The 288,358-nt window shown below is 38.3% G+C and overlaps 2 protein-coding genes, 1 long non-coding RNA gene and 1 pseudogene across 14 annotated transcripts; 3 read left to right on the top strand and 1 right to left on the bottom strand.

Moving 5' to 3' along the window:
• Nucleotides 1–65,868: 65,868 nt before the first annotated feature.
• On the bottom strand, nucleotides 65,869–205,614 carry LOC108582037. Of its 8 annotated transcripts, XM_031669123.1 has the most exons (6): nucleotides 204,327–205,614; nucleotides 204,029–204,185; nucleotides 201,930–201,992; nucleotides 177,025–177,055; nucleotides 74,816–74,953; nucleotides 65,869–66,159 (listed from the first exon to the last, which is right to left on the bottom strand). In XM_031669123.1, the coding sequence occupies exon 1, from the start codon at nucleotides 205,572–205,574 to the stop codon at nucleotides 204,696–204,698; it is 879 nt and encodes a 292-aa protein (XP_031524983.1). In that variant the 5' UTR covers nucleotides 205,575–205,614; the 3' UTR covers nucleotides 65,869–66,159; nucleotides 74,816–74,953; nucleotides 177,025–177,055; nucleotides 201,930–201,992; nucleotides 204,029–204,185; nucleotides 204,327–204,695. The 8 variants fall into 8 exon arrangements, 6 of the variants coding, with proteins under 6 accessions (XP_031524983.1, XP_031524986.1, XP_031524981.1 ...); XM_031669126.1 differs by lacking the exon at nucleotides 177,025–177,055; XM_031669121.1 differs by lacking the exons at nucleotides 65,869–66,159; nucleotides 74,816–74,953 and adding an exon at nucleotides 171,499–171,894.
• Nucleotides 87,390–127,271, top strand: LOC116275937. Its single transcript, XR_004185392.1, has 3 exons — nucleotides 87,390–87,616; nucleotides 88,729–88,789; nucleotides 125,243–127,271. It is a non-coding gene; the product is annotated as an uncharacterized LOC116275937 (long non-coding RNA).
• On the top strand, nucleotides 130,840–132,615 carry LOC100999888 (annotated as a pseudogene). The gene has a single exon (XR_162526.5). The product of XR_162526.5 is annotated as a T-complex protein 1 subunit eta pseudogene (transcript).
• CCDC196 (coiled-coil domain containing 196) lies at nucleotides 182,764–195,618 on the top strand. 4 transcript variants are annotated; one of them, XR_001895131.3, is made up of 11 exons: nucleotides 182,764–182,945; nucleotides 183,048–183,200; nucleotides 184,519–184,615; nucleotides 185,377–185,427; nucleotides 187,109–187,186; nucleotides 187,388–187,471; nucleotides 187,993–188,052; nucleotides 188,419–188,560; nucleotides 193,794–193,834; nucleotides 195,084–195,142; nucleotides 195,329–195,618. XR_001895131.3 is itself a non-coding variant. In XM_009187231.4 (10 exons), exons 1-10 carry the CDS (start codon nucleotides 182,896–182,898, stop codon nucleotides 195,446–195,448), a joined length of 894 nt encoding a protein of 297 aa, XP_009185495.2. In that variant the 5' UTR covers nucleotides 182,764–182,895; the 3' UTR covers nucleotides 195,449–195,528. The 4 variants fall into 4 exon arrangements, 1 of the variants encoding a protein (XP_009185495.2); XR_001895129.3 differs by having other exon boundaries at nucleotides 193,794–193,827; nucleotides 195,084–195,139; nucleotides 195,329–195,420; XR_001895130.3 differs by having other exon boundaries at nucleotides 195,084–195,139; nucleotides 195,329–195,420.
• Nucleotides 205,615–288,358: the final 82,744 nt, after the last annotated feature.

The following is a 288,358-nucleotide window of genomic DNA, read 5'->3' as shown; positions in this document are numbered from 1 at the left end:
ACAGAGAGAGCTTGCTGCATGCTATAATTTAGCAAAGCCAGAGCAGTGAGTGGAGGAGAAGGGGCAGGAGATGGGGTGGGAGGGGTCTTCTATACAAAGAAGTTCAAGCAGGACAGTGATGTGATCTAATTTGTTTTTGAAGTAAATCTATTTAAGTAGGTGTATTAGTCTGTGAGAGCTGCCATAACAAAATAGCCATGGGGTGGCTTAAACAACAAAAATTTACTTTCTCACACTTCTGGAGGCTGGAAGTCCAAGACCAAGATGGCAGCAGGTTTGGTTTCTCCTTAGGCCCCTCTTCTTGACTTGCAGATGGCCACCTCCTCTCTGTGTCCTCATGTAGTGTTTTGTCTGTGGTATACACATCACTGGTATCTCTCTCTCTTCTTATGAGGACACGAGTCCTACCAAATTAGGGCCCCACCTTATGACTTCGTTTAACCTTAATTACCTCCTTAAAGGTCATCTCCAGATATAGTCACACTGGGGGTTAGGCTTCCACATACAATTTGGTAGGAGGGACAATTTAGTCCATAACAGTGGGCAAGTTTGGTGGCAGACAAACCAAAGAGGAGAAAGCTGCCGCAATTCACGCCAAAAATTCTGAGGCCAGTACTGATTTGGTGAGTGTAGGAATGAAGAAAAAAAGAAGTATCTGAAGGCTGGCCATGGTGACTCGCTCCTGCAAGCCCAGCACTTTGGCAGGCTGAGGTGAGCCGATTGCTTCAACCCAGGAGTTTGAGACCAACCTGAGCAACATGGCTGTATTGGTCCATTTTCACACTGCTGATAAAGACATACCCAAGACTGAGCAATTTACAAAAGAAAGAGGTTTATTGGACTTACAGTTCCTCGTGGCTGGGGAGGCCTCACAGTCATGGTGGAAGGCAAGGAAGAGCAAGTCACATCTTACATGGAGAGCAGCAGGCAAAGACAGAGACCTTGTGCAAGGAAACTCCTGATTTTAAAACCATCATATCTCATGAGAGTCATTTGCTATCACAAGAACAGCATAGGAAAGACCTGCCCCCATAATTCAATCACCTCCCACGGGGTTCCTCCCATGAGTTACACATGAGGAACACAGGGTTCCTCCCATGAGTTACAATTCAAGATGAGATTTGGGTGGGGACACAGCCAAACCATATCATTCTATCCCTGGCCCCTCCAAAATCTCATGTCCTCACATTTCAAATCCAATCAAGCCTCCCTAAAAGTCACCCAGAGCCTTAACTCATTTCAGCATTAACCCAAAAGTCCACAATCCAACATCTCATCTGAGACAAGGCAAGTCCCTTCCACCTATGAGCCTGTAAAATCAAAAGCAAGTTAGTTACTTCTTAGACACAATGGGAGTACACACATTGGGTAAATACAGCTATCCCAAATGGGAGAAATTGGCCAAAACAAAGTGGCTAAAGGCCCCATGCAAGTATGAAATCCGGCAGGGCAGTCAAATCTTAAAGCTCCAAAATGATCTCCTATGACTCCAAGTCTCACATCTGGGTCACACTGATGCAAGAGGTGGGTTCCCATGGTCTTGGGCAGCTCTGCCTCTGTGGCTCTGCAAGGTAAAGCCTCCCTCCCAGCTGCTTTCACAGGCTGGTGTTGAGTGTCTGTGTCTTTTCCAGATGCATGGTGCAAGCTGTCAGTGGATCTACCATTCTGGGGTCTGGAGGATGATGGCTCTCTTCTCACAGCTTCACTAGATGGTGCCCCAGAAGGGAATCTGTGTGGGTGCTCCAACCCCACATTTGCCTTCTGCACTGCCCTAGCAGAGGTTCTCTGTGAGCACCCCAAGCCCTAAAGCAAACTTCTGCCCAGGCATCCAGGCATTTCCATACATCTTCTGAAATCTAGGTGGAGGTTCCCAAACCCCAATTCTTGACTTATGTGCACTCAAGGGCTGAACACCATGTGGAGGCTGCCAAGGCTTGGAGCTTGCACCCTCTGAAGCCACAGCTCGAGCTCTACATTGGACCCTTTCAGCCATAGCTAGAGTGGCTGGGATGCAGTTCATCAAGTCCCCAGGCTGCGCACAGCACTGGGACTCAGCCCAGCCCACGAAACCATTTTCTCCTAAGCTTCCAGGCCTGTGATGGGAGGGGCTACTTTGAGGACCTCTGACATACCCTGGACACATGTCCCCCATTGTCTTGAGGATTAACATTCAGTTCCTTGCTACTTATGCAAATTTCTGCAACTGGCTTGAATTTATCCTTACAAAATGGGTTTTTCTTATCTATCACATTGTCAGGCTGCAAATTTTTCAAACTTTTATGCTCTGCTTCCCTTATAAAACTGAATGCCTTTAACAGCACCCAAGTCACATCTTGAATGCTTTGCTGCTTAGAAATTTATTCCACCAGATACCTTAAGTCATCTCTCTCAAGTTCAAAGTTCCACAGATCTCTGGGGCAGGGGAAAATGCTGCCAGTCTCTTTGATAAAACATAACAAGAGTCACCTTTGTTCTAGTTCTCAACAAGTTCCTTGTCTCCATCTGAGACCACCTTAGCCTGGATTTCATTGTCCATATCATTATCAGCATTTTGGTCAAAGCCATTCAACAAGTCTCTAGATCCAAACTATCCCACATTTTCCTGTCTTATTCTGAGCCCTTCAAACTGTTCCAACCTCTGTTACCGAGTTCCAAAGTTGCTTCCACATTTTCAGGTATCTTTTCAGCTGTGTCCCATTCTACTCGTACGAATTTACTGTATTAGATCATTTTCATGCTGCTGATAAAGACATACCTGAGACTAGACAATTTATGAAAGAAAGAGGTTTATTGGACTTATAGTTCCAGGTGGCTGGGGAGGCCTCACAATCATGGCAGAAGGCAAAGAGGAGCAAGTTACATCTTACATGGATGGCAGCAGGCAAACAGAGAGCTTGTGCAAGGAAACTCCCATTTTTAAAACCATCATATCTTGTGAGACTCATTCAGTATCACAAGACAGCGTAGGAAAGACCTGCCCCCATAATTCAATCACTTTCCACTGGGTTCCTCCCATGACATGTGGGAATTGTGGGAGTTACAATTCAGGATGAGATTTGGGTGGGAACACAGCCAAACCATATCAACGGCAAAACCCTGTCTCTGCTAAAAATACAAAAAATTAGCTGGGCATGGTGGTGTGTACCTGTAGTCCCAGCTACCAGGGAGGCTGAGATGGGAGGATCACCTGAGTTCAGGTGGTTAAGGATGCAGTGAACCATGACTGCATCACTGCACTACAGCCTGGGTGACACAGCAAGACCCTGTCAAAACAAACAAACAAACACAAGAAAGAGAGAGAAAGAAAAGAAAAAAGAGAAGTATCTGAAAATTTTTAAGTTGGTAGAATTGACAAGATGTGATAACTGAACAGTGGTATGACTTAGGTAACTGTGTAGAGAATAATCACACTATGCACTGAGGTGGACAGAAAGCTGTATATAGGGGAAAGACAAATAGTTCGCTATTTAACTGTTGATTTTGAGTTTCCTAGGGGACCTTCCAGCAGAGAAATTAAGCATATAGTAGGTACACGGCCTGGCTCAGGAAATAAATCTAGGCTGGAAATACAGATTGGGAATTGTCAGCATGGATAGAGGCTAGCTAAGGACGTGAAGGTAAATGAAGACACCCAAGGAAAGTAAGCAGAGTGCAAAGAAGAGGTGGCCAAAATCCAAACCCTAGAAAATGTCATTTAAAGAGTGGGTGGAATGAGCAATACTCAGAAAGGTGCTTGAGAAAAAAAATCAGGAAGGGAATTGAAAAATCAAGAGCAATTGAGGTCACTAAAGCTAGGGGAGGAGAGGATTTCAGATAAGGCTTAGTCAGCAGGGTCAAATGTCACCAAAACATTCACAATGTGGATTTAAAAATGGATTCACGTGCAGATACCATGAGTGACCTCCATCGGAACAGTTGTACCATGGGGAAGACACAGAAGCCAAACTGGCAGTATAACATGAGGAAGACAAGGCACTGAGTAAATTAACCTTTTAAATTTCTTGACTGGGCAGGAAATGACAAGGAAAGAATAGAAAACTGGAAGGAACTTATAAGCAAATCAAGGATTTGGCTTTGTTTAGGTAAAAGACTTAGGCACATTTATATGCGGAGGGGCATGTGCCAGTTAACAGGTAGGTTGAAAATATAAAGAATATAGACAACTTATCGCCTAAGGTTCCCAAGGAATCAGGGGCGTGCAATCCAGGGTCCAGGAAAAAGAAATAGCATCAGGCATAAGAATCTTCTGCATAAGCAGATTATGTCCCTGAAGTCAAACAAGAAAGTCAGAATACCTAGACTCTCCCTCCACCGTCCATACAAGCCCGAGAATAAATTTGTTACGTTATCACTTCTTCTTTACTAGGGGCTTTTGCCCTGCTCAGTTATCTCCCTCTTTTTCAGGACAAACACATTTTTCCAGGTTGGGCTATTGTTAACTACACATCTGGGACTTGGCACAACTCCTTAGCACCTAGTAGGTTCACTAAATACTGGCTGAGTAAATCAACCCAGGGGCAGAGCCTTAGCCTGTTCAGTGCGGACTTTGCACTTTCCCACTGTCACCAGAGAATGGACCACATGGGTAGTCAGGTGAAAAGAACAGGCAGACACACGTGCAGGGAAGCTCTCTAGGAAAGATTCATTATTCATTCCACAAACATTTACTGAGTGTATGGTGCTGCCTTCAACTATAGAACAGATGGCCCAAGGCAACTGATATACAAGGCCTCCTCCAAACTGGAGGATTCCCTGCTCCCCGCAAATGACAAATCAGTGGCTTCTGCACGTACCCATCTGCCGTGATCTGGAGCCCAAATATTCTCTCTGAATCCCAGGCATGGGAAAGCAGATCACTACCAATTTTTCTTTCTGTCAACAGGAGTTGAGGAATAATTATGCCCAATTGACATAAGCAGCTCCGATTGCCTTCAGAACTTGGCTTGAAGCCCAATTATATTTCTCTAGCTTGTGCCACCGTACATGAAAAGTACAATTTGTCTCATTTCCTTCTCTTACTTTTTAGAATATTCAAAAAAACTTGGCTTAGTGAAACCAACCAAGTATGTTCTTTAAGAATAATTTTGAACACAATCCATAAGCCAAGTTAATATGATATATATTCTAAGAGAAATTCATTTGAAAGAACCTAGATAATTTTTAAATTATATGCACATGCATACAAATAATTTTAAAATGCTGTTGCTAGGTTGAATATAAATCAAAGTGGTAAATATGTTCATGCATACACACACATAAAGTCCCACATTTGCCAATGTGCTCTTTTGTAAAAATTATTTTCTAAGCTGGTTATTCAAAATTTAGATTTTATGTTTCCAGAAATAATGCGTAAATGGTGGGCAGCTTCCTAGGGTCACCCTTCCAAAACCAACTTCACCTATAATTCAGATGAACTTGGTAGGACTGATTTGATTCCTAGTGGCAATGGAGTATGTATTCAGAAGGAGAGAAAAAGAGGATAAGGGAGCACAGTATTAAAAAACAAAAAACAAAACAGCTCCATGTAAAAACTGTTAGTGGGTTTGGTGGTGGTTTTTTGGTTTTTGCATCCTCCCCTTTCCAAGACCCCCATGCTGCCCTAAGTCTCATGTTCTGGAATCTTTTCCCCAACGAACACCCCCACTTGATACCAAAGGCTCCATACACCAGCTGTGCTTATTCCTTGTCCATGACTAAAATCCACATCCCCCCGCTCCATGGCACTGCCTGTGGGTTTACCCTCAGGAGAAGGTCCCAGGGTGGAACACACTGGTGAGACCCAGAACAAGGGAGAGTTTGTTTGGCTCATATAGTGTCAGCTTGCTCAGTTTTGTTTTCTTTCTTTCCCAAACTAATTTGGTTACTAACACTCTAAAAAGCAGAGTAGATATTATGAGTGCTCACCAACGTCCACCTAGCCTCTTCTGGGCACACTCAGTCCCTTAGCAGTAGGTGGAGCCACATGACCATCCTGGCAAACAGACCATGAGCAGAAATGACGTGTGTCCTTAAGGCTGAGGCAGGGAAAAGCTCCTCTGTGAGATGACCCAGTCTTTCTGTTTTTTGGTGTACTCGTTTCCTAGGGCTACTATAACAAAGTACCGTAAACTGAGCGGCTTCAACAACAGGAATTTGTTGTCTCATAGTTCTGGAGGCTAGAAGTTTGAACTCAAGGTGCTGGCAGTGTCATGTTCCCTGTGAAGGCACCAGGGAAAGATGTGTTCCAGGTCTCTATCCGAGGTCCTGGCGGTTCCTTGGCTTGTGGCAGCATCACTCCAATCTTCACATGACGTTTTCCCTGTGTACGTGTCTCTCTCTCTGTGTCCAAAATTTCCCCTTTTTGTCAGGACAGCAGTTCTATTGGGCCAGGGCCCACTTAATAATATTGTTTTAACTTGCATACCTCTGTAAAGTCCTATCACATTCTGAGGTACTGGTGGTTAAGCCTCAAATGTATCTTTTTAGGGAGGATGCAATTCAACCCATAACACCTGACCACTGGGAACATGGAGACCTGGTATTGAGATGGTGGAGCTGGCATGGCTGAGTTGATGCAGAGAGGGAAGCTGCCCTGGAGAGTTACCCAAATTGCCCGAGTACTTCAAAGAGGGATAAATAAACTTTTGTTAAGCCACTGGCATTTGGGGAGCTGTTGGTTTTCACGGCATAGCCTAGCCTAGCCACATAATGATACAGGAATATTTTATGTAAAAATCTGTATTTCTTCCTTGGATGATCTAGCTTGCTGGGCATGTGTCTCTGCGTGACAACCATCAGCAGGCAATTGAAGAGCAACAATTTCCTTAGACTGAATCAAATGCTGCTTCCAATTCCCCCATGTGCTACAATCCCTGCTACTCCCTATCATTACTCCCAACTATTTTATCAATGACTATCTTCCTTTGTGTCTCTGTTCCTCTTCTTCTTACTCTTACCTGCTTTGTTTATATTACCTGTCTGGCCTCTGTAAGCTTGTGAGACTGCCGACTGTGCTCTAAACTGGGCCTGTTATTTATAGCTGCCTCCTTATTTCCCTTTCTGAACCTTTAAATTATAACTTTTGTTTGTGCTCTCAATAGTTCCCCAGGTAGCTGCAGGTTATAATGGAGGAGTAAGTCCTTTTGAGCTTAGGGTTCATAATCACCTGTTTTTCCCGTTCACTTTAAATGTGGAGGCATAAACACATTTCAGGGGCAATTTCAAACATATGTTGAAAAGTCACCATAATATCACAAATAAACTTTATACCTATTTTCAAAGCATTTTAAACTCATAATAATTCTAATAGGTTAGTAGAAGTATTATTATCATCTCTTTATTGATGAAGAAACTAAAGAGTAAAGAAATTAGATGATACACCCTCTTCCCCAGAACTGTCAGGGTGGAGAGGGATGAAGCCTGTAGCCCTTGGGACTCCAAGGGCAATGTCCTTCTCAACCTCGAGATCTCTGTTTCCTCACAGAACAAATGAAGTTATTTAACAAGGAGTAGGCATTCTCAGACATCAGCAAGATGGCCGACTAGAAACCCTTCCATTTGCTCCCTGCCTGCCCCCAACAAAGACAGACAAAACTAAAAATAAATAGCTACATTTAAATGATAATAATTAAATACATTTAAATGAAAATAATTTAAAAAGAGCAACAGAGTACATTGAAGGAGTCACAGAAACCCTGGTGAGCACAGAAACTGAGGATAGCCACAGAAAGGAACCACTCCCTCCCCAAGCTGGGATCAGCTGGGAGTCAGGAGGAACTTCCTTCTCTGGGGATAAGGTTAGCAAGAGGATGCCAGTGCCCTTATCAACACCCTGAACACTTACATACCTCACCACTGGGGGCCCTGGCAGTCCTCACAGGCACTAAGCCCAGCTGAGGGAGCTGCCTGTGGTCCACAAAGCTGTGCTCCTCCCAGAGAAGGAGCCAACACTATACCCTGCCCCTTGAGGTCCATGCAGCTACTATGGTATGTTGTCTTGGAACTAGAACTACTGCTGGAGTCTATCTTGCTCTGGGGACAAGTGGCCATGGTACCCTTTTTTCCCTGTGGCTAAGCTGCTGTGGAACCACCCGTACCTGGTGGCCCAAACATCCCTAAGCTGAACTAGGAGCAACTGTTTCACCTTTTCCCATGGGGACAAGTAGTGGTGAAGCCACTCCACCTGGTCAAGGTGCAACCTTGACCACTCCCAGTCAAGGTTGCACCCCACCCCCACGAGCTGGAGCTGAAGTTGAGCACTCCTTCCCTGGGAAATAGCATCTTGGCAGAGCAGTTCTATCTACCACTCCCAGTGGCTGCTGTGCCCTGCCCCAGGGGCCTAAGCTGAAGCTGCACACTGTCTTTCAAGAAAACATTACCTTAACAGAGCCCCTCCATCCACTTCTCCCCATTGCTCTCAAGGCCAAGCTAAAGCTGCACACCGTCTCCAAGGAAACAGTGCTTTGGCTGAGCTGCTTTATCTACCCTTCCCAGTTGCTGCTGCACCTGTCCCAAGGGACTCTAGCTGAAGCTATGCACTACTTGCCAGGAAAATGGTGCTTTCATGGAGCTGTGCCATACACTCCTCCCAGTCAATGCTACACCCTGCCCTGTGCTTCAGGTGTGCTCAAGCAATGCCTGGCATCCTGGTAAATGAAGCCTTAGCCACCCAGAGCTGTCATGCCCCCTGCTACCCTGTGCCTGAGCTGAAGTGATACCCTGCCTCCTGGGAAAACAGAACTTTGGCTTCCCAGATAGTCCTGCCTTCCCAGTACCTAAGTTGAAGCAGCACCCTGCCTCCAAGGAACCTGTGCCTTCATCCCCCAGAGTGGTCATGCACACAAGCACTAAGTGGAAGCAACATCATGCATTTTAGGAAATGATATCTGGGCTGCCCAGAGTAGTCTGAGCTGAAACACTGCATCATCCCTGGGGAACTGGGGCCTTGGAAGAGCTGAGCAGCTGAGTATTCCAGTGCTGACCTGATATAATATCCCCTGTTCCAGGGAAACAGAGCAGTGGCTGAACTGAAACACCCTGCCCTACAGGTCAAACATCTCTAATGCCCTGCTTCCCTGGTACTAGACTAGCCTTGTAGAGACTGAGCTTCTGAGACACCCCTCTCCCTGGGTATTGGGGTCATTATTGTGCTGCTTCCCAATCCCCAGGGCCCAAATTACAGCTATACTCTGCTCATCTTGGGTCCTTTCTGCCACTGCACCTGGCCTCACAAGTGTCAATCCTCACCATCCTAAAGTCTAGAGTCTACTGCACAGGGCCTCATCCCCTGGGACCTGAGTTGCCACTGAGCCCTGTTGGCTCTGGTTTCTGAATTGCAGCCATGCACTGCTCCCTGAGCCCAAACCTCAAGAGCGCTACTTCTTTCCTGGAGCTGGGCCAAGAGCTGTGCCTTGCCCACCAGGGTCAGAATAACAGTTACCACCCAGCCCCTGGGTCAAGCTGTTAGGTAGTGTCTCAGAGTCACTCAAGCTGGCTCTGTGGGCAATGTGAATAAAACTTTGCCACAGAGAGTGAACCCATACCCCAAGACCCAGATGCCACAATAGATTTATAAGACCTGAGCTTAGAACCCTGGTTCCACAAGCCCATCAAGCATCTACACCTGGAACCCAACACAACTGAGGGTGCCTGTAGGCTATGTCAGGCCCATCATCAAGAGAGATCCTCTCAACTGGGTCTCCCCATTGTGGGGAAAATGAGAATAAGAGGACCCCAAAAGCCATTGCCACTGAGGACTTTAACAACCTACATTGCCATCTTAGCTCCCACAAACTTCTACAGCCTGAGTCACTGAGGCACCCACAGTTATTGCTGACGTTGATCACAGATGAAGAAGCAGAATGAAGATAATACCACTGCATCTACTCAGAGTCACCATACCCTTCCCAACAAGCACACTAAGATCCAACTACAGGTGAAAGTCTTTCTCTACAAAATCCACTCTAGAAAGTTCAGAAGAGGAAAATATTCCACCAGATGCACAGACATAAATGCAGGAACACAAGAAACATGAAAAATGAAGAAAATATGACACCACCAAAGGAACACACTAACTTTCTGGTAAAAGACACCAAGGAAAAAGAAATTTATGAATTGCAAGAACGGAAATTCAAAATCATGATATTAAAGAAACACAGTGAGACATAAGAAAAGACAGACAATTCAATAAAATCAGGAAAACAATTTACAATATGAATAAGAAATTTAACAGAGTTATACATATTTTTTAAAAAGCAGAAATCCTGCAGCTGAATAATGCAATGAATGAAATAAAAGGTACAGTAAAGAGCTTCAACAGCAGCCTTGATTAAGCAGAAGAAAGAATCTCTGAACTTGAGATAGGTCGTCTGAGGAAAAACAGCAGAATGAAAAAGAGTGAAGAAAGCCTATAGAACTTGAAACAGCATTAAGGAAATAAATATTTACATTGTGGAGTTCCAGAAGAAAGAAGAAAGGGGTTTTTTTGAAGAAAAAAAAAAAAAAAAAAAACCTATTTCATGGGATAATATCTGAAAACATCCCAAGTCTTGGAATAAATATAGACAACTAGATCCAGGAAGCTCAGATACCCAAATATGTTCAACTCTAAAAGGTATTCCTCAAGGCACATTATAGACAAACTGTTAAATGTCAAAGATAAAAAGAGAATTCTAAAAACAGCAAGGGAAAAGCATCAAGATACATATAAGAGAATCTCTATTAGGCTAATGGCATATTTCTCAGCAGAAACCTTATGGGCCAGGAGAGAATGAAATAACATTTTCAAAGTGATGAAAAAAAAATTGTCAGGCAAAAATACTATACCCAGCAAAGATATCCTATCTTATAGAAATGAAGAAGAAATAAAGTCTTTCTCAGGTAAGTAAAAACTGAGGAACTAGATAGGCATCACAAGAAATGCTCAAGGCAGTCCTACAACTTGAAGCAAAAGGATGATAGCCACCATTATGAAAATATGCAGAAGTATAAAACTTATTGGTAGAGAACATACACAAAAGAAAAAGAGAAAAGAATCAAACCTTATCACTACAGAAAAACCACCAAACCACAATGATAAACAATAAAAGAGGAAGAAACGAACAAAGAATATAGAAAACAACCAGAAAGCAATTAACAAAATGACAGGAGTAAGTCCCTATCTAGCAATAACAACCTTGAATTTAGACCAAAAGATACAAACTGGCTGAATGGATTAAAAAAAAAGACTCAAGTATATGCTGCCTGTAAGAAACACTTTACCTGTTAAAAACACATAAGGACTAAAATTAAAGGATTAAAAAGTATTCCATGCAAATATAGGCCAGAAGAGAGCAGTAGTGCTATACTTATATCAAATAAAACAGACTTTAAGTCAAAAATTATAAAAAGAGACAAGGAAGGTCATCAAATAATGAAAAAGGGGTAGTTCAGCATGAGGATATAACAATTGTGCATATATATGCACCCAATACCAGGACATCCACATATATAAAACAAATATTATTGTATCTAAAAGGAGAGATATACCCCAATACAATAATAGGTGTGAACTTCAACTCCCTACTCTCAGCATTAGACAGATCATCTAGACACCAAATCACAAGGAAGCATAGAATTTAAACTGCACTTTAGACCAACTGGATGTAACAGACATTTACGGAACACTTCATCCAACAGTTGCATAATAGACATTTTTCTCATCAGTACATAGAAAATTCTCCAAGATACACCATATGTTAGGCCACAAAACAAATCTCTACAAATTTTTAGAAATGGAAATTCTGTTAAGCACCTTTTCTGACCACAATGCAATAAAACTAGAAATCAGTAACAAAAGGAACTTTTGAAACTATAAATACATAGAAATTAGACAACATGCTTCACCATAATCATTAACCATCATCAAGCATGTTTATCCCAGAGATACAAGGATGGCTTAACATGCAAATCAATAAACATGATATGTCACATCAATTTAATGAAAGACAGCAACCATATAATTATATCAATAGATGCAGAAGAAGCATTTGACAAAATTCAACAGCACGTCATGATAAAAAGTCTCAAAAAATTAGGTATAAAAGAACATACCTCAACACAATAAAGGCCATATATTACAAACACACAGCTAACATCATACTGAATAGGGAAAAGCAGAAAACTTTTCCTTTAAGACCTGGGAAAGACAAGGATGCCCTCTCTTGCCACTCTTATTCATCATAATATTTGTAGTTCCAGCCACAGCAAATAGTCAAGAGAAAGAAATGAAGGGCATCCAAATTGAAGAGGGGGAAATCAAATTGTCCCTGTTTTCAAATTACATGATTTTATGTACAGAAAACCCTAATCGTCCCATCAAAAAGCTGTTAGAACTTATTAACATATTCAACAAAGTTGGAGAATACAAAACCAATATACAAAATCAATGAATTAGCTGAAAAAGAAATCAAGAAAGTAATTCCATTTACAATAGCTACCAAAATATACACCTAGGAACAAATTTAACAAAGGAAGTGACAAATCTCTACAAGGAAAACTATAAAACACTGATGAAAGAAATTGACCACACAACACACACACACACACACACACACACACACACACACACACAGATTTTTCATATTTATGGATTGGCAGAATGAATATTGCGAAAATGAACATACTACCAAAAGTGATCTATAGGTTCAATGCAATTTCTATCAAAATACCAATGACGTTCTTCACAGAAATAGAAAAAAAATACTAAAATTTATATGGAACTGCAAAAGACCCCAAATAGCCAAAGCTATTCAGAACAACAACAACAATAACAACAAAACCCAAAGCTGGAAGCATCACATTACTTGCCTTCAAAATATACTACAAAGCTTTAGTAACCAGAGCAGCGTGGTACTTGCACAAAAACAGACACATACAGCAATGGAACAGAATAAAAAACCCAAAAGTAAATCCATGTATTTAGAGCCAAGTGATTTTTGAGAAAGAACACCAAAAACACTCACTAGGGAAAGGAGTGTCTTTAATAAATGGTGCTGGGAGAACTCAATATCCATATGCAGAAGAATAAAACTAAACCCCCATCTCTCACCATATACAAAAATCAAATAAAAATTCACTTGAGACTTAAACTTAAAACCTGAACCTATGAAATTACCAGAAGAAAACATGGGGAAAACTCCAGGACCTTGGAATGGGCAAAGATTTAATGGAGAAGACCTCAAAAGCACAGGCAACAAAGCAAAAATAAACAAATGGAATTATACCAAAACAGAAAGCTTCTGCACAGTAAAAGAAACAATCAACAGAGCAAAGAGACAACCTGGAGAGTGGAAGAATATATCTGCAAATTATTCATCCAACAAGGGACTAATATCTAGACTATACAAGGAATTCAAACAACTCAACAGCAAAAAAAGAATCAGATTTTTAAATGGGCAAATGAGCTGAATAGACATCTCTCAAAAGAAGACATACAAATGGCGAATGGGTATATGAAAAAAATGCTCAACATCACTAATCATCAGGGAAATGCAAATCAAAACCACAATGAGATATCATCTCAGCCTAGCCAGAATTGTTATTATCAAAAAAGACAAAAGATAACAAATGCTGGCAAGGATGTGGAGAAAGGGGAATTCTCATACACTGTTGGTGGGAATGTAAATAATACAGCCATTATAGAAAACATCCATTACAGAAAACAGTATGGAGGCTCCTTACAAAAAGTAAATATTGAGGTACTATATGATCCAGCCATCCAACTACTGAGTATATATCCAAAGGAAAGGAAATCATTATGTTGAAACTGTATCTGTACTCTCATGTTTATTGCAGCACTATTCACAATAGCCAAGATGTGGAATCAACCTCGGTGTCCATCAACAGATGAATAGATAAAGAAAATATGGTGCATGCACACAATGGAATACTATACAGCCATAAAAATAATGAAACCCTGTCATTCACAGCAACATGGACGAGTTTGGAGGACATGTTAAATGGAATAAACTAGGCACAATAAGATAAATGTTATATGTTCTCACTCATGTGGAAGCTAAAAAAAGTTGATGTCAGAATCAGAGAGTAGAATAGTGGTTGCTGGAGGCTGGGAAGGATAAAGGGAGGTGCAGATAGTGAGAGGTTGATTAGCAGACATAAAATTACAGCTAGACAAGAGGAATAAGTTCCAGTGAATGTTTCCAGCAAAAAGAAATAATACATGTTTAAGGTGATAGATATGCTATTTATCCTGATGTGATCATTACACATTGTATACATATATCAAAATATTTCACTGTACTCCATAAATATGCACAATTATTATGTGACAACTAAAAATAATAACGCAAAAAAAGGAGTAGGAGTTTCTGAATTTACATTTAGCTGTGGAAGCCTTATACTAGCCCAAGCTCATGTGGAACAGTCAAAAGCAGGAAAGCAGCTCTGGCTGAAGTAGAGGTAGGCTCCAGAGTCAGGGAAGTGACATTTTGATACTGGCCACTGTTTTGATGAAGGAACATTTTAATTCAGGAGAAGATACAATCCATTAAACTTTTACCTTAAAATTTTACCAGTTTTCAGTCAGGTGTGAAGGCACATGCCTATAGTCCCAGTTACTTGGGAGGCTAAGGTGGGAGGATCACCTGAGCCTGGGAGACAGAGGTTGTAGTGAGCCAAGATCACACCACTGCTCTCCAACCTGGGCAACCGAGCAAGGACTTGTCTCAAAAAAAAAAAAAAAAAAAAAAAAAAAAACCAATTCTCTTTTAATTAGCAAATGTAGTAGATTGAATAACAGCCCCCCTCCCCCCCCAAAAATAAATTCACCTCCTCCTATCCCTAGAAGCTGTGAATATTACCTTAGGTGGTAAATGAGTGAATGTTACCTTATTTAGAAGACGGAAATTTGCAGATAAAATGAAGTTAAGAATTTGAAAATGAGGAGATGATCCTGAATTATCTGGGTGGGCTCTAAATCCAATGACACTGTCCTTATAGAAGACCAAAGAGGAGAAGGCACAGACACAGGTCATGTGAAAACAGAAGAGACCTTTTTTTATACAGCCACAAGCCAGGGTACACCTTGTACACCTGTTGTAAGGTAAGCCATGTACACCTGGAGCCACCAGAAGCTAAAAGAGGCAAGAAAAAAAATCCTCCCTTAGAGGCTTCTGAGGAAGTTTAGCCCTGATGACACCTTGATTTGGACTTATGGCCCCCAGAACTGTAAAAGAATAAATTTCTGTTGTTTAAGCTACCAAGTGTGTGCTTGTTATAGCAGTGACAAGAATCTCATACACCAAGTAACATGAAAATCCAATAAGCCCAACCTATACCTGAGCATTACTGCACTGCCAACACCATTTCAGGATGAAAAATTGAGGATGAGGTCAAGTTGAAGTATGCAGTAAGGGTGAGATGAGGTTCAGAGATGGAGTGAGGTCCAAAAATTTTCCAAGCCTTTACTTATGCTTTGGCATAAGTAAATTAAATTCTCTCATTCATCCATCAGAGTTAAAGCCACTATGAGTATAGATATTTAGCCTCTTGTTCTCAGCTCCCAACTGCACAGGAAATTGCCAATTACTAGCAGTTAGGAATTTCTAGCAGTTCTCTCAAAACTTTTGGTAATATACATTTTCATTTCATAATATCCTTGTGTAATGCTGGTTTGGGAAGATAAGCCTGATGCTCCTAAGACTCGATCCCAGTTTAATCAGATGTATAAGAAATATCTTTAATATTATTTCCAAGTAAAAGTAATAAATATGTATAAAAATTCAAACAATAGATAATGAAAATCACCATAACTGGGGTAGAGGCTGGAGTAGACTAAGAATTAAGTGTAACTATTGCATACATTATTGATGATAAGGACCAGTTATTTTATTATTTTATAGGATTTTTTTGTGCAGCCATGCCATGACAAAATACCTGCATTAAAATGACTAACCCAAGACGAAACTTGCATCAAGATAGCCATGTCAAAGTGCACTGCTTTTCCTGGAGAACTGTCCACTGTCCCTGACCTTACAACACCCAGGAAGTCCTTTAACAGACTCCCAGTAACTCCTAAGAAATCTTTGACCACAGTTTAAAAAATGTTGAGTGAGACGTTCTGAAAATGCCTCTCAGCTGTGACATTCAATAAATATATGTGGATATGGATGGGTTCAACAGACAGTCATAAAAAAACACAATGCAATAGAAAGCTACTGAAATGATACCCATAAACCAGTTAATGCCTGTCAGCAATCAGAAAACTAGTAGCTTCTGCCTCTATTTATACTTATGGTTGCAACTTAATGATGTTTTTACTTAACTGATGGCAGCTGTCTCCATGAAAAGCTATTAGCACATTAGGTCTTTATTGAAACTGACAAAGTAATAAATAATGTTTGTGACTTCTCTTTTATTCACAAGGTTAATTGTTGTTTAATAATATTCTTGTGATGTGTTACAAGCTCCCAAGGAATTATACATGCAAACCATTAGACCAAAAACAGAAGCCTCAACAATCCACTCATTTACAAATTGTTGATAGATCTAAAACATAAAGATAATAAAGTACCAGGTAATACGATGATTACCCAAGATTTTGCATTATTTCTAATTTTTAATTTAAATCAATAGATGCTTATTTAGCAAAATACTAAGCTAGAAACTCGGGAGGTACAAAGATTTAAAAGACACTACATCTGTTCTTAGGAAATGTCCAATGTAGTTGAGAGACTGTACACATATTAGTGAATTATTTAATAAGCTGTATTCAGAGGATACAAAGAGAAAACTACCTCTATTTGGTTGTAATATATAATCTTTTTTACATACTGCTAGATTTGGTCTGCCAAAATTTGTTTAGGATTTTTTAATGTTATTTGTTTAAGCCACTGTTTATTGGTTACTTTGCTACTTGCTGCCAAACACACCCTAAGTTACCTACCTGTGGTTGTTTAGGAGCCACTCCCTTCAAAGTGAAACAGGACCTGAGAGATCACCAATTCCAACCTCTCTGGCCTACCAGAGAGGAGGGTGAAGCCCAGAGAGATGAAGGAATTGGTCCAAACCACATGGCAGCAGCAAAGCCTGGATCAGGGCTCAGTTCCCCCAGTTGTTCATTTCTTTGAGGCCTGAGAAGTTGGTTTCAGTTGTGCCAACACTGTCTTTTATAGTTTGCCCAGTTTGCACACACTACTTAAAATCCCAACACACAAATAAGACACAAAACATAGATAGAAGGGGGAAAATGATGGTGATGATGATTGTGGTAGGAGCAATGGTGATGAAGAAGGAAGAGGAGGTGGCAAGAGGAGGAGGAGGAGGAGGAGAAGAAGGAGGCTCAAATTAGTGAGAGCTTACAATCGACCAGGCACTTTGCAAACACATCTATTGTCATCTTTGCAGAATTCCTGTGAGGCAGGTACTAAAATTATTATCACTTTACAAATGAGAAAATAGTGACATTAGTTGTGTGAGGTCACCTGGTCAGTAACTGCTAGTGTAAATGTGAATTCCAAGACTGGTCTGACTTCAGAGCCTGGATTCTAAACTGCAACACTACAAGCTATGCAGCTTCTGGTAAACCCTGCCCACCCTGCAGGTGTGAGGGAGCTGGACAGGGGCACTGAGAAGTCCTTGCTGATGGAGTCTGAGAAAGCCCAGAGAAAGACTCAGATTACTACAGCAGCCCCAAATGGCATTTTTAATGTTTTTGCTCTCTGTGGTGCATTCAGTTACCAAGACAATCATCTCAAATGAGAATTCCAGTGAAGCTCAGAGCAAATTAATTAGCTGTGCTGCAGACACATTAAAACTCTGCAAGCAGTTACTATAGTAGGTAACCTTGCATGTTTTACAAAGTGTGGCGTTTTCATTTCAGCTTATGTTGAAAAATGAATAATTTTCCCTGCCCCCTGCTAAACAGTGAATGATGAGAAGCCCTTTGGTAATTCAGTGATGTTGAATTAATCTGTTGGTAGATTATCCATATTTTCTCCAAAGTCACCATCCCCTTATCCTAGGTTTCTCCCACTTTCTGCCCCTCCTTCCCCAACAAATGCTATCACATACCTGGAAAGGAGATGGCGCTCCATTCCTGAATACAGATCCAGCATCTGACAGCAATGCCAGCAGCGGAAACTTCCAGTGTGGGAATGTAGATGGGAGTGGTGCAAGAGGCCACCTGGGCATTCCAGGCAATCCAGACACGGTGGTACTGCCTGGCAGCCTCAGCATCCACCCTGAATCCACCTGGCTGTGAGGCATCACACGGCATTGCCTCCCAAGGAAAACAATCCCAACACCCTCTGTTGCTCTCAAGCCCCATCTCCTGCTTTATTTGCTTTCAGAATATATATATATATATAAAACATTATTTAGTATTATTTCCCTCCACCACTGATGTAAATGCCATGATAGCAGATACTTTGTTTTGTGTTGTTCATGGCTATCTCTCTAGCACCTAGAACAATGCCTGGCACATAAAGGTGCAAATAATATTTGCTGAATAGATTAACTCCAAATGCATTTGCCAGTAATGTCAATGTTACTGAGGATTTCCTTGGGAGGTGGAAGACAGAAGGAAATTGTATTACGTGGCAAGATTTCACCCAGTCACCTACCACATGTCTGTTCTCTGATCTAACTCCTCTCCTTTTTCCACCCAGCCTTCACAGATGCCCTTCAATTGTTCCAACCATCCAGGAGATATATGCCCTACCACCAAAGCAAAACCCAGCATCACTGCACCTTCTCCTCACCTCCACCTTAGAAATCACCTCAGCCAAAGACAAAGCCACCCCAACATCAACAGGGAACTGACTAAATAACTTATAATGCATTCATAAAGTGACTATTATACAGTTATAACGAAGAATTAGGTTGACAATAGACAGGTGAAAACAATGACCAAGACACATTATTTAATGAAAAAAGCAAGGCATGATACCACATGTGTACTATGCTTATATATGTGTGTGTATATATATGTGTGTATGTATATATATGTATATGGGTATGTGTGTGTGTTGGGGGGGGAGAGAGAGAGAGAGAGAGAAACATATATTAATATCTGCTTAGTAGTTCTCTGAAAAGACATAAAAGAAACTGTTAACTGTGGCTGCCTTTAGGGAACAGTACCAGGAAAATGGGACAATTTTGGAAAGAGATTTACTTTTTAGGGTTTAGGTTTTTCTGGTACTGTTTGAAGTTACAGTTTTTTAGAGTTTTTAATTTGATATGTTTGTGCTTTTATTAAAAAATTAAATAAACATATTTACATACAAAAGAAAAGAAAGAGTATAGAGGAACAGGAAGTCAAAAGCCAAGAAAGCCATTGATTAATTTCAGCATGCCTCTGAAATAACTCACCCAACCAAACAGGAATTTTGTGCCCTGGAGTGTCTGCTGATAACATAAGACTTATTCTATCTTTTTTTTCATAGGAATTGAATCTCTACGCTTCCATTCTCTGCCAGAGTGAAACCTCAAAGTACATAATGGCACTCTCCGCTGGATCCCAAGGCCAAAGAAACTCAGTGAGCTGGTAATCAACTTAAAAATGCATTTGCTCCCGAGAAGCTATTTAGATGAACTTTGGAGTTGGTCTCCCTAGAATTTTTAGTTCCCCAGCCATTCTTTTCATGGAAAATAATTTTTACTCAGAATAAATTAGCCTTTGGGATAACAATACAATGTAATGAGTGTTTGTAAATATGTTACATTTACCAAGAACTCTCCAATCATGTCAATTGGTTTTCTGGAATATATTTCTCACTGAATTATTTATTATCTGCTGGTCCTGTTTCCTGTATTCACCAGTTGCTAACGTGTCCTATAAAGTTGTTAGGTCAATTGTTAGAATAAGAGAGAGAGCAAGAGCAAGTATTTTGTGTCTTTGTGTTAACTCCCAGGGAGGAATGCTACCTGTCCCTTGAAGGGTTCTCTGAACTCTCTTAAGAGGTGAGGGTGTTAGTTTTTTGCCATGAGTTACTCTGGAAGCTGACAGCCACCTTCAGTGGCTGACTGAGCCATGCTTCAGAGCCAATAAGGGACAGTAAGGAGTTAAGTCAGTATCCAAAAAATGTCCCGTCAGGGTCATCTTCATCTCCCACAGATTCTGCCAGGGCCCTCACCTACACCTGCACCAACACCTAACTTGTACCAAGATCTCTACACCCTGTCTCTTTGACTGAGTTAGTCAAACAACTGAGGGAGATTGAGCACAGACAAAAGAAAGGGAAGGCTGGTGAATTTCACATGAAAGAAGTAGGGAAGGCCAGGTGCGGTGGCTCACACCTGTAATCCCAGCACTTTGGGAGGCCAAGGTGGGCAGATCACCTGAGGTCAGGAGACCAGCCTGGCCAACATGGTGAAACCCTGTCTCTACTAAAAATACAAAAAATTAGCTGGGCATGGTGACAGGCACCTGTAATCCCAGCTACTTGGGAGGCTGAGGCAGGAGAATTGCTTGAACCGGGGAGGCAGGGGTTGCAGTGAGCCGAGATTGTGCCATTGCACTCCAGCCTGGGCAACAAGAGCGAAACTCCATCTCAAAAAAAACAAAAAACAAAAAACAAAAAACAAACAAACAAACAAAAAATGTAGGGAAAGTCCTTCTCTTAAAGTGATTCTACAATATTCGGTGCCATCAAGGAGACCATGGTGGAAAGAAGAGTGCCTTTCTTATTGCCAAGGAAAAAATAGGTTGGATTTTATGCTTTCAAGCTAGCAGAAAAGAGAAGGGGCTACAGTAAGGACTGAATAGCACATCCTGTGCTATCTGATTCTGGGTAAGTCAGATGAAAACTGCCAGCACAGATGTAGGTGAGTCAAGCACTGCAAACAAGTGTAGGCTCATATCTCCATAACTTTCTATTTTGCATCTCCCTGAAATTAAAGAAAAATTGCTAATGTAATCAGCAAATTCCTAGATCATTTACAATTACAGAGAATAAATTAATAATGTGGCATTTTAATTTAGTGTCTGATTAGCTAATAAAAGAGGTGCCATTTAGAGCTGAATGATCCCCCACTTCTAGCCTTATAACTTTGTTCCTGTAATTTAAGGCTTTGGCAGTCACTTGCAAATCATTAAAGTCGGAGCCCACTTTAAACTCTTATTAGTCATTTACACCTAAGCATGAATTAATATAAATTACATTCTACCTCCCCCCACCAAAGAATAACTTTCATGGTGAGGAAGAGGAACAGAGCATGGTCCTAAGTATTTGAGGGAGTAGGAAAAGAGGTGCCACCATAGAGTGGGGTAACTGGGAAGAAAAGAGGGGAGGCACAAAATCTGCATCAATGACAAATTTCACCATTTTTCTTGGGGAGCAGGCTTAAGGGCAGCAGAGAGTTTTGGCCACCTCGGGTGTTTCTGTGCTCTGTTTGGTGGCAGAGAGCATAGCATTTTCTGATTCACATAACCACACGATCTTTAGAGGAGACTCATTCAAGGGTATCTGCTAACTGCCCAAGCTGCGTTTGTTCTTGGCCCATTCCTCTAGCAGCAGAACAGCAGAACCTCACTCTAAAGTTTTGCAAGACTTATTCTCTGCTGCAGAGTGTTACCTCCACCTGGCCACTTTCCCTTCTCCTAACCACAGTAATATGCACCTTGAACACTATACGATAAATACAGAATTCACAATGGTTTAAAAATTCATCTGCATGACCTGTTATTGGCAACTTCTTGAAAAAACACCTCTAACGCTAAATGTGACTTCATGAAGGAAACCAATATTAGACTAAATTTCAGCTGGCTTCCACAGCCAGAGTTCTGACATTTAAGGAAACTGAACTTCACTGTTAGAGGCTAAATTGTCTCCCACCAAAATTCATATGTTGAGGTCCTAACCCCTAGTACCACAGAATATGACCTTATTTAGACATATGGTCTTTGTAAATGATCAAATTAAGATAGTACCTTTAGGGCAGACCCTAATCTAATGTAACTATGTCCTTAAAAAAGAAGGAATGTGGAGACACACACACACACAGAGAGAGAGAGAGAGAGAGAGAAAGAGAGAATGCCATATGAACATAAAAGCAGAAATTGGGGTGATGTATCTGCAAACCAAAGAATAGCAAAAATTGTCAGCAAACCATCAGAAAATGGGACAGAGGCATGGAACAGGTTATCTCTCATAGCCCTTAGAAGAAACTAAGCTTGACAACATCTCGAGCTTAAATTTCTAGTTTCTAGACTGTGGACATTACCATCAAACTGTTGTTGAAGCTTCTCAGTTCATGGTACTTTGTTACAGTAGCCCCAGGAAACTAATACACCCACCTTCAAAGCTTTGGCTCAATAGCCATTGCCTTAAACCGTAATATGCAAAAATATTCCTTTCTCTACTTTACCCACCCATTTCAGTAATCAATCTTTAGTAAAATATCTCCAAACAGCTATGAGTCTTGAGTTTCCAACTGGAGAAAGAGAAACTTGGGTTTAAGTTCTGGTTAACTAATTGTGTGAACCTGTGCAAGTGGTCTCACATTCCTATGCCACAGGTTCCTGATTATAAAATAAGGAGGCTGAATAAAATGCACCTCTTGTGCCTATTCCAACTGATTTGTAGTGGCAACCTAGAGTACTACCTTGACCATTCTAGGTGGACCGGATCCCTACATCCCACTGGCTCTCCTCACTTCATCAGATAAGAATCAGATAATTTAATGAGTAATGTTGATTCCTCTTACACACGTTTTCAATAGATGCGACTCCTCACATTCCCACAAGAGCAAGCATTCAGCTTTGGGATCACCCTTTGCACTGGCGCTCATACGTCTTGACTGAGCAGAACGATACAATGATTGATTAGCAATGTCTGCCTCTCAGACAAGAGCGAAATTGCCCCACAAGACCTGTGTATTTGCCATCCCTGGGCTGAATGATCTCTGAGCCTTTCCAAATGTAAAAACCGTACAATTTCTCCGTCCACTGATCCAGGGGTTTCTTGGTGTTGCCTTAGTTATCACTTTCAATTTTTGCTGCTTTATGCTATTCGCTCATGAACTGTCTTTCTTTGTTTCTTTTCTTTTCTTTTTTTTGGGGGGTGGGGACGGAGTCTCGCTCTGTCACCCAGGCTGGAGTGCAGTGGCGCGATCTCTGCTCACTGCAACCTCCGCCTCCCGGGTTCACCCCATTCTCCTGCCTCAGCCTCCAGAGTAGATGGGACTACCGGCGCCTGCGATCATGCCCATCTAAGTTTTTTGTATATTTAGTAGAGTCGGGGTTTCACGGTGTTAGCCAAAATGGCCTCGATCTGCTGACCTCGTGATCCAGCCGCCTCGACCTCCCAAAGTGCTGGGATTACAGGGGTGAGCCACCGCACCCGGCCGTGAACCGTCTTTCTTATTTCTCTTTCTTACCTCTTCTCCTACCTTTTGCTGCTCTCATCCTATGCTTCCTGGCTTTTCTATTACAGAATTTTCTATTACAGCTGTCACTAGCCAATGAAAATGAAATTTTCTTTCTGGGCTGGTAAAATGACTAATCATAGGGAACTGTCTATGACTTTGCACCTTAAGCCCTTGGCTGTTTTCCACAGAGCTTATACTAAAGTTTCCTAAGGGCTTGTCATAGTGCTGGGTGTCTATGAGTGCTGGATGTTGTTGTGATACCATACAGAGCCTTCCCAACACATGTTGATTGACAGGAGCTAAAGCCAGTCACAATTTCCAAAAATGAGGTGATTATATTACAGTAAACAAAGTCCTACATTTATCTAGAGCCTTCCATACATTATTATCCTGTTTGATCTTCTTAATAACCTTGTGATATACGCAGGACAAAAACTATGTTAGTCCCACCTTATATTTAAGGATCAAAATCAGAGAAACTAAGTGAGTCAACTACACAAAATTAATACATTTCAGAGTGTGTCATCCTGCCAATCATCCAACCAATTATTTAATCTCACTCATGAAGGTATTACCATGTATGAGTAGTGACTCTTTAATAACCATGAAGACCTACCAAATAAGTTGTTAGCTTGGCTGGGATTGCATTAATTAAAGACTTCATTTCATGGGGCCTTAAACTATATCCAAACAGCTTTTCTCCAAAGCATCAGAATGGTTTCTCTCTAAAGAACTGTCTTTGAGGCCAGGCACGGTGGCTTATACCTGTAATCCCAGCACTTTGGGACGCCAAGGCGGGTGGATCACTTGAGGTCAGGAGTGAGACAGTCTGGCCAACATGGTGAAACACTGTCTCAAAAATACAAAAATTAGCTGGGTGTGGTGGCACATGGTTGTAATCCCAGCTATTTGGGAGGCTGAGGCAGGAGAATCATTGAACCTGGGAGATGAAGGTTGAGCTGACGTCATGCCACTGCACTCCAGCCTGGGTGACAGAGCGAGACTCTGCCCGCCCCCCCGCTCCCCCCAAAAAAAATAACTGTCTTTGAGTGAACCAGTTTGCTCTAATTTTTCAAATAACTCACAGGCTCTGCTTGCCTCATCAGGCGTGAATCAGATAAATTTAAATAAATAAATAAATTCATTTTACACATGGTTCCAAGTCAATAGGTTTAGAGTGAAGGCCTATGTTTTACCCTACACTTATTCCATAAGGACAATGGGCTTTGGGATCACTATCTTCCTTGTTATGCAGATGCCATTTTCACTACACTTTAGATACCATCAGTGTGCCCAGTAGTCAAACTCACCATAAAAATGCAAATGCATTGCCAAGCATCTGCACAGAGAAACAACCATTCTTTAATGTTTTCTAGGAAAATAAGGAAACCATAGTAAGATATATGCTGCATATTACTGCCACTTTTTTCAATTCCCATCACTGGACTTTTCTGAAATATTGGCAAAAATAAATAATAGGTTCTTTAGTCTAAATTTTCTTCTGGACTAAAGACTTAAAAAAAGCTATATAGATAGCTAAAAATAGTAAAAGTGTGCTGTAGAGAAGTACATCTCTCTGGGATGAGAACTTAGCATTTCCTCTGCCTCATGATTCTGGTGAAGTGTCAAGTTGGAGTTCTGCAGGGGCAAGCAATGAAAGCTCACCTCAGGAGGTACAGCTGTGCTCAGGTTTATAACAGTAAAGAACTACAGGTTTTCTCCCTGAAGAGCTAGTAAGTATTAGGAAAAAGTGGGAACACCACTATCTTTCTTTGTTCATGACAGGCATTACCCAAATCATTTGCCAAAAGGACAGGGCACAGGTTTCAAATAAGTCTTTCAGGTTGAGATGGCACAGAACTCATTATCAGATTAGAGATTGAAGGCCACCAGGGTGATTGCTGCTGGGCAGACCTCCCACAGCCCTGAATCACTCTTCCTGAGGCTGTCCACCCACACTACTGCACAAGCATGGTCATCTATCAAGTGGCTATAATATGTTTGTGAGGCTCAAATACTCAGATACTTTTTAGGTCCTATTTTGTCAGAGTTTTCATGACATAAATCATATTTCATCATTCCCTACTTCTTTAAATCCTCTTTTTCATCTGCTTCTATGACACCAAACTCTCTTTCTGACAACCCTTTCTCAGTGTTTCACTGATACCTCCTCCCCTAACTAACTTCTAAAAGTTGGAGTTCCTAAAAAAGCTTTCAGTCCCTATTATTTTTCTATCTAGACTTTCTGTTTAGGTAATCTCATTCATTTTCATCATTTTGAATATTATCTATATACTATTAATACAAAAATTTTTCTCCACAGAGATCCCTCTTCCAAGTTCTAGCTTTGTTTATCCAACTACTTTCCTATTATCTTACCTTAGATGTCTCAAAAGCTATTCAACTCAACAAAAGCAAAATTGAAATCTTTATCTGATTTCTTCCATACATTTTATTCAATAAAAACAGGCTTCCACCTATCCTAGGAGAATCACTCTTGGAAATGGTAGACTAGATAAGTCAAACCAACTGTTCTGCTGAGAACAACTAGAAAAGCTAGTGGAAAAGTTCTAAATCTGTTTGAAGGCATAAGATAACTAATATAGCAGTGAACAATTATGAGACCAAGACGTAAGAAAAGAAGGAGACCTAGAGTGATGAGCCCAGCATTTAAAATCACCTTATTCTAGGGACAACTTTCAATTTATGTAGAGATGGTGGAGAGGCAGAGAAACTAAGCAAAGCTTTTAATAAACTTATAAGGCAATAGGACAAAATTAGAATTTAGGGCCTCCTAACAAAGGGAACCCTAGTAAACTACTAGGCTTTGCTTTGAAATCTTGTATTAGGGTGTATATGTGTGTGTGTGTGTAGAGAGAGAGGGAGAGAGAGAGAAATATTGAGATTTATTTTAAGGAGTTGGTTCATATGATTGCAAGGGCTGGCAAGTCTGAAATCTGTAGGACAGGTCGGCAATCTAGGGAAGAGTTGGTGTTGTAGCTCAATCCAAAGGCAGTCTGGAGACAGAATTCCTTCTTCCTCAGGGGAACCTCAGGTTTTTTTCTTAAGGCCTTCAACTGACTAGACAAGGGCCACCTACATTATGGAAGGTAATCTGCTTTACTCAAAGCCAACTCATTTAAATGTTAATTTTGTCTTCCAAAAAATACCTTGACAGCAACATCTATACCAGTGTTTGGCCAAATGTCTAGGTGCAGTGGCCTAGCCAAGTTAATGTATAAAATTAACCATCACAGACCAGAAAGGGCCACACCCCAAAAGGAAAGGTGAAGAAGAAAAAGGTAGCCCTTACTGAGTTTGAAGCCCAAATTATCCCAATCCTCAAATAGTATAAGGTAATCAAGAATTACTAGTGCCCCTAATGTCTTTTATAAGCAAACACGTCCCTTTCTCCAAAGGGAGATAATAGTATCATGGGCCTCAAATAATCTCTATAATTTTTTATATATAATGTTTGGAATACACTGAAAAATAACTAGGCATATAAATAAAGAAGACAATATGAGCACAACTAAGCAAAACAGCAAATAATAGAAACAGACACTTAAATATGTTAAATATGGGCAAGGAAATAATATGAAAAATTAAGAATTTTGGCAGAGGCTGAAAACTTAAAAACAGAAGAACCAAATCAAAATTCCAGAGCTGAAACTACAATACTGAAATTAAGAACCTAGTGAATTGGTTTTGTAGCAGATTACATATAGCAAAAAGAAAAAACAGTACATTGAATGTATTCAAACTGAAACACAGAAAACAAGTCTGTGAAAAGACCTAATGTATATGTAAATCAGAGTCCTAAAAGGAGAAAAATTAGACTAAGAGTGAGAAGCAATATTTGAAGAGATTCTGGTCAAAAATCTTAAAAACTTATAAAAGACATAAGTCCACAGATTTTAAAAGTTCTATGAATCTCCAAATGTAATAGAACAAAGAAAAACATATCATAGGTTTATCATAGTAAATGCATTGAAAAGCAAAGACCAAAGGGAAACATTAAAAGTAGCTGGGGGAAAACAGGAACCCAAAGATGGCCGAAAAGGAACAGGTCCAGTCTGCAGCTCCCAGCAAGATCGACGCAGAAGGAGAGTGATTTCTGCATTTCCAACTGAGCTCTGAAGGGAACAGTGGATCTACCAAAACAGTGTTTAAGCTCTGATAAGGGTCAGACTGCCTCCTCAAGTGGGTCCCTGACCCCGGTGCATCCTGACTAGGAGGCACCTCCCAGTAGGGGCTGACAGACACCTCATACAGGAAAGTTCTGGCTAGCATCTGGCAGGTGGCCTTCTGGGACGAAGCTTCAAGAGGAAGGAACAGCCAGCAATCTTTGCTGGTCTGAAGCCTCCGCCAGTGATAACCAGGCAAACAGGGTTTGGAGCAGGCCTCCAGCAAACTCCAGCAGACCTGCAGCAGAAAGGCCTGACTCTTAGAAGGAAAACTAACAAACAGAAAGGAATAGTATCAACATTAACAAAAAGGATGTTGACTCAGAGATCCCATCTGAAGGTCACCAACTTCAAAGACAAAAGGTAGATAAATCCACAAAGACAGGGAGAAACAGCGCAAAGAGGCTGAAAATTCCAAAAACCAGAATGCCTCTTCTTCTATGAAGGATCACAACTCCTCGCCAGCAAGGGAACAAAACTGCCCAGAGAATGAATTTGACGAATTGACAGCAGTAGGCTTCAGAAGGTGGGTAATAACAAACTCCACCGAGCTAAAGGAGCATGTTCTAACCCAATTCAAGGAAGCTAAGAACTTTGAAAAAAGGTTAGACGAATTGCTAGCTGGAATAACCAGTTTAGAGAAGAACATAAATGACCTGGTGGAGCTGAAAAACACAGCACAAGAACTTCATGAAGCATACACAAGTAACAACAGCTGAATCAATCAAGCAGAAGAAAAGATATCAGACATTGAAGATTAACTCAATGAAATAAAGCAAGAAAACAAGATTAGAGAAAAAAGACTGAAAAGAAATGAGCAAAGCTTCCAAGAAGTATGGGACTATGTGAAAAGACCAAATCTACGTTTGACTGGTGTACCTGAAAGTGACAGAGAGAATGGAAGCAAGTTGGAAAACACTCTTCAGGATATTATCCAGGAGAACTTCCCCAACCTAGCAAGGGAGGCCAACATTCAAATTCAGGAAATACATAGAACACCACAAAGACACTCCTCGAGAAGAGCAACCCAAAGACACATAATTGTCGGATTCACCAAGGTTGAAATGAAGGAAAAAATGTTAAGGGCAGCCAGAGAGAAAGGTCGGGTTACCCACAAATGGAAGCCCATCAGAATAACAGCAGATCTTTCGGCAGGAATCCTACAAGCCAGAAGAGAGTGGAGGCCAATATTTAACGTTCTTAAAGAAAAGAATTTTCAACCCAGAATTGCATATCCAGCCTAACTAAGCTTCATAAGCAAAGGAGAAATAAAATCCTTTACAGACAAGCAAATGCTGAGAGATTTTGTCACCACCAGGCCTGCCCTACAAGAGCTCCTGAAGGAAACACTAAACATGGAAAGGAACGACTGGTACCAGCCACTGCAAAAACATACCAAATTGTAAAGGCCATTAGCGCTATGAAGAAACTGCATCAACTAACGAACAAAATAACCAGCTAGCATCATAATGGCAGGATCAAATTCACATATAACAATATTAACCTTAAATGTAAATGGGCTAAATGCCCCAATTAGAAGACACAGACTGGCAAACTGGATAAAGAGTCAAGACCTATAAGTGTGCTGTATTCAGGAGACCCATCTCATGTGCAAAGACACACATAGGGCTCAAAATAAAGGAATGGAGGAATATGTACCAAGCAAATGGAAAGCAAAAAAAAAAAAAAAAGCAAGGATTGTAATCCTAATCACTGATAAAACAAACTTTAAACAAAGACCAAAAGAGACAAAGAAGGTCATTATATAATGGTAAAGGGATCGATGCAACAAGAACAATATATAAATGTATAATTATATATTTTATAATTATATATAAACATATAAGCACCCAATACAGGAGCACCCAGATTCATAAAGCAAGTTCTTAGAGACATACAAAGAGACTTAGACTTCCACACAATAATAGTGGGAGACTTTAACACACCACTGTCAGTATTAGACAGATCAACGAGACAGAATTAACAAGGATATCCAGGACTTGAACTCAGCTGTGGACCAAGGAGACCTAATAGACATCTACAGAATTCTTCACCTCAAATCAATAGAATATACATTCTTCTCAGCACCACATCACACTTATTCTAAAACTGACCACATATTTGGAAGTAAAATACTCCTCAGCAAATGCAAAAGAATGGAAATCATAACAAACAGTCTCTCAGACCACAGTGCAATCAAATTAGAACTCAGGATTAAGAAACTCACTCAAAACCACACAACTACATGGAAACTGAACAACCTGCTCCTGAATGACTACTGGGTACATAACAAAATGAAAACAGAAATAAAGATGTTCTTTGAAACCAATGAGAACAAAGACACAATGTACCAGAATCTCTGGGACACATTTAAAGCACTGTGTAGAGGGATATTTCTAGCACTAAATGTCCACAAGAGAAAGCAGGAAAGATCTAAAATCAATACCCTAACATCACAATTAAAAGAACTAGAGAAGCAAGAGCAAACAAATTTAAAAGCTAGCAGAAGACAAGAAATAACTAAGGTCAGAGCAGAACTGAAGGAGATAGAGACACAAAAAATCTTTCAAAATATCAATGAATCCAGGAGCTAGTTTTTTAAAAAGATCAACAAAATAGATAGACTACTAGCCAGACTAATAAAGAAGAAAAGAGAGAAGAATCAAATTGGATGCAATAAAAAATAATAAAGGAGATATCACCACTGATCCCACAGAAAGACAAACTACCATCAAAGAATACTATAAACACTTTTACGCAAATAAACTAAAAAATCTAGAAGAAATTGATAAATTCCTGGACACATACACCCTTGCAAGACTAAATCAGGAAGAAGTCAAATCCCTGAATAGTCCAATAACAAGTTCTGAAACTGAGATAGCAATTAATAGCCTACAAACCAAAAGAGTCCAGGACCAGATGGATTCACAGTCAGATTCTACTAGAGGTACAAAGAGAGCTGGTACCATTCCTTCTGAAACTATTCCAAACAATAGAAAAAGAGGGAATCCTCACTAACTCATTTTATGAGGCCAGCATTATCCTGATACCAAAACTTGGCAGAGACACAACTAAAAAAGAAAATTTCAGGCCAATATCCCTGATGAACATCAATACAAAAATCCTCAATAAAATACTGGCAAACTGAATCCAACAGCATATCAAAAAGCTTATCCACTATGATCAAGTCAGCTTTATCCCTTGGATGCAAGGATGGTTCAACATACACAAATCAATAAACATAATCCATCACATAAACAGAACTAATGGCAAAAACCATGTGATTATCTTAATAGATGCAATAGAAAAGGCCTTTGAAAAAATTCAACAGCCCTTCATGTTAAAAACTCTCAATAAACTAGGCATTGATGGAACATAGCTCAAAATAATAAGAGCTATTTATGACAAACCCATAGCCAATATCATACTGAATGAGCAAAAACTAGAAGCATTCCCTTTGAAAACTGGCACAAGACAAGGATGCCCTCTCTCATTACTCCTATTCAATATAGTACTGGAAGTTCTGGCTAGGGCAATCAGGCAAGAGAAAGAAATAACGGGTATTTAATTAGGAAAAAAGGAAGTCAAATAGTCTCTGGTTGCAGATAACATGATTGTGTATTTTGAAAACCCCATTGTCTCAGTCCAAAATCTCCTTAAGCTGATAAGCAACTTCAGCAAATCTCAAGATACAAAATCAGTGTGCAAAAATCACAAGCATTCTATACACCAATAATAGACAAGCAGAGAGCCAAATCCTGAGTGAACTCCCATTCACAATTGCTACAAAGAGAATAAAATACCTAGGAATACAACTTATATGGGATGTGAAGGACCTCTTCAAGCAGAAATACAAACCACTGCTCAAGGAAATAAAAGAGGACACAAAAAAATGGAAAAACATTCCATGCTCATGGATAGGAAGAATCAATATCATCAACATGGCCATATGGACCAAAGTAATTCATAGATTCAGTGCTATCCTGATCAAGCTACCATTGACTTTCTTTGCAGAATTGGGAAAAACTGCTTTAAAGTTCATATGGAACCAAAGAAGAGCCCACATTGCCAAGACAATCCTAAGCAAAAAGAACAAAGCTGGAGGCATCACATTACCTGACTTCAAACTATACTAGAAGGCTACAGTAAAAACAAAAACAAACAAACAAACAAAAACAGCATGGTACTTGTACCAAAACAGATATATAGACCAATGGAACAGAACAGAGGCCTCAGAAATAACATCTATAACTATCTGATCTTTGACAAACCCGACAAAAACAAGAAATGGGGAAAGGATGCCCTATTTAATAAATGGTGTTGTGAAAATTGGCTAGCCATATGCAGAAAACTGAAACTGGATCCCTTCCTTACACCTTATACAAAAATTAACTCAAGATGGATTAAAGACTTAAACTAAGACCTAAAACCATAAAAACCCTAAAAGAAAACCTAGGCAATACCATTCAGGACATAGGCATGGGCAAGGACTTCATAACTAAAACACCAAAAGCAATGGCAACAAAACCCAAAATAGACAAATGGGATCTCACTAACTAAAGAGCTTCTCCACAGCAAAAGAAACTATCATCAGAGTGAACAGGCAACCTACAGATTGGGAGAAGGTTTTTGCAATCTATCCATCTGACAAAGGGCTAATATCCAGAATCTACAAAGAAATTAAACAAATGTACAAGAAAAAAACAAACAACCCCATCAAAAAGCGGGCAAAGGACAGGAATGGATACTTCTCAAAAGACATTTATGCAGCCAACAAACATACAAAAAAAAGCTCATCATCACTGGTCATTAGAGAAATGCATATCAAAACCACAACGAGATACCATCTTACGCCAGTTAGAATGGCGATCATTAAAAAGTCAGGAAACTACAGATGCTGGAGAGGATGTGGAGAAATAGGAATGCTTTTACACTGTTGGTGGGAGAGTAAATTAGTTAAACCATTGTGGAAGACAGTGTGGCAATTCCTCAAAGATCTAGAACTAGAAATACCATTTGACCCAGCAATCCCATTACTGGGTATATACCCAAAGGATTATAAATCATTCTACTATAAAGACACATGCACACATATGTTTATTGCGGCACTGTTCACAACAGCAAAGTCATGGAACCAACCCAAGTGCCCATCAGTGATAGACTGGATAAAGAAAATGTGGCACATATACACCATAGAATACTATGCAGCTATAAAAAAGATGAGTTCATGTCCTTTGCAGGGACATGGGTGATGCTGGACACCATCATTCTCAGCAAACTAACAAGAACAGAAAACCAAACACCACATGTTCTCACTCATAAGGGGGAGTTGAACAATGAGAACACATGGACACAGGGAGGGGAACATCACATTCTGGGGCTTGTAGCGGGGTGGGGGACTAGGGTAGAGATAGCATTAGGAGAAATATCTCTTTTTTGTAGATGACGGGTTGATGGGTGCAGCAAACCACCATGGCATGTGTATACCTATGTAAAAAACCTGCACGTTTTGCACATGTACCCCAGAACTTAAAGTATAATAATAATTAAAAAAAGAAAACAGGAAAAAAAGTAGCTGGGTGTGGCATGCTTATTTCACAGGAGCAATTACAAGTTTGACAGTTTACAAACCATGGAAGCAAAGATACAGTGAATTGCTATCTTAAAGATACTAAATATATATGTAATTCCCTGATTAGAATATATTACTTAGGGAAGTTATCATTCAAAAACGAAGGAAAAATAGACATTTTAATGAACTTTAAAAAGACAATTTGTCACAGAAAACATACACCAAAGGAATTAACTAAAGGGTAGTCTTTGAGAAGAAAAATGGTCCCAGATGAAAGCACAGAGATGCAAAAAGGAATAGCAATGAAAATTTATATATGTGGGTGAATATAAAATTATATTGACTATATAAAGTCACAGTAATAATATCTTGTGGGAGTTAAAACATATAATGACAAAATATGACAAAAGAGCATATACATTTGGGGGTGGTAATTTAGAGTTGTAATATTCTAAGACAGTGCTACTAAAAGCACCAGTCCATAGCAAATTAAGAAACTAGCTCCAAAATATAAATTGATGCACTCCGTCTTTCATTTAGAAAATATTATTTTTTAAAAAATATGTCAGCTGAAATAAACAGTATACTTAGTGATATAGTTGATTTACATTCTGGCACCACTTTCTTAGTTCATTGAAAATTGGAAAGTTTGTGAACCAGCTGCTGATCCAAGAACCATGCTTTGCTATTCTAAGATTCTTGCATTATTTGGTATGAGGAAAAAGTACTAATATGTATTAGACTTTGGTAAGTCAAGAAGCATAATATAGTTTCTAGGATAACCAGTACAAGAATAGTAAAATAATGTTTAACTTGGGATAACAGAAAGTAATCCAAAGACAAAAGAAGGAGAAAGAAAAAAGAACATAGAATAGGTAGGGAAAATAAAAAGCAAATAGTAAGATAGTAGATTGAGGTCCAAATATATCATAATTTCCTTCAATGTAAATAAACTAAATACTTCAGTTAAAAGATAAAGGTTGACAGGCTGGATTTCAAAAGAAATATATACCCTGCTTAAAGAAACATATTTAAAGATAATACAGAAAGGTCAAGAGTAAGAGAATAGAAAAAGATATACCATGAAAACACTAACCAAAAGAAAGCTGTGATAGCTATATTGCTATCAGATAAATAAGACTTTAGAGTAAAAAAGTTATTAAAGAAGAACATTCCATAATAATAAAAAGGGCAATAAATGAGGAAAATATAACTGTTAAATTTGCTTATATTTTATAATGTAGCTACAAAACATATAAAGCAAAAAATACAGAAAGAGAATGTTCAAATTCACAATTACAAAGGAAAACACGCCTCTCTTACAGCTAGAACAAGCAGTCAAAAAAAAGAAAGGTACAGGAGCTCTAAACAATATGATTAAATTTTCCATGATTAACATATATGGAGAACACTGCACTTAATGATTGTAGAATACATTTTTTTTCAAAAACACACAAAACATTACCTAAATTGCCATATTTGGAGCCATAAACCAGTCTCAATATAGTTTTCAAAATTCAAAATTATATCAGAGTATGTTCTTTGGCTTCAGTGGAATTAAGCTGAATTACAGTCCCTATGTTTGTATATTAAGAAGTTAACCTCTAAATACTGATGGGCCAAAGAAGAAATCACAGAAGAAATTATATAACCAATATTAACCAAACAATTATATGTGTGTGTGTGTGTATGTGTATATATATATATGTGTGCATGTATATGTGTTTATATATATAAATATATATATTATATATAATATATATTTATGTATGTGTGTATATATTCTATGTCTTTATACACACACACACATATATACACACACACACACACACACACACAAAAGGGAACCATTTCTATGTTAGGAAATGGAGTACTTTCACAGAAGGTGATGATCTAATCAGAGGTAGATTCTTGCTTGGCTACCTTTGCAAGAGGGACATGCAGAATTTGGGGATGAAAGTGAGGGTGTGACTCCATGGTACCTTCTGGAAGATGGTGTTACCCAACCTGTTTTACATTACATTACAAGGAAGGCTGAAAATCAATGCACTAAATATCCACCTCAAGAAGTTAGAAAAAGAACAGAAAATTAATCCCAAAGAAATGAGAAAGAAGGAAATAAGAAAAATGTGGGCATATGTTAATGAAAAAGTAAACAGACGGAAAATAGAGGGGATCAGCAAAGAAAACAGAAGGTTTATCAAAAAGACTAATATGGTGATAAACTCCTTAAAGAGAAGACAAAAATAATCAATATCAGAAATGAAAAGGGGGGCATCACTATAGATCCTACAAACATTGAAAGGATAATGAGAAGATAATACAAAAAAACCCCTACAGGCTATAAAACATACACACAACTTAGCAAAACTAAAATAAAAGATTAATTTACTGTTTAGCACCTTCCCACAAAGAAAACTTTAAGCCCTGATGGCTTTCTTGTGAATTCTACAAAACATTTTGAGAAAAAAATACCATGACTGTTCTCTTCTCTGTTTCATCCTAGAGCCTGGTACACAGTATAGCATTAAATAAATCATCGTTGAAATAATGAGTGAATGAATAAATGAATGAGTAGGTGAATGCTTCATATATTCCAAATACACTAAAAGTATGTACAGCTTTTTAAGTAAATTCCTTCCTATGTGCATATTTTAAACAACAGGCATAAAAGAAACCAAAGGCAATATATCAAGAGTTAAAAGCTTTTATTCAGCTCCAAATACAGTTTCCTAGCTAAGTACACTTCAAAGTCAAGTTAAAAACCTCCCTTTTCGGGGGGCGGAGCAAGATGGCCGAATAGGAACAGCTCCAGTCTCCAACTCCCAGCGCCAGCGACACAGAAGACTGGTGATTTCTGCATTTTCAACTGAGGTACTGGGTTCATCTCACTGGGGAGTGCCGGACGATCGGTGCTGGTCAGCTGCTGCAGCCCGACCAGCGAGAGCTGAAGCAGGGCGAGGCATCGCCTCACCTGGGAAGCGCAAGGGGGAAGGGAATCCCTTTTCCTAGCCAGGGGAACTGAGACACACAACACCTGGAAAATCGGGTAACTCCCACCCCAATATTGCGCTTTAAGCAAACAGGCACACCAGGAGATCATATCCCACACCTGGCCGGGAGGGTCCCACGCCCACGGAGCCTCCCTCATTGCTAGCACAGCAGTCTGTGATCTACCGGCAAGGCAGCAGCGAGGCTGGGGGAGGGGCGCCCGCCATTGCTGAGGCTTAAGTAGGTAAACAAAGCTGCTGGGAAGCTCCAACTGGGTGGAGCTCACAGCAGCTCAAGGAAACCTGCCTGTCTCTGTAGACTCCACCTCTGGGGACAGGGCACAGCTACACAACAACAACAACAACAACAACAAAGCAGCAGAAAACTCTGCAGACGCAAACGACTCTGTCTGACAGCTTTGAAGAGAGCAGTGGATCTCCCAACACGGAGGCTGAGATCTGAGAACGGACAGACTGCCTGCTCAAGTGGGTCCCTGACCCCTGAGTAGCCTAACTGGGAGACATCCCCCACTAGGGGCAGTCTGACACCCCACACCTCACAGGGTGGAGTATACCCCTGAGAGGAAGCTTCCAAAGCAAGAATCAGACAGGTACACTCGCTGTTCAGAAATATTCTATCTTCTGCAGCCTCTGCTGCTGATACCCAGGCAAACAGGGTCTGGAGTGGACCTCAAGCAATCTCCAACAGACCTACAGCTGAGGGTCCTGACTGTTAGAAGGAAAACTATCAAACAGGAAGGACACCTACACCAAAACCCCATCAGGACATCACCATCATCAAAGACCAGAGGCAGATAAAACCACAAAGATGGGGAAAAAGCAGGGCAGAAAAGCTGGAAATTCAAAAAATAAGAGCACATCTCCCCCGGCAAAGGAGCGCAGCTCATCGCCAGCAACGGATCAAAGCTGGACGGAAAATGACTTTGATGAGATGAGAGAAGAAGGCTTCAGTCCATCAAATTTCTTAGAGCTAAAGGAGGAATTACGTACCCAGCGCAAAGAAACTAAAAATCTTGAAAAAAAAGTGGAAGAATTGACGGCTAGACTAATTAATGCAGAGAAGGTCATAAACGAAATGAAAGAGATGAAAACCATGACACGAGAAATACGTGACAAATGCACAAGCTTCAGTAACCGACTCAATCAACTGGAAGAAAGAGTATCAGCGATTGAGGATCAAATGAATGAAATGAAGCGAGAAGAGAAACCAAAAGAAAAAAGAAGAAAAAGAAATGAACAAAGCCTGCAAGAAGTATGGGATTATGTAAAAAGACCAAATCTACGTCTGATTGGGGTGCCTGAAAGTGAGGGGGAAAATGGAACCAAGTTGGAAAACACTCTTCAGGATATCATCCAGGAGAACTTCCCCAACCTAGTAGGGCAGGCCAACATTCAAATCCAGGAAATACAGAGAACGCCACAAAGATACTCCTCGAGAAGAGCAACTCCAAGACACATAATTGCCAGATTCACCAAAGTTGAAATGAAGGAAAAAATCTTAAGGGCAGCCAGAGAGAAAGGTCGGGTTACCCACAAAGGGAAGCCCATCAGACTCACAGCAGATCTCTCGGCAGAAACTCTCCAAGCCAGAAGAGAGTGGGGGCCAATATTCAACATTCTTAAAGAAAAGAATTTTAAACCCAGAATTTCATATCCAGCCAAACTAAGTTTCATAAGTGAAGGAGAAATAAAATCCTTTACAGATAAGCAAATGCTTAGAGATTTTGTCACCACTAGGCCTGCCTTACAAGAGACCCTGAAGGAAGCACTCAACATGGAAAGGAACAACCGGTACCAGCCATTGCAAAAACATGCCAAAATGTAAAGACCATCGAGGCTAGGAAGAAACTGCATCAACTAACGAGCAAAATAACCAGTTAATATCATAATGGCAGGATCAAGTTCACACATAACAATCTTAACCTTAAATGTAAATGGACTAAATGCTCCAATTAAAAGACACAGACTGGCAAACTGGATAAAGAGTCAAGACCCATCAGTCTGCTGTATTCAGGAGACCCATCTCACACGCAGAGACATACATAGGCTCAAAATAAAGGGATGGAGGAAGATTTACCAAGCAAATGGAGAACAAAAAAAAGCAGGGGTTGCAATCCTAGTCTCTGATAAAACAGACTTTAAACCATCAAAGATCAAAAGAGACAAAGAAGGCCATTACATAATGGTCAAGGGATCAATTCAACAGGAAGAGCTAACTATCCTAAATATATATGCACCCAATACAGGAGCACCCAGATTCATAAAGCAAGTCCTTAGAGACTTACAAAGAGACTTAGACTCCCATACAATAATAATGGGAGACTTCAACACTCCACTGTCAACATTAGACAGATCAACGAGACAGAAAGTTAACAAGGATGTCCAGGAATTGAACTCATCTCTGCAGCAAGCAGACCTAATAGACATCTATAGAACTCTCCACCCCAAATCAACAGAATATACATTCTTCTCAGCACCACATCGTACTTACTCCAAAATTGACCATATAATTGGAAGTAAAGCACTCCTCAGCAAATGTACAAGAACAGAAATTATAACAAACTGTCTCTCAGACCACAGTGCAATCAAACTAGAACTCAGGACTAAGAAACTCAATCAAAACCGCTCAACTACATGGAAACTGAACAACCTGCTCCTGAATGACTACTGGGTACATAACGAAATGAAGGCAGAAATAAAGATGTTCTTTGAAACCAATGAGAACAAAGATACAACATACCAGAATCTCTGGGACACATTTAAAGCAGTGTGCAGAGGGAAATTTATAGCACTAAATGCCCACAAGAGAAAGCAGGAAAGATCAAAAATTGACACTCTAACATCGCAATTAAAAGAACTAGAGAAGCAAGAGCAAACACATTCCAAAGCTAGCAGAAGACAAGAAATAACTAAGATCAGAGCAGAACTGAAGGAGATAGAGACACAAAAAACCCTCCAAAAAATCAATGAATCCAGGAGTTGGTTTTTTGAAAAGATCAACAAAATTGACAGACCACTAGCAAGACTAATAAAGAAGAAAAGAGAGAAGAATCAAATCGACGCAATTAAAAATGATAAAGGGGATATCACCACCGACCCCACAGAAATACAAACTACCATCAGAGAATACTATAAACACCTCTACGCAAATAAACTGGAAAGCCTAGAAGAAATGGATAATTTCCTGGACACTTACACTCTTCCAAGACTAAACCAGGAAGAAGTTGAATCCCTGAATAGACCAATAGTAGGCTCTGAAATTGAGGCAATAATTAATAGCCTACCAACCAAAAAAAAGTCCAGGACCAGATGGATTCACAGCTGAATTCTACCAGAGGTATAAGGAGGAGTTGGTACCATTCCTTCTGAAACTATTCCAATCAATAGAAAAAGAGGGAATCCTCCCTAACTCATTTTATGAGGCCAACATCATCCTGATACCAAAGCCTGGCAGAGACACAACAAAAAAAGAGAATTTTAGACCAATATCCCTGATGAACATCGATGCAAAAATCCTCAATAAAATACTGGCAAACCGGATTCAACAACACATCAAAAAGCTTATCCACCATGATCAAGTGGGCTTCATCCCTGGGATGCAAGGCTGGTTCAACATTCGCAAATCAATAAACATAATCCAGCATATAAACAGAACCAAAGACAAGAACCACATGATTATCTCAATAGATGCAGAAAAGGCTTTTGACAAAATTCAACAGCCCTTCATGCTAAAAACGCTCAATAAATTCGGTATTGATGGAACGTACCTCAAAATAATAAGAGCTATTTATGACAAACCCACAGCCAATATCATACTGAATGGGCAAAAACTGGAAAAATTCCCTTTGAAAACTGGCACAAGACAGGGATGCCCTCTCTCACCACTCCTATTCAACATAGTGTTGGAAGTTCTGGCTAGGGCAATTAGGCAAGAGAAAGAAATCAGGGGTATTCAGTTAGGAAAAGAAGAAGTCAAATTGTCCCTGTTTGCAGATGACATGATTGTATATTTAGAAAACCCCATTGTCTCAGCCCAAAATCTCCTTAAGCTGATAAGCAACTTCAGCAAAGTCTCAGGATACAAAATTAATGTGCAAAAATCACAAGCATTCTTATACACCAATAACAGACAAACACAGAGCCAAATCATGAATGAACTTCCATTCACAATTGCTTCAAAGAGAATAAAATACCTAGGAATCCAACTTACAAGGGATGTAAAGGACCTCTTCAAGGAGAACTACAAACCACTGCTCAGTGAAATAAAAGAGGACACAAACAAATGGAAGAACATACCATGCTCATGGATAGGAAGAATCAATATCGTGAAAATGGCCATACTGCCCAAGGTAATTTATAGATTCAATGCCATCCCCATCAAGCTACCAATGAGTTTCTTCACAGAATTGGAAAAAACTGCTTTAAAGTTCATATGGAACCAAAAAAGAGCCCGCATCTCCAAGACAATCCTAAGTCAAAAGAACAAAGCTGGAGGCATCACGCTACCTGACTTCAAACTATACTACAAGGCTACAGTAACCAAAACAGCATGGTACTGGTACCAAAACAGAGATATAGACCAATGGAACAGAACAGAGTCCTCAGAAATAATACCACACATCTACAGCCATCTGATCTTTGACAAACCTGAGAAAAACAAGAAATGGGGAAAGGATTCCCTATTTAATAAATGGTGCTGGGAAAATTGGCTAGCCATAAGTAGAAAGCTGAAACTGGATCCTTTCCTTACTCCTTATACGAAAATTAATTCAAGATGGATTAGAGACTTAAATGTTAGACCTAATACCATAAAAATCCTAGAGGAAAACCTAGGTAGTACCATTCAGGACATAGGCATGGGCAAAGACTTCATGTCTAAAACACCAAAAGCAACGGCAGCAAAAGCTAAAATTGACAAATGGGATCTAATTAAACTAAAGAGCTTCTGCACAGCAAAAGAAACTACCATCAGAGTGAACAGGCAACCTACAGAATGGGAGAAAATTTTTGCAATCTACTCATCTGACAAAGGGCTAATATCCAGAACCTACAAAGAACTCCAACAAATTTACAAGAAAAAAACAAACAACCCCATCAAAAAGTGGGCAAAGGATATGAACAGACATTTCTCAAAAGAGGACATTCATACAGCCAACAGACATATGAAAAAATGCTCATCATCACTGGCCATCAGAGAAATGCAAATCAAAACCACAATGAGATACCATCTCACACCAGTTAGAATGGCGATCATTAAAAAGTCAGGAAACAACAGGTGCTGGAGAGGATGTGGAGAAATAGGAACACTTTTACACTGTTGGTGGGATTGTAAACTAGTTCAACCATTATGGAAAACAGTATGGCGATTCCTCAAGGATCTAGAACTAGAGGTACCATATGACCCAGCCATCCCATTACTGGGGATATACCCAAAGGATTATAAATTATGCTGCTATAAAGACACATGCACACGTATGTTTATTGCAGCACTATTCACAATAGCAAAGACTTGGAATCAACCCAAATGTCCATCAGTGACAGATTGGATTAAGAAAATGTGGCACATATACACCATGGAATACTATGCAGCCATAAAAAAGGATAAGTTTGCGTCCTTTGTAGGGACATGGATGCAGCTGGAAACCATCATTCTTAGCAAACTATCACAAGAACAGAAAACCAAACACCGCATGTTCTCACTCATAGGTGGGAACTGAACAACGAGATCACTTGGACTCAGGAAGGGGAACATCACACACCGGGGCCTATCATGGGGAGGGGGGAGGGGGGAGGGATTGCATTGGGAGTTATACCTGATGTAAATGACGAGTTGATGGGTGCAGCAGACTAACATGGCACAAGTATACATATGTAACAAACCTGCATGTTATGCACATGTACCCTACAACTTAAAGTATAATAATAATAAATAAATAAATAAAAAAAAAAGAAAACTGTGTAATAGAAAGAAAGTTTTATCTATGTGAGACGAATAAACATATCTATCACAAAAAAAAAAAAAAAAAACCTCCCTTTTCAATGGTAAGCAAATAATGTCCCTAAAATAAAACAAAATGTGCAGCCAGTGATATTTATTTACAAATGCCCTATGACCACCTTCTAAGAAATGCTAAATGATGACAGAACTTCAGAAAGCACCAGCAGAGCCAACACAATGTTTCTGTATAAAATATTATCTTCATGTGATGACCCCAGCAAAACAATCTGTATTAGTCTTACAACTAATCTCTAACTTCAGAGTGATACAAAATTAATTTGGTTATGCCCTTGTACCTTGTGTTTTTTTTCTACCTACAAAGATATCTACTGCTATGTGAATATAGACTCTATAGAGATCCCATTTCCTTGATATAATTTATTGATGGGGTCAACACCCTCATTATCCCATAAAGAGTGGAAATAAATATTTTCTGTTTCTCAAAGTTTGAAAGACATGACCAGACTTTGTACTATGATTGGAATCAGGTCAAAGTCAATGCTCTTTCTAGGATTAACCCAAAATCAAAGTCATCAGTTGATAATCTGATACACAAAGGTAAAGTAGTCTGGTAGATAGGAGAGAAGAAGCATCCACTATCTGTGTCCTTACTCGAAGAAAACAAGAAGAGTCCAAATAAACATCAGGGCACTTAAGAGTTCTAGAAGCAATCAGAACTGGTGAGGCCAACAATGGTTTTATAATCTCATGGTATTGAGTTCAAACCCCAGCTCTGCAACATTCAAGTTGTGTGACCCTAGCAAGTCTCCAAAGCTCACTCAGCTTCAATTTCTTCAAAATTTTCCTGTGAGAAATTGCAGATTATCTATAGAAATTACCTGCTACACAGTAGGAGCTCAATAAATGTTAGTTCTTTGGCGTAATAGATATTGGTGGCCTTTCTTCTATTCCTCCTTTGTAAAAATTAATTTTAAAGTAGAGAATGGGAAGTAGCAAAGGGCATTCTTAAATACTAATGTTCCTCCTGGGCATGTTTAACATGACACCTAACCAGGACACCTAACACCCGTCAAAAAAGAAACATGAGTTAGATAGAAACATGACTTTATTATCTCACATTCCCAGATTACCATTATCTAATAAACCAAGTGATATCAGAATAATTACACAGATTCATTATTATACAGGATAATTTTTGGAACTGCGTGGGAAAGAAATAGAAAGGAGGAGAAAGGAGGAGAAGAGAAGGAAGGGGAGAGGAAGGGAAGACACAGGAAGGTAGGGAAAAACTAACCAACCGCATCTTGATTGAAATTTGCTTACAGAGAACAATATGGGACTATTTTCTCCTTTAGGCTGCATTTCTTATAAAGGCAAAGATCACATCTCCTATGCTCACTTCTGCATGCCCAGTAGCTAGTAGAGTTCACTCTGCAACCAAGAACTCAACAACACAAACGACTGATTTTATGGAATAACTCAGTACTTGAAACTGGAATTCCAGATAGGAGTGTCCCTTGGTTTGCACCTACTAGCTGTCACTTAACCATCTCTCTGGTCCCACAAGAAGAGCTTTTCAAATAAATAATTTGAGAGTCCTGAAGGATGGCCTCAATTTCAGCTCTCACTCTGCCCATGTTCTCAGTTGCCTTATAATACAATTTCTGGTACTAGATATTATAATACAAAAAATCTGTTTAGATACTCTAAGGTGTATGCAACAAAACAAAGATAGAGCTGAGCAGTTAGAAATCAGTCAATATAGTGTCTGCTCTTGGTACTGAGAAATGTCTAATCTCATTATTCAGTTTCAGTAGAGAAGGGGAGGCATGTAGTAAAATTCAGTATAGAATGTGTGTGTGTGTGTGTGTGTGTGTGTATACATATATATATAGAGAGAGAGAGAGCGCGAGAGAGAGAGAGCAATAACCCTATCTATCTGTCTATCTATCTAGGGTTAGGATAAGTTAGCAACAGATAGGGTAATGTTGCAATAAGCAATTTCAACACGTTTACCTGTCAATAACTATGACTCATCAAACATTGTAAGACTATCTATTTTTGGTATATTGATTATTAGCATTTTTAATCTATGAAAAACATGCTAAATGCCTTATTAAATATAGAAAGGCTATAGAAACTTACCCTGATTGAGTTTTGGGATGTTGATATAAACCACCAGATTTATGTTTGGGGACATTTTTCAGAATGATTTGCATAAACCCACAACATAGATCTGTAGGATTGCTACCAAAACATAGATCTGTAGGATTAAACTTAACTATATGTAAAAGGGTTTTGCAAACATTTGAGCCTATGTATAATGACATTATTTTTCCTCTCTTACCCAGTCTTTCTGTAGCATGTAACCAAATTACCTCTCTGTCCTTACCTGCCTTTCTAATAGAGGTAATATTTTTTTCTCTTTCCTTCTTAAACTAATGAGAATGTGGAAAGCAATCTCATCTCATCAGAAGCCACCATATTTCAGAAATGAAGTGATTGATGGGTGGTACTTACATTACAAAAAGTTTATACATCATTTGGGCATCATTTCAGAAAAAAAATATAGTTTGTTACTGCTGTTATTAAACCCCAAAGACCCATTGATCGAGAATATAAACATCAACCACTTGTTTTGTTAGGTAATTAACTTACTGTTCCTCATGGCTCCCTCTCAGCCTTAGAATGATCCCATTTCTCACTGGCAAAAAAAGTCCCCAACAAGATATTGAAAAAGGCTACTGAAAGGTGATGTCAATTAACTGCTAAAAGTAATTGTCATTTTGTAATCACATTAATATCCAATTTGCTGCCACTAGATTGTTAAAGTGCCAATTACACACCTCTGTTTTAATGTATTCATAAAAAAGCAATCATGCATTTATTGCCTTTATAATTCCTGAGATAATTATACAACAGGCTGAAGGTATATTTCTTCTGTGATTCAGCAGACTTAGCAACCACAGTGACAGCTCGAATGGTTAGGAAATTAACATACCAGAACTGACTCATTAGAGCTAAAACCAAATATTCTCAGATACTTTATAAAGTTCCACAGGGCCATTCCACGGAATGAAATAGTGAGAAAGTGAGAGTTTGCCTCTATAAGAAAGTTTGTTCCCTCTTTCTCCTTTCTTTTCCAGGTAGGAGTCAAATAGAAAGAAAATCTTATTCAGGAAAAAGAATATGATTTCCAGGTTGATTTATAGGTCACATGTTCTTGAGTGGGCATGTGGTCCCAGAAAGGCTGCATTTCCAGGCTACCAAAGAATCTATTCTATCTTAAATCAGTCGCATCCTGGCTTGAGGAAAGGTTGAAGAAGCATGAAGAAGGACGCTAGAAGGGCTGAAGCTGCAATCTGGACATAATGTTTTTAGGGTATAGTCTCATTGTTGTGCTTGAAACTATACCCTAAAAACATTAAGACAAGATCATAGGACTTTACTATCTACTCAACAGATAAATAGAAATGATTTAAGGAATCTCTTGGATTTTTTGTCCTCTGTACTTTATATATAAATAAATGAGTTTCAGCTTGGAGAAGTTTCCTTTCTTATCACTAAGTTACAGCACTGCATGTCTTTTTGTCCTCTCTTCTCCATGTTTGTCCCCATTAAGACTGAAGTGGTAGTGTTAAGTGATCTTTGGAACCTCACATATAGCAGGAGAAAGATACTCCAGTATATTGCAGTATTCACTCTCTTCTCTCATGTAGGATTCTGCACAAGTTGCTTCTCAGCTATCACAGTTCCATTCATATTTCTTGATTCTTCACATTGTTTTAATGTGGAGGTTGGCAAACTACAGCCCACAGGCCAATCCGACCCACCTCCCATTTTTATAAACAGTTTTATTAGAACACAGCTGTGTTAGTCTGATCTCACAATGCTATGAAGAAATACCCGAGGCTGGATAATTTATAAAGGAAAGAGGTTCCACATTGCTAGGGAAGCCTCAGGAAATTTAAAATCATAGTGAAAGGCAAAAGAGAAGCAGGCATTCTTCACAGGGCGGCAGGATGACATGAGTGCAAGCAGGGGAAATACCAGATGCTTATATAACTATCAGATTTTTCTGAGAACTCACTATCAAGAGAACAGCATGAGGGAAACTGCTCCCATGATCCAATTACCTCCACCTGGTCCCACCCTTGACATAAGGGGGTTATGGGGACTATAATTCGAGGTGAGATATGGATGGGGACACAGAGCCAAACCATACCAACAGCCATGCCGATTTGTTTGCATATTATCTATGTCTTCCTTCATCCTACAACAGCAGAGTTGAGTGAGTTGCAACAAAGACAACATGGCCTCCAAAGTCTAAAATATTTACGGTCTGGCCCCTTTCAGAAAAAGTTTGTCAATTCCTGCTCTAGTGTTGTTTTCTTCCTCTGAATTATTGCAAAGTGTTCTTCTCTACAAATAATAACCTTTATTTTTACCTTGCTTAATGTTTGCCTTTTCTTCTCTCTAGAATGTTGTTTCTAAATTATAGCCCCTTCTTTAACTTATGAAATTTAACTCACTGCAACATTTCATCCACACACTACCCTATGACTTTGAGAAAAGTCCCCCCAAGGAAAGTTTATCACAAAGCACTTGATAATATTTTCTTTTGGTCTATAGCCTGATAAGGAATCAGCCTCTGAGAGGATCTAAAAAGTTCGTTCATCCCATCATGTAATAGACATTTAATAAAGGTCCACACTATGTGTCAAGCCTATACTAGGTACTAAGATGCAGAAATTAATTTTAAAAGATGCAATCCTTCCCCACCCAAAAATTCAGTCTAGCAGGAAAGACCTCATATGCTTCAAACTATTATTATTGTTGCAATTGTTTAACAAACATTTTTATTGTTACATAACAAAAACTGTTTTAAGAGTTTCAAGTACATTAACTTATTTAATCCTCATAACAACCCTATGAGGTACATGCTCTTTTTAACCCCACCTTAGGTAAAGGAGATGAGGTGTGGATAAGGGAATATCAAAGTAAGGCAGGACTATAGCAGAGGTTTAGTAATCTGTCCAAAGTCAAACATTTATAAAGCAGCAGAGCTGGGATTTAAACCCAAGCAATCCAGCTCTGAAGTCCAAACTCTTAACGACTTTTTCAGTACTACCTTTTATTTTCATTTCCCATAACCTGAGAATAAACACAGCTTCTACATAGGTCATCCCTGAATTCCCATCACATGACATGCAGAGTATCTGAGTTATGCTGTGCAGATTCACACTCACTTCCCAACAGCAGCCTGCTTTGCTTTGCAGGAAGGAAGATAGATGGGCTCTCAGTGTAAGGTCTGGTGATCTGAGGATATTCTGATTTCCCAGATAATGACTCTTTTATCAGACTAAGAGCTCTTCAAAAAAAAAAAACAAAAACAAAAAAACAAAAAGCAGAAAACAAAAAGCCGGGCGCAGTGACTCACGCCTGTAATCCCAGCACTTTGGGAGGCTGAGGCTGGCAGATCACCTGAGGTCAGGAGTTCGAGACCAGCCTGACCAACATGGAGAAACCCCATCTCTACTAAAAATACAAAATTAGCTGGGCGTGATGGCACATGCCTGTAATCCCAGCTACTCGGGAGGCTGAGGCAGGAGAATTGCTTCAACCCCGGAGGCGGAGGTTGCAGTGAACCAAGATTACACCATTGTACTCCAGTCTGGGCAACAAGACTGAAACTCTGTCTCAAAAAGGAGAAAAAAAAAAAAAAAGATGTTTTTAACTCCCCTGTAGGGAGGGGCTGAAGAGTACTATATTTTATAAAAACTGATGGCAGTTACCTCTGACTGAAAGTGAAAGGACAGAAAGAGATATTTCATGCAACTGGTAACCAAAAGAGAGCAAGGATGGCCAGACTTATATCAGACAAAATAGACTTTAAGTTAAAGAGGCAAATGACATTATACAATGATAAAAGGGTCAATTCATCAGGAATATACAGCAATTATAATTATATATGCACCAAACGTCAGAACACCCAAATATATAAAGCAAACATTGACAAAACTGAAGGGAGAAATAAAATAGTGACAAAATAATAGTAAAGGATTCAATACTTATTCTCAAAAATGAAAAGAACATTCAGATAGAAGATTAATAAGAAAACAGAGGATTTGAATACTGGGCCAAATAGACCTAATAGATATATACAAACTCTCCACCCAATAGCAGCAGAATATACATTCTTCTCAAGCATACATGGAACACTCCCCAGGGTTCCATGTATGAAACTTATAGATCATAAGTTAGATCACAAAACAAGTCAACAAATTTAATAAGATTGAAATCATAACAAGTACATTTTCTAAACACAATGGAATGGAACTAAAATTTAATGGCTGAAGAAAATATGAAAAAATCACAAATACGTAGAAATTAAACAACATATACTTGAATAACCAATTGGTTGAAGAAGAAATCAAATGGGAAATTGGAAAATACCTTGAGGTAAGTGAAAATACAAATACAACATACAAAAATTTATGGGATGCAGCAAAAGCAGCATTAAAAGGAAATTTTATAGTTATAAACACCTACATTAGAAAAGAAAAATGATCTCAAATAATCAATCTAATTTTGCACCTCAAGTAACAAGATAAAGAAAAAACTAAGCCTAAAGGTAAGTGAAGAAAGGAAATACTAAGATTAGAGCAAAGTAAAAGCAATAGAGAATACAAAATCAGTTTTTAAAAATCTATAAAACTAAGAGTTGGCTTTTGGAAAAAACCTGCAAAACTGAAAAACCATTAACTAGATTAACTATAAAAAAAGAGAGAAGACTTAAGTAAATAAAATCAGAAAAGAAGGAAGAGACATTACAATTTATGACACAAATAAAAAAGATTATAAACTTCTATGAACAATTATATACCAACAAATGGACAACCTATAAATATTAAATAAATTCTTAGAAATATAAACCTTGCACTTCCTGACTTCAGAACATATTACAAAAGCTACAGTAATCAAAACAGTATGGTACTGGCATACAGGCAGACATTTAAACCAATGGAACAGAATAGAAAGGTCAGAAAGAAACCCACACATATACAGTCAAATGATCTTTGACGGGGTGCCAAGACTATATAATGAGGTAAAAATAGTCTCTTCAATAAATTGTGTTTGGAAAACTAAATAACTACATGCAAAATAATAAAATTTGACCCTTATCTTACACCATACACAAAAATCAACTCGAATGAAAGTCCTAAACATAAGATCTGAAACTATAAAACTTCTAGAAGAAAAGGTAGAGGGAAAAGCTCCTTAACATTGGTCTTGGCAATGATTTCTTGGATATGACATCAAAAACACAGACAACCAAAGCAAAACCAGACAAAAGGGATTATATCAAACTAAAAAGCTTTCACAATAGCAAAGGAAACAAAGGACAGAGTAAAGAGGCAATGTATGGAATGGGAAAAAAATATTTGGAAACCATATATCTGATAATGGGTTCAAATTTAAAATATAGCTAGAGGGAGAGCAAGATGGTGGAGAAGGACTCCCCAGCAAGCATTCCCTCACAGAAATATTAATCTGAACAATTATCCATACATGAAAATGTCTTCAAAAGAGCTAAGAGTAAAAGATGCACTGAAGTGGGTAAAAAGATCAGTTTTATATTACATGCATCACCCCTCCCTAACAGCACAGCATGGAAAGAATATCAACCACTTGGAGAAAAGTGAAAGAAGTCAGCATAAAACATTGCCTTGGACCTCAACACTTGGGTCAATTTCAGTAATGCTGGGCTCCACAGAGTCCTCAGCATCAGGCATCCCTCACAGGTCTCAGACTTCTGGCATGCCTCAGTGCTATGCCAGCAACACCTGCCCTGGATTTCTGGTGCACCCCAGCATCACACTTACCACAGGGAATTCCAAAACAAAGCCAGTCTCTAAAGACTGGAATAAGTACCTACTTCATCAACTACACACACATTAATGCACAACCACAATGATCAAGAACAATTAGGGAAACATGACATTACCAAAGGGACAAAATAAGGTACCAGTGAATTACCCTGAAGAAATGCAGATATGTAAACTGCCTGACAAAGAAACCAAAATAACTGTTTAAAGGAAGCTCAGGGAGCTTCAAGAATATACAGAGAAACAAATCAATGAAATGAGAAAAGTATTAAATGACCAGAAACAGAAATTTAATAGAGAGATTTAAATAACAACAAAAAAACTAACAGAAATCCTGGAGCTGAAAGAAATACAATGAACCAAATGAAAATGCAATAGAGATTATCAACAGCAAATAATCGAGCAGAAGAAAGAACCTGTGAACTTCAAAACAGGATATTTGAAAATATACAGTCAGACGAGAAAAAATAATAAAAAGAAATGAGGAAAGCTTACTAAGACTTAGGCGACAGTGTCAAAAGTCCAAATAGTCAAGTCATAGGAATTTAAAAAGTAGAAGAAAAAGAGAAGGGATAGAAAATTTATTTAAAGAAATAGTAGCAGAAAGCTTTTCAAACCTAAAGAAGTATGTAAATATCCAGGTATGCAAATATTAAAGGTTTCCATTAGATTCCATTCAAATAACCATCACAAGACATACTATAATCAAACTGCCAAAAAACAAAGACAAAGAGAGGACCCTGAAAGGAGCAAGAGAAAAGAAGCAAATAACATGTAAAGGAGTTCCAGTATAGCTAGCAGCCCACTGCTCAGCAAAAATCTTACAGGCCAGGAAAAAGTAGGACGATATATGCAAAGTGCTGAATGGGAAAATAAAAAACCCCGTAACCAAGAATACTCTACCCAGCAACTCTGCCCTTCAAAATGAAGTAGAGATAAACACTTTCCAGACAAACAGAAGCTAAAGGAGTTCATCACCACCAGATCTGTCTTACAAGAAATGCTAAAGGGAGTCTTCAAGCTAAAGAAAAGGACACAAATAAGTAACACAAAAACATATGAAAGTATAAAACTCACTGGTAAAATATGTAGTCAAATTAGGAAAAACTCATACTGTAATGGTGGTATGTAAATCATTTATATTTTTACTATGAAAGTTAAAAGACAAAACTATTAATAATAGATTCAATAATTTGTTAAGGGCTATGCAATATATAAAAAGATGTAAATTATGACACCAAAAATTCATAGGTAATGGGAGCAGTAAAGTAAAAATGTAGAGGGTTTTTTGTGTGTGTGATCAAAGTTAAATTATCATCTTAAAATAACCTGTTATAACTTTAAGGTGCTTTCTTGTAAGCCTCATGTTAAGCAAAACATATATCAGATGCACAAAAAATTAAAATCAAGGAATGAAAGCATACCACTAGAGAACATCACTTAGCCACAAAGAAAGACTGTGTGAGAAGAGGAAACAAAGGATATACAAAACAACTATAAAACAATTTAACAAAATGGTAGTATTAAGTCCTTACCTATCAATAATTACTTTGAATGTAAATGAATTAAATTATGTAATCAAAAGAAAGAGTGGTTGAATGGATAAAAATACACCTATCAATACTTACTTTGAACGTAAATACATTTAATTATCTAATCAAAAGAAAGAGTGGTTGAATGGATAAAAAAAAAAGACCCAGTTATATGCTGCCTACAAGAGATTCACTTTGCCTATAAGGACACACATACTAAAATTGAAAAGAAGGAAAAAGATATTCCATGCAAATGGAAATCAAAAGAAAGCAGAAGTAGCTATACTTAGATCAGATAAAATAGTTTTTAAATAAAAAACTGTACAAATAGACAAAGGTCATTATATAATGAAAAACTGGTTCAACAAAAGGACATAATAACTGTATGTACATGCACCCAAAATTGAATCACTTAAATATATAAAACAAATATTATTACATATGAAGGGAGAGATAGAATGCAATACAATAATAGCAGGGGACTTTCAGCAATGGACAGATCATCTAGACAGACAATCAGTAAAGGAACATTAGACTTAAACTAAATTTTAGATCAAATGGATTTATCAGACATATGCAGGACATTCCATCCAACAGCTACAGAATATACATTCTTCTTAACTTCACATGAAACATTCTCCAGGACAGATCATATGTTAGGTTGCAAAACAATTCTTAGCAAATTTAAGAAGAATGAAATTGTATCATGTATCTTTTCTGATCACAATGGTATAAAACTAGAAATCAAATAACAGGAAGAACTTTAGAAAATTCACAAATATATGGAAATTAAACAACATACTCCTGAACAGCCAATGGAGGTCAATGAAGAAATGTGAAGGGAATTAAAAATTATTGAGATAACCAAAATGGAAACAACATACCAAAACCTAAGGAAACTGCAAAAGCAATTCTAAGAAGGAAGTTTATAGCAATAAATGCCTACATCAAAAAAGAAGAAAGATCTCAAATTTAAAAATCGAATATTACACCTGAAGGAACCAGAAAAACAAGAATGAACTAAGTCCAAAGTCAGCAGAAGGGAGGAAATAATTTAGAATCAATCTAAGTGCCCATCAATGGATGAATAAATACAGTGTAGTATATATACACAATGGAAGACTATTCAGCCATAAAAAATGAAAATCCTGTCACTTATAACCACATGGATAAACCTGGAGGGCATTATGTTAAATGAAATAAGCCAGGCACAGAAAGACAAATATCGCATGATCTTGTATCATATGTGCAATCTAAAAAAGTTGATCCCACAGAAGTAGAGAATAGAATGGTGGTTACCAGGAGTTGAGGTGGTTGGGAGCAGAAGATTTGTGGAGATGTGGGTCAAAGTATACAAAATTTCAGTTAGAAAAAAGGGATAAGTTTAAAAGATCTATTGTACAATATGGTAACAATGTTAAAAAACTTTGTATTCTTGAAAAATGCTAAGAGAATGAATGTAAAGTGCTCTCACTAGAAAATGATAATTATGTGAGATAACATATATGTTAATTAGCTAGATTTTCAACATTTCACAATGTATACTTACTTCAAAACATCATGTTGTACATGGTAAATAAATATAATTTAATCTGTCAATTTCAATATATACATATACATATATGTACACACATGCACACACACACAAACATGCACAGATGGTTCCTGACTTACGATGGTTTGACTGATGATTATTTGACTTTATGATGGTGCAAAAGTTATATGCATTCAGTAGAAACTGTACTTCAAGTACCCACCCATCCATTCTTTTTTTCACTCTCCATACAATATTCAATAAATTATATGAGACATTCAACAATGAAATATTCTTCATCAATGAAAAGGAATAGCCTACTGATTGATGCTACAACAGGGTGAACCTTGAAAACAACATGCTAAGTGAAAGAAACCAGACACAAGAGGCCACATATTGTATAATTCCATTTACATAAAATGTCCAGAACAGGCAAACCTGTAGAGACAGAAAGTAGAATGGTTGTAGTAAGCGGTTGGAGGAAGAGAGGAATGAGGAGTGACCATTAATAGGTATGGAGTTTCCTTTTGTGGGGGTGATAAAAATGTTCTGGAACAAAATCATGGTGATGGTTGCACAACTGTGTGAATATAGTAGAAATCACTTAATTGTAACTTAAAAATGGAAATTTTATATGTGAACTATATCTTAATTTAAATATACACACATATATGTGTGTATGCAAACTATATACATACATAGACACACACACATATGTTGTGTGTGTGTATATATGTGTTTGTGTGTATATCGAGATGAGGCCTCACTATGTTGCCCAGGCTGGAGTACAGTGGCTATTCTCAGGCAAGATCATAGCACTCTACAGTCTCAAACTCCTGAGCTCAAGCGATCCTCCTGCCTCAGTCTTTTGCGTAGCTGAGACTACAGGTGCATGCTACCATGTCTGGCTAATAATAATATTTCTTAAAGCCCATTTTCACCCAATATAACTAGAGGAAGGTGACTCTCCCTGGAAAGGGAGTGAGACAGTTGGCAGGTATAAGTTTACCTCATTCCTAGACAGAGACCCTAAAAAAAAAGAGTATGTTTTTTTAATTCAAGAGAATTTTAGTTTCTAAGGCATTGATATCTGAAGTACTACACCAATAAGCAATGTCATACAAGCAAGAAAGTAGTTTCACACAGTTCTGATTGGAAAGAAAGGGAAAAGAATTTCCAAAAAGAATTTTTCTTTTTCTTTTTTATGTTTTCTTTTCAGAGTGGCTGGAGTTCAAGGGAGGTGTGTGTAGGATTCTCTGGCTGCAGAAGAGCCTTTAATCTCATAAGACTAGGCATGTGCTCAGAAAGAGCAGGCTGAGTGTACCTGGGAACTGAGAGCCTTCCCTGGCTAGGAGTCATCCCAGGAAAGTGGGCAGAGGGGCACAGCCCTGGACAGGTCATGAGGTCAGGGAGGAGGAACTACGTGGGCAGAAGCTGCTCCTCCTCACCAGCTCCCACTGCCTTTCAGGAGCTGACGTGAGACTTGCAGTTGATTCACGGATACTGCAGGCCAGACAATTCATGCATACTGCAGGCCACCTTGATGAGACTGTGCAGAGCCCATTTCTGTGATACAGCTGGTAACTCGAGTAAAAAGGGGTGAAATAAGTGTCCCTCCCAGTTCTATCCTGTGATCCTCCTGTTTGGTTCTCTTTGCACTAGAATTTATTATCTAAAACATTATGTTAAGACTGTTTACATGTTAGGGAATGCCGTGTTTAACAAAATGTGTTTTCTCTGGTTTCTGTGTGGACACTAATGTCAAGCAACCTGACCTCCCTTGCCCTCCCAATAAAGTTAGTAAGTCCCCACTGAGATGGTCTTTGCCAATGCAGGGATTGCACAAATGGCGGCTCCTGACAGAGAAAAGAATGAAACACCAGGCAAGAGGTTAGATTTGGTGGGCAGCGGGGTTCCCCCTGCTCTGTAATATTTCCCACACATTTTCCACCTGGCGGAAATTGACTTTTTCCAACAGCAAGTTTTTCTGTATTGAGGAAGGGCTTTAGTTATTGGCTGCCGTCACCTCTCTGACATTTGTTTTCATTTGATCACCAACTGATTAAACAGTCTCTGGGTTTAGGCCTGAGAGGCCAGAAAGAGAAGAAAAAGAGACAACAAAGGAAGAAATAAGCACCCAAACAGGTCGAAACTGCTGCTAAACTTGTGAGGCCAGTCAGGGACTGATGGGGCTTGGGATTTCATTCTTCTTAAATGTATGGACATTGAAGGAAAGACAAGTTAGGGTGACAGGATAGCAGAAACGGTGGTCAGCAGGGCAGAGGTAGAAAATATGGATAACCCTCTGGAGACCTGGGAAGCATCCCCATTGGAAAAACCCAACCCTCTACTCCACTACCACCCAGAGCACAGGCTGGAGGCTTCTCTCCTTGTATAGGAAGAAAAAAAGGAGGCAGATCAAGGGTACAACACCAGAATCCACAGTCTCTCAAACCCCAACTGTAGAAAAAGGTTATCAGCTACTCCTGCCTCATTAACAGGAAAGAGCAACTCTCCCCATGGGCAGCCAGCAGCATAGGCTCTTATCTGTAGCTCAGCTAGAAAAACAGTGAGGTTCATTCCTCACCCTCCTCCTCCCCAGATAATCACTCCTCCCACCATAAGACAGAAAAAGGAGAGATCTACCACACAGGTTCCAGCCCCCTGAGTTTGGACACCTCCAAAAACTACCTCATGTTGATGTTGCAGGCTTTTGGCTCCAGTTCTGAAATCAGATCATGCTAAGTTTAAAACTCTCCTCTTTTGCTAACATGTAAATTGCCCTGTCTCTTAGCCTCAAAAACTTCTAAGAGGAGTTGCCAGGTAAGCATACGGATGTATGGATTTGGAACTTAGAGGACTAGGCAGAAGATAAAAAGTTAAAAGTCAGCTGTTATTGGAGGTAATTGAAGCTATGGCTTAGGTAAGGTGGCCCAGAAGGAGCACAGAATGGTTGGACGCCCACGTCTGTCAGGAAAAAATGTCAAAATCTTGGAAATGAGCAAAAGAGATTACTGAGAGTTCTGGGCTCTGTCTAGCAGACCCTCTAGGAGCGATTTGATTCTTTAAAGCTGGGCACCATTGATTGTCTTCCTATTGGCTAGGCTATTTTACTACTCTCTAGGGGTAGAAGTCAATTTGTAGAAAACTAATGGAAATGCAGATGATTGTTGTCCATAGCACTGTGAATAAATTTTGTCCCCACAGAGATACAATTTATTTTTACCTTGGGGTGAAAAAGATGACCCTGACCCCAAGCATTACATTTTATTTTTCTACAAGATATTACCAATTTTGCATCTATGAGCAAATTCATTTCTGCATTCCTACGTATACTTATATGTGCCTTCAAATTTTCCTTTGACCTGATTTTAACATACTGGTTTCTTCACTAAATAATAAGTTACATAAAGCCTTTGATGTATTCCTTTTGTATTTGTGTGACAGTCTTGATTTTACCTTCTTGAAAATTACACTTTAACAGGACCAAGGCCTTGAGGATGGTCAACAGAATAATCAGAGAAGCATGACCTTGCAAAGGAGATGAGCCAAGAGCAGAAGCAGAACAAGAAGAAGGATTGTTTGGGCACAAAAGTCAAGGTAAGTCAAAGATTTTGAAAAAAGGGAGCGATCAACTAATCCCAAAAGGCATTTAATTAATTTCATCTTACTTGACCACACAACTGCAACAACAGCCCTCTGTGCTGCTCTGCACCACCAATTCCTCCCACAAGATAAGAGGCAACCTTTTCTAAACCACTCAAAGCACAGGATGTCTTATTCCACCTTTCTCCTGGGACCAGGAAGCTTACTTGTCTGACATTTACATAACGAAGGAAGCCTACTCAAGCCTTTGAAGAACAAGGAACATTTACTTCAAGGTGATTTTCTATTCTCAACCTGATTGAATCAAATGGTACTGAAAAAAAAAAAAAGAAAAGAAAAACCCCTCGAATTTAATCAAATTTAATTAAAAGTTGGTGCACCCCTTTTAATAGAGGATACATACCCTGCTACACTAACAACCTAAGAGATTGTCTCACTGCATTAACATCCATGAAGACAATTAATTGACAAATTTGATCATTCCCTTTGCTGCTTGCTCACAGATGGGAAAACTGAATTGTGCAGCTGTGTCTGAAAGTATGCTCCCTCTTGCTTTTTAAGAGAGCCTAAATCTGGATAAGCCCAACTTCCCCCTCTTTTTCCCATGTTCTGACCACCAGATAGATTGCATATATCATAGCAAACACCTTCTCCTGTCATCTTCCAACTTCAAGAACCTGTAGAAAGCAGGAGTAGAATGTGGGGAAAAATCATTAAAATCTGACAAATAGTTTTTTAAAAGCAAATTGTCCAGGTGTTCTCTAACCTTAAAATGCACAAGCCAGAGGATTATGCTTGAAGATGCTCCTTTTTTTATTCCCATTTGTCCAGGTTAAAGGAAAATTCCCCAACCACTAACAGACATCATTAGTTTTCATTTGCTGAGCACCCAATGGATGGATCAGCCTCTTGAATTGGGTGCGCTACTGCACCACCTGCTGTGATCTCTCCAGGTGTATCTGCAAATGACACTTGAGGTAACAAGCCTGAAGTTTTTCTGCTCATCAGAAGGGCACTTAAAGAAATTACCCATTTGCCTAGAACTGGAGGCAGCTGCAGTCACTGGTATCCCAGATGGTCCAATTTTTTAGCATTATAAATTCTAGAAGAACCTAACAGTACAATAGAGTTCTCACCCCAGCATCCACCTTCTCACTTGCTTCCCAAAGGCAGGATGTCAAAGATGCCCTCGTGGCCATTTTCAAGCTTTCGAGCTCTTGGTACCTATCAGAGAATGAGCGCAGCCCAAATACAGATGCCATTTGTGAGTGCATGCCAAAAATACCTTTGGTAAATTCCAACAGATGCGATTCTTAAACTTGATGAAATATTAGTGTAATTCTATGGAGTCGCCACAAGATGGCAGGCTTTAACTTCCTAAAGGCGCCCCAAAGCTTTTTTTTTTTTTTTTTTTTTAATCTTTGCTGCCTGCAGGGTTGGGGGACACAGAAATGACAAGCTGTGGGCAGAGGCATCTCCTCATTTATTAATATTACCAGGCACAGCTTGAGGAGATCTCACATCACTTTAGGGAGCTGATTTGTTTTGGCATTTGGTTGAAGAAGAATTATTTCCTAATCATTTGTCAGGTGAGATGCTTTCAAATTTTAGCTCTTGCCTTCGCAGAAAACAATGTCTGCCTGAAAGATTCACAGCAGAGGGATGTGTATATGTGCAGAATATTCACCAGCGTGTTAACAACACAGCAATGTTGTTTTCCAGGAGTTTCAGAGAATAAAGAACTAACCCAGGGACAAAATAAATGTTAATATACATAACTGAAACACACATATACAAATCAGAGGGGGAAAATCCTATTAATAATAGCTCGCAAATACTATTTCAAGTTCGAACTATGTTTATAATGTTCACCATTAATCCTGCTTTCTCTTTGTTACTTCTAATGACTCACCTACTAAAAGAGTCGAGAAAATAAAGATGCAAAAATCTGTATTTTAAGATGTCCAGCCATATCTTCAAAAAGCAGAAAACAGAAAATCTGTTGCAACTAGTTTAGAAAGAGAGAATTATGCACTCATACCCATGGGGAAATCTACCAGTTAGGGAGGGGACCAACTAAGGCTGGAAACAAATGAGGACAGGGACCCACACTGGGGGATGGTGGTTATACAAACAGAAATAATCTAGGATCTCTTGCACAAAATGAGGACGTAATTTGGTTGCATTTGGATCAAGCAGATTTCAGAGCAATAAGAATCTGGTAAGGGCAACAGAGAGAGTTTAATAGGGGGGCATTTTAGACTCACAATTAAGATATAATTTCCTCAGGGCCTTGGAAATAACAATAGCTTTCAGAGGGTCATTAGCACGCAGACTTGGAGATTACTTCAGCCCGTCATGTTCATAAAGACACACTCATGGGTCCATCCCACAAGAGCCAATAATTAGATTCTACCACTTCCTGTCCCAAGCAGTCTTGCACAGTGACCGTTAACCTCGGCCCCAGAGGTGGGAGAAGTGATCCGAGAATGCTGTCTGCACAGGTCAGGGCTCATAAAGGCAGCAGCAATTAACCTCCCTCAAAGCGTGTGTCTGCCTGGGACGGGGGGGAAGTGCGCTTGGCACATTAAAATGCATTTATAAACAGTAGGTTAGAAGAGTTCAGAGGAAGAAGAACCTTGTAATGAGTGATGGTTATTAACGACCATTATTATCCTTGTCCTGACCCAAGAACTATTTCTTAGAATGTTGACTTAGCATGCAAACTGGAGCTCAGACATGAGAGGCTCGGAAACTCTGCTGTTAATCTGTCGGTTTTACAGAGATAGGAAATAGCTCCATGAGTGAAGTTCCCTTCCTAAAAGTTAATATATATAAATGAAAATGTTAGGGCCCCCACATTCCACCAGAAGAGAAACAGATCGATTCTCTGTGTGGTGAGTCCCATAATGGAGGGCATTAGGGCAGGTTTAACATGAATAAGATATTGATTTCCCCTTGTTACTTGATTCAACTTTATTCCTTTTGGATTGCCAGAGGCCTCTGTGACAACATAGGCTGTGGTCTGGAGGGCAGTTGAGAGCTGTATTTTCTGGTCCTTTATTTATTCATTAAAGTTTTGCACTAACAGTATCTCAGTGAAAAAGAGAGAATTCAGTGAAACCCCACAAGTATGCCTGATCATTTTTAGTCTTAAGAAAGTAAACAGGTTATTTTAGAGGCATTGAGAAAGGAAAAGGCAGGCCATTCTTAGGATGGTTTATGCTATTTGTTGGGGATTGGTTTATTTTTTTTTATTTGTTAAAATTTTATCATTTATAAATATAGTCCTGAAAATATTTTATATACTACACAAAAGGATTTTTAGGGAAAAGGGAACATCTCCTCTCACATACCTTCCTCTGTCTCCTAATCCACATGTCCCCTGTTGGTAGCACTGATAACTTGGATATACGTCCAGGATTCTCTGTGCTTTTGCATCCATACACACATATAGAGTTTTTATGAAAACAGAATTATGCCATCCATGCTGTTGTAGAATTAAATAGGCCTTGGATCTTTCTACGTCAGGATAGAGAGTGTCCTCATATTTTTAACAGCTGCATAGTATTCCACAATAAAAATACTCTCTTACCTGTTTAATCATTCTCCCACTGACAGGCTTTCAGAATGTTTTCAGTTTCCAGTTGCTACAGTGATGCCTTGGGGTTCGTACATCTTGGCCTCACGGAGAGTCCCTGGACATGTGGGCAGCCAGAGGAGAGGCAAAGTGGTGGTGGAATGGGTCTGGGATGGCAAAGGTACGTCCTGGAACTACCTCCCTGCTCTGGCAGCCTGTGGCCCCAGAGACAGGCTCAGGAGAATATCTGCAAAGTTTCACCACCCCTGCCTAATCCCACCCCATCTCCACATCACTCAAGACAAGACAGGTGCAGGTGAGGCTAAGAATCAGCTGGAAGACCTGGGGAAGCCTCATATGTAAGATGAGAATGTTGAAACTGAGTACATTTGTTGGACCCAGTGACCTGAAGTCAGGAAAGCTGCAAGGAGTGGACACTTCAGCAATAGACACAGAGTGTTTAAAGCCAACACAGCAAAAAGAAACAGACACATAGCAGCAGAATCCACAGAGGAAAGACAATTCTGCCTAGGGTCACAGCCAGGAGAGTAGGACAGAAGGGGAGAGAAGAGGCAAGTCTGAATTGCCTGAGTATTTATTCTAAAGATACTGAGTTCAACAGAAGACTCTCAAATGTGCTTTGAATTGGCAAGATCAAGCTTATCACCATCAGTGAAAAAGAAGAATTGAGCATTGTATTAGCTTTCTAGGGCCGTCATTAAAAAAGGACCACAAACTGGGCAGCTCGAACAACAGAAATGTATCGTCTCAGAGTTCTGGAGACTAGAATTCGGAGATCAAGGTATCAACAGGGTTGGTTCTTCCTGAGCGCAGGGAAGGAGACACTCTTTTCTATGCCTGCCCTCTAGCTTCTGGTGGTTCAGCGGCAATCTTCGGCATTCCTTGGATTCTAGAGCATCACTTTCATCCCTGCCTTCATCTAAACATGAAGTTATCCCTGTGTGCATGTCTGTGTTCATTTCCCCTTTTTATAAGGACACCCTTCACATTGAATTAAGACCCACCGTTATGTCCTCATTTTAACTTGATTGCCTCTGTCAAGACCCTATCTCCAAATAAGGTCATATTCTGGGTACCAGAGATTAGGATTCCCATATATCTTTTTGAGGGGGACACAATTCAACCTATAACAACTGTCAAATTTGGGGGAAGAAATAAAGTTCTACTTTTGCATACCTGAATTATTTAGACTGGAATTTTTACCCCCAAAACTATTTTGCTTGCATCATAAGAAAACTAATAGAGAGCTCTGCCCTTGAAGACGCTTGAACAATAGCCTGAAAAAATGTGTTTCCACACTATATTGTCTCTAAATTTAGCAGAATTTGTAAATAATCCCTTGAATTTCACTGCCTTACCTCTGCAGAAGTGAGACCCTTGAGGCTCCAGGAAAGACTCCACTGGCCACCAAGCCCAGCAGAGAAGAGGCCCTGGGGAGGCAGCAGGATAAGTCACCATGTGGTGAATGCTGTATTGCAAAGGTATGGGAGGAGAAAAGGTATGGGAGGAGACACATAGGACCAGCCAAGGGAGCTTCTTACGGTAACTGGACAGAGCACAGATTCCTGAGAGCAGGGAGCAGGACAGGAGCCAGGAAGCTCAGATGATGAATCTTTTTGAGAGGCAGCCTTCCCAGGACCCATCACCTATTCATGATTTACTTTCTTGTTCATCCCAGGAAGAGCTAGTCAGTGGCCTCAAGGGGTGGTCTCCAGGTGCCAACCCCAAGGGTCAGTCCAGGTCTCCATGACAGCATTTTGAATGGCCAAGAAGAAAGCAGGCAAGGTTCATGCCACACTCAGAGAGAAAGAAACTTGTCAGAGCCAATTTGCTTTCAACTAGTAAATATCTGAAATGAGGTCAGCAACTCGGCAGCAGGAGGCATTTTGTGAAGCTTATGAAGGACTGCAGTACCTGCCATTCTCTCTTGATAGTTTCTATAAGACCTCACCCACTGACAGAGATGGTTATGGAGCTTTGTTCAAGGCTGTTGTTGTCTTTGTATGTGTCAGAAGCCCACAGATCCTTGGAGGGTGAGTTTCTCAGTACCACCAGTGGATGAACTGTTGGAGACTACTGCAGTACCTTTCTTTTTCTTTTTCATATGTATTTTTTTACTTTAATGTCTGGGATACATGTGCAGAACGTGCAGGTTTGTTACATAGGTATACTTGTGCCACAGTAGTTTGCTGCACCTATCAAACCGTCATCTAGGTTTTAAGCCCCGCATGCATTAGGTATTTGTCCTAATTCTCTCCCTCCCCTTGCCCACCAACCCCTGACAGGCCCCCGTGTGTGTTGTTCCCCTCCCTGTGTCCATGCCTTCTCATTGTTAAACTCCCATTTATGAGTGAGAGCATGCAGTGTTTGGTTTTCTGTTCCTGTGTTAGTTTACTGCAGTACATTTCTACCTGAGAGGAGAGCTCAGAAAACATCGTGTGTCAAAATTAACAAAAATCACAGAGACAAGCCACAGGGATCTGGTAAGTATCTCACATTTAACTGCTAGATGGAATTTTACTCCATAAAGCAAAAATTGTGTATCATGTGCACATATCTGGCAGATGCTTGACTAATAGAAGGTGGTAAATAAACACCCTGGGTCTTTCACTCTCACTAGGATGGCTTTGGGCATCTTTTTCTACACTGGCATAGAGTTCCCCACGGGCAGAAGCTCCAGTTGCCCAAGTGGTGACCTGCTTGATAACACCCTTTCCTTCCTTGTCTCAGTTCCCCCTTCTGCTACTGGTATTTCCTGGCATCACTTCCCAGATGAACTACTGGCACCCAGATCCTTGTCTCAGGGAGTAACCAACCTGGGACAACCACTTGCTCTTTCACCAAGGTGTAGACCATGTTCTGAACATGGATTTGCAAAGAAACCTACTCTGTGCTCAGCACTGTGCAGGCTGGAGGAGAACACAAAGTGAGCAGAAGACAACCTCGAGACAGGCAGTGAGTGAGGATATGTGGATGAAGGTAGGGAGATAAGTAGGTTTCACTGAAAAAGAGAGGGTGGGTGTAGAGGAGCTATTTTCTCCCCCTGTTCCTGCATCAGATCTTAAAATAAGAATGTGTGCCCTCTTGGTATACTGGGGAGAAAGTCCTCCCACTCTCCCCCCATCGTCTGCATTCCCCCCGTGTCCCATCTGCTGGTGCAGGGAAGTGTCCTGAGCATGTGGCTGGCTCTCACTGGCTCTTTTGGACACCGTCTGCCTATAACCGTCAGGTGATTTCCTTCACACTTCAGACTTTTCCACAATGTAAAAGTCTACCTTTCAGCCCTGTGGAATCTAGCTTCCCTGCCTGTGACGAGGTCATAAGTTCAATTCAGAGGGGGAGGACAATGAAGTCCATATTGCCCTGGACTCTGAGCCACATTCCCCTGGGACTGGAATAAGATCAATACACGCAGCCCTTTTGGAATCCTATGCCTAGTCCTCAACTGGTTCAGGATTCAGAGGGCAGATGGCATGATTAATCGACACTTTCAAACAACAACTGTCACCAAATACGCTACTTTCATGGTGGCGCAGTGGGAAGAGGACTCTCTCCCTTGCTTTGTTGGCAGGAGTGTTTCACAGCTTCATTTTGCGGACAAAAGGTCTCATGGTCGACCCAGAAACAAATTGCCAGCAGCAGGCAGCAGGAATCATGCTGCCCAACTCCAGGTGCAAACACCTGGCTTCTCTCTGATTCATTTAGTGAAGATTAGTTCCCCTCACATCTCCAAACTGGCTGCTCTAGAAAGCAAGCCCACCTGAGTTGTAGCATGAGAAAGGGAAGTGTTCTTAGCCAAGTCACTTCCCTTCTCAAGGCCAGAGAAAAGGCTTTCTTCTTTCCTGCCTTCTTCTTTCCCAGATTCACGTTGCTATATCCCCATGAATAAACATGTTTCTCTGTCAGGTCTTTGACTTCCAATTGACTCTGTGTTGCAGCCCGACCCCAAAGTATCTCACACCCAAACTCATCTCCATTTGCATAGATAATCCTAAGCCTCTTCCAGCTTTAGGACTCTGTGATACTGTGTGTCCAGAATTCCCTATGCATAGAACATCTTAACCCGTCAGTTTCCCCCAGCCTAAGAGTCACTGCCCCCTGCCTCCCCACCACCACCACCTGGAAGTTGCATAACCATAGATAATCCCCTGAAAATCCACTGCCCCACCTCTGCAGAGGCGAAACCATGAAGCCTCCAGGAAAGACTCCGCTGGCCACCCAGTTTATCAAAGAAGAGGTCCTGGATGGCAGCAGGGTAATTTACCCATGCGGTGGGTCGTGCACTGCAAAAGACAGACAGCAGGTGCTGCATCACTCAAAATTGGACAGACAGGCAGAGCTAGACAGACAGACCAGATCCACTGCCACCCAGGTAGACCTTATCTCCCTCTGGGCTCATGAGAAACTCATTTCTATGACAAAGATTGGTAGTGGGAGAGAGATAATGTTTGTCACAGTGAGATCATGTGAAACAACTATTTCAATGCCCCAGGCATTGGCCTACATAACTTCAGCAAGATTGATCTGGGTTAACACCAAGGGAGTTTAGACAGTGGTGGGGAGTCCACTGTAATAGGATTTCACCAGAAAGATATTTTTCCTCCTCTTGGGAACTCTTATTCTCCACAACCTGACATTCCAGGAAAGTTGCCAGGCTTCCGCTGGGGCGGAGCATGATAGAGAGGCCTCAACCCCAGTAGAAAAGTCAGAACAATGTGAGCAATTCTGAGCTAGGAGAAAGGAAACTAACCAATTTTCCATCCTCTGTGAAATGGGCACAATTCAGATTCAAAACAGATGTTTTACCTCCAAGGTAAACATCTGAAATGTCGCTTAGGATCTCCAGCCCAAATGCCCTTTGACAGTGTAGCGGAAGGTCCCTGGCCTGGGGTCTTTGCTTCAGCCACACTTACAGCCAGGTTGGACAATGAGGACTGGTACTAGTCTAAGAATACCTCAATGCAGTTACTTGTGTTTATATCTTACCTCTGTCCTAGTGGCAAGGACCCTGGATTGGGAGTTAGGAACCCTAGGTTTGGTCTTGGCTCAGCACTAAAAAGCTAGAAATGATGAGGAAATCTTTCACCTACTCTAAATCCCACTTCTTTGCTTCAGAAACTAATGGATAAACTAGGACACCTCTAAGGTTCCTTCCATCTCCTAAAAATATCTCCATTTTTATTCATTTTAAAGATATACAATGGTTTAATTGCTTGCATAGGCCATATTCAGGAAAAAGGGTAAAAAAGGCAGATAATGAAGAGTAACACCTTTTTCAAGACACTACTAAAAAATAATTTATATTTCAAGACTTCCATTCTGTTCTTCTTGGAAAGGCTGAAAGAAGTTCTTTCTTTTATCTGGTTGCCAGACAACGTTTATACTGAGGCTTTCATTTCCCTTTTCAGAAAAGAAATAAAAAAAAATCTAGCTTTGGATACCTGGTTAGAAGCAAAAGCTGACTTCAGGTGTCCCTTCAGAAGAACATGAATTACAACTTCCATCAGTAGTTTGACTGATATTGAAAGAATATAAGGAGAACATTTCAAGATGGCTGATGAAACTAAAAATGGCTAGCAGAGGCTGGAGGCTAGAAAAAGCTATCGAAATAATTGACAATTAAATTGTGCATTGTATTTAGTAATTCTCTATTTTGCAAAGATGTCTTCCCAAATAGTGTTTCATCCTCATAGCAGCTTTTTGAGGAAAAAGGAATAGATAGTCCTTTTTACCCGATGAGTGAATTACATCCAAAAGGATAAGCAATTTGCCTTCATTTTCATATCTGAATAATGACAGAATAGGTTTAAACCTCTTGTGGGGAATGAATTCAGTGACCTCTGAGGTTCTTCCAATTCAGAGATTCTCTGGAGCTTAGGTTTCCCGCCTCTCCAGCTTGGTGCTTGGCCTCTGGGTAAGCATCTAGAGAAGACAAGGTTATTTTCATCAATCAGCTTCTGCCAGATCAGCAGCCCAAGAAGGGCCAGGACAGAGAAAGATGGGCAGATACACAGGCAGATTAGGAAGTGTCACTCTAAACACAGAAATCCAGGATTACTTTTGTAGGGGGCAAGGAGAATCACATTTCCCTAGGCTCAAGCCCCTGCCCTGGGAGAATATTTTTTCCTAGGCAACCAGTGCACCTCCACTTTATTAGGGCTCAGTGCAATGTTTTAGAAAGAAACAAAAAGAAGCTCAATTGTTGGGACCCTTAAATTAGGATACAGCCAAACTCAGCAGAGAGTAAATTACTTTATTTGGGGTCCTTATCACGATCCTGCTACTTGCAGGACTAAAGACCACTTGTCGTATTGTAACTTGTTTGTTTATATGTCTATCTTCCCATTAGACTGTAAATCCACCAAGGGCAAAAACTGACAAAATATTCAGGTAGATTTAAATTAGCAGGGAGAAACTACATCCACTTAAGTTATAATCTTCCATGCCTGCTTTATTTGGCCAAGAATGCCAGAAGCAGCAGGGAAGCCACCTGGAGCTGAATCAGAGGAGCAATTCTCAGCACAGCTTTCCTTGGTGCCCAGAACACCCAGAGAAGCTGGGCATTGTTGCCCAGGCCTAATCCTTTTATACCCACACTCACATCACTATTCAAGAATATGCACATATGATCCATGCCTTTAATAGGAAACACTTCTAGCTAGCCATCATCCTTGTGGTTCTTGAGCCAAACCCAGTATGGGCAAGGCCACATTCAGAGGGAGAAGTGGGATGAGATAGAAGGGCAGAAAGTGGAATCAAGTACCCAGCTATTCCTGAACAGTACCTCTGCCTCCCTGTGCTCAGCAGGCTGAGAATTCCAATCCCCTGCCACTTCTTATCCCTGTTTTTCAAGTGTCTATACAATGTCTATTCCATGCTTTGCACATTCTATGGAATGCTGGGCCAATTGTTTGTACAGTGAGAAATGCACTTTATATGCATTTTCAAAAGGACTACTCCAGTTGACTCTTAGCTGAGTTCCCATCTCAACACAATGCAACACCTTTTTTGCTCCCTTCCACCAACCACTGTGGACTTATCAGTAAGACATTTGCATGTCAGAGGGTGGAAAATAAATCCAACTAAAATTCTCTTCTACCTCAGTGAAGTGTCTAGGGGTCCAGTGGTATTGGGCCTGCTGAGATATCCCTCCTGAGTGAACAATAACTTGTTGCATCTGGCCCCTCCTATAACCAAGAAAGAGGCACAAAGCCTACTAGGCCTATTTGGATTTTGGAAACAACACATTCCTTCTTTGAGTGTGTTACTCTATCCCATTTATGTAGTGACAAAAAAAAAAAAAAAAAAAAAAAGCTGCTAGTTTTGAGTGGAGCCCGGAACAGAAGAAGACCGCAACAGGTTCAGGTTGCTATGCAAGCTGCTCTGCCACTTCAGCCATATGACCCAGCCGATCCAATAGTGCTTGAGATGTCAGTGGCAGACAGGGATCTGTCTGGAGCCTTTAGCAGGCCCCCATGGATGAATCACAGTGGAGACCTTCAGGATTTTGGAGCAAGGCCCTGCCATCATCCACAGATAACTAGTCTCCTTTTGAGACAGCTCTTGGCCTGCTACTGGGCCTTAGTAGAAACTGAATGTTTGACTATGAGCCATCAAGTTACCATGACACCTGAGCTGCCTATCATGAACTAGGTGTTATCTGACCCGCCAAGCCATAAAGCTGTGTTTGCACAGCAGCACTCTGTTATCAAATGGAAATGGTATATATTTGATCAGGCCCAAGCAGGTCCTGAAGGAACAAGTAAGTTATATGAAGAAGTGTCTCAAATGCCCATCATTCCTACTCCTGCTTTGCTGCCTTTTCTCTCCCAGACTGCACCTAGGACCTAATGATCAGTTCACAGAAGAAGAGAGGATCAGGCCTGGTTTACAAATGGTCCTGCATGATATACAGGCATCGCCCAAAAGTGGACAGCTGCGGCACTACAGTTCCTTTCTAGGACATCCTTGAAGGATAGTGGTGAAGGGAATTCTTCCTAATGGGCAGAACTTTGGGTAGTGTGCCTGTTTCTGCACTTTGCTTGGACGAGGGGCACAGAATGGACAGACATGTGATTATATATTGATTCATTGGCTGTAGCCAATGGTTTGGCTGGATGGTCAGGGACTCGGAAGAAACATGATTGGAAAGTTGGTGGCAAAGAAATTTGGGGAAGAGGTACGTAGACAGACCTCTCAAAGTGGGCAAAAGATGTGAAGATATTTGTGTCCCATGTGAATGCTCAACAAGGGGTGACTTCAGCAGAGGAAGATATTAATAGTCAAGTAGACAGGATAACCCATTCTGTGGACACCAGTGAGCCTCTTTCCCAACCACCCCTGTCATCAGCCAATGGGCTCATGAACAAAGTGACCATGGTGGCAGGGATGGAGGCTATGCATGGGCTCAGCAACATGGACTCCCACTCACCAAGGCTGACCTTGCTACAAGCATCACTGCGTGCCTAATCTTCCAGTAGCAGAGACCAACATGGAGCCTCCAACATGACACCATTTTCCAGGATGATCAGTGAACTAGCCTGGAGGCAGGTTGATCACACTGGACTACTTCCATCATGGAAGGGGCAGCATTTTGTCTTTAGTAGAAAAAACACTTTGAATATGGATTTGCTTTCCCTGCACACAATGCTTATGCCAAAACTACAACCTGTGGACTTAAGGAATGCCGTAGCCACCATCATGGCACTACAGTATTGCTCCTGATGAAGGAACACATTTCACAGCCAGAGAAGTGTGGTGATGGATTATGCTCATGGAATTCACTGATCTTACTGTGTTCCCCATCATCCTGAAGCAGCTGGCTTGATAGAATGGTGGAATGAATGACCTTTTGAAGTTGCAGTTATAGCATCAGCTAGGTGAAAATGCTTTACAGGGCTGGAGCAAGGTTCTCCAGAAGGCTGTATATGCCCTGAATCAGCACCCAATGCATGGTACTGTTTCTCCCCTAGACAGGAATCAAGGGGTGGAAATGAGAGTTGCACCAGTTACCTTTATTACCCCTAGTAATCCACTAGCAAAATTTTGCTTTTTGTTCCTACAACTTCATGTTCTGTTAGCCTAAAGGTCTTAGTTTCAGAGAGAAAAATGCTTCTACCAGGAGATATAACAATGATTCCATTGAACTGGAAGTTAAGGCTGCTGCCCAGTAACTTTGGGTTCCTCATACCTCTGGGTCAACAAGTTAAGAAGGGAGTTATGGTGTTGATTGGGATAATTGATCTGGACTACTAAGAGGAAATTGGACTACTACTTCACAGTGGAGGTGAGGAAGAATGTATTAGTCCATTTCCACACTACTATAAAGAACTACCTGAGACTGGGTAATTTATGAATAGAGGTTTAATTGGCTGGGTGCGGTGGCTCATGCCTGTAATCCCAGCACTTTGGGAGGCTGAGGCAGGTGGATCATGAGGTCAGGAGATCGAGACCACCCTGGCTAACATGGTTACACCCCATCTGTACTAAAAAATACAAAAAATTAGCCAGGTGTGGTGGCATGCACCTGTAGTCCCAGCTACTCGAGAGGCTGAGGCAGGAGAATGGCATGAACCCAGGAGGCAGAGCTTGCAGTGAGCTGAGATCGTGCCACTGCACTCCAGCCTGGGCAACAGAGCAAGACTCCATCTCAAAAAAAAAAAAAAGAGGTTTAATTGACTCACAGTTCTGCAGGCTTCACAGGAAGCATGACTGGGAGGCCTCAGGAAACTTACAATCATGGTGGAAGGCAAAGCAGAAGCAAGCACCTTCTTCATATGGTGGCAGGAGAGAGAGAACGAGGGGGGAAGTGTCACACATTTTTAAATCATAAGATCTTCTGAGAATTCGCTTACTATCACGAGAACAGCATGTGGGAAATATGCCCCTGTGATCCAGTCACCTCCCACCAGGGGCCTCCGTCAACATTGGGAATTACAATTCAACACAAGATTTGGATGGGGATGCAGAGCCAAACCATATCAAAGAGTATGTCTGAAATAAAGGAGACCCCTTAGTATTACCATACCCTGTGATTAAGTAAATGGGAAACTCCAACAACCCAATCCAGGAAGGACTCTGAATGGCCCAGATCCTTCAGGAGTGAACATTTGGGTCACCCAACCGGGTTAAGAACCATGACTAGCTGAAGTGTTTGGTGAAAGCAAAGGGAATACAAAATGGATAGGATAAGATGGCAGTTATAAATACCAGCTATCACCAGCTGGCCAGTTACAGAAATGGGAACTGTAATTGTCATATTTCCTCCCCACTTGTTAAGAATATGTTTGTGTATATATACACATATATTAAGCAAATATCTGTTTTCTTTCCTCTCTTGTTCTTTGATTATGTAACTTCAGGCTTATCAACTTTATACCAATATTTAAGTATTGCTTATTTTTGTTTAACAAAATAATTGTGTTATTGTTCATCATGGCATCTAAGTTATAGACACCAGGAGAAGGGTAAACATCATTCAAGAACTTTACCTTCTCTTCCAGGGATGGTATTAGTGTGTTCCTCATTGTGCAAAGGATAGTCATGTCATTTTAGGTGGAATTATGACCTTATTATTGTCTTTGATTGGAAATTATAATCTAATGAGATGCATACAGATGGCAAGTTGATAAGGGGTGGACTATACTTAACCATCATTAATTTGAGATGTCAACCTGACCAGATTGAGGGATGCCTGTAGGGCTGATGAAGCATTGTTTCTAGGTGTGTCTGTGAAGGTGTTTCTAGTGGACTGAAAGAGGAAGACCTGCCCTCAATATGGGCAGGAACAACCCAATTGACTGGGGACCTAGCTGGAATAGTAAGAAAAGAATTGGCTCTCTCTACTCTTTCTCTCCCTTAAGGAGCAGGATGCTTTTTCTTTTCCGGCCTTTGGCCATCCAACTCCAGCTTCTTCAGCTTTTGGACTCTGGAACTTGAGGCAGTGGCCTCTTGGGGGCTCTCGGGCCTGACTAGGGGCTGCACTGTTGGCTTCCCTGGTTCAGGGGCTTCAGACTTGGACTGGGACTGAGACATGCTACCAGCTTCTCTAGTTCTGCAGTTTGCAGTTGGCCTATCTGCCTCTATGATTGTGTGAGCCAATTCCCCCTAATAAATCCTCTCCCATATATCCTATTGGTTCTGTCTTTCTGGAGAACCCTGACTAATATACATCTCAATACATTTTTTGTTCCTATCCAAACTACACAAATATGAACTCACAAGACATTAAGTAACTTGAATGCTGACCCAGCAAGATAATGCCATAACCTAGGTCTTCAAGCATTAATTCAATCATCTTCTCTATTGTACCACACAACCCTTCTCTTTCTAAAAATCCCACAGTGGTTCACTGTGGCTTAGCACATCAAATTTAGATGTTTCTGCTCAGTCTTTTCACCCTCCTATCTCTCCATCATTTTTAGCATTGACTAAAGGTTCTCTTTGCTCCCCAAGCTCACCTGATGGTCATCTCTTCATTCTTTCCTTTTTATGGCAAGGCATACAAATGTTCTCCTGCCTCTTTCTATGTATTCATGTCTCCTTTCTTTCCTTGGAAACTCAAGTCAGACCTCACCTTCTCCAGGAAGCGCACCCAAACCAGTACCATTTCACTCGTCCCACTCTGACCATTCCCCCACTCAGTATTTCAGCAGTGTTTGTATCCTCTTTGTGTGGTGCCAGGTTTACACTGACAGAAGCATAGTGGGCACTGAATAAAGATTTGTTGAGTGATGAATAAATGAATAAGTGGATTCTGTTCATTCAGTCTCTGAGCCTTCTCTCAAATGTGTCCTTCTTCCCTGTTCCTACTGTTATGGCCCCAGATAAGGATCTCATCATTTCTAGCATGGACCATCAAAATAGTCTCCTATGAGCCTCCTCTCCCTTCCACGGTCCCTCTATTCAGACTCCACAAGACCACCTGAGTTAACTTTCTGAAAGAAATCTGATCATGTCTTCTATTCTTCATGATTCTCCAGTGCCTTTGTGATAGTCAAAAGCTCTTACCATGACATCCAAGGCTCTTCACAATTAAGTCTCAAACATTCTCCTGTCTCCATTACTTTCCACTACTGATATATTCATGTTCGAGTTAACTTTTGAAGCACAGGGTGTTTACTTGCACTTCTGAGCCTTGTTAATGCTGCTCCTTTTGCCAGGGGCATCGTCCTGTCTTCTCTACCTGATGAACTTTTGCTTATGTTTTGGGGCCTTCCACAAATGTTACCACCACAACCTGAATGTCTACCTTGCCCAACCTCAGAGCTAGCCCTGCCCTCCCCCGGAATTGCCCTGGTTTTAGTCAGCCCACACTGAGCAGAGTGCATTGTAACTGCTAGTTGGTCAGTCTTGCTTCTTACTCTGCAAGCCTCCTGAAAGCAGGACAAAGTGTTCCTGTCTTTTACATCCACAGCCCCATTCAAGTACTTAGCTCCTAAGATGCCCTCAATGTTGCTGAATGTGTGAACAAAGCATCTTGTTCACACCATGTTAATTTATATCCACTTGGAATCATGCACTTTTAGAACAGAAAGAGATATTAGAAAATATCTTTCCTAACTCGCTCACTTTGAAAATGAAAAAGCTTTAACCCACAAGAATTTAAGTGACTTGCTCAAGGTCATAAAGAGTCAGGGAGGGGCACTGAGGCCTGGTCATCTGATTCATACCATCTTTTGCTTTATCATCCACAGAAAGTCATGATATAAAAAGATGGAGTAAGCACCTCAAGGGTTAAAAAAAAGAATATCTTCTTTCTTTCGCATTGTCCTATACTAGGGGCTAGATACCCTCATTTGAATTCAATAAGTGTGGCTGACTGAATGACATTGACAGACCTGCTGCTCTGCACTGCAGTTGTGCAGTTGCCTCTTGATATCATTTTGAAGTGCGTTGTAGTGAGCCAATTCGGTTGGCTTGAAATTTTAAAAATTCCTCAGATTCCTTGATTTTCTCAAAACTTGTCTTAGGATTGTGTACATTGAAAGAGTTCAGTTAAATAATTACAGACATTGGCTTTTAATACCCAAGATCAAATTACAAAGTTCCTAACTTATGCAGTTAACCTAGACTAGTATCAACGTCTAGCACTTCCTTTCAGACTTCTGTCTCACAATATAATGCCAAGGATAATTTGTACATCTTAGATGGGAAAAGTCAAAGAAAGATGATAATAGTGATCATCACAGTAATAGCAGACTGACAGACATGCAAAGGAACTGACACTATCAGTCAATGGGAAAATAGGGCACTCAGATTCTTCTATTTTTAAATCTTCCACAACAATCTGACACAAAAGAAAATGCTCCTTTTCAGGGAAAAAAAATGGATGAGCTCCTGCTTTACTCTTTTAGCTTTGCAAGGCGACGTGCCCTTTGAGTTCATCACTCCTTCCTGTCTGATGCCGCCATCAGCATCAGTTCACATTCTTCTACAACCGAGAGTGTGTCTGAAAAGGTTCCAGAAATTTGCTTCAAGAAAATACACAACAAAGATTTTTCAATCATTTCCCAAAGAAAGGGAAATGGCCACGTTAGAGAGATTTAGTGGCTTTTAACAGTACATTCATGCACTAATGTATGCACAGCCTATAAGCGAGGAGGTTATCTTTATGTCGCTGCTAATACACTCCATTTCCACTCCTTTGTCCTGCTTATAGTTAAAACAGGCTTCAGTAGTCACATTACTGTCATTTTGTGCTATCTGAAAGTTAAATCATAATGAGCTTTGAGATTGTTAGTTGTTTCTCTCTTGTTTCTGCAGAAACGCAGGCTTCTTTTTCATTTGGGAGAATGTGAGCCTCCAGGTTTCTATGATTGCCTCTCACGCCTTCTCTCTTCTTTTATTCTCTTCTCTTCTTTGGCTTAAAAAGCAAACTCATTACCAAACCAAATGTATAAGCCTCCCACACAGAATCTGGGGGAGAAAGACATCCCATTTAATTCAGAGGAGCCATTTCAGAGGCTAGCTGTGATCTACAACTTCGCTGGCTTGTGGGACACATCAAGTGTACCCCAACTGAATGCAAGACTGTCTCTTCAGGGACTGCTCTGTCATCTGTACAAAGTTACTGACATGGAAAAGCAGCTACTTCTAGAGAGGCCATGAAGTACCCCACTCACCGTTTATAATTTAAAAATTAAAATAAAAATACTGATAATGATAATAACACTTACATAAGCACCTAATGTGTGCCAGGCACTTGTCAAAGTACCTTACATGTATTACCTCATTTAATCCTCAAAACAACCATATGAAGTTGGTGTTATCATTATCTTTATTTTACAGATGAGGAAAGTGAGGCTCAGAAAAGTTAGTAATCTGCCCAAGACCACACAGCTAACAAGTGGCAGATGCAGACTAAATTTCAAATACTCCTGGTTCTATTTTCTGTTCTTTACTACCACTATGCTATGCTGCCTCAAATTAAAGGACAAACGTATTAATATTCTTCTTGCCAAAAGTATCATAGAATATATTTTGAAATGCAGAATCTTAAAACAGATAAAAATAATAAGAGCAAATATTTATTAAGGGCTTACTATGTGCCAAGATGCATAACTTATAGCAAACTTACAGGTGGATATTATTACTCTTCATTCTTCTGGTGAGGAAACAGGTTATGCATTGTAGCTTGCCCCAAATCACAGAGTTAGGAATTAAACTCGTACAGCCTGACTCCTAAGTCACCTTGGTATGCTTCTTCTTCATCTTCCTGCCATAAATATGAGGAAAATGAGGCACAGAGAAGCGTAACATGTTATATAATACAATAACCTGATCTAATTGTTTTCAAAGATCATTTTCTGAAAGCTCAGTCTAGGTCTACTGAATCTCAGTCATGTGCTTTTCTCACTGTAACTTCTCCACCTATGTTCTGTATAAGTGAATTTTCCCTCCCACTCCCAGCCCCCAATCATCCAGGACACCTGAAATCATTCCTGGTTCCTTTGTGCCACCCTAGAGCCAACTTTTTATTAGGTCCTATTGAGTCTACCACAAAACACTCCTGAATCTGTACCTTCTACCTATCGATAAAGTCCAAACTCCCCAACATAGCCACTGAAGGCCCTTCACAATCTTATCTCAACCTTTGCTAGTCTCTCAACACCACCACAACTGACCCATCACACATCACACATCACCCAACACACACACACACACACAATGTACATTACACTGCAGTCATGCTAAGTACATGGAGATTTTGCAAACACTGTTCTTTCTGCAGGCAATCCTCTTTTCTGAACTTTATGTTTTGTAAACACCTATACAAAGTTTGAAGTCTTCATTTGCTTACCCAGGCAGAATTATTCACTGCTTCTTAGGACTCTCATGTTACTTTATAGTGTTTATTACATTGTATTGCCATTTCTTGTCAGACTACAAATTCTGGCAAGAACTTTTTCTTAAATTTCTTTGCATTTCTATAACCTGACCCCATGCCAGCTTCATACTAAAGGTTCAACAACTAAAAGTTGAATTAAATTGAACTTCTCTCACACAACCACTGACCCTATTGATCTAGTTCTTTGCTACTCAGAGTGGGAACCAATAGTGGACTCTATGTGACTCCAATTTGGGAATTGCTTTAAATGAATCTCTGTCTGTTTAGTCATCATTTGCAATAACCTGGAACTTGTTTTTCTTTCTCACCAAACTAATACAACTGAGATGAACTCTATCTAAAGATAGAGTTAGTTATCTAAAATTTGTGAGACTTCACAGAGACACAAAATTTTGCAATCAGGTATTTCTTTAGGCTTGTCCAACATGGAGAACACTACCTTAATGTAACTTCTCTCCTCTCAGTATAAAACAAAATGTCATGGAAAACCAGAGTTAGACTGAAGAGTATAAAGCAAACACTAAAAGCTCTTTTCCAACAATTACAATAGAAATAGAAATACTGCAAGTTAAGTTTAAATTAGCCTTGGAATTCCAAGTAAATTAATATATACACAAAAAATATACAGAGCATATTTCCTTATCAGTTTCCAGACACTAAAGATGAATAGCAGAAAGAGTTGATAGTGTTTCACATTTAGAGCTGCTAAGGACCTAAAAACATTTTAAAATTAGTTTTTCTTCCCAATTCTGGGTGGCAGGACCATATGGCTACCCATTTATTTTTAAAATGAAGAGAATAAGGCACAGAGGGTTAAATGATTTGCTGAAATTACCCAAACTACCACCTTCTGGCAGTAAAAATAGTAGTAATCATTTATATAGGGCTTCCTGTGTGACAGGCAAAATGCTATCCATTTATATTAATTATCTCAGTTAGTCCACATTGGCACCATGCGGTAGATGCTATCCTATTTTCTCAATTGTAATGTGCTAATTTTTTTTTAACATTTTAACATCTCTAATATTGGTGAATATTACAATCAATGTCATGTTATAGTTTGATTGGCAGCATTTTTTTTCTTCCTTAGTTGCACATAAAATAATGGTGGCACTCCAGATTCAAGGAAATACAATATAAGCCACATTTTTGCAGATGAGGAAAGTGCAGCTTGACAAAGTAAAGTATCTGTCCAAGGTTGTACATTTGGTGAGTGTAAGAGCCCCAGGATTTGAACTCAGGTAGTTGAAGCCCATACACTTAACTATCTGCAAACCATGTTCCACAGGTATTCCCATTCACAGCATGTGAGTTGACACTGTCGTAGTCAATGGTCTATGCTGGCCCTAGAAAGCAGCAGTCTCGGCTGGGCATGGTGGCTCTTGCATGTAATCCCAGCACTTTGGGAGGCCAAGGTGGGTGGATCACCTGAGGTCAGGAGTTTAAGACCAGCCTGGCCAACATGGTGAAACCCTGTCTCTACTAAAAATACAAAAATTAGCCGGGTGTGGTGGTGGGCTCCTGTAATCCCAATTACTTGGGAGGCTGAGGCAGGAGAATTGCTTGAACCTGGGAGGCGGAAGTTGCAGTGAGCTGAGACGCCACTACACTCCAGCCTGGGCAACAGAGTGAGACTCTGTCTCCAAAAAAAAAAAAAAAAAAAAAAGAAAGCAGCAGTCTCTTTAATTGTCAGGGTCGCTGGGAAGAGTGATGAATAATGAATGAATGAAAAAAAGAGTTTCTCTTAACAGGTGGCCTTTGACATCTTTGCGTCTCTTGTAGTAATAGAAAGCATCCACAAGTAGAAGAGGCATATGGACAGTTCTTGTTCCTTAGGCTTAGGTTAGGTAACACCATCTTCCAGGAGGTACCATGGAGTCACACCCTCAGTTTCATCCCCAAATTCTGCATGTCCCTCTTGCAAAGGGAGCCAAGCAAGAATCCACCTCTGATTAGATCATCACCTTCTGTGAAAGTACTCCATTTCCTAACATAGAGCTAGACTTATCTCTAAACTGTGAAAACCCTTCTAAGACCACAAGAAAGTTTCCATTATTGGTTGTTTTAGAAAACAAACTTGTCAAGGTCTAAACATACGGCAATAACAAAATGGATATGTATTTTTTCTATTAACAAGAGTCAGAATGCAGTTGTATATAGGAATTGGAATGTGTTAGCTGCTAGGAGAGAGAAGCCGTTGTGATTCCTGCAGCCGTGTGACTAATTAGGTTTTCTTTTGTGAAGGAATTAGTTTGTATTGATTCATTTATGTCTGATGTAACTCAGCAGTTCTACCCCTGCCCGGGAAGCCTGCCCAGACTGGTAAGTGATAAGACGCTGGCAGAGCAGCTCAGCCGGCTCAGTGGGGCTATGTGAACCTCTTGGCTGAAGAAGTGTGCAGGGCCAGGATGACCATATCACCCTGGCTAGTCTCCATTCCCTGATCAAACATAGGCCAACCATATGAACTATCTCTGCTGGCTGAATACAGAAAGGGCTTCATCATCCCAGTGACCACCACCCTACCCTTGGGCAGTTATGATTTCATATAAGTAAGGATCCATATTGATTAAGATTCTTTGGTTGCAAACAATAGACTCTGACTCTAGCTAATTTGAACAATAAAAAGTACATTTTGGGAAGGACATAGGACAGTTCACAAATATTAAAGAAAAGTTGAACTTTAGACCTTCCAGCAGCCAGAAATAAGGGCAGCTTGGGCCATCTCAATAGCAGAACTACTGGATAGTCAGTTCAGGCTACTTCTCCAAACACTCTCCATCCTTGGGTCAATCAGCTTGAGATTTAAATTCCGGAAGAGAGTATCTGATTGCCCTGGGTGTGTGTGTGCATCAAGAAAGGACATAATAATTCAACAGGAAGTCTCACCAAGAGTTGCTTGCAATGTGGGAGGAGTAGTTGTTACTAGCAGGAGGGAAGGATTCAAGGCAGACAAAAACAGTAGACATTCACTATAGAGTCCCAAACCAAGAGTTCTACAACAGCAGTGGGAGGGCAGAGTGTGTGCCTTTCCAGGAGGGACACCTGGGAAGTTCCTGGGTTCTGGAGGCTATTCAACACTGGAAGAGAATCCGTGTGAGCAAGTGAGTACCCAGGAATGGGAGAGACTCAGAAATCAGACATACAGAGTAGAACTGGAAGACAAGAACACTGGACAGGGTGACAAATTTCACCTTAGCCAGAATCATCTTAAATATTTCTTGCTGTTGTGGCAGCCTATCCACAACCTGATTCAGCCAACCTTGTACCTCCAGAGAAAGAGAGAAAGTGGGATGTGAGCTGTGTGGGAGTTGGATAATGGAAAATAATAGCAAGTCTTGCCAATGACAAGAAATAGAAAGCTAAAACAACTAGCTCTGCCTCTGGAGAGCATGTGGGCTCATGGCCAAACAGGGCAGGAAGTATCCTTGGGAGCCTCTGCTTGTGCACCAGTGCATGTGCACACAGCACACACACACACACACACACACACACACACACACACGTGCCACCCTGGGGTAAAACCAGGAAATAGACGCTATTATCTTCAGTTTCTCCCTACCTCATTTCAGGGATTTAGTTTAGAGTCCTTGACTTTCAAACTCTCCTCCCCCACAATTTTTTTATACATTCACGAACTGATTCACATGTATTATTATGCCTTTGCATTTTGAGACCTATTATCTTTTGTTCCAACTGCGTAATTTTTTTTTTTTCCAAAACACAGTAAAAAGAGCATTTCATTTGGTGTCCAGAGACTTGGGTTTATCAAATCTAGGCCGGACATTCACCTCTGGACTGGTCCCCTTCTCACTATTCACTACTGCAGGGTGACATGCATGGTAAGGAGCTGATGTCCATTCATTGCTCCCTCTCCTTGGCCATTCCCCTCCCCTAGGCCCAGTACTCTTTCCAAGATGCTCTTCCTTATAGCTGAATTGTACTCATATTTCAGGTCCAGCCTAAGTGAAAGCAGTGTGGCATAGAGGAAAGTTGCCTTACTTCAAATCAAAAGGCTTGGACAAATTATTTCTCTGAGTCTCTGTTTCACTATCCATAAAATAGAGATAATCATACCTCCCTTTCAAAAAACAAATGTGAAATAGTTGATGTAGAAAGAAATGCCCACAGTAGGCACCTGATAGCTATTATCATTTATTATCCTTTCTGCAAAGCCTTCCCTGACCAACCATTTTCACAGTGATCTCTCCTTTCTCTCCATTCCCTTGGTGCAAATTCTCTGTATTATTTAAGTAGTCATCATTTGCTCTGGGCTACTAAAATGTTACCTTTCTTCTAACACCTGTATCAAAATATTTCACTAATGTATATTTTAAAAGTTTATTTGACAATGTGTGACCCAGGGTGCTCCTTTTCCAGAAAATGTCCTGCAAACTCCCTAATCATTATTAAGTTTAATTAGGGATTAAACTCCCTAATCATTATTAAGCCCTAGTAACATGAGTAAGATGTTCAAAAGGGTCATTTTGAGTAAGAGGTTTATAACTTTACCCTAAAAACTCTGAATTTTTGCTCTTTTTCCTTTTCAAGTTAGCCCACAAATATTCTTCATTCAGATTTTCTCTTCATTTATGAACCTTGGAATAAGCACTTATTTCCTTAACTGCATAGTCAGTTGCCTCTCTTTTCCTGCCTGCACCATGCACAGATTGGCAGTCCTGTGTCGTAGTTGTGCATGTCACTCTCCACGTTTCAGTTAGGGTCAGCATTGGTATTTGTTAACTGGGAAAAGCATGGAAGTGGCTGAAAATAAAAGCCCAGGTTTATAAGAAATCCTGCCCACTTTTCCCTTTTCACACCTCCCAGGGCACCATGGCCCTCTAAGGAGTTACTGAAGGAGCCATTTCATCAAAAGTCTAGCAACAGCTGCTTCATTTGAGTGAAAAAGCAGAGAGAGCGAGGACATTTAGAACCCTAACATCAATCCATCGAGTTCAAGCCAGAGACACAATCTGGCTTTCATGGAGAAGATGAAAGTATATGGTTGATGGCTTCCCTGGGTGGGGTGGAAGTGAAGCCTGAAGGCTATTTCTGCTGAGTGTGCTTATTGTCAGGTGTCTGGAAACAAATCCCCAAAAATTGAGCAAGATCAAAGGACTCATCAAAGGACCATTCATCAAAGCTGGAACTCCATGCAGTGTCTGCTAGAAATCATGTCCCCTATCCACACCCAAGAAAATCTGCACAGGTGGAGACAGATTTCACCCCTGTTTATTGGTGTAAATCAAATAATATGCAAAAGGAAGAGGGGAAAAAAAGATAAAAGTCAGAACAACCAATGTCTCCAAGAGGTTTCAGACCTTTTGAGACTCATAGGAAAAATGCTTACCTTCTTCCTTCTTTTCCTAGGAAGACTCTAGCTAGCACCAAAAATAGGCTTATGGTTCTTACTATTTATAAAAGATAGCACCTTGAATGTTAGCTATAATATTACACAATGTACAATTAGATCCAGTCTCTATCCTGTGAGCTCACATTCAGAAGCAATAAACCACTGAGATATAAATGAAAGACACAAAGGCCCTTAGGACCAAATATGTGCTAGTCATTTTACATATGTTTTCTCATCTAACATTTTCTCCTACTGGGCTGTAGAAGCGTGGTGAGCTTTGCTTCCAACAGGGTACCTTGAGTGTAATAGGTACTCTAAGAATTGGAAGAAGAGAAGTTTAACTTCAGTGAATGTCAGATGAAAACAGAGGGAGCTTGCCCTGATTACAGATGACAGGCAGATAGGCAGAAAAATACCAGAGGCTACATCTACGATGAAGTACAAAACCATGACTGGCACACAAACTTCCCACCGCATTTTCTTGAGAAGTAGAATGCATGCTATGAAGGTTCAGGTTGGCTACAGATTCACAGCTAATTTTGTATTGGAATTATCAATTCATGATCTTTCTCTATGTGGTCTCCAAGGCAAAGTGACAAGTGGAAGAGGAACAATGGATGAAATGTTTCTCTCAAGACAGAACTTGGTGAGACAAAGATGATGATTTTTATAGACTCAAGGTTATGAGTCCAGATACATTTTTCAGTAAAGACAAATTAGAAGGCAAAGTTGGACATTGCCAAACATTGTGATGCCTTTGCCAGACAAGTATTGTCTTAATTTTAAAAGCATTTGAGAAATGTGGTAAGGACATCTACAGTAGTTTCCTGGTATTTTTCCTAGAATAAAATTAAATGTTGTAGAATTTGAAAGAAACAAAAGCCATACAGCCTAATTAAGTTTTCAAGTGAGAACTGAGTTCTCTCAACTGAAATCTTTTCATTAAGAAACTGGATCCTCATTTTTCATAATTTTGGGGTCTTGGCTACAATTAGTCTTACTTTTCCTAGTTGGTTTCAGGCAGTTTTCCAGGAAGTAACACCTGAATGCAAAATTAGGATGAGATCTTGCTGGGAGGGCAGTCACACCAGGAAGACTGTACCAGGGAGTAATCCCACCAGGAAATAAATCCACATACTTCAGTGACACGATCAGAAATGTTCTCAACAGACTTGCTACACAGCCACCACCAGGGGTGGAGTGGGGGGTTGTCACTGCCTGACAGGCACAGAGCTTTTACTTTGGTTTCTTAGGAAAATAGTACATGCCCTTTCTGCTTCCTACTGAGAGTGAATTATTCTTGCCTGGGCTCAAGCAGAGAGAGGCTGACTGGGTTGGGAGCACTCAGCTACAGCCTATTAAACTGAAGTTGCCTTTAATGTTGGTTAATGACAAGGAAAACCCTGTGTTTCCATCTATCTATATAGCCAAACTCAGATACAGGAGGAAGTTTGTGCAGAAAAATGCTTTCATTTTACAAATTTCAATATTTTCCCAATTTATCATCTATAAACGCTTGAAAACATGAGATAAATGTAAAAATTTGACGTGGAAAAAATATTAAATCTGTATTCTATGCGAGTTCAAGCGTATGCACACATGTTCACATACCCACAAACAAAATAACTTTCCTGGAGGTCAAACTATGAGCAGCATTGTTAGGCAAAGGAGGCAACATACCTTTCCTCCTACTTTATATCATTATCACTGGCTTTAGCCTTTATGTAGCACGGCACTTTTGGCTGCTCTTTAGAACCATATCTGTCATCTGGCCCTCAGAAATAATTTGCTTTTGGAGGTCAAACCAGAGAATGTCAGTTTGCAAATGAGACCACAGAGAGGTTAGGTTATTTGCCCAACATCTCAAATCAAGAAACAATATATGAGTACATATCTTTTAAGCAAGAACTGAGAATAAATTATGTAACCATCATATTCCCAGCCCCAGCTGTTAACCAGCTAAGTCATATCTCCCAGAAATTTTTTCTGGCCAATTCTATAGCAATTTCATTACTCATTTTGCATCTTTTTCTTTATTCACTATTGTAATCAGCCCCAGGTGCTTCTAACATGAATTTTCTGACATGAAATAATATTGATATGAAAGACTGCATACTTGGAATTATCCCTATATTGGTCATATGAAGCCTAATTTTGTGTTTATTTGTTTTAATATTCAAAGGTCATATCCATATCTTAATTGTCCAAGTCAACTGATCTAATTATAATGTCATATTTTTAATGTTTGTTTAATTATTTTCAATAAGAATTGATCATCATGTGTATCCTTGTCACACAGTTTTGAAACAGGCAAAGGAACAATTTCAACTTCTAATAATTTAGTAGTTGGCCTTTAATGGAAAAGTACAGAAAAAGACAAGCAAACTCAACATAAGTGCCATGATTTGTCAACTGTAAAGCATCATAAAAATGTATGTTCTTGTTGATGATGAGGTAATGATAACAATGATTATGAAGAAGAAGGGAAGAAGAAACAGTTGTATCTACAGAGAAGCACCAAGCTTCACTATGGTGTTTAATTATTAACTACATAGACAATTAGTCTTGACTAATCTCAAATTGTTTTTGAAAATGTTAGGGGTATAACATGTCTGGAAGCCTGGGTTGGAAGTCTAAGCTCCTAACTGAAATAAGCTGACCACATAGCATGTACTTTTTTGCAGTGACAGGAACTCAGTCACTTACCTATTCTTTGATCCTGGAACTTACCAAATGGCAGAAAGACTCAGAGTGTCATGAAATCTAACTGGAAATAACCTGGGACTACTTGTTCTTTTTTTGCATAGGATGCAGAAAGCACCTGGTTCCTTTTCAAAATCAGAATAGCCAATAACCTACAGTGATTTAACCTGGTATAAAATGTGAGACTTTTGAACTCAGATTTAATTCATCAAAGATTTCCTATCTGGAATTCTACAGCAATCAATAAAATAAGTACTAACTTAATGTCCCTCAGGCCTAGACAATCGGGTACAAATTAAACAATAAGCTACAAATAACTAACTCTGGTTTCTTTGTGCTATTCCCATGAGTATCTGTACAGATAGCCTAAGTTGTCCCATAAGTGGCCTACGAAGAGTACTTTCACCCCATTCTGATGTCTTCCTTTCTGGTGCAACACCCATCCCACCATTGCCTTCAAGTATTTGTTTCCTTAACTCAGGCTGTAGCCTCCCACTCCATCGCCCTCCCCATCCCACCCCCACTCCCGCCCAGCATCTTTGTTACCTAACTCAAGTCAGTGACTCTAAATAACTGGCTGACTAACTGATCAACCAGCCACTCCTAGACATGAGTAAGGCTGTGCAGTGTGGTAAAAGGGCCACAGACTCTGGAGCCAGACTCTGCAGGGGTCCAAATCTCAGCTTGGCCAGTTTCCAGCTACTTGACTTCAGACAAGTTACTTAACCTCTTTTTGTCTCAGCTTCTTATTCTGTAAAACTGATATAATAAAATTGCCCTCTCATGAGACTGTTGTTAAGGACTGAATTTGTGAATATATGTAAAGTGTGTGGAGTGCAGCAGTACCTAAAATATACAGTAAGCACTGTACAAGTCGAAGATCTTTTCATTAATAAGGGCAAGGGTTGAAAAACCTTGCTGATGTCCCATTTTCTGAAAAAATTCCTGCATCCCTTTGGATAGGCAGGCAGCTCTCTAGATACCTGTGACCCCTGACAACTCTCTGGCCCTCCTTACACACAACAGATAGGACCACAGCCACCAGGCTCTCTAGTCCCTGGACTCTGTCCTTCTAGCTATCACTCACATACCTCCCAATGAATCCCTCTGGCCACCACCACTCACGAATGGCCCTAGAATAAAGATTTGAATACAATTTTATAGGGCAGTGAAGAAAGAAAGATTGCTAATATTAGTAGAGAACTAAAGCAAGTCCTCTTGTCCATCTCCTGTCTGAATGAATATTCCAGAGAATAAATATCCTAGAACTCGACTCAGTCTTTGCCCAGAAATGCTTTCCCTTCCACATCATCTGTTGTGTTATTCTGCACAGATGTTCTGCCCCTCTCCTCCTCATTGGCAGAAACACCCATCCAGCTCTTCTCTAGCCAAACTCTGTGGTTTACTTTGAGGATGGGTTCCGACTATCCCCATTAAGGCTTTTTACCTCTCTGAAAAGCCCTAAACAAGCCCACTTTCCCCCTAACATTTCCTGCAGGTAGAAATTTAAAGCCCTGTAGAATTGGGGAGCAGCAGAGGGGAGCAGCAGAGGCCAGCAGAGAAATTATCCTGGGCAAGTTGGATTCACCTTCCACCCCAAAGGCATCCCTCTCTCCTTAAATTTCTGACCAGCCTGTTTCTGAAGATGTGCCAACACATTTGTTGCTTACGCTCTTTTCGCAGAAAAAAACAGAAGGAAGATTGTGGCAGGAACAATAAACATGACAGGCCCAGTTTGAAAACTAACTTCAGGGTAACACTTTTTTAAAAAAATAGCAAAGATTGGAGAGCAGATACCAGCATGCAAAGTGTTTGTCATTTCCTATTTTTAAAAGTTAGACCCAGTGGCTGGGCCTGGTGGCTCACACCTGTAATCCCAGCATTTGGGAGGCTGATGAGGGTGGATCATGAGGTCGGGAGTTCAAGACCAGCCTGACCAACACGGTGAAACCCTGTCTCTACTAAAAATACAAAAATTAGCTGGGCATGGTGGCACGCACCTGTAATCCCAGCTACTCAGGAGGCTGAAGCAGGAGAATCGCTTGAACCCAGGAGGCAGAGATTGCAGAAAGCAGAGATTGTGCCACTGCACTCTAGCCTGGGCAATAGAGTGAGACTCTGTCTCAAACACACACACACACACACACACACGTATAATAAGGCAGGGTGCGGTGGCTCACTCCTGTAATCCCAGCACTTTGGGAGGTTGAGGCGGGCAGATCACCTGAGGTCAGGTGTTCGAGACCAGCCTGGCCAACGTGGTGAAACCCTGCCTCTACTAAAAATACAGAAATTAGCCAGGCATGGCAGCGAGCACCTGTAATCCCAGCTACTAGGGAGGTTGAGGCAGGAGAATTGCTTGAACCCAGGAGGCGGAGGTTGCAGTGAGTTGAGATCATGCCATTACACTCCAGCCTGGGTAGTAAGAATAAAACTCCGTCTCAAAAAAAAAAAAGGTTAATAACAGTTCATAAGGCCTTGTATTATACCAACTACCTATCCTAAAATACGTGTGTTCTACCATGAGGAGGAAGTAAAAAATATGTGTGTTTGAAAAGGAGCTCTTGAGACCCTTCAGGATCCTCAAAGTCTCTCATTATATATTTTTTAGTTTTGTGACTTTGTAGCAATTATAGCTTTAAAAATAATATAAACATATCTGGATCACAGTCTTCTAAAATCTTAAAATCCACTAAAGATTGCAAATTGTATAAAAACAGTTCCTTCTTTAACAAAAAGTATGGAAAAATATATAAAATAAACTCTAGGCTAACAGATGCAGATAAGCAAATGGAAGCCAAAATAGAAGTATCTTTGAATTTGTTCTCTCAAAAATTTTATGACAATTCTCCAGTTTTTTAGACAATGTAACTTTCTCAAGCCTTATTCAGAATTTTTTGGGAAAGATGCTGTCCCACTCACACCCAATTTAGGTGATTCTCATAAGAGTAGTTTCCAAGGTGCCATCTTTTCATCTCATTAGACTTAACTGAGTCTAGTAACCCAGGGTTCAACAGTAGCTCCACCTCTAATTGACCTTGTAATTTCTCTGAGATTCCATTTCCCACTTGTAAAATGGAGATGATGATTCAAAATACACCTTTCTAAACTCTAAAGTAATATTTTCTTTCTAAGACAATTTACTGTTCCCAGGGGCATGTATAGCCTGAAAAGGTTACAGGGACAAATACTCAACTAACTTTTTGTATTTACTCCTTCAAACTATTTTACTGAAAGAAGCATCCCTCTCTTCTGCTTGAGTTCTTAGAAATAATGGAAGGTTCTTACTGATTTGTGTGGGAAGGGGAACAGGTATTCCCACACACAATTTTTAGTAGGGCTAAAAAGTAGGCCAATCAAAAGAGAGACTTTTGGGTTATAAACTAAATTAAGATCCAGAACAAACAGGAAGATGATCATTTCTTTCATCACAACTTCCATCATAAACATCTTCTCCTTCATTCATGGATGGACTCTACTGTTTGTTCAATGAATATTGACAATCCCAGGCATTGTTCTTGGCCCCTGACATTCAGAAGTGACAAAATCAATGCCCTGCTCTCATGGAGCTTAAGTTCTAGTAGTGGGAGGGGGTGGGAACAGACAATAAATAAACATGTTAAGAGGTGCTAAGTCATACAAAGAAAAATAAAGCAGGCATTGGGAGTACAGCAGGATGGAGGTGGGGGAGGCTGCTATGTTAGACAGCGTGGTTGTTAGGCCTTTCTCATTAGGCAACGTTTCAGCTGAGGCTTGAACAGAGAGAGGCAGCAAGTCAGTCAGATATGTGTGGGCAGCATATCCCAAGCAGAGGGAACAGTCATGCAATCTTGGAGGCTAGAAGGTGCTTGGTATGTTCTGGAAAGAGTCAAGAGGTCAATGTGCCTGGAGCAGGGGCAGCAAATGGGACAGTGATGGCCACGAGGCCAAGGCGGTGGCAGACAGCCAGATGGCGTGGAGACTTGCAGGCCACGGTAAGAATGTGTGGGTTTTGCATTTTACTCAGAGTGAAAAGAGAAGAGATTATGGATTTTTGTGCAGAGAGGCAACATGATTTGATTTGTAATTTTTAAAAATTTATCTGTGGAGTATATATTGGGGGAGAGGAGCAAGGGTAGAAGCAGGGAGAACTATTAGGAGGCTATTATACTAGTCCAGTGAGGGACGATGATGGTTGGAATTACCATGGCAGCAGTGGAAGTGGCAGAAGTGAGAATTCTGATTATATTGTAAAGATGCTGTCTACGGGGTTTGCTAGTGGACTGGGTGTGCAGCAAGAGAGAAAAGACGGGACAACGAGAACTACATCAACTAGGAGAGTGAGAATGGTGATGTCATTCCCAAGAAGGGGAAGCCTACAAGAGGAGTTAGTTTGGCAGAAGGGAAAATAATCAAGATTTGTTTTAGACATGGTAAGTTTGAGCTGCCGGTTAGAAATCTAAGTGGAGATGTTGAGGTCATTTAATATGTAAGATTCAATTTCCCCACCTGTAAAAAGTTCAAGAGAAAGATTTGGACTGGAGATAGAAATCATTAGGGAAAAGACTGAATGTGCAAGGTTGCTGGACTTAGCAAATAAAAATATAGGACTAAAAATTTATTGGTTGTTTATCTGAAATTCAAATTAAACCGTGAATCCTGTAGTTTATCTGTCAGTCCCATGGGTGAGGCTGGCTGAGATCACATAGAAAATTAGTGTGGATAGAGGGCCCAAGAATTGAGCCCTGGGGCACTACAATGTTAAAAGATCAGAAGGAAGAGGAGGAAGTAGAAAAGGGAAATCAGAAACCACAATGTTCTAGGAACCAAGAGAAGAAATTGTTATAAGAAGGAAGGAGAGATCAGCTATGCCAGATTCAACTAACAGCATTATAGATTTGATAAAATGGGGGTGGCAAGGGAGAAGGAAAGTTTGACTGGAATGGGTTTGAGAAAAAAATGGGAAGAGAGAAACTAGCAAGAACAAGGACAGACACATTTATAGGGCAGTAGCTGCAGGGTGATTTGGGGTCAAAATAGATGAGGCTTTTTGAGATAGTGGTCAGCAGCTGGGGCAGGTGACTGAAATGGTGTCTTGTCCCCATAGTGGCCATGGACCAAGAAGTTGATACTCTCCTAATACACGAACACGGAACTTCAGCATCCAGGTAAGTGTGGAAGAGCCACACTGGGTCCCGGACCAAGAGTGTCCAAGATGTTCACAGTACATCAAGTTTGACTTTATCCCCCAGAAAGCACTACTGCCTCTGTGGTGGAAAGTGCTTCTGCATAGGTCCCTTGCCTAAAGATATTTGGTGAACCCTCTATGGCTAAGCCCAAAGGTTACTATTTCCTGTGACTCTCAAAAAATCAGAGAAGTTGGAAACAATGGTTTATTGTCTTTTTAGTAATCAGAGACCTTGTTTCTAAATACAAATAGCCATTGTGAAACTGAAATTACTTATTTCTACTGCTCAGATACTTAGGGCATCAAAGAGTCAACAACAGGTCCTAGGAATATTCTTGCAGTATTCAGTGGCATGAACAGAGGATCTGACCCAGATGAAGGGGGCAGCTGGTGGAGAATGGAGGTCCAACAAGAGGTAATCAGCAGCAGGACTGGCAACCATTTGCAGGGCAACCAGGTGCTTCCATGAATCATGGGAACAGAAACTCCAGCAGCATGGGATAAGAGGCCGCAATGAGTCTGGTAACCTGCACTGACACACTCAATTTGGCACAATGCACCTGCACCCTGTATCCTCATAGAAAATGAATCCTATCAGTGCTGAGAACACAATTCAAAATTTTGGAGAAGTAGAAGTGTCAGAGTCCTTAGGCAGTACGTATGTATTTTATTACTGGTTTAACAGCATCACTTTTAAGAATGTGTAGGTTATCTTTCTGATACTTTCTTGGGAGTGGGAAAGTCTCAGCTATACTGCTGCTGAACTAACTTTATCTGTATCAAAGTTATATAATTTCCTAAGTTTACTAGAAGATGGTGGCCCATCAATGTGCATTTTCCTAATTATTTCACAGAAACCTGATAATAGCTCCTGTTTCTGCTTCGTGTTGGAGTCTATTCAGTTTTAAATATAACGATTAACAAGGTTTGCTTTAGCTTGTTTTATAGAATGTCTGTTGACTGTGTCACTAATTTGGGTCTTTGTACAAATGTTTTATACTTCACCAAGGGAAACAATCCAACTTCATGTTTTGTACCTTTTCACATAATATTTCCCCTTATTAAAATGACTATATAAGTTTGTTTATAAAGCTTTCGACCAACACCTATATTAAAAAATTATTAAAAGATGGAATTTTGCAATATGTTTTTAGCTGGTGGTAATGATCAAGTAAGGAGAGAGGAACTGACCATGCAGGAAAGAGAATGTGAAATTGTTGAAGTGTTGTCCTTGAGTAAGTGAAGTTGGGGGATGTGCAGAATCCAGTAAACAAGTTGAAGGATTCTCCTTCTGAGGCACAGGGATAGTTCACCCACTGCAAGAACAGTAGAAGCTGGTTTGTGGATACAGACGCAGCTAGATTACGGGTTCTGGTGGTGACAGCAAGTGAAATTTCTCTTCTGATTGCTTGTAAACTCTTAGTGAAATAAGAAATTAGGTCATGAGGCAAAAGTGAAGAGTAGGGAGGGATGTTAGAGGTTGGAGGGAAGAGAAGGCAGCATGAGATGTGGTCTAGGAGGGAGGGAGGGTATGAATTGTCTAGGGAGATGCTGTAAAATTGCCTGGCTGCATGATCCACTTGAGGTTTGTGGTAATGAACTCAGAATAGGATGATAGAAATAGAAAGGAGCAAGAGAACTGAAGACGTGAGTGAAAAAATTACTCTGATAGTGGGCTATAGAATCTAAGCTTATGCTATGGTCTGAATGTCTGTGTCCCACCAGAATTTGTATGTTGATACCTAATCCCCGATGTGCTGGTGCTAAGAAGTGGGACTTTTGGAAGGGGACTAGGTCATGAGGGTGGAGCCCCTGTGATTGGGATTAATGCCCTTATGAAAGTGGTCTGAGGGAGCTGTTTGCCCCTTGTAGATGGTGCCCTCTTGCTGTGAGAATGCAGCAGAGAGCCCTCACTAGACTCTGAGTCTGCTGGTACCTCCAGCCTCCAGAACTGTGAGCAGTAAGTTTCTGTTGGCTATACATTACCCAGTCTAAGGTATTTTGTGATAGCAGCCTGAATAGAATAAGATAGCCTATTAAGGAGGGAAGTAAAGACAGGAGGGGAGGAAATGATGAGTGCAAAGGTGATAGGGACAAGGATCCAGGAGTTGTTGGAATCAGAGTACTAGAGGGAATGCGCCGGAAAAATAGGAGATGGTGGTAGAAAATCCAGATGTTTTAAATTGATATAATATGGGGGTAGGGGAGCATTTCCATAAACACTTTAATGACTTGCCATTATTTCTAAGACTGAATAAAAATCAATTGGATGTTGCCTAAGAATCCTGCACAAACGGTAATGAGCATGTTTCAAAAATCTCCCCCTCCTCCCTCCCTTCCTTTCTCTCCCCCTTTTTCTCCCCAACTCTATACAGCCCCCATTCCATTGAGCCTTTTCCTCTCTCTGTTCCTCTCTCCTTTCTCTCTTATAATTTTGAAAAGGAATATAACTGCTCAAATTTGAGTTTAACTGAAACAGACGGAAACCAATGCCTGATGAAAGAGCATCTCTCCATAGTACTGAAGATGTAGAAGAAAAAAAAAAAAAAACATAAAAAGAGCATGTTGCTGATAGAAGCTGAGCGAAAGAACACAAGAAATAGTTGTCTCTGACATTTAAGCAAGATTGATGCTAGGTATTTTTAGATTTATGTGACTGATAAATAATACAAGATTCCCTGTAGAGGACAAATCCAAGTGAAAAACAACTGACAAGAAGAGAGGTATGTGGTTAGTAATCTCAACAGGAAAGCTGAGCTATCCTGAAATTCAAGACATAAAATGTCTATTTTTTACCTAGAATATTGTACCCTTGGCAATTAAATTGTTTTCCAATTGCCTCATCTCACTTTCTCTGAAAAGCCAATAATGGATTTAAATCTCTATCCAGGTAAACTGAGGTCCTACCTATTAGGGAAGAAAACTTTAATTCACTTTTTAGAAAGGGTTAATCTTGGAATATTCCTTCATTTAGAAAATTTTTCTGCTTTTCAAAACATTTCTTTCTCATTCAAACATTTCTGCAAAATTCTTCTCCACATCTGGCATTTCCAAGCAGGGGAGTATTTCTTAGAGAAGGGTTGTAGAGATTGCTGTCCTTTTCCCCAAGAGTGAGCTGATTTCAAAAACGAAAAAAAAAAGGCATTCATTTTTTTGTTTCTTTCTTTTTTTTTTTTTTAAATGAGGGAGAACACAAAGGAAACATCAGGTGAGACAATCTGGAGACATGAAGCTGCCTGAAACATCTGGGGCACTACAAAAAGAAAAATTTCTTTCCAACTTTTAGGTTCAGAGGGTACATGTGCGGGTTTGTTACATGGGTAAATTGCATGTTGAGGGTGTCTGGTACACACATTATTTCATCGCCCAGGCAATAAGCATAGTACCCACCCCACCCTGGCCCACCAGCCCCACTACCTAGGCGCAGAGTCACATCCACTCATCCTTCCACCAACAGTCCAGGTCACACAACAGCAGTCAGTGTAACAGACTACCACATAAACACTCAGTCTTACAATCACCTGTGGGTTTTTGGTTCCATTCAACTTGGGTTTTTAACTTTACAGGGTCAGTTCTGCTTCACCCCTGCTTTTGTATGGCGTTCCATCTGGGGAGATTTCACCCCCTGTTCCAGTCCTGAGGCCTCCTAACCCTGACATTGTGATACACTCCACAGAGATCTGTTTCTTACATTATTATTATTGGAAATAATTATTGTAATATTATTATGTAATAAATTTATAAGAAAAGAAAATCCCAACAGGATTCATTTTTACACAAAAATTGAACATTTTGACATTTGCATTTAATAGAAGAAATGCAAATAGTTGTAAATGTATACAAAGATGTTCCCCATCACTAGAATGCATTCATTTAGTTCATATAGTGCTTATTATATGTCAAGCACTGTTCTAAGCACCAGGCATCTTTCTAAGTCTTTGCAAATGTTATCTCCATTAATCCCAATAATAATCCTATGTGGCAGGTGGTATTATTTTTCCCATTTTTGATGGGAAAGATGAAACTGAAGCACAGAGAAGTTATATAATTTGTGAAGACCACACAGTATGCAACTAGTACACTGCACAGCCAGGTAATTGGACTCTAGGTCCATGTTATTAGATAATATGCCATGCAGTCTTGCCAGGAAAAAGCAAATTCAAACATGATACCATTTTCTACCATCAGGTTGGCAAAAAAATTAAATATTGGTAACATCAAGTGCCAGTAAGGATGGGGGCAAATAAACACATATTCACTCATATATTGTTGTAGCATTTTTTGAAGGTAATCTTGCAGTATGCACTAAAACTTACAGTACACAAAACCCTCTGCACAACACTCCACTTTGGGTACTCTAGCCTAAAAGAATAAAAGCATCAGTAGAAAAGCCATAATGAAAATGCAGCATTGTTTGTGGTGATGACAAAACTGGAAATAAGTGTCTATCACAGGAGTTATGGTTGAATAAATTAAGTTACATTCATATTATGGAATAGTATTCAGCTGTTACATGAGTTTAATCTGCATCTCTTGATCCAGAGAAAGTTGCAGTACTGTGTACAATACAATGTCACTTCTTTTTTTGGTGAATTTTTTTAGCCTATCTGACAGTTACCTGAGGAATTAGGATAGAGCAGAGGAGAGAATTACCATCTATATATGTTTATGAATTGTTTGACTTTTTATATAAGCTCATATTGCCTTTACAATTTAAACATCTAATTAAGTTAAAAATAATTATAAATGTAAACATAATAACCAGCCTAGAAAATATGCTTTAGATCTTCAGCTTCACGTGGAAAATTATATAAACAATATAGCTTTTCAAATCAAGTGGGAAAGACTCAGATTTATATTTATAGATACCTCTTACACATAGGCATTGCAACTTACAGTTTTCAGCAATTACAGCATAAACATTAATTTTCTTTAATGGGCATTTCTGGAAACAGAAAGCAAGAAGGAATAATTTGTTCATTCTTTGTCTAATAGTGTAACTAGCCAAAGGAGAGTAATATCACTTCTAAAATCAGTGTATGCTCTACATACAGTGTATGCTCTAGACACAGTCTCTGTGTCTATTCCTTCCGTTTCACACTCAAGGATAGAGAGAAGCCATGTTTACGAAGAAAGTGGAGGGGCTGGTGATATTGAAAAGTTTAAAAAACCCCTCCTTTGATAAAAGGGGAATCAGATACACATTTCCCTGGCTTTAAGTCCCTCTTTCTATGCTCTACATTGTATGAAAAGCTCAAAGAGCTAAAGCTGAAATCTGAACTAGTGGCTGAAAATGTTGAGGAATGCAACAGGGGTGACAAACAGAAATCTGCCAGCATCATTTGATTTCCGGTTGTGTTAACCACAGGCCCTTCCTAGTCTGGTGAAATTTAAAGTGCTGCTGCCATCTTCAGGAGTTCCCTATTGTCATATTTAAGAACAGTTACAAGTAAGTTGTGTACAGCCTCAAAACCCTCTGTAGGAGTTCAGAACCTCAGCTAGAAAACAGACACTCCAAGTGACTGCTAAAATGAAGGAAGCTTAAGATTGTTACCTGTAAGGCAGCTTTTAGTGTGTGTGTTTAATGTTTTAATGTTATGAAATGGTATGTTTCTCCCTTTGAGAGGTAATATGAATTAGGAGTTAGGGTCCAAAAAAGGACATGACTAAGAAGTGAGCCAAGACTTTAAAACATGATGGGGAGGAGGGTTAATTTATAACACTATAACATTTTGGATGCACCTACTGGCTTTGAAGCCCTATTCAGTCAATCTCCCTGAGGACCACATGCTCGATTTCTACGGACAACATTAAGCTTAGAGAATATTTTGTCAAAAGGAATCTGTGAGCTTCCGTTTTTATATTATTTACTGAGTGGTTTGTTTAATTCTCAGCCTATCTTCTCAGGTTGTTTGAGTTACAGATAATTGATAGGAAAGGCCAAATTGTCCAACAGTACTCTCAGAATGAAGCTCTACTCCTTTCCCAAAAGTAATTCGACTTCATCACTTAGTGAAGAAAAATTAATGAAGTCCTAAGATGAAAACAGGGCCATCACACTATTTTTCTTCATGATGATTAGAGATGCTGATACCCACAAATGGTCGCGGAAGTCCGTGAGAATGTGTGTCTCCCTGGTGGCCCTCAGGGAGGCAGTTGTCCGATCTTCAGGCCATGATACTTCAAGGTCATCGGCAAATGCTCTTTTGAGACACTGAAGTTTTCATACAGCTCACTTCACGTTCTTTTTTATTTACTCATCATTTTAAGTAATCAAGTTCTCATAGCAAGTTGTAATGTACTTTATAGAGCCCATTTTTGCTGCTGGTTTACATTATTAAAGCAAAGAGTAAAATTCCTTTAAAGTCACCTTTAGAAAAATTTCACATCATTTTAGGAGATATCCAAGTTTCCTTTCATCACAAATGTAATCATTAAAAAGTGAATATGGAATGAGAGGATTATAATATGTATCTAGCGCCATGATAGATATATCATCAGCATGGCATTTCAGAAACTTTGCTGTATATAGAATATTGCTTGTGTCTTCTGAAATATTCCCATAGAGTTATTCATTTCTTCAACAAAGACTCTCTAAGGGCCTTTTAATATACTAGGTATTCTGCTAGGCACTTCTTATATGTTATGTCTGCATTCTTTATGATGATTCTTTAAAGATCATGATCTCTCATCTAGCAGATAAGAAAACTGAGATACAGCTAGTATAAGTGATAGGCACATGTCACATAGAATTGGAACCCAAGTGTGCCTTGCTCTTGTGCCTATACTGTCTGCACAATAGCATCACCAAAGACAATAAAGAGTTTTCTTCCTGAGCTCTTTCTTATCTACTATGATTATGAAACAGTCATTCAATGAATAGTTGACTGTTTGCTATAGTCAAGGCATTTTGAATATTATTAATATAGCACTTAGAGAGGAAAAAATAAGTCAAGCCTAAAATTAGACTCTCAAACAAGCAGTAGTTATAAAAATGGAAAGTATGACTCAAAGCATATTGAGCTATTTGTGCTCACTGCCACTGGGGGCATTGCTGACTTATAAGTGGAAGAACAGGTGAATAGATTGCACACTGAAGAAATTCCATAATGTGAGTGTAATTTTAAAGCCATCCACAACACTACATAGGAAAAAATATTAGGTAAAAACCTAAGACATACAGTAATGCATTTCGCCACAATACGGCAGGGGACAAGCTATAGATTAGGATTTTTATTTCTATATTCCTTTGTATCCCTATTACATCTGACCACTCAAACCTTGAAATGGGTAAACAAATGAACCCTTGCAAAATTTACCCCACCTTGTTTTATGTGTAATGTTATTACTATTTCTGGATTTCAGCACCTATAGCATTAATTCAATGTTAGGACAAATCTGAATCTGGCCGTGTTCAATTTCATTGCACTTGCTACTCTGTCTGTTCTTCCTACTGAGTTCTAAATGGCCCCAGACTCAGAAGCTGAACAGTGAAGCCACCATCTCAGCCCAATGCCTTCAGAAGTCTCTGGTGCCACTACACAGCTACTTACAGCTTAATGAACCACTGTTGAGTGTGCTGCTAAATAAGGTTGCAAAGAGCGAACCATTTCTAACAGCATCAGCCTTTCACTTGAGGAAAGGGGTGCTTCTCATTATTTACCAGACTTTAGCTGAAGGATAAAAACACACCAAAACTTTCACATTTGGGCAAACCAGCAACTCTTCAGGGAACAGATCTATGTCTTTGCATGCTGATCTGATTTTCTCCTCTAGTGGTCATCATTAATATTAATGCCAAATTGGAAGGTGAGACATTGGGGTCCTCAGGCAGAAAGTCAGCACAAAAGACTGAATGTGAATAAGCCAGGATGGATGGGCCAGACTTAGTACTACTAATGATAAAAAACTGTACACTGCTCAGGTGCTTTTTGAGGAGCTCAAACACTACCCAGACTCAGACTAAAAGCAGTGAAATCAGCAGTCCTATAATAACATTACGTATTATGAATGTAATGTAAAAATGAAAAGTTGGGGAAATTATTTGGATTTTTGCCAAGGGATAGATTCCATACTCAAGGGGCCCCTCTACCCTAGAACTGCTAAGGACATTTGTCTGAGACTCTTACTAGAAACTGCCCCAGACATTATAAATGTTCATTTTTTTCTATTATCTCAATATTCTATCAACATGTATAGGATAAAACATCATCTGTGGTATCCCCAGCCACATGCTCCTTAGCTCACTTGATTATATCTCAATTATTCCAGTGTCTCCAGCTTCAAACAGTAGGATCTTCCTACCCTTTCCCTTGGCCTCTACATTCAGTGTCATCAGGTCTTCCTTAGTAAGGTCCATCTCATCATCCTTCCATCTGCCTTTCCCCTTGTCCAGACTCTTACAGTTGCACTTCTGGTCCTATACTTACTTGACCCTTAACCAGTCTCCTGGCATACTTCACCTGTATAGCACAAATTAACTTTCCTAATGTGCCACACTATCCCATTCAAACCTCATCTGTGGTTCCCATGTCTTCAGAGTAAAGTTTGACTTACCCTGATATTTAAAGGCTGCCAGGATCATCCTAGTGTAGGGCCTCAACTATAATACTTTCCCGTATACTGACACTGCTTCAAGCAGAACAGCCTCTCTTCCTGTCCCTAGAATGGACTACATGCACTTCTCTCTCTGCACTATGATTCAGGCCATTCTCCCTGTCTCTTATGTGAATCCTTCTTCTTTTCAAAAATTCAGCTTACATGAATGACCACCAGTCTCCCAGTAAACCTCCCAAGTTCATCCTTCTCTGTTATTTTCTTCTAACCACTATTTATTTATTTTAGTATTTCCCAAAAGAATTTACAGCTGACTCCTGCAGAAATTGCTGAATGTGTCACTCATTTACCACTTCTCATAATAATAGTAGCTAACATCTATAGTGCTTACTATCTCTATGCTCTGTATACTACTTTCATATATTAACCTATTTAAAACTCACAGCAACCCTGTGAGGCAGATACTATTATTATCCCCCTTTTATAAATAGGGATTGAAAGTTTATGTAACTTTCCCAAGGTTACCCAGCTGGAGAACTGCAGAGCCAGGATTTTGACCCCGTCAGTCAGTTCCAGAAACTGTGTTCTTTATAGATAATCTTGTATTATTCATTAACTTTTAATGTCTACTCCCATCTTCCCAGTCAGATTCTTTAAGGTAGTTACTACATCTCCTGTCTCATTTTATACCTTCCTGTAGCCACTATAAAGTTTTGCACATGGTTAGTTGTTTACTGTTTGCTGTGCATGCCTGCCTTAAAGTTGTCTTAAATTCTTTCTGGGGAAAAAGGTGAAATATAAACAAGCAAGAAGCTATGGAGGTTTCTTGCACATCAGTCTCCCTGAAAATCTATGACCAGACCTTACAAAGACTTTTGTCATCTTCCTTGAATCAGATGGTCTGGAAAATCTAACTTTACAGAATGAATGAATTTTAGTAAGGGCTAAAAAGTGAATTCCATGCTCTCCTACCCTCTGCTTCACATACACTAAGTTTCAGCTTATTAAAAATTGTTTTCACAGGGAAAACAATTCTGAAGAAAATAATTCTCAAATACATTAAATATAAAATTACTGTTGCAGAAGGTTTGGGGAGGATAGTCAGACTTTTGAAATGCTGGTTTGCAATGTTATCCTAAAAGAACTTTTTGCAGCATTTCAATTTGTAGAATGTATCATTCTAAACGTATGATTGCCTCTGAGGTCAGGAATCTTGTCTGGTATCACATTTATATTGTTCAGAGTACCTAGCCTAGTGATAGACACATATTAGTTTTTAAAAATTTCTCTGAATTGATTTTCCCAAATTATTTTGCCATCACTGCTTTTCCCAGAATACATTAATTTCTTCCAAGCCTATGGATTCCCCTCCTCAAGGCTTCCAGCTCCTGCCAGCTTTGTTCTCTTTGTTCATCTTTTTCTGGGCCATTGCACTGTCTACTCGAGTTAGCCTGTAATATCATATTTGCCAGCAGGTGCTGCCATTTGCCACAGATTTGCCAATTTTCAAAATTCCCTAAATCTCAGACTCCAGATTGTGTAAAATAGTACAGTGCCTAATTTATCAACTTGGCAGGTTTGAAGTGCTATAAAATCAGTTACTTAAAATGAGTGATACTTGTAATGTGCTGCATAGTTTTAATGAGCAGAGCTCCACTGCTCTATTAAGACAACAGGGGACCACATTGAGAAAACAAGCCGCAAGAATGTGAGGTTAAAAGAATAGCAGGAAAACCCAGTGGAGACAACATGTTCAATAAACAACTGACTTTCTCATTGACTCATCTTAGTATCTTTCGTATCTGTCCTTCCTCTCTATTTCCACATGAAGTCGGCTCTTTATTACCTCATATGAAAATTACTCCAGTATCTGTAAGTCTTTTCTCCCTGTCCCCAGGCTCTCCCACTCCCAGCCATCCTGTGCATTGCTAGAATAATCTTCCTAGCATCACACTAAAAACCTTTAATGATGTCCAAATGCCACCATCAAGGCAGTCCTCTACAGTGTGGCACACCAGGCCCAATAATCCAGTCTCAAATTACCTGTCCAATCTTACTTTCAATTGTTCCCAGATTCTCCACTTTGACAAGGCAGAGGATTGTATTCTTCCCTGCAGATAAGCTCATTTCCATCTTAGTACCTTTGTGTCTGCTAATCTACCACCTTCTTTCTCTTAACTCCTTAGTCACTGTTATCGCTATATTAATTTCCCCGGAGTAACTAAACGCATGGAATATTGCCGGTTCATATAAGCCCTTCTCCCACTATCTCTGGGAACATCTGGAATACAGGACAAACATTCTACAAAACAATATTAATGAAATACACCACTCTATAACATTTATATAATGCATTAAATAAATAGATAACATGCAGATAATTCCTGGGAGACGTTGGTCAGCACAAACCCTTTTATGTGCCCGCAGTCATTTTTGCATTCCTAGCTGAAATGTAATTTTGAAGCAGTCTCATCTTCTTAGGACTTGTCTTGACTGCATGAGTGGAATCTCAGAGGTAGCTGGCAAATTATCTGCTCCATGTAAAACACCATCTTTCCTCTCTGCAGCCCAACCCGCAGTTTCCTAATCTCCTGCCTTCCTGAAAGTCACAGGCTACACTATGTTGTTGCCTGCCCCACTGCTCTGGACCTAAGGCATGGAAATCATAGCATCCACTGGTATCACCAGAGGGAAGGGTGCTCCCAGAATGTTCCCCTTTTCTATGTTTTCATATGCTGACCAGACTCACTTTTCAATTCCAGTTAGTCCTCTAAGGGTTTTCCTGCCCTCTCAGTCAGCCAGCCCCTCTCTGTCTCTTCTATGATACACCCAGATATCCTGTTTTGGGATGAAATATGGTCTATTTAGAATGAGAAACCAAAAGGTTTAGATTCAAATTCTAGTTCTGCTACTTCCTGGTTGATGTATTTGAATCTTTGTGTCCTCAGAGGTAAAATGGAAATGATAATTTCTACAAATTTGAGAAGTGAGCTCAAAAAGGAGTAATGCATGTGAGGTACATTGAAAACTATAAAGTGCCATATGCAAGGAAGATGACATATGTTTCTGCACTCAGTAGAAGGCACAAACATATAGCATACGTCCTGAGGCAGAGACACTATGAACAAAGCTAAAATCCTGGCAGGAAGGAAGTACTCCCTAGACCATTTTTTTTTTTAACCTCTGTAGGTTACAGAACCAAGACTTCATCCACCAGCTCTATCTGAATGCCATCTAGTGGACACAAAGTTTTTGTGAGAAGTACTGCAGATATAAGTGATGGTTCATAAGCATTAGCCTCTGTTGGTATTGCCAATACACAAGGTAAGCTTTCTTCTTAGCAGGACACCTACGAGGTTCAATATAAAGAATTCCAGGGAAGAATCACAAATTCCTGATTTGTGATCAGGGGGTTTTAACTCTTTCAATGTCTTTTTTCAAAATTAAAAGGCCCATGGGCGAACAAGCCCTTAAATATCTTTCATCTCATACCTCAGCGGAGTTTAGCTGAAAGTAAATGAAGAGAAAGATCTTACAGGAATAGAAATCAAGAAGGGCAGGGCAAAGTGAAGGACCTTGGAGAAATATGAGAGGGTCAAAGAGTCCAGGGTAACCAAAAACAAACTCCATACTCTCCCTAGTTTTGCTTTCACCAGGCCTTGTTAATCAAATGTTGTTTGGCTGACTTTAATTCTTTTTGCATCCTGCAGCTTACGATTAGCCTTGATGGCTAATGAAGCCCATATTCAAGCAGAAGTAGAAAGAAGGCATTTTTTTTTAAGTTTTAAATTTATCTCTGAAGCCATCTCAGCACATACAGGGGCTGCAGGCAGGGAGTAGTCAGTGGTGGCAGTGGGGACTGCTTTGTGGTTTGCATCCAAAGTCAACGGGGCTTCCCACTAGCAGCCCTAGCTTAGCAGCATGGCACTGGAGGCATGCCCCTTTGGAAATGTGTTGGAGCCCTGCTTAGCTGTGTTTGCTCCTCCTCAACGTGCTTCCTTTTCTATCTACAGCATTTAGAAAGATGAGAGACAACGCTGCAAAGAACACAAAGGCTTTTGCAAACTGTCTCTGGCTTCATATTCAAAGCTATTGCTATCAGGGTTGGATTTAGCAACTTGGCATTCACTTGGTAGGACCACCCCTGTTGGCAGCCATCTGGAGTCTTTTGGAGAATTTTTAAAGAGCACAGCTTGGAGAACATTTTGTAGTGGAGAAAGCATTGGTGTTCAATTCAGGAAGCCTGGGTTTGAGCCCACCACCACTAGCAAAAGTGACCTTGGGTGATCCACCGCCTCCCCTTTGAACCTCTGGTTTGTTTGTTTTTAATCAGTTAAATGATTTGTCAATTTCCTGCAAGATCCAATAGGCTAGAAGAGGTTCTCCAAGTGTGGTCACAGGACCAGCAGCATCGATATCACCTAAGAACTTAATTCGAAATGTACATTCTCAGTCCCCACTTTAGTCTCCTGAATCAGACTCTCTGGGGATAGGACCCAGCAGTTCGTGTGTAAGAAACTCTCCAGTAACTCAAATACACTTTCACTTTTGAGAACCACTGCTGTAAGGTTTTATTATTCTCCTTCTGCTATTTCTTCTTTGGGTGTTTCTTGGCAACGCTAATGTGCAATTGGTCAAAAGTGTATTGGAAGCCACGGCAGGCATTCACTTGCAAAAGTCAGCTGACCAGGTAACCAGAGAGATCCAAATCAGAGTGTGGACATGGATCCTGAGGGAGAACCCTCAATCACTTCTCTAGGCCCTTCCATGGCTAAAGTTCCAGAAAGCCCTGATTGCCCACAGTACAGATATCTTCTTGGCTGTGTTCTTGAAGCACATTTTACAATGTTAAAAGTAGAAAAAGCAAAAAGTGTTTTTTTTGTTGATGATGACAACCTCTCTCTTGACTATTTTTGTCTCTAATCCCCATAGATACTTGTCATTTAGTGCTGGGCAAGGAAAATTACTTTCTTCATGTTAGCGTTTTGTTTTCCCCTCTACCTTTTTTGACAGCTCTTCATTTCCTTTAAGTTATCAGGGACAACCTGCAAGTATGGTGCTGGGTTCCACAAGGGAAACGTGGTTTCCTAGCAACAGCCAGAGACTGCTGGGCCATTCTCTGAGTCACTAGCTCCGGGCAGCTCTTGATAAGCAGTGTTGCTTGCAGAGAAAACCTCTGTGGACCCCACATAGGAGCCTGCATGCACATGTCTCCTTTGAAGGGCTACAGGATCTATAGAGAACAGATCAGCAATAGGTTGTAAAGAATGACATAAATAGGTGCTCTTTATCCTAAGCTAAATGAATCTTGCTTCTTGGTTATTCTCTGGAGTGTTGAAGAAGGAAAAGAATAATGAAGGAAAGTAAAAGCAGAGGGAAAAAGAAAGTGAGGGAAGAAAGGAGAATTTTTTTTCAACAAACATCCCCTAAGCATCTGGTGTATCCTTTAGCTAGATTCTAGGATGAAAAATCACGTAAGACATGGTTCTTGCCCTCAGGATGCTAATAGTTTAATAGGGGAAATGGTTCAGTACATTCAATTTGCATTTCATCATGATAGATGTCGTACAGGAGAATTACTGGTACCATGACAGAGTATAACTGCAGGACGTCATGAACCATAATGAGGCCTTCTTTAATTTTTTAACTTCACTATAAAATTATCCTTTTTGTTGAGATTTTCAAGTGTACTAAGTAATACATAGTATAGCTCTAACAATATTTTTTATCTCAATATCTGTGATTATATTACCATCCTTATTCTTAATGCTGTGTATTTGGATATTTTTGTTACTTTTTTTGTAATAAGGTTTTCCAAGAGTTTGTGTCTTTATTGATCTTTTTGAAAAAGGCTGTTGGTAAATTTATCAATTCTACTATTTGTTTAAATGTATTAATTTCTGTTTTTATTTTTATTGATTTCTTTCTCTTGCTTTCCTAAAATTATATAGGCTTTTTTTATGTCCTCTTGAATTGAGGCCATAATTGAATCCATGTATTTTCATTTCTCCTGTGTATTAATAAAAGCACTTAAAGCTGTGAATATCTCTGATTTTAGGTTTGGCTGCTGCCATATGTCTTACTATGAACCATTATTGAATATTCTTATTTATTTTGTTTGCTTCTCTATCAAAGAGATTAAAGTCACCCTCTATGATTATGGTTCTTGTGAATTTCTCTTCATATTTCTAAGAGGTGTTTATATATATGATACCATACTGCTTAGCACCTAGAGTTTCAGTGATTTCTCTTTATTATGAAATATACCCGTTAGCAATAAAAAAGAAAAAGGAAAGAAGGAAGGAAGGAAGGAAGGAAGGAAGGAAGGAAGGAACCCTTTCTCATCTCATTTAATGGCCTGATCCTTTAATTCTACATCATCCTCTGATATTAATTTTGTCGCTCCTGATTTACTCTTATTGCCCATACTTCCCTTTACTTTACATAGAAGTATGTTTTGTCTTTTGACCCAAAGTGCTTAGTCGAGGACCTGTTTGCCCTCTCATTTATTTTTTGTCATTCTTGCTCAGTTCTGCATCACAGTGGGGCTCCTACAGACTGTGTTAGCTGGCTTTCAACTGGGTTTGGCCAATAGAAAAAAACAGTAAGAGAAAGGGATAAACCAGGCTCTTTCTCTTCCCCTGCCTCTCAAGTGTTGTTTCCTGCAATAGCTACAGCTTTTCTCTGGCTCCAACTCCTGATAGATGGGCCTGTTCTGCTTCCAGATTCTGCCAAGTGACCCTAGTAATTCTGCCTTCTCCCTCATCTTTCTGCAAATTGCAGGTAGTGTCTTCCTGAGGCTGTAATCCCTAGGCTACCTCATTGTCTCCTATTTAACTTCTATACTCTTCTATCTCTTATGTAGCCAATTTCCTGGATTAAATTCCCTTTGTTTTAAATACTCAGAGTAGTTTCTGTTTTCCTGAATGAACCTTGATATACCCACTCTTTTTACTTTAGTATGAAAATTTAACCTACTCACTTTTGCAGCAAATACTGTGGGTGGTTTACTTAGCACCCATTCCAAATTCTCTTTTTTTTTTTTCTTTCTTTCCTCTAGTATAAAGGCTGCAAAACCAAAAACTCTTTTGCAGCAGGCAAGGCTTTGTGGTACAATGAGACCTAAGTAGAAGTCTACTGAGGATTTCTGGAAAAGTCTTGTTTTCTAAATATAGATACTGCCCTTTCCTTCTCCAGCCCTTGTTTCTTTCTGTTTGGACACTGCACTTGATGGCTAGAGCTTCAACAGCCATTGTGAGCCTATGAGGGAAAGGAAAATAGAAACAGTGAACTGGGCCCTGACCTCCCTGAGACACTGAACCAATGCCAACAACCTCCAGACTTCCTGTTACATAAGGAAAAGAAAGGGCTTATGTGTTTAAACGACTAGTAGGATTTTCTGTTATCCTTAGCAGAATCCAATTCCTTTCTTTTTTTTGAGACAGCCTCGCTCTGTCACCCAGGCTGGAGTGCAGTGGTGTGATCCCGGCTCACTGCAACCTCCACCTCTGGGGTTCAAGCAATTCTCGTGCCTCAGCCTCCCAAGTAGCTGGGATTACAGGCATGCGTCACTGCACCCAGCTAATTTTTTTTGTATTTTTAGTAGAGATGGGGTTTCGCTATGTTGCCCAGGCTGGTCTCAAACACCTGGCCTCAAGTGATCCACCCGCTTCAGCTTCCCAAAGTGTTGGAATTACAAGTGTTAACCACCATGCCCAGCCTCAATTTCTAACTCAGTATTTTTCAAAGGGATGTAATAGGCATTTGGAACTGGTCAATTCTTTATTTTATGGGAGCACACCTGCAAATTTCAGGATATTTAGCATCTCTGGCCTCAGACGCTAAATATCAGAAACACCATTCAACCATTGTGCAAACCAAAATCAAAATCAAAATTTGTAAATAGATTTACAAATGCCTTTGAAAAGGACAGAGTATTACCCTCTCCAAAAAGCAATGCACATACACAGCACACATCAATTCTACTGTTGTTGTTATTAGTGTCATTTCAGCAGTTACATGGACTTACTGCCTCCTCTCTAGAAACCCATCAGCTAATCTTCTAAAGGAATCATTTTTATAAAGACATAGGCTTAGATATTGATTATATTTCTGGGAGAGTATGAAGGGTTCTAAAAATAAAAAAAGTACAATAATAAAACAAACACCCATGTATCTACTATTCAGAATTAATAAATACTAACATTCTCTTTGCTCAAATTTTTTTAAATAAAGAAAGTAAAACATTCTAGATAAAATTGAAGTTCTTTGTTGCAATCCACAGTCTCAAAACTCTTTGTCCTTCCTTTGTAGAGGTGATCACTACCATGAATTTGCAATATCTCCTTCTAGTTCTTGTTTCTTACTGTTATTAGCTATCTAAGCAGGCATATGCAATTCATAGTAATACATGTATAACATTGAGGGCTTGTTAACTCTTCATGAATATTAGCATGCTATACACAGCATTCTGCAATTTGCTCTTAGTAACTATACGTTTTTAATATTCAGTTGAAACACAAATGCTATTCACAAAAATTAACTGATGTGTATTATTCAATTGTATGAATTAACCACTGTTCATTTATCCCCTTTTATGAACACTTAAATTGTTTACATTTTTCACTATTATAAACAATATCCAGTGAACATCCTTGGAGGGGTTCGTGTGGGGAACATCTGTAAATTCTTTAGAGTATACTGCTGAAACATAGAGTATGCACATCTTCAACTTTGGTTGATATTGCCAAATTCTTCAAATATTCAGTACTAATTTAAAGTCTCACTAATAGTGATATGGCTTGCCTCTGTGTCCCCACCCAAATCTCATCTCAAATTGTAATCCCCATAATCCCCACATGTCAAGGGAGGGACCTAATGGAACTTGATTGGATCACAGGAGCAGTTTCCTCCATGCTGGTCTCATGAAAGTAAGTGAGTTCTCATGAGAGCTGATGATTTTATAAGGGGTTCTTCCGCCTTGAGTTTACCCTCTTGCCTGCCACCATGTAAGATGTGACTGCTTCCCCTTCTGCCATGATTGTAAGTTTTCCAGTGCCTCCCCAACCATGTAGAACTGTGAGTCAATTAAACCTCTTTTTATTTTATAAATTACCCAGTCTTGGGCATTTCTTTATAGCAGTGTGAGAACAGACTAACACAAACAGACTGAGTTTCTGTTTCCCCATATACTCACCATTTGATATTGTGAGCCATACTGATCTTTAATAATCAGATTAATAATAAGAATTAGTATATTTTTGTTATTTTAATTTGTATTTTTCTGATTACTAATTAGGTTGAGCATCTTTTCTCTTTTTCATTTTTTTAGTCATTTGGCTTTTCTTCAAATTGCCTATAAATTGTGTTTTTGTTTCATTTTTCTATTAAATTGTCTTTTTATTATTGATTCATAGGAATCTTTCATGTTGATCGATTAGAGAAATTTAGCAGACTTTTCACTCATTCATTAAGCACTTACTATGTGCCAGGCACTGTTCTAAGCCTGGGGCTAAAATAGTAAACAAATTAGACAAAATTTATGTCCTTGCAGAGCCTCTGTTCATGTCTTCCCTCTACACTCCTAAGTTTTTATCTAAATAAACTATCTTCTTAGATCCGGATTATCATTTTAACATTCTTTTGCTGAATTTTATAATGTTAACAATTATACAAGTATACATATACTACACAAAATTTGACTGCTTCATTCCTTGCATATAGTTCTGGGATGCTCTGGCTTCCTTCAATTTGAATTATTTATTTTGATTTCCTTCTTGAACTGCCATAGGACTTCTTCAAGGAATTTTTCTCAGAAAGAACACTTTATGAGGTTTTGGGTGTTTGAGAAGAGATTTTCTATTGCCCTCATGCATAAGATGAAGAAGATATTCTCGGGTAACCATCTTTTCCCTCAAAATTCTATGTATACTATTTCCTATGTTCCAGTAATTCATGTGATAAAAAAGCAGTATGCTGAAACGTCTATTTTTTTCCATTCCTAGATAATCTCTTTTGTTTGTTTTTGGTTTTGCTTGAATGCAGGAAGAAGACTGCATTAGGCTATATCTCAATGTGAGAGTCTAAATACTAAATTTTACTTGATACCTAGTAGGTAGCTGAAGACTCAAGTATCTCTTTAAGTTTAGGACCTTTTTTTCTATTTTTTGTTACCTTTTCTCTAGCTGCTCTCTCCTTTTGATATTTTTATTATACCAAGGATTTTTCCTCTGTACCTTTTCTTTACACTCATATGGTTATGCTTGCATATTTTCCTCTGTGTTCTTGGAGAATTTCTCAAACTAATCATCTAATTTACCAATTCAATTAATTGCAATATTCAATTTTCTCTCTGCTGCCTTTATTTATAAAATAAGAGTGTTGTGGTTTGGACGTGGCTCGTCCCTGCCGAAACTCATGTTAACATTTGATCCCGAATATTGTAGTGTTGGGAGGTGGGGCCTAGCGGGAAGTGGATTCCTCGTAAATAGATTAATGCCTTTCTCTTATAGATTAGGGCATATCTCTCTTTTCTTTATAATTACCCAGCCTCAGGTATTCTGTTATAGCAACACAAAACAGACTAAGACAAAGAATAGGTTGGAATGGATTAATTCCCAAATGAGCAGGCTGTTTAAAAAGCATCTGGCTTCCTCAGTTTCTTTCTCTTGCTTCCTCCCTCACCATGTGGTCCTTCTGCACATGCCCACTCCTCTTCTACTTTCCATTATGAATGGTAACAGCATAAAGCTCTCACCAGAAGTCATGCAGATGCATCCCAGCATACAGAAGTGTAAGCTAAATAAGCCTCTTTTCTTCACAAATTACCCAGCCTCAGATATTCCGTTATAGCAACACAAAACAGACTAAGACAAAGACTTTCTCTTACTATACAATAAGACCCTAAATCCAGTTTTTTGTAAACTGTATCTTATCAAAATTTCTGAAAGTTTCTGGCCTGATGATAGCATTGTTTTTTACTCTGTAGCTCTGCTGCAGATGTTATAATTTCTTTGGCAGTCTTTAATGGAATTCGGGTGGAAGGAAGGAGAGTTAAGTGTGTGCATCAAAATCACCATCTTAAAGTGAAATAATGTTACATCACAGTCTTCATTAACATTTTACTTATTGATAAATGTTAAATGGAATTGATAATGGTCACTAGAAGAGAATAATGGTGCCATGGCTGTCAGCTATTAAGGAAATACAAACAAAATGACCAGCGGTGTCAAAAATCTCTGCCTTGAGTCATCCCTGCAACAGCTCAAGGCACATTCTTTCCTTCCACTGAAGAGTAATCTTCCTCCAGAAAACTTGCCTAGGTGCCTAGCTCAGAAAATATCTAAGAGTATTTCTGAAAAATATTTAATGTCAGTAAAAATGGAAAGATAATGTGCAGTGACATTTTCTAATTCTTCTTGTTGATGGGAGAAGGGAAGTCTTGAGGCACAGGTCGAACTTAGGGAACATCATAGAGTCAGCAGCATAGAAGTGGCAGAAGGCCTGGATGTGAGGAGAGATAAGATGTATTTTCTGTGCCCACCCATGACCAGGAGCTATACCGCTCATTTATCTTCACACAAGCCCGCAAGGTCAGTGGCATTAATTCTGTTTTTACAAATAAGGAACCAGGCTCAAAAGGGTTAATTTGCACATGGTCATATAACAGGCAAGTGGCAGAAGTATGGCAGAGGAGATGGGTTGCTAATGTAGAAGTAAGTACTGGGCTGAGCAATGAGGTAAGACTCACACACCTCAGACTCAGCTTTGGAGTAAGACATACTTCTTCCAATCTTGCCTCTGCCAAGTGGAAACTGACAGAGCAATGCAACTTTGAGCAAGTCATTTATGTTCTCTGAGCCTCAGTGAACTCATCTGCAAAATGGGTATAATAATACCAACCTTAATGGGGTTAAATGAGACAAAATATGCAATGCCTGCTTTGAAGCACATTAGTTCTACCACTTTCCCCACACTAGAAGGAGAAATGCCCCTGAGGGAATTTGGGCCTGTCTAGTTTTATCTTATTGGTAATACCTTTTCTTTCTCAAGATATGTACCCATGCATCATCCTAGTCAACCCTGGTTAGGAAAATCCCAACACCCACCCAATCATTCTGGCAGGTGAAGGAATAATCTCAGGGGTGCTGAAAAATCCTTCTGAGGTCACAGGGCTCCAGTTGAAGCTGGGCTCCAGATCACCTGACTTCTGGTTACAGATGGATCTAATGGAGCAGTCCCTCAGCAACACATTTGTTGAATTACAAAGTAGTGTAGCTGTACATCAAAGCCAAAAGCTATAACAAGCTTCTGTGACAGTAATTTCAGGTTGAGTTTCTATTGACCTGTTAGTTTTCTGCTCCTGACTGAGGCATCAACTATCTCACCCTTTCTGTGTACAATGTGGAGTTTCAATAAAGAGCCAGGCAGGGACCATCCATCAGTGTCACCTGCTGTGTCTGGGGACCCTCTTGGAGAGAGGAGTAGAAGAGAAGCAACATGGCCCACAATCCATGAGCTCATATAACATTTGAATTGCCACTCCACAAAACTCAGCTATGTAACTTCCAATGATCATAAATTATTATAAATAATGTGGAATAAATCAAAATTATCAAAAATAATGTGAAAGAAATAAAATTTCTATAAGGTTTACTATCCATCATTATTTAATCTTCCATACTCAGGTCTTTATATCTATTACTTAATCAATCTCTCTTTCTTTCTCTTAGTTTCTCTGTCTCTCTGTCTCTCTCTCTGTCTCTCTCTCTCACACACACACACACACACGCACACACACACATACACACACACAGTCTATATCAGGCTCAGGTTTGCTGGTATAAATTTATCTTGACTTTCACATAAAGCAAGGCAAATGTTAAGTCCTTCTCCCCATTTGAATCCAAATCAATAATTTTCAAGAGCCTTAATACTAGGAGACAAGCTTCAGAATAATGCTCAGTTAAAAGGCTGCATAACCAGCCTCATTTCCATTGCAATATCTTAAGCTCTGGATTGTTAAACCTTCTGTAGTGGGAATCCTTTGCTTATTATTCCCCTCGTGTGCAGCCTGCATGATCAGCTTCTCAAATGTGAGCTATGCTTTATGCCAAGGTGATCTCAGGCTATTGCACACATTACGCAGATTTTGCATATAGGGGGAATAAATCTCAATGACCCTAAAATTGTTCCGTCATAATCAGTTTTCTTTCCTATAACTGTATCTCTCCGAGGACTGTCTGGGGCTTTACTACAACAAATAAGTTAATGTAGAAGAGAAAACAGATGGATTTGATTGCATTCTGGGTTTTTTATAAAGCAATTCATTTTGCAAAGTATTAAGTGAGGTTTTGTCTACAAATTCCCCAACAGAATGAATAAAGAAGGGGACTTTGGATCCCAAAATAGCATGGAAGGACAATAATTAAGTTTCCAGCCAAGTGGCCTAAGAATCTAATCAGTGGCAATAATATTCCAAATGCTATGCTAATTCTATAATGGTCACTAACTCACTTTATGATCTTGTACATTTCAGTTAACAGCTCCACATTGGGTCGGAGTTTTCATATGCCTCACAGGTTTGATGTAAGAGATATTTATTCAAAGTGAATATGTTACTTTTACTAGCCACTAAAGAGTTTTGTGCCTTGTCCTAAAGAAAAGTTCACGGCTCAGTTCAATTTAAAAATAAGAAATTGTCATCAACCGACCACTTTCATGATTCAAAACTATTTTAAATCTGAAATACTAGGGGTGAGGTTGAGTTTAGACTGGAAGGGAGAAATCCAAAATACCCAGATCCCTTCTCTGAGAACTGTTACATAATCGGCCTTTGCATACATGAGTATTTTCATAACCATTCTACTTCCATGTCCCACTGCTCACACCCATACTGAACTGTGTTGAACAGAGTACATACCTTACCCAAAGAGAACCCCAAATTGATATTGATTGAGATGGGAAAACCAGACTCTGTCTCCTAGAAATTTGAAATTAAAAATCAATGGGCTTTCATCATACATTGCTGGTGCAAATGTAAAAACGTAAAGTCACTACGAAAAACAGTATGGCAGCTCCTAAAAAAATTAAACATAGAATTACCATATGACTCACCAATTCCATTCCTAAATATAATTCCAAGCGACTTGGAAAGATATGTCCCACCAAAACTTGTAAACAGAGTTCATATCATACCCTAATACCAAAGCCCAAAAAGGATACTATAAAAAAGGAAAATTACAGGGCAATATTCCTGATGAATACAGAGGCAACAATCCTCAATGAAATACCAGCAAACCTAATTCAACAGCACATTAAAAGGATCACTCATCCCGATCAAGTGAGATTTATCCCTGAATGCAAGAATAGTTCAACACATGCAAATCAATAAATATGATACATCACATTAGCAGAATGAAGGACAAAAGCCATGTGATCATCTCAATAGATGCAGAAAAGGCATTCAACAAAATTCACATCCTTTCACGATTAAAAATTATTGACAAATGAGGTATAGAAGGAATGTGCCTCAACATAATAAAGGCCATATATCACAAACTTACAGCTAACGTCATATTGAACAATGAAAAGTTGAAAGGCCTTCCCTCTAAGATGAGGAACAAAACAAAGACATCCACTGTCATCATGTCTATTCAACATAGTACTAGATGTCCTAGCCAGAGAAATTAGGCAAGAAAAAGAAATAAAAGGCATCCAAATTGGAAAGGAAGAAGTTAAATAGTCTCTGTTTACAGACAAGATGATCTTGTATATAGAAAACCCTAAACACTTCATCAAAAAAATGTTAGAACTAATCAACAAATTCAGAAAAGTTGCAGGATACCAAATCGACATATAAAAATAAGTAGCATTTCTATACATTAACAATGAACTATCCAGAAAAGAAACCAAGAAAATAATCTCATTTACAATAGCATAGAAAAATGCTTACAAATAAGTTTAATCAAGGAAATGAAAGATGTGTATAATTATAAGTATGAAACATTGATGAAAGAAGTTTTAGGAGATACAAATAAATGGAAAGGTATCCCACGTTCATAGGCTGGAAAAATTAATATCATAAAAATGTCCATACTATCCAAATTGATCTACAGATACAATGCAATCCCTATCAAAATTTCAGTGTCATTTTTCATAGAAATAGAAAACACAGTCCTAAAATTCATATAGAAAAACAAAAGACCCTGAATTGCCAGGCAATCTTAAGCAAAAAGAACAAAGCTGGAGGCATCACACTACCTGATCCTAAAATCTACTACAAAGCTATCATAATCCAAAAAGCACGGTACTGGCACAGAAACAGACATATAGACCAATGGAATAGAATAGAGAGACCATAAATAAATACACACATTTATGGTAAACTGACCTTTGACAAAAGTGACAAAATCATACAATGGCAAAGAGACAATCTCTTCAATAAGTAGTGTTAGGAAAACTGGATATGCACAAGTAGAAAAATGAAATTGGAACCCATATCACCTCATAGGCAAAAATCTACTCAAAATAAACTAGACTTAAAGGTAAGACCTGAAACTGTAAAACTAGTAGGGGGAAAAAAAAAAACAAAAAAAACCCAGAAAGTTTCTTGATGTTGGTCTTGGCAAAGATTTATTGGATAAGACCCCAAAAGCACAGGCAACAACAGCAAAACTAGACAAATGGAACTGCATCAAACTAAAACTTTCTGCACAGCTAGGAAAACAATAAACAAAGTGAAGAGATAACCTATAGAATGGGAGAAAATATTTCCAAACCACATATCTGATAAGGAATTAATATCCAAAAATACACAAGGAACACAAACAACTCAATAGCAAGAAAAGAGATAACTTGATCAAAAAATGGACCAAGGACCTGAGTAGACATTTATCAAAAGAAGACAAAAGTGGCCAACAGGTATATAAAAAGGTGCTCAACATCACTAATCATTAGGGAAATGTAAACTAAAATCACCATGAGATATCATCTCACACCTGTTAGAATGACTATTATCAAAATATGGAAGATAATAAGTGTAAACAAGAATGTAGAGAAAAGGCAACTGTGTTATACTGTTGGTGGGAATGTAGATTGGCACAACCATTGTGTAAAACAGTATAGAGATTCCTCAAAAGATCATAAATAGATTTAGCATATGATCCAGCAATTTCACTTCTGGGCAGAAATCAAAAGAAAATGAAATCAGTATGTCAAAGAGATATCTATACTCCCATGTTCATTGCAGCATTATTCACAATAGCCAATAGATACAATCAACCTAAGTGTCCATCAACAAATTAACGAATGGATAAAGAAAAAGAAAATGTGGTGTGTGTGTATGTATAACATATTTTATATATATATATATATATATATATATATATATATATATAAATAAATAAAATGTATACACACACACAATGGAATACTATTAGGCCTCAAGAAAGAAAATCCTATCATTTGAGATAACGTGAATGAATCTGGAGGAATATTATGCTAAGTTAAATAAGAGAAATTTCCAATTTTCCAAATTCTCTCAGTACAGAAAGACCATTACTGCATGATCTTACTTATATGTAGAATCTCAAAATATCAAACTCATAGTAGCAGAGAGTAGAATGATGGTTACCAGGAGTAGGGGGAGAAGGGTGAGAAATAAGGAAATGTTGGTTAAGAAATACAAAGTTTCTTTTAGACAGGAGGTGTACATTCCTGAGATCTATTGTATAGCATAGTGACTATAACTAATAATAATGTAAATCATCATTATTGATTATTACAATATAAATTATTATTTTGTTGTTGTAATAATAAAAATTGCTAAGTCCATAGATTTTCAGTGTTTTCAACACAAAGATAAGTATGTAAGGTGATGGACATGTTAATTAGTTTGATTTAATCATGCCATAATGTATAACATATATCAAAATATATTGTACACATAAATTTGTCATTTTTTTGTTATAAATAAATGCTTATTTTTTAAAAACAATGTTCATAGCAGCATTATTGTTAAAAAACACAAAGTGGAAACAGCCCAAATGTTCATCAGTTGAATGAATACACAAAATGTAGTATATTCATAAATGGACTATTATAATATTTAGCTGTAAAAAGTAATGAAGTACTGTCATGTACTATAACACAGATGATCCTTGAAAACATTATTCTAAGTGAAATCAGTGAGACACACAAGGCCATATATTGTATTACACCATTTATATAAAATGTCCAGGGGAGACAAATTCATAGAGACAGAAATTATATTAGAGGTTGCACAGGGTATGTGGTGGGGAGGTCATTGGGACTAGCTGCTAGCATGTATGGGATTTCTTTCTGGGGTGACAGAAATATTCTGGAATTAGGTAGTGGTGATAACTGGACAACATAATGAATATGCTAAAAACAATGAAGCATACACTTTCAAATGGTGACTCTTAGGTTATATGAAGTATATTTCAATTGTTTAAAATGCTATACTTTTTAAAAAGCAAAAAGATTAAGTCAGGTAGCTATAGACTCTAGACAAGGAACATCTTATAACTTAGAGAACAAGGGTACAATTTGAGGGCATTCATCATGAGCCATATACAAGCTAAACAGAGAAAGTTTTCCTTGGAAACAGAGAAGGAGCAGATACTCAAGACAGCAGCAGAGACAAGACAACTAGTAGCCCCTAGAAACATGAAGCTCTCCAAGTCCTAGTATGGATCTTTGTGAGGTTCAGCTGAACATCCTGCCTCTGAGAACATACACCCATAGCTACTTAATAGATCCCTTATTTTTACTTAAGCTTATAAATTTCAATTTGGAAATTTCTCAGAGAACTAAAAATGGAGCTACCATTTGACCCAGCAATCCCATTACTTTTCCTTTATATATCCTAAAGGATTTATTTCCTTTATATATCCAAAGGAAAATAAATTTAATAATTCTACCAAAAGATACCTACACTCATATGTTCATTGCAGCAGTATTCATAATAGCAAAGACATGGAATCAACTTAGGTGTCCATCAACAGCAGATTGAATAAAGAAAATGTGGTATGTATACACCAAGGAATACTATGCAGTCAAAAAAATAATAAAATTGTGTCTTTTGCGGCAACATTGATGCAGCTTAGCTATTATCCTAAGCAAATTAGTGAAGAAAGAGAAAAACAAATATTACATAATAATCTCTTATAAGTGGGAGATAAACAATGGGTAAAAATGGACATAAATTTGGGAACAACAGACCCTGGGGACTCCAAAAGAAGAGAGGAAGGGAAAGTTGCAAGGACTGAAATACTTCCTGTTGGTACTATGTTCACTATATGGGTGACGAGATCAATGAAAGCCCAAACCTCAGCATCACAAAACATACCATTGTAACAGACCTGCACAAGTACCCCTGAATCTAAAATTTCTTAAAGTATAAATGAATAAAAAATACAAAAGGCAAAAGATGAGAAAACAGAGAGCTTTTCTCTCAAAGTGTAAAGTAATGTGATATATGAAAAGAGACAGGCTTGGTGAATATCCTCCCTAATAGCATCCATGAAAATTAACTTTAATTGATTTGCTATTAAGATTCTACATCCATAACTACTTTGTATAATGATTTACTCAGTAAGGCTGATTTTGCGTCATGAGCTGGCAGGTGCATAGGTACATTTATAGAAGACAGCATAATTTTTTAAAGAATGCTAGAGGATGCCTAAACTCAGCATCACTATTCACTCCTAGGTTCCTAAAGATGGTAATCTCTACATCTTCCAGAGACATGGTTTATGGAAACTAGTACTTGTAAAATCAAGATGTTGCCTGTGAGGTCATTGGACCTTGGCCTAAATCTAATTTGAATAATTACATTTCATTCCACCCTGAGTCAGTAGAGGCTCCTGATTAATAATCAGCATTTGCTACATGCCAGTGAAGTGTTTGCTGCTATAAATAGACAGAGTTAACAATCTAATTAACTATAGGAACTGGCAAGACGAACACTCAACTCAGAGAGAAAGATAGATGACAATATTTTTAAGGTCTGTGAGCACTGAGATGTCCCTGACCCTAATCCATTAGTAGTTATTGTCAAAGGTTACTCTGTTAACCCTCATTTTAAAAAATCTCCTCCAAAAGCTGCTACCGTTTCTTCCTGGGGGCAGAAAATTCAGCAATAAATATTCTGTAATGATACTACAGCACATTGAGACCCCCTAAGGATAAAACATTACTGTCACTGTCATTCTAACACTTCCACCGATTGATAGTGTACAGCCCTCAGACATGCCCATACTCTGTGACCAAGTGCGCTAACACTAGTGGCCAGGCAGGAAAAATTCTGCCATTGCCTTTTTCACAATAGTGCTTGTTTCTCATGGAATTTATTTGATGCTTTCCTCTACCCAGTTGTAAAGAAATAAAATCCAGTATAGGGCAGGCCTTTGTGGGTAGAAAGTCTGTTCTATTAAATGATTTATAATCTAAAGTTCACATCCTGATTTCAATTTGAGAGTACCTGAATTTGGTCTACTGTTGAATTGAAATAAACATTTTGACAACAATAGGATTTCCATACTTTTTTTTCTTTCATATTTCATTTGCAAAATGTGTCTCCTTCCCTTGTCTTGCTCCCCAACAGAGGATACCCAAGCCCTAGAGTACCAAACCAGCTAAGTTGTGACTTCACTGTTTAGCCAGTCTCTGGCCTTTACAGAGCATCTTAAAGGTGGGATCTTTGTTGTTCACACATTATCTAAATGCATATAGCATCCCAGTGGCTGTGAGCCCAGGTCCTGGGATTCACCTCTACATTTGGCCTTAGACTATATATTTATCCCCTTGCTTACTGCCAAGCCTTTCAACTGAGTAGTCCATATCTGTTGCTTGGGCCTCTGCCTTCAATGTCAAATGCCACCAGTGGTATTCTAATGACAAAACGTTATTTCCACGGCTTTACTGAAGTATCTGCCACCATCGAACACCTTTTGTATTCTTGAAATTCTTCCTTCTCTTGGGTCAATAACATTTTTTTGTTTCCCTTAACCTTGATTCTAGGGCTGCCAGATTTAGCAAATAAAACTGCAGGACACCCAGTTAAATTTGATTCTGTATAAATATGTATTTTATACTAAAAATTATTTGTTGTTTATCTGAAATTCAAATTTAACAGGGTGTACTGTATTTTATCTGACAACCCTACTTGGTGATGATGTATCTCTGCCTCTTTCCCTCCAGGCTTTGGTCTTTGTTCCTACGATTTACTTTATTCTCTGAATTTATCTTTTCTACCACATTCATATCACTTCTAGATCACCTCTCTTTTTCCTCTGAACTTCTTAATAAACACATTCAGCAGTTTTAATGCTTCCTTGTCACATACATTTTCTTCTATTGTCTTAAATTATTATTTGAATATTTCATGTGTTTATTAGTTATCACTGACACTTGATTTTACATTCCTGGAGGTGAGAATTCTTCTTTGTATCTCAAAGCCTATAGCATGGCTTCCATGTGTGGGCTGTCAACAAATATATGAAATTCCCATCTTTGTTCTCTAGTCATCAAAGTAATCTCTCACATGTTTATACAATGCTGCCTGGAAATCCTACTATTACATTCCCTTAGTCTATTCACTCTCCCGTTCTCCCGAATGTCACACCTCTTTCCCTCCTCACTCTTAGCTGATGACCTTGCTTCCTATACTGCTGGAAAAACTGAACCAATCAGAGAAAAATTCCATGAGCTCTCACTTGTATGACAAACAACCCACCGGTGTCTGCACCCATGTATTCTGCCTTCCTTTCTGTGACAATAGATCACAGTGGAAAAGTGTGCCTTTCTAAGGCTGACTCCTCCCTTTGTTCACTGGATGTCTTCTCCCTCACTGGCTCAAGGATATTACCACAGCAGTTCTCACTCTGTTTGCTTATGTAATCATGTTTCTTCTTTCTATAATGTAGTTACCATTAGCATGCTTTAGTATTTCCCCTTTTAATGAGCAAACAAACCAACCTTCTTCTCCCTTAACATCAAATTACCCTCCAGCTACCACACTATTTTTCTGCCCCTTTAATAACTAAACTCCTCCAAAAGGTGTGTACTTTGACTCCACTTTCTCTCTTGCTATCTTCTCTTGAACCTACTGCCATCAGGTTCTTTTCCCACCCACACCTGAACTGTTTGTGTCAAGGTTACTTATTAATTACCTCCAAATTGCCATACTAAACAGAAACAACTTAGACTTCACCTAACTCAATCAGTCAGCAGTATGTGAACTGAGAGCATTGCTTTAGCAATCATCCCTCTCTCTTCTGTGTAATAAGTTTTGAAACATTTTTGAAATGGTATCTTTCCTCAGCTTCTACATCACCATTCCCTTTTGGTTTTCCTTCTTCCTCATTAGCTGTTCCTCCTCAGTCTCTTCTGCCCATTACTTTTCATTTTCCTGATCCCCAAAAGGAGGAATGCTCCAGGGCTCAAACCCTGAACCTATTTTAAAAATCTATACTCAACCTCTGCTGATCTCATCCAATCTAATGGACTTAAATACTTTGTATATGCTAATGACTCCCAAGATTTTATCTCTATCCTGGGCCTTTTCCTTGAACTCCAGACTCATTTTTCCATTTGTTTACATAACATCTCTACTTGGAAGTCTATGATAAATCTCAAACTGAAATGTCCAAAACTAAATGGTTTCCCCACCCTTATCCCAAACCTGCTGCTCTCACCTTAATAACTCTTAAATCTGTTCTATTAATAGCTGCACATATCAAAAACCTTGGAGCCATTTTTGACACCTCATTTTCTCTCACATCCCACATCCAAATTAATCATAAAATCCTGTCAGTTCTACCCTCAAAATATGTTCAGAATCTGACCATCCTCACTAACTCCATCTCTTACGTACCTTATTATAACAACCTTTGCCAACTTTCATCCTTTTCCCTCTCCCATCTATTCTCCACACTGCAACCACAATGATCCTTTTAAAACATATCCGGTCATTCCTCTGTGCAGAACCCTCCAACGGCTTCCCATCTTGTAGTAAAACCAAAACTCCTGTTGTTGGTCTGCAAGGTCCACGTGATCGGGCCTCCTATAACTTTCTAACCACCAATCCACCCCTCTTCCACACTGGCTTCCTTCCTGTTTTCCGAAGGTCTCAAGAAAACTTTCATACTTTTTATTTGCTATTTCCTTAGCCTGAAATAATCTTTCCCTAGATACCTATCACTTCCTTCTCAGTTCTACTCAAAAGTCACCTTATCACAGAGGCCTTTCCTGACTACCCTATAACATCCTTCTATCCCCTCCTCCCACCCCATAATTACCACCCCTACTATTCTGCTGAATATTCTCCTTGGCAATTTCACGTCAAGATAGAAGTTTGTTTTCTTACTATATATTTCCCCCACTAGAATGTAAGCTATGCCTGAACAGGGATTTGGTCTGTTTTGTCACTGCTTGTAAGTCTACACTTAGACCCATGCCTAGCCCGTGGCAAGCATTCAACAAATATTTTTGTATACATAAATAATTGGAACTGTATACTGAATACATTAATCTTTCAGCTGAAGGGTTCTAAAAGATTCACATGCTTAGGTATCAGAAAACCAAGGTTCGTTTGTCCCTTTATTCATTCAACAAATACATATTGAACATTTACAATGGGCCAAGTGTTTTCCTAAGCACTATACAGTGAAGTATGTAGAGTGGGAAAGAGAGGAGTACTATCTCTAATATTTATCAGCTGTGTTATCTCTGGCAAACAAACAGCTTCTCTAAATTTTGCATTGATCAGCAACATTAGATCAAGAAAACTATCCACTTTGTGGGATTATTGAGAAGAACAAATAACATAGTGTTTTTACCTGAATGTGATTTGTAAACATTCAAGTGCTACACAAATGTAAATTATTACCGATTCTCATAACAACGTTATATGGCAAATAGGGCAGTAATTTTGCAATAGTCTCATTTTTTTCCCACCTTTATTTATTTATTTATTTATTTTTAATTATTATTATACTTTAAGTTCTAGGGTACATGTGCATAACGTGCAGGTTTGTTACATATGTTGGTGTGCTGCACCCATCAACTCTTCAGCACCCATCAACTTGTCGTTTACATCAGGTATAACTCCCAGTGCAATCCCTCCCTCCCCCCCATGATAGGCCCTGGTGTGTGATGTTCCCTTTCCCAAGTCCAGGTGATCTCATTGTTCAGTTCCCACCTATGAGTGAGAACATGCGGTGTTTGGTTTTCTGTTCTTGTGATAGTTTGCTGAGAAAGATGGTTTCCAGCTGCATCCATGTCCCTACAAAGGACACGAACTCATCCTTTTTTATGGCTGCATCGTATTCCATGGTGTATATGTGCCACATTTTCTTAATCCAGTCTGTCACTGATGGACATTTAAAAAAAAACTCAGAAAGGATGAATGATTTGTCCCCCAGTCATACAGTTAGTAAGTAGCAGAGCCAGAGCTGCATCTCAGGTCTGTGGGCCAGCATCCTAGTCCTAGTTCCATGGCACATCCTCTTTAAATAGTTCAATTTATGTTGCATGAATTAATGAAATTATGCTTATGGAGCCCATTTAACATCTTTGGCAAAAGATCCAGAGAAGCATTTGCATTTGTTTCACAGGGTTGCCATAACTAAGTACCACAAACTGGGTGGCATAAAAACAGAAATTTATTCTCTCACAGTCTGATATCAAGATATCAGCAGGACCATGCTCCCTCTGAAAGTTCTAGGGAAGAATGGTTCTTAGCTTACTTCTCGATTCTGGTGTTTGCCCACAGTCCTTGGCATTCCTTTGCTCATACATGAACTACTCTAATATCCACCTCCATGATCACATGGTATTCTCCCTGTGTCTGCGTGTTTGTGTGCAAATTACCTCTCTTTCAGGAAACCAGCTATTGTATTAGGGTCCACTCTACTCCAGTATGACCTTATCATAGCTTGATTACATCCGCAAAGACCCTATTTCTAAATTAAGGTCACTTTCACAAGTACAGGGGTCTAAGACTTAAACATCTCTTTTGGAGGGATACAATTCAACTCACAACAGTATCTCAAAGGTCTAAAATCATATCCCAAAGAACAAGCCAGAAGAAGAAGTTAACATTGTTGGAAAGTATGCACGTCCAAAGACAGTCCAGCTGTGCATGGAAGAGACACAAACCAGAGTTTCCCTTGCAACTGACAAACAAGTAAAAAGAGAATCAACCTAAAGCCATGGAATTGTCATTTTGATGAAAAAGAGTTTGGCAAAATGCCCTGATTTCCCTGAGAGGCAAATTGATTCATAAAGTAATCTACCTTAATCGGCATTATATAATCCCGCTAAAGGACGTGCAATAAAAGCAGTGATGCAAGCAGGGCAGAGCTCAGGGAGGAATCTTGCCCTACATTGTTATGCAGCACTACTGCGAAGCTGGCACACCTTTCTCCTTGCGCTGCCTCTAGCACCTCACCCAGCAACTAACCCAGTTTAGTCAGACCTTCCAACGTTAAGGGAGGTTCTATATTTAGACAATGTTCCCTGCCGAAGGATGAACTGTACTGATTCAGGGTCACACCTTAACATAGCACTGTTCCTAACCTTTGTTTATTGGGGGAAACCAGTAGCCTTCTCTGGCACATGAACTTAAGATAGTTTTAGAGGTAGACCGAAGCTCATCTAATTCAACTCCTTTTTACAGTATCCAAGTGCAGGCTTTGGAGCCACTGCCTGGGTTTGAACCATAGTCCCAAGACTTTCTAGCTCTGGGACTGTGGTTCTTACCATAGTGTGTCTGTGGACTAGTTCCTCAACCTCTCTTTGCCTCATTTTTCTCATCTCTAAAATGCAGACAATAGTAGTATTTACCTCAAAAGGCATTTGAAATGATGAGTAGGTCTATGTAAAGCACTAAAACAGTGCCTGGCACATAGTAAATTCAAAAGAAACTTTAGCTATTACTACTTTTATTGTTTCAGATGTGCACACTAAGGCTCAGAGACACGATATGAGCTGCCCAGGTTAACCAGCAATTTAGTACACACTCAGACCTGGAATTTGTCCACTGGGGCACTACCCTCTTATTTGGTCTATAGTTAGCATACTTAGAGTAGCTCCTTTGAGATGGATAAGAAAAGTAGGAGTCATGCCTCACCAGTTCTATCACTCTGGATTTAATTTGTTTCTCAGACTGTATAATTGTCACTGTGAAATTTTGGGGATGGTCCTGTGAGGATGAGATAACAACAATAACAACAAGTTGACTGGAGGGGTGTGAGATGAAAGGCAAGAAAACAACTTAGTGGCCATTACAATAGTCCAGCTGATAAATAATTAGATAAGAAGGGAAGAAAGATTGGGGAAATTAAGTTTATTTAAAAAGTCATAATAAATGAATGTGGCTTATTACTAGCAAAAAGTGCAAGGCCAGCCAAAATATAAGTGCCTTCCCTGATAAGAGCATGAAGGAGGACTATAGGCATGCATGACTGGTTTGGTAAAAGCATGTGATTACTTCAACCAGTTAGAAGTTAGGAGTAATGTAGAACTGCTGGGATACCTAAGTGGAATCATGTGAGATTTCAGCAACTATTTAAATCACATGAGGAATGCAAAGCAGGGGAGGGGGACTGTAGGAGAATTTACCCCTTCATTCTGCATCTGTGCAAGAGGGTGGTAACAACTGAGGGTTGACAAGCCCAAGAAAGCACCCTGATCTACACAGCACAGGAGAGCCTTGTGTGGCACCAAATACCAGGAATATCTTGGGGAAAGGGACAGATGAATTTTCCTTAGGAAAAGGAAGGAAACTAATATTTTAAAAATATCTCTGTGCTCCAGGCATGTCAGTTCATCTAATCAAATTCTTGGGCCCCATGCCAGATCTCAAATTACAAAGGAGTTTAAATGGGGCTGCCCCCACTTTATTTTTATTTTTATTTTTATTTTAAGAAATTAAGAGGATTTTATTTTTTTTTTATTTTTTATTTTTTTTAAATTTATTTATTATTATACTTTAAGTTGTAGGGTACATGTGCATAACGTGCAGGTTTGTTACATATGTATACTTGTGCCATGTTGGTCTGCTGCACCCATCAACTCGTCATTTACGTCAGGTATAACTCCCAATGCAATCCCTCCCCCCTCCCCCCTCCCCATGATAGGCCCCGGTGTGTGATGTTCCCCTTCCTGAGTCCAAGTGATCTCATTGTTCAGTTCAGTGGGCAAAGGATATGAACAGACATTTCTCAAAAGAAGACATTCATACAGCCAACAGACATATGAAAAAATGCTCATCATCACTGGCCATCAGAGAAATGCAAATCAAAACCACAATGAGATACCATCTCACACCAGTTAGAATGGCGATCATTAAAAAGTCAGGAAACAACAGGTGCTGGAGAGGATGTGGAGAAATAGGAACACTTTTACACTGTTGGTGGGATTGTAAACTAGTTCAACCATTATGGAAGACAGTATGGCGATTCCCCACTTTATAAAGAAGAAGAAGTATTGATAGAAACTGGTAGGTGATTGGATGTGGGGATAAAGGGAAATGAGTCCTTGAGGATGATGCCCCAACTTCTGATGAGCAGTTTGCAGGATAGAGGCATTTCCCAGCATTTGAAATTAACAAAAAGCATGTCTAAAACACCAAAAGCAACGGCAGCAAAAGCCAAAATTGACAAATGGGATCCTATTAACCAAAGAGCTTCTGTACAGCAAAGAAACTACCATCAGAGTGAACAGGCAACCTAAGAATGGGGAGAGAAATTTTGTAATCCAATTATCCGACAAAGGCTACATCCAGAACCTACAAGGTAAAAGAACCCAACACCCCTATAGAAAACAACTCACCAAAAGTGGGCAAAGGATATGGAAACAGAGATTTCTAAAGAAGACATTCATACAGCCACAGACACATGAAAAATGTCTACCATCACTGGCCACTGAGAAATGTAACCTAAAACCACAATGAGATAATTGGTCTCACACCAGTTAGAATGGCTGACCATTAAAAAAGTCAGGAAACAACAAGGCTGGAAAGGATGTGGAGAAATAGGAACGCTTTACAATTGCTGGTGGGATTGTAAACTAGTTCAACCATTATGGAAAACAGTATGGCGATTCCCTCAAGGATTCCGTGAACTAGATACCCATAAGGACCTGCTTCATCCTAAGTTACTGGGTATACTCCAAAGATTATAAATCATGCTATAAAGACACACATGCACACTATATAAGTTTATTATGCACTATTCACAATAGCAAAGATAATTTGAATCAACCCAAATGTCCATCAGTGACAGACTGGATTAAGAAAAATGTGCATATATACACCATGGAATATCATATACAGCCAAAAAGGACATTTCAGGGGTCCTTCTATAGGGACATGGATGCAGTCTGGAAACCATCATTTTAGCAACCATCACAAGAACAGAAAACCAAACACCCCATGTCTCACCTATAGGTGGGAACTGAACAACAATGAGAGAGATCACTCTGGACTCAGGAAGGAACATCACACACCACCATCATGGGAGGGGTGCTGGGGATTGCATTGCAGTACCCTTGATGTAAATGATGAGTTGATGGGCGCTGATTAAGCTGATGGCAGTACACCAACATGGCAATACACAAGTATACATATGTAATAAACTCCGTATGCTATGCATATGTAATTCTAGAACTAAAAGCAGCCATTACAAAAATAAAAATTTAAAAAAGCATTTCACATTCACTTCTGATTCTTTTAAAATTCCTAAAGAGACTAGTAATCACAATAGCAGATATTTATTGTTCATACCCACTTTCTTATTTAGTCCTGAAAACATCTCTAGTAGGTAAATTTATTCTTGTCTTTATTTTACAGATAAAAGAATCAAGATTCAGATCACAGAACTCTGGTTTCCTAACACCACATTATCAGCACTTCAAGTCTGTCAGGGTCATGGCAACAAGTTCTGAGGGGAAAGAGAACCAAATATGGCAGTAACCAAGGAAGCCACACCCAGAGGAACTTGGCTTCAAAATGCCACATCCAACTGGTAGGATAAGGAAAAAGTTCCAGCTTCACTCTGTTCATAGTTTGTCTATGTTTTGTGTCCTCAGAATGTGGGCCTTTGGCAAAATACAAAAACAAACTAATTGTCCATCAACAGATGAATAAAGAAAATGTGATACATATACACAATAGAATAGTATTCATCTTTTAAAAAAGAAGGAAATTCTGTAATTTGCCACAACATGGATGAACTTGGAGGCATTATGTTAAGCGAAATAGGCACAGAAATACTACTTGCTCTCACGTCTATGTGGAATCCCAAAAACTCAAATCCATAGAAGTAGAGAGTAGAATGGTGGTTACCAGGTGGTATGGAGTGCAGAATGGGGAGATATTGATCAAAGGGTACAAAGTTTCAGTTAGACAGTGGGGAAGGTTTTCAAAATCTATTGCTTAGCATGGTGACCATGGTTAGTAATAATAATAACATATATTTTTAAATTGCTAAAAGAGTAGATTTTAAATGTTCTCATTGCAAAAAGTGTTAAGAACGTAAGGTGATTGATATGTTCATTAGTTAGATATAATCATTCCACAATGTATACATGTATCAAAATATCACATTGTACCCCATAAATATATATGATTATTATTTGTCAATTAAAAATAAAACTTTGAAAAAAAATAATGTGGGCCTTTGGAATATCCTAAAGCAAATTCATTCATTCATTCACAAATATTTTTTAGCGCATACTACTGCCACACTGGCCCTGTTCTAAAGGCTGGGGATACAGTCTAGGACAACACAGACAAGGTCCCAATGTTTTGGCATTTACAGAAGAAAACAGATAATAAGCAAGTAAACAAAGAAGATACTTTCAGACAGTGACAACATTCTACAAAGAAAGTAAATCTGAGGCAACTGGTGCGGGGAATGTGAGAGACTATTCAGCGTCACGAGGAGGGTGGATCAGAGAATGCACTTTCATCTACATGGTTCAGGAGAGTCTTGTGTGGGAAAAGAAGTGAGTTTTGCTAAGATCTGAGCAGAGCACTTTCCAGGGAAAGAGAAGAGCAGATACAAGACCAAGTTGGAGTCTATGGAAGGACAGCAGGATATAAAGCTGGAGAGATAGACAGGGACCAGTCTATGTTGGTTTTAGCATGTTAAGAGGTTTAGACTTCATTCTAAATTCAAAGGAAAACCAGTGCAGTGGTTTAGGTGCAATAGTTATTTGATTTATGTTTTTAAAAGATTCCTGTGGCTGCCACATACAGAATGGATTGCAGGTGGCCCAAATGATAGCCAGGAGAATAGTTAGGAGACTATTCTATGGCCTAAAATGACGTATGCTAGTGGGTTGGATAAGGGTGAAAGTAGTGGAAATGAAAAGAAGTAGATGGAAGTGGATGAATACAGCATATCCCATATTTTGGGCAGAAAGCTAATGGACTAGATGTGGAGAGAAGCAGAAAAAAGGGGCTCATGAATGGAGTCATGTTGCAATATATTTGCATTAATCATCTGCTAGACCAGCACTTTCTAGAATACACATATTTTAACCATGACCTATAGTAAATAATGCATCATGACCCAGGATACAGTATGTAATAGAAACAAACCATCATGAGAGAACATTGATTTTTACCACACATGGTACACTCTGAATAGACCCGGTTCCTGGCCCCACCACTACCACTATCACTTTTTTTTCAAATTCCGATCACAACTGATTAAATTGATTTCATGACCTAACAGTGGGTCATGACTCACAGTTTGAAAATCTATGCTGGGCCAGACACAGTGCCTCTGTCTGTAATCCCACACTTTGGGAGGCTGAGGTGAGCCAATCGCTTGGGTCCAGGAGTTCGAAATCAGCCTGAGCAACATGGTGAAATCTAGTTTCCACAAAACAAAACAAAACAAAAAATCAGCCAGGTGTTGTGGCATGTGCCTGTAATCCCACTCACTCAAGAAGCTGAGGTAGGAGGATCTCTTGAGCCCAGGATGCCGAGGCTTCAGTGAGCTGAGATCACGCCACTGCACTCCAGCCTGGGTGACAGAGTTAGACCCTGTCTCAAAAAAACAGAAGAAAATCTATGCTGGAAGGTCACAGAAGATTGTTTTATAGGTCTGAGTGTACGTTTTTCCTAAACCTCCTTTCTCAGAAAGTTTATGCTTCTCTAGCCTCACTCTGTGTGGTTTGCTATGATTTGCATGCATTTGAACTCTCTACATCTGTATAAAGCATTCATTGCTTGTAGTTTCTCAAAGGATGCTTTTAACTCAAGTGTTAGTCCATCTGTTAAGACCTATTTATTGCTTTTAAAGAGAAAAAATTAAAAGCAAATTAGGAATTCTGGGCTCACACTAACCAGGATATTTTTTTCCTTTTGTAAAACCCTTCCATCTGTCTGCCCTCTTTTGGACATAACTCAAATAGGAGCACACATCTCATCAAATCAAATGTGGGTGCTGTCGAAAAGTCTGCCAAAATATCATGCCATTTGCTTTTTTAAAAAAGAAGAATTAAAATCAGATTTAACATAATGAACTGTTTGTTTTGTTGCTTTTCTTTCCATCCATTACAGAAACATAGGCTTCAATTTACTACATGTAGGTTTATACAGTGGCCTTCTGGGGTATTCCCAAAGTACCCTAAGATACACTGGATAGCACAGTTTTGCTGGGGCAAAAATTAGCAGTAGAGAAACAAACTATTGCAGGAGGACAGAGAGAACCAAGGGCTCTAGCTCTGAACCCCATAAGACAGAAACCCAGGGTGAGGGCAATTACCCCATCTGGCTTTTCTCTCTCCTGCAGAGCCTAGCCCAGAGGAGTTTGCTCAGTACCCTGGCAGGTCATTTAATCTTTGACTAGTTCTTCTTGACCTAACCTTGTGATTTAAAATAATAGCTGTCTAACTACTCTTCCAAAGATCTTCTGAGAATAATCAGGAATTAAAGAATCACATATAAGAAGATAAAGGAACCTAACAGCTACTGCCCAGTTATCAGACAAAAAGCCCTGAAGTCTCTTGGACAGCCTCTCTGGCAAAGATGGGTGATCTCATGGTCTCAGGACTATGACTCCCCCATAGCCAAGGATGCTATAGCCTTAAAAACCTGCGGTGGTGGCAGGTGCTATGCAATGGTTAAGAGCAAAGATTCTGGTCAAGTAGACCCTGGTATTAAAATTCTGGCTCTACCATTTAGCTCCATTTGACCTTGAACAAATCACATAATGTCTCTAAACCTCAGTTTTCTCATTAGGATGTTGGGAGATTAAATGAGAATAAATCACACAGAGCACTTGGCAAACCCTCTGGGAAAAATGAAACACACAAATGGCGGATGCTATTGTTATTGTTACTGCTGTTATTATTATTATGAAAGTCACTCAAGTATGTTATAGGGGTAAAGCAATAAAAATGTGAAGTCTGTAAAAAAGGAAAGAGGTGTGCTTAAGATAAATGTAATGAAAAAAGCCATATGCTTAGATTTGAAAAGCAATGACACAATACAAAATAAGGGACTGATGAAGCTGAAAATTATTTTAAATGGGGTATTTAGTAAGAACTGCTTTCCTGAATCAGCTTAATGTCTTAATGGTTGGGTCCTGGGTAATCCCACACATATCTTGTTATCTAATCATAGAGGCTTATTAAAGCAGAAGTTTATTTTTCCATTTCTATTCACATCATTTTTATCTCTTCATGTTACTTTCTCATTCTGTGGAATCCTCTTCAAGAAAACTATATTTTTGTTTACTCGAAATATGCTTGTTATGGACTCTATCACATCTTCACTAATCCCTTACTATTGTTTTATGGTGCTAAATCCTTCTATGGTTCTAATTAGTGTGCCCCTTCAGTAGTACTTGGGTATTCTATGTATAATATCTGAAACAGAAGTAATTAAAGGAGATAGGGTACAATACATCTTCAAGTGTGAAGATCCTGATAGAATAAAAATAACTGTTACCACATTTTGAGTGGGGTTTCAGCAGCATCTCTTTGTCCCCAGAATTTAGCAAAACCTATTTACCTGGTCTCCCCATTTCAAAAATAACAATCTTATCTCCAGTTTTAAGTTCAGTTCAGTGATTCTCTTAATGACATTCGACAAGGTTCTTTCTAATGCAGAACTTCTAAAATACATCTTCTAACTACCAAGGAAGAATATCTTTCCAGCCCAAATCAATCCACTTGTAGGATACATGTATTTTTATGGAAAACAAAATATACTTAGTTGCACTTTCCCAGTGATTTATTTTATTATTTGATAAATTTTTTATCCTCATTTCTGGTTGATTGGCATTTGGCAGTTATTCCCCAGACTCTCCATTGAGTGACTAATGACCAATAAACAAAACGTGCCAAGGACACTGTAATTCAAAGAAATGCTGCCAGTTAAGAAAACTTGTTTGTAAAGTAAGTATGATTTTATTTTATTTTATTTTACTTTATTTTATTTTATTTTTTATTTTTTTGAGATGGAGTCTCGCTCTGTCGCCCAGGCTAGAGTGCAGTGGCGCGATCTCGGCTCACTGCAAGCTCCGCCTCCTGGTTTCACGCCATTCTCCTGCCTCAGACTCCCGAGTAGCTGGGACTACAGGCACCTGCCACCACGCCTGGCTAATTTCTTGTATTTTTAATAGAGACGGGGTTTCACCATGTTTGCCAGGATGGTCTCGATCTCCTGACCTCGTGATCCGCCTGCCTCGGCCTCCCAAAGTGCTGGGATTACAGGTGTGAGCCATCGCGCCCGACGGAGTAGTATGATTTTATAATGTAAATAACAAGAACACTTTTCTTAAAGCATAACCTCAAGGCTGTACCATAAAGGAAAAGCAAGTCCATATTAAAGCCCTACTTTCACTACTGAATTTTATTGCACTTTATTTGTGCTTCACAGATACAGTATTTTTCACAAATTGAAAGTTTGTGGCAACCTTGTGTCAAGTAAGTTCATATTTCCAATAACACATGCTCATTTTGTGTCTCTACGTACATATTGGTAATTCTTGCAATACTTCAAACTGTGTCATTATTATTATATCTGTTATGGTGATCTGTGATCACTGATCTTTGATGTTACTATTATAACTGTTTTTGAGGCACCACAAATTGTGCCAAAATAAGATGTAAAACTTAATCAGTAAATGTTGTGTGTGTTCTGACTGCTCCACTGACTGGTCATTCCCTGGTCTCAGTCCCTTTCCTTGGGCCTCCCTATTCCCTGAGACACGACAATATTGAAATCAGGTTAATTAATAATCCTAGAGAAAGGAATAGTCACACAACTCTCACATGAAATCAAAAGCTAGAAATGATTAAGCTTTGTGAGGAAGGCATGTCAAAAGCTGACATAAGCCAAAAGCTAACCCTCCTGTGCCGAAATTAGCCAACTTGTAAATGCAGAGGAAAAGTTACTGAATAAAATTAAAAGTGCTACTCCAGTGAACACAAGAATATGAAAGTCAAACAGCCGGGTGGCCGGGTCTCGGAGAAGAGGGGAGAGTGGCGGGCTGCTGAATAAGCTTCCAAAATGATGCCCACACCAGTTATCCTATTGAAAGAGGGGACTGATAGCTTCCAAAGCATCCCCCAGCTTGTGAGTAACATCAGTGCCTGCCAGGTGATTGCTGAAGCTGTAAGAACCACCCTGGGTCCCCGTGGCATGGACAAGCTTACTGTAGATTGCAGAGGCAAAGCAACAATTTCTAATGATGGGGCCACAATTCTGAAACTTCTTGATGTTGTCCATCCTGCAGCAAAGACTTTGGTAGACATTGCCAAATCCTAATCATCATTCAAGCTTTCCGCACAGCCAGCCAGCTGGCAGTTAACAAGATCAAAGAGATTGCTGTGACCGTGAAGAAGGCAGATAAAGTGGAGCAGAGGAAGCTGCTGGAAAAGTGTGCCATGACTGCTCTGAGCTCCAAGCTGATCTCCCAGCAGAAAGCTTTCTTTGTTAAGACAGTGGTGGATGCAGTGATGATGCTCGATGATTTGCTGCAGCTTAAAATGATTGGAATCAAGAAGGTACAGGGTGGAGCCCTCGAGGATTCTCAGCTGGTAGCTGGTGTTGCATTCAAGAAGACTTTCTCTTACGCTGGGTTTGAAATGCAACCCAAAAAGTACCACAATCCCAAGATCGCCCTTTTGAATGTCGAGCTCAAGTTGAAAGCTGAGAAAGACAATGCCGAGATAAGAGTCCACACAGTTGAGGATTATCAGGCAATTGTTGATGCTGAGTGGAACATTCTCTAATGACAAGTTAGAGAAGATCCATCATTCTGGAGCCAAAGTTGTCTTGTCCAAACTCCCCACTGGGGATGTGGCCACCCAGTACTTTGCTGACAGAGACATGTTCTGTGCTGGCTGAGTACCTGAGGAGGATCTGAAGAGGACAATGATGGCCTGTGGAGGCTCAATCCAGACCAGTGTGAATACTCTGTCAGCAGATGTGCTGGGTCGATGCCAGGTGTTTGAAGAGACCCAGATTGGAGGCGAGAGGTACAATTTTTTTTACTGGCTGCCCCAAGGCCAAGACATGCACCTTCACCCTCCGTGGTGGTGCCCAGTAGTTTATGGAGGAGACAGAGGGGTCCCTGCATGATGCCATCATGATCGTCAGGAGGACTATCAAGAATGATTCAGTGGTGGCTGGTGGCGGGGCCATTGAGATGGAGCTCTCCAAGTACCTGCAGGATTATTCAAGGACTGTTCCAGGAAAACAGCAGCTGTTGATTGGGGCGTATGCCAAGGCCTTGGAGATTATCCCACACCAGCTGTGTGACAATGCTGGCTTTGATGCCACAAACATTCTCAACAAGCTGTGGGCTCGGCATGCCCAGAGGGGCACATGGTATGGGGTGGACATCAACAACGAGGACATTGCTGACAACTTTGAGGCCTTCGTGTGGGAGCCAGCTATGGTGCGGATCAATGCCCTCACAGCAGCCTCTGAGGCTGCGTGCCTGATCGTGTCTGTAGACGAAACCATCAAGAACCCCCGCTCGACTGTGGATGCTCCCCCAGCAGCAGGCTGCGGCCGTGGTCATGGCCGCCCGCACTGAAAGGCACCCCACCTATCACATGACTGGCTGACTGCTGGGTGCACCTACTCTCCTTGGGTTGGTTACTTCATTTTACAAGGAAAGGGTAGCAGTTGGCCCACTCTCTTCTCACTGGAGGCTATTTAAATAAAATGTAAGACTTCGGAAAAAAAAAAAAGAAAGAAAGTCAAACAGCCTTACTGCTGATATGGAGAGAGAAAGTTTTAGTGGTTTGAGTAGAAGATCAAATCAGCTACAACATTCCCTTAACCCAAAGCCTAATCCAGAGAAAGGCCCTAACTCTCTTCAATACTATGAAGGATGAGTGAGATGAGGAAGCTGCAGAAGAAAAGTTGGAAGCTAGCAGAGGTTGCTTCATGAGGTTTAATAAAAGCTATCTTCATAACATAAAAGTTCAAGGTGAAGGAGCAAGCACTGATGTAGAAGCTGCTGTAAGTTATCCAGAAGATATAGCTAAGATCATTGATGCCATCTAAGACTTTTGGAGCAGGAGAGAAGTCAATGCTTGGCTCCAAGGCTTCAAAGAGCAAGCTGAAAATTGGATGGAGCTGGAGGCCTTTACTCTAAGTGAAGTAACTCAGGACTGGAAAGCCAAATACCGTATGTTCTTAGTTATAAGTGGGAGTTAAGCTATGAGGAAGCAAAGGCATGAAAATGATATAATAGACTTTGCGGGCTTGGCAGTGAAGGTTAGGAAAGGGGTGAGGGGCAAAAGACTACATATTGGATACAGTGTACACTGCTCAGGTGATGGGTGCACTAAAATCTCAGAAATCACCACTAAAGCACTAATCCATGTAATCAAAAAACACCTGTACCTCAAGAACTACTGAAATTAAAAAATTGAAAAAAAAAAAAAGAGTAGGCTGACTCAAAATTTAGGGGCTAATGCAGCTGGGGACTTTAAGTTGAAGCCAATGCTTATTTCCTATTTCAAAAGTATTAGGATCCTAAGGAATCATGGTAAATCTACTCTGCCTGTGCTCTATAAATTGAATAACAAAGCCTGAATGACAGCCAATCTGTTTACAGCATGATACAATACATATTTTAAGCCCACTGTTGAGACCTACTGCTCAGGAAAAAAAAAAAAAAAAAAAAGCTTCCTTTCCTAATGTAACCGCTCACTGACAACACACTTGGTCATCTAAGAGTACTGATGGAGATGTCTAAGTAGATTAATAATGTTTTCATGCCTGTTAACACAACATCCATTCTGCAGACTATGGATCAAGAAGTAATTTTGACTTTCTATTCTTATTATTTAAGAAATACATTCTTTAAGGCTATAGCTGCCATAGATAGTGATTCCTCTGATGGATCTGAGCAAAGTAAAATGAAAACCTTCTGGAAAGAATTCACTATTCTTGATTCATTCATAACATTCATGATTCATGGAAGGACATCAAAATGTCATCATTAACAGTATTTTGAAAGAAGTTGATTCCACCCCTCATGGTTGACTTTGAGGGGTTCAAGACTTCAGTGAAGGATGTGTCTCCATAGCAAAGAAAGAGTAAGTGGCAGAGCCTGAAGACATGACTGAATTGCTGCAATCTCTTGATAAAACTTTCACAAGTTAGGAGTTGCTTATTAAAGATTAGCAAAGAAAGTAATTTCTTGAGGTGGAATCTACTCTTGGTGGAGATGCTGTGAATATTGTTGATATGATAAGAACAGATTTAGAATATTACATAAACTTAGTTAACAAAGCAGTAGAGGGGTCAGAGAGGATTAGCTAAAATTTTGAAAGTTCTACTGTGGGTAAAATGCTATCAAACATCATCAAATGCTATGGAGAAGTCTTTTGTGAAAGGAAGAGTCAATCAATATGTCAAAATTCATTTTTGTCTTTCTTTCTTTAATTGCCACAGTCACCACCACCTTGATCAATCAGCAACCATCAAATTCTGAGACAAGACATTCCACCAACAAAAAGATTATGACTTGCTGAACGCTCAGATGATCATTAGCATTTTTTAACAATAAAGTATTTTTAATTAAGATGTATACATTATTTTTAGACCTAACGCTATTGCACATTTAACAGACTATAGTATAGTATGAACATAACTTTTTATACGCACGAGAAAGCCAACAAATTTGTATGAGTCACTTTATTGTGATATTCCTTTTAATGTGGTGGTCAAAACCACACCTGTAGTATCTCTGAGGTATGCCTGTATATGTTATTGGCAGACTCTGCAATACAGTCACTTACTGCATCAGTTTGCTTGAGAATTAGGGATTTTCTTTTTTTTTTTTTTTTTTTTTTTTTTTTTGAGACGGAGTCTCGCTCTGTCGCCCAGGCTGGAGTGCAGTGGCGCGATCTCGGCTCACTGCAAGCTCCGCCTCCCGGGTTTACGCCATTCTCCTGCCTCAGCCTCCTGAGTAGCTGGGACTACAGGCGCCCGCCACCTCGCCCGGCTAGTTTTTTGTATTTTTTAGTAGAGACGGGGTTTCACCGTGTTCGCCAGGATGGTCTCGATCTCCTGACCTCGTGATCCGCCCGTCTCGGCCTCCCAAAGTGCTCGGATTACAGGCTTGAGCCACCGCGCCCGGCCATAGAATTAGGGATTTTCTAGAATGTTGGACTTTCAATGCTAAAACCAGAAAGTCCCAGGCAAATTGGGAGAAGTAGTTCACCCTATTCTGAAGCTACCTTAGCTATGATTTCCTTCTACTCGCTAGCAATATAAACTATAAAGAGAAGGTGATCACAAAAACTACTTTCAGGTACCATTTGTGCCCAACTTTACATTTAAACATTATGCTATACAATGTAAGAAGCACAGAACAAGACAGGAAAAATGATTTATTGCTAACAGGCAGATTTTGTTTCTTTCTTTGAGTTTATCTCTATAGTTTAATTCTTCTTTAATTGTTACTCATTATTTATGCTTTTGAAAAATCACCCTGTTACCTTATGATCCAGCAATTCCACTCCTAGGTACATACCTAAAGTAACTGAAAATAGGGACTCAAACAGATACTTGTACACCAATGTTCATTGCAGCATTATTCACAATAGTCAAAAAGTGGAAACAACTCACATGTCCCTCGACAGATGGATAGATAAGCAAGACTTGTTATATACATACAATGAAATATTATTCAGTCATAAAAAGGAATGAAATTCTGACATATGCCACAAAATGGATGGACCTTGATGATATTATGCTAAATTAAATGAGCTAAATGCAAAAGGATGAATGTATGATTCCACTTATATGAAATATCTTGAATAGGCAAATTCATAGACAGAAAAAGTAAACTGGAGTTTACCAGGGGCTAGGGAGAGGGAGAATGAGGAGTTACTGCTTAATGGTTATGAAGTTTCTGTTTGGAGTAATGAAGAAGTTTTGGAAATAGTAGTAATGATTACACAACATTGTGAATGTAATTACAGTCATGTGCCACATAGTCATGTTTTAGTCAATAAGGAACCACATATACAATGGTACTCTCATAAGATGATAATAGAGTGGAAAAATTCCTATCACCCATTGATGTCATAGCTGTGGTAACTTTGCAGTGCAATACATTACCTTTTCTATGTTTAGAAAGGTTTAGCTATGCATATACATTGTGTTACAATTGCCTACAGTATCTATTCAGTACAGTAACATGCTGTACAAGTTTGTAGCCTGGAAGCAATAGGCTATACCACGTAGCCTAGGTATGTAGTAGGCTATACCATCTAGATTTTTGTAAGTACACCCTATGACATTTGTACAATGATAAAATAGCCTAATAATGCATTTCTTAGACTGTATCCCTGTTACTGACATATGACTAATGTGACTGAATTGCACACTTTAAAATGATAAATTTTATGTTATATATATTTTACTACAATATAAACATACCAGAAAAATCACATCTAAGGAATGGAAAAAGTCAACAAGGAAAATGTAGGCAAAGTATTCAAGTTTACGGCTAATCTAGTAATAAAACCATTTAAAAAGTTGGGTTTGCTAAACTCAGAATTATATCCGGTGAAATATGAAGTGGATCTCTCTCTTATGCCTTCAACATATTTCCCTTTTCTATACTTAGATCTCTAGTCAAAGGTTAAGCATTTTCCAAATATATTCTCTATTACAAGTACCTTAGACATGTGTGGGTGAGATTAGCTGCTTAAGTACCAGAGGAGAGGTAGCTCTTCAACTGAAACTAATGAGTAATACCCTGTGTACTTAATAACACCAGTCTTCAGAAATATAAGTCATCTCAGACTTGAGGTACAAAAAAATGCACTTTAGAGTTGAAATATGCCAGGAAGATGCCTCTTCCAGGCTTCATCCTACAAGGCTCCATAAACTCTGAATCTTGTTTCCAATTATCCATTCCTATAGTAACTCTCTCCCAAATTGTACCTGCAAAAGGTTCTTTTGCATATATTAATAGAAATCCAATTTTTCTAGCACATCTGTTGAAAAGATTATATTTTCTAATTGAATCACCTTGGTACCTTTGTCAAGAATCAGCTGACTATATATAGCGAGGTCTAATTTTAGACCCTCTATTCTTTTTTTAAAATAATTTCAACTTTCATTTTAGATTCAGGGGCATATATGCAGGTTTGTTACCTGGGTATATTGTGTGATGCTCAGGTTTGGGGTGCAATTGATCCCATCACCCAAGTACTGAGCATAGTAACCAATAGTTTTTCAACTTTTGTCCCCCTTCCTCCCTCCCTCCTCTAGTAGTCTCCAGTGTCTATTGTTGCCATCTTTATGTCCATGAGTAGCCATTGTTTAGCTTCCACTTATGAGAACATGAAAGACCCTCTGTCTTATTGTTAATCTATATTTCTATCTTTATGCCAAAATCAAAGTACCATGTATCTGATTTTAAGACACTATAATTCCTCCAACTTTGTTTTTTATTTTCAAAATTTCTCTATACTAGATTTTTTTGTTTCTTTATAAATTTTAGAATGAATTTTTCAATTTCTACCAAGGAAAGCCTGCTAAGATTTTGACATCTTAACAGTATTGAGTCATCTAATTCATGAGCATGGTATATGTCTCCATTTGTTTAGACTTTCTTTAATTTCTCACAACAATGTTTTGTAGTTTTAAGAATACAGGACTAGTACATATTTTACTAAATGTATTCTTAAATATTACAGTTTTCAATTCTATTACAAATGGTATTGATTTCATTGAAATTTCTAATTGTTCACTGTAAGTACACTAAATTATTATTATGCACAGTAGTTATGTTCTATAAAGTCTCCGTAAACACTGAATTAGCAAAACTAAACCATTGTTCCTAGGGAAAATAAAGATAAAGTTTCTGCAAGTCTCTGGTAATGTTTTTATCAACAGCTCAGTATATAATCTTGTTTTATGCATATTTATGCTTAAAGACACGTTATTTCTTATATATTGTTGACTCATTAACATTGAACTCATAGCCAACAACACTGTAACTCATGCCTGAACAAAGCTTATTTGATACACACATTTTCTTTGTAAGGCATATCACAGCCTTCCTGCACTTAAGAATACTAGACATCACTTCTGCAATATGATTGGGGGCCATTTTGAACAGCAAAACCACTCCAAAAAAGCACAATTATGCAAAAAGTGGCATTAAATAGAGCACAAAAAGGGCACTTGTTTATAATATGAGAGATGAAATAACAAGACAGAGCATCATCTTGTTCAACATCAGCAGGGAATATGAACATCAGGTGACTTAAATTTTTCACTGCTCTGTGCATGTCCACAAGTGAGTGTGAGAGTGCCAGGAGTATACATTTGGGGATTACAAATAAATTAAAATTGCCTAAAGCTATAGGCAAATTCCAAAGTACAGAAGCTGCTAAAATGAGGATGGTATATATAAATAGATTTCATTTTCCAATTGTTTACACAGTTCATATTGATCTTGTATGCTGTGACTTTGCTGAACTCACAAGTTTTAGTCATTTTTTGGAGAGGCCTTTGGATTTTCCACATAGATTATTTTGTAATCTGTAAACTCTTCTATACTCTTACTGATTTTCTGCATACATCTCCCATCAATTATTAAGAGAGGAATGTTGAAGTCTCCAACTATAATTATGGATTTCTATTTCTCACTTCAATTATATGAGTTTTTGTATCATGTATTTTAAATCTCTGCTGTTATGCACATGGGTATTTGCAATTGTTATGTCCTTTTCATGAATTGATCAATTTATCATTATCCCTAGTAATATTCCTTGTTCTGAAATTTATTTTATATAATATTAATAAAATCACCCCAGCTTACTTTAAAGTGGTGCATGCATATTATGTCTTTATCTATTTTTAGTTTATCTGTCTTTAGCATTAAAGTTGCTTTCTTAGAAACAGCATATAGCTGGGACTTGATTTTTAATCCAATGAGACAACCTCTTCCTTTTAGTTGGATTCTTCAGATCATTTATATTTAGTGTGAATATTGATATGGTTGGCTTCATATATCTAGCATCTTATTATTTGTTTCCTATTTTTCCCAATTATCCTTTGTTTCTTTTTTCCATTTTCCTGCTTTCTTCTGGAATAATTGAATATTTTTATAATTTCACTTTATTTTCATCATGGTCTTATTAGTTTTATCTCTTTGTTTTATTTTACTATTGCTCTAGGATTTGTCAAGGGATAATGAGACCACCACTCAATACCTCAAATAAAAAAATAAGAGAAAGGAAGAGCCATGCTGATTAGACAGAGCAGAGAAGATGACTGATTATATATTTATTTAGGGGAAGTGTGGAGCTCAGGGATTGGCAGACCTTAAGAGGAATAAGTAGATTGAGATTGACATCATCTGTAGAAGTATGGTTACTGATATCCATACAGATGATAACATATCAGAACAGCAGAAAAACGTTGAAAGAAAGGCAAGATATACATGTGTGTATATATATGTATATATATGTATATATATACATATATGTGTGTATATATGTGTGTGTATATATATGTGTATATGTGTGTGTATATATACACACACACACGCACACACAGGTGCACGTGCACACACACACACACACACGAATATTATTCAACCTCAAAAAAAGAAGGAAATCCTGCCATTGGCAACAACATGAATGAACCTGGAGGACATTATGCCAAGTGAAATAAGCCAGACACAGAAGGACAAATACTACATGATGCCATTTGTTATGAGAAATTGAAAACACGCCGGGCGCGGTGGCTCAAGCCTGTAATCCCAGCACTTTGGGAGGCTGAGACGGGCGGATCACGAGGTCAGGAGATCGAGACCATCCTGGCTAACACGGTGAAACCCCGTCTCTACTTAAAATAGAAAAAAATTGGCCGGGCGAGGTGGCGGCGCCTGTAGTCCCAGCTACTCGGGAGGCTGAGGCAGGAGAATGGCGCGAACCCGGGAGGTGGAGCTTGCAGTGAGCGGAGATCCCGCCACTGTACTCCAGCCTGGGTGACAGAGCGAGACTCCGTCTCAAAAAAAAAAAAAAAAGAGAAATTGAAAACAGTCAAACTCATAGAAAAAGAGTAGAATTATGGTTACCAGGGACTGGAGTGAGGAGGAAATGGTAAAGTATTAGTAAAAGGACACAAAGTTTCAGTTATATGAGATGAATAAATCTCAGAGATGTACTATACAATGTAGTACCTACAGTTAAGAGTACTGTAATATTTTAAAATTTGCTGAGAGGGTAGATCTTATGTTAAGTGCTCTTATCACAAAATAATAATAATAACAATACATAAAGAAGCCAGGAGGAAACATTTATAGGTGGTGGATATGTTTATGGCATAGATTGTGATAATGGTCTCATAGGTATACACTCATCTTCAAACTCATTAAGTTTTGTACGTTAGGTATGTATACCTTTTTGTATGTCAATCATACCTACATAATAATCCATCATATATAATAGAGTGATTTTTTTAAAACAAACTAATTTAACCATTTTTAAAGGACAGGTGTTTTGCTTTTTTTTGGTTTAATAATTAATTAATACTTAAGTTAATGTTTAATCACACGTAGCAGTTAAGTGTATGGACACTGGAATCAGGCTGTCTCAATCTTGGTCCCACCATTTACAAGTTGTATGAGACTGATTCATGTACTCATTCCTTCTTTGCCCCTGCTTCCTCATCTGTAAAATGAAAGTGATAATAATATCAATTTTATAGGGCTGTTGTGAACATTAAATGAGCTATACGTGTGTAAAGAACTATATCAATTATCTATTGCTGCATAACAAGCCTGTATTACAAAATATTCCAAAACTTATTTGCTTAAAATAAGAACCATTTATTTAGCTCACAATTGGGTAGGTCACAATTTGGGCTGTGCTTCTCTGGGAGTTTCTTCCCCTGGTCTCAATGCAGCTTACTCCAGTGTATACAGTCCATCATTGACCAACTATTCATCCTGCTTCTGGAGTTTGACTCATTGTCAGCTCTAATGATGGAGGTAAGTAGACCTTGTGCCCCAGTCCTCCCATAGAGTAGCCTGGGCTTGTTCACAGGATTGTTTAGGCATCTAAGAGCAGCAACAGAGCAACTCCACTACTCAAGCACTTTCAAAATCCACCTGTGTTACATTTGCTATTTTTCTCATTTATCAATACAAGTCATATTTTTCTAGCCCAGTGTTAGTATAGGAAGTTACCATCTGTGGTATAGATATGAAGAAGGGACAAATTTGTAGACATTTTTTGAAATATACCATAGAACACAGTAAAATTGTAACTATTTAATACATGTTATTTTTTTTATTTACCTTATTGTAATATATCATAATACAATAAGCATATAGTAGTCATTATTTACAAATAATAGATAGTAAAATAAAATCATGTAGCCAAGGCATTATTTATTAAGTCCATCACATCAGTGCACTGTTATGGCTAAAATAAATGTCTTTGTCTTGGTCCAACTGATCTTTTCACTCTGTCTCTGTGCAATTATTACAACTTCAGGGGACATCTCTTGCCTCCAGTTCTACAATCATATAGTGCTGCAAAATCCCTTCTCTCTGCACTCTTCAGTGAGAACAGTTGTATAAATCACCCAGAATGTTGGCAAGAAAAGAGCTACTTCTGGGCTGAGTGCTTTTTGGAAAAAATCTTTCCTGCTACCCAGAAGTCATTTACATAGGTTAATTCCTGGGGGTTAAAATCCATGGCACCCCTTTTGCTGCTGCAGCTGTGAGAGAAACTGCCTTTTTGCAGCATCACAGAGGGATTACTGCTTAAGCATTTTATGCACACTTACATGCAGGCACTCCTGGCATCAGAAATACTGTTTACTGGCCCTGCACATTTAGGTCTGAATAGCCCTCCCTCCCTGGATTTGTTATTCTCCTGACACCAAATGTCATATTTAGTGCCCCAATGAAGTACTGCCTGAATCCTCCTGGATCAAGCACTCATCTATAAATCATTGCTCAATCATTCTCTGGTCCTACATTCCCAAACTTGACTTAATCATAGATAAGTCTGTTCATAGCCCACAAGTCTTCACTGAACCTCAATAACCTACAAGTCACCTACTTCTCTGTGGCAGGATGATTCATTGAGATATTTATTTTACCTTGTTCTTGCTGCAGTAAGAGAATACAAAGAATAAAAGGGAAATTTTCCTTATCCTTCCTCCCTTCCAAGAAGAATAATCATGTCCCTGTGATCAATATCCCTTGATCTGTGGGAATTATTGTAGTAGGTTCTTTGTTTTCCAGAAGAGACCCTGAAAGCAACACCCTTCCCACTACTCCAGCCTTACTCCACATCTTTGGGAAGAAGCTGGTACTTGGGAAACAGGGATTAACAGCCTGAACTTTGGAGAGAGAGAGGGCAAAAGAGAGAGAGATTCCTACAGAGTTAAAGTGTTTTGGGAAGGGAGAGGAATATTGTTTATTTCAGGTGTGGATAGAAGACTTGAACCCCTTTTCCATGCAGTGGCCCAGAAGTGATAAGACCTCTGATGTGGTAACACATGGGTAGCATGTCCCAGGGCCTTTGGAGCCATGGCCAAAATTTTGTAAGGGAGTGTTCATATTCAAATGGGACAAGTACAGTTGGGCAATGAACATCTTAGCAGCAACTGTGATAGAATAAAGACCTGAGTCCCCTTTTTCAAGTTTTCTACATTGTATGAGCCCTAGTAAGGAAGTAGTAACGAAATAGCTCTGTCCAGCATCCTCTGTCCCATATGCCTATAATTAGATTTCCTCCTAGCCCTACAACAATCAAGCCAGAAAACAAGGCTATGCATTACCTTTCTCACATCTTAGTCAAGGTGCAAAATTATAGTGACATACCAAAAAATAAAATCTTCATCAAGTTTCTAGGAACTGGTTTTCTAAGCTATTTTCCATCCTCATAGTTTTTGGTTTCATGCTAGTCACCAGAAATCCAGGGATAAAAGAAGATACACAGTAGTAGCCAGGAATTAGTGGGAGCCTAATATGTCAGTGCTAAAATCTCATCTAGATCTGGTACACAATAGCTAGCTGACTGGCACCAGTAGGCCTGTTAGCAGGTGTGAGATAAAGAGAATTCAGATCCTACCACAGCTCAAAAAGCAATTACACAGAAATGTTGCTGCAGGACTTAACATTAAAAACTCTCCATCAGTTCTAGTTGGCTCTAACCACCAGTCCAAAGGCAATTTTCTCCCAAACTTTAGGCATTATAGATTCCCTCTTTCCCCTTGAACCTGAAAATCCAGCTGTGTTCTCTCGCTTCTGACATCAGCATTACTGGCTTTGATACAGCCAACCATCTGGTTGATGAGGCATGAGGCAGAATGGAATCCAGCTCACTGTTCCCTGCTGTTTCCACATGAACATTACAAAATCCACTGGCATCAGCATGGATGAGGAGCTGTGACCCAGACTTACAAGGAATTAGCACATTAAATGACCCTGGGTCATAATTTCTGATGACTATGAAGGACCTTTTCATGTTGAGATCAAGGTGGCTCTTGTGATAACCTGGAACTTTGGGAAACACTTTTTAGTCAGATGATCTTTACAGGAAGTTCACCAGTTGATATGACATCTTCAGTACAGGTGGTAGAGTAGGAATCTAGACTGCTGAGAAAAGGAGTTTAAGGATTTTAGCTATTTCATTGTTTCAAGTGTGAAATATATATGTTCATTTACTGTTTGAATTCAGATTTCTGCATAAACTGCTTTTATTTTTTTCCTACTCCTTTTCAACATCATATCTGTAAGTACCAAATTTCTACCCATCAGTGTAAAGCATTTTTTCATTTCCCACCCCCAGCCTCACTCCTCCAGCCTTTTTGTCATTTCTGCCTTTGGAAATTATAAAGGGAGAGGAGAGACAATAACAACAACAACAACAACAACAAAAACAAAAACAGGAGTAAGAAGGGCAATATGATTTTGTAATTAGAGAACCTGGATTTAGTCTGTTCTGCTATTTACAAAATGAAGTGGTCTTTGTGTACCATCATTTGAACTCTGTGCCTCATATTCCCAACCTGTAAAACAGGGGAAAAAATAGTAAATGATGAAAGGAGTGGTCTGTGTAAACTAGAAAGCCCTTAGAGATATTATTTATTTATTAAAGGAAAATTGAGAAAAGAATTTTGAACTTCTTATCACACCAGAAGTAGAGGCAATAAAATTAAAGTTGACAAAGAAAACTGTAGTTTTTCCTTTTCATTTTTCTCATGAGCCTTGAAGTCGGGTCTATACCTGTTTCGTTTACTTCTTTCATTACAGAGATGAAGTATCTGAGTAGGTTTTCCCCAGCGTTAAGTAGAATTCTCTCTCTCTCTCTCTCTCTCTCCCCACTTCTCCCCTACTCCCTCCCTCCCCCACCCCCCATCCCGACCTTTCTCCTTTCTCTCTCCCTCTCTGCAGGGAATAGAAATTTGGGATTCAGGAAGCAGCACCAGTCCTCTACTCATTTACCTGTCTGTGGCCAGTCTGTGTTTCCTGGACTGTTCAGTTGCCCTCCTCTAGTTCTCCTTTGAAACTAAAATACATTAAAGAAAAAAAAAAAAAAGGCCGTCCACAGCCATTGCCTTGCTCAATGTGACTATGCAAACCTATTTTATTCTTACTTTGTATTCAGGACACATGCACTCCTCCTCCTGTAGTATTTGCTGATATACTTTGCACTCCAGCTGCTGCAATATTTAAATCAGTGATTCAGTATACAGACCACACAATGTGCCACTACACTCCAACAGGCAAGGTCTGTCTCTCCATGGGGACAGAGGATCTAAGCATCTGTCATTCTCCTCCCATCGCTTATAATTAACCACACACCCCTTTACACATATAAATATTTATGTGCAAAAATAAAATTCCCTGGTGCTTTAAGCCAATCTCTCTTCTCCTCAGTGAGCTTCAAAAGTTGCCAAAATAAATTTTTTACTTAATTTGAGAGTCTGTAAGAAACTCTCTAGTGTTAAGAACTTACATAATTATATTCTGAGAAAATAATTTCAAACCTGAAACTTCTAGAATGTAAGCTCCATGCAGGAGGGATCTTTGTCTCTGTCACAGATATATCCCATGTGCTTAGAAGAGTCTCTGGGATATAGTGTGAGCTCAATTAATATTTTTTAAATGTTGAAGGATGAAATGTACAGGAACCCCAATTATAATACATGATTCTGTTGTTTAGGATGAAGAACTTAAGACTAGTATTCTAGGCAAACATTGCAGAACCTGAAAGTACTTTGATATTAAATGAGAACAATCCAGAGTGAGAAATAATCATGAGACGTAAAGTTTGCCTATTATTCAGTCCACAAATCATTATTAACTATTGCCAGACATCATCACATTGGATCCTGAGGCAATTATAAATGATAAATAATTGCCTTTACCCTCAAGTAACTCTTGGCTTGTACGTGATTTGCAAAGGATGGTCTACGGATTGCCTATCAGTATTTGTTAAAAGTACAGATTCTCAGTTCCCATCCCAAACTTATTGAACCAGAATCACTGAGGATGATCATTGGAATCTGTATTTTCAATCCGTTAGCCAGGGAAAACTTATGAACACTAATGTTTGAGAAGGTAGCCTAGTGGAACTCAAGTTATTTGACTGTTTCTCAGGAATTCTTTGGTCTGTGCTACCATTCAAGTTAGGTTTACATTGTCAAGCCCAAACATCTCTTAGTGAATGGGTAAAACATAATGATATTAAAATAACATGATCAGCCGGGCACAGTGGTTCACGCCTGTAATCCCAGCACTTTGGGAGGCCGAGGCGGGTGGATCACCTGAGGTCTGGGGGTTTGGGACCAGCCTGGCCAATGTGGTGAAACCCTGTCTCTACTAAAAAATACAAAAATTAGCTGGGCACACTTGTAATCCCAGCTACTTAGGAGGATGAGGCAGGAGAATTGCTTGAACCCAGGAGGCGGAGGTTGCAGTGAGCCAAGATCGCACCACTGCACTCCAGCCTGGGCCACAGAGCAAGACTCCTTCTAAATAAATAAATAAATAAATACAAACATGATCATTTTAGATTAATAGTTCAGTATTAGAGCATACAAAACAGTCCTCTTTAAAACTAGTCCTTACTGGGACTGGTGATTTGAGATGAAGAAACAAAAAGATAAACATACAGCACATACTTGTAGACTTTCAGAAACAGACCTAAATCAAATGTCTTACATGTTCTCTAAGCTCCTAAGCTTCTGCAAAAAAGTGTTTGAAACTTACCTCAGGCTTCATCAATTTCAAATATTTCAGTGTATCCATTAATCTGTTCTGCTGAGCGATAACTTCAGAATTGACTGACACCTGCACACCTTCTTGCAAAGACTAATTAGATCCTCAGTGCCCAAAGTATAGTCAGAATCAACTACCATCTGGCTCAGAATGGTGCTGCCTAACATTCTGAATGTTTAGCTTTAATTATGTGTTTGTATAATTTTATGCAATTTTCTATGGACTACTGACATAGAACATCTTTAAACCCCTGTGGATTGGAAAATCCATCTCCCAGTCATTCTTCCCCCACCTGAATGTTTCCTTGTACCTGGATTCAGCAGGAGGATTATTTTCCATCCTTCATTTCTCTAACGTCTTCTTCACTTCTACTCTTTTATTTTTACACATTGTTCAATTCTGTAAGTTGTACTGGCTTGTGAATCTTGTCCTGTATGGCTCCTGACACCTTTAATAGCCATTTTCTCCAATTTAACATTCTTGCTAATTCTCCTCTAACTCTTACCAATTCTTTTTGAAATGATTTGTAAACATTTAATATTTAATTATTTTCCTTGTTCTGTACCTCAGCACCATGCTATTTACTGTTTCACTAAGTAAAGAATTAGTAAATTTGATTGTTTGATTACATCATAACATTGATTATTATTTATAGGTTATATTATGCTCTTATGCTTTGTGGAAAAAGCATATTAAATTTAATGCCAGCCAGAAAAAAATGAAAATTGCACTTTTTTGGGGGCATGCAAATATTGGTCACTGAGCTAGCTGCAAACACCTCCTTAACATTTTGAAAAATAACAAATTAATAATAATTTGAGATAACGCCATTTAATGTCTTAATGTTAAACTGTGCATATTTGCTGTTAATCAAAACAATTTTTTAAACTCAAAGCGATGGCACTTAATGTTCTTTTAATTATGCAAGGAGCTAATCAATTTGTCCCTTAAATGGATGTTCAACTGATTAAGAGAAGCTAATCATCAGTTACGAAATCCATAAGGCACAGATGAGTCAGGTTTAAAACGCCTTTTGCTAACTTGGGACCAATAATTCTGTCTCCTTAAATTACCTCTTATTTCAGTTGGGAGAAGTTACTTTCTTTCCTTAAATATGTAAATGTTATACTTTTACCTGTGGAAATTAAAGCCTACTTCAGCCTATAGTTAGGAATCAAATCAAGAATGATGCTGTAAGTGTTCAGTTTCTTATTTTACCCCTAAAGGACAATAACTAAGCAAGGGAATTATGATTCAGCATTAAGAATAGGTTGCTATGAATTAAATAAGACAGTTTAGATGTTTGACTCTCTTTGATACTATAAAGAGGATTTAGGCATGTTAATTGTTCAGTACTCTAAAAAGATTATTTCATCCAATAACATTCATTTAATCAACAGATATTTATTAAACATCTATTATTTGCCAGGTACTGTGCCATACACCAAAAGTGTAAGGGCACTTAAGGCATAGTTCCTGACCTTAAAGGCCAACTAAGAAACAAAAAGCAACATCATGAAGGATAATTAGATACATTTTTTACCTGTTAAAAAATAAAATGAAACAAACAAGAAAAAGAGGTAGATTCACATAGCAATGTGTTATATAATAACTTACACATTAAAGATTAACAGGTGGACAAAAGTTACCTATGTCAGAAAACAAAGCATGGTTCAGTGACTCTGAATTCAATGGACTGGCATCAGGATGTGCTTGGCTTCTAATTCTAGGCTGTAGCTATCACTAATCTTCTGCTTGAATTTGAGAGTATTTTAATTCTCTTTTTATTTCAACTTTCTCATCTGCAAAAGATCAGTGAACTTTCCATTGTGTAGTAGAGGTCAATTTCAAATCATTTGGAAGAAAACCAGGCCATCTTAAAGGGCTTCTGCACTTGGAATCAAAAGCAAAGTGCATTAGTCAATCAATCATTCAGTCAGTAAGTACTTATTGATTATCTACTGAGTGCTCTCCAGGATGCCAGCCCCTGATGGGGACACATAGGAGATGAAACAAAATGGTCACTTTCTTCAATTAGCTGCCACCCTTCTTGGGAAGAAAACAAACCATATGCAATAACAATAAAGAACAAATGAATGCATAAAAATTTATTGGGTGACACTACATGCCAGACACTGTTATGCTTTTTAGATGGTAAGGCTCTTTCACACGTTATTTAAGAATGGTCAAGTGTATATAATTAAAAGCTAGGCTATGTAGTCTTTTCAGAGCTACAGAAGGTTGGAAGAGAGAAATACCAATTAGGCTACATTCAGAGATGGCTGTGTTGAAGTTAGAGGATTTGAGCCAAGATGTTGAGCTATTGTGGAGCAGGTGAAACTGGATAGAAAGAAGCACATTCCAGAGGAAAGAGATCTGATGCAAACAAGGCAAGACGCATAAAAAGCTGATTACAGTGTCCTTACAGGCATATGCTTTTATGGGAACAGAGCTTATAGATGGAAGGTGGGAAACTAGAGGTGGACTTTACAAGACCAATTAAAATTTTGGAGGAATGTCAGTGTAGAAGAAAATGTGTAGGAAGACAAAAAAGATTGTAAATAGGCAGAGGGTGAAATATCTAGAGTAGGGAACTGATGTGATAGAAGTTTAAGGGATATTGGTTTTGTAGTGGCATTATAACTACATTTTAGGGTACAGCAGCTAGATCATCAGGATGTTGGCTCTTCTGACCCCATATTTCTAATTTCTGCAACACTTAAGTTACAGATACTGCTCTTATCATTCGTGGAATAACACATCACTTAGAGATTTTTAGATCTGCTATTTAATTTACTGAACCTACAATGACAGATGGCTTAATGCAATATAAAGTGCTAATCCTACTTATCCAATTTGAGGATTGTCATGCAAAAATTTTCTCAAAAACAGAAGAGTTGGTTATTTCCCCAAACTTCATTTATTCACTGTCTTCCTAACCTTTTGATTCAGGGTTAATTTAAAACAGAGTCAGGAAATTAATGCCATTAGTTATTTTCCTTCCTTCAATTTCTAGGCACACTGAGGGCTTAGCGGAGATAGAATAAGGTTAGAAGTCCTGTAGGATCCTCAAAGCCTCCGCTGGGATAAGAAGCTGGAGTCAAAGATAGAAAGAATCAAGATGAGATCTGCCACAGCAACTTCCCTCTCTCACACCTGCTGAAGGGAGTTGGGAAGGAAGGGAAGGGCAGTAAGTAAGAGGAAGTAAAGTGGAGATAAAGTGGGCTCCATGGTCTGAAATCTCTGCTCAATAGAACTTGTGCAATTTTTAAATTGAGGAGAGGAGCATGGGGCCAACTCAAGGCCCAAACTCAATTCTGCAACTGCCCCACACATCTCAGGAAACTCCTAGAAAACACCCCCAGCAGAAGCATTTATCCTTTTAATTTTCTCCCTTTCTATATACTTCTACCCCAAATCTCATCCCTTGCCAAAAATCAGTCCTTTTTTATCCACACACACTTCAATTTTTCAAAGGAGAAAGGAAGGGAGTTCTTTAAACTACACACAGGAGGGGCTGACATTTGATTTTTTATGGGGAGCACATTTTATAAGTTACGCTTCATTATGTAAACTAGATTTCCCTGTATAAACAGGGTCATGGGGGATCTTGATTTCCAACCCTATCTGGAATATTCACAAATGGGCTTTACTGCCATATTTTGTTCTTCCCTTCTTTTTCCCATCCCTTCCTCCCTGGCTCTGCTCTCCTCACTGTATATCTTCTCTCATTCATGTCAGAAAAAAACACACAAAATGAGGGAAACTGTGGTCATTTCTCTGGAGAAATATTGATGAGACAGTTACTTTCTGGAAAAGGTGAATTGTGCAGGGAACCCGCAAATAAGAGACTCTTATTTCCTCATTGTTTTGTCCATGGCTAAAGGACTTGTCTCTTTTCTACATTGGTGGATCTGAAATTGGGTCACTTTAACCAAGGCACTGTTCATCTAAGAATCATTGCTCCTTTCTTGCCTCTTACCAGAACCCCAGTGGGAATGAGATAACCCATTTCTACCAAAGCATCTTTATCATCAGCCATGGGCCTCTGACCACTGAACACAGCACAGAAATGCTGAGATACCTTTCTGTGTTGAATAGTTAGAGAAAATCATCTAGAGTCTGAATCAAGCTTTCTGAACACTTCCAATATTCTATTTTTTGATTTCTGAAATCAGGCATACTCCCCTCATTTCTAATTGTTTATTCCTCTCTCCTCTCCTTTTCTCTCTCTGCTTCTCTCTGTCTCTGCCTGCCTCTGTCTCTCTCACGTGCACTCTTTCACACAAACACACACGCATGCGCGCACACACACACACACACACACACATGCACTCTCCCCCTCTTTATTCAGTTTTATAGCAAAGAGGTCTTGTTCTACCTAGTTCCTTATATTTTCCTCCATTTTAGTTGCATGTAAAAACATAGCAATGCTTCTAAAGCCATAAAGTTTATTTTGTGGAAATGTTGTACTTTAATTATGTAATAGCACATGGAGAATCTATACAGGGTTTCAGACCAAGTTAATGATTACTGCAGCTCAATAATGCCCTAATCCCACTCTGTGGTCAGTTAATATTGTAATAGGAAATGGGTAAGTTTTAATAAATATTATTCAAGTTTGACCACTCAGAATTGGTCTTCAGATGACTTGTGAGTCCCTAGCTTTTCAATCAAAGGTTCTCTTAAAACAGTAATTCTCACTAATCAACAATAATTCTTCACTAACTAATCAACGAACTGCCTTGTAAGAACTTTGACATGTATCAGAGTATTAAAATAGAGGAATGAGATAAAGAAGAGAAACCAAGATTGACTTTTTTTCATATACTAGGCACAGTATCAGAAACTCACAAGCTTTAATTTTAACCTCATTGTGATGATTTGAAAGCAGAGCAGGGCACTTATGGCCAACATTTAATGGTTTTTAAACATATGGCTCTATTTGCTCTGCAAGTCTGACAAAGACGTATTTCCATGATTCTTATTCTAATGCAGCAATATAGCATTTTATCTGTTATATTAAATAATCTTATGCCTTTTAGCATATTTAAAGTTTGTTTTTTAAATTAAAATACTTTTTACTCTTCTTGTCTCAGAATGTTTCAGACATATGCTTGCTACATCAGATACATTTTACACCCACATTAATCAAAGCACAGAGAAACTATTACTAAAGATGTGAGATTGATAACACTGTCTCTTTAGACATCTAGAGAAAATGCTATACTGCACAGAAGATAATATTCAACCCACACCCCTGTCTGCCCTCCTCCCACTTCTCAGAAGATCCTTGCTAAAACTTCTTACTTATAAGCCAAAAAAGCTATCACTCAAGATGAGAGAATTTGTTGAAATCCTCTTTACAACCAGATCCATTTTTGAGTGTTTATTGAATAAACAAACAAAAAGAATAATCAATGACAAATGTGGTTCCAGAAACTCTGCCCAGATGAACAGAAGTCATTTTCCCCTGAAAGCCATATTTCTTTTCAGTAGCAGAAATGGTCATTGCTTTTACAAAGTTTATTCACATTAATGCTCAATTTTTTTCTTCAAAGCTCATTCATTCTTCATTCAAAAAAATATTTATTTGGCATCTATTATGTATCAAACAAATTCAGACTGAGGATATAAAATTCCTCTTTCTCTGGAGCTTATATTCTAGAGCAGCAATGAATAGTAGGATTTACTGCAATGTATGAAAATGTTCTACACCTATGCTGTTCATTATGGTAGTCACTAGCTACAAGTAGCTATAAGCACTTGAAATTGTGGCTTTTGCAGCTTGGAAACTGTATTTTAAATGTTTAATTTTAATTAATTTAAATTTCTATTTAAATCACCATATGTGGCTAGTGGCTACCCTTTTGGACAGTGTAGGTGTAGTGAATGCACAAGTATGTGGTGTGTGTGCATGTGTATATTGAGGGAACAGCAACAGACTCCATAAATATGTAAATGAATAAGAAATGCCAGATTGTAGTAAGTGCAAAGCAGACAACTAAAATAGGGTGATGTGAAAGACAGTGTTTGGGAGGCTACTTTTGAATGGGTGTTTGAGAAAAGTCTCTCTGAACAAGTGACTTCAGGCTAGATGTGAATAACAGGAAGGATCTATGAAAAGATCCAGGAATGAGTTTGCCAAATAGATAGTACAAAAGTCCTAAGATGATAACAAGCTTGGTATTCTAACACCAGGGACAGAGGGAGAATAGTGTGACTGGAGGGTAGAGAGCAAGGGGAGGGCAACAGAGTTGCTGGAGTGTTATAAATGCACCTGTATTTGTTTCTTAAAGCTGTTGTAACAAAATACCACAAACTTGGCGGCTTAAAACAATGTAGGTATATTCTCTCACAGTTCTGGAGACTAGAAGTCTGAAATCAAGGTATCAGCAGGTTCCACTGCCTCTAAATGCTCTAGGCTCTGGGGGAGAATCTTTGTCTTTTCCTAGCTTCTGGTGACTCTTGGCAATCTTTGATGTTCCTTATCTCATAGCTTCATCACTCAAATCATTGCCTTCCCCTTCACATGGCCTTTTCTATATTTCCTCTGACTCTGTGCGTTTTCTCCTCTCCTTATAAGGACACCACTCATTTGATTTAGGGGCATCTAATCCAATATGGCTTCATCTTAATTACATCTGTAAAATTGTATTCCCACCTTCTGAGGACATGAATTTGGGTAAGACACTATTCAACCCACTGCAGCACCCAATTTTGTAGGACTTTGAAGACCAGATTGAGGAGTTTTGCTTTTATTCTAAATGTGATGAGATGTTATTGGGGGATTTGAAGAGAATCACTAATTAATAAAATTAATGCTTTACAAAAAATCATTCTGGCTGCAGGGATACTGGATTTTAGACAAGAGTAAAAGAATAGAGACCAGTAAAGCAACCATTGCAGGAGCCCAGACATTAGAGGATGTGGCTTAGGTAGGGCAGTGCTGGTGGGAGTGGGCAGATTTGAGATTTGTTTTAGAGGTAAAAGGGACAGGGTTCACTGATGGATTGAGTGAGGAAGTGAGAGAAAGAGGAATCAAAGACAACTCCTACATTTATTATTTGAGCAAAAGGAGGGTGATGTTGCCAATTATATGACAAGAATGAGACAGGCTCTATTTGGTGATGTTAAGTTTGAGAGACCTGTTAGGCCACCAAGTTGAGATACCGATTAGGTACAAATCTACAGGTCTGAGGAGTAGTCAAATGTGGAGATATAAGCTTGGCAATTGAGATAAAGAAACTAAGGAACAGAGAGAGGCTAAGAAACTCTCCCCCTGGTCACATAGGTAGCAAATGGCAGAGCTGGGATTGGAACCCGGGTAGTCTGGCTCCAGAATCTATGCATTTAACTACAGTGCTATATTCACTGGAACTAAAAAGGAACTGAGAATTTTGAAGAAGGAGGGCAGAAGTAGCAATGGAGAAAAGAAAGACATCTGTTCCAGTTGATCAGTGTGCAAATACAATCTTCATTTATTCAAGCATGCTTTGAGTAACTCTTCAAGATGAATGTGTGCTTATCTTCAGCCATTTTAAAGGTAGAGACAGTGTTATGGGGGTGTTTTCTATAGAATATGATGACTTGGACATGGTTAGGTATTTATTAAGATTAAACATTTTTATGTACTATGTGGAAATAAAAAATCAAAACCTATGCAGTGGGATTTAACCCAGGGATGCAACAATGGTTCAACATATGCAAATCAATCAATGTGATACACCATATCAACAGAGTGAAGCACAAAAACCATATGATCATTTCGATTGATGCTTAAAAGCACTTGAAAAAATTTAACATCTCTTCTTGATTTTTAAAACCCTAAAAAACTGGCTATTGAAGGAACACACCTCAACATAATAAAAGCCATCTATGATAGACCCACAGCTACTATAATACTGAATGAGGGAAAACTGAAAGCCTTTCCTCTAAGATGTGGAACAAGACAAAGATGCCTACTTTCACCACTGTTATTCAACATAGTACTGGAAGTCCTAGCTACAGCAATTAGACAAGAGAAATAAATAAAAGGCATCCAAATTAGAAAGGAAGAAGTTGAATTATCCTTGTTTGTAGATGATATGATCTTATATTTGTAAAAAACCTATATTTGTAAAGACTCCACCAATAAACTATTAGAATTCAGAAACAAATTCAGTAAAGTTGCAGGATACAAAATCAAAATATAAAAATCAGTAACATTTTTATATGCCAATAGTGAAAAATCTGAAAAGGAATTCAAGAAAGTAATCCCATTAACAGTACCTATAAATGAAATAAAATAAAATACTTAGGAATAAACTTAACTAAAGAAGTAAAAGATTACTACAATAACAATTACAAAATATTGATGAAAGAAATTGAAGAGGACACCAAAAGTTGGAAAGCTATTCCATGTTCACAAATTGGAAGAATCAATATTGTTAAAATGTCCATACCACTCAAAGCAATCTATAGATTCAATACAATCCCTATCAAAATACCAATGACCTTCTTTACAGAAATAGAAAAAATAATCCTACGATTTATATGGAACCACAAAAGACCCAGGATAACCAAAGCTATCCTGAGCAAAAGGAACAAAACTGGAGGAATCACATCATCTGACTTCAAATTATACCACGGATTTATAGTAACCAAAACAGCATGGTACTGGCATAAAAACAGACATAGAGACCAATGGAACAGAATGGAGAACTAAAAAACAAATCCACACATCAACAGTGAACCCATTTTCAACAAAGGTGCTAAGAACATATATTGGGGAAATGTCAGTCTCTTCAATAAATGGTGCTGGGAAAACTGGATATCCACGTGCAGATAATTAAAACTAGATACCTATCTCTTGCTGTATACAAAAATCAAATCAAAATGGATTAAAAACTTAAATTTAAGACTTGAACTATAAAACTACTAAAAGAAAACATTGGGGAAACTCTTCAGGACACTGGATTGGGCAACGAGTTCTTGAGTGATACCACACAAGCACAGGCAACCAATGAAAAAAATGGACAAATGAGATCACATCAAGTTAAAAAGCTTCTTCATAGCAAAGGAAACGATCAAGAAAGTGAAGAGACAATCCAAGGAATGGGAGAAAATATTTGCAAACTATGCATCTGAAAAGGGATTAATAACCAGCCTATAGGAACTCTATAGGAAAAAATATATAATAATCTGATTTTAAAATGGGCAAAAGATCTGTGTGATGGCAAATACTGAGTGTCAACCTGATTGGATTGAAGGATGCAAAATATTGATCCTGGGTGTGTCTGTGAGGGTGTTGTCAAAGGAGATTAACATTTGAGTCACTTGGCTGGGGAAGGCAGACCCACCCTTAATCTGGTGGGCACAATCTAATCAGCTTCCAGCAAATACAAAGCAGGCAGAAAAATGTGAAAAGGTAACACTGGCCTAGCCTCCCAGCCTACATCTTTCTGCCATGCTGGATGCTTCCTGTCCTCAAACATCGGACACTTAAGTTCTTCAGTTTTGAGACTTGGACTGGCTCTCCTTGCTCCTGAAGCTCCCAGACAGCCCATAGTGGGACCTTGTGATCGTGTAAGTTAATACTTAATAAACTACCATATAGATATCCTATTAGTTCTGTCCCTCTAGGGAACCCTGAGTAATATAATCTGAACAGACATTTCTCAAAAGAAGATATACAAATGGCAAACCAGTATGTGAAAATGTGCTTTATATCAATGATCATCAGAGAAATGAAAATTAAGAGTATAATGTGATATCATCTCACAGTTTAAATGGCTTTTATCCAAAAATAGGCCATAACACATACTGGCAAGTGTGTGGAGAAAAAGAAACCCTAGTTTACTGTTGGAGGGAATGTTAATTAGTACAATCACTATGGAGAATAGTTTGAAGGTTCTCCCAAAAATAAAAATAGAACTATCATATAATCCAGCAATCATACTCTGAGGTATGGGCCCAAAAGAAAGGAAATCATTATATTGAAGAGATATCTGCACTCCCATGTTTATTGCAGCACTATTTACAATAGTCAAGATTTGCAAGCAATCTGAGTGTCCATGAACAGACGAATAGATAAAGAAAATGTGGTACATATACACAATGGAGTACTATTCAGCCATAAAAAAGAATGAGATCCTGTCATTTGCAACAACATGAATGGAACTGGAGGTCATTATGTTAAGTGAAATAAGCCAGGCACAGAAAGACTAACTTCACATGTTCTCACTTATTTGTGGAAGCTAAAAAAAAATAAATAAATAAAACAATTGAACTTATGGAAATAGTAAAATGATGTTTACCGAGGCTGGGAAGGGGAATGGGGCGGGCAGTGCAGACAGGAATGGGGATAGTTAATGTGTACAAACATATAGTTAGATAAAATAAGATCTAGTATTTTATAGCACAACAAGGCAACTACAGTTAACATTAATTTATTGTATGTTTCAAAAACACTAAAATAATATAATTGGATTGTTTGTAAATGCTTGAGGTGATGCATAACCCATTTACCCTGATGTGATTATTAAGCATCATATGCCTATATCAAAATATCTCACATACCCCATAAATATAGATACTTACTATATACCCCCCACCCCCAATTTTTTTTAAAAAACCTATGCAGCATTACTTTCTAGAAAGGACAGTTCCACAATCTTCCCTGTTGTGTCTGTTGTGCCTGATTGACTTTAAGACTAATCAAAATATAAAGAATTTATCCAGTGAGAATTCAGAAACGTCCTTACCAAGTACAATCACATAAAAATAATTATTTACTTATAACAACTATCAGAATTAATTTAACTGTAGCAACAGTTGATGTGGCACCTTCTAATTAATATAGATAAATTTTTAGTGACATTAATAATTGGTGGCAAATTGTAAAATACTTAAGGTTATATAGTCAGTGTATTTACTAGCAAGAGAGAATGTGGCATTCGTAGAAAAATAAAACTTTTAAAAAAGAGGAAAGTAGAAGATTTTAGAAAGGTATCATGTGCACTATAGCCTCTTCTATTATGAAGCTTTCCTATTTTTTCTGCCTATGCAGCCCAGTGTGTTGGATGGGAGGAAGCAATGCACAGGTGTTAAGAGTACAGACAGCTCTGGGCTTTACCATATACAGTATTAGATGTGGGACCTTGGGGAAGTTGTTTAGTTTTTCTTGCCTCCCTCCATTCCTTACCCACTTCTTTGAGTTATGGTAGGACTAAAGTGAAATCAGAGACATGAAAAGCGCTTGAAGCATTTGCCTGACACATAATAAATACCCCAGGAAATGCTAACCATTTTTAGATTTCCTCACCCTACCCATCTTTCTGGCCTTCGTTTAAAATAATTAAGTATAAGGTGAAAAATACAAAATGTTTCCAATGTCTAATTCATATTTCTAAGCTGCGTAGACTAGACTCTCTTCAGAAGCTCCCCGAGTATGAAAAAGTCTACTCTACTGCCTCTGATCTCATCCATCTCTCTGCTTTTGTAAGCTAAATGTTTTCTGCATGAAATCATTTAAAATCTCCATTGTCAACCAAAAAATTCAACTCCTAGGATTTTATCCTAAGAAAGAATTAAGGATTTATGCTCACATTTAGCTGCAATGTTGTTAATAGTGAGGAAGTGATTTAGAAAAACTTAGTGAACAACAATAGAGGATTCGTGGATAAATTGTGGAGCAACACATGTACAATACAATTTTAAGAAGCTCTAAAAAGAATATTGTATAAAAATAATAATGAAAAAGAAGTTCATTATATATATATATATATATATATATATATATATATATTTAATTTTTAAATAGCAGGCTATGTTGCAAGATGTCCCACATGGTACTATTTTTTAAAGTATATAGGTAGATACAAGCATAGAAAATGTCTGGAAGGCTTTACAGTGACCAAAATGTAGTGCATCACCCACTCACTCCTCCCACTAATGCTGGAATGGTCTACTAGCAAGTCTAGGTAACTGGGCATTCTTGTGTAATCTCAGTCTAAATGCTCCCTTGCTAAACCGAGACTGGGAGAATAAAGAGGGCATACTGGTTACAAGCTAGAAGGTGATAGTCTGCCCCTTTCTAATTCTCCCCCTTATACTTCTCAGCTTTGAAGGTTGTGTCCCTGAGGTCTCTCTTGTGGCAGTGTTCACAAGTAGCTAAAGGTGTCATGTATGATGTCAGAAGCAAAGAGTTCTATTTCCTGTGTCAGACTTTGCCCATGGTTACTACCTCTGGGGGCCCTTCAATTGACTGTAATCATTTAGGGACTTAAAATTATTAAAATAATAAATGATCAAAATTAATTTCCCTGCCTTTGATCATTACTTGCAATATTTTTAAAAACAAATTATAGATCTACTTAATTATTACACTTCTAATTATGAAATAAATGACATTACCATTTTTTTAAATCATAATTGGGAGGGCCTATTTAAACGTCGGAAGTGAAAGGGGCTGCTGTATGTTAAGGCAATTGATATTTAAGACCATTAAGACTTCTTACAGACCGGGCGCGGTGTCTCACACCTAGAATCCCAGCACTTTGGGAGGCTGAGGCGGGTGGATCACGAGGTCAGGAGATCAAGACCATCCTGGCTAACACGGTGAAACCCCCGTCTCTACTAAAAATACAAAAAAATTAGCCAAGCATGGTGGCGGACACCTGTAGTTCCAGCCATTCAGGAGGCTGAGGCAGGAGAATGGCGTGAACCAGGGAGGCAGAGCTTGCAGTGAGCAGAGATCGTGCCACTGCACTCCAGCCTGGGTGACAGAGCGAGACTCTCTCAAAAAAAAAAAAAAAAAAGGACTTCTTATAATACATTCAGATGGTCATTCCACAGCCTCTGGTAGGAGATTTGTGATTAACCATAAAATTTACTAGTAAATGTGTCAGGTTCACATATTTTAATGAAGGTATTATAATATTTGTTCTGATTTCTGAGATCACTTTTCAGTCCCTTGCATTTGGGAGCAAAAAAGAATCATTTTAATGAACATTAAATTACATTTTCTCCAAGCTGTAATGTTTCCAACATGAAAAACTGGAGGCACCCACTAGCTAGTAATTTATAAACTACGACCAAATCATATAAAATTGCTTATTTTTGACCTACAAAAAAATAGCAATTTCATATAGTTCAACCAAATATGGTAATAAAGATATAGAAATGATTTTTTAAACAAAGCTTCCTAAAAGTATTTTTACCCAGATATATTTGTTACATACAACATTTTGTTTTTTACTGTGGCATTATCAAGAGTTTTATAATCACTCTGGTTTAGCCTCACTATGTTCTAAGGGAATAAGTTATGCAACTTGCTCTAGGAAGTAAATGGGTTAAATGGACAACTAGGGAAAGAGCTCCAGTGTGGAAATAATCTTATTATTCATTCAAAAAATATTTCTTGAACACCTACTCTGTCAGACACTATACCAAGTACTGAGAACACATCAATGACTGATTTCCTTTTAAAAATTGTGGTCAAGGCCAGGTTCAGCGGCTCATGCCTGTAATCCCAGCACTTTGGGAGGCCAAGGTGGGCGTATCACTTGAGGCCAGGAGTTCAAGACCAGCCTGGGCAACATGGTGAAAAACGATCTCTACTAAAAATATGAAAATTAGCGTGCTCACACACGCCTGTAGTCCCAGCTACTCGGGAGGCTAAGGCACAAGAATCACTTGAATCTGGGAGGTGACGACTGCAGCGAGTCAAGATCGTGCCATTGCATTCCAGCCTGGGTGACAGAGTGAGACTCTATCTCAAAAAACAAAAACAAAAACAAAAACAAAAACAAAACCGAATCGAAGTCTACCTTTTTACTTAATTCTATGTAAATATTCTTTAATGAATTTGTTTCTTATTTATATCCCCTGGGACATGTAGCTCCAGCTCCTGGTTATGTTTTTTTCTCATACTAATAAGATATGATTATTATTTATTGTCTTATATCTGATTATGACATGAAAAATATTATATGTTGCAATTTATTAGTTTATGTTCTTCCTTAAGTACCAGTATCACCCTGTTGCATTTTTTATTGTAATGAAATACATATAACGTAAAATTCACTTCTTTAACTACTCTTGTTAAATATTTCTTGTTATCAAGTATATAAGAAAAGTGCATCTATGTGCATTAAATCTATGTGCTGTTAACGTTGTAGATATACGCACATTGGACACTACATATCCATCTAACATGTAACAAAAGTTCAAAAAGTAAGAAGCGAAATCAAGATTAGTATCTCTTTTGAGAAACTGGCAATCAATGCCTGGTACCAACTTGGCAGCAACAATTTCAAGATCAGTATTTCCCAAAACTGTTTGCCCTCAAAATGCACTATAAAGTAGTGATGAAAGATCAATATGAACCCATGAAATAGGCATGTAGATTAAAGTAAACAGTAGAAACAGTTTCAAGGAAACTGCCTTAAAACGATCAAAATTTTATCCATATCACAAATATGCATAAGAAAGGCTGAAGATCACTGAATAGTTGACATACACTAAAGTTTAGAATAAGTTGGTAAAATGGTAAAACCTGACTCTGCATTGACTAACAAACTGAGTACCAGTCATTCATCCTTCAGGTAACATATACAACTTCTTTTGTCTTAAGATTGCCCACCATTCCTTAAAGACAGACTTTTACATAATAAGAACAAGAGAAATGTGTTTAGTATTTTTCTGACATTTATATTGTTAATGCACTTTTGAAGAAAATATTGCTAACACCAGGTTTTTGGTTTTGGTGTTGCTGAACCTATTAATAACTTAGGACAGTTTGGGAACATTGTTCCATATGCCATGCAAAGCTATAAAGTATTAATAAAAAGGGCTTTGGCCATGTGTGGTGCATCCTTTGATTTTTAAAAAAGATTTTATGAACACTGAAAATATCTTCTAATTTTTGTGGTTGTGAGTGATCTAATTCACTTCTTTATCAGATTGGGGCATTAGATAAATAGCTAAGATGACCAGCTAATTAATTACAGAGTTCCTTCTTCAGGCTATAGACTCCAAGAACAAGACAGTCAGAGCTCATTGTTTATTTCCCTAATCAGCTTATTTATTTATTCATACACTTAAAGCACCTAGTATAGTACTTTGCATATAGCGTGTGTTTAATAAACATCTGTGGAAAAGAGACAGTGTGGCTTAGTCAGACATTTCTGGATTCAAATCCTAACTCTACCTCTTACCAGTAGAGCAGCCATAGGCAGATTTGTTAATCTCAGAATTTGTTCATCCTGTACTGTATCATGGTGACAACTTATTCCACAGTTGCTATGAAAATTAAGAGAGATAATAAAGATAATGTGTCCGGTACAAAGTGTAGGCACATAGTAATGAATGCTAGATCCCTTCCCTCACTTTATATAATCTTCACACCAGAGTCAATCCTAAAGAAAAATTATAAAGTGAAGACCCCTTCCACTTTCCCTTTTTTACCCTTCTCCCCAGACACAGTCCTCACCATCTTGCACTGTTATTCATCTCCATTGGTACACAACAGATATGGCATTGTGGTCAGGAGACCTGAATTCTTTTTTTTTTTTTTTTTTGAGACGGAGTCTTTCTCTGTCGCCCAAGCTGGAGTGCAATGGCGCGATCTGGGCTCACTGCAACCTCTGTCTCCTGGGTTCAAGTGATTCTCCTGTCTCAGCCACTGGAGTAGCTGGGATTACAAGCGCCTGCCACCACAACCGGCTAATTTTTGTATTTTTAGTAGAGATGGGGTTTTGCCATGTTGGCCAGGTTGGTCTCGAACTCCTGACCGCAGGAGATCCACCCGCCTAAGCCTCCCAAAGTGCAGGGATTACAGGCGTGAGCCATCGTACCAGACCCTGAATTCTTATTCTATCTTGGCCCTTACTAGCTAAAGGTCTTGGCCAAGCAATTTGACATATCATGGGTAGGGCCTTAGACAGTTTTATTTAGAGATTGGTCAGTTGGGTGTAGTAATTTAAAGTCTTATTATATTAAAACAAACATGGTGATGTTGAATCAATGCAAACTTTATACAAAGTTTTAAGATAAACCAAGAGATTTCAAAGATATTCCCACTTGTGGTGGGTTACTTTGGGCTAAGTCCCCAGATTCCTAGAGGTTCAAGTTCCCTCTCTTATCATTGGAGGTACTTTGTTGAAAAAAGTTAGTGACCTTTAAGGTTTCTTTCAGCTCAGGAATTCTTTCAGCTCATCATTCTCCCCCTTCTCCCCACCAAATTTCAACTTAACCTGATAAACTAGGCATCAGGGAAAAGTTACCGCATATTGCCCAAGGCTTCTGAGGCAATTTCCTGGGCACAAGCAATTAGCTGCCCTAGGCAAAACTGCACAGTAGGCAAAGCCTGCCTCCTCCCTCTCCTGCAGTATCCACCCCCACTACCTGCAGGCTTCCTCAACTGCCTTCAGCTTGCCAGAGCACTCACATCCACCTACAGTTCTGACTTCTACCCAAGCCTTAAGCTCTAAATTTCTCCCTTTCCCTCCCCCATGTAATTTTCGATTCCCTCTTTGGGGTTAGTCTCAGCTAGGTTATACAAGGTGATCTGATTTGAATTTTTCTGATTGACATCTGCATTTTAAAGAATATGTTAGCATTAATAGCGAAATATTTATGGGAAATATTTTTGAACCTTGAGCCATAAAGAAGCCCTCTGCTCACTCTAAGTTATGAGATCTTACCCTACCAGTCTCTATCTCTTCAAAAGAAGAGTGGTCACTTCTTGTACCCATGCTTCTGAAATATTGCCAATCCCTGTTATACATTAATCAAAGCCAATAGAGTTCTCATAGGTAACATGCAAGTCATGGTTACTTTTTTATTTGCATATTACTCCTTCAGTTGGAAATACCTTACTATCCTTCCTCCATGTATTTAAATTAGGGATCTCAAGCTGATATCCAAGGATTTCTATATGGCCCTAGATATATTTTGTTTGGCCCTAGATATATTTATATTGGGCCTGTAGCAAGTAATGAGGTAGATACTACTCTTACCCAGTTAACAAAAGCAGCTAGGCTCCTATTGCGTTGTATCTAGTCTACTTCATATGTTTATGTTAATTGCACAGGGTACTTGACTTTTTGACCTCTGCTCATCCTTCAAGATCTCATCTAAAAGTCATCTTTTCTACAAGGTGTGAGAATCAATCAATACTTACAGCAAGTTAGTTGCTGGTTGCATTAATCATAAGCACCTAGCTCTTACGCAGGAGCTCCTAGTCTTATGCAGGGGCTCTGAATAGAATAATTAACTGCAAATGCAATTTAATGGAGTGGGTCTGATGGTGGAGATAGCAGATTATGGCACTGAGGAAGCAGGAGGTACGTTGAGGCTGACTGGGCTTTCACGTACCCTTAAATTGTTCAGTGAAGGATGCTGACTCTTTTACATCTGGGAGTGTTTAGTACCGCCTTGTACCTTCTAGTGACTCTGGAGGCAGTATATATCCTTATATTCCACATAGTGTGAAAGGAAAATATCTTGGGCTCCCAAAATCACTAAGCTAAAGGGAAAAGTCAAGCTGGGAACTGCTTAGGGCAAACCTGCCTCCCACTCTATTCAAAGTCACCCCTCTCCTCACTGAGATAAATGCATATCTGACTGCCTCCTTTGGAGAGGCTAATCAGAAACTCAAAAGAATGCAATCGTTTGTCTCTTATCCACCTATGACCTGGAAGTTCCCTCCCCACTTGGAGTTGTCCTGTTTTTCCAGATTGAACCAATGTTCATCTTACATATGTTGATTGATGTCTCATGTATCCCTAAAATGTGTAAAACCAACCTGTGCACCTTGGGCACATGTCATCAGGCCCTCCTGAGGCTGTGCCATGGGCATGCATCCTCAACCTTGGCAAAATACACTTTCTAAATTAACTGAGAGCTGTCTCAGATTTTGGGGGTTTACATTTTGGTAACCATGTAGGGATTCTGAGTGGAAGTGCCCCTGACCTTTGGCAAATCTATTGGTGCTTGGTACCAGCATGAGCTAACTTTATGGCTCAAACCAACAGCACAATTTGCTGAGGTATGGGAGCACCCCCTCCAGAGAATCCCTGATCTCCCAAAATATGGTTGAGATCTAAAGTTTATTTTGCTGTACAACTTCCTCCCAACTTTTTTTTTTTTTAAGTTCTACTTGCTTCCAACAAGGAAGACAAGTTTTCCTGCTTCCATGACGATGGAAGGTAGGTAACTCCTTCACGGAGTTTGAGCTCACTTCCAACAGGGAAGATGAGAGGACTTTTCCTGCTTCTAGGACGGTAGAGAGCCATCTTCAGCCTGAGACCCATCTCTAGGTAAGTAGCTGAATTGGGGTTTTGTCTTGGCTAAAGTTAACAATCAGCTGGTCTTAATTTCTCCTTACCATTAGAGCGCTCAGTAATCATATAAGTTGTGCGATCTTTTGTTTTGCTTAACTGTTTTTTGTTGTTTCTGTTTTTGTTGTTGTTTCGGTCTTTTCCCCATTGGGTTTGATCAACTCTATCCGACTTGATTAAAGCCAAAGGAAGTTCCAAATTATGGGGAACAAGGCCTCTGAAGTGGCTAACTTTCCACACACATACACACACACACAAAGGTGGTATGGTAGGGGGAGAAAAATAGCCAGCAAAAGGAAAAAGAAAAAGAGAAAATATTTTTAATTTTGACTACTAAGGGTCTTTATTTACATAACAAGGCCACCTTTTTGCTAGCCAGACCAAACTGAAAGAGCAATGGCTATACTTCTGAAATAGCAGCAATTTTTCCTAGCTGGAATATGGTAATGAGATTTTAAAAGATTTTTTTTAAAGGAGCTCAGCGGTTAAAAGTCAACTTAATTAAAAGCTAACATCCAAGATGTGTGTGTGTATGTGTGCATATGTGTGATATGTGTGTGTGTGTGTGTGTTTAACAGGCTTTCATAGTTTTGTTTTTGGTTTTATTCTAGGACCCTGTCTTTTTTTTTTTTTTTTTTTCCTTGAGCAAAAGTATTTTTCTTCTCAGTTGACTGAATTCTGTTTTCTTCATTTACTCCTGCTGTCTCTTCCTTCTCTTGCACCCTCTGCTGCATGGAGAACCTAAAATAGATTATAATAACCTGGGGTTCCTTAAAGAAAATGAAGAAGGCACCAGACTCTCTTTAGGGGAGAAACATTTTTTTCCTTATGGAACCCCAAGAATGCGAACAGATAAGTTCGTCTCAGCTCTTAAATTACTTACTTTTGTATTGTGTTATCTTTTTAAATTTTGACTAAAATAGGCCGGGCGCGGTGGCTCAAGCCTGTAATCCCAGCACTTTGGGAGGCCGAGACGGGCGGATCACGAGGTCAGGAGATCGAGACCATCCTGGCTAACAGGGTGAAACCCCGTCTCTATTAAGAAATACAAAAAAAAACTAGCCGGGCGAAGTGGCGGGCGCCTGTAGTCCCAGCTACTCGGGAGGCTGAGGCCGGAGAATGGCGTGAACCCGGGAGGCGGAGCTTGCAGTGAGCTGAGATCCGGCCACTGCACTCCAGCCTGGGCGACAGAGCGAGACTCCGTCTCAAAAAAAAAAAAAAAAAAAAATTTTGACTAAAATAGTTATTGCAACAGAGATTACTCTTGGGTTTTTAAGGGAGAGTGTGGTTTAGACACTTAGAAATGTCTTTGTTTAAAAAAAATTAAGTGTACTGTAAAAGCATCACATGGTCCAATCTCGTAATTCTCACTTTGTGGAGACCCAGGATTCAGTGTGGGCTCTTCCCAGAGCTCAGAGATCCAGTTAAAAGATAGGTAGTCCCTATCTAAATAAAATTGGTCTTCTTATACAATGCTATGATCGATTTTCACAATTTTATGTTTGATTTAGCGTCCATCTTTAATCTCCCTCTAGCACCACTAGACTTTTTCTCTATGTACTTTATGATGTAAATTTTGCTATTTGATTTTCTTCTGAGTTGTTTCCTTTAATATGAAAATTTAAGGCTATTTAGCTGACAACTGCTTAGAGTTGTGAAACAGGTTATCAAGATCTGAAAGTCTAAGATAAGAGAAAAAAGAGTTTTCTAAATCTCTAAGATGTACTTATATTGGCATGCCTACTATGTCTATGTATTGTACACAATATTTCACTACCAAAAATAAATAAAAGAGCTCTAATTAATTGGCTTGAGAAAATAAAAGTGCTTGAATCAAATGCCTTATCAGGAAAAAAACAAAAGACTAGCCAAATGGGTTTTCAAGTTTATATAACTTAAGTAAAATCTTTAATAAATAAGTTAGCTGTAAAATTATTGGTAAAATAATATTAGAAATGTCTTAAGAATTGCCAGCATACATTTTTGTTCACAATTATTAATCAAACAATTTCATACTTATCCCTGCCAAATACTATAAATTGTAAAAATTTGGCATAGGGGTTACAAAACTATAAATCCAGCCCAAGACAGAATAATCTTTGCTTGTGTAATCTTTAATAAATAAGACATTGATATTGGTTCAGTAAAAATAGTTACATCTTGAATTTAGTGAGATTACCATAACTTCTCATCTTGTGGCTTTAGGTGGTCTAGTCCATAGGCAGCAAGGTCTGTTTTGGGAAAGGACGGTTATCATCTTTGTTTCAAAGCTAAACTATAAACTAAGTTCCTCCCAAAGTTAGTTTGGCCTATGCCCAGGAATGAACAAGGATAGCTTGGAGGATAGAAGCAAGATGGAGTCAGTTAGGTCAAATCTTTTTCACTGTCTCAGTTATAATTTTAAAATGGCAGCTCTGTAACTTTAAATAATGACAATTACAGTTTTTATAAATAATCTAAACTATTAAAATAAATAATTAGGTAAATGTAATAGGATAAATACTTGTAAACTCATCATAACTTAGAAACTAAGGTTATATTAAATTAAATAATAGATATTTCATTATTTGGATATTTTCCAACAAAAATACATTTGTAGGAAAACATTTAAAAAGTGTATCCTTTTAAAAAATGGTGAACAATTTTTGTCTAATTTAAAGCTTGAAGGTCATGTATAAAACAAGGTAAAAGGAACCAAGAAGAAAAAGAGATTACTAAAGAAAGTTATAAAAATAAAGAGTTCTTTTTTGGTAAGAAAGCTTAAAGGGAAATAATTTCATGAGAAAGAATCTTGTATTGTAAATTTAGTCCTAGAGTAAAATGACTGGTTGTTTAAGAAAGAGGGATGTTCAGGACAAACCAGAATGTCCAAGAATATCATGAATGGTCTGTGTAAGTCACAATAAGAGGATTTATTAAAAAAATCTTTTATATGATCAAGTTGTCATATTATTATTTAAGTTCTGTTTGCTTAGGAAAAAACTCAGATTACTTTTTTTAAAATTAAGGTTATTTTTGACTTTTTGCTTTAAACATTGCTGATCTTTTCTTTTTTCAGAGTCAAGGAATCTTCTTTTGAGCTATTGACAGCTTTTAACAATTTTGTATACTCATATGAACAAAATTTGGAGCATATTTTTTTCTCTCTACTTGATTTCTCCAGAATTTGGAAACTATTTGTGAGTATTCTTAACTTACGCAATACAGTTATTTGCATAAGTGCAAAAAGAATCTGTTTTCATTTTGCAACAGGACACAATTGGAGAAACTGGTTATTTTACCGAGGTTTTGACTGGAATGGTGTGCTTTCCTTTAAGGAATTAAACTTGACTTATGGAGCCAATAAAGCCCCTTTATTGGGGCTTTATTTCCCCTTGGGGAAACTGGCCTCATAACTTCCCTGTACAGGGTTCCTGACCCGTGGTAAGTAAATAATGTCACTTTCTGGCAGGCCCAGGAGCTCCAAGTTTATCTTGGGACCTCAAGAGGAAAGGATCACCCAACTCATAGGTATTTGATGGCACAAATCCATGGCTGGTCTCAGCTTTAAAAAAGTCTTATCTGAGATTCCTTCTATGGAACAGAGTTCCCTCAAAGCCAATTTAAAAGACTAAGTAAAAAATATTTATTCTTGCTGTACTGTATGCAAAGAATTAGGCCAAGTAAAATAAAGCATACCAGTCTTATCATGATTTGTCATTAGTAAAAATGGGAAACTGGAGAGAGAAAATTTTTGTTTCAAAACTAAGATACACTTCTTAGATTCTAGTCTTGCCTAATGTTTCTCAATTTTATTATTTTCTACAGTTTGGACCGAATTCTAATTTTTCTTGGCTACAAGCTTTCAAAATAATGTTTTCAATTGTTTTCCCTCTTCAGAAGAAAATAACAGCAATCTATTTACATCCATAAACCACTTTCATGCCTGCCTGCCAGTGTTTGGACTTCAGAGTAATGTGGCCTATACAGATTTTCCAGAATTGTTCTTTTTGTGGTTGTTGTTTATCTCCCTTCCTCCCCCTATTTTCTCTTCATAGGACATGAGAGTTTACAACCTTCTAACAAAACTTTCCTAGTAACTTGGGACTTACCTGTCTAGGAACAAATCATCCTAGCCATGAGAGATCAGACAAAACGTGGGACCAGGGGCTCATTTGCTCCTAAAATGCTTTCTCCAAAAGATTTTACAAAAAAACAGGGGAGAGAAATTTGAAAGGAAAATATCTTGGGCTCCCAAAATCACTAAGCTAAAGGGAAAAGTCAAGCTGGGACTGCTTAGAGCAATCCTGCCTCCCATTCTATTCAAAGTCACCCCTCTGCTCACTGAGATAAATGCATATCTGATTGCCTCCTTTGGAGAGGCTAATCAGAAACTCCAAAGAATACAACAATTTATCTCTTTTCTACTTATGACCCAGAAGCCACCTGCCTGCTTCAAGTTATCCTGCCTTTCCAGATCGAACCAATGTTTATTTTATATATGTTGATTGACATCTCATGTCTCCCTAAAATGTATAAACCAAACTGTGCTCTGATCACCTTGGGCACACGTAGTCAGGACCTCCTGAGGCTCTGTCACGAGCACGTGTCCTCAACTTTCACAAAATAAACTTTCTAAATTAACTGAGACCTGTATCAAATTTTGGGGCTTCACAATAGTGTCAGTATTTATACAAATTTCATTTGTATTATGTGACATCTTTGCCATCTTTTTCCCCCCTTTCACATAGAAACTGAGCTATTTGGACCATTTAGACCTCAGTCAGGACCCTTTCTTGCATTGCCTTTTCCCTTACCAAAGCAAAATAAGCAAAAACAGAACATCCTGCCCTCAATTCCCTCCACTGCCATGCCTCTCCCAAGAGGGTAAACATAATAATGACACTAATCATCATTAAAAAATCATAGCATAAATCTAGTGTGTCTTGGAGCTTTGCTGTGGCCTACCAAATAAGAATCAAAATATAATTCTCCTAGTATTTGGTAACTGAACATCCTTGGACTGGAGGTTGAAAGGAGCTAATATTATTCTAAATCTTATCCTTTTGCATACAGAGTAATGGCAAAATTCCAGCATAATAATACTGGACATTTACATAATGCCCTTTTTCACAGGCATTCATAGTGCTTTGCAAAATTTCCTATGCATTTTTTCTCAGTATTAGATAAAAAGAGAAGAGAGATGATTGATTCTAGATGGGGAAAGAGGGATAGGCAAAGCCTAAATCCAAAAAAATAAAGTGTGAGGCAGAAAGCTTAAGAGTGGACTCCTGACTCTGAACCTAATGTTCTTTCTACTATTCTTCTGAAGGCAAATGCTTATTTTTCTTTTTTGGGGTCTGCTATTTAATAGCACCTAATGAATATTGAAAAGCAAAAGGAGAATGGCCCTTGAAATTGAACACTAGCAAGAGACATGTTTAGAAGGTAGGATTTATTAAAACTGGGTTCCAGATAAGCCTATTTTTAAAAATTAAGAAACCAAAAGCAAATCAAAATTAGGGGAAAATATGAAATATCTACAAAACAACCTGCATCTTTGTGTACCCTAATAATAGAAGGTATGGAAAATTGTTAGATTAAAAAAAGATCAGACTATCCTCAAATAACCTAGAGGTAAATAGTAATACGTTATAATTCATCTGATAAATTTCTCAAACCGTGTGTTTTATTCAGCCTGGACTCACTAGGGATTTTTCAAAGTTCCAGATTTATAAGAAAAAAAAAATACTTGAAATTGAAAAGTGGGGGTAATATATAGTGATTAAAGTTTGAGTCTGATTTTTTTTCAGTAAAAGGAACCAGTGATGCAATAGTCCCAGGGATTTAAAAGAGTTTCCTCAAATATATCTGGGGGATAAGAAACACCGAAGAGAAAATAGGCCCAGTAATAAATGACAAATGAGACGAAATGAGATTTTGAAATAGTTGGGCTACTGAACTGATATTTTAAATAGATCTTTTAACAAGAAAAACAAAAAAGGGGCTAAGGATAGAGAAGGAACAAGAGTTGTCTGCAGAATGCTGATAAATAGCAAGCAAGGGAATTCAGTGCTTGCAAAATTAAGGATTTTCCAAATCAGCAAACTTGGGGGATATGCCTTGCCACCAGGGATAAGAAAGAACTGAGTAATTTATATTCTGAATCACATTTTCTCTTACATTTTCATTCAGCCAGGATAATCAAACCATATTATAAACCCCAGAAACTGCTTTAACATGCAAAACATGCAAAACACCTGGCTTGCATTCTCACTCCTAATATCCTTAGATAATCGCACATGCTTTTAACAAACAAATTTAATTATCTGCAAATGCCAAGAACTCTACTAGGTACTACAAATACAAAGAAGCATTAGCATCTTTCCCAAATCATTCCACCCACCTTGGAAATCATTCCACTCACCTTGGAACACTCACTCAGTTTTGACCCAGGACCCCATCTGCCCTTCAAAGCAAGCAGGTTTGTTGAAGATCTGATGGCTGCAGGTATGTGGTCTACCTTTGTAGTATAGTTTGAAGTCGGGTAGTGCGATGCCTCCAGCTTTGTTCTTTTTGTTTATCATTGTCTTGGCTATATGTGCTCTTTCTTGGTTTCATATAAATTTTAAAATAGTTTTTTCTAAGTCAAAGTTTTTTCTAGATCGAAGTATAGTCAAGGGTTTCTTTGTGATAACACTACACTCATTAGACTCGCTTTCTTAATTTGGAGAGAAAGCACTGGAGTTAGAGATAAGTCTCAACCCTCAGAACCCTCAGTGTACCATGGGTATGTGTTCAATATGACAGTGTCATCTGTCCTACATGTTGCTAAAGGGAAAAAAAGGTTGACAACCACTGCTCTAACTAGGGCTTTTCAGATCATGTGAGAAAGTTGGTCAGATTTCTAGAGCCACGTAACTACAAATATGGGACAACCAAGGTATTAAGTTTGGGGATCATGGTATAACTCAAGTAAATTGGGTTGAGCTTCACTTAACTCACTCTCAGTACACTCTCATACTCAAAGACACAAATCTGAGGAGTCATAGAGTATTTATTAGTACAACCCTGTTCTCACTTTTATATTTTGACTTCGTTTCTTGACAACTCCAAAGAGAATAGTACATTCTGTACATAGCAAGAATTGTTTAAGTCCTTTTCCCATTACTGTCTCTCTCAGTAGGCTTCACACAGATGGCAGCTGCTCCTGAAAACATTCACTCTCATTTCTCAACTCCTTAACTCTAACCAATATCCAGTCAATGAATCTCTCTTCTCATCCTTGACATCGTTATTCAGTCCACTTTGTTCTTGATTCAGAGAGTATGTACTTTAGGAGCATGGTTTTCCTTTCTAGACTTTGGTGCTGATGGAGACAGACGCCCTTTATTGTCAGAATTACCTCCAAGTGACTTGAAGAATTTTTGTTCCTGTGTTTTAATTTTATATATTTTTTGAAATATAGATGTTTAAATACGTTCTTCCTTTTTCCTGTACTTTCTACTTTTAAAATTAGCATGTATTGACTTTATAATAAGAAAATAGTTATTTTTAACTTAAAAAGCTTATATATGCTCATTATAAAAAACTTGGAAAACTCAGAAACAGAGGAATAATATAATCATGAAGAACATTTCGATTTTAATGCATTTTCTTTATCTACTAAACATGCACATATATACACACATACAGACTATACTGTTCTGTATTGTTTACTTGATGTACTTTGAGTATTTTCTCTTTTTATTAAGTATCCTTCTGAATATTATTTTAATGACTCTACTGCTTTTCATTGTATGGATATATCATAATTTATTCATCCATCTCCCTGTTGTTAGAAATTTAGATTATTTCTAATTTTCACCACTCTATAATGTTCACTAATCTTTTCATCTATACTCTTTTGTTAAAATGAATCACAAAAAACTTAGAATTCCTGAGCCAAGTATTATCAATATTTCTTTAAATTTTGTGAAAGATTTAACTGTTCTCCAAAATAGAGACTAATATAATGAACTCCCTTATACAAATCATCCCACAATCAACACAACTATAAATAAATAATTTTAAATTTTAAATAAATAATTTTTATTTAAAAATAAAATTTTACAAAATCTTTATTTTTAAGGTTCCTGATATGCAATACGTTGTCTGATTGTGTTCTAGAAATTAACCAATTTTTATTCTCACTATCATTGTGAAACTCCCACAAGAACTCTAACTCGTATTGAGTGTCTCTAATATCTGATCATTGTTGGCAAATATGGTTAGCTATTTCAAACCAAAGTTGTTAGAATCTTGCCTCACATTGTCCTAAGAGTCTAGTCTAGATCCTTTAAAAATTCATTTCATCTCACAATGCAGTTTCTATCTTTCAAGACTGTCTATCTTCACTTCAGCAGAGGAGCTCAGACTTCAACTGACAGTCCTTTAGTCTTTGGAAAATTGATGTGGGCATGAGTTTCCCCTCTGTGCGAGTATCTCTGGTGTACTTGGGGAATCCAAACTCAATTCTAATCATCCAGTTACTTATTGGGATGTACTGTGAGTAATGATAATTGAAGGTTCTTGGCAGTTTGTAATCTCATGCTAAGTTTCCATATGTCAGCCTTCTTCAAGGTCTGTATCTTTGCTGAATAGACCAAAACTTACAATATATAATTAAATGTTATATGCATCATCAAAACTAGGCTAGTCTATTTATACGGAAATTTAGTATCTCGCTAACTTACTACTTTGATTTGAAGATAGATGTTGGCACTCAAAGAATTATTATTATTGTATAAATAATATAATAACTATATGGTATACTGGAAAAATCACCAAAATGGGAATAAAGAGTCAAATTCTAGACTCAACTCTGCTATTAACTACTTATATAATGTTAGATTAGTTTTAAAATCACCCAGTATTTAATTTTGGTTTTTAAATTTACTAAAGTGTCCTCTGGTTCTAAAATTCCACAAATTAAAAATGTCTTGATATAACTTATTACCCATTTACCATTAAAAATGCACTTTAAAAGATGATAGCTAGCATAGTAGTTGCTACGACATTATCTGTAGAAGTTAATGTAAGTCACCTAGTGGTGTGATGCTGATAAATGTTTTTAACAACAAGCTCTCTGATGAAAACAGCTTGGATATGTATCTTTGGCTTAGTTCCAGAGTGTGACTATTCACCACAGATGATTTAAAGTCATTGAATGTGGAAATGGAAATAGATAGGCACAATCATCTCACAAGCCAGTGTAAGCTGGCTCTGGCACAATACTGGACCTGCATTTATATGGTATTCCAGGAAAAATACATTCAGCTGCAAGTAACAAACAATCTAGCTACCAGTGGCTTAAACAATAAAGGAATGTATTTTTTTTTCCGTGTAAAAGAAGTCTGGAATTAGTGGTTCAAAGGTTGTTTCAGCAGTTCCACCATCTCAGGGTGTTGGGTCAGTTTCTTCATAATTATATTGACCTTCTACCTTATTGTTACAAATCAGCTAGAGTACCTCCAAGCTTCCTCTCCTTTTAGGACCATATCCAAAGTAGAAAAGAAATTGTAGAGAAAATATACTTTTTACTTGTCATTGTTTTCCTCCTTTTATTAAAGAGAATGAAAAAATTTTCCCAGAAACCCCAGAAAGCTTCTCCTCATGTTTCACTAGCCACGACTGAATCCCATGTCCACTGTCAGACCCGTCACTGGCAAAGAGGATGTGAATTGCCACAGTTGGTTCAGATCAATTGTGATTTTAACCCTGGGACTGGACATATGGACAAAAGAGGAAGTAACATTGATGTAGGCAAATAACAGTGTCGGCTACATGTAAAAAAAGTTTCAAGCTGAAAAATGTTGATACTTGCAACTACCAACTCCAATCCAATTTGTTAATTATGAGTCTATTCAATGGGCAAGACAAAAGAATGTATCTACCTGTCTCTTGGGCATGTCATAATCAATCACACGCCCAAGAGTGGATTTATAAAGGAAGTCCCAGCATAGTCATTAAGACATTTAACCTTTTTAAACTTCTTTATGAAATTGGAACGGTTATATTTTAAAATGTCAATCAATATCATAATTTAACTTCCAAAAAATTTTAATTAATATGAACACCTTAGATCAAGCTTTTTGACTATTTGGACAAAGGAGTAACTAGTCCTGATTTAATTTAAAAATTTAGAGTTAGTATACTAATTCAGGACTTTATTGTCACGATATATTACTAAATGTAATGGCCTTCATTTAATTTTTAGTAAATGCTGCTTGGGTTGTAGACCAGTTTATAATACATGTGTACTCAGTAATAAAATTTCATTTATTTAAAATGATTTTGTGGCTCATAAATAGTATTTCATTTGATATCTCATTTTATAACATTCAGAAAGTTTGCCACAGTGCATCCAAACTGAAATTGGAAATGGAGTCTGATTTGGTATATTAAAAAAGTCTCAGAATAAAAATTTTTTTACATGGAAAAAGACCAGCTTATAAAGCCAGAAGATTCTCAGAGTTGTCATCTAGGGCTTACACAGCCTTTAAAAAATATACAGTACCTGTTCATACTCTGCTTCTTTATATTTTCCTAATTATCATTTACTTATATATCTTTTTTATTTGCAAATAAAAAATGGAAAAATGCCGCTATACAGAAAAAAGGCCTAATATGACAAATGTCATTATTGAAGCAACATATGGGGCAAGGGTACAAAATTTGGTCATTTTTATTTTGTAGTGCCTAATATTATAGATGGTTATTGTTAAATTAAGAAAATTATACCAGTGGCATACTTTAGGTTGTTCAATCATTTCAGTAGAGGTGGCACATGAGCCTGTATGAATAGCTAATGCAGAACTAGAGAATTTTTGCTCAGTTTAGACTATGGAGACTACTTTTTATTTTGGCTATAGAATATGACTAGATTATCTAATTTGAGATGTATTATATAACCCAGCCCTTTACAAATTTTATATTTTATCTATTTAGTACTTTTCTATGTCCCCTATAATGCCTAATCATAGATGTCAAGAATATTTGTTCTTTTGGGTTTTATTTCTCATTTTATTTTAAAAGTGTTACTTCTGTCATTTACTCTCTGACATACTGAATCTAAATCTATCAAATTAGGTAATAAGATCAAATTGGCATTTCATATAATTTAAGCAAAACACTCCTTGAATTATCTGGATTTAAATGCCTTCTTTAAAAATAATTATTTCATTGCAAAAAAAATAAAAACTTAGCACAGAAAAACACTGATAGATTTACCTTGACTTGAGTATCCAAAATGACAGCCTGAAGGCCAGGTGCAGCCTCCAAGCATGTATTTACTCTACACAATATTTAAAAGTCAAAAGTCACAAAAAATTCACATTTCCAGCTTCTCTTGAAAATCATCAGGAGCTGTCAGTATTACATCTCTACATTTTCAGTTGGAGCTGATTCCCCATCCCCACATCCCACTGTAGACAAGGCCTCTGCCCTCCTCTAGCACTGCACAGTCCCTGTTGCAATGGGCTCAGTGCTTGCACTTAGCACTCCCACTTCGCCAGCTTCTCTCATTTAAGACATCTAGCAGGCATGTGGCTGTGCTAGTGGTTACCTGATAAGAACACTCTCACTAAGAAGGAAGTGGGGGCTTCCTTCATCAAGTAAGGAAGATACCTCCTCTAAGCTCCCTCAGGAGGAGCCTTAGAGGGGAAATCATTGCCTAATTTTGCTTAGAGGGGATTTGCCTAGAGGGGATATCTTTTTCTAATTTACAAAAGGAGACTAGTAGCCCTCACAGGATTCTGATCTAAGCCTAAAAAGTCCTAAGAGCAAGAATTATGTCTTGTTTGTCTCATTTGACTTTGTAATCTTGGGGCTACGCAGGTCTAGAACACATAATAGGATTCAAAAAATGTAGGACAAGTCAACGATTCAGCTTTTACTCTCTACCAAATATTATTTTGAAAGGCTCTTAAAAGATTTAAGGAATATTTGAAGGAATATTGGCAACTTCATGGCCAACAGCCTATGGGATCTGGACCTCCTTTAAAAGGAATTCTGTGGGCTAGGAAGCCCTGTTGACTTGGATTGCTCCACATTAATAGATTCTACTTCCTTTTCTTATTTGCTATGTGCTACTCTTCCCTGATGGAACTGAAGCCTGGGCATCCAGCTATTCCCCAAGCCTGTCTAGTCTGTCCCACATCCCCTTACCCAGATGTGTACCTAAAACCCCAATATACCTTATTAGCTGACTGCACCCAAAATATAATAGTAAATCTCAAAAATCTACTCTACTCTACTTCCAGAAGCAAACTTTCTTTACATACACACACACACACACACACACACACACACACAAAGTAGAATATATTTTTCGTTCCAATCTATTGTATTCCATACGTCTTAAAAATATATACAGAGAATTATTTTTGCTCATTTGTTTACTTATTTATACTTCTCTACAAAGGATTTAGGAGATTTATGAAAATAAGAAAAAACAGATTAAAAAATCAGGCGCAAGAAAAATATTAATTAGATTAGAAAGTCATAAACGGGTTGGGACTCACATGTCTGGTCACAAAGTTGCTCTGAGATCCCCTGCATACCAAAAGAAAATAAAAACAAAACCAGTTTACTGATTTGTCCCTAAGGAAAAACACATGCCAATACTTTCCCAAAGAAGCAACATTTTCTTTAGTATCTAATTCTGAAAGAAATGTATGGTATGTGGACAATAGTGGCAGCTGGCGAGAGCTGGTCATGGAAAGACATCTTAAATAATTTTCCTTACAAATGCAGGAATGATTTCATAAAACTTACTCAGGGTATCCCAAATGAAAGGTGAAGGTGTGACACAAAATGTGACTCAGAGGAGGTAAGTTCTACAGATGCCCCCACTCCCACTCAAAAAAAAAAAAAAAAAAAAAAAAATTCAAGTAAGCAGTTGTTTGCTGATACACTGTGATCAGAGAAGAAACCTTGAAGCAGTAATTCTCAATCATAGCTCCACAGATCCTGCATCAGAACCACCAGGGATTAGGGAGTGCTTGTTAAAACCTCACATTCTCCATAGCTACAGAGTAGGAATCTCTAGGGGATAACCCAGAAGAGATGCAGCTTTTCCAGGCTTCCCACGTGATTCTTAAATCCCATCAGAGACAAAACCTCTGTCCCAGAGCAGTGGTCTTCAGATTTTTTTTGCTTGTGTGTTATAAAATAATTTTGAAAAACTAAGTACGGTGTCACATTCAAGTTGCCATCTCAATTTTTTTATTCTAATTTTATACAGTTGCAAAACATGTAATTTCTGGTTTATTGTAATATTGATATTTTCAAATAAGTCTTATCTATCACCTTAAAATGTATCCAATGAGTCTTAAATACTCATACTCAATGAAATGTAAATATATGAAAAACTATTCTACAAAGTTTACATTTTCTCCTTGAACTTATGTTTCCATTACACTTTCCCCACAGAAATTTATTCTAATGCAATGTATTTTATGCTTTAAAGTCTTTTTTAACATCCCATCATGCTTCTCTGCAAAACATGTACATTGAAATTTTGTTGTTTTAGTTCTTGTGACATTAAGACTGTATTAACATTTCTTCAGAACTAAGTTAGCATTATAATTGTTATTAGTATACAATTAACCAAAACATACATATTATATATATTTCATAGCTAATTTTTAATTATAACAATTTTTGGAAAGTGCTTCTATTAATTTGATGGATAGGCTGGTTTGTCTCCCGATTAGTTCACATATTCACTGGTGAATATCATTTATTACTAGAATAAGACAAGCTTAAGCATCAATTTTGTTCATATGCTTTGCTTTACATATAATACTGAGTGTTTACACAAATAAGGAGATGGGAAAGGAAAGTGTTTTGTTATAGCAATGTTACTCAAATCTTTGAACTTCTTCTGAATTATAAACCCAGAATCATAGATAATTTATCATCAAAATTTAATTTTATTAAGTTGAAGCTGACAATTTTATTAGGTCTTCCTTCAATTTTGTTAATAGCAAAGAATTGGAAATCACCTAACCTGCAAAAGAATTTGTAATCCAGTCATTAATAGCCATTTACTGTCTCTAACCCCAGCATCAACATTTTGAAATATGATTAGTTTAATGCTCTAGATGTGTAAAAGGGATGTGTAAAAGCCTCTAGGGCATTAAACTAACCCCAAGTAAGATTCCAGATGGTTGAAAGGTATTCCATTCTTTTAACAAGTGGATGAAGAGTGATTGGAAAATGGGAGGTGGGAAAAGAGGCCGAGGGACATTCTCAGGCAGATTCACTTTAGTAAAGAATATTTGTGGAAATTGAGGATCTCAGAAAAGCTTTTCTAAAAACTATTCTTGCTTCCACATTTCTCAAAAAGTCTTGAGGAAAGTTCACAAACCTGTTTGAAGACCACTGTGCAATGTATCTGAACACATTGAGAGAATGAATTACTTTCAAAAAGACTTCAATAATATTACAGAAAATTAAAGTGTCCAAACATTTATCTCAATCTTCTCAACTCCCTGGATTTAATCTAAATGTAGGCATAGCCTGACTTGAGATAGCTATAGCAAGAGTTAAGGAGAAGGAGCCAACAAGGTGTTCATAACAAACAGCACAGAAAGATGTGGGAGATCTTTAAGAGCCAACAAGGCTTGCTGTTAGGATTTTGCCAGTCCTTCTCTCCTTATTTTAATGAAATTCTTATAATTCCCCGAAGGGTTGAACTGGCTCTGGGTCAGACAGGACCAGAAGGTCCTCATGTTTTCTCCCTGAGGAATTCTGTAATTTTGTTGCCACAAACAAAGCTGAGGATAGGAAAGCATCTCCTTTTTCGTTGTATTTTGTTTAATATGAAAATAATTGCCTCTACTCTTGGAGACCTGGCTTAATTAGACTAATCTGATTTTCCACTGGCAAAACTAACACTAAAATGGTATTGCTCCAAGTTCTCTAATTGTAGAGCAACCACACGTTTTCTCAACAGATACGAAAGTCAAATGCTATAATGTTGGATGAGGTCATTGTGACTAGTTTGTTATAAGGCCTATTTTAAGAGACCACATGAATTTCAGTGAATATTATGCTGTGACGGGAAGCAACAGATAGAAAATTTACTGCAGAAAAAAATTATGAAGTGTTCCTATAATTTACCTAAACAGTGATGAGTTTCCATGAGTTATTTCATAAGAACTATGTTATTTGACCGTAACCTTTGTTCTTTCACCCCCACAGGCCACAATATCAGACCCTGGTCTGTTTTTCCCTCTCTTAGCCACCCTCTTCTTCCCTGCTCAGCTTGAACACTATGATCAACCTTTTGATGGATACTCTCACCAGCACTCTCAGTGCTCCCTTGAACTTCTGCTTATCTACTCTGCCAAGCCCCAGCTCAGAATCAAACAACCATCTGGTTCTCTCTACTATTGCTTCTAGTTTGCCAAGTACTGCTGGAGAAAATTGTGTAACTGCTGATTCATGCCATGCCAAATCTGCAATTTCCAAATTCACCTTGACCCTTTGCACTACTTGGCAATCCTTTTACTCCTACCTGGTTGGCTTCCTTTTCCAGTGCTCAGGTGCTCTTCCAAATCTCATGTCATTACTCTTCGAGGTTTCCTGCTATACCTCCTCAATCAAGAGACGACCTAACTTTCTACATCAGAAAAAATTTGTATTCAATTTCCCTTCCTCCCACTTCTAATGGTCATCTGCATCTTAATGTGCCCTTCCCCCTGTTCCAGGGGATCATTATCATGCATCAATTATCCCCTAATACTGTTCATTGGTTTCTAAGCTATTCACTACAAACTCTATACACATTATTACAAGGCAAATATTCTCCTAGGAATTAATATTGCAAGTTAACAAACGGGCTTTGGAATGTCAGGAAACAAAAGCTGCTGATTGGCTATAGAAAACAGCACATCAAAATAGCAAGTGTTGGTCTGGTATAGGGGCTCATGCCTGAAATCCCAGCTACTTGGGAGGCTGAGGCAGGAGAATCACTTGAAACTGGGAGGCGGAGGTTGCAGTGAGCCGAGATCGTACCATTGCCCTCCAGCCTGGGCAACAAGAACAAAACTCTGTCTCACACACACACACAAAAAAGTGCTCTTCCTCTTTGAATCATTCATAATCATTCATAATCAAGAACAGAAATGAAGGTAAGTTGGGATGCTACCTGCCCATTAAATGCTTCAAAATTCTATCATAGTTCTGCCAACCAAGTGTCACAACATGAAATTTAGAGGCAATACTTTAGTGATCAATGCCATTTTTGTCCTCTACTATTTGCTGCCACCTGTCACATATGCAGTCAAAGATACTACTAATGCTATTAATGATAATTCATCCAGCCAGTTTCTTTTTTTTAACTGCGAGGAGTTTTCTCACCCTCATTCAATCCAAACTTTTCATGGAAATTCCCAGGGCAACCAATGTGAATTATGTATGATTTGATATGGCTGTCCTAATTTAACATCATATTACACCACGTATCATACAAAACTTACAAGTGACATATATATGTTGTAAAGGTATTTGTAGGCCAGGCATAGTGGCTCACACCTATAATCCAAGCATTTTGGGAGGCCGAAGTAGGTGGATCATTTGAGGTCAGGAGTTCAAGACCAGCCTGGCTAAGAAGGTGAAACCCCATTTCTATTAAAAATACATTATTATTAGCTGGGTGTGATGGTGCACACCTGTAATCCCAGCTACTTGGGAGGCTGAGGCACAAGAATTGCTTGAACTCAGTAGGTGGAGGTAGAAGTGAGCTGAGACTGTGCTAGTGCACTAACAGAGCAATACTCTGTCTCAAAAAAAAAAGAGAAGTATGTGTAGAGACTACCAAAGAAGTTTTGATGTAGAGGATACTTAGGAGAGCTATGTATCCTATCTAACCAGAAGCAGATCTTTGTTTTGTGGGCCCCTAAAACACATATTTGGAGAGATCTGTCTTTCCAAAAGAGAATACAAAATTATGAATACAAAATGAGGTTCAGGGCCTTTGGAAGAGGTCTGTGAAAATAAAGGGCTCTAAAGTTTAAGTTTCATTAGCCTCATATAAATCACCCTTTCTGTATCTGACCACTTAATTGAGGCATTAAGCAATCCTAAACCCAAACCAAATAAACACAAACTCACTAAAATGGGAACACCTAACATGAACCAAGCTCTGTATATAATATTACATTTCATACTCCCAACGAACCTCTCAGGTCAATATTACCATTCTCAATTTTACAAAAGCAGAAACTAAGACTCAGAAAATTTAGTAACTTGCTCACAAGCAGCCCACTATGCACAGTGAAGCTGAGATCCAAACCAAAGTCTGACAAACTAAATCTTGTGTTATTTCCATTACAATACTCTCCCTTTAATGTTTCCCACAAGACAAAAGGTTTAAGTTACTTTGGAGAATACCCCTAGAAAATGGCTGGAAGTGTTCAGTTAATACTTGACATTGACATGACTTAACTCACTTTGAGACCTTCGCTAAAAATTCTGCTCTAAAACTGTGTTTAAAGGGCATGAAAAACACAAATGTATAACTGGATTATCTTCCAATAAGTGACATAGATGAAGACAAGATATCTTAAGGTCCAAAAGAAATGTGATTATAATAAAGAAGAAAATAGAAGCAGAACCAGAAAATCCTGAAGGGAGGCTAGAATTATTATACAATCTTTCAGGAAAGCGTGTGGTTATGGAAGGACATACTGATGATATGAATCTTTCACAAATTAAATCCTCTTGCTACATGTCCAGTATTCTTTTACCTGCCATTATGTAATATCAAGTTTTAGAGACTGAAAAATAATGACAGTGGCTCATATATTATATTATTCTATTATATCCATACCTTGTATTTGCCAGTTTGACCTCTTTTTTTAAAAAAAAGTCTCTTAGAAGTATTCCTTCTTCCTCCTGAGGCCCCCAAAAGGTAGATGCTGTGTCTTTATCTTTTCTTTACTTGCAGAATCTGTCACTGTGCTTTACAGATAGTGGCATTTCACAGAGGTTTGTTGCCATGAAAGAAGGTATTGATGAGTTGTTTTTGACAGTCCAACATTTTCTAACACAAAAGGAATTCCATAATGTAGATATGATGTGATTCCATCCCATTCATTCAAAGACTTCAGAATAAAACTTTGTCATTTGGCTAGATCTAAGGCAAGAACTGATCATTATGTAGTTAGTATTTCCAGTCAACAAATTGCCATTGATGTTGAAATTACTTTAAAGACTTGTTGATTATGTGGAATTAGGGCCATTGTGACCTCGCTGTAGCTAAGATCAGTCCACTGCAGCAGGAGTTTCAAGAACAGCAGCACAAAAATGATGACTTAACTGGATAGGAAAAAAGGCACATATTTTCAGGAAGGCCTCTTTATTCTTAGAAGTTACCCTTCAAGATGACAAGTGGTGCAAACTCTCCAGGATCTTACCTGCCCTCAAAAATAAGGTGAGTCTTTGACGGAAGATGCTAAATAGAAAAGAGGGTCTCTCTTTCTCTCTCTCTCTCAACCCAGGCTAAAGGCAGATATTATTGTGCCTCTTCCCACAGAAGTTCTAAAATAGATGACAACTACTTGAAGGAATTAAATGAGGACTTAATGCTAAGGAAGCAGGAACTGCTAGAGATGCTCAAACCTCTAGAAGATAAAAACAACCTCTTATTCCAAAAGTTAATGTCTAACTTGGAGGAAAAACAAAGGAGGTATGGGCTCTTATTCTGGATTCCTAGAGGTAAAAAGGCTAGAGAACTTAATCTCCATAGGACTGGGAATAATTACTTACAAATTTTGGTTTATCAATTACTAAAAGGTTTGGAAATTCAGCTGTAGTAGGCAAAGAATTTGTAACTACCAAGTCAGGGTGACAACAAATCCTTTATTTTCTTTTAGTAAATTAAACATGACTCAGCCCTTATTTCACGGGGCAAGTTATAACTCTTCCTCCCCAGGCTGCCCATCCAAGAAATAGTGAAAGGCCTTTAATAGCATTAGTTTACCACGGTCACACAGATGCTTTCTTGTGCATGATCATTTTAGAATAAATAACTCTGCTTTTTCTATGCCAAGCAGTGGAATGGCAGTATTTTCTAAGCCTAGGAGCCCTCTGAATTAAGGCACGGCCTCTCTAAACATACTAGGCAGCTGAAGTCTTAACCCTTTACCAGAGCACTCACTGTACTTGAGACCCACAAACACTGTTTCCTTTCTAGTCTCAGAACATCTCACCTCAGTGAGTCTACCTTTACTCTACATCCTTATCATAAGCATCTTAAAGGACTCATATTTTTGGAGAACAAAACCCAGGCAGAAAGTTGTGGTCAAGCACCAGCTGCTTACAACTCAGCAACACAGACTTCTCTCAGAGCAAGAAACACAAAGGCTTAGAATTGTGTTCTCTCCTTAGAACTGGGGAGAAAAAAGTACAAGAACACAAACATAAAATAATTTATGCCTTTAAGGAATATTCTCTCTCACAAAGACTTGATTTTGATTCAGATTTTGTTCTAGTTGAATGGCTTGCATTCTCTGGGGCTGCGAAAGGATATCAGTGACTTCCCCAATAGACTCAAATGTTCTTATATGAATAAGCATGGAGGTGGGAGAAAGTGGACAGAGGACAGAGATGGGTTAGGAAATAACTCTGGGATTTATCCTAGAAGACAGCAGGTTCTTCAACCTCTTCTTAAAGAGGGGGTAGAATTACCCCTTCTTCTCCCAAAAGTCACACACTGCAACATTCTTCCGAGGGGGTGGAAAGGACTCTCCCTGGCTGTTGGAGACCTAAGTTTTAAGCATTAAAGAGCAAAGAATTCATTCTAGAGCACATAGATAGGCAAATGTCAATTAGAAATGGAAACATCTTAGTTATAGAGATCTTCTATTACCAGAAGGGCTTCCATAACTCCTGAGATTTCAGTCCCCATCTAACTTTCATGGTAGAGTACTTTCTGACTGGTTGCAGAACATCAGTATTACCCTTAAGGAGGTATGTATGTTTTATGATGCCTCTCTTTCTTCTAGTCTTCAGATCATGAGGCAGATCATGGCAGGGAAGGGGTGTGAGGAATCCTCGGTCATGGAGCTCCTTAAAGAAGCAGAGGAGATGAAACAGAACCTGGTAAGAAGTTGGAGGTACTCCAGCAACAGCCTCCTGAATAGGGATCAATTCCATTGCAGTGTCAGATGTGGAGAGAAAGACAGAGTACTCATCTCTGGCATCCGATGCTCCAACACACATATCTCCTTGATCTAGAAAGTCCAGGGCGACCCAAAGGGAGTCAGATGGAATGTTGGGAAGAACAGGACTAGCTAGCAAAAATTCTATTCTTTGACTTTTAAAAACTTTTTATCTAGAGAGTTAATGAATATGACCATATTAACTCTTCATGTTTCAGAAAGAATAGTAAAATATCTGCTATAAAGAATAGAAAAACACCTATCAAAATAAAATAAAATAAATAGTTTGCTCTGTGGGATTCGTATAAGATTTTCTTTTAATCAGCAATGTAAAAGATCTTAAGAATTAAAATTAATGGTCTAAGCCCCCAAGAAATGGTCATATAAGAACATCTTAAGTGTTAGGAACTCATTTCTATAGATATTATCTCACAATTATTATAATTAAAGTTATTACTTAAAAAATAACTTGGATTTTTTTTTTACCATCATCATCATCATCATCATCACCAACAACAACATCTCTTATGTTGGATTTGGAGTTACACCTGGATTTGGGGTTAGACCCATTCATTGCCTTCCTCTGTGGTTTACTATGTCCCTGGACCCTTTCCCACCATTATCTAGTAACTTCTTCCAAACCCACTTCAATGGCTGGACAAATACATGCTTCTGTTTGTTTGGTTCTTCCCCCTCCAACAGGAAAGGAAAAATAAGACGCTTCGGAAGGAAATGGAGATGCTATGGAACAAGGTGTGCCTCTAAGGATCTATTGAAAGCATTGCCCTACAGATCACAATGCAAAGAACCTCCCTTTCCTCTGGCCCCCATCCTCATTGTTTCATGTCCTTGCTTCCACCATGCCTCATTCCAATCCATTCTCTACACATTAGACAAGGTGAACTTTTTAAAACAAAGCATGTTACTCTTCTTATGAAAAACCTTTACAGCCACTAATTGTGGCATAATCTGGCTCTTGCCCACTCTTCAGTTTCCTCTCATAGATGTCCTTCCCTTGCTTTCTATGCAACTTTTTATGCCACGCCTTTTCCTATCTCAAGGATTTTGCTCGTCTTCCCTACTGCCTGTAATGCTATTTTCTCATAGTTGGCTCATTCTCATCCTTCAGGTCTCAGCTTAAATGTCATCTCCTTAGAGAGGCCATCCTTGTTTCTCCATGTAAAGTAGGGCATCTTTCTCCTCTTTTCTATTATATAACTCTGCTCATGTGCTCAATAGCATTGTTTATAATATAAAATTATTATTATTGTAGTATTACTTTTTAAATTGTTTCTTGTTTCCCTGCCTCCTCTGTATCTTCTCAAGCTCCTTCAGTATCTTGATTGCTTTATCCGAATCTATAGCTCCTAGCACAATGCTTGGAACATAGTAGAGAATCGATAAATGTAAGTTGAATGAATAAACAAATGAATACCTAATTCTAATGATCCTATAATTTTACAACAATCACTGCATTGTTTAAGATAAAAATATTAGGACCTTTTGCTGGGAAACCAGAGCCAGGGAGTAGGGGGAAGGGGACAGGGAATTCCTTTGTTCCTTGTCTAAGACTTTGTCCAAGACTAATCCCTTGGGACCCAAGTGCTTCTTCACAGACTATGCAACTAGAAGAGTAGATTGTGTCTTGTGATATAAACAGGTATATAGTGGGATCTCTGTCTTTTTTTTTTTATCTCACTTTTCCACAAATAATCAGAATACCTTAAAGCCCTGCATCTCGTATTGAGATGTGCTCCAGCTTCTTGTGGGCAGTTACAAATTAGTTCTATGAATTGTTAGAAGTTTTAGTTCTTGGATTCTCGAGTCCTTGTATTAGGAAATGTGCCAGCACAATTCCTCTATCTAAATCCAGCTTCTACAGAGCTCTCAAAAGGGACATCCATACACTTAACTCGTGATCAACTTTAGCTACTCGTATTTTAGTAAGAAGACATGGAGAAGAGCAGCAAGCCTAGTGTTCAAGAACACAGGCTTCAGAATCAGAAAGATCTGGTTCAAATTCCAACTCTGTACTTTCCTAGCTGTGTGACCCTAAACAAATAACCTCTCCAAGTCTCAGTTTTCTCATCTATAATATGGAAACAAAAATGGTCCTCAAAGAACTGTGAAGATTAAATGAGAATGTCTGTAATGTAGTACAGTAAGGAAAATAAGTAGAGTAATGCAGTAAGTAGCTTAGAGTAGTGACTGGCTAAGGGTCCAGCTAATAGTTTTCATTCCTATAAGGTACACTCAAGGGACCGAATGAAAGAAGGGCTCACTACATTCTGACTTGCCTTTGGTAGTACACTTTTCATGCCAGGCCCTGAGAAGCTGCTGACAGGCAGGAACCAAAGCCTTGACCCATACTGGTTTTCCACTTCCCTCTTTAATTTCCACTACTTTAAAGCTTTGCCAAAATGTCTTTCCACAGACATTCGAGGCAGAAGAACTCAGTGATCAACAAAAAGCACCACAGATAAAAAACAAGGCAGACTTGCAGGATGGAAAGGCAAGTGGACTGCATGTACTTAAAATTTCAAGATCGTCAATGTCACACCGCTGGAAACAGCCTGCTGACAATCAGGGCTAATTTGGGTAGGCAGATAGGTAGGATCTGGGTTTTTAGGGTTTATTAGATTTATGACCTGCTGAGACATTGCACTTCTTTCCTGGAACCTCTTATTCCTTTAGCTCTCTTCTTTCATCCCAGGCTCCCAAATCCCCCTCATCACCTAGGAAGACTGAGAGTGAACTGGAGAAATCATTTGCAGAGAAAGTGAAGGATATAAGGAAGGTAGTACAGCCATTCTGAATGGTAATGGCTTTTAGAACTAGTAAATTAGAAATCTTTAATGTTGCAGTAATTTGCCCAAGCTATGGTGTGCTCTTGGACCAATTTTTATAGATTTGGTTCCCCTGTGTTACTATATTTAAGTCAGAGTGATATCACAAGTTTCTGGGAAATCATATTAGGAAAAAGTGAGAGAAGCTATACCAACAATGATAACTCTGCAACAGCTAAATGATGTCAGAACTCCTGTTCATTTGTCTTTGAAAATGTATTCAGTTTTTCAGATATTATGTTTGTATCTCATCTTCCCATAAACAACTCACCAAGAGAAAATAACTCTATTCATTTGGCTTTTAGAGGGTGGCTTGTACAGTTGAGGCCAATTAAGAGAATCCTGCAGTTAAAGTCAATTTAATAGTAAATTGTGACACTATAATTTTGCTATAAGGCTTTTGCAGCATATTGAGAAAACTGATTTCTGATCTCAATTTACTTTGTCACCCAGAGGCTCTTTCTTCCACCAGGAAAAGCAACAGAGGAAAATGGAATGGGTCAAGTATCAGGAACAAAACAACATCCTTCAGGTACTAAGGTCTTCCAAGGCTGGATATAGGATGCAATTTCATTCATATAATACAAAGGCTTTTAGCTGCATATTGTGAAGCCCAGTCCCCACATCCTAGATTACCAATTGCCCTGCTAAAACAAATGTGTCATAGAAAGATAGCTGAAGGGACCTATCTCTGAAATTGGAATAAATGGTATTTCTTCCTATGTTCTTGATTTTGTTCTATTCTAAATGGGGAAAAATAACAAATACTTTCTATCCAACTTTTAAAGACTGAGCATGATGGAATTACTTTTTAACTTCTGAGTAAAGAGGATTCAGGTAACAATGGATTCAGAGAAGCCAATCCTATATGTGTAGTTTTGGAAAATGTTCTTTTCAGAATGATTTTCATGGCAAAGTGATTCAGCTGAGAATTGAAGCCTTGAAGAACTACCAGAAGGCCAATGACCTGAAATTATCACTGTATTTGCAGCAGAATTTTGAGCCAATGCAAGCATTTTTAAATCTTCCTGGGTCCCAAGGTAGGTAGAATATCCCAGGTACACAGTTTGAGGTTTTGTTTTGTTTGTTTTATATTGGAGACCTTTACTTGTAAAGTGAGCAACATAATGCCTGGCACATAGTAAGTTAAATGTTAGTAGTACAGTAACAATTTTTTTCATTATTTTTATTTCTTTATTTATTTTGAGACAGAGTCTTGCTCTGTTGCCCAGGCTGGAGTGCAGTGGCACGACCTCGGCTCACTGCTACCTCTGCCTCCTGGGTCCCAGTTCAAGCAATTCTCCTGCCTCAGCCTCCCGAGTAGCTGGGATTACAGGCATGCAACACCATACCCAGCTAATTTTTGTATTTTTAGTAAAGACGGGGTTTCACCATTTTGGCCAGGCTGGTCTTGAACTCCTGACCTCGTGATCCACCCACATTCTACCTCCTAAAGTGCTGGGATTACAGGTGTGAGCCACCGCGCCCGGCCTATCATGACTTTTATGACTCAGAAGCTTATGTACTAAGGCAAATATTCTCTCTGGGAGAATTGTTTTCCTTTGTAAAGAGAAAGTAATATATTACATACTTAGCATATGTAGCTGATACATAGTTAGCACTCAATAAAATATGTTTCCTTTCCACCTCATCCCCTTTTCTAGGAATTAGAATTGTTTAATCTTATTAATCTGGCTGGAATAGACTCTGCTACTTCAAAGTAGGCGGCCAAGGAGACAGACATCTGACAATGGTTGTGAATTTCATCCAGTTGTCCCTCTGAGAGTTTCAGCGATTTCCCCACAGAATTTATGGCAATAGTAGAGAAAATAATATAGTTCATTAAAAAATAGAATATAGGGGTGGCTCTGAGGACAGGGAAAAGGTTCTTAAATTTTCACGTATCTATGAATATGAACTCCATTTTTTAAAAGGGACAGGCAATGGGAAATCATGGCCAAGGGATGACAATGTTCTATTAGTATCAGTGTGTATGTTTCTAATTTCTTAGTCTTATTCTGTAACGGGCTTAAACAGCTTATAAAAATCACAGTCAACACATAGGGTTAAATAAATATATGAGTAAATCAAAGAAAAGGGAAAATAAGTTGAAGCTGGGCAAATACACAAGAATGCATAATGGGAGTACTGTACAGCTGGCAGAGGTAGGCTACAAATTTGGTTCTGAATTTTCCAGTAAAAAGAAACATGGATTTGCAAAACTCATGAAATAACAACAAACCAATTAATTGCTCAGGAGAAACAGTTTTTCCTGTTGTTGAAATCTGAGAGAAATTTCTCCTCCAGGACCATATAATGGGGGCAGGACATTGTGTGATGATAGTCGCCAATGTCTTCAACAATATTTCAAAATAAATTCAGAATCCAAATTTCCTAGGTTGTTTCTCCTCTGTTCTTTGGCATAATCTGATAAAAACATATTAATCTGAATTTTTTTAAGTGATGAATTGACTCAAGATGATTTGATTCAGGTACATAAGACTCCCTGGTCTGGCTTGATCCACAGGTAAATTTTAGAAAACTAGAAGACTGGACTGACTATCCTTCAGGCAGTATTCCATGCATATTTTTCTTTCAACTTATGTTCTAATAATAATCGGACAGCATAAAATTGGAAAGAAACCTGGAATGCAACCAGAAGCAGTATTAAATCATTAAGATACAAATTTTAAAGATAGAGAAGAGGGTTATGAGGAAGACACATAGGTCCCTGTTTTACTTCATTCAAAATTAGCTGAAGGTCATCTCAAGGGATCTATAGGGTAAAGAGCCAAAAGCTTTTTAGCTCCAGAATTAAATTAAGTCTAAATTAGTAAATAAGGGTTCCATTCAACTTGATTGTTTCAGGAGATATTTTTTCCCCTTGCATGTAAAACATTGAATCAACTTTGAATTGGAACAGCCACAGATCCACACCTTCTTTTCTTTGCTTTCCTTTTATGTTCCTGGAGAATGAAATGATAGGGTATCATACTGCTTAGTTACCACAGATTAATGTAGCCACAGGCAATGGATCAGTGTGTTACATTGATTCTGCATTCATTTAGCACTAATTATGGGCTAATTTCATTTTTTTTTTTTTTTTTTTTGAGACTGAGTCTGGCTCTGTCGCCCAGGCTGGAGTGCAGTGGCCGGATCTCAGCTCACTGCAAGCTCCGCCTCCCGGGTTTACGCCATTCTCCTGCCTCAGCCTCCCGAGTAGCTGGGACCACAGGCGCCCGCCACTTCGCCCGGCTAGTTTTTTGTATTTTTTAGTAGAGACGGGGTTTCACTGTGTTAGCCAGGATGGTCTCGATCTCCTGACCTCGTGATCCACCCGTCTCGGCCTCCCAAAGTGCTGGGATTACAGGCTTGAGCCACCGCGCCCGGCCCCAATTTCATTTTTTAACACACGTATTCAAACTCTATAGATTTGTCTGAGCACAAGTGGATTTGAAATCTAATGGAGTCCTATATTTTGGTTATGTGGCCTATGTTTTTCACCTCTAGTATTTGATTATTGAAAAGAAGACAAATATTCTCTTCATAAAGGATTTTAAAAGTAATTATGTAGGCCGGGCGCGGTGGCTCAAGCCTGTAATCCCAGCACTTTGGGAGGCCGAGACGGGCGGATCACGAGGTCAGGAGATCGAGACCATCCTGGCTAACACAGTGAAACCCCGTCTCTACTAAAAATACAAAAAATTAGCCGGGCGTAGTGGCGGCGCCTGTAGTCCCAGCTACTCGGGAGGCTGAGGCAGGAGAATGGCGTAAACCCGGGAGGCGGAGCTTGCAGTGAGCCGAGATCGCGCCACTGCACTCCAGCCTGGGGGCGACAGAGCGAGACTCCGCCTCAAAAAAAAAAAAAAAAATAAATAAATAAATAAAAGTAATTATGTAAAGAAGTTAATACCAACAGTAATAATTTCTTAATGGTAGGTGTTGTAGTATTTTCCAACTTTGTGTATCACTGGGGCTATTATTTATTATTTGCTGTTTACACTGATTTCTTTAGTTTCCTAAATGCATTCCTTGAAAGTAAAAGTTTTATTACTACTTTAAATGAAGAATCAATATAGTTTTCCATAATAGAAGGTAAACTTCATAATAAATACACACAAAAAAACAAGATTTTAATGTTCTAGAAAAATACATAAGCCTGAGATCTATTTTATCTCCTATAGGAAGCGAGATTAGAAAGACATAGAGAATTTTGGCCAGGCACGGTGGCTCATGCCTGTAATCCTAGCACTTTGGGAAGCCAAGGCAGGTGGATCATGAGGTCAGGAGATCGAGACCATCCTGGTTAACATGGTGAAACCCCATCTCTACAAGAAAATACAAAAAATTAGCCAGGTGTGGTGGCACATGCCTATAGTCCCAGATACTCAGGAGGCTGAGGCAGGAGAATCGCTTGAACCTGGGAGGCAGAGGTTGCAGTGAGCTGAGATCGCACCACTGCACTCCAGCCTGGGTGACAGAGCAAGACTTTATATCAAAAAAAAAAAAAAAAGACAGAGAATTTTAAAGAAAGCCAGCACCAAACTGCAACTTTCTCCTTGATGCCATCAAGTTTGAAATAATTGAAAAGGCAATAATTTTCTCACTGTGATTTATAGTATTTAATGCCACGTTCCAACACTGAAACTTATCCCAATTGCCACCTAAAATAATCTCATCATCAAATTTTGGCAAATTGTAATTTAAGGAAAAAAGCATGAATTTAGACCGATACACATGAGTTGCAGGCCTTCCTCTGAGGCTCACCAGTTATATGACTTGGGAAAGTCACTTAATTTCAGTTTTTAAAAATACAAACAATACTAACATGGAGTATGTTAACAACTTAATATCTTGTGTAACCCTCACAGTGACTCTATGAAAGGTATTATAGAACAAGAAACAAGCTCAGAGAAGCCAGGCTTCTGGCTCCATATTCAATCCTTATTTGCTAGATTATGCTACAAAATGGATGTGTAAAAGTATGTGACTTTTCATGCCTCTTCTAGATCTAAACGCTATAATTTGAATACAAATTTATTATCTGTTTATAATGTATAATCTTCCCAGTGAAGAATCATACTCCCTAAGGTTAACTTGTTGAGCAGGAGATTGGTAATTCTGCATTTAGCCCAGTAGGTGGCACCAACCACATCCAGGCTTCAAGTCCACAGAGTGGTAATTCAGGAACCATGAAATGCTGTGGGAGAGATCCGTCTTCCATTACTCTCAGGACAAAAGGTGCCACATTTATGTATCAAACGAAAAAAGGAAAAAATTTCTTGATGTTTTATCACACGGTCTTTTGGCAGCAAGGTATATTACTGGCAGCCTTGATTAGACCATGTTAAACTCAGTGTTCTGTTGCATAATTTTTACCTAGTATTTTACTCCCTGTACTACAGTTCTCTCCATTTCAAAAAAGTCACTGCCCACTTCCTCCACAATCTTTGTAGAATAGTGTTCCCTTCTACCACAGATAAAGCACATGACTGGGGCACTAAAATGAAAAATAAAAGATGGTGTTTATTTGAAGTTTGTATACTTAATAGTGTTATAGGACAGTGTTCCTTCTTCTCTAGTTTCAAAAGAATTGAACTGCACAAACCTGTCTTAGAGAAAGGGCAGAATATAATTTTGGACACACCTCTCAATAAATCAGGGTACAGGCTCTTCTGTTCTAAGCATTTCCAAGTAGAGGAAGGGTTTACCTCAGTACCCTTAGCCAAGAACTCCTCCTCCCACTGTCCTATGTGCTGGTTGGCTGAGTTGCAGTGGTATGATCTGTGTAGCTGGCAAAATACAATCCTGTGCTAATATTACTGATTTTGTTACACATCAACAAATCCCTACTTTTGAATTCCCTTGATGCCCAGGATGTGGCATTACCATCATCCATGTTATCTTTGGCATGCTGCATCACTTAGTCTGTTTACACCTACGGTGAAGTCTTTACTTTTGATTTTTCTGGAGACAGGTGACATTTGAAAGGATTTACTTTCCCACCAGTGTAAAATTATAATTTGACTCAGGGTGTATTGTAGGCCCTCCCTAACTTCTACAGAGTCCAGAAAGCAGTTTGTGGACTTTGGCAGTCACCTATCTTAGAGAGCACAGGTGCTAAGCAATCTCTAAATTCAACTGAATTTCCCATCATATCTCCTGGTGTTTAAAGAAGAGGTTTATCTTCAGCAATGATATAACTTGTGTTAAGACATTTGATTCTGACAGCTTTTCTTTTCTCTCCTCCCCTCAATTCCCACCAACTCTTAGCATTTCCTTGAGGTCTTCTGAGAAAAACCTGAAGGTTGGTTGTGAGTATTATGCTACACTTATAAATTCAGATGAAAGCCCAGCGAGGTGGGAAATGAATACTCTTGAAACCTTATTTACTCTCTAACTCCTTCTGTTCTGAAAGCAAGTCATTCTTCCTGGCTTAACCTTTACTTCACTTTAGTATTTTTCTTCCTGATGGCTGAACTATACTTCAGCAGGTGCTGCTGAAGGGAAAATAGTAGTGTTAAGCTAAAATGCTGAAAGGCAGGGGCGGAAAACCACAGCTAGCTCAAATCCGGGTCCTTGATAAGTAGTACTGTTGCTTTCAAGTACAGGCTTTTTCAAGCTTTGAGGCAACATGAACCTTTTGAATGTCAAAGTTAGGCTTATGGTATTAATAGGTTATAAAGTTAATTTCTAAACTAAGTCATTCTTTTACTTCTTTAAGACCTCACAGAAATTCAGGGGGAGAAAAACTTTTTTTTTTCCCCTAAATATAAATTTTGAAGCTTGACAAAATAAACTGTACCCTTATTAATATTATTTTAATGGGTGACAACAAATTCCATAATTTGTGGGCATCACCCACTCAGGAGTGCAGCAGTATGTCTAGGAAAGTGTTATCATATTTAGCAAATAAAAAAAGGATACCCTATTAAATTTGAATTTCACCAAATAATTTGTAGTATGTGTGTCCCAAATATTTCATGAGATATATGAAACATTATTTGGTGTTTATATTAAAATTCAAATTTAACTGGGAGTCCCATATTTAAGTCTGGCAACTCTAATTTAGGACAGACTTACTATGGGTCCTACTGAGCACCCTATAATTCTCCCTTTTTCTCCTTTTCATTGCCTCCCTTCCCCTTCTCACCCTACGCCTGCCATTCTCTATGCTTCCTCTTTCTCTTCCCCCATCTTTATCTTTTGTTTACTCTCCATTATCTACAATTGACCATTTTTGTGAAATATATCTATCTGGTTTATCTGAGGGTATGTATATATACACATAACTTATTATTCCACTTTTTTATTTACTTGCATATAATTCTTAAATGAATTTTCCCCCTGTGGGACATGAGCTCTAAACAGACAAATAGTCTGCCACTCCAACTTCTTAAATAATGTTTGACAAAGTTATTTTCAAAAAAAAAAAAATCAGAAAATTCACATCAATGCTAATACCCACAGTGATACAAAACAAAACAAAACAAAACTAGTTTTTTGTTTTTTTGTTTTTCCCTCCTCAAAAGAAGCTCTTGTTTTCCTAATGTTTTCCCTTAGGTACTATGGGCACTACAACTATGGACAGAGTGACTACTGGCAGAAATGAACACCAGGTGGTGAGAACTACTTTCTTTAAACAAACCAAAAATCATTTTAAGGGCTTGAATAGATAGTGGGTATAGACTTTTGGAATGCATTGCTTAACATATATTGTAATTTAATATTTTAGGAGATTTGCAAAGTGGGTGCTAGGGTACTCAATATTTTAGCTGTCCTTTTTCCTCTGTTTTTTCCTGTCTTAGAGAATTCTGGGAGCAAAGATCTACACAGAACAACAAGGAACTAAAGGAAGTCAGCCTGATGATGCAGGAGGGAGGCTCTTTTTTCTGAGGTCACTGTCAGATGAAGCACTGAAGAATTAGCAGGCTTTCACTCCATTTGCTTTGGACAGATTTAAAGACAAGGCATAGCCATTTGTGTTAATTAAAATCTCTCAAACCTTTGTTTTAGTGCTGTTTTCCCTCTCTCCGCCCACCAATCTGGGTGGAAATGTTGAATGTTTGGCCTTAAACATGTATAGAATGTAGTCATTTAGGGATTGTAAACAGCCTCTGATTATTTTGATAGCTTTTGGATTTGAAGTGACCACATTTCAACCACATTGTACAATATGTTTTTACTAAGTCCATAAAAAGGAACTCCCCTCCACTTCTGAAGTATGTAATTGTGGACAGATCCACCACTGGGAAATGAGCAAAAGTAGGCACAAAATAAGTAAAATTACATACCACAGACTTCTTTCACTCTCTCACCAAAAACATCAAAATGCCCTGTTGATTCTGCCACCTTGTTATCTATTCCTTGAGTATCATCCACCTTCCTAGTACCACTGTGGTTTTTTACTTGTTTTTGTTTTTTCCCCTAGGCCCTCCTTCCTGCCTGGATTACTATAGCCTCTTAATTGGTTTCCCTGCTTCCAATCCCTCTAATTCGTCTTCCACAGTACCACTGAAGCTATCTTTTATAAAACATAAATGAGATCATGTCACTCCCCTACTGGTTTCTTGCTGAAGTCCAAGGTCCTTCACAGACCATAAATGATCTGCCTCCTGTCTACCTTCTCCGTCTCATTTTTCACTATGTACCCCTTCTCTCATACATTCCACATTGAGCTCCACATTACTGTTAATATTTACAGTTCTCTCCCCATGTATCATGAGTTCTATTAGCTCCACGCACAAAGTGGAAAGACACTTCTATCCTGTAGCTATGACCATTGCCTGTTTGTCTTAAGGACTGAATGTGCTGCCCTTCTATCCCACTAATTCTCAATCCTAGCTGTGTAATGGAATCCCCTTAAGAACTTTGAAAAATAGCATTCTACTGGGTCCCACCCCAGATAATTTAAATTATGGTAACTGAGCGATAGGACAAAAGCATCCGTATGCTTTAAAAGCTTCTCAGGAAATTCTAATGTACAATCAGGTTTGAGACTTGTTGCTAGGCTCTCTTACTTTTGTCATAGCACTAAATGAATTCTATCACAATTATTGATTTATCCAGCTACCTTCCTCACAAGGTCGTGAGCTCTTTGAAACCCGGTATTCTATCTCATTATCTTTTCATTTGACTGCCTAACACAGTGCGTAGTATTTTAAAGAGGCTCAGTAAATGACATGTAGAAGGCCACAGAAAGTTAATTTCCAAGTCCCAGGTCTCTTGATGTCCTGCCTTGTGTAAATTACCACTGGATTATATCATAGTTCCTGAGATCTTCAGATATTTTCTTCTCCTCTAAGTTGTCATTAATTTCCTATCTCATGTCAGTATAGAAGAGTTGATTTGTCACAAAACATTTCATAATCTGTAGGAATCCCTCATACTTTCTGGTAATAAGCAAAGTGAGCCAGCCAATTCAAAATCTTCTTTTTCTCAAAGTCAATTTAAATCTTTAAAGACGCATTTTAAAGATGAATTTTTTAAATGTACTTTTGCACTGGAAAAGGTTTACAAGAAATCACAGAATTTTGGCATTAGAAGGAACTTTAAATAACTATAAAGTTTCCTTTGCTTTCCAAAAAAGGAAACTGGAGTTCAGATACATTGAAAAGGTGTCTAAATTCCTTCAGTTAATTGGAGCCAGAGCTGGTTACTGGAGCCCAGGTATTAATACTGCCAGTTCATATTCCAATCTAACTTGTATCTTTCCTCTCCTAACCACAAAAATAATGGGCTCTTAAACACTGAGGTGATTACTTTCATATTCTACCAACTGAGTTAGTGGAGTATGTAATTTATATTGTTTCAAGAAAGCCATCACTGTACTTATTTAGTCCCTGGGAGATTCTGGCAGTCCTGAGAGATTTTCCAAGTCAATTGGAGTAGACGGAGCAATGAGAACAAAAGATAAAAATATAAAATCTGAATGTACTACTGATTACCTTGAACTAGTCATTTAACCTTAGGGCTTTAGATTCCGAATTTTAAAATTAAATTAAAAGACTATCATTTGAATGTTTTAAAATTATGTTGTTGTTGTTGTTTTTTAACCACTACAATGAGTTTGGATTAGTATATGACCTGTCCCCCCCTGCTTTTTTAACTAACACATGGAATAAAGTAGTTTACTTGGTAGCTGAGGTTGTAACTTCTTAAAAAGTGAATTATTTGCCATTGTCAAAGTATTTACATTCTATGTTCATTATCAGTCAGGCTTAACATCTTTCCCTCAAATGTTCCAAATCTTTCCATTTTTTCAAAACACAAAACTGGGATAGCCTGTTATTCTACTTTGTCTTTAGGACTTCATATTGGATTCTGACTTTCATAAGGGCAGCATAAAGTTATCAGTTAGATTGGGTGACTCCTCATGAGTGTCTGCATTTCAATGAATCCAGGAAATGGATCTCAGTTTTGTGAGTACAGACAAATTCATATGGTCAACTTATTCAAAAGGTCACAGAGTTATTCAAGCAACTTAAACTCCCTAGAGATTAACTGATACATCCAATATTAAATTACAGAGAGGGCTATACCTTACAACTTGGTGGGAATATGTCTATATTGTCTATATTTAGGGTATTCCTATCTCTAAATCAAGTTATAGTAAACTGAACTAGTAATCAAAAAGTACTTGGGATTGAAACATCATTATTATAGTTTTATTTGTACTCATAATATTCTAATTATATTCCTCTAAGAATAAAATCTCTGATAACCTTAACCCCATATGGGCAATACTTTTCAAGTTCAAGGTCAATTGAGGAAAAACCTGTTCCACCAGCAATACATTTACAAATCATAACTTTGGGTAGACTACTTTTGTAGCTTATCTCATTTATTTTATCTTGACTTTCTAGCTATGTAGAGGATATTGGCTAACATTCTACCCCAAAAAGTTGCCTTTCTGCATTGCCAGAAATTGATTAGTAATGTTTGTCACACTTCTTTCCTAAATGAAATAAGGCCAACAACAGCTTGATACTTTCATCTTTAGTCTAGAATTACAATAATCAAAGAGGGGAAGCGACAATGCACAACATTTTGCCTTACACTCATAGATCCAGGCAGAAAATCTAGTTTTAGTGTGGTTTATGTGAACAATGGCCACCTTAGATGGTGTCTCTCCTTTTATTGGTAGAGGCTTCTGTAATCTGTTGCGCAACAAGTAAAATCTCTATTAGTCCCTCTGGCACCTTGGAAGGAGCCTGCATTGCTACCAATTCAAAGTCCCTATTGCTTCATATGTTCTGTATTTAGTCAACAAATATTAGGAAATGGGAAGAGAACAAGGTCCTGTGCTGGAAAGGGAGGCCTGCTCTGCAACCAATCAATTCACGGCAGGAGATGCACAGGCAGATACATATGACATATAATTATTACACAGTAAAATTGAGAATCTTCAGGCCAACTAAAAAATCCATCTTCTCTACTTCTTTCACAAATTCACTTATGATTCCTAACATGAAAACTTACTTAAGGTTCATTTTAAGTATAAAACATGATATAAACATTCCTAGAAACTGTATTTCCCCCAATTATTAGTCAACCTGGGGAAAATGAGATTACTTAGGTTAACAAAATAAGTTTTGTTTTGTACATTGCTTTTTAAGGAAAAATATTTTTCTGGGGACGCTGGGCTTTAAGATAAATTTTAGTTAAATGGAAACCAATGAACAACGGTAGAAAAGCACGATGCTTTTGATTTTTCAAAAGGTCCATTTGAAGTCAACCCATGTCAGTTTTTAAGCTTGAAACTATCTTTTCTTGACATATATACTGAATCCTAAAAACTGAAGGCATTGCAGACAGAGCCCTTTTAAGAAATCAAATAGCTTCTGGGGCAATTAATATTACTTTCCGATTTAGCAAATCTCATTTTCCTTTCCCATATCTAAGAATCTTTCCCTCTTCTAGAAAATACTGCTCTTCTCCTCTATGGTGTACCTTTTTTTTTGTTTTTGTTTTTTTCAGGAGGGAGAAAAATCAGTGCTTTCTTTAGAAATCAAATTTTTTTCTTCCTGGTTTTCTTATCAGATACACAGCCACATAAATAAGTGGAAACATTGTACATTTGTAAATTGTCAGTACATGCCTAGGAAGAACTTCTTTACCTTCTGAATATTAATATGTGACTATGTAGGCAGATTTAAAGGTATATAAACTGGAGTGCGCAGGAAAGAATAACCTCTATGGTATAAGGGAGAGAGACGAGTTTGGTATTTGCTTTATACGTGCTTTGTGGATTGGCACATGATGTAAATCTATGATTCTCAGTTTTGGTTCCTGGGATCTTTTACATTCTTAAAAACTGAGGACTTTACGGAGCTTTTGCTTATATAGGTGATATGGTTTGGCTCTGTGTCGTGTCCCCACCCAAATATCATCTTGAATTGTACTCCCATAATTCCAAGGTGTTGTGGGAGGGACCTGGGGGAGATAGTTGAATCATGAGGGTAGTTTCCCTCATACTGTTCTCATGGTAGTGAATAAGTCTCATGAGAGCTGATGGTTTTAACAGGGGCTTCTGCTTTTGTGTCTTCCTCATTCTCTCTTTGCCTGCTGCCATCCACGTAAGATGTGACTTGCTCCTCCTTGCCTTCCGCCATGATTGTGAGGCTTCCCTAGCCACGTGGAACTGTGAGTTCTCTATTAAACCTCCTTCTTTTGTAAATTGCCCAGTCTCAGGTATCTCTTTATCAGCAGCATGAAAACAGACTAATACAGTAGGTTACATACATTCAAATTTCCAGAATAAAAATTTTAAATATACTATTTACTATAATGGGGTACTGATCTAAATAATACCCTAGAGCCAGATGCTATGGCTTGCATCTGTAATCACAGCTACCTGGGAGGCTGAAGCAGGAGGATATCTTGAGGTGAGGAGTTTGAGACCAGCTTGGGCAACACAGAGAGACCCTGTCTCTCTTAAAAAAAAGTATATATATTTGTGTGTGTATACACACACACACACACACAGCCTAGCGAAGCCAGTGCCATCTTTGTTGCAATGTAGGATGAGCCAAGGTGAAAATGAAGTTAACAAAGAAGAAAGCATAGCTCAAAGTGACATGCTGATGACATAGTTTCAGGCCCTGAATCTAGCCAACCCTGAAGCTATGCAAGTCCAGACTTGTCAGCTGCATGAGCCAATGAATTTCTTTTGGCTTCAACTAGGATCAGTTGCTTGCAACCAAGTATGTCATCAGACATCTGGGTTTCCAATTGTGGACTTCAGGGAAACAGAGTAACTGAAACCAAGAAAAGCAAAACTGCAGATAAGGGAGGACTACTGTATACTTCATGCTACTGAATTATATACATTTAAATGGTTAAAACGGTAAATTTTATGTATGTGTATTTACCATTTAAAAAATGGTGAGGGTGAAGCTTTGGTTGCTTTAAATGTATTTTTTCCCCCAAAGAAAGATAGATTATGGTCAAGATGAACTTTAAACTAGCTGAATTAGGCATTGTATTTTTTCCCCTAGGATTGCTGTAACTAATTCTGGTCTGAAAATAGTTGAGTGCAATACAGTAAGATATTCTGAGAGACAGAGAGACCACATTAACATAACTTTTATTACAGCAAATTGTTTTAATTGTACTATTTTATTATCAGTTATTGCTGTCAATCTCTTACTGTGACTACTACATAAATTAAACTATCATAGGTATGCACATGTGGAAAAAACATAGAGGGGAGTCTTGACCTAGAAAAGCCCAATGAGATTTGGCCTTGCTTATATTGAAATTGTGATTAACCACAGAAAAACTCAGAGTTAACTGGTGGGCTAAGTGTAAATATACCAGTACTAGGAAAAAACTAACTTCAGGCCGGTCGTGGTGGCTCACGCCTGTAATCCCAGCACTTTGGGAAGCCGAAGCAGGCGGATCATCTGAGGTCAGGAGCTCAAGACCAGCCTGGTCAACATGGTAAAACCCTGTCTCTACTAAAAGTACAAAAATTAGCAAGGCATGGTGGCACATGCCTGTAATCCCAGCTACTCAGGAGGCTGAGGCAGGAGAATTGCTTGAGCCCAGGAGACAGAGGTTGCAGTGAGCTGAGATGGTGCTACTGCACTCCAGCCTGGCTGACAGAGCAAGACTGTCTCAAAAATAAATAAATAAATAAAATAACTTCATTCCTATTGAAATATAAAGTTTCATCTCCATGATAATTGTAATCAAAGCCACGTTAACCTATTTTTTTATGTTGTCTTAGATGGTTAATGGAAACTCTTGTAGTTTTCATGATGAAAACCCTAAGAATGGAAAGAATAACTTCCTGGGCACTTCTAATTATTTACATACAGACTCCCACCCCAACCCACACCACACCCCATGCCCCATGTTTCCTGAGACATTTATCAATATTTGGAAAATGACACTCTCTCCTACCTTTCAGAAAATTTCCTTTGGCATAACATTTGATTCCAGGATGAATTCTGAAGAAATGTCACACTGTAAAAAGAGTAATGGTGTGTACATATTATAATATTCATTCAATAACCATCTGTAAAAGTTCACTCTAGACAGTGAAGTCATTGTGTCTTTCCTTTGTAAGTTTTGTTTGTAAAAGGTTGTTGAATTTGAGAAAGATGAATACACTTAAGAAAAACTGTTGAAAGACAAGCATTATAATTTAGTTCTATTATTTTTTTTTAGGAATTTTAATACTTACAGTCAGTAAAAATATAATGAATGTTAATAAACTTCCATATACTTTAGAACAGGGGTCCCCAAACCCCGGGCCGCAGACAGGTACCCGTCTGTACCCTATTAGGAACCAGGCCACACAGCAGCCAGCAACCATTACTGCCTGAGCTCCGCCTCCTGTCAGATCAGTGGCTGCATTAGATTGTCATAGGACAATGAACCCTATTGTGAACTGTGGATGCGTGGAATTTAGGTTGTGGCTTCTTATCAGAATCTAATACCTTATGATCTGAGGTATTCTAGAACAGTTTCATTCGGAAACCATCACCCCTCTCCATCCCCATCCACGGAAAAATTGTCTTCCACAAAACAGTTCCCGGGTGCCAAAAACGTTGGGGACTGCAGCTTTAGAAAGTTTAATCCATATCCACCTTTCCCCACTTAAATTTTAATCAATTTAACCATCATCCCTTTTATGAATGCACAAAGTTAGTCTCTTGTCCTCTTATTATTGATTTGTGAAATAAAGTGCCAGTTTTCTTCCATGAATAATTATAGAATATTCTAATTAAAGGAGTGCTTATTTAGTCTACCACTATACTTAAAAGGTACTTACTTAGTCTACCACCTTATTTAAAGGATGAAGGAAAAGGCCCAAATTTGTTTAAGGTCACAACCTGCTAATGGGCAGGTTTAGACCTTACGTCTAAGATAGACATAAGATAGATGATAAGCTCAAGGTATTTTCTAATCATTTAGAGTGTGTTGCAGAGAACAAAGATAGGTTAGAAAGATAACAATATAACCAACTATTTGCTTTTCATGTTTAGTTTGAGATAAAGGAAATCATTCTCTTGGACATACTTTCTCATCTTTATCTCTCATTTAAAACTAGTTAACAACCCGTTGGCCACCAGGATCTAAGGTGACAATGAGGAAATGAGTTCATGACCTGGCTTAAATTTTTAATCACTGTCAAAAATACTAGCAATACACATACTAAAAACAAAAGCAAAAAAACCATTAATTTATTTTACCTACTTCAATTCCATCCATCATCTACTTTGTAGGCCCCATTATTTAAAATGAAATACATAAGCACGTGAATCTTCAGAGGATGAGTAATTTCATGTTCCAGCGGAACAATAAAATTCTCATAATTGGCCAGGCACGGTGGCTCACGCCTGTAATCCCAGCACTTTGGGAGGCCGAGGCGGGTGGATCACGAGGTCAAGATCTTGATCGAGACCATCCTGGCCAACATGGTGAAACCCTGCCTCTACTAACAACACAAAAATTAGCTGGGTGTGGTGGCGCGTGCCTGTAGTTCCAGCTACTCGGGAGGCTGAGGCAGGAGAATTGCTTGAACCCGGGAAGCAGAGGTTGCAGTGAGCCGAGATCATGCCACTGCCCTCTAGCCTGGCGACAGAGCGAGACTCCGGATTAAAAAACAAAACAATCAAAGTGACTTTGAAATTTGTGTATAAACACTGATATTATACATTTTTCACTTTGCTTTTCACTTTTATGCCTCCACGTTTACTACAGCTAAGAAGAAAAAATATATACATATGAGTGTGTGTATACACACACACACACGCATATAACTTTTTAAAATTCAGAAGCTGAAAGGTCCAGAAAGATAGTAAGAAACTAACGTAGAACAGCCACAGGTGATTAATAACACGTTTCATGAAAGGCACATGGAAATAAATGGCAACAAAAGCTATTTTCATGGTAATCTCACATCCCACGAATACTGAAATGAGAATCGTTGCGGCAATGGACTGTGATTCAGGTGGAACACGTTCTCGTTCGCTAAGGAGATAGATGCTTTTCACCTAAAAGCAGCTCTCACGGCGAAGAGGCTTAAGGCCATAAAACCGTGGGACAGCAGGAGGAAGAGAAGCCAGGTGTCTCCACTCCAGTTGCCCTGCCTCAGACTCCTAAGCTTCGCATGTGAGGATCGTCTTGTAGGCACTGACTGGAGATGGAATCCTAAAACACAGGTGAAGCGGAAATCTTCCTTCAGGGAGAGCCGACTGAGGAAGCCAGCGGCTAACACTGGGCGGGACAGGATACCTCCCTCTTCGCCCACGGCAGGCTCTCTATCATAGTAGCCGCCGTTCTGCCACTCACGCAGCTTTTTAAGGCACCTCTAGGTTCGCCAGCGCCTTCGGTGGGGCGGCCGGCCGCTCCCGAGGGCTGCAAGACGCGGCCCGGCGTGCTGAGCCAGTGTCGCTCCTCCCGCGGTCCCCTCAGAAAGCCGGCCCGCCGGCTACAGTCTGCCGAAGGCGCGGACAACCGACGAGGTGTCAGGCTCGGCAGGGGATTGCTTCTGTCTGGGGCCCGGCCGAGGTTGCGTTCCTGCCTAGCGCGCACACGCTCCGCGTTCACTCAGCCAATCCCGCGCTACTCGCGCACCCAGGAGCGATCCGCGGTCCTACTCAGGCTGGGCCCGCTCCTTCCCGCTCCCAGTACTCAGCACCCGAGCTCTCACTCCTCCCCTCACTCTCCACGAGTTCCACGCCTCAGGGTGTAGCTCCGCCCCTGTCCCCGAGTCCGCCCCCGCAACCTCCAGAGCGTGTGCTCTCCTTTCCTCTCAGTCCTGCCATCTAGCTGCCTTGGGTCTCGCGCTCCGCAGAGCGGCCCGAGCCTCTTCAGCCTCGTTCCGCCGCCTCCGCGCGCTCTCCCCGTGCGGCCACCGACCCCTCCAGCTCGCCTCCTTCCTGCCGGACTTGGGGTCGCGCGCCCTGACTCCGCCCCCTCCCGCGGACCCGCGCACTCCCGGCGCGGCCTCTCCCCCACGCAGGCCACCGAGCACTCTACGGCCTCCCACTCCTTCCCCGCTCTCCTCGCGCTTCCCTGGCTCCCTAGCTCTCGCGCTCTCCGCGGCGAGCGCGCTCCCGGCCCGCGCGCTCCGGGCTCCAGTTTCTCCCGGCTCCTGTCAGTGCGGTGACTGCGCTGGGAAACATGGCGACCGAGGGAATGATCCTTACTAACCACGACCATCAAATCCGTGTCGGAGTCCTTACAGGTAACCGGGGGAGGAGGTGCGGGACCTATGAGGCTGCAGTCCCTGACTTGCCTTAGGCTTTTCGCCTGTGGTGGCCCTTCTCTGCGGCCTCGGGAGGAGGGAAGGCTGAAGAAGGGAACCGCGGGGGTGCATTTTACAACCGCTGAGAACCGCCAGAGACTGGGGGTGTTCCCGCGGGTCCCTTTCCCCAGCCCGCCGGAGCCGTGGTCGACCCCGTGGGATGTCAGGCCCCAGCGCCTTCGGAGACAAAGTCCTGGGCCCCCGGGGACCGAGGGGCCGGTGCGGAGGGCGCTGCGGGATCCGCGCTGTCGGTGCAGGCGGCGGGATCCCGGCTCCGCAGTCTGAAGCATGCCGCTCTCGGCTGGCCCGGACGCATCCTCCGTTAGTGCTCTCCTGAGAGAGGGGGGAATCCCATCTCCACCCCCTTCCTCCCTTTCCCTTCCCCCCACCCGGGCGGCCCCACGCCAGTAGCTGTGCTTGCCCGGACGCGACTCAGGTGTTAATCAGATGAAACTGCTTCTCCTCGGGTTGTCCCTCGCGGGCCAGGCATCCCCTCAGCCACCCATGGGGCACCCTTCGCCTCCTTCGGGGGATGGGGGATCGGCTTGATCCGGACCTCAGAAAGTGTCTGCCTTCTGCCTTTCCGAGCAAAGGGCCCTCTGCCTCGTCGTTTCCTTAGCGAGGGCGGGCTGCAGCCTGGGGCCGGGGGATCCAGCTCTTTTTACTTGAGAGGGCAGGATTCCCCTACTCGGGCTCCTCTCCCCCTCCTTTCTGGGAACCCCCACCCCGGTGGAGCGTCCCGAGGCTGGTGAGGAGCGCACTTTTCCCGGGTCGCGTTTCCCTCCCTCGCGAAAGCCGTGTGTGCTCTGCATGTCTGATTCCGTTGCGCTGAATGTGGTTAATATCCGTCACTTCGGCGATCGGCAGTTGCTGCAGGGCATGACTTCCAAGATGAACGCCAAGCCGATTTGTAGGGGTTTCTGCTGTGGTTCTGTAGTTGGCAAGGTTTATGTGTAATTGAGTGGCGAGGCGGGGGTTAAAGAACTATATTTGGAATCTGAGGGCTTAGTTTGGAGTGAAGGAAGCCCAAGACTCAGTGATGTGATTTCGGAAAAAGAAGCAATGTGTACGGGAATCCTAGTGTTTCCCTTACTTCTTTTAAAAAAAATTTTTTTAACTGCCAAATTCTGACAGGTCGAGACGGTGCTCGAGAAGGGACTAAATTGAATAAGACTTGCTTTTATTATTAGGTAGAAAAAAAAGGTCTGAGGCTGCCGGCAGATACTGAGTGCAAAGCTTAATTTAGTTGCTGAATTTTATGAAAAGGTGATATCCAAAGCCTCCTTTTCTCTCTTTTAAGTAAAGGATTGCCTTTCCCTGGTATTGTTTCCGTATATCGATGGTGATTAATTGAATTTTCCTAATCAAAAGATCCTTTGGTAGTGAAACTAGTCTAAACCAATTGCAGAAAAGGGAACCCCCAAATCAGAAAGGTACGCTGTTCTCTTCTTTTGATCCTGAAACTGTTTGGTTATGTGAAGATTCAGTTGTATTTCAGAATTCCTGGAACTGACATTGCCAATTTTCGAATAATCTGATGATGGGATGTGAAAGTGTATATCCTTTATCTACCCTCAACTTGCACTTTAAATTCTAGCCATTCTTTAACAATTAATAGAGTAGTGAAACCAAAATATGTCAGTTGTCTGTGGAAATAAAAAAGGCCATAGATGTTTAAAAGTTAAACTGTAGAACTATTTTTAAAATGAACATTTCTGCTTAAGCTTTCCATTAAATAATAGTTTCATTTAACGAATCATCTTAGCTTTGTGAAGTGACATAGCAGGTAGGTGTTGTACAGACTGCTTTGAAAGATGCAGACCTTATCTTGTGTCCCTACAGTCTGATATGGATAACATTGATAGGCAAACAACTCAAGAAACATTGCATGTAATTATTGTGCAAAACTTTTCTAAATATATTTTCTATGAGTTTGGGGTTAACTGCAAAAGAAATTCCATATTCAGATGGATTAGGAGCAAATATGACTACCTGAAGGGAGAATTTAATACATTTGCTAGAGTCAAGAAGAAACTGGCAATTTTAAGGGGAGTTGAAAGTCAGCTGCCACTTTATAAATAAATATGTAGTTGATGGTGAGGCTCCTGAGCAGAATAAAAATGTAATATAAAGGCCTTGGAAAGCTCAAGTGGAATAGGTAGGTGGCATAGGTAAAATGTCAGAGAGAAGATAACATTAACATTGACAGTGGAATTAAAGACAATCAGGGGAAACTATTATGAGAATGAGGTACAGTAGTCTAGGGCCAGGAAGAAGGATGTAGCTGAAGGAATGAAAAGGCAGCTACAGATTTGGAAAAAGTGGTAATAGAGGAAAGTAGGTTTTGATGATAACATGTATATTTGAAATCAGAAATAACTTACGCTTTTTCTTGAAAAGTTATTGATACAGATATTGTCTACTGTGATGGAGAGGAAAGAAAACTGATTTTTCTCAAGTCTGTAACTAGTGGGTTTCATTATCAACAGCTTAATTTCTGTGGTCTTGCCTGATATATGATTTTGAGGAAAGAACTTACAAAAATGAAGCTGTGCTATGCAAATTTGTGTATTCTAGAACTTCAGGTTTGGCAGTTTACTATGTAGAATTATTCTTTACTGAACTCAAGTATTGTGATTTCATACTTAAGAAAGTTGAGTTGAACTGTAGTTTTTGTAAATTATAATTTGTGGCTCTCTTAAAAGGTGGAGGGCCTCTTTTAGAAAATCTTCTTGGCATGCTTCATAATACTAATTTTAAGTATTTTATCTACATCTGTTTTACAAATATAGTGGAAAGTGTGATCTACCCACACACACATTTTACAATATGTTACTTAGTATTTTGTGAAATCATATTGTCATTTCTAAAGTTTTTAATTGACTTCTTTGTGACATTTTTTATTGCCTGTTGAAAGATACTTGTTCTCTGAAACTTTTCATCCATTAGATGTTTTTGTTATCTTCATTTCAGTTATGAATTTGGCAAATTTATACATAGTCTGTTGAGACTTCTCATCAAGTAAATTAATTGTATTAGGTTTATGAAAGAATAATGGTAGAAAGGGAAATATTTAGCAGAAGCATTTTTTGCTTCATTATTTTGAATTATTAAGCACTTGAAAATGAGATTATGATAATTAATGTAACGTGGATATTCTAGTTATACTAATTTTTTTAAATCAGGAAAATGAGTATATGTATGTATGTAAAATAGGCTGTATGTGGAAACATTTTATGTTGAATGTTACTGTCCATCTTTAAGAACAATATCTTTGTTCGAAACTGTCTTATGTTGACTTGACAGAAATGAAAGTCACATGGTGTTTGGTGACCTAAGGTCTAGTTTGAAATATTTCTGTGTCTAATGTTCTCTATTTCTATTACTATTTATAGAAGAGACTAAAGGTAATGTGGTAATGAGTAACATGAAGCAAATAAACAAGTATCTACTACTACAAAACTAGAAACAAGATGTGGTGCAGATGTAGAATTTTTTTCTAACAGCTTTAGTAGTAATTATACTTAAAGTCAATCTTACTAGTTACACAGCAGACTCACTATATCTAGAATGTGTCACTCTTCATATACTTTTTTTCTATTTTGAAAGAAGCTGTTTATCAAAGCAGCATATTAGTTTTACCACTGTGAAAGCTCTACAGAAAGGTTAACAGGAAAATAATGACTACATGTATGTATATAATGTAGAATCATATAGATTATCCCATTGGCTACTTAATATCATATTAGTTCGCTACAGCTAATGTTTGATACCGAGGCACTTAGCCAAAGATGATAATCCATTACCTAAATTGTCACTAATAGTGGCATGAATGAGAAAAAGGTACAAATTTTTAGGAAAGAGCATTTTTAAAAATCATATTTTTGCTGTAGTAATATACATTTTAATTGCACTAACTTGTTGATTTGAACTCAGTAAGAGATATTGGAACAAATAGACTAGGTACTAGAGATTAGTTAAAAGACTAATTGTAAATTAGAACATCAAAATATTACAGTAACATGTAGGGAGTATTTCAGTTATTCATAAATGAAGTCATTCAAAATATTCAGAAAACAAGTTTTAGCCAAGCAGATGCTACCCTTATAACTCTGCAATTGTTTAGGCATTTACATTTTTACATTATTGAAACCTGTTCTGGTATATTATGTGTCAGTATTATTTTCTGAAAAGCCCATTTATTGATAAGGATATATACATATATCTGTTTTGAGAATAGATGTCATTAAGTAGGCAAATTACTATTAAAGCCTACTAAGTGGAATTGTGTGTTCTGGCAAACTTAGCTGTTTTTTTCAATATGTGTTTTTAATATTGAGCTATATGACTTGAAAGGAATCCTATTTCTTGAATTAGATTGTTATTTTGTGAATTTTTTGTTGGAAGCAATGTATTAGAGAATTAAATGTTTAATCAAAGTAGGAAAATGTTAAATTAATTTCTAATGAATGTACTTAGTACTATCATCATTAGTCAAAGACTTGAAAAAGTATTAGTTGCTACACTAGAAGAATTTTGGTTATATTAAAAACACGTGACGATTTGACTTCAAAGTGAATGTACTTAATACTATCATCACTGACCAAAGACTTGAAAAAGTCTTAGTTGCTATACAATTAGAGTTTTAAATATATTAAAAACACATACGACTATTTGACTTCAAACAGGCGTTTGGTGGAAAATCAATAGTATGTTTTTAGGGAGGAAGTGATGAATAAGAGTCTATTTTTACTCTTACTGGTGATAGATTCCTGGCTAAGTTGAACAGAGTGTTTTTAAAAACAATCAGTAAAATAGATAAAATCTATTACTCTGTTTCTGTAAATAGGATTGAAGAATAATGAAGCATATTTGGAATTTGAAATGTATAAAAAAAAAAACCTGAAAAAGAAAGTAGTGAAACCACAAAGGATTTCTTCCTTCATATCTGGGCAGAGAAGATAAATACCAAGGAAGAAGAAAAGATTGTTTAACCTACTTAAAAGTAATTGGGACTGTAGTGAATATGAATGGCATGTAATCTTACTTTCATTAAAATTTTTTTTTGAGTGACCTCTCAAAAAGGAAATGTTTAATGAAGTATTGCTAAGTAGAAGTTCTATCCAGGTTCTTTAATGAATTTATAAACTAAATGGTATTTAATCAATTAATTTTAACTAAGTAGAGCTTCTTGAAAATTTTGTGTTTAAACACACCCAACAATTTTAACAGTAGCTTTGTCAGTATTTATACATTTTGAAAGAGTGTAATTAGGTTTAAAAAGAATTCTTAATTTGGAAAATAAAGCAGCAAGGAAATGAAGTATGATGAAGGAATTGTCACCATAATTGGGGCATTCTTCTCAAACTGAAGTACATGACATTGTGTCAAGGGATACTATAAGGCTTAGAATCTAAGCCATGGAAACAAACATAATAATTTTTTAAGTACCAATTTTACTTGATGGTATTAATTTAAATAACTTTAATGAGAAGATAATCATGAGTAAATTAGGCACAAAGTATAGAATTTATGTGAGGCTTTAAGATGAAATTAGAAACTTCAAAGAAATTTCAAGCGAACCCATTACATTTCAAGTGAGCTCCAGATCTCATCATTCTTCTGTATTATTGGCACTTCGTGGCAAAAAATTTAAGGAGCACTGGATCATAGAAAGAACACTGTAAGAACTATATTCTCATGCTATTTTGGCTAGTAAAGTTTTGTAACCTTTAGTGTTCTCTCAACTTTTCTTACCACTAAAATGAAGAAATTGGTTTCTAAGATCACTTCAAGGCTCTCATGGCAATATATGTTTCTATCTTTTAGCATTCTGACCAGCAGGAAGGAGAAATATAGGATATTAGACCTAGTTAATTTTTTTCTGTCTTTGTAATGGAAACGATTATAGGGGAGGGTAGGTTATACTTAAAAATGCAAGAGAATAAGAAATAGAAGAATGATCAAAGAAGGAAAATATTTAGATTTTTTATTTAGAAATTTTTGTGACAATCTTTCTGTTATTAGCAGTCTTATACTTAGGTTTCAGACACAGCTCAGGACTGACTTTGTCAATGAAATATTTCCTAGGAATTATTCTCTTCAATGATGTCTTTGTTTTCCTTACAATGTTTATAAATGTTGTTTATACCCTGTAATCATCTATATGTGGGAGGCTGCATGGTGTAGCTTAAAAAGGATAGAACTTTGGAGTCAGATAGACTTGGATTTTAGACCCTCATTAGCCCTTTATTTTGGGAAGCCATTTAACCTCTCTGAATTTCAGTTTTCTCCTCCAAAATAAAGATGACAATACCTACTTTACACGGTTTTCAGAACTAATAGAGGTAACACATGTGAAAATGCCTAGCATTTTCAGATGAGATACTCAGTCATTTTTGGTTCCTTCCTCTTTGTATGTTGCTTTGGGAGCAACTTGCCACAGTTTCGTGTATATATGTCTTATTCAAAGTAGATTTTAAAGTTCTTGAGACATATGGTTGTGTTCTTTACTTCTTTTGTGCCCTTTTGTCATAGCATCTATTAATGAAGTAACTGGATAGAAGGTGTTTAATAAAAAACTGGGTGGTGTGAAATTTATATGGTATCTTAGGAAACATTTAGGTAAACCAGAACTTGGCTATTATTACTAAAAGGATAGTTTAGGGTAGGTGGAGTGAGGTTGAATAGTTTTTAAAAGGTATGTTTTTCTGGTAACAGGATAATATTTATAATGATGTGTGTTTGAGAGGTTTTATAGTATTTAATTTTGTATATTGCTTTAATTGCATATCATTTGTGGGAGGATTATTTTAGAGTAATGAAATTTGATATCTTAAAAACTAAAAATTTGAAACTATAGGTAAAAAAAATTCTGAAAATACTGTTATGTTGATTCTGGTGATCAAAATGACATTGACAGAAGTCACAAGTTATGTCTCTTCTCCCACTTTCAAGATAAGCACATTTTACCACAGTTTCCTTACCTTTAAATGGGGGTAAGTATGGGTTCATCAAGGTAAACATAATGTATTCAGTATTCAACATCTGCTATGTACCAAGGCCCTGTGGTAAGTGAGGGACACAATAGTGATTAAGACAGTTCAATCTTTCTTGTCTTGAAGCATATATTCTAGCACTACCATGAAAACATTATTCGGTCAAGTTGGATATTGACACATTCATGCTTCATTTGTTTCATTTCAAGGAATAAAGTGCTTTTATATTTTATTTTAAAATAGATAACAAGTATAAGCACCAAAACTGTTTTTATGTCAAGCCATTTTTTTGATACAAAATTTTTTTTTTTTTTTTTTTTTTTTTTTTTGAGACCGACTCACTCTGTCACCCAGGCTGGCAATAGTGGTGCGATCTCAGCTTGCTGCAGCCTCTGCCTCCCGGGTTCAAGCAATTCTCCTGCCTCAGCCTCCCGAGTAGCTGGGATTACAGGCGCCTGCCACCATGTCTGGCTATTTTTTTTTTTTTTTTGGTATTTTTAGTAGAGACAGAGTTTTACCATGTTGGCCAGGTTGGTTTTGAACTCCTGACCTCAAGTGATCTGCCTGCCTCGGCCTCCCAAAGTGCTGGGATTGCACGTGTGAGCCACTGTGCCTGGTCAACAATTATATTTCTGTATTCTGTTCTGAATATCTGTTACTATGATGTGATAGTATGTTTCCATAACGTATGTGCTTTTCAGGTTTTACCCACTTCACCTTCCTCTTCTGGTTTTGAATCTACTATATCCTTGGGAACCACATAAACTTGCCAAGAATTATTTGTGATATTACATCCGATTAGATTTGAAGTGAGGGTCTGAAAGCACATATTTTCACTTTTGGGTTCAGGGCATCAGAAAATGAGTGGGTATTACTATAATAAATAGGTTTATTTATTTCTTTGTATAGTGCTTCATGATTTCAGGATCATGGCTAAATGTGTCTGCCTGATGCTCCAAATGTTAATAAAAATCCAGAAACTTATGAGTGAAAGAGATTAAGTGCAGTTTGAATGCTAAGTAAAAATGAAATGTTGCTTTAATTATTTCTTGTTCTTTTAAAAAACACATTAACGTGCACTCAAAATTAACAATTGTTAAACTCTAATTAGTGGTTAAGAACTGTTGGATATCTTATAAATAAGAAACTGAGCCGGGCGCAGTGGCTCACACCTGTAATCCCAGCACTTTGGGAGGCCGAGGTGGGCAGATCAGGAGGTCAGGAGATCGAGACCATCCTGGCCAACATGGTGAAATCCCGTCTCTACTAAAAATACAAAATTTAGGCGGGTGTGGTGGTGTGCGCCTGTAATCCCAGCTACTCGGGAGGCTGAGGCAGGAGAATCACTTGAACCTGTGAGGCAGAGATTGTAGTGAGCCGAGATTGTGCCACTGCACTCTAGCCTGGCGACAGAGTAAGACTCCGTCTCAAAAACAAAACAAAACAAAAACAAACAAACAAACAAAAAACCAAAAAGAGAAGAAGAAACTGAATAGAGTAAAAATACTATTTCCAGACATATAAAGATGAAGAAACATTTACACGGTGGTGCCCACCCCCTCTTCACTTTCACCTAAGAGTCTGTAGAGAACATTTTGATTATAGTCTAAACTTAAATGATTATGCTTTCATAAAATTAATATCCACATTGTAGAAGTTACATTTGAATTAAACTGCAAGTGGGCACTACCCAAAGCAATCTACAGATTCAATGCAGTCCTATCAGTGACATTCTGTACCAATGACATTCTTCACGGAAATAGGAAAAAAAAAAAGTTAAAATATGTATGGAACCATAAACGACCTAGAATAGCTAAAGCAATCCTGAACAAAAAGAACAGAGCTGGAGACATCATACTATCAGACTTTAAAATATACTACAAAGTGATAGTAACCAGAACAGCATGGTACTGGTGTAAAAGCAGACAAATAGACCAAAGGAACAGAGTAGAGAACCCAGAAATTAATCCCCTCATATCTATAGCCAACTGAGTTTTGAGAAAGGTCCCAGGAACACTTGCTGATCAAAGGACAATATCTTTAAGAAATGTTTCTGGGAAAAATGCAGAAGAATGAAACTAGAGCTGCACCGCTTATTCTGTACAAAAATTAACCCAAAATAAATCAAAGACCTACATGTAAGACAGGAAACTATGGAACTCCTAGAAGAAAACAGGGGAAATGTTTCAGGACATTGGTCTGGGAAAAAAATTTATAAATAAGACCTCAAAAGCACAGGCAAAAAAAGTAAAAATAAGTGGATTATAGCAAACTAAAAAGCTTTTGTACAGCAAAGGAAATAACCAACAGAGTGAAAGACAGCCTATAGAATGGGAGAAAATATTTGTAAACTGTTCATCTGACAGGGGATTAATATCTAGGATATACAAGGAACTCAAACATCTTAACAGCCAAAAAAATAAAAAATTTAAAAACCCAGAAAAAACAAAAAAACCCACAAAAAACCCAATCTGATTAAAAAAAAAGTGGGATATTTCTCAAAAGAAGACATACAAATGGCCAAAAAATATATTAAACAATGTTCAGCATCGTTAATCATCAGGAAAATGCTAATCAAAACCACAGTGAGGTATTATCTTACCCCAGTTAGGATCACTATTACAAAAAAGGCAAAGAATGACAAATGCTGCCAAGGATGTAGAGAAAAGGACCTCTTATATACTGTTGATAGGAATGCAAACAAGTACAGCCACTATGGAGAATGGTATAGAGGTTCTTTAAAGGACTGCAGATAGAACTACCATATGATCCATCAATTTTGCCACTCGGCGTTTACCCAAGGAAAAGGAAATCAGTATATGCAAGAGACATGTGTACCATATTTATTCCAACACTATTCACAATAGCTAAGATAAAGACTCAATCTTGGTGTCCAACAGCAGATGAATGGACAAAGAAAATGTGATATATATACATAATGGAATACTGTTCAGCCATAAAGAATGAAATCCTGTCATTTATGGCAACATGGATGGAACTGGAGGATGTTATATTAAGTGAAATAAGCCAGGAATGGAAAGTTAAACACTGCGTGTCCTCACTATTGTGTGGAAACTAAAAAAAGTTGCTTTCATAGAAGTAAAGTAGAACAGAGGATACTAGAGACTGGGAAGAGTCAGGTGAAGGGGATACAGGGAGAGATTTGTTATAGGATACAAAATTACAGCTAGATTGGAGAGATAAATTCTTGTCTTCTATAGCATTGTAGGGTGACTATAGTTAACAGTAATATACAGTTTCAAATAGCTAGAAGGAGGATATTGAATGTTCCCAACACAAAAAAATGATAAATGTTCGAGATGATGGATATATTAATTATTCTAATCTGATCACCATACATTATATGTATTAAGACATCACTGTGTACCTCATAAATATGTATAATTATTGTATGTCAATATAAAATATAAAAGAAAATTTTAAAAATTGCAAATAAGAAAGCTCCTAAATTCTTATGTCATTCTTTTAATTAGTTTAAAAAATTTATTAAAGTGTATTTATGTGTTATAAAGAATGTAAAAACATAGAAAGGTAAAATGCGAAATTAAGCCTCATCACATTACTTCTCTAGTTTCTCTCTAGTGTTAACCACTTAAAAAATCTTTTTGTTTATTCTTTTGTGTACAGTCATATATTTGATATATTTGAATATGTGTATGTGTGTCATACAATACATCAGAGTTTGCAAATTGATAGACCACTGGCCCTATTTGACCAATGTTTCATTAGCCCCCTACTGTATTTTAGAAAAAGTATTTGTTTCTAACACTTAAAAAAAGATATTTCATATAAAATCCCTGTTTTTTTTGCTTCTTAAGATTCAGCAACCCACAACATGTTTCTCAGATAATAGTTATTTAAAGTTCCTGTCCGCATAAGACAGGACATGCATTCTCCAGTTTCCCACAGTTTCTGTTTAATATGTGCTGGCTGCCTGTCCTTGGTAGGCATTTGAGATTGTGGTTCTTGCTCATACATAGTATTTTACACTTTCTTCCTTCACTCCCTAACTCTGTAGCATATTTTGGACATCTTTTCATATTAGTGAAAATAATAGTAGTTAACTTTATTGAGAGCCTATGAAGTGTAAAATATCTTCTAGAGCCTGTTACAGAACCTGTTAATTCATTTAATCCTCATAATAATATGTTTGTGTTATCACCATTTTACAGTTGAGGAAATTGTCGCAGAGAGAGATTAAGTAACTTGCTCAAGTTAGTGCAGTAAACAAACAGGCTGCAAACTGAATCTATGTAATCTGTCCATAGAGTGTAAGCTCTTAACTACTACATTATACTCCTTGGCATGTCAGAATTATTTCATAGAGATCTTCAAAGATGTTTTTATATATCTTCCACTTTAATGGGTCTATCTTATTGCATTGTAGGTTATGCTATATTTAATTAGTCCTTAATTGATGGACATCGAGGTTTCTAATGTTTCACTGAGACAAATGTTGTAGATAATAATATTATACATTTATCATTACGTGTTTATAAGTTTTTTATAATGTAAGATTACTATATGTAAAATTTTGGGATCAAGGGTGTACGAACTTAAAAATTTTAATAGATAATTTACTTTCCAATAAAGATGTATTAATTAATATTCCCACCTTCATTGGGTATTAGCTTTTTAGCTTTACAAGTTCTTTTGAATATATCTCTTGAGTTACACAGGAGCCTTTTATTAGGATTCTTTATTGCAAATGAGAGTTACTGAGATCAAAATTAGCTTAAGTGAAGAGGGAAACTTACATAGCTGTAGATTACAGAGGAGGAGCTGATCTAAGGGACTCAAATAATGTGATCGAGAAGCAATGTAATCATGGACTCTTACTCTCCATTTCAGTGCCCTGTTTTCTGAGTATGTTGCAGGCTGACTTTCTTCTTATAGTCAGAATTTTGAGGTTATAGAGGAGGAGTAGATTGAGAAGTTATAGTAATAGACAATTTCATGTTTTCCCCTTCCCAATTAGTGAGTCTAGAGGAAATATTTCCTTCTTTTTTTAACTTTTGTTTTAGGTTCAAGGGTACATGTGCAGGTTTCTTATATAGGTAAACTCGTGTCAAAGGGGTTGTTGTACAGATTATTTCATCACCTAGGTACAAAGCCTGGTACCCAATAGTTATTTTTCCTGCTTATCTGATAACTCTTCCCTCCCCGTACCCTCAAGTAGGCCCCAGTGTCTGTCCTTCCCTTCTTTGTGTCCATGAGTTCTTTTAGCTCCCACTTATAAGTGAGAACATGTGGTATTTGATTTTCTGTTCCTACATTAGTTTGTTGAGGATAATGGCCTCCAGTTCCATCCATGTTCCCACAGAAGACATGATCTCATTTTTTTTTAATGACTGAATAGTATACCATGTTGTATGTATACAAACCACATTTCCTTTATCCAATTTGCCATTGAAGGGCATTTAGGTTGATTCCATGCTATTGTGAATAGTGGTGCAGTGAACATTCATGTGTATGTATCTTTATGGTAGAATGATTTCTATTTCTCTGGGTATATACCCAGTAATGGAATTGCTGGTTAAACGGTAGTCAGAGGAAATTTTTTTTTCTCATGACATTTGTATATAAACTTCCAGGATGCTCCTTCACCTGGCATGACTCACATGTCAATTTTGGAGCCCATCGTTGTAACCAGGAGGTTGAGGCCTGATTGGCTGGGTCTGTATCACATGCCCATCCTTGGGAGTGGGGATATGAAATAGGTAACCTCACCAGAGTCACATAGAGAGGGTGTCTTAGTGTGGGCTGCTATAACAAAATACCTTAGACTGGGTAATTTGTAAATAACAGAAATTTATTTCTTACAGTTCTAGAGGTTGGGAAGTCAAAGATCAAGGCACTAGCAGATCTGGTCTGGTGAGGGCATGTTCCACAGCCTTCTTAACTGTGGTTTCTAGCTATGTCCATATATGTTGGAAGGGCAGGAGGGCTCAAGCCTCTTTTATGAGGGTACTAATCCCATTTATGAGGGTGGACCCTTTTGGACCTAATCTCCTCCAAAGGTTCTACTTCTTTAAGACCATCACAGGGTGGGGTGGGGTATAGGGGGTCAGGTTTCAACATGTGAATTTTGGAGGGGGACACACACATTCAGACCACAGCAGAGGGAACAAGGGAAGTCTTTAAAAGGAGAGGAGTTTCTGTCACGAAAAGGGGAAAAGTGTGCTGAGCAAGCAGACAACTTCTTTTTTAGAGGTTCGCTGAAGTCTTGATGTCTTTTTGCTTCATTCTTTTTTTCCCTAAGAATGTAATTCATTATATCAGTCACTGTTTCTTCTTTTTCCTGCTTCTGCCATGAAAATGCTCCTCTGGCAGATAGTTTCAAATTAGAATTGGAATAAGTTAGGGTGTGACAATCAGTGGCTTAAACCCAGGCCCCCATGATGTCAAGGGTGGTTAATTTATATGTCAGGAGAACTCACAATGATTGACCTCCACTTTTTTGTACTCTATATCAGAATGGTTCTCTAAGGACATTTTAGAATAGTAATATACACACAATTGAAATATTTTACCCATTTTTTTAAAGAGCCCTTTATGTTGCTTTATTTTGAATTTATGATCATCTATGGGTCTTAGCCTTTTTTTCTACAAATGTTGCCTCCCAGTGTTTCCTAGATTTTGTTCTAGCAACACTTGTCTGGGAGATGTTATAGTATGTATTATATGAAAATGCTTTTACATGATTAAATAAATGTGGAAAGGGCTACATAATGTATCCCTCCATTTGGAAATTCACAGTATATGAAGGCATACTGAAGATGTGAATAATAATTGTGGAACCTCTTAACCTTTATTTAGTGCTTCCAAATTTGTTTGAAAATTGAACACTTTTTCAAGATACACCTGCGTTCTGTTCAACACCTTTTTAGGAAATGGTAGTCTCTCCCCTGCAGATGATCTCTTGGAAATCTGTGTATGATTTTTATATTTATTCTTTTACTTTTTTTGCTGTAGAAATAATGGTTTTTCTACAATTATCTCTATTGTGAAAATTATTTTACCCTGGATTTACCTTTATAATAAATGTACATATATATATATTTTTCCTAATCACCACCTCTTTTTTTCTTTGTCCTTTTTTTCATGTTAAAATGTTGACTGAATATATTCTTATTTGATTCTAAAAATTTATGATAGCAAAGACTCGAAACTGACCAGTCTTGGTTCTGTTACCACTATGTGGGGAAAGAACACTGGATATGTGGGAGTTCAGTATCATTATTTGTAAAATGGAAAGTTGAGTAGATGATCTCTAAAATCCCCTTCAGCTCTAAAATTTTATTAATCCCAAATCTGAGGAACATGCCTCATGTTTACCATTCCATCATTGCTGAAATCTATTAGTGACAGCAAAATTATTGATCTGAAGTGTTTTCCTTCAAACAGGAAAAATTATTAGAAAAAGACACAGACATTCATAACAAGTGTAAATGAAAATGTCTGTTACTTCCACTGCACAATATGTGCAATTTTATTTCATTCAATATCACATGCTACAGAGGTTCAAATTGCTAAATATATAGACCTTAGAAAAAATTCTATGAACTTAAGTGTAATGACACATTCCCACAATCAAGCTTAGAAGAATAATAGTGATTTAGGGGTATTTGAGGTATTACTTTTTTCTTTTTAAATTTAAAATGTATTGCTACACTAGAGATCTGAAAAACAAAAACTTAGTGCTCCCTCCAAAATAGTTATTATTTTGCTATTGTATATTTAAAATAAAGCTGTTGTAAAATAAGACATAATACCTTTGATGAACAATATTATGTTTTAAGTTCATACAGATACTCAGAATAGTAGGTGGGCTCTGGATTAGACCACCTGGGTTTATACCTAAGTGAAGTTTTTAAGAGTTACTTCTCTAAGCTTTAGTTTTTTTCATCTTAAAATGGAAAATAATACTGATATGCTTGCCTTAGAGGGTGGTTGTGGTAAGTGAGATAATGAAGTAAACCTTTAATGAGTGTGCCCACATACTAAATATTCATGAAATGTTTATTGTGTATTATAATAAATTTGAATATAATTACCTTAATAAATATGGCAACAGAAGCAACCTGTACAACTTTTGGGTATCTGACCTCAATCTTGGTGTATCCCCATGCCCTTTTCCCACTATTTTATCTTATTTTAGGAACATCATTAAGGTTCAGTACTGAACTGGGGTTCTGCTTGATCTAAATTCTTGTTTTCCAGCTTAAATTTTGGGCAGTTAGAAGATGCTATTTGTAGTGTAGTAACTAACAGCAAGAATTTGAGATTTTTGAGATAATAGGTTTAAAGTAAAGTATGTATGGAAAACTGCCTCTGATAGTCTCTAAGGCTTGTTAAGACCTGTGGAGAAAATTCACCTACATATATGTGGGTACTATGGTTATGGAATACTATAACCATAGTTAAAAAGTTAAAAAATTTTTAACTTTTTACTATAGTTACTATAACTATAGTTACTATAACCATATGGTTATGGAATACTATAACCATAGTTAAAAAGTTAAAGTACTCTAGTTAAAAAGGTGTTTTGAAAGTTTGAAATGTTATGCAAATGGGGCAGTAATGCAGGGTGGTAAAGTGATAATAAAATAAAATATTTACATAGATGATTGTTGATTTGTAGTAGAGGAACTTTAAATCGGTAGGTGAGAACCTTATGTGTTTGAGGTTAAATAGACAATGATTTGGGGCATAAGGGAAATAAATATTAGGTATAAAAGGGAAAAGATACTTTTAGAACTATCAGATGCCAAAAGAGAGAATCAATCAAATTTAGATCATTGCCAAAGATAAGTTTTGGTAGAAAAGTTTGGGAATCATTAATTTAGGTTTTTTTAAAAAAATTATTATTATACTTTTAAGTTTTGGGGTACCTGTGCAGAACATGCAGGTTTGTTACATAGGTATACACGTGCCATGGTGGTTTGCTGTAGCCATCAACCTGTCATCTACATTAGGTATTTCTCCTAATGCTATCCCTCCCCTATCCCCTCAGCCCCCGACAGGCCCCAGTGTATGATGTTCCCCTCCCTGTGTCCATGTGTTCTCATTCTTCAACTCCCACTTATGAGTGAGAACATATGGTGTTTGGTTTTCTGTACTTGTGTTAGTTTGCTGAGAATGACGGTTTCCAGCTTCATCCATGTCCCTGCAAAGGACATTAACTCATCCTTTTTTTATGGCTGCATCGTATTCCACTGTGTATATGTGCCAACTTCTCTTTATCCAGTCTATCATTGATGGGCATTTGGGTTGGTTCCAAGTCTTTGCTATTGTGAATAGTGCCACAGTAAACATACCTGTGCATGTGTCTTTACAGTAGAATGATTTATAATCCTTTGGGTATATACCCAGTAATAGGATTGCTGGGTCACGTGGTATTTCTGGTTCTAGATCCTTGAGGAATTGCCACCGTGTCTTCCACAATGGTTGAACTAATTTACATTTAGTAATAAGAATGTAAAAGTGTTCCTGTAATTCTCTACATCCTCTCCAGCATCTGTTGTTTCCTGACTTTTTAATGATCTCCATTCTAACTGGTGTAAGACGGTATCACATTGTGGTTTTTATTTGCATTTCTCTAATGACCAGTGATGATGAGCTTTTTTTCATATGTGTGTTGGCTGCATAAATGTCTTCTTTTGAGAAGTGTCTTTTCATATCCTTCACTCACTTTTTGATGGGGTTGTTTTTTTCTTGTAAATTTGTTTAAGTTCTTTGTAGATTCTGGATATTAGCCCTTTGTCAGATGGATAGATTGCAAAAATTTTCTCCCATCCTGTAGGTTGCCTGTTCACTCTGATGATAGTTTCTTTTGCTGTGCAGAAGCTCTTTAGTTTAATGAGATCCCATTTGTCAATTTTGACTTTTGTTGCCATTGCTTGTGGTGTTTTAGTCATGAAGTTTTTGCCCATGCCTATGTCCTGAATGGTATTGCCTAGGTTTTCTTTTAGGGTTTTTATGGTATTAGGTCTTACATTTAAGTATTTAATCCATCTTGAGTTAATTTTTGTATAAAGTGTAAGGAAGGGGCCCTGTTTCACTTTTATGCATATGGCTAGCCAGTTTTCCCAACACCATTTATTAAATAGGGAATCCTTTCCCCATTTCTTGTTTTTGTCAGGTTTGTCAAAAATAAGATGGTTGTAGATGTGTGATGTTATTTCTGAGGCCTCTGTTCTGTTTCATTGGTTTATATATCTGTTTTGGTACCAGTACCATGCTGTTTTGGTTACTGTAGCCTTGTAGTGTAGTTTGAAGTCAGGTAGTATGATGCCTCCAGCTTTGTTCTTTTTGCTTAGGATGTCTTGGCTATGTGGGCTCTTTTTGGTTCCATATGAAATTTAAAGCAGTTTTTTTTTTTTTAATTCTGTGAAGAAAGTCAGTGGTAGTTTGATAGGGCTAGCATTGAATGTATAAATTACTTTGGGCAGCATGGCCATTTTCACAATATTGATTCTTCCTATCCATGAACATGGAAAGTTTTTCCATTTCATTGTGTCCTCTCTTATTTCCTTGAGCAGTGGTTTGCAGTTCTCCTTAAAGAGATCCTTCACGTCCCTTGTAAGTTGTATTCCTAGGTATTTTATTCTCCTTGTATCAGTTGTGAATGGGAGTTCACTCGTGATTTGGTTGTCTGTTATTGTTGTATAGGAATGTTTGTGATTTTTGCACATTGATTTTGTATCCTGAGAGTGTGCTGAAGTTGCTTATCAGCTTAAGGAGATTTTGGGCTGAGACGATGGGGTTTTCTAAATATACAATCATGTTATCTGCAAATGGAGACAATTTGACTTCCTCTTCCTATTTGAATACCTTTATTTCCTTCTCTTGCCTGATTGCCCTGGCCAAAAGTTCCAATACTATGTTGAATAGGAGTGGTGAGAGAGGGCATCCATGTCTTGTGCCGGTTTTCGAAGGGAATGCTTCCAGTTTTTGCCCATTCTGTATGATACTGGCTGTGGGTTTGTCATAAATAGCTGTTATTATTTAGAGATACGTTCCATCAATATCTAGTTTATTGAGAGTTTTTAGCATGAAGGGGTGTTGAATTTTGTTGAAGGCCTTTTCTGCATCTACTGAGATAATCATGTGGTTTTCGTCATTGCTTCGGTTTATGTGATAGATTATATTTATTGATTTGCAGGTGTTGAACCAGTGTTGCATCCCAGGGATGAAGCTGACTTGATGGTGGTGGAAAAGCTTCCTGATGTGCTGCTGGATTCGGTTTGCCAGTATTTTATCGAGGATTTTTGCATTGATGTTCATCAGGGATATTGGCCTGAAATTTTCTTTTTTTGTTGTGTCTCTGCCAGGTTTTGGTATCAGGATGATGCTTTCCTCCTAAAATGAGTTAGGGAGGATTCCCCCTTTTTCTGTTGTTTGGAATAGTTTCAAAAGGAATGGCACCAGCTCCTCTTTGTACTCTGGTAGAGTTCTGCTGTGAATCCTTCTGGTCCTGGACTTTTTTTGGTTAGTAGGCTATTAATTACTGCCTCAATTTCTGAACTTGTTACTGGTCTATTCAGGGATTCCACCTCTTCCTGGTTTAGACTTGGGAAGGTATATGTATCCAGGAATTTATCCATTTCTTCTAGATTTTCTAGTTTGTGTAGAGGTGTTCATAGTATTCTCTGATGGTAGTTTGTATTTCTTTGGGATCAGTGGTGATATCCCCTTTATCCCCTATTTGATTCTTCTCTCTTTTCTTCTTTATTAGTCTGGCTAGTATTTTATCTATTTTGTTGATCTTTTAAAAAAAAAAAAAACAGCTCCTGGATTCATTGATTTTTTTTTGAAGGGATTTTCGTGTCTGTATCTCCTTCAGTTCTGCTCTGACCTTAGTTATTTCTTGTCTTCTGCTAGCTTTTTAATTTGTTTGCTCTTGTTTCTGTAGTTCTTTTAATTGTGATGTTAAGGTGTCGATTTTAGATCTTTCCTGCTTTCTTTTGTGGGCATTTAGTGCTATAAATTTCACTCTGAACAATGCTTTAGCTGTGTCCCAGAGATTCTGGTACATTGTGTCTTTGTTCTCATTGGTTTCAAAGAACTTATTTACTTCTGCCTTAATTTCATTATTTACCCAGTAGTCATTCAGGAGCAGGTTGTTCAGTTTCCATGTAGTTGTGTGGCTTTGAGTGAGTTTCTTAATCCTGAGTTCTACTTTGATTGCACTTTGGTGTGAAGACTGTTTGTTATGATTTCGATTTTTTTGCATTTGCTGAGCAATGTTTTACTTCCAATTTATATGGTCAATTTTAGAATAAATGTGATGTGGTCCTGAGAACAATGTATGTTCTGTTGGTTTGGGGTGGAGAGTTCTGTAGATGTCTGTTAGGTCTGCTTGGTCCAGAGCTGAGTTCAAGTCCTGAATAACCTTGTTAATTTTCTGTCTGGTTGATCTGTCTGATATTGACAGTGGGGTGTTAAAGTCTCCCACTATTATTGTGTGGGAGTGTAAGTCTCTTTGTAGGTCTCTATGAACTTGCATTATGAATCTGGGTGCTCCTGTATTGGGTGCATATATATTTAGGATAGTTAGTTTTTCTTTTGTATTGATCCCTTTACCATTATGTAATGTCCTGCTTTGTCTCTTTTGATCTTTGTTGGTTTAAAGTCTGTTTTATCAAAGACTAGGATTGCCACTCCTGCTTTTTTTTTTGCTTTCCATTTGCTTGGTAAATGTTCCTTCATCCCTTTATTTTTAGTCTATGTGTGTCTTTGCATGTGAGATGGGTCTCCTGAATACAGCACACCGGTGGGTCTTGACGCTATCCCATTTGGCAGTCTGTGTCTTTTAATTGGGGCATTAGCCCATTTACCTTTAAGGTAAATATTGTTATGTGTGAATCTGATCCTGTCATTATGATGCTAGCTGGTTATTTTGCCCATTAGTTGATGCAGTTTCTTCGTAGTGTCAATGGTTTTTACAATTTGGTGTGTTTTTGCAGTGGCTGGTACTGGTTGTTCCTTTCCATGTTTAGTACTTCCTTCAGGAGCTCTAGTAAGGCAGGCCTCGTGGTGACAAAATCTCTCAGCATTTGCGTGTCTGTAAAGGATTTTATTTCTCCTTCGCTTATGAAGCTTATTTTGGCCGGATATGTAATTCTGGGTTTAAAATTCTTTTCTGTAAGAATGTTGACCATTGATCCCCACTGTATGATTTCTACTGAGAGATCCGCTGATGGCCTTCCTTTGTGGATAACCGGACCTTTCTCTCTGGCTGCCCTTAACATTTTTTCCTTCATTTCAGCCTTGGTGAAACTGTCGATTATGTGTCTTGGGGTTGCTCTTCTCTAGTAGTCTGTTTATGGTGTTCTCTGTATTTCCTGAATTTGAATGTTGGCCTGCCTTGCTAGGTTGAGGAAGTTCTCCTGGATAATATCCTGAAGAATGTTTTCCAACTTTGTTCTATTCTCCCCATCACTTTCATGTATACCAGTCAAATGTAGGTTTGGTCTTTGTTCACATAGTCCCATATTTCTTGGAGGCTTTGTTTGTTCCTTTTCATTTTTTTTTTTTTCTAATCTTGTCTTCATGCTTTATTTCATTAAGTTGATCTTCAATCTCTGATGTCATTTCTTCCGCTTGATCGACTCAGCTGTTGATACTTGTGTATGCTTTACGAAGTTCTTGTGCTGTGTTTTCCTGCTCCATCAGGTCATTTATGTTCTTCTCTAAACTGGTTATTCTAGTTAGCAATTCATCTATCCTTTTTTTAAGGTTCTTAGCTTCCTTGCATTGGGTTAGAACATGCTCCTTCAGCTTGGAGCAGTTTGTTATTACCCACCTTCTGAAGCCTACTTTTGTCAATTCATCAGACTCATTCTCCGTCAAGTTTTGTTCCCTTGCTTGCGAGGAGTTGTGATCCTTTGGAGGAGAAGAGATATTCTGGTTTTTGGAATTTTCAGCATTTTTGTGCGGCTTTCTCCCTATCTTTGTGGATTTATCTACCTTTGTTCTTTGATGCTGGTGACTTTTGGAAGGGGTCTGTGAGTGGATGTCCTTTTTGTTAATGATGATTCTATTCCCTTCTGTTTGTTAGTTTTCCTTCTAACAGTCAGGCCCCTCTGCTGCAGGTCTGCTCTAGTTTGCTGGAGGTCCACTTCAGACCCTGTTTGCCTAAGTATCACCAATGGAAGCTGCAGAACAGTAAAGATTGCTGCCTGTTCCTTCCTCTGGAAGCTTTGTCCCAGAGGGGCACCTGCCAGATGCCAGCCGGAGCTCTCCTGTATCAGGTGTCTGTGGACCCCTGCTGGGAGGTGTCTCCCAATCAGGAGGCATGGGGGTCAGGGACCCACTTGAGGAGGCAGTCTGTCCCTTAGCAGAGCTTGAGTACTGTGCTCGGGGATCTGCTGCTCTCTTTAGAGCTGGCAGGCAGGGACGTTTAAGTCTGCTGAAGCTGTGCTCACAGCCACCCCTTCTCCTAGGTACTCTGTCTCAGGGTGATGGAGGTTTTATCTATAAGTCCCTGACTGGGGCGCCTGCCTTTTTTCCACAGATGCCCTGCCAGAGAGGAGGATTCTAGAGAGGCAGTCTGGCTACAGTGACTTGGCTGAGCTATGGAGGGTTCCGTCAGGTTGGAACCTCCCCCGGCTTTGTTTACACTGTGAGGGGAAAACTGCCTACTCAAGCATCAGTAATGGCGGATGCCCCTCCTTGCCCCAAGCTGCAGCATCCCAGGTCGACTTCAGACTTTTGCTGGCAGGGAGAATTTCAAGCCAGTCGATCTTAGCTTGCTGGTCTCCGTGGGGATGGTTTCCCCTGAACTAGACCACTTGGGTCCCTGGCTTAAGTCCCCTTTCTGGGGGAGTGAATGGCTCTGTTTCGCTGGTGTTCCAGGTACCACTGGGGTATGAAAAGAAACCCAAAAAACATAAAAACAACCTCCGCAGCTAGCTCGCTGTCTGTCCAAATGGCCGCCCAGTTTTGTGCTTGAAACCTAGGGCCCTGGTGGCATAGGCACCAGAGGGACTCTCTTGGTCTATGGGTTGTGAAGACCGTGGGAAAAGCGTAATACCTGAGCCGGAGTGCACCCTTCCTCATGGCACAGCCCCTCAGGGCTTCCCTTTGACTAAGGGAGGGAGTTTCCTGACCCCTTGTGCTTCGTGGGTGAGGCAATGCCCCACCCTGCTTCTGCTCGCCCTCTGTGGGCTGCAGCCACTGTCTAACCAGTCCCAGTGAGATGAGCTGGGTACCTCAGTTGGAAATGCAGAAATCACCTGCCGTCTGCGTTGATCTCACTGGGAGCTGCAGATCGAAGCTGTTCCTGTTCAGCCATCTTGCCATCAACTCAGCCCACTGTTTTCTTGTTTGTTGTTTGATTTTTTTTTTTTTTTTTTTGATACGGAGTTTCTCTCTGTTCCCTAGACTGGAGTGCAGTGGTGCTATCTGAGTTCTCTACAGCCTCCACCTCCCAGGTTCAAGTAATTCTCCTGCCTCAGCCTCCCAAATAGCTGGGATTACAGGCGCCTGCCACCCCACCTGGCTAAGTTTTGTACTTTTAGTAGAGAAGGGGCTTCATGATGTTGGCCAGGCTGGTCTTTAATTCCTGACCTCAGGTGATCCACCCCCCTTTGCCTCCCAAAGTGCTGGGATTACAGGCATGAGCCACCATGCTTGGCCAAATTTAGATTTATACTGGACTTGGATTTTCAAATTTTCTTTTGCAGGTGGGTTTGTGAAGTGTTAATTTAAAAAAAATTGTCAGGAGGCTGAGGCAGGAGAATCACTTGAACCCGGAAGGCAGAGATTGCAGTGAGCCAAGATCGCGCCATTGCACTCCAGCCTGGGCTACTTAAGAGCGAAACTCCATCTCAAAACAAACAAACAAATTGTCAAGTATGCATCACAATGAAACATTCATTTCTGATTTTTAGCGCAATTCAGGAGTAGGTCATATAATACATGACAAACTCAAAGATAAATAATGCAGACTCCCCAAATAGTAGAAACTTTTTTAAGCAGCTGAATAGTAATGGATCTCATTTTGTTATTTTATTGTTATTCTGTCTATGAGTAATATATTGGTCTGACTGTAGCCTGACTTGTTAACAAACAATACAGCTCAACTCAACATGTAGTGTATCATGTACTTTGCATGGTGTTAGGCTAAAATTACTAAGTATTCATAATGTTATGTTTTAAGTGTGATTAGTTGATTGTAAAATGGTTTACATTTTAAGATATTTTTATATTAAAACACTTGCCAAGTATTGTATGACAGGGTTTGCAAAACTTTTTTAGTAAAAGACTAGATGGTGAATTTTTAGGCTTTGTGAGCTGTATATGATTTCTCTCAAAACTATTCAGCTCTGCCCTTGTAGCATGAAAGCAGCTGTAGACAGTGTATAAATGAGTGAGCATTATAGTGTCCCACCGAAACTTTAGTTATGAAAAGAAATGGCAGGCCAGAATTGGTCTAAGGGCTGTAGTTTGCCAACTCCTGCTCAAGACATGGTCTATTGTAAGGAAAATATAATTCCAGATTACCTGCATGTGAATTGAACTTTTATATTAGTTAAAATTTGCGTTACAAAACATCTCAAAACTTAGTTACTTGAAACTACGATTTAGTATTTTTCACATTTCTGTGAACTAACTTGATTCTGCTTCAGGTGGCATTTGTTGGGGTTCTGATAGAACTCTGATATCTGGAGGCTCAACTGGGATTGTTGGCCAGGGCTTTGGTTCTCCTACATATGGCTCTTTCTGTATGGCTGATTCCTTAGGCTCATGGTGTGATAGCTGGGTTATAAGAAGTATTCCAAGAGCAAGCATTGTGTGAGACAGAGGAAGCAGAAGATGCCAGGCCAAGGGATAGGCCTGAAACTTTCACAGCGTCACTTCTGCCATTATTCTGTTTGTCAAATAGTCACAGGCTCAGCCCAGAGTCTTTGTGGGAAGGACTACTCAAGGGTGTAAATGCTAGGAAGCATAGGTTAATTGAGGATATTCAAAGTATCCTCAGAATATCATGAGATTGTTTTGGTTGCAAGTGACAACTCAAATTGAACAAGCTTTAGTAAAAGGGAACAATTATTATAAGAATATTGGGGTGTCTGTCTCACAAAACCCAAACACAAGATTGGGTCCAAGGAACATTGGACCCAGGGTTGAAGATTCCCGAGGACTGTTTCTCATCTTTGCTCCACCTTATAAGTAGTCTTCATTTTCTCTTATCACAGATTTCCCTTTTCCACTTTGGGAAAAACAGTGTCAACACTTCCCTAATTACTTATTACCATTTCAGCCATTCAGAGGATTGACTTTATTTTTGCAGTGTTTCTAACATGTTTGAGGAAGAACGCTGATTGTCCTAGATCAGTCATCTGTGATCAGAGGATAGAGCTTAGGTTCTACAAACCATGTTGACAGAACAGGATCAGTTAACATCAAAGGGATGCTGAGTGTGTAGTCCCTGAATAGTCCACTTGCCTTCTCCCTAGCCATCTATTTATTAACAAGTTAATAATTTGTTAATTAATTTAATAATTTTTTTTACCCCATTACCGGCCTAATTTACTTTCTTATTCAGCTGTCTGTTTATGACTATTTCATTGTTCTACTAGTGTGTAAGCTAAAGTAAGGACTGAAATTAGTTCAGTATCTTGAATATTTATTGTAATCTCTTCCTGCTTTGAGTAGAGGACAGCAGCTTTTAGTATCTACTATCTTACTTTGCCACCATCAACATAGAATAGTATGTAAAGATGATCTTACTATGTTGTCACCATTGATTTCCAGGGTTGACTTAGCTGATCTGGTTGGTTGAATGGGTATATCCTTCCTTTGGAAAGGGCCCACGTGCATACATGAAAGCAAGTAGCTAAAATACAGAATGAAATAAAAACTGTAATAGAAGTGCAAGCAATATGCTGTGGGTGCACAGAGGAAGGAACAATTAATTTTGACTGAATGGCTGTAGGAGGGATGGCATTTTAAAGCAGGTAGTGTTTCAGTGAGGCCTGGAAGAATGAATAACTCATCCTCAGAAAAGAAAAGAAAGGAAAAGAAAAGAAAAGTAACCTGGCTGTCAAATTTCTTGTCTGCTGAAACGGTGGTACTAGAGTGTCTAGGCTAAAGTAGATGAACTTAAATATGGGTATTGGACATTCAGGATAAATAGCAGTATGCAGTTATCTGATTTTAATCGTCTTAAATTAGAATTACAGGAGTGAACACAGTTTTGTTACAGTTATGCCTTTGGTGACTATCTGGTAATTTGAAATTTGAGAATTCAGTTTTTAAAATTAAGGAGTTTATTTCAAATACTCAGATTTTTGGATATAGGAAGAACTTTAAGGATTATCTATACTAACACACTGTAGTAGGTAAAGAAACTAAGACCCAGTTAGATGATTTATTTAAGGTTACATATCTAAATGACTGAGTTGGGGCTAAAATACTTTTCTCCTGGTCTTGGGTATTTTTGAAGAATTATCCAGTGTATCCTTTATTGTAAGAAGATTTTCTCGAACTATACATCCATATGAATTGCTGGCTGTACTAGCAATTTTTAAATTTGAGATACGCATACAGTAAAATGTACAAATGTTAATTATATAGCGTGGTGAGTTTTTTATGTGTACAGTCTCTTAAAAGTAACGCTCAGATCAAGATGTAGAACATCTCCAGCACTCCAGAAGCCTCCCCTTCATGTTTTTCACAGGTTAATTAATATCCACTTCTCCTGTCACTCCCAAGTAATTATTATTCTGATTTTTATCATCATAGATTAGTCTTGCCTGTTTTTGCACTTTATGTAAAAGGAATGACTTCTTTCATTATTGTGGTTATGATATTCATTCATGTTGTTGGTATACCTTGGTTCTTTTTATTGCTATGTAGTGTTTCATTGAATGAATGGATCATTGTTTATTCTTCTGTTAATGGACATTTGGATTGTTTCTAATTTTTGACTTAGAAAGAAAAGCTGCTATGAATATTCTTATATATGTCTTTTTATGACTATATTGTTTCATTTTTAAGAGTATATTTGCTGGATGGTTGTCTTCCAAAGTGGTTATGCCATTTTACATCCCCACCAGCAATGTAGGAGGGTTTGAGCAATTCTACATTTTTGTCAATATTGTGTATTGTCAGTCTTTTTACTTTTAGTCATTCTGGTCAGTGTGCGCTGACTTCTCCTTTTCATTTCACAGGTAAATAATGATGGTGATCACCTTTTAATATATTTTTGATATATTTTAAAGTTATGCTGTCTTTGTCTTATGGATTTATAGGAATTCCTTATGTATTCTGAATATGAGACCTTTGCATGGCAAATTTCTTCTCCCAGTCTGAGGCTAGTCTTTTCACTCTCTTAATAGTGTATTATAATAAATAAAAGTTTTCAATTCTAATGAACCTCAACTTAAGTTTGCTTTTTATGGTTTAGTTGGTTTGTTAATGTTTTGTTTAAGAAATCTTTGCCTATTACAGGATCATGAAAATATTTGCCAAAGTTTTCGTTTAGAAATTGTATTACTTTCTCTTTTAGTCGAAGCTCTATGAGGCATTTCAAATTATCTTATGATGAATGATGTGAGGTAAAAATCAGAAATTTTTTTTAATAAAACGTAAGATATTCAATTGATTCAGCCCTATTTTTTGGAAAAAAAAAATTGCCCTTACCCAATTGGATTATAGAACACATTTGATATAAATCGAGTGAGTCTTACTAGAGTGTATATGCTCTTCCAGTGGTCTATTTATGTACAAATACTACCCTGTCTTAATTACTATAGCTCTATACTAAATCTTGATATCTGTAGTATAGGTTCCTTCAATTTTTTTTCTTCTTCAACATTTTTTTGGGGGGTGGGTATACTCTGTCTTTTGTGTTTCCATATACATTTAGAATCATATTTCAGTGAAAACAAAACTGTTAATATTATGATTGGGATCACATTGAGACTGTAGATCAATGTGGGGAGAATTGGCATCTTAACAATATAGAGTTGTCCAGTCCATTAACATGGATTATCTATCAATTTACTTGGGTCTTTAAGTTCCTTCAGCAGTATTTTATGGTTTACAGTGTAGAGGTTTTGCATATCATTTGTTAGAGTTATGGCTGGGTATTTTAATGTTTTGAAAGTGCTATTGTAAATGATAATTGGTTATTTAAGTTTCATTTTTGAATTGTTTTATACTAATACATAGAAATACAGTTCTTGTATTTTTATCTTATAAGCAGCAACCCTGCTAAATTTGCTTATTTTTAATATTTAGTATTTTATAGATTTTTTTGTATTTCCTATGCAATCAACCAAATCATCTGAGAATAATAATTATTTTACTTATTTCTTTCCAGTCTTTATAATTGTTTCTTTGTTTTCCCTTATTGCAGTGGCCAAGGCTTCTAGAACAATGTTTAATTGAAATAGTCTCACTCCTAAACTTAGGGGAAAATGTTCAGTATTTACCAATTATGATGTTAGTTGTAGGTTTTGTAGGTAACCTTTATCAGATTAAAGAAGTTCTTACCTATTCCTAGTTTTCTTTTCTTTTTTAAAAATATTTTTATAGAGAGAGGACCTTGCTCTGTTGCCCAGACTGGCCTTGAACTCCTGGCTCAAATGATATTCCCACCTCGGCCTCCCAAAGTGCTGGGATTACAGGTGTGAGCCACTGTGCCCAGTCTGAGAATTTTCTAAATCATGAACAGGTGGTAAACTTTGTCAAGTTTTTTGCTTTTGTTGAGATAAATCATATGGTTGTATCCTTAATTCTGTGCTGTAGTAAATTACACTGATTGATTTTTATATGTTAAACCAACTTTATACTCCTAGGATAAACCTTACTTTGTCATGATGTATTGTCCCTTTTATGTACCATTAGATTCAATTTGGTAATATTCTCCTGAGAATTTTTACATCTATTCATGAAAGATACTGGCCTGTAATAGTCCTTTCTTATAATATTTTTGTCAGATTTTGTTATCAATGTTTGTTAGCCTCATAAAAAGAATTGGGAAGTCTCTCTGTTTTATTCTCTGAAAGCATTTGTGATAGATCGATACATTTCATATGTACTTGAATTGGGAAGTCTCTTTCTTTTTTATTCTCTGAAACCTTTTGTGATAGATTGATATGCCTCATGTGTATTGAATGTTTATTCTGCAGTCATTGGTGTTAATGTTAACTTTGTCAATAAGGTCACACTAGTGAATCATGTTGTTCAAATCTTCAAATGACTGATTTCTTTTTTTCTGTTTTCTCAGTTTTGAGAGTAGTGTCTTAAAATTATCAACTATGATTGTAGTTTTGTTGTCTTCTAGTTCTTTCAGTTTTCCCCTCATGTAGTTGGAAGCTCTTATTAGGTGAATTAAAACTTGGCATTGTTATTTTATGGTTGAAATGACCTTTTTGTCATTATGAAATGACCTTACCTCTGGTAATATTTCTTGCCTTCAAGTCTACTTTAACCTTCTATTAATATAGTCTCTTTCTGTTTATCAATACGTCCATGGTATGATTTTTTCTTCTTTTTAGTTCAGCCAATCTGTGTTTTTGTATTTACGGTATATCTCTTGGAAATGTCATATAGTCAGGTCATGTTTATTTTATCTAGTTTGGCAATCTTTGTGCTTTAATCATAATATTTATTCTATTTACATTTCATGTGGTTACTAGGATAGTTGGGCATAAATCTTTTATCTTACTATTTCTTTTCTATTTGTCCCATCCGTTCTTTGGGTGTTTACATTTCTTTCCTGCCTGTATTGTTTGTCAGATTTTCTAAACTCCATTTTGGCTCATTAGCTTTTCAGTTATACATTCTTCTATGGTTATTTTTTAGTTATCTTAGAGATTTTAATGAACCTTCTTGATTTTTTTTTTAGTGTATCTTAATGTTTTACCACTTCCCAAACACTGCAAAACTTAGGACAGTTTAACTTTGTTTACTCCCTCCTGCCCTTTGTGCTATTTTTTCATATTGTATTTCAAAATATGATATAAACCACATACTTTTTTTGTAAACAGTTAATGTTCTTTTATATTTATCCTCATGTGTACCCTTTTTAATGCTCATCCTTCATTTTTACAGTTCTTTGCTACCATCCGGGATAATTTTCCTTTAGCCTGAAAAAATTCCTTTAATATTTCTTGTAGTGCCAATCTGTTGGAGGCAGATTTTCTCAGCTTTTGTTTGTCTGAAATGCGTTTATTTTGACTTCTTTTTTGAAGGAAAAACTTATTGGTACAGAATTCTGGGCTGGCATGTGTTGCTGTTTTGAGATAGGGTCTCGCTCTGTTACTGAGGCTGGAGTGCAGTGATGTGATCATAGCTCACTGCAACCTCTAACTCCGAGGCTCAAGCAATCCTCCTACCTCGTCCTCTCAAGTAGCTGGGAGTACAGGCGGCACCGCCATGCTCAGCTAATTTTTTTGTTTAGGTTTTGTAGAGATGGGGGTCTCACTATGTTGACCAGGCTGGTCTCAAACTCCTGGCCTCAAGCTATCCTCCTGCCTCGGCCTCCCAAAGTGTTGGGATTACAGGTGTGAGCCACCATGTCCAGCCTGAATCTTTTATTCTAACAGCACTTCAGATATGTAATTCCTTTGTTTTTCCTTATTGTTGCTTCTTTAAAGGAGTGTGCATTTTTTGGTAGCTTTTAAAATTTTTATTTTTGTCTTTAGTTCATTAATAGTTTGTGTGGTGTCTAGGCATGGGTTTCTTTGCATTTATCATGTTTGGGGTTTGTTGGGTTAATGGTTTTTTTTTAATCAGCTTTGGAAAAAATTATATTTTATATCTTTATATTTTGCTTCTACCCCAATCTCTCTCTCCTCTAAACTGTGTTAGACGTTTTGACTGTCCCACATGTGTCATAGGGTAGTTCTGTCTTTTCTCTCTGTGGTTCAATCGTGTATTTTTTGTTGAGCTATTTTTTTTAACTTATAATTTCTCTCCTCTTCTGTGCCAGGTTTAATAACCTATCCAATCAGTTTTAATAGCTTATTTTCTCAGCTCTAGGAATTTTTATTATTTTTAAATAGGTTTCCTTTTTTATTGATTATCTCCATCCTTTTATAAATTTTGTTCATTTTTTTCTTCCCTTTCACTACCCTGTTGATAATGGCTATTGTAAAGCCATTGTCTCCTAACTCCACTATCAGTGTCATCTCTAGCTTTGCTTTTAGTCTTGATTACAGGTCATTTTTTTCTTGTGTTTTTCCCACATATATTGTAATTTTTTATTATATGCTGAAACTTGTAATAATTTATGTAGAGGCTGGAGGTGATATCTTCCACCAGAGATGATTCCCCTTTTTAATTGTTAGGCCAGTTTAATTAGGGTTTTATTAGGGTCAGTCTGGATTGCAGTTTTAGTAAGATTTAGTCTATCTCTGGTTTGTCTCTGTTGACATACTCAGATTTTTGATTGAGAGACTGTCAGATTTCTTCTCCACAGCCCTGAAAGACTGCAGGAGATCTGATTCTGTTCTTTAGAGGTTTTGAGATTAGCCCGATAATCTCTTGCTTTATTTACAGTGCTTTAACTTCATACAAATGTGGGAGGTCTGTCATGTGCTTTTTGTGGTTAGTCCCCTGTTTCTAGGAAGGCTTTTTGTTCTGTAATACTGAGGAAGCACTGTAATACTACTGAGGGAGATTCACTCTGCCCTTCTAGCACATCTCCCAGCCTCCTTCATTACTTAGAATTCAGCAAATGTTCCTTTCAGCCTTGCATTTGGGGCTTTCTAGTTTTCAGAGTACTGCATGAAAAAGCTCAGCTGCTTTCTACTTTCTTTTTTTTTTTTGAGACAGAGTTTCGCTCTTGTTGCCCAGGCTGAAGTGCAATGGCGTGATCTCAGCTCACCGTAACCTCTGCCTCCTGGGTTCAAGCGATTCTCCTGCCTCAGCCGCCCAAGTAACTGGGATTACAGGCATGTGCCACCATGGCCGGCTAATTTTGTATTTTTGGTAGAGACGGGGTTTCTTCATGTTGGTCAGGCTGGTCTTGAACTCCTGACCTCAGGTGATCCGCTCACCTCGGCCTCCCAAAGTGCTGGGATTACAGGTGTGAGCCACCATGCCCGGCCTGCTTTCTACTTTCACCATGAGAGTCTTTCTGTCTGGGCCAATCTCAGTTCTCAATCTCTGTCCAGAATTTTTAAATGCTCGCAGGAAATAAGATGGCAGATGGTTATCTGCACGCTTAGGAAGGGTTCTTCTCTTTCTAGAATTTCAGTTCATCTACTTCTTGTTCTTTCATAAGCACTCTGGTGTCTTAAAAATTGGATTGAAATTTATCTTTTTCTAGTTGAAGCATTAAAATAACTGCTGTCCTTAAAGTTTGAAACAGCAAAATCTATTTGTTATTCTGATTATAAAAGTAATACACAGTGTATTAACTTTTGCTAAGTTATGCTGCATAACAGATGACCTCTATTTCAGCAGCTCACAACAATTGCTTATTTTTGCTCTTGCTTCATGTTGGCTGAAGGTTGGCAGTGGCTCTGCTCGTGCTCCACATATCTTCTAATTCTGAGATGCAGGCTGGAGAACAACTCCTATTTGGGCCATGCTGTTCTTGTAACAGAGGGAAAAAAGAAAATGATTTGGCAGGAATACACAGTGGCTCTTAAAACTTCTGCTTGGATGTTTGTTTATATACCATTGGCCAAAGCAAACCAGTGGCCAAGGCCAAAGTCAGTGGAGTAGGGATGTTACTCTTATGGGAGTACTGTCAGTTACATAGGAGCAGGTGTGGATGATACTCCTTTTGAAGGAAGGTGGAGTTAATAATTACAAATTGTTATAGAATCCACCACACATGCTAATTGAAAATAAATTAAACAGAAATGTATAATGTTTATAGTAGAATTCCTCCTTCTGTCTTCCATGATAATCAGTGATGATACTTTGGTTTATGTTCAGGATTGAAACCTTATTGTGCTAACTTGATGGTTTCTTTAAAAATGATAGTCTTGACATAAATTATGAATAAGACTTTTTTTTAGCCATTTACTCAGAAGAACACTAAAGTTCTCCAACTGGCTACACTTAGTTCTTGCTTTGCCAGGTAGTCCCACGCTTACTATAATGTTCAATTTAGAGTTCTAAGTATAAAATATTTTTACTTATTTATTTATTTTTGTGACAGAGTCTTGCTCTGTTGCTTAGGCTGGAGTTCAGTGGTGTGATCTCAGCTCACTGCAGCCTCTGCCTCCTGGGTTCAAGTGATACTCACGCCTCAACCTCCTGAGTAGCTGGAATTACAAGTGTGAGCCATGGTGCCTGGCTAATTGTTTTTTTTTTTTTTCCCCTCTTCTCTGAGATGGAGTTTCCCACTGTCACCCAGACTGGAGTGCAGTGGCACGATCTCGACTCACTGCAACCTCTGCCTCCCGGGTTCAAGTGATTCTCATGTCTCAGCCTCCTGAGTAGCTGGGATTACAGGTGTAAGCCCCCAAGCCTGGCTAATTTTTGTACTTTTAATAGAGATGGGATTTCTCCATGTTGGCCAGGCTGGTCTCAAATTCCTGGCTTCAAGTGATCCACCCACCTTGGCCTCCCAAAATCCTGGATTGCAGCTGTGAGCCACTGCACCCAGCCTAAAATATCTTTAACACAAGTTTGGGTCTGATCCATGGCATGTTAGTGTCATCACTTTTTCATTCTCTGAGAGAAAGATAAGAAAATCGGAATTCTAAGATTGTGTAAAGGATATGTGTTTTTAAGGGAGAGGGTGCTAGAAATAATAAAAGTCAAGAACCAAAAGTTCTTAGTTCAATTATTTTGACCTGAATATATTTCACAATAGAGGTTCAAGTGGGTTAATTAGACTCCCTGTTAGAAGAAAAATACCCATGAAGAAGGTTAAGTATATATAGTCATTTATCTGCATAAATATTTTTCTATTCAGAGCAATTCTTAGTGGTTCAGATTTTTATGAAGGAGATCAATCTGTGGAGAAATGTGAAAGTAATTTTGTACATATGGTGGGATATGGCAAGATTCAGTATCATTTTGAAGTTTGGACACTGACAGGTTCTGAGCATTGGACACTGAGAGAGAGGGAGGTACACGAGTCCTGGTAAAATAGTCTAACTTTTAGTTTTGCATTAGGTTCATCCTTTTGGAGGTTAGTATGCCAATAAAAAACAAATTTGCAGGGCAGCTTGGTGCTGTCAGTACCATGGACAGAATGATGTGAACGAGACACATCTGGATTTAGATTCTGTTCCATTTGTGTCATTCAAACGCTTTATGATTTGGGCAACTTAATTAGTCTTGTTTATGACACAGAGATAATAATTAACTTATTGATCTTAGCATCTTTAAGTGTTCCTTTGTTCCTTGAGTCATCACTTTCTCTTTTATCCAACTTAAATTTTGTAGTAGTTTGTTATCTGTGATTTGCATTCTCAACTTCCTTGCATATACCCTCAGCTTTCTTGTCTCAGTGTCACTTAAGTCCAGCTTAAATCCAGCCATTTTTAAACTTTAAGTTAGTATCTGTTAGTATCTAAGTTAGCAGCTATATATGTCTAGAGAAAAATGCAGAATCATGCTGACTAGTTTTTCTTAAATTCATGGTCACAAATATCAAGTATCAAGTGAGTCTTTAATACTACCTGGCATTCATATTATATTTTCCTATATTGTTTATTCTTCTATTTTCTTAGATGATTTATTTCATGTTTTCTCTGATCAGACCTTCCAACATCTTATCCTCAATCTTTCAGCTGATGATTTTGGTTCCTACCTCACTGAGAAAATTGAAGCCATCAGAACAGAACTTGCATAGACTCCTTTTACCCTATCTATCCATGTACCACCATCTCCATCCATATAATCTGTCTTTTTACCTATTATTCTTTACTTTTCTACAACCAATCCCTTCGTTTGTGCTTTAGAATCTTACTTCCTAATGCCTACTTAGGGACATTGCTCCAGCAATTCTCCACTCTCACTCCTATGTCATGAAGTTTTTTCATACTGCATCAGTACCACATGAAGCCAAACCTACTGCTACCTCTGTCTTTAAACCATCTTTTGCTTGACACTACTTCCCTTACCAGATAACAGTTATTTGCTTCACAATTGCAACAAAGTTCTTGAAAGGATTATCTATGCTCACTGACTCTAATTTCTTTCTTCCTGTTTCCTTTTAAATCTAATATAATTAGGCTTCTGCCATTATCACTTTTGTTAGTCCATTCCCGCATTGCTATAAAGAAATGCCTGAGACTAGGTAATTTATAAAGAAAGAGGTTTAATTGGCTCACGATTCTGTAGGCTGTACAGGAAGCATAGTGGCTGAGGCCTCAGGAAACTTACAATCAGGGTGGAAGGCAAAAGGATAAAAGGCATGTCTTACTTGGCCAGAGCAGGAGGAAGAGAGAGAGTGGGGGGAGATGGTACACACTTTTAAACAACCCGATCTCCTTAGAACTCTGTCACTATACAGTACCAAGGGGTGCTGGTGCTAAAATTAATTCATGAGAACTACACCCCTGTGATCCAGTCACCTCCTACCAGGCCCCACCCCCAGCGTTGGGGATTACATTTCTTTTTTTTTTTTTTTTTTTTTTAATTTATTTATTATTATTATACTTTAAGTTGTAGGGTACATGTGCATAACATGCAGGTTTGTTACATATGTATACTTGTGCCATGTTAGTCTGCTGCACCCATCAACTCGTCATTTACATCAGGTATAACTCCCAATGCAATCCCTCCCCCCTCCCCCCTCCCCATGATAGGCCCCGGTGTGTGATGTTCCCCTTCCTGAGGCCAAGTGATCTCGTTGTTCAGTTCCCACCTATGAGTGAGAACATGCGGTGTTTGGTTTTCTGTTCTTGTGATAGTTTGCTAAGAATGATGGTTTCCAGCTGCATCCATGTCCCTACAAAGGACGCAAACTCATCCTTTTTTATGGCTGCATAGTATTCCATGGTGTATATGTGCCACATTTTCTTAATCCAATCTGTCACTGATGGACATTTGGGTTGATTCCAAGTCTTTGCTATTGTGAATAGTGCTGCAATAAACATACGTGTGCATGTGTCTTTAGAGCAGCATAATTTATAATCCTTTGGGTATATACCCAGTAATGGGATGGCTGGGTCATATGGTACATCTAGTTCTAGATCCTTGAGGAATCGCCATACTGTTTTCCATAATGGTTGAACTAGTTTACAATCCCACCAACAGTGTAAAAGTGTTCCTATTTCTCCACATCCTCTCCAGCACCTGTTGTTTCCTGACTTTTTAATGATCGCCATTCTAACTGGTGTGAGATGGTATCTCATTGTGGTTTTGATTTGCATTTCTCTGATGGCCAGTGATGATGAGCATTTTTTCATATGTCTGTTGGCTGTATGAATGTCCTCTTTTGAGAAATGTCTGTTCATATCCTTTGCCCACTTTTTGATGGGGTTGTTTGTTTTTTTCTTGTAAATTTGTTGGAGTTCTTTGTAGGTTCTGGATATTAGCCCTTTGTCAGATGAGTAGATTGCAAAAATTTTCTCCCATTCTGTAGGTTGCCTGTTCACTCTGATGGTAGTTTCTTTTGCTGTGCAGAAGCTCTTTAGTTTAATTAGATCCCATTTGTCAATTTTAGCTTTTGCTGCCGTTGCTTTTGGTGTTTTAGACATGAAGTCTTTGCCCATGCCTATGTCCTGAATGGTACTACCTAGGTTTTCCTCTAGGATTTTTATGGTATTAGGTCTAACATTTAAGTCTCTAATCCATCTTGAATTAATTTTCGTATAAGGAGTAAGGAAAGGATCCAGTTTCAGCTTTCTACTTATGGCTAGCCAATTTTCCCAGCACCATTTATTAAATAGGGAATCCTTTCCCCATTTCTTGTTTTTCTCAGGTTTGTCAAAGATCAGATGGCTGTAGATGTGTGGTATTATTTCTGAGGACTCTGTTCTGTTCCATTGGTCTATATCTCTGTTTTGGTACCAGTACCATGCTGTTTTGGTTACTGTAGCCTTGTAGTATAGTTTGAAGTCAGGTAGCGTGATGCCTCCAGCTTTGTTCTTTTGACTTAGGATTGTCTTGGAGATGCGGGCTCTTTTTTGGTTCCATATGAACTTTAAAGCAGTTTTTTCCAATTCTGTGAAGAAACTCATTGGTAGCTTGATGGGGATGGCATTGAATCTATAAATTACCTTGGGCAGTATGGCCATTTTCACGATATTGATTCTTCCTATCCATGAGCATGGTATGTTCTTCCATTTGTTTGTGTCCTCTTTTATTTCACTGAGCAGTGGTTTGTAGTTCTCCTTGAAGAGGTCCTTTACATCCCTTGTAAGTTGGATTCCTAGGTATTTGATTCTCTTTGAAGCAATTGTGAATGGAAGTTCATTCATGATTTGGCTCTGTGTTTGTCTGTTATTGGTGTATAAGAATGCTTGTGATTTTTGCACATTAATTTTGTATCCTGAGACTTTGCTGAAGTTGCTTATCAGCTTAAGGAGATTTTGGGCTGAGACAATGGGGTTTTCTAAATATACAATCATGTCATCTGCAAACAGGGACAATTTGACTTCTTCTTTTCCTAACTGAATACCCCTGATTTCTTTCTCTTGCCTAATTGCCCTAGCCAGAACTTCCAACACTATGTTGAATAGGAGTGGTGAGAGAGGGCATCCCTGTCTTGTGCCAGTTTTCAAAGGGAATTTTTCCAGTTTTTGCCCATTCAGTATGATATTGGCTGTGGGTTTGTCATAAATAGCTCTTATTATTTTGAGGTACGTTCCATCAATACCGAATTTATTGAGCGTTTTTAGCATGAAGGGCTGTTGAATTTTGTCAAAAGCCTTTTCTGCATCTATTGAAATAATCATGTGGTTCTTGTCTTTGGTTCTGTTTATATGCTGGATTATGTTTATTGATTTGCGAATGTTGAACCAGCCTTGCATCCCAGGGATGAAGCCCACTTGATCATGGTGGATAAGCTTTTTGATGTGTTGTTGAATCCGGTTTGCCAGTATTTTATTGAGGATTTTTGCATCGATGTTCATCAGGGATATTGGTCTAAAATTCTCTTTTTTTGTTGTGTCTCTGCCAGGCTTTGGTATCAGGATGATGTTGGCCTCATAAAATGAGTTAGGGAGGATTCCCTCTTTTTCTATTGATTGGAATAGTTTCAGAAGGAATGGTACCAACTCCTCCTTATACCTCTGGTAGAATTCAGCTGTGAATCCATCTGGTCCTGGACTTTTTTTGGTTGGTAGGCTATTAATTGTTGCCTCAATTTCAGAGCCTGCTATTGGTCTATTCAGGGATTCAACTTCTTCCTGGTTTAGTCTTGGAAGAGTGTAAGTGTCCAGGAAATTATCCATTTCTTCTAGATTTTCCAGTTTATTTGCGTAGAGGTGTTTATAGTATTCTCTGATGGTAGTTTGTATTTCTGTGGGGTCGGTGGTGATATCCCCTTTATCATTTTTAATTGCGTCGATTTGATTCTTCTCTCTTTTCTTCTTTATTAGTCTTGCTAGTGGTCTGTCAATTTTGTTGATCTTTTCAAAAAACCAACTCCTGGATTCATTGATTTTTTGGAGGGTTTTTTGTGTCTCTATCTCCTTCAGTTCTGCTCTGATCTTAGTTATTTCTTGCCTTCTGCTAGCTTTGGAATGTGTTTGCTCTTGCTTCTCTAGTTCTTTTAATTGCGATGTTAGAGTGTCAATTTTTGATCTTTCCTGCTTTCTCTTGTGGGCATTTAGTGCTATAAATTTCCCTCTGCACACTGCTTTAAATGTGTCCCAGAGATTCTGGTATGTTGTATCTTTGTTCTCATTGGTTTCAAAGAACATCTTTATTTCTGCCTTCATTTCGTTATGTACCCAGTAGTCATTCAGGAGCAGGTTGTTCAGTTTCCATGTAGTTGAGCGGTTTTGATTGAGTTTCTTAGTCCTGAGTTCTAGTTTGATTGCACTGTGGTCTGAGAGACAGTTTGTAATAATTTCTGTTCTTGTACATTTGCTGAGGAGTGCTTTACTTCCAATTATGTGGTCAATTTTGGAGTAAGTACGATGTGGTGCTGAGAAGAATGTATATTCTGTTGATTTGGGGTGGAGAGTTCTATAGATGTCTATTAGGTCTGCTTGCTGCAGAGATGAGTTCAATTCCTGGACATCCTTGTTAACTTTCTGTCTCGTTGATCTGTCTAATGTTGACAGTGGAGTGTTGAAGTCTCCCATTATTATTGTATGGGAGTCTAAGTCTCTTTGTAAGTCTCTAAGGACTTGCTTTATGAATCTGGGTGCTCCTGTATTGGGTGCATATATATTTAGGATAGTTAGCTCTTCCTGTTGAATTGATCCCTTGACCATTATGTAATGGCCTTCTTTGTCTCTTTTGATCTTTGATGGTTTAAAGTCTGTTTTATCAGAGACTAGGATTGCAACCCCTGCTTTTTTTTGTTCTCCATTTGCTTGGTAAATCTTCCTCCATCCCTTTATTTTGAGCCTATGTATGTCTCTGCGTGTGAGATGGGTCTCCTGAATACAGCAGACTGATGGGTCTTGACTCTTTATCCAGTTTGCCAGTCTGTGTCTTTTAATTGGAGCATTTAGTCCATTTACATTTAAGGTTAAGATTGTTATGTGTGAGCTTGATCCTGCCATTATGATATTAACTGGTTATTTTGCTCGTTAGTTGATGCAGTTTCTTCCTAGCCTCGATGGTCTTTACATTTTGGCATGTTTTTGCAATGGCTGGTACCAGTTGTTCCTTTCCATGTTGAGTGCTTCCTTCAGGGTCTCTTGTAAGGCAGGCCTAGTGGTGACAAAATCTCTAAGCATTTGCTTATCTGTAAAGGATTTTATTTCTCCTTCACTTATGAAACTTAGTTTGGCTGGATATGAAATTCTGGGTTGAAAATTCTTTTCTTTAAGAATGTTGAATATTGGCCCCCACTCTCTTCTGGCTTGGAGAGTTTCTGCCGAGAGATCTGCTGTGAGTCTGATGGGCTTCCCTTTGTGGGTAACCCGACCTTTCTCTCTGGCTGCCCTTAAGATTTTTTCCTTCATTTCAACTTTGGTGAATCTGGCAATTATGTGTCTTGGAGTTGCTCTTCTCGAGGAGTATCTTTGTGGCGTTCTCTGTATTTCCTGGATTTGAATGTTGGCCTGCCCTACTAGGTTGGGGAAGTTCTCCTGGATGATATCCTGAAGAGTGTTTTCCAACTTGGTTCCATTTTCCCCCTCACTTTCAGGCACCCCAATCAGACGTAGATTTGGTCTTTTTACATAATCCCATACTTCTTGCAGGCTTTGTTCATTTCTTTTTCTTCTTTTTTCTTTTGGTTTCTCTTCTCGCTTCATTTCATTCATTTGATCCTCAATCGCTGATACTCTTTCTTCCAGTTGATTGAGTCGGTTACTGAAGCTTGTGCATTTGTCACGTATTTCTCATGTCATGGTTTTCATCTCTTTCATTTCGTTTATGACCTTCTCTGCATTAATTAGTCTAGCCGTCAATTCTTCCACTTTTTTTTCAAGATTTTTAGTTTCTTTGCACTGGGTACATAATTCCTCCTTTAGCTCTAAGAAATTTGATGGACTGAAGCCTTCTTCTCTCATCTCGTCAAAGTCATTTTCCGTCCAGCTTTGATCCGTTGCTGGCGATGAGCTGCGCTCCTTTGCCGGGGGAGATGTGCTCTTATTTTTTGAATTTCCAGCTTTTCTGCCCTGCTTTTTCCCCATCTTTGTGGTTTTATCTGCCTCTGGTCTTTGATGATGGTGATGTACTGATGGGGTTTTGGTGTAGGTGTCCTTCCTGTTTGATAGTTTTCCTTCTAACAGTCAGGACCCTCAGCTGTAGGTCTGTTGGAGATTGCTTGAGGTCCACTCCAGACCCTGTTTGCCTGGGTATCAGCAGCAGAGGCTGCAGAAGATAGAATATTTCTGAACAGCGAGTGTACCTGTCTGATTCTTGCTTTGGAAGCTTCCTCTCAGGGGTATACTCCACCCTGTGAGGTGTGGGGTGTCAGACTGCCCCTAGTGGGGGATGTCTCCCAGTTAGGCTACTCAGGGGTCAGGGACCCACTTGAGCAGGCAGTCTGTCCGTTCTCAGATCTCAGCCTCCGTGTTGGGAGATCCACTGCTCTCTTCAAAGCTGTCAGACAGAGTCGTTTGCGTCTGCAGAGTTTTCTGCTGCTTTGTTGTTGTTGTTGTTGTTGTTGTGTAGCTGTGCCCTGTCCCCAGAGGTGGAGTCTACAGAGACAGGCAGGTTTCCTTGAGCTGCTGTGAGCTCCACCCAGTTGGAGCTTCCCAGCAGCTTTGTTTACCTACTTAAGCCTCAGCAATGGCGGGCGCCCCTCCCCCAGCCTCGCTGCTGCCTTGCCGGTAGATCACAGACTGCTGTGCTAGCAATGAGGGAGGCTCCGTGGGCGTGGGACCCTCCCGGCCAGGTGTGGGATATGATCTCCTGGTGTGCCTGTTTGCTTAAAGCGCAATATTGGGGTGGGAGTTACCCGATTTTCCAGGTGTTGTGTGTCTCAGTTCCCCTGGCTAGGAAAAGGGATTCCCTTCCCCCTTGCGCTTCCCAGGTGAGGGGATGCCTCGCCCTGCTTCAGCTCTCGCTGGTCGGGCTGCAGCAGCTGACCAGCACCGATCGTCCGGCACTCCCCAGTGAGATGAACCCAGTACCTCAGTTGAAAATGCAGAAATCACCGGTCTTCTGTGTCGCTGGCGCTGGGAGTTGGAGACTGGAGCTGTTCCTATTCGGCCATCTTGCTCCGCCGTCGGGGATTACATTTCAACATGAGATTTGGGTGGGGACACAGATCCAAACCATATCATCACTGAATTGAAACTACTCTTGATAAGGTCACCAATTGTCTTCATATTGCTAAATCTCAAGTTAATTTCTCAATAGTCATCATTTCTTTTGATTTAGCAACATTTGATGTAGTTGATCATTCCTTCTTATACATACTTTTTTCACATGACTTCTGGGATGTTATACTTTAAAAAAATCTTCTGCACTCACTTTCTTGATGATCATGACTGTAAATACCAACTACGTGCTTACAACTCCTAAATTTATATACCTGTTTAAGAACCTATTCCTGAATTGTACACTTATATACATCTATGTCTATACCTACTTGACATTACTATTTGGGTATCTTATTGACTTAGTTAATATATTCCAAATACTGATTCCCTGCCTAACACTTGTTATTCCTAGAGTATTTGTCAGTTTAGTAAATGTCTACTGTTTTTCTAGTTGGGGCTATCCTTGAGACTTTTCTTGCTTTCTCCCGCAACCAACTTGTCATCAAAATCTTGTTAAACTCTACCTTCAAACCATGAAAACATATCCCAGATGAGTCAATTCCCCACCACCTTCACTGCCACTACCCTGGTTCAAACCACCATTATCTCTCACCTGGATTACTATAGTAACCTCCTAACTTGTCTCTCAGTTACCCTTTTACACATCCTTTTGCAGTCTTTTCCAAACAGCCTGAGTGATCCTTTCAAAAAGTAAGTAAAATATTTTACTACTTTGCTGAGGACTCTCCAGTGGCTCCTCATTTCTCTCAATTTAAAAGCCACTGGTCTAAAAGGGCCAATAGGATCTGACCACCTGTTAGTTTTTTTGTGTGTTAACTTTCTACTTTTATTCTTTCCTTTAGTCTTCCCACTTCAGCCACACTGGTCTCATTGCTGTTCCTGGTACATGTAGATGGGCTTTCACCTTAGGATTTGTGCACTGATGATTCTCTCTGCCTGGAATACTCCTTACCCAGGAGTCACATGACCAAATTCCCTCAAATGTCACCTTCTCAAACGACTGTAATTAAAATTACAACCTCTTCTTCTTGTCACATACACCCTTCCCCTATATACTCCTAATCCTCTTTACCTGTTCTATTTCTTTCTTGTAGCATTTATTGCTGTTTAAGATAATTCTTAATTTATGTATTGTGTTAACATTTGTCTTTCTCCTCTTATTTGAATTAGTTTCACTTGTTAGAAGGGCAGGATTTTCATCTATTAAGTTTGTTTACTGATATATTTCAAGTACCTAGAATAGTGCCTTGCACATTGTAAGTGCCCAATGAATATTTGTTGAATGAAAGAAGAATGCAAACCTTTCAAGATTGAATAGCGATTAAATGTGATAAAGTACTTGTATGGGCCTAAAACAATGACTGACATTTTGTACATGTTCCGTAAATTTACTCTTTTTCTTTCTTTATTTCTTAGTTACTTGGGATATCTGGAAGTGTACAGAGTGCTGTAGATTTCTAGATACCTTGTTTTATCCCATTGTCCTTAGTGGAGTCTTTGCGCCTGAATCCAGCTTTTCCCTCTTGCTTCTTTTTGCCTTCTTCCTCTATCCAGCAGAGGAGGTGGGAAGAATTAGAATTAAAGCAGGAGGAAGGGAAAAGACATCTCAGCTTTTTGTAGATGGGTGAAAAATTGGTTAGACTTCAGCTTTTAATGATCTTTTAGTTTAGTAGGTGTCTTATTTTTCACTGTATGTTATTTTCTGATTCACAGTTTCTGGCATATAGTTGATGCTTAACAAATTTTTGGATGATTGTTTTCCATTTGTTTTGTGCAATCAATCTTTCCAAACATAGAAGGTCTTTTCTATTAATAAAAAGAAGTAAAAGAGTCTGAAAACTAGAGGTTTAGTTCAGAATGCTGAGTAAAATCTCGTATTGTCCAATGATGCATGGGCCAAGGGGATAAAATATAGTTATACAGTGAATCAGAAATAGACAAGTTTTGGCAAGGACAAGGTATTTAAAAAAGTGTAGCTCTTGAGGTTTTATAAAACTTTTTGTTGTTGTTTTATTCTTATAAAACTCTTTTGTTATACCAGTATTATAATAAATGGGGAAACTGAGGCTCAGTGTGGTGATATATCCTGTACAAGGTCAAACAGTAAATATCAGTTCGTCTTGCAAACAAATTTTGTGTTCATTCTAGTAAGACAAGGAAACAGGAACAACAACAACAATAACGAAACAGTGTTCTGAGGCATTTAACCCGGATTCATGTACTGGTATGCATACCACACATTATATCCTTTCTCTGATCCTGATAGCCTTTCACAGGGTGATGGTTATGAGACTTAAAAATGAGATAATAAATATGAAAGTGCCATAAAACATTGTGTTGTTGCTATTATTATTCCATCATAGGGTAGCAAGTAATAATACAGGCATACCTTGTTTTATTTCACCCCATGGATATTGCATTTTTCACAAATTGAAGGTTTGTGGCAATCTTTTGTCCAGCAGGTTTGTTGGTGTCATTTTTTTTTTAACAGCATATACTCACTTTGTGTCTCTGTGTCACGTTTTTGTAATTCTCCTAGTATTTCAACCTTTTTTCATTATCATATCTGTTATGGTGATCTGTGATCAGTGATTTTTGATGTTACTATTTGTGTTTTTTTTTTTTTTTTTTTTTTTTGAGATGGAGTCTCGCTCTATCGCCCAGGCTGGAGTACAATGGCACGATCTCGGCTCACTGCAACCTCCTCCTCGACAGGTTCAGGAGATTCTTCTGTCTCAGCCTCCTCTGTAGCTGGTATTACAGGTGCCCACCACCACACCTGGCTAATTTTTGTATTTTTAGTACAGATGAGGTTTCCCCATGTTGGCCAGGCTGGTTTTGAACTCTTGACCTCAGATGATCTGCCCGCCTCGGCTTCCCAAAGTGCTGGGATTACAGGTGTGAGCCACCGCACCCGGCCTACTATTGTAATTGTTTTGGGGAGCCATGAACCATGTCCATATAATGTGGTGAACATAATGTGTGAATTCTGACTCTTCCACTGACCAGCAGTTCCCCCACCTGTCTCGCTCTCTCCTCAGGCTTCCCTATTCCCTGAGATACAAAATATTCCCTGAGTCTTGAAATTAGGCCAGATAATAATCCTACAGTGGCCTCTAGGCGTTCAAGATCTAGAGATCCTGATTTAATGTGAGACACATCCCTCATGTTAAATCAAAAGCTAGAAAAGGTTAAGCTTAGTGAGGAAGGAATGCCAAAAACCGAGACAGGTGGAAAGGTAGGCCTCTTGTGCCATATAGCCAAGTTGTGAATACAAAGGAAAAATTATTTTAAAAAAATAGCAGAGAACATTTATTCCGGGAGATTTGTATATTATACTTCTGAGGATCTAAGAGAAAATAACAGATTTTCATATTTCAGTTAAATTTATGGAAATACAAATGGTAACATCTGTATTCCTACCATTTCTGACTTTTTACGTGTTCTCATTCTATTGGTTTCACTTTTTATACTTTATCTCTAAGGATAATATATCTAAATATATGTATTATGTGTTAATTTATATATAAATAAAGGTTATGTATTTCCAATGGTATGATTATAGAGAAAAATGTTTACATTAGAATGTATCTAAAGTTTTTTTCTTAACTTTTATTTTAGTGCAGATTCGTCATATAGGTAAGTTGTGTGTCACAGGGGTTTGGTGAACAGATTATTTTGTTACCTGGAAAAATTATTGAAGGAAATATAAGGTGCTACTCCAGTGAACACACTAATGATAAGAAAGCAAAACAGCCATATTGCTGATATGAAGAAAGTTTGAGTAGCCTGGATAGGAGATCAGACAAGCCACAACATTTTGTTAAGCCAAAGCTTAATCCAGAGCAAGGTGCGAACTCTCTTCAATTCTATGAAGGCCAAGAGTGGTATGGAAATTGCAGGAGAAACATTGGAAGCTGGCTAGAGGTTCATTCATGAGGTATAAGAAGAGAAGCCATTTCCATTACATGAAAATGCAAAGTGAAGCAGAAAGTGTTGATGTGGTACCTGCAGCAAATTATATAGAAGATCTAGTTAAGATCATTGATTAAGGTGGCCACGAAACTGCAGATTTTCAATATAGATAAAGCAACCTTATAGATTGAAAGAAGGTGCCATCTAGTGCCTTCATAGCTAGACAGGAAAAAAAAGCTTCAAAGGACATACTGAGTCTCTCATTAGGGGTTAATGGAACTAGTGACTTTAAGTTGAAGCCAGCGCTTATTTCCTATTCTGAAATCCTGTGCCCTTAAAAATGATGCTAAATCTATTCTGCCTGTGCTGTATAAATGGAACAACAAAGCCTGAATGATGGCACATTTGTTTACAGCATAGTTTACTAAATATTTTAAGCCTACTGTTGATACCTACTGCCCAGAAAGAAAGCTGTATTTCAAAGTATTACTACTTATTGATAATGTACCTGGTCACCCAAGAGCTCAGATAGAGATATACAAGAGATGAACGTTTTCATGCCTGCTAACCCAACATCCATTTTGCAGCCCAAGGATCAAGGAGTAATTTCAACTTTGAATTCATATTAAGAAATACATTTTGAAAGGCTATGTAGCTACCATAGATAGTAATTCCTTTGATGGATCCAAGCAAAGTAAGTGAAAAGCCTTCTGGAAGGAATTCACCATTCTTGATAACATTCAGAACAATCATAATTCATGCAAGGAGGTCAAAATGTCAACATTAACAATAATATGGAAGAAGTTGATTCCACCCATCAAGACTTCACTGATGGATGTCTTGGAAATAGCAAGAGAAGTAGAATTAGAGATGGAGCCTGAAGATGTGACTGAATTGCTGCAATCTCATGATAAAACTGGAATGGACGAGGAGTTGCTTCCTATGAATGAGTAAAGAAAGTGGTTTCTTGAGATGAAATCTACTCCTGGTGATAATGCTATAAACATTGTTGAAATGACAACAAAGAGTTTAAATTATTACATGAACTTAGTTGATAAAGCAGTAGCAGGGTTTGAGAGGATTGACAGCAATTTTGAAAGAAGTTCTTCTGTGGATAAAATTCTATCAAACAGCATTGCATGCCACAGATAAATATTTTGTAAAAAGAAGAGTCAACTGGTGCAGCAACTTCATTGTGGTTTTATTTTAAGAAATTGCCACAGCCACCCCAACCTTCAGCAACCACCACCCTGATCATTCAGCAGCTATCTACATTGAGGCAAGACCCTGCACCAGCAAAAGGTTATGATTCACTGATGGCTTGGAGGATGGTTAGAATTTTTTTAGCAGTAAGATATTTTTAAATTAAGGTATGTGCATTGTGTTTTTAGATATAATGCTTTTGCACTCTTAATAGAATATAGTGTTGTGTAAACAAGCATTTATATGCACTGGAAAAGCAGCCAGTTGGTCTTTAAAATTCCTTTACCCTGTCTTTCAGTAACACTACTCTTTCCTTGTTTATCACTGATCTTTGTGGCCACTCATTCTCTACAGAATTTTTCTTCCTCTGAGTGGTCTTAAATATCTTGTGTTTTTTGTAGTTCATCCTGGTCCTTAGCCCATTTTACTCTAGATGTCTTTTTGAGGTAACCTTTCCTATGCTTGTTACCATCTACTATATCTAAGTCTTGAGCTAGAAAGTTTGTTACCCTTTAGATATTCATTTTGTGTTCCCCATTCACTTTTTAACTTGATTATCCTCTAGACACCTGTATTAGTCCATTCTTGCCCTGCTATAAAGAAATACTTGGGACTGGATAATTGATAAAGAAAAGAGGTTTAATTGGCTCACTGCTCCACAGGCTGTACAGGAAGCATGGCTGGTGAGGTTTCAGGAAACTTTCATGGCAGAAGGTGGAGGGGAAGCAGGCATGTCTTACATGGCCAGAGCAGGAGGAAGAGAGAGAAGAAGGAGATGCCACACAGTTTTAAACAACCAGATCTTGTGAGAACTCACTAAGTGTCTCTAGAACAGCAAGGGGGAATCCATCTGCATGATTCAGTCACCTCCCACCAGGCCACTCTTCCAACATTGGGGATTACAATTCTGCATGAAATTTGGGCAGGGATACAAATCAAAACCATATCAGCACCCCTTCATGCCCCAAACAGAAACCTACCTTTATGTTTGAAACCTTGTCACTGAAGCTCCCAGCCTGGTTAATAGGGACTTCTAATTCTATAATCTAAAAAACATGAAGTCATCTTAGACACCTCCCTTTCATTTTTCCCCACATCTACTTACTCATTAATGTCTGGCTCCCTAGTATGCCTGGAAATCTGTTTACTTTCCTGTTTTTTGTTCTGTATAACCGCTATCATGAGCAAAATAAGAACATTTCCATCTCATCAGAAAGTTATTTCACACCTGACACTTTCTACTTCACTGTTTCCATCTCATTTTCTATCTCATCTTGCTTCCATCTTCCAATTTCCAATGTAAGACCTTACAACTAAATAATTGCGTTTACTCACCTCGTGTGATTTTTACATTATATTTTAAACTTTTATATACATTATAAATCCTACTTTACAGTGTTTTATTTTGCTTTAAACAGTTATTTGATTTTTAAGTGAATTGTGAGAAAGAAAACAGTTTCTGTGTTTGCTAATTTATTTACCATTTCTGAAGCTCTTTTTTCCTTTCTGTAAGGCTACATATCCATTTGATAGAATTTGTCTTTGGTCTGAAGAACACTCTTTAGCATTTCTTACAGTGTAGGTTGGCAAGCATTCTCTCAGCTTTTGTTTAGCTAAAAATGTCTTTACTCCACCCTCATTTCTGAAGGATATTATTGATGAATGTAAAATTCTAGGTCGATAGCCTTCACCCCCCAAGTACTTTAAAGATATCATTTTACTGTTTTCTGACCTCCAATGAAAGCCTGGGAATAATTCTTATTTCTCCCATACATGACGTCTCCCCATCTCCCTTTCTTTTTGTTCCTTTTCTGGCTGCTTTCAAGAGTTTTTCTTACTTTTGTTTTTAATCAATTGATTAAAATTGTATTGACTATAATGTATCTCAGTGTGGTTCTCTTTTTATTTATCCTGTTTGGGATTGGCTAAACTTCTTTTTTTCTTTTCTTTTCTTTGTTTTTTTTTGAGACAGAGTTTCATTGTTGTTGCCCAGACTGGAGTACAGTGGCACGATCTCGGCTCTCTGAAACCTCTGCCTCCTAGGTTCAAGCAATTCCCTGCCTCAGCCTTTCGAGTAGCTGGGATTATAGGTGCCCGCTCCTATGCCTGGCTAATTTTTTCTATTTTTAGTAGAGACACAGTTTTGCCACATTGGCCAGGCTGGTCTCGAACTCTTGACCTCAGGTGATCCGCCTGCCTCGGCCTCTCAAAGTGCTAGGATTATAGGCATGAGCTACCGCACCCAGCCCTAAACTTTTTTTTTTTTTTTTTGAGACGGAGTCTCGCTCTGCCGCCCAGGCTGGAGTGCAGTGGCCGGATCTCTGCTCACTGCAAGCTCCGCCTCCCGGGTTCACGCCATTCTCCTGCCTCAGCCTCCCCAGTAGCTGGGACTACAGGCGCCCGCCACCGCGCCCGGCTAGTTTTTTGTATTTTTTTTAGTAGAGACGGGGTTTCACCATGTTAGCCAGGATGGTCTCGATCTCCTGACCTCGTGATCCGCCCGTCTCGGCCTCCCAAAGTGCTGGGATTACAGGCTTGAGCCACCGCGCCCGGCCAGCCCTAAACTTCTTAAAAGTTGGTGTTTTTCATCATATTTGAGAACTTTCTGGTCACTATTTTAAAAATATTCTGCCCCAGTCTCACTCTTTCCTCCTCTAGGATCACAATTACGTATATTTCAGACAATCTGAAATTGTCTCAACAGCCTCTGAAGCTTCATTTATTTCTCTTCAGCCTTTTATCTGTCTGTCAGGTTAAAGAATTTTGATTGATTGGTCTTCAACTTCACGTTTCCTGCCAACGTCAATATATTGTTAATCCTCTCCAATAAGATTTTAATTTCAATTATTGTACTTTTTTTTTTTTTTTTGAGACAGAGTCTCGCTCTGTCGCCAGGCTGGATGGAGTGCAGTGGCTCGATCTCTTTTCACTGCAACTTCTGCCTCCCGGGTTCAAGCAATTCTCCTGCCTCAGCCTCCCGAGTAGCTGGGACTACAGGCATGGGCCACCACGCCTGGCTGATTTTTGTATTTTTAGTAGAGATGGGGTTTCACCGTGTTGGCCAGGATGGTCTCAATCTCTTGACCTCATGGTCCTCCTGCCTCGGCTTCCCAATCTGCTGGGATTACAGGCATGAGCCACCGCACCCAGTCTCAGTTATTGTACTCTTAAGCTCTGGAATTTTCATTTAGTTCCTCTTTATGGTTTCTGTTTTGTTAATTTCTCAGTTAATCTAAATTATTGATTTTTAATATGTGATAGTTTCTTTGACTCTTTACCTTCTCTTAGTTTAATTTCGTCAAAAATCCTCTTATTTCATCTTGTTATGAAATGATTCTAGACAAGATTTAACATAAATTAACAGTATTTGGCTGCTTATCTGAAAGTTTATATTTTTGAATTTTTTTACTTTTCTGAACCTTCTGTGGGTTTTTATGCTTGAAAATAGCATGGACTTATTTATGCCAGGATGGATATGTGATCAAGGGCAGAGATGGGGTTAGAAATAAAATTAAGGTTAGATTCTATAGAACAACAGCCCATGTGACAAGTGGCACTGTGGCTTCAATAAAATCTTAAATTGAGTATAAGTGGCAGTAGATTATTGGATTTCACCTACATTTTGCTCTTATATTGTTGTATTAGTCCATTCTCACACTGCTATAAAGGATACTACCTGAGACTGGGTAATTTATAAAGGAAAGAGGTTTAATTGACTCCCAGTTGCACATGGCTGGGGAGGCCTCAGGAAACTTATAATCATGGTGGAAGGCAAAGGAGTAGCAGGGACCTTCTTCACATGGCGGCAGGAGAGAGTGGAGTGAGAGCACCGGAAAAACTATCATTTATAAAACCATCAGATCTCATAAGAATTCATTCACTATCACAAGAACAGCGTGGAGGAACCACCCTCATAATCCAATCAATCACTTCCCAACAGTTTCCTCCTTAATATCTGGGGATTACAGTTCAAGATGAGACTTGGATACAAAGCTAAACCGTGTCAACTGTCAATTATATAGTCAGGGAATTTAGTACTTGTATAAACTTTAGAAATTATCCTCTAACAAGCTCATTTTCATTCTATTAAATTGTGTGTGCTAGGATTTCATACATGCTGGGTTGAATAGGTAGGTGATAGGTACCTCCAATGTGGACTGTTAGGCTAAGAATGTTACATTATGAAGGACATTTTAAATTAGAATATGAAGCAAATGCCTTGAAGTAGAAGCCTTCATATATTCTAGTACTCAAAGATACTATTACGGTTGCCATGAAGGAACCTTATAAAGCTCTCAGCCAATATATGGCAGATAATATTAATGTATAGCTTTCAAATATTGGAACTAAAGTAGATTCATAATTTGCAGGATAAACAGATCACCAGTTTAAAAACAGAAAAAAATCCCCACAAAAAACAAAAGAAGCATAAGTACTTAATGTTTCTTTATTGTGTCACAGAAATCTGTAGCAGATTATGAACATATGGTAGGTTACATAGATGATATATTATGCATATGGTGTATATATATAAAACATACATATTTACGCACACATATTTGCCTAAATTGCATTAAGTTCTATAATATTACTGAGTAATAATTTTCCTCCTTTTCTGTATTGATACAGAATCTGTAAATGCTTGTCAGTAGGCAAATGAAGTGAATATTTTGCAAATGTCTACAATGTATCACTCTGTCTCCCTCACATCTATCACAATGTGTGGCATATGGTAGGTGCTTAATAAATATTTGTTGAATGAGTTAATGAATGTGTCCTATGATAGCCCCCCCACACACCCACTGTGCCTTTTGAAAGACTCATTGTTTCAAAAGAATATGTAGAAAGATGGATTTCATTTTTATACTGATTGTACTACCAAATACGTGATCATTGTAATGTTTAGCGATAAAACAAAAAAAGAAAAATCCTGTGAAATAGAACTGTTACCCCCTAACCTTTGGGCTTGTCTTAGTGTTTGGGATTTCTCCTGAGTCATCTTAGATGAACACTAACTTATCTGTTAGTGAACAAGTAATAACTAAAGCATTTTTATGTGATGAGTAACTGAAATTATGAGACTTGTAAAAACCCCCCCACTTTAATGGTTTTCATTTATTTTGGTAATCAGTTTCTACCTTATATTGTTTATTATTTAAGTGTTTCATGTGCAGTCTTTGCTTAGCAATGGGGATGTATTCTGAGAAATACATAATTTGGCAATTTCATTATTGTTTGAACATCATAGAATGTACTTACACAAACCAAGATGGTATAGCCTACTACACACCTAGGCTATATGCTATAGCCTATTGCTCTTAGGCTGCAAACCTGCATAGATGTTACTGTACTGAATACTGTAGGCAGTTGCAACACAGTGGTATTTGTGTATCTAAAGATTTCTAAACATAAATAAGGAACAGTAAAAATATGGTGTTATAATCTTATGAGACCACCATCATATATGTGGTCCATCAATGACCAATATGTCATTTTGTGGTACATGACTGTATATGAATATTATTCAACTAGATTGCATACTTAAGTATAAAGACTCTCTTTTACACAATCGTTTGCCATATAGCATAGTATTATTCATGTAGTTGATGGTCAGTACATCATATGATTTAAAAGGTGGTTGCAGAACACAACTATTATCCTTGAAACTCTGTTGATCTTTAAGCTTTGACTCTAAAGAGGTGTCGTTTATGGTTTTTCCATCCAGTTCTCTTTCTAAGGGAAACAACTTCCGTACTCTTGGTTCCTGCCCAAGAGGTATGCCCAGAAAACTAGGGAAATGGAAATGGAAATAATTAGGAATATCCAAATATTCCTGCTAGATATTTAGTTTTAGGTACACATTCTGATCTGTAAAATGAAATGAAATTGTTTATATTCACATCAATGAATTTTGAGAAATTAGTGTAAGTGATAGAGCCAAAACTTTTGGTCCCATAATTATTTATGCCTGCATTTAAGAACCAGTTTTAAAAATATGTTTATATAATTTTATATTAAATATATATCATTGAATTAATTGAGGATTTACAGAAGTACTTTATATTGACTTATTTCGTTATGATTTTAAATTGGTGTTTCTTCATGGCAACTGTTATAGTATCTTGGGGTCCTAGAATACACAAAGGCTTCTACTTCAAGCATTTGCTACACATACTAATTTAAGAAAAAAACAACAAAAAAACTGATAGGCTGAGTGTGCTTGCTCATGCCTGTAATTCCTGAACTTTGGGAGCCAAGACAGGAGGATTGCTGAGCCCGGGAGTTTGAGACCAGCCTGGCCAAGATGACAAGACCATTTCTGTACAAAATAAAAAATAAAATTAGCTGGGTGTGGTGACGTGTGCATGTAGTCCCAGTTACTCAGGAGGCTGAGGCTGGAGGATTCCTGGAGCCCAGGAGTTTGAGGTGGTGGTAAGCTAAGATATGGCCACTGTACTCCACCCTGGGCAACAAAACACAACCTGTCTGGGATAGATAGATAGATAGATAGATAGATAGATAGATAGATAGATAAAATTAATTTAATGAGTGCTAAGATATGAAAGAGTACTTTCTCAAATTTTGTTGAGAATATAATAATAAAATGATGGTTTAATGCAGGGGAACTTATAATTTAAATGAAAGACCAATCATTATGAATTTAAGTGAACATTCATTGAGATTCTTTGTACTTATAAGTAGAATGCTTATTTGAATTGCCTTTAGAAATCATATCTTTAAGAATTTGTCTTCAGTTATATTGGCAGAATTCTGATGATTTTAAGAAATATTCCCTTTTAAAGGAAAATAAGTTACTTTTTTTTGCATTAAATCATAAGTTAGAACATGCTACATAATTATTAAAGGTATATATAACTTTTTTTCTTAGAGTCTTCATGTTTTCTCATGAATAAGACCAAAGTGTTAAGTTACAAGAAAGGTAATGGTGGGCTTTCAAATTATCTGTATGTTCCCCTCTGGATTCTGCTTAAATGTGGTTAAACAAGCGTGCCATCAGAAATCACCTTGATTTTTAAAAGTGTGTCTGACTTCAGAATCATTCATGGAATAAATTGCTTAAAACAGTTATTTATCACTTATTATGTGAGCTATTAATACAACCTAGTAGTTGTAGAATTCTAAATTGTGATAACCTTCTTGCCCTTGATTCTCATTTTTGTTTGAGAATGTTTCTTTGACCTGCCTGCAATTTATAAATGTTGCTAATTACTATTCACTTGAGACAACATTTGATGTTCTTAAGTGTATAATTATTATTTTAGGAGTAGTTCAGTTTTAGGAGTAGTTCAGTCTTTTGAAAGTTTACAAAAACCTTCTCAATGAAAATATTTTCTCTTTAAAAACCTGAGAAAATGATTTTTTTCCCAAAACAAAACTCCCAAACCAAAGTGGGATGGGTCTCCAATTGAAGAGTTGGTAGTCTTTACCACAGTAGGCTAGTAAGCATCAGCGTATAAGATACTGTGTAAGTTTATAGCTTCCTGAGGAACTATAGCATCATGATAGTAAATTGGTGCCCAGATGGTAAAGAAATAGGGTACGCAAGTTTACACAAATATTTAGCTATCAGACTGTAACTAGAATGTGGTTTATCTTATATCTAGTTTTAATCTATATACATGTATTATTTCTAGAATTAGGCTGAGTAAATTGACATTAATTTAAAAAAACAAAAGTTACTATACTCTTAGTTTTCTATTGTTATAACAAAATTACCATAAATGTTGTGCCTTAAACAATAAAAATTTATTATTATGTAGTTCTGAAGATCAGAGGTCCAGTACAGGTCTCATGGCTAAAATCAAGGTGTCAATAGGGTTGCATTTCTTTCTGGAGGCTCTCAGGGAGAATCCATTTCCTTGCCATTTCCACCTTCTAGAGGCTGCCTGCATACCTTAGCTCATGGCCTCTTTCTTCCTTCTTCAAAGCCAACAATGATGGGTTGAGTCCTTCTCACACTGCCATTTGCTCTATTCTCTTTCTTTGGAAACAATTGGGAAAGGGTCTCTCTTTTAAGGACTCATGTGATGAGATTGGGCCCACACAGATAATCCAGGATAATCTCCCCATCTCAAAATCCTTAATATTAATTATATTTGCTACATGAAGGGAAGGAAAAAATGTCATTTTTTCCCCCACCTCTACCCTCCTAAGTTCTGTCTCTGGGATCCTGTAAATTAGACTGGTAAGAGACAGATTAAGTTTCAGTTAGATAGATGAATAAATTCTACGGATCTATTTCAGCATGATGACTCTAGTATTTTATACTTGAAAATTGTTCAGACAGTAGATCTTAAATGTGCTTACCACAAAAAATAAGTTTGTGAGGTGATGGATATGTTCATTAGCTTGATTTAATCTTTTTTACAATATATACATATATCAAAACATCACATTGTGCACTGTAAATGTATCCAAGTTTTATTTGTCAATTATACCTTAATAAAATTTGGGGTGGGGGAGACAGATAAGAGAAAATGAAACAAGTTTATTAACATGTGGATTGTTTATATACAGGAGAGTACTCAATGATTAGTAACTCAAAGGGATCTTTGGAATTTGGGCTTACATATCATTTTAACCAAAGAATAATTTTGTAGAGGGATGACAGGACAAAGGAAAGGGACTTTGAGCTACTAAGAACAGCAAATTGTAGGATAATAAATACATGGGGGAAATCAATGGAAGATAAGGGATAGTATGGTTTGCTAAGTAGATTCTTCTAGTGCTGTCTTTTGGCTAATAAGGGTCTGGAATTGTCTTCGGTGATAAAGAATCAACTAAGAATCGAATAGTCCTGTCCTTTCTAGTAAAGAGGAGGAGGGCAGAGGATTTTGTGTGTGTGTGTGTGCACACTTGCCTTTTCTCAGTTGACCTTAGCTCAAAATAATCGTTATGCCAAAGTGGCATATTTTGGGGTGGCGTACTCTGCATTCCTTGATGTATAAGGTATATTCACAAGCTCTAGAGATTAGGACATCGACAGCTTTTGTGGGGAGATACTCTGCCTACAAACTATGCATTTAAAATCCATTTTCTCCTTTAAGGGATGTTATTGATATAAGTATATAATCTATGAAGAACTTACAAAGTAAGTTTTAAGGCTCTAGACCTCTCAAATAATAACTTTTAATTATTAGACTAATGTAGTTTCTTGAATGCTAGAAATATGTTTTTCAAGAATAATGTGGGGTACAACATCTAATGTGACTAAGTTTTTACACAATGTATTCAGATGTAATTTAAGCTTTATACCACATATGTAGGGGTTGCTACATGGTGGATTTACTATATATGTACCTGATTCTTTTTTGATAGGTCTACTGTTCCAAAGGCAAGAATGAAGAATTCTTTCTGTATTATTTTTGAATACTAGATTTTATCTTAATGACTTCACTCGTTTTCCTTTTAGCTCTCTAAATTTTTCTTGTGAGGCTGGTTTTATGCTTGTTTGAGCATTCACATGTTCATTCAGCCAGAGCTTAATTTAGGACCAATCGTTTCTCTAAAGGAAATGTAAGCAATCCTAAGCTAGTAACTAAGCTGGTTGTTATAGTCTCATTTTACATTCCAATTCTAATGTCTGTCTTTATTTCTTATGACCAAACCTTTTCCTAGTTGTTCATTTTCAGTATCCTGTCTGATTTACTACCATATCTTTGTGTAGAAAAAACTGCTTTTAAAATTTAGGCCTCATGGCTGGTTTTTGCTTTTTTTTTTTTTTCTTGGCCAACTTATTCTTGTTAATTCAGATTGCTTGCATTTCCATTCACTGGATGCTTATCATTCTCTTAAGTGATGGTAATTTCTAGTCTGGCTTTTCTTGCTTACTGACAAAACCTTGGTTCTGATATGCAGAGTTTAATTCATAGACCATAGCAAGTTTTTATCTTAGTGTTTTGCATTACTCTTATGGTAAGTACACAGTAAGTGTTTGATGAATACTTGCATGTTTCATTTGAAACATCCAGAGGGCATGAACATATATGACTTCCTAATGATTTCTGAAGTTCCTATTCATCTTCATACATCTGGGGAATTGATAGATATCTCTATGTAAATGCGATTCCTTATTAAATTATAAGGAGATTGGGTTCAAAAAAATAACTTTCCTTATCTACCCTGGTGGTTCTTAGATTTTTGGATTTTATGGACTAGTAAAATGTATTTAAAAATTTGAAGTATGTACAAAGAAGTATAACTTTTTATTTTTCTAAATAAGAGCATAATAAAATTAAACTGTAATCACCTCTCATCATGATATCATAAAGGAACATTTGAATATCAAAAAAGTTGGAAAGACAAAGTCACTGAATAAAAAAATTTTATAAATTCAATAAATTTAGCTTTATACAAAAACTCAATCTATTATCTTTTACTTTTCTGTGTTTACTTGGGAGGACTAAAACTTGTTTTAAAAAACGTGTCTTGGGTAATGCTAATATAGTCATCCTTGTATTTAAGTAAGGCCTGAGACTTTCCTAAATCCTAAAACTAGCCAGTGATTGAAAGCAAGGAGTAGAAGGTATTTAAAGTATAGTCTTTTGCTTAGGATGGTTCCCTTTGAACACAAATCCAACATTTTGATATATGTAGCTATTAGGCAGGAATCTAGACCCAACATGGCGGCGTTACCCGGCGTAGCAGGACTTTTGTTAAAGACTCCCTTCACCCTTGTACACACCCTCAGACTTACATACATCAGAGGTTCCAGCTGGGCAGCCACACTCCCCCATGACCTGCAGCTCACCTGCATTCCACAAGTTCGTAAACAGCAGTTTCGGTTAACAGTTTCCAAAGACCCCTTCCCCGTGACCCTTACTCAACTCCTGCCCTAGTAGTTTCAAGACCCCCCCAGGCCCTGTTTGCACAACCGGCTTCCCACCTCTCAGGCTATAAGAAGCCCCTACCCTCCTCCCTCAGCGCGACTTCCTCGGCCCACGCCTTTGGACCGAGGAACCTCACCCGCAAGCCCTAATAAAAGGCTATTCTCACTGCCATTTGCCTTGTGTCTTTGTTCCCAGTTCGGCTCCAGCCTCAGTTTACCTTTACAGTAGCAAATAGAGATTTATCATTTCTGCCTCCTTTCTTTTCCATTTCCTACAAAAATATCAGTGGTTCCAGGTCACTGTGAGGTAGGGATAGTAAGATTTTGTGCTTGTGTGTGTGTGCGCATGCATGTGTTCACATGTTTGATGGTATGCATAAAAAACTGTGTGTGTGCATATTTCAGTGTGTTGTACACACTCTGCTATCAAATAATATTATCATTAAGCTTCAATTTTAGGTAGCCACTGTGAACCTGGATCTTGGGAATATGGCCTTTACTAGTGTTCTTGTCCTTCTTCCAGTTGTGATGCTGGGACTAGCATGTATTTGTGTTCCTCCCTGAGAAGCAGAGTTACTTCTTTCCCCGTGTTTTTCTCTCATAGGTTCAGTGAGTTTCTACCAAGCTATGATACTGATGCACTTCCCCCTAAAAATAAAGGATTTTGTTGCTTAGAGGACAATAGGCCAGATGGGTCTTGGCAGCATTTCTCACCTAGTTTCAATGAGATTTCACCAGTGCCCTCAGATACAGGTTTGCAGGTTAAGAATGTTGTTTTGTAGGAGGGGTAGGCTAGATGGTTCTGAGTGGCTTTTCAACAGTGACTACTATTCTCCTTTAGCCAGCAGTGAGGAGCTTACTCAAAATTCTCCCCTATCTTCCGTGTGTGTGTGTGTGTGTGTGCGCGCGCGCGTGTGTGTGTGTGTGTGTGTGTGTGTTTTGAGGCAGGGTCTGACTCTGTCGCCCAGGCCGCAGTGTATGGCTGGATTACAGTTTATGGCAGCTTTGACCTCCCAGGCTCAAGTGATTCTCTCACCTCAGCTTCCTGAGTAGCCAGGATTACAGACATGCACCACCACACCCAGCTAATTTTATAATTTTTTTGTAGAGACAGGGTCTCGCTTTGTTGCCCAAGCTGATCTTGAACTCTTGGGCTCAAGTGATCCTCCTGCCTTGGCCTCTTAAAGTACTGGAATTATGGGTGTGAGCCACCGTGCCTGGCCTTTATATATAATTTGATTACAAATTTATTGACCACATGTGATTGTTAGGACTAAAATAATCATTGTAAAAGGATTATATTATAAAGTGTTAATGATTATTATTCTCCTAATCATAGTTATTATGGTTCCCATTTTTAAAAATTAAGATAGCAGTAGCAAAAGATACCATGTGATATATGTGTGCACTAACAGATATTAACTTACTTTTTGCAATTTTAATTTTATCTTTGTCATTTCACCACACTTAACATAAATAATCTGATATTTAAAATAGGTAAGTATGTACCAGAGACAGAGTTTCAGATTTGAAAAATTATTTTAAGACTTTCAGGAAAAAGAAGCAATATAAGAGCAAAACCAAAAGTAAAAGGAAAATTCTGCTTTTTTTTTTTTGCTTTCTGTCTATTCATTTTATGATCTTCTGTTTCTTTCTTATACTATTAGTTTATCAGTCTTAAAGATTCTTCTTACCTTCATCAAGAGTGGTAATAATTTTAGCACTTACTGAACTCATCATTTCATGTCATTTTTCAAAAAGTCTCCTTCCATCCCCCTACTATTACCTTTTATATTACTAGGAATTTAGTTAATTCATCTTATTGCCTTGGAGAACCTTAAACTTCAGGCATCTTTGATGTGTGAGTATCTATAGCCTACTTAAAAAAAACCTAAAGGAAGAAATGCCACCATTTTGCTGTAATCCATTCAGGTGTTTAACAGCCCTAATTGAAGAGATGTTTCCATTTAATCAAATAGGCTTACAAGAAACATAAATTCTAGGCTCTGAGATTTTTTTTTTTTTAATTTTGCAGCTGACATGAGGGGACAGCTGTGCTGTTTTATGAAGGAATAAAATACTAAGGAATTGTATTGACAGGGTCTCTAACACAAAGGCAGTTGGTAAATACTTTCTTATTGTCTACATTTTTTGTAGTCTGAGTTGTATGCTTTCCCTATACCATGTTGACTTACTGTAAGTGTTTTAACCCCACTAGACTTGAGGCTCCTTCAGGGACAGAATTTTATCTTCTTCATCTCTTCTTTAATTGTACCTACCACTGGGAGGTAATTACTTAATTTTTGTTTGTTGGTTTGTTTTCTGAACTGGAGTTGTTTTGCATTTTAGTGACTTAAGAGTGTTTATATACACCTAAATATTTTGCAGAATAGAGCAGAGAACATCACAGTTTGGGGCAAATGACTAGGTTTCTCTTGCCAACCCAAGGCTGTTGACATTTATTATGGAGCTTGGGACTTACCAGAGAGTTAGCTTCTTTAGAGTTCTTTGGAACTTTGGAGTATAGATTTGGTTGTAGATGCTGACTGTGGAAATTAAGCTGAAAATGTAAGAGAGTAACCAAAAGAAATGGCAGGTTAGGTTGTCTTTAAAACAGTGTTGTTGGCACTACGTTTTAAAATGGAGCTAACACCACTCAGGTAGGCAGGGGGTACCAGGAAATTCATGAAGAGAAGGAATTATCATCTTGCAGCAGAGTTCTGTCATTTAACATATTTTTGGGGCATGGATGGCTTCCAGCCCCCAGATAAAGGACGAGTAAGAAAACAGAAGCAGGTACCAGAGCCAAATCCATCCCTAGAATTTTGAGCATATAGGGTTGGAGAAAGTGGAGACTCCAGAGCAACTTAGGTCTTTCTAGCAGCATAGGGGACCTTGGATGGTGCCGTAGTTTTGGCACCGTAGCTCTAATGCTAGGCCCTACAAGTAGATAAGACTATTTAATACTGAATTACTTTCATCTGAAGTCTTCCAGGGGTCTGATCATTCTGTCCAGAAGTGGAACAAGAAAATGATAGATCTAGGATTGTCATGATTCTTTTTAAAATTCCCTAGGGATTTGTGTGGATCTAGGATTGTAAAGCCATAGAGTACATTGTGGGTTCTCAGTAAATCCTTTGAGTGAATGAATAAATGAAAATAGCCACTTGGATCTCTTATGGCCAGTAATGCAACCTGATTTATTTGTGAATTATTTCCTTTGGGAATGATAATCTCATAACTTCAGCACTCATATATAAAATCTACAGGTTAAATTACCAGTCTGGATTGTAGGTTTTATTGGTATTACTTTTGTTGCTTTTGTTTACTGATATATGCTCCACTTAGTAAATAATTGTTTAATACATTTTGTTGTAGAATATTATGTTTAGTGATTAACTTTATTTTGTACCTTTGTTAACTATGTGTTTTTTGAGTATATTATGGGTATACTCATGTACCAAGTGCTGCAAGATCTATAAAGAATGAATATATAAGATGTATTCCCTGCCATTAAGGAGCTTAAGTTAGTGTACCTAACTCGTAGAAAGGTAGGTAACTATTCCAGTCAGTAAATGAAGAGTGTGATGAGTGATAGTTAAGAAGAAAATATTTATAAGTGCACATTCAAAACTGGTTGATGTCAGCCTAGTATTTTGAAAACATTCTCAAATATTCAATTTTTAATAAGGCACTGTTAAAAAATAGGAAGTACTGTTATTTCACATTTTAATTAGATAAGAATAACCCATTTATTTTTCATTAGTGGTGTTATTAGATCATTAATTTTCCAAAAGAAAATTTGTAGAATGCTAATGAAGCTACAGTAGGAAAGAAATAAATGTTCTGTAAATAATCGTTCACCATATTTGATATTTGATTGGTTTAGAACATTAATACAAATGTTCAGAATATTGTTTTATATTTTTGGTAAAAGCACATTAGTGTTCTTAGTTAGGCCTGTGTGCCTTGTTTCCTGTTATGGCATTTTAGGCTAGATTATTAGATCTATTTTGATTTAATGGTAACCGTGCCATCTACTGAGTCATCAACATGATATACCATCTATATTTCCAGAGGAAAAAAGAGGAGAAAATATATGATTATTCACTTATTTTTGTTTTTTATTTTATTTTTAAATTTGATTGCTGCTTTATTCAGTCTCAAAAGAAATTTTAATGAAAAAGTATGAGTAAGCAGGTGTCTTGATTCTAAAAATTTCCTTGGTTGGAAATAGCAATTGAACTTTAAATACATTCTCTTTCTAGTACATTAAACAGATTGAATTCTATCAAAAGCCTACTTGAACTACTTATAGTATATCTCACTTTATGCATCGTAATCCCATGTTTTCCTACTTTTTGTATTCTCCATTCCTCAAGCATATCTTTTCTGCTTCCTAGGTCAGAGCATTTTAAATAGATTAAATAATAAATAATATATTGAATTTTTATATTTTCAACTTAGTGGGATAATTAATTATGAAAATTATTTTGACACTTCATCATTTCTTAAGTTCATAAGTATGTTTATAAAGGTATGATTAGATTTTCCCCTGAAAAGATGTTATAGAAAAGATATATTTCCAAGAATGAGTAAACTTGAGTAAAATGTATTGTGTTATATACTGTAACTAAATTTAAATCATATTCAGTACATGAAATAGTATATATTTTTATATTTGTGGTTCTTAGTTTATTACTACTGAGACATTGCCTGTGTTTAAATACCTCTGTTTATAGTTACAGACCTTCACTGATGAAAGAACTATTCTCTCTTAAGAAGTTACCAAATCTGTTTTCCATGCAACCATAAATCTGTTAGTATTCTAGGGACTGGACTATATACAACTGAAAGGGAAAACTGTTACTATAATTGTGAAGCTGAATGAAAATATAGTTAATATTTTTTTTTTGTAGTTCAGCAACTTTTCCTGTTTGTTAACAGATATTCTTCCTCTTTAACACACACACCATTGTACTTTCTTAAAAAAGTAGGGGAGGGGCAGTGGCTCACGCCTGTAATCCCAGCACTTTGGGAGGCCGAGGAGGGTGAATCACTTGAGGTCAGGAGTTCGAGACCAGCCTGGCCAACATGGTGAAACCCTGTCTCTACTAAAAATATAAAAATCAGCTGGGCGTGGTGGTAGGCCCCTGTAATCCTAGCTACTCAGGAGACTGAGGCAGGAGAATCGCTTGAACCCAGGAGGCGGAGGTTGCAGTGAGCCAAGATCACACCATCACACACCAGCCTAGGTGACAGATCAAGACCCTATCTCAAAAAAAAAAAAAAATTAAATTTTTGTTGGACAAAATAGTGTGTATTTATGGTATATAACATGTTTTATTACATATATATAGTGGAATATCTAAATGGAGCTAATTAATATATGCATTACCTCATATACTTATTTATTTGTTGTGAAAACAGTTAAAAAATCAGTTAGCAATTTGAAGTGTACAATATATTGTTATTAACTATAGTCACTATGATATATAATTGATCTCTTGGGTTTATTCTTCCTTTTAGCAGAAATTTTATATCTGATGACCAACACCTCCTCAATGTCATCCTCCATTCCTAGCCCTTGAGAACCACTATTGTATTCTCTGCTTATTTGAGTTTCACTTTTTTAGATTTCCCATGAGTGAAATCATATGGTATTCGTTTTTTTTTTGTGCTTGTATTATTTCATTTGACAACATGGATGAACCTTGAGGGTATTATGTTGTGAAAGACAAGATTTCTTTCTTTTTTTTTTTTTAAGGTTGAATAGTCTTCCAGTGTATATGTATATACCACATTTTCTTTATCCATTCACCCATCGATGGACAATTAGGTTGATTCCATATCTTGGCTATTGTGAATAATGCTGAAATAAAGCATGAGAGTGCAGATATCTGTTTGACATACTGATTTCGTATACTTTTTTTTTTTGAGATAGAGTTTTGCTTCGCTCTTGTTGCCCAGGCTGGAGTGCAATGGTGCAATCTCCGCTCACTGCAACCTCCACCTCCTGGGTTCAAGTGATTATCGTGCTTCAGCCTCCCAAGTAGCTGGGATTACAGGCGCCTGCCACCACGCCCAGCTAATTTTTTGTATTTTTGGTAGAGATAGGGTTTCACTATGTTGGCCAGGCTGGTCTTGAGCTCCTGATCTCAGGCGATCCACCTGCCTCGGCATCCCAAAGTGCTGAGATTACAGGCGTGAGCCACCGCGCCTGGCCCAATTTCATATACTTTTGATATATACCCTGAAGTGAGATATTGACTCAAAGGGTTATTTTATTTTTAATTTTTTGAGGAACCCCTTTACTGTTTTCCATTATGGCTGTAGTAATTTACATTCCCACCAACAGTGTGAAAGGATTTCATTTTCTTCTCATCCTCATTTACACTTATTTTTCATCTTTTTGGTAAAAGCCATTCTAACAGGTGTGAGGTGATACCTTATTGTGGTTATAATTTGCATTTGCCTGATGATTAGTGATGTTGAGCATTTTTTCATATACCTGTTGGCCATTTCTATGTCCTTTTTTGAGAAATGTCTTTTTCAGGTCTTTAGCCTGCTTTTTAACCTGGTTGTTTTCTTGCTATTTAGTAGTTTGAGTTCCTTATATATTCTGGGTATTAAGCTCTATCAAATGTATGGTATATTAGTCTGTTTTCACACTGCTATAAAGTAATAGCCAAGACTAGGTAATTTATAAAGGAAAGAGGTTTAATTGCCTCACAGTTTCACATGGTTAGGGAGGCCTCAGGAAACTTACAATCATGGCAGAAGGTAAAGGGGAAGCAAGGACCTCCTTCACTTGGTGGCAGGAAAGAGAAGAGAAAGCAAAGTGGGGAGAGCCCCTTAGAAAACCATCAGGCCTTATGAGAACTCACTCACTATCATGAGAACAGCATGGGGGAACTGCCCTCATGATCCAATCACCTCCTATCAGATCCCTTCCTTGACACATGGGGAATTACAATTCAAAATGAGATTTGGGTGGGGACACAGAGCCAAGCCATTATCATATAGTTTGCAAATATTTTCTCTCATTATGTAGGCTGTCTCTTCACTCTGTTGATTGTGTACTTTGCTGGGCAAAAAACTTTTAGTTTGCTAGAATCCCATTTGTCTATTTTTGCTTTTGTTTCCTGTGCTTTTGGGGTCATATTCAAAATACCATTCCCTACTTTGGTAGGCCGAGTTAGGTGGATCACTTGAAGTCAAGAGTGAGAGACCTGCCTGGTCAACATGGTGAAACCCCGTCTCTACTAAAAATATAAAAATTAGCCAGGCGTGGTGGCCGGCTCCTCTAATTTCAGCTACTTGGGGGGCTGAGGCAGGAGAATCGCTTGAACCTGGGAGTCAGAGGTTACACTGAGCCAAGATCACGCCACTGCATTTTAGTCTGGGCGACAGAGCAAGATTCCGTCTCAAAAACAAAAACAAAAAACAAACAAAATACCATTCCCTGGGCCAATGCCAATAAGCTTTTCCTGTAAGATTTCTTCCAGTGGTTTCACAGTTTCAGGTTGTATATTTGAGTCCTTAAGCCATTTTGAGTTGGTTTGTATATGATGTGAGATAAAAGTCCAAATTTATTCTACTGCATGTGGATATCCAGTTTTCCCAATATCATTTGTTGAAGGGACTGTTCTTTCTCCATTGTGCATTCTTGACATCTTTGTCAAAAATTGGTTGACTTATTTCTGGTCTGTATTCTGTTCTATTGGTCTGTGTGCCTGTTTTTGTGCCAGTACCATGCTGTTTTGATTACTGTAGCCTTGTAGGAGATTTTCAAATCAGACAATATGATGCATCTAGCTTTGTGCTTTTTGCTCAAGATTGTTTTCCTATTTAAGGTCTTTTGTCGTTCCATTTGAATTTTAGGATTTTTCTAAATCTGTGAAAAATGGCATTGGAATTTTGACAGTGGTTACATGAATCTGTAGATCGCTTTGGATAGTACGGGCATTTTACCAAAATTTTTACAATTCTGGGTATATTTCAGTTTTTCTGTGTCTTAAATTATTTTGTGTGCATGTTTCATACTTGTCAGTGTGCAGATTTTTCAATTCCTTGGTTAAATTTATTCCTCTGTGTGTGTGTGTGTGTGTGTGTGTGTGTGTGTATTATTTGTAGCTTTGGTAAATGGTATTTTTTTATTTTTTTCAGATATTTTGTTGTTAGTGTATAGAAATGCTACTGATATTTGTACGTGGTTTTGGATCTTAAAACTTTACTGAATTCTTTGGTTAGTTTTAACAGTTCTTGTTTTTTTTTTTTTTTGTGGAGTCTAGGATTTTCTATACATATGATGCTATCAGCAAAGACAGTATAACTTCTTCCTTTCCAATTTTGATGTTTTTATTTCTTTTTTTGCCTAATTTCTCTAACAAAGACTTCCATTAACTGTGCTGAAAAGAAGTCGTGAGAGTGGGTATGCTTGTCTAGTTCCTGATCATAGAAGAAAAACTTTCACCTTTCTACTGTTGTGTATGATGTTAGCTGTGGACTTTTCATATATGGTCTTTATTGTGTTGTGGTGCATCCTTTTATAATGCATTGTTTTATTTTCCCTTTGCCTTCTTTGACACACTGGTTATTGAATAACCTGTTGCTTAATTTCCACATAGTTGTGGTTTCTTACCACATTTCGTACCATTGTGGTTGGAAATAATAAGTGATACCATTTGGATCTTCTTAAATTTATTGAAACTTATTTTGTGGGCCAGCATATGATCTATTATGGAATGTTTGGTATGCACTTGAATGTGGATTCTGCTGCTGTTGGAAGGAATATGCTGTGTATATCTGTGAGGTCCATTTGGTCCATAGTGCTGTTTGATTCTGTTGTTTCATTATTGATTTTCTTACTGGATATTCTCTTTATTGCTGAAGCTGGGATATTGATGTTTTCTATCGTTATTGTTTTGCTGTCTATTTCTCCATCAGTTCTGGTAGTATTTGTTTACATATTTAGGTGGTCTGATGTTGGGTGCATATAAACTTACAGTTGTTATATTTTCTTGATGAGCTGACCACTTTCTAGTTATATAATGACCTTTTTTTTTTCTTTTTTCTTTTTTTTTTTTCTGAGATGAAGTCTCGCTCTCTTGCCCAGCTGGACTACAGTGGTGCGATCTCAGCTCACTGCAACCTCTGCCTCTTGGGTTTAAGCGATTCTCCTGCCTCAGCCTCCTGAGTAGCTGGGACTATAGGCGCCTGCCACCACACCTGGCTAATTTTTGTATTTTTAGGAGAGATGGCGTTTCACCATGTTGGCCAGGATGGTCTCAATCTCTTGACCTCGTCATCCACCTGCCTCACTCTCCCAAAGTGCTGGGATTCCAGGCATGAGCCACCATGCACTATATAATGCCTTTTTTTTCTTTTTAATCTCTTGTGACTTAAAGTCTAATTTGTTATTAATACAGCTACTCCTGCCCTCTTTTGGTTTCCATTTCCCTGGGGTACCTTTTTCTATCCTTTTACATTCAGCCTATTTGTGTCCTTACAGATGAAATGAATCCCTTGTAGGCAGCATATAGTTGAGTCTTGTTTTTAATTTTTTTTTTAAAATATCCAGTCAGCCACTCTGTCTTTTGATTCAGGAATCAGTCCATTTACCATCAAGGTATGTATTGATAGGTAAAGATATGCTGCTACTAATTTTGCATTTTCTGGTAGTTTGTAGATTCTTTGTTTCTTATATTCTGTCTGGCTTTCTTTTTGATTTGATTATTTTTCTGTAGTAGTATGCTTTGGTTCCTTTCTCTTTATTCTCTTGTATCTACTACAGCATTTTTCTTTGTGGTTACTATGAGGCCTACATAAAACATCTTGTCACTCTAACAGATTATTTTAAGCTGATAATTGATTTAATTTTAACCATTTACTAAAACTATATGCTAACTTCTCTTTCCTCCCACATTTTCTGTTATTAATGTCACAATTTACATCTTTTATATATTGTGTATCCATTAACAAATTATTGTATCTATGGTTAATGTTTTTCTTATAACTTTCATACTGTAGTTAAAAGTGATTTATGTACCACCATTATAGTATTAGAGTGTTCTCTATTTGAGTATATTCTTAGCTTACAGTGAGTTTTATACTTTCATATGTTTACATGTTGCTAGTTAGCATCCTTTACTTTCAACTAGATTTCTCTTTAGCATTTCTTGTAAGGTAGATGTGGTGAATAATTTTAGGTGTCTTATTGACTGGATAAGGAATACATAGGGAATTGGTAAAGCATTGCTTTGGGGCATATCCATGAGGATGTTCTGAGGATGTTCTAGAGGAGATTTGTTTGTGAGTCTGAGTGGACTAAGTGGGCAAGGTCTGCCGTTAGTGTGGGCAGGCATCATCCTATCGCCCGTGGGCTGGTAGAGAACAAAAATAAGGGAAAGACAAATTGGTCTCTGTCTCTGTCCCGGATCTGGGATATACTCTCCTGTTCTTGAACATTAGTACTCCAGGCTCTCTGACCTTTGTACTTCAAGAGTTACACCTCTCCCCATCCTAGGTTTGCAGGCTGTTGGACTTAGGAGTCAGCCGTGTTACTGGCATACAGAGTCTGTGGCTTGCAGATGACCTGTTGTAGGATTTTTCAGCCTTCGTAATTACATGAGCCAATTGCCTTAATAAATCTTCTCTCATATATCTATATTTATATCTATCTATGTATATCCTATTGACTCTGTCTCTGTAGAGAACCTTGACTAATACAGTGAGTCTGGTAATTATGAACTCTCAAAGCTTTTGTTTGTCTGAGAAGGTCTTTATTTCTCCTTTATTTCTGAAGGACGGCCTTGCTGAGTATAGTATTCTTGGTTGACAGATTTTTTTTTTGTTTTCTCTCCCTTTCAGCATTTTAAATATTCTCACATGCTCTCCTAGGCTGCGAGGTTTCTGCTGAGAAATCAACTGATCGTCTTAAAATGTTTCCCCTTGTATGTGGTAGGCATTTTTTTTTCTTGCAGCGCAAAAGCTTTCTTTTTGTCTTTGCCATTTGAGAATTTATTTTTAATGTATCTCAATTATTTTGAATTGTCAGGTGGTTTGTAAATATAAATTTCTTTAGAATCATTCAGTAGTATGTTATTTTGCCAGTTTTTACACACTAGCTTTGACAGAAGAAGCTCTTTACCCATCAGCCTGTCTGGTGTTTCTGGGTGGGCTTGCTACTAGAATTCTTGGGCAGGCTGGCTTAGTGCCCATGTCAGCAGTTTGTCAGGCCTGGTGCCTGAGCTCATAGGAGCCTGCCGGGTGCCCAGACTTAACCAGGTTATGTCTGCTTGGGGCAGGCCTGGAACCTGGGTGCATGGGGGCTGGCTTGGCATCGGAGTCCAGTCAAATGGGCCTGCTAACTGAATTTGTAGGGGCATGGAACCTGTGTCTGTGGGGGCTGACCTGTCACTGGGATCTACTGGGGTAGGCCTGGTGTCTGGGTGTCTGGGATCTACTGGAGTGGTCCTAGAGGCTGCATCCCTGGGATGGGTCTAGAGTCTGAATCCATGGGAACTGGCAGGACACTGGGGCAGGCCTGGAACTTTAATCTGCAGGAGTGGGTCTGGGATTTTGATCTGTGGGAGACAGACTGAAGCATGGGTCCACATGCGTGGTCTTGGAGCCTTGGCTTGTTGGAGTAGTCCCAGCACTGGGATCTACTAGGCAGGCCTAGATGGTGGGTCTGCTGGATGCTGCCTGGTGCTGGGGTTATCCTGGAGCCCGGGGCTGCAGGGGCCAGTTTGGAGCCTGGAGCTGTGAATGCTGGCCTGGTGCCTTGGGTTGTATGGGCCAGTTTGGAGTCTCATTCCATGGGCATGGGCCTGGATTCTGCATCTGTGCTGGCTAGCATGGAGGCTGGGTCCACAGGGACTGGCCTTGTACTGGTCTTGTGGTACTTTTTAAAGGAAGTGTAATTCTTTTATAGTACAAATGTTTGGCTCTTTTAGCTCTTTAAAAATAAATCTGGATTTTTTTCCTTTTTCAAGAGGGAAACAGTATGGCATAATGGAAGGAGAAAGGGACTCGGAGTCAGCCCGATATTAATCATGTCTGAGCTACTTATTAGTTGAAAGATCTTCATCAATTTACTAACCCTCTCTGTACCTGTTTTTTTTTTTTTTTTAAATCTTGGAAATGTGTATAATAATGCCAATAATATCTGTAATAAGAGGGGCTTCAGGATTGCAATCTGCTTAGAAGAGTAGGAGGCTAAAATACTTATCTTAAAAATTTATGGCAAGCATATTTTCTATGCACAATCTAAGTTTATTTGGGGGATTTGGTGGGATAGGAAATTTTGGTGGAAATAATAGGAAGAAAATACCTTCACGTCAATCCCTTAGTGCTGCCAGCAGAATAATGTATTTATGTAATTAAGACTATTATAATTAAGAGTAGTATATTTTTAATAAATACTATCTTTTGTATTTAATTACTGAAAGAGATGAACTGTTTTAAAATCCTTTTTCTTTAGAATGAATTCCAACCATTTAAATAATTCATAATTTGAAATAACATTATTCAATTTGTTCTTCTATTATTCTGATATTTAAGGGTCATGAATTGCCATGTTTTCCTTTTCTTAAATCAATGTCTGTGTCATTTAATACACTTTTCTTTTGATAAGCAATTGGACATTGACGTCATAACTGAAAAAAATAGTCTATAGCAGCGCATCTCTAATTTTCATTTCAGTTTAATTGCCTAGGAATCTTGTTCACTGATGATTCTGATTTAGTAGGTCTAAAGGTGGGACCTGAGAGTCTGCATTTCTGACTAACTCCCAGATGCTGCTGTTACTAGTCTATAGACCACACTTAAAAGTGGCATGGGACTTAAAATAGGGTAGGTTATCACAAAATTTTAAAGGTGGAAGGAACTGTACAAAGTTGATGATTCTTAAAAACACGCATACAGTCCTGCTTTCAGGGCGAGGACACTAAAACTTAGAGAATCTGAGGGTCTTGGGATCAGGTCGCGATAGCTAGCAGAACTGTAAGAAATTCAGTTCATTCAATAGTTTCTGTATGCTTTCTACCACACCAGTGCCTCTTAATTTTCAGTTATTTACATATATTATGTAGGTTCCTAGGTAAATCTCTACAGGGAAGCTGAAATCCCTGGAATGTGCTATGTTACAATTATTCCTTCTTCAAGTAACTGAAGATATTATTAAATTATGGCAAGGTTTGTCAACCAAAGTCTCGGTGATATCTGTACACGTACATTAAAGTGAAATGAATACATGTGCAATCCGCTGTCAGAATTTTAGGAATCCTGATCTTTACTGTTTTGACAGATCTCTTCTAAAGTTGTGTTTTAGAGACTGATTTTTCAATTTGATTAATAAATAAAGCAAAGGAAAGAACTAAAGGAATTTTGCATGAGGAGAGGATGAATGAGATTTCACTATGGACAGAATTGTGACTACATTTCACCGTAAGGCTTCTAATGTCTGACCCAGTCAAGGTTATATACAATCTCCCTGTACTCTTCTGTTTCCCAGTATCATATCTGGAACCAAGACACTTGGACAAGAATCCTATTTTAGACAGAGGACTGAAAGTAGTAAATGTAAATATTGTTAAGACATTGCATTTGATATATGATTAATTTTGTACGATCTTAAATTGCATACCAGCTCTCCAATGTTAGCCATTTTTAATCAACTCAATTTTTAAACAAAAATTTATAGATATGGCTGAAGCGAAGATTTCTATAGAGAGCTTCAACATAAGATTTGATCAAGCAGAAGAAAGGATCAGTAAACTCACAGACTGGTTATTAGAAGTTACCCAATCAGAGGAACAAAACGAAAAAAGAATGAAAAAGAGTGAGAAAGTCTGTGAGAATTATAGGGCAATGAAGCAAACCAATCTTTGCATTATAGGAGTTCCAGAAGGAACACAGAGAGAGAAAGGAGTAGTGAATGTATTTAAATAAATAATGACAGAAAACTTTCATAAACTAGGTACAGATATAGATATCCACACATAGGAAGCTGAAAGGTCTCCAGTTATGCTCAGTTGAAACAATGCTACAGTAAGACCTACTAAAACTCTCAGAAGTGTTAAGACAAAGAGAGGATCCTGAAAGCAGCAAGAGAAAAGAAGCAAATCTCGTGAGAGAGAACTCCAATATGGCTATCATTAGATTTCTCAGCAGAAACCTTGCAGGTCAGGATAGAGTGGAAAAAAAAAGCAAACAAAAATGTCTTGCTCAAAGGAAAAAAAACAAACAAATTAGGAACCATAAAGTTGTCCCTCAGAAATGAAGGAGAGATAAAGACTTTCCCAGACTAATAAGAACTGAGGAAGTTTACTAGACTTGCCGTATAAGAAATACAAAAGGGAATTCTTTAAGCTGAAAGAAAAGAATGGTAATTGGTAATATGAAAACATATAAATGTATAAAATTCACTGGTGAAAGTAAGTATGTAGTCAAATTCAGAATGCTGTATGTAATTCTATGATGATGGTGTGTAAATCAATTTATCTTTAGTAAGAAGTTTAAATATAAAGCTGTTAAAATAGGTATATTTATAATAAAGTGATATACAATATATAAAATATGTAAATTTTGACATCAATAATAATATATTGGTGGGTAATAAAATTGTAGAGTTTTTATGTGTTATTGAAGTTATCAGCTTAAAAATAGCCTGTTACAGCTGTAATATGTTTTATGTAAGCCTCATGGTAACCACAAATGAAAGAGCTATAATAGATACATAGGAGATAAGTAAGAAATCAAAGCATACCACAACAGAGAATCATTAAATTACAAAGGAAGACAGGTAGAGTGGAAGAAAGGAACAAAGAATCTGCAGAGCTACCAGAAAACAATGAACAAAATGGCAGTAGTATGTCTTTATCTATCAAACAAGTAGTTTAAATGTCAGTGGATTAAATTCTCCCATCAAAAGACGCAGAGTGGCTAAAAGGATTAAAAAAAAATGTCCAATCTGTATGCTGTAATAAGAGACTAATTTCATCCTTAAGGACACAAATAGACTGAAAGTGAAGAAATCGGAAAAGATAGTCTATGAAAATGGAAACCAAAAGAGAACAGAGGTTGCTATACTTAGATGAAATAGACATTAAATAAAAAATTGTGAAAAGAGGCACAGAAGATTATATAATGATAAAAGTGTCAGTTAATCAAGAAGATACAACAATTGTAAACAGATATGCACCCAATATCAGAACACCTAAATACATAAAGCAAATATTAATAGATCTGAAGGGAGAGACAAGACTACAAGACAATAATAGTATAGGACTTCAGTATTTCACATTTATCAATAAATAGATCATCCACTTAGAAAATTAATATGGAACTTGATTTATAATTTGATGTGTGGACTTCAATCACACAGTAAAGCAACTGTACCTAACAAACATATATCAGAATAGTTCATCCAGCAGCACTGGAACACACATCCTTCTTAAGCATATGCTAAACATTCTCCAGGGTATACCATATGTTGGTCTAGAAAACAAATCATAATACATTTAAGAGTATTTAAATGATATCAAGTATCTTTTTTAACCACAATGGTATGAAATTAGAAATCATTAATAGAAAGAATTTCAAAAAATTACAAATATATGGAAATTAAACATGCTTCTCAATAATCAGTGGGTCAAAGAAGAAATTAAAAGGACAATAAAACAATACCTTGAGACTAATGAAAGTGGACACTGAACATATCATTTTGTATAGGATGCAGCAAACCATAAGAGAGAAGTTTATAGTGGTGGATGCCTACACATAAGACAAGAAAAATCTCAAACCATCTAGTGTTACACTTCAAGGAACTAGAAAAATAACAGAGTAAGCGCAAAGTTAGTTGAATGGATGAAATATTAAAAATCAGAGCAGAAATAAATGAAATAGAAATTATAAAACCAATAGAAGAGATCAACAAAACTAAGAGTTGTTTTTTTAAAAGATAAAATTGATAAACCTTTAGCTAGACTGAAAAAATAGTGAAGAGTTAAAGAAATAAAATCAGAAATGAAAGAGGAGACATTACATCTTATATCACTGGAATATGAAGGATCATAAGAGACAGCTAGAGCAATCATATGCCAACAAATTAAATAACCTAAATTCCTGGAAACATACATCTCACCAAGACTGAGTCGTGAAGAAGTTGAAAACCTGTATAAACTAATAATAAGTAAGGAGGTTGAATCAGCAACCATAAACCACCCAAAAAACAACCCAGGACCTGATGCCTTTACTAGTGAATTCTATCAAATATTTAAAGAATAAACACCAGTGTTTCTCAAGCTCTCTCAAAAAATTGAAAATTTATGAGAGAAAATGTCCAAACTCATTTTAAGGGGCCATTATTACCACGATACCAAAGTCAAAGACATTACAAGAAAAAAAAAAAAAATGCAGGCCAATATTGTTGATGAAGACAGATGCAGAAATTCTCAACAAAATACTAGCAAACCAGTACATGAAAAACATCATACACCATGATCAAGCAGAATTTATTCCTAGGATGCATTTATGTCTGTGGTTCAACATTTACAAGTTGATAAATGTCATACATTAATAGAATAAATTACAAAAACCACGTGATTATCTCAATAAATGCAGAAAAAGCATTAGAGAAACTTTAACATTTTTTATGATAAAAACCCTCAGCAAGTTAGGTATAGAGGAATGTACCTGAACACAATAAAGGTTGTATATGATAGGCCCACAATTAACATCATACTCAACAGTGGGAAGGTGAAGATGTATTAAAAAAAAAAAAGTAAATTACTACATGACATCATAAAATATTGTTGGGGGATGGAATAACAGTGTAGAGTTACTTTATGCAATCAAACCAAAGTCGTTATCAGCTTAAAATAGTCCAACTGTAAGATGTTTCATGTAAACCTCTTAGTCACTATAAAGGAAAAAATCTATGCTAGATGCACTTAAGATAAAAAGTAGGAATCAGAGCATAGCGCTAGAGAAAATCATCTAACCATGAAGGAAGACATCAAGAAAGGAAGAAAGAATTACAAAACAACCGGAAAACAATGAACAAAATAGCAATAGTAAATCATTACCTATAAATAATTACCTTGAATGCTAATAGATTAAATTCTTCAAAGAAAAGATAGAGGGTGACTGAATCAATCAGAAAACAAGACCCAAGTATGTTCTGCCTACAAGAGAATCACTCTCACCTTTAAGGGCACATATAGATTGAATATGACAGGATAGAAATAGATAATCCATGCTGATGGAAACCAAAGGAAAGCAGAAGTAGCTGTACTTGTATCAGATGAAATAGAATTTAAATAAAAATTATAAAAAGAGACAAAAGGTCATTATATAATGTAAAGGTATCAATTTATGAAGAAGATATAACAATTGTAAATATATCTGCACCCAACATCAGAGTACCTAAATATGTAAAGTAAATATTAAGAAATCTGAAGAATGAGATAGACTACAATATAGTAGTAGTAAAGACTTTAGTATTCCTCTTTAAATAATGAACAGATCATCCAGACAGAAAATGATATAGAACTTGAACTACATCTTAGACCAAATGTAACAAATATACATACAGCATTTCAGCCTTCTATCCAACAGTAGCAGAATCCACATTTTTCTCAAGCACTTTGGGAAACTTCTCCAGGATAGAGCATATGTCAGACCAGAAAATCTTAACAAATTTAAGAAGATTGAAATTATGCCAGATATCATCTCCAGTCACAATGGTATGAAAATAGAATTCATAACAGAAGAAATATTGCAACATTTAGAAATTTGCACAAATTTACATGACCCCAAACAACCAAGAGTAAAACTGAAATGGGAAATTAAAAATATCTTGAGACAAATGAAAATACTACATAACAAAACTTACGGGATACAACAAAAGCATTTCTTTCTTTTTTTTTTTTTTTTTTTTTTTTTGAGACTTTGAGACGGAGTCTCGCCTTGTCACCCAGGCTGGAGTGCACGATCTCGGCTCACTGCAAGCTCCGCCTCCCGGGTTCACGCCATTCTCCTGCCTCAGCCTCCAAGTAGCTGGGACTACAGGCGCGCACCACTACGCCCGGCTAATTTTTTGTATTTTTAGTAGAGACGGGGTTTCACTGTGTTAGCCAGGATGGTCTCAATCTCCTGACCTCGTGATCCGCCCGCCTCGGCCTCCCAAAGTGCTGGGATTACAGACGTGAGCCACCGCACCCGGGAACAAAAGCATTTCTAAGAGAAGTTTATAGCAATAAACACACAGATCAAAAATAAGAAAGATCCCACTAAAACAGTCTAATGCTGTACCTCAAAGGACTAGAAAAAAGAACAATATAAATCCCTAGTTTACAGTAGCAAAGAAAAAAATAAAGGTCAGGACAGAAATAAATGAAATAGAGACCCTAAAACAGTAGAAAGGATGAACAAAACAGAATTGATTTTTTCCAGAAGATAAACAGTTGACAAACTTTTAACTAAGAAAAATGACATAAGACTGAAATATATAAAATCAAAAATGAAAGAGTAGGCAGTACAGGAGATACCACAGAAATACAGATGACAAGAGACTACTGTGAAAAAGTGTATACAAACAAATTAGGTAATCTAAAAGACACGAGTAAAATCCTGAAATGTACAATCTACCAAGACTGAATCATGAAAAAATAGAAAAGCTTAACATAACAATAACCAGTAAGGAAATTAAGTTAATAATAAAAAATAACTCTTATCTGAAAAAGTTCAGGACTTGATGGTTTCACATCTGAACTTTACAAACATTTAAAGAAGAAGTAATACCAATCCTTCTGAAATTCTTCCAAAAAAATTGAGGAGTAGGTAAAACTTTCAAACTCATTTTAAGAGGCCTGTATTACCCTGATACCATAGACAAACAAGTACATTATAAGAAGAAATTACAGGCCAGTATTCCTGATGAACATAGATGCAGACATTCTCAATAAAATACTAGCAAATTAAAATCAGTAACACATTATAAGGATCTGTTATCATGATCAAGTTGGATTTATTTCTGGGATGCAAGGTTGGTTCAACTCATGCAAATCAGTAGAGGTCATATACTACATTAACAAAAAGAAGGACAAAAATATGGCTATCTCAATAGATGCAGAAGAGGCATTTGACAAAATCTAAAATATTAAGTATAGAAGATTGTATTAGTCCATTCTCACATTACTATAAAGAACTGCCCGACAGCAGCCCCAGTCAGGGGCTTATAGACAAAACTCCCATCTCCTTGGGACAGAATACCTGGGGGAAGGGGCGGCTCTGGGTGCAGCTTCAGCAGACTTAAACGTTCCTGCCTGCCAGCTCTGAAGAGAGCAGCAGATCCCCGAGCACAGCACTCGAGCTCTGCTAAGGGACAGACTGCCTCCTCAAGTGGGTCCCCATGCCTCCATGCGCAAAAGTTGGAAGTATTCCCTTTGAAAACTGGCACAAGACAAGGATGCCCTCTCTCACCACTCCTATTCAGCGTAGTATTGGAAGTTGTGGCCAGGGCAATCAGGCAAGAAAAGGAAATAAAGAGTATTCAAATAGGAAAAGAGGACGTCAGATTGTCTCTCTTTGCAGATAACGTGATTGTGCATTTTGAAAACCCCATCGTCTCAGCCCAGAATCTCCTTAAGCTGATTAAGCAATGTCAGCAAACTCTCAGGATACAAAATCAATGTGCAAAAATCACACGAATTTCTATACATCAGTAATAGAGAAACAGAGAGTGAAATCTTGAGTGAACTCCCATTCACAATTGCTATAAAGAGAATAAAATACTAAGAATACAACTTACAAGGGATGTGAAGGAACTCTTCAAGTATAACTACAAACCACTGCTCAAGGAAATAAGAGAGGACACAAAGAAATGGAAAAACATTCCATTCTCATGGATAGGAAAAATCAATATCATGAAAATGAGCATACTGCCCAAAGTAATTTGTAGATTCAGTGCTATCCCAATCAAGCTACCATTAACTTTCTTCACAGAATTAGAAAAAACTACTTTAAATTTCATATGGAACCAAAAAATAGGCTGTATAGCCAAGACAATCCTAAGCAAAAAAGAAGAAAGCTGGAGGCATCATGCTACCTGAATTCAAACTGTACCACAAAGGCTACAGTAACCAAAATGGCATGTTACTGATACCAAAACAGATATATAGGCCAATGGAACAGAATGGAGTCCTCAGAAATATGGCCACACATCTACAGCCATCTTATCTTTGGCGAACATGACAAAAGCAATGGGGAAAGGATTCCCTATTTAATAAATGGTGTTGGGAAAACTGGCTAGCCGTGTGCATAAAAGTGAAACTAGACTCCTTCCTTACACCTTATACAAAAATTAACTCAAGATGGATTAAAGACTTAAACGTAAAACCTGAAACCATAAAAACCCTAGAAGAAAACCTAGGCAATACCATTCAGGACATAGGCATGGGCAAAGACTTCATGCCTAAAACACCAAAAGCAATGGCAACAAAAACCAAAATTGATAAATGGGATCTAATTAAACTAAAGAACTTCTGCACAGCAAAAGTAACTACCATCAGAGTGAACAGGCAGCTTACAGAATGGGAGAAAATTTTTACAATCCATCCATGTGACAAAGGGGCAATATCCAGAATCTAGAAGGAACTTAAACAAATATACAACACCAATGACAACAACAAATACCCATCAAGAAGTGAGCAAAGGATAGGAACAGATATTTCCCAAAAGAAGACATTTATGTGGCCAACAAACATATGAAAAAAAGCTCATCAGCTCATTGTCATTCATCACTAGAGAAATGCAAATCAAAACCACAATGTGATACCATCTCATGCCAGTTAAAATGGCTCTCATTAAAAAGTCAGGAAACTACAGATGCTTTAGTGGATGTGGAGAAATAGGATCGCTTTTACACTGTTGGTCAGAGTGTAAATTAGTTCAACCATTGTGGAAGACACTGGCAATTCCTCAAGGATCTAGAACCAGAAATACCACTTAACCCAGCAATCCCATTACTGGGTATATACCCAAAGGATTATAAATAATTCTACTATAAAGACACATGTACACATATGTTTATTGCAGCAGTATTCACAATAGCAAAGACTTGGAACCAACCCAAATGCCCATCAATGATAGACTGGATAAAGAAAATTTGGCACTTATACACCGTGGAATATCAAAGATTTACCTCTAAACATAATAAAGACAATATACCACAAGTCAGTAGTGAATATTATACACAGCACTGAAAAGTTGAAGGCCTTTTTCCTAAGATGAGGAACAAGACATGGGCACTCACCCTTACCACTTTCGTTCAACACAGTACTGAAAGTACTAACCAGAACAGTTAGGCAAGTCAAATAAATAAAAAGGATTCAAATAGGAAAGGAAGAAGTTAAATTGTTTTTCCATATAGATGACATAACCTTATATATAGAAAAGCTTAAAGGCTCCACCAAAAACCTGTAAGAATTGATTAATAAATTCCATAAAGTTGTAGATTACAAAATCAACATATAATTGTTAGTAGCATTTCTATACAATAACAACAAATTACCTCAAAAGGAAATTAAGAACACAATCCTATTTACGGTAGCTACAAAAATAAATTAGGTATAAATTTACCCAAAGAGGTTAAAAACTCTGTAAGCAGAAAACTATAAACCATGTATGTAAGAAATTTAAGAAGATAAAATAAAGGGAAAGTTATCTCATGTTCATGAATTGAAAGGATTAACATTGTTAAAGTGTCTCTACTGCCCAAAGTTATCTACAGATTCTATGCAAACCCCATCAAAAACTCCAATGACATATTCCCCAGAAATTGACAAAAAAAAAAAAAAAAAAATCCTAAAATTCAAATGAAATCACAAACACTTCAAAATAGCTGGAACAATGTTGAGTAAAAAGGTCAAAGCTGGAGGCCTCATAGTACCTGATTTGAAAATCTACTACAAAGCTGTGTTAATCAAATCAGCGTGGTGCTGGCATAAAAGCAGACACTCAGATCTACAGGATAGAATGGAAAAGCCAGAAAAAAAATCCATACATCTATGGTCAATTGATTGTTGATGAAAATGCCAAGATCACACAATGGGGGAAGGGAGGTCTCATCAATAAACGGTCATAGGGAAACTGGATATTCACTTGCAGAAGAATATTAGACTCCCATCTCACATCATATATAAAAATCATCTCAAAATGGATTAAATACTTAAATGTAAGACCTAAAACGGTAAAAGTAGTAAATAAATCATAGGAGAAAAGCTCTCTGTTATTGGTATGATCACACATACTTTGGATATAACCCCCAAAGCACAGACCACAAAAGTACAAATAGACAAATAGGATGACATCAATCTAAAAAGCTTCTGCACAGCAAAGGAAATAGGATGAAGAGAAAACCTGTGGAATAGGAGGAAATACATGAGACCATATGTTTGATAAGGGATTAATATCCAGAATATATGAGGAACTTGAAAGTAAGAAAACAAATAATCTGATATAAAAATGTGCAAAGGACCTATATAAACATTTTTGAAAACAAGACATATAATTGGCCAACAGGTTTATGAAAAAGTGATGAACATTACTAATCATCAGGAAAAAGGAGATTATAACTCTAATGAGATACTATCTTATGGCTGTTAGAATGGCTACTTTAAAAAAGACTGGCAGGGCGCGGTGGCTCACGCCTGTAATCCCAGCACTTTGGGAGGCTGAGGCGGGCGGATCACAAGGTCAGGAGATCGAGACCATCCTGGCTAACACGCTGAAACCCCGTCTCCACTAAAAATGCAAAAAATTAACTGGGCGTGGTGGCGGGTGCCTGTAGTCTCAGCTACTTGGGAGGCTGAGGCAGGAGAATGGCATGAACCTGGGAGGCAGAGCTTGCAGTAAGCTGAGATTGCGCCACTGCACTCCTGCCTGGGCGACAGAACGAGACTCCGTCTCTTAAAAAAAAAAAAAAAAAGCAAAGACCGAAGATGAGTATTAGCAAGTTTGTGGAGAAAAGAGAACTCTTGAAGACTGTTGGTTGGGTTGTAAGTTAGTATTACAGGCATAATCAAAAACAGTATGGAGGTATCTCAAAAATTAAAAGTAGAACTATCATGTCATCCAATATTTTTACTTACTATTTGGTGTATGTCCAAAGGAAATCATATCTGTGTCAAAGAGATACCTGTACTTCTGTCACAGCATCCTTGGAGTGTCACTTTTCTAGCCAGGAACCTCTGTGGCTGGTATTGCCTTTGCCCGAATTTTACTTGGGCCTTCTTGGCTTGTTCTGCCCACTCTGCCTGACATGATACACTCTGCTTGCGCTAACAGCCTGTATCCCATACCTGCCAAGGGCGAGCCAGGTACGGAGTGGTGAGGGGGGTGTGAGTTAGCATGTGATCCAGCCACTGTACATAGCCAAGCACACTAGTTGTGGTGTGGTGGACACCTCCAGGTGCTGGCACAGGTGCTGGCACCCTGCAAGGCTGCGGCTCAATGAGGCATACCACGAGCAGCTTCCACAGCTGCCAGTGGGGTAAGCACTGGTGCCTGGAAGCTTGGAGACTTCAGGAACTGCAGAGCCCCATTGAGGATGTCACAGCTGTAGCTTGGGGAGCTCTTAAGTTTGGGCTCCCTGAAGTGCTACAGCTCTTCTCTGCTTCTTGTCACCTGCAGCGTGGCAAGAAAGGGGCGTGTTTCAGCCCTGTTCGTGTTACTGCTCTTTCAGTCGTGCCATTCAGCAGGTCCTGAGTTCTTGTCCTGTGTCCAGGAAGAATAAGTTATGTGGACAAGTGGAGGGTGAACAAGGTGAAGAGATCCTTGATTGAGTGACAGAACAGCTTAAAGGAGACCCACAGTGGGTAACTCCTCTCTGCAGGCAGGGCATCCTGACAAGTGTTCAGCTCTCAGCAGAGAGGAGACCCATAGTGGGTAGCTCCTCTCCAAAGGCAGGTTGTCCCATCAACTGCTCAGCTCTCAGCAGAGAGGAGACCCACAGTGGGTAGCTCTTTTCTGCAGGCAGGTTGTCCTGTCGTCTGCTTGAGTTTAGCTGAGTCCAGGGTTTCTATGGGCTTCAGAGGGGAAGAAGTACATGCTGATTGGTCCATGGAAAGCCATGGGCAGGCCCAAAAAATCACCAGAAGTTCTCCCTCCAGTCCATGGCACTAGCAGTCCGGGCTGTCTCTGACCTGAAGATGAGGTTTTACTAGCTACGTGCGCCTTTCCGTCTAGGCCTATCTGCCTCCTGCTGTCATTAACCTGCCATCCATGGTACCCATAGTGCCCAGGCTTTTTGTGCTGAATGTTGCCTGCAGGCCCGCGTCAAGCCACCCTTAGCCCCCTGTCAGCCTGTCTCCCATGCTCGTTGGTACCCAAAGTCTGGAGGGGGCCAAGGCATGAAGGGGCTGGTGTGTCATAGCTGCCCTGAGTATGTTCACACCTGGCTGATTCATGACAGTGCCTGGGCTTGGCCACAACTTTGCTCCAAAATCGGAGCAGGTGCTTGGAGTGGGTGCTTGGAGTGGGGAGAGGCTAGGCAGAGGGAGCAGTCACTTCCAAGCTTGTGGGTCAGCAGGGCTTCCTGGGTCCCCAAGAGTACAGAGATGCCTGGGTCTGCGGCCATGGCTTGACAGCTACAACTGCGCCTGGGGGGCGGGGCTCCCACCTCTTTAGCTTGGAATGGGCTGGAGGCTTCCACCTATTCCTGGTTCCTGTCAGCTCTGTGGAGTGCACAGCCCCAGCTGTGCCTCCCCTACTGCATCTGGCATCATTGATGATGCCAGGGATTGATTGATACTGCTTCCAGACAGGCTGCCACTGCCATCAATCCCTTTTCTGAAGAGGTACATCTCTGCCATTAGGATAGGGACAATGACTGCTCTTAACTGCTTCATGCTGACAGGGGGCGTTGTTTATGGGGAAAATGGCAGTTATATCTTCTTAGAGGCCTTATCTAAGGGTCCCTAGTAAAAGGGAGCCATCAGCCAAGTTTCCATTTGCATGACCATTTGGAGCTTGATGGCCCAAAGGCGAGAAGAGACAAACCGGGTTATTAGAAGACATGGATCAAAACGAAACAAAGGGTTAAGGACAGCTCAAAAACCATGAGGCTGCTGACATGCTCAAAATTGGAATATTGATCCAGATGTTTACATTACCCATCCCTTTTGTCTCTCTGAGCTGCAGTCAGAAATCACTGGTTGGTTCACAGGAGCAAGTAGGATTAGTCTAAAATGCAGACCAAAACTTAAAAACACAGTCCAGAGGGGGCTGAGGCAGCATGGGACTGGCTTGTCAGCACTGCCTCAAGTGTGTGCATACCCAGCTATGTCGTGACAGGCTTGGCCACAACGTTGCTCCAAAATTGGAGCGGGTGCCAGGAGTGGGGAGAGAGAGGCCAGGCAGCGGGAGCAGACTCTTCCGAGACTGCAGGAGTGTCTTTGCAGGCCCCTGAGAGTGCAGAAACGCCTGGGTCTGCAGCTGTGGCTGGGTGGCTGCAATTGCACCCAGGAGGGCAGGGCTCCTGCCCCTTCAACTTGGAAGTGGGCAGGGCTTCTACCTGTTCCTGGCTCCTGCAGCTTTGTGGAGTCCACAAGCTCCAGTCTTACCTCCCACACTGCAGCTGGCATCATGGCAGTGTCCGTTCCAGATGGCCTGCTACGCCATCACTTCCGTGTTCATTGTGGCATTATTTCCAATAGCCAAGATGTGGAATCAATCTAAGTGTCCGTTAATGGGTGAATGGATGAAGAAAACATGTTATATATACACAGTGAAATATCATTCAGCCTTAACAAAAGAAGGAAATCCTGTCATTCTCAACATCATGGATCAACCTGTAGGACATTATGTTAAGTGACAATAAGTAAGGCACAGAAAGACAAATACTCATGATCTTACTTATTACATGTGTAGTGCAAAAATGTTGACCTCATAGAAACAGTAAAATGTTGATTATCAGAGGCTAGGGTGTGGGCAGAATTAGGGAGATGTTGGTTAAAAGACAGAAAAATTTATTTAAAGTGGAGGAATAAGTTCAAAGACTATTGAAAATCATGGTGACTGCAGTTAATAACAATATGTGGCATATTTGAAAATTGCTAAGACAGTAGATTTTAAGTGTTCTTACCAGAAGAAATGATAAGTATGTGAGGCAATGCATATGTTAAATAGCTTGATTTAGCCATTCTACAGATATCAAAGCATCTTTTGTATTTGTATATTATAAATATACTTAATATATATAAAATATATATTTATATTATAAA

The sequence above is a fragment of the Papio anubis genome, chromosome 7 (assembly GCF_008728515.1).
Source record: "Papio anubis isolate 15944 chromosome 7, Panubis1.0, whole genome shotgun sequence".
NCBI lineage: Eukaryota > Metazoa > Chordata > Mammalia > Primates > Cercopithecidae > Papio > Papio anubis.
The sequence above is the reverse complement of the archived record's forward strand: the minus strand, read 5'-3'. Positions and strand labels throughout refer to the sequence as shown.

What these genes read in the sequence shown, in the direction of transcription:
- CCDC196 (XM_009187231.4), top strand. Translation starts at nt 182,896, where the DNA reads ATGACAAGTGGTGCAAACTCTCCAGGATCTTACCTGCCCTCAAAAATA. An exon ending in AAGTGAAGGATATAAGGAAG is followed by an intron (nt 187,472 to 187,992) that starts GTAGTACAGCCA and finishes TTCTTCCACCAG; the next exon opens with GAAAAGCAACAGAGGAAAAT. An exon ending in GCAGAAATGAACACCAGGTG is followed by an intron (nt 195,143 to 195,328) that starts GTGAGAACTACT and finishes TTCCTGTCTTAG; the next exon opens with AGAATTCTGGGAGCAAAGAT.
- LOC108582037 (XM_031669123.1), bottom strand. Translation starts at nt 205,574, where the DNA reads ATGCTTCAGACTGCGGAGCCGGGATCCCGCCGCCTGCACCGACAGCGC.